At 61.1% G+C, this 250,530-nt stretch overlaps 8 protein-coding genes and 1 pseudogene across 26 annotated transcripts; 3 read left to right on the top strand and 6 right to left on the bottom strand.

The window, feature by feature from the left end:
* The first annotated feature begins 10,648 nt into the window (after positions 1-10,648).
* Positions 10,649-42,694, top strand: CEP72 (centrosomal protein 72). 5 transcript variants are annotated; one of them, XM_032337853.1, is made up of 13 exons: positions 11,113-11,357; positions 11,390-11,926; positions 15,556-15,671; positions 16,731-16,923; positions 19,148-19,256; positions 26,342-26,520; positions 27,798-27,980; positions 28,228-28,529; positions 30,684-30,822; positions 31,966-32,159; positions 38,042-38,168; positions 40,518-40,629; positions 42,028-42,694. In XM_032337853.1, exons 1-13 carry the CDS (start codon positions 11,273-11,275, stop codon positions 42,173-42,175), a joined length of 2,424 nt encoding a protein of 807 aa, XP_032193744.1. In that variant the 5' UTR covers positions 11,113-11,272; the 3' UTR covers positions 42,176-42,694. The 5 variants fall into 5 exon arrangements, with proteins under 5 accessions (XP_032193746.1, XP_032193747.1, XP_032193745.1 ...); XM_032337852.1 differs by having other exon boundaries at positions 11,114-11,357; positions 15,556-15,683; XM_032337855.1 differs by lacking the exons at positions 11,113-11,357; positions 11,390-11,926 and adding an exon at positions 10,649-10,776 and having other exon boundaries at positions 15,556-15,683.
* Positions 42,695-45,759: 3,065 nt separating this feature from the next.
* TPPP (tubulin polymerization promoting protein) lies at positions 45,760-69,543 on the bottom strand. 2 transcript variants are annotated; one of them, XM_032337866.1, is made up of 4 exons: positions 69,444-69,543; positions 58,141-58,461; positions 50,124-50,277; positions 45,760-49,968 (listed from the first exon to the last, which is right to left on the bottom strand). In XM_032337866.1, exons 2-4 carry the CDS (start codon positions 58,455-58,457, stop codon positions 49,774-49,776), a joined length of 666 nt encoding a protein of 221 aa, XP_032193757.1. In that variant the 5' UTR covers positions 58,458-58,461; positions 69,444-69,543; the 3' UTR covers positions 45,760-49,773. The 2 variants fall into 2 exon arrangements, 1 of the variants encoding a protein (XP_032193757.1); XR_004284347.1 differs by lacking the exons at positions 45,760-49,968; positions 58,141-58,461; positions 69,444-69,543 and adding an exon at positions 50,473-54,951 and having other exon boundaries at positions 50,200-50,277.
* Positions 69,544-74,006: 4,463 nt separating this feature from the next.
* LOC116587134 (probable palmitoyltransferase ZDHHC11) lies at positions 74,007-131,301 on the bottom strand. Of its 2 annotated transcripts, XM_032337865.1 has the most exons (11): positions 127,978-128,055; positions 125,244-125,456; positions 121,422-121,600; positions 120,908-121,009; positions 118,456-118,580; positions 115,934-116,089; positions 113,290-113,399; positions 96,984-97,099; positions 94,770-94,854; positions 79,246-79,294; positions 74,007-75,959 (listed from the first exon to the last, which is right to left on the bottom strand). In XM_032337865.1, the coding sequence occupies exons 2-11, from the start codon at positions 125,454-125,456 to the stop codon at positions 75,577-75,579; spliced, it is 1,518 nt and encodes a 505-aa protein (XP_032193756.1). In that variant the 5' UTR covers positions 127,978-128,055; the 3' UTR covers positions 74,007-75,576. The 2 variants fall into 2 exon arrangements, 1 of the variants encoding a protein (XP_032193756.1); XR_004284346.1 differs by lacking the exons at positions 74,007-75,959; positions 79,246-79,294; positions 127,978-128,055 and adding exons at positions 109,974-110,064; positions 129,809-131,301.
* Positions 131,302-131,386: 85 nt separating this feature from the next.
* Positions 131,387-151,049, bottom strand: BRD9 (bromodomain containing 9). 7 transcript variants are annotated; one of them, XM_032337857.1, is made up of 17 exons: positions 150,879-151,049; positions 149,949-150,163; positions 149,580-149,712; positions 148,145-148,205; positions 147,615-147,759; positions 145,653-145,763; positions 144,832-145,007; positions 143,611-143,743; positions 143,359-143,511; positions 142,040-142,115; positions 141,104-141,199; positions 140,232-140,361; positions 137,933-138,044; positions 135,091-135,129; positions 133,814-133,913; positions 132,867-133,040; positions 131,387-132,055 (listed from the first exon to the last, which is right to left on the bottom strand). In XM_032337857.1, the coding sequence occupies exons 1-17, from the start codon at positions 150,928-150,930 to the stop codon at positions 131,955-131,957; spliced, it is 2,007 nt and encodes a 668-aa protein (XP_032193748.1). In that variant the 5' UTR covers positions 150,931-151,049; the 3' UTR covers positions 131,387-131,954. The 7 variants fall into 7 exon arrangements, with proteins under 7 accessions (XP_032193748.1, XP_032193749.1, XP_032193751.1 ...); XM_032337858.1 differs by having other exon boundaries at positions 144,832-144,947; XM_032337860.1 differs by having other exon boundaries at positions 144,832-144,944.
* An 86-nt stretch (positions 151,050-151,135) lies between these two features.
* TRIP13 (thyroid hormone receptor interactor 13) lies at positions 151,136-168,253 on the top strand. Of its 5 annotated transcripts, none has more exons than XR_004284344.1 (13): positions 151,136-151,315; positions 151,806-151,971; positions 153,386-153,515; positions 154,753-154,808; positions 155,544-155,634; positions 156,870-156,942; positions 159,555-159,618; positions 160,255-160,341; positions 160,582-160,688; positions 162,541-162,694; positions 165,750-165,864; positions 166,584-166,959; positions 167,324-167,378. XR_004284344.1 is itself a non-coding variant. In XM_032337849.1 (13 exons), the coding sequence occupies exons 1-13, from the start codon at positions 151,224-151,226 to the stop codon at positions 167,417-167,419; spliced, it is 1,299 nt and encodes a 432-aa protein (XP_032193740.1). In that variant the 5' UTR covers positions 151,136-151,223; the 3' UTR covers positions 167,420-168,253. The 5 variants fall into 5 exon arrangements, 3 of the variants coding, with proteins under 3 accessions (XP_032193740.1, XP_032193742.1, XP_032193741.1); XM_032337849.1 differs by having other exon boundaries at positions 165,750-165,862; positions 166,890-166,959; positions 167,324-168,253; XM_032337851.1 differs by lacking the exon at positions 167,324-167,378 and having other exon boundaries at positions 166,890-166,959.
* Positions 168,254-177,866: 9,613 nt separating this feature from the next.
* LOC116587280 lies at positions 177,867-181,019 on the bottom strand. Its single transcript, XM_032337952.1, is given in 6 exon segments — positions 177,867-178,343; positions 178,345-178,596; positions 178,599-178,745; positions 178,747-179,330; positions 179,490-179,571; positions 180,930-181,019. Coding segments are annotated over 6 exon segments (1,347 nt in total). The 3' UTR covers positions 177,867-178,151.
* A 451-nt stretch (positions 181,020-181,470) lies between these two features.
* LOC116587128 lies at positions 181,471-190,114 on the bottom strand. 3 transcript variants are annotated; one of them, XM_032337847.1, is made up of 3 exons: positions 187,309-190,114; positions 186,133-186,177; positions 181,471-184,977 (listed from the first exon to the last, which is right to left on the bottom strand). In XM_032337847.1, exon 1 carries the CDS (start codon positions 188,996-188,998, stop codon positions 188,069-188,071), a length of 930 nt encoding a protein of 309 aa, XP_032193738.1. In that variant the 5' UTR covers positions 188,999-190,114; the 3' UTR covers positions 181,471-184,977; positions 186,133-186,177; positions 187,309-188,068. The 3 variants fall into 3 exon arrangements, with proteins under 3 accessions (XP_032193738.1, XP_032193736.1, XP_032193735.1); XM_032337845.1 differs by having other exon boundaries at positions 181,471-186,177; positions 187,309-187,411; positions 187,921-190,114; XM_032337844.1 differs by having other exon boundaries at positions 181,471-186,177.
* On the top strand, positions 189,639-190,630 carry LOC116587127 (annotated as a pseudogene).
* A 2,051-nt stretch (positions 190,631-192,681) lies between these two features.
* On the bottom strand, positions 192,682-233,002 carry SLC12A7 (solute carrier family 12 member 7). Its single transcript, XM_032337848.1, is given in 30 exon segments — positions 192,682-194,286; positions 195,270-195,403; positions 198,254-198,369; positions 198,371-198,428; positions 199,425-199,492; positions 199,494-199,535; positions 201,752-201,883; positions 202,063-202,232; positions 202,481-202,676; positions 204,560-204,728; positions 205,127-205,231; positions 205,870-205,989; positions 206,355-206,453; positions 206,738-206,856; positions 208,193-208,249; positions 208,251-208,283; positions 208,285-208,314; positions 208,316-208,371; positions 208,732-208,797; positions 209,270-209,368; positions 209,870-209,945; positions 209,947-210,038; positions 210,260-210,471; positions 211,169-211,410; positions 212,078-212,208; positions 213,181-213,235; positions 214,143-214,289; positions 216,640-216,765; positions 217,066-217,160; positions 232,733-233,002. Coding segments are annotated over 30 exon segments (3,312 nt in total). The 5' UTR covers positions 232,908-233,002; the 3' UTR covers positions 192,682-194,194.
* Positions 233,003-250,530: the final 17,528 nt, after the last annotated feature.

Here is a 250,530-nt window from a genome sequence, read left to right as displayed (position 1 = left end):
GAAGTCTTGGACATGGCACTGAGAGCTCACACCATCAAGAGAAGATGGGGGAGACGGACCCCGCAAGAGTCGAGCTAAGCTTTACAAATACACTGGTAGGAGGCTGAAAAGACAAGGAAGAGGCTAAAGGGAAATCTCCGGGAGCCAGGCGTCCGCACAGCCGTTGTGTCGGGAACACCCAAACCAGCCCCGGACACCCAGTAAACAAAGGCAAGAGATGTGAGCAGGCACTTCCCCGGAGAATTTTGGACAGCAGATACTCACACACACGTCTGCACGACACGATCATCACCACATGGTTTCACTCTGCGTCCGTCAGAATCGCACAACGGGAGAATACAAGATGGGAAGGAAGAAGTAGAAAATGCTTGACAGGACCAAGCTCGGGTGAGCGTGCTGTGCATCTGGCATTCATCCCACGGTCGCGGGAGCGGAGAGGTGGTGCAGCTGCTCGCGAAAAGCGGCAGTTCCTTTGAAAATTAAACCTTCACTTACCTTGTGATTCAGCAGTCCTGTCGCCACACATTTACCCTAGAGAAATGAGAACTCACCTCACAGAAAATTCCATATGCAACTATTTATGACAGCTTTATTCATAGTCACCCAAACATGGGAACAACTGACTTTCTCTCAGTCGGTGAACAGGGCGAGCCGCACGTCCACACCGTACGAGGAGAAGAGCAGAACTAGCCGTCCATAAGCGCAAAAACTGGGACGGAGCCGAAGACACCGGACACGCGCTGAGCGAAGGGGGCGGGTCCAGAAAGGTTCCTTGTTCGGGACATTTCACAAAACATAGAGATGGAGAAACCGATGAGAGTTCCCAGGAGTTTGGGGCACAGAGACGTTTGACCCCATAAGGGAAATTTCTGGAGTGATGATATTGATTGTTTCTTTTTATTAGGAAAAAAGTAAACTTTACGGTGTGTATGTAAATTAGTTAACCAAAATAAAAGGAAAAGGAAAAACTATAACTCCTTAAAGTTTCAGAAATGTTGCTAATTGCAACTAAGAGCTCAGCCTATACTTTCTCTTTTTTTAAGATTTTATTTATTTCTTTTTGATAGAGAGAGAGAAAGAACACAAGTGTGGGAGGGGCAGAAGGAGAAGCAGACTCCTGGCCAAGAGGGCGCCCAGGGCAGGACTCGATCCCAGGACCTTGGGATCACCACCCGAGCAGAAGGCAGACGCCCAGTGACTGAGCCCCCAGGCGCCCTGGCACCCCGGCCTGTACTTTCAGTTCTCAGTGTGGATCCAGCTTCTCAGTTGTCAGATTAGGTTCTGGGTTCAGATTCTGAATCCCGTGTTCTATGTTTAGAATCTCGAATCCGAAACCAGAGTCCAGATTCTGCAGTGGACGCCGGCCCGGCCATTTCGATCGTCTGCGGCGAGCTCTTCAGTGCAGAGCCCCACGAACTGTGACTCACAGCAAAACCAAGTCCAGCGCCTGGCTTTCTGAGTCCCCAAAAAGAACAGTTATTTTATTTTATCTTTTTAAAGATTTTATTTATTTGTCAGAGACAGAGAGCAGTGGAGGGGGGGCGCAGCAGAGGGAGGAACAGGCCCCCAGCTGAGCAGGGAGCCCGATGCGGGACTCGATCCCAGGACCCTGAGATAGTGACCTGAGCCGAAGGCGGACACTTCACAGCCTGAGCCACCCGGGCACCCCCAGTTTTTATCATTTAAATGGTGACGTAAGCGTCTTTATAACATCTTCGGCGTGCCTCTCGCCCACCGGGCTGAAGACAGCTCATCTAGCTCTTAAGGCAACCTTGGCTGATACCGGCAGGGAGTCCCCAAGGTTGCAGGGGCTCCGCATGGCCTGCAGCCCTTCTGCTGACACTGAGGTCGGTCTGGCAGGATAGAAATTCCCTGGCCTACGTGCTCGTTCCTTGAGTATCTTAATATGTCAGTCCATTATTTTCTGGCAAAAAGAAAGAGGATGCTCTGGTTTTCTTTCCTTTAGGAGTGACTTGGTTTTCTCTTATGACCCAATCATGTTTCTTTTTCTGTAAAGTTCACCCGTTTTTTAACGGCCTCAGTGCTGGTTACTCTGGGTCGTTCTCCCACTGTTTGATGTCCTCTCTCACTGTGCACATTTGAGAGCTGTTTCTCCTCCAGCAGAGTCTTCTGGACGTGCCCTTCGTGCTTCGGCTGCGGCGGCTGCGCTGGGGACAGGCGTGCACACGGGCGGGCGGGCGCGGGGTCCTGTTGGCCCCACTGGCCCACCACCTCATCTTCCCGCGCCATCGACGTGCCTCCCGAGGGGGCGTCTTCTGGGACCTCCTGTGGTCCCGCCTCCACAGCAGCTTCTCTGAGGACGAGGAGTTCCCACTCTTTCCTGAGTTCAGCGGTCCGACCTCCCAGACAGGAGCCTTCCCTCCTCGGCTGTTCTGCTTCTAAACTGCTTCTTTCGCAGCTGCCGCGTTTCGTCACTCCTTGGCTCCTTAGGAAGTATCAGATGGTGGTTTCCATGTGTTTTCTAGCACGGTTTTTGCCGTGCTGACTGCATTTAATGACCCACATCCGTCCGTGTAGGTTGGGAATTATCCCACAAACTAGTTCCAAGCTGACCTCAAGAATCAGAAGATGAACCAGTTGAATCCGAGTGATACCAGCAAAGACCACGGATCCAGCGATGAAAGCGCGAGGGACCGTGCTGAGAGCCACGAAAGCCGGAGCCGTCTGCCCGCACGCGCTTCAGTTCCTTGTCTGCTCTGCTTCTCCCGGGCTCCACCCAAACCTTCACTTACTCTTCTGATACCTACGGTCATTTCCACACAAGGACTAAACTCACCAGTTGACTCTGTCTCTTTATTGGTGTCAGTCACCACCCAGCACCCACGGTCTGGGGTCCCCGCCGCATCACGTGCTCCCGGAGCTTGCCCGTGCCCGTTCCAATACGCGCCTCCTTGACGCCACCACGTCAGCTACCTGAATGACTGATGGACACGCACTTATGCAAACGAAATTCAAAACCTTTTTGTGTAAAACCCACCATCGGTGTGGTACCCTGTGCGTGCACGCAGACAAGAAGAAAGACCAAACGTGCCAGAAGATCAGGCGGGGAAGTGGATTTCCTGGGGGTCGGCGGAGGAATGCTTCCAGATAAGAAGTCGGGGGTAGGCAGGGTGAGGGTGAGTTCTCGTCTGGCACTTCGGTTTCAGGAGGTGGTTGTGCTGGTCGCGGGGGGCCGGGTTGGTGAGGGAGAGACTGCATGCATGGGCCTGGCCGGCCCACCTGACCCCAGAGCACCTGCGCAGGCCCCCACCTGACTCATCCCTGTGCTTGGACCCTGTCCTGTGCAGCTAACCCCGGTGTGGACAGGTCTTTGCACAAACGCCACCTTCTGGGTCAGGTCTATCCTGGGCGTACTGAAAACCGCTCCGTGCCCGGCACCCATGTTCCTGTCCTGTTCCACTCTCTTGTTCACCTTGTGGCGTACTGCAGCATTCCTTCCCGTTCCTGCCAAAGGGCCACCGGGGACCCAGCACCTAGGACAGGCCCTGGAGTGAGCAGGCTCAATAAACATCTGTGGAATGGGTGAACGAAGGCTTCTTCCACAGAAGGAAGGCTTGGCCTCTCTCACCTGCCGTCCACGGGTACCAGCAGCTGCGAAATGGAGAGACGTCGGCAAGCAAGGTGAGTCAGGGCCGGCTGGAACTGCCAGGAAGGGTCCCCGGGCAGACCTTTCCTGGGGCTTCTGTCCCTCTTCTCACGCCTGCACGGCATGTCGTGCTGCACAGCCCTCCCTGGTTCCGAGAAGAGGGGTGGGCTAGCAGATCCACAGCCGATTTCCAGACACCCGGGAAATGGGTGAGAACTCGTGTGTGTGTCTGCCGGACAGGGCCAGGCCCCACCCACGGTCTAGGTGCGGCCGCCTTGCGGGGACTTCAAAGTTCCAGGGGGGAAAGGGCCACGGGAGTACATTCAGGTGACTCACTGTTCTGTGTCTGAAAAATTGACTGGGTCCAGAGTCAAAATATTTATTTAATGAGCAAAAGCGCCTACTTGATTGTTAAAAGTGTGTTGCTTTTCGCTCCTTGACTGAAAAGGGACCTTTGAGCTCTGGAACTGGTTGTTGGAGGTTAAATGAGGATAAAGAACAGCGTATAAGTGCAGGAGACAATGCAGCCTTTTCCTTGGGGTCCTGAGGCAGGTGGCCTCCCGGGAGTGAGGGGGCTCCGGGGGCTCCAACGGGACGCTCCCTGCCCCCCAGGGGTCTCTCTGTCCATCGCAGAGCTGAGTCCCTTTGGGAAGTGTCTTCATTCGCGGCAAAGAGCTGAGGTCTTGAGGCAGAAATGGGTGTGGATCTTGGCAAGTTTTGCTGCCTGTTTGAGACTCGGTTCACTCCCCTGTAAAATGGGCGTGGGAGAGTGGGGGCTTCTGCCCCGTGGGCTCCTGGTGGGATCCTCACGGCTACTGACCAAGACAACGTGTGCCCCCGCCGGCTGTGGCACAGCCCCGGGGAGTCTGTCAGGGCCTCTTCTCCGCCACGTGGGTGAGGCTTTCCTCTGAGGACCCCATCCCAAGGTTGGTCCCACCGCCCCGTGTCCTGGGACACCCGCCTGGGTGTGTGGTGTCCCCATCCTGCCCCGGCTCTCCTGACCCGTGGGAGGGTGCAGTGCCCTGGGACAGTGTCTGAGCAGCTCACCTGGACAAGAGCCCTGCAGAGCAGTGTCCTTGAAAACAAAGGCGACTGGCCGCCCTGGGAGCTCAGGTAAAATATTTCACATCTGTGAACATCAATTTTCTGCATAGGAGGGGCTTGATCAAGGTGATTGTTAAGGCTGTTTTGTGTTTGAACTTGCTGCTGAGTTTGCTGTGTGTGTCCGTGAGGTCCCCGTGGCTGCTGTGACAGGTCAGCTCGCGCTGAGGGGCTCAACACAACACACATCTCCACTCACGCTCCCGCTCCGGGCCTGAGGACTGAGCTCGAGTCTCCGGCAGGACTGAGCCCCCTCTGGAGGGGCTGGGAGGGTCCCTCCTGCCTCCCCCAGCCGCTAGGGTCCCAGGGGTCCCTCATTCTGTGGGGTGCGGGGGGTGTCTCTCTGCGTGTCTTCTTTTCTGCTTCTGTGTGATTGCATGTGGGCCCCTGGAGAACCCGGAGAAATTCCTCTCAGGAGCCTTAGACTCTATTCGCTGTAGACAGCCGGGGCCCTAGGGAGCGTGGGTTCTGTCAGGGGACGGGGGAGAGGGCTTCTAGTTCCATAAAATGTTCTCTAAAGGCCCTCTCGGGTGCGCTCTCTGAGGTACACAGTAAGACCTTGCACTTCTGTCGTATTTTCTGTACAGTCCGCGCGGCGGTGAGCGTAGGCCTGGCCCGTCGTCGGCGTTTGCTTTAGCTGGTAGAGGCGCACCAGGAAGGGCAGGAGGCCTGGCTGCTGGAACGTCCCCACTCAGCAGCTGGAAACCAGTCAATCCGGTTCCAAGCTTCTGTTTCTACTTGGCCGCCATCTGCTCCATCATCTACACAAGCCTCCGGGTCGCGGCCAGGCCAGACCCACACTCGACAGCCGGCAGCAGGAGGGACGGCGCACCCCGCCGGACCCTCCCTCGGACTGAGCCTTGGGACACGGGAGTTAGAGGAACTCCCCACCGCTCTGCGGGTGGTGCTCACCTCTGCGCCCTGCGCTGGGAGCGTGTCCCCTCCAGGCAGGAAGGCAGCACCTCCACCGTGTGAGGCCGTCTCAGGAACACACGGGGGCACAGCCTGGGCCGCACGTGGGTCCTCTGCGATGGCAGGTGGGGTTGCCCGGGGTGGTGGCAAGTCACCGAGCCCCCGTTCTGCCCGGTACCAGGAGGCTGGAGCCGCGGTCGGGCGCGTCGGCCACGTCATTTGTTCTCCTCATTGTCCAGCTCCAGGCTCCAGCGCTGTGTTCCGGGCAGGAGTAGGAGGGCAAGGCATGTGCCACCCACATTTACTTTTTCTAGAAAATCAAAACTTGACCCCCAAATGCCCCAGAAAGTCAGACCCCAGCTGACTTCTCGGCCGCCGGAAGTGTCCTGCCGTAAGAGCTTCTCTGCCGTCGGCGATGGAGAGAGACAAACTGAAGACGCGGGGTCCACCGATTCCCTCAAAATCCCGCTGAATATTTTAGAGCCGGGGAAATCTGGAGTTCAGCTGGCAGCTTGCCCTGGCCACACAAGCTCGTGGGCCTGCCACGGCACCTTGCTGGTACACAGGCCGGCTGACCCGCTGCTCAGCAAGGGGGACGGTCCCCGCAGCCCGCCACAGGCTGCGTTGCGCAGCAGGAACGCCTTTCTCTCACAGCAGCGCTCCTGCTCTCTGGGCTGCCCATGTCCTGGCACACAGGACTCACGGGCCACACAAAGGGGCAGCACCTGACTTTGCTCCTTGGGTCTGCTAAGCTCTGCCATGTGATGGCTCTGAACCCAACAGGGACCCGTGTCCTGCATCGGGCAGCATGGCGCAGGGATCTGCCTGCCCCTGCCGGCCGGGATGGCCGATGCCTGGAGCAGATAGGGCTGGCTGACCTCGGCTCCTGGGTGAAGGACCAGGATGGCAGGGGTGCTCTGTGTGGCCAACACCCCGCCTGGTCCAGAGGGACCCTGAACCCTGTGCTCGCTAGAGCCTCAGAGGCAGGCAGCAGGCTGCAGGTCCCCAGACCTGATGCAGGGGGTTATACCTGAGGTCTCTCCCTCACTCGGCCCTGCACCTCTTCCTGGCGGTTAAGCAGGAGAGCAGGAAGTGGGGGGGCAGGGGTGGGCACGGGGGCAGCTCCCACTTGGAAGATGCTAGGTACACGGCAAGACAAAGGCACAGGAGTTGTGGGGTGTAGCGTCCCGGGAGTGGACATGGCTGTCCCAGAAGGTGGGCAGGGCCCCTGGCCTCCAGGTGAGGGTCATGGCTCAGAGGCCTGAGGGGCTCGCGGGCCTTCCTTGTGAGGTGACTGCTGCTTTGCCCCACACTGTGCCAGTGCACATAGGCCCTCTGGCCTCGGGTCCCCACTTCCAGAACAAACGGAAGACCCCTCTTTCTGAGAAATCTCGGTTTTTAGGTGTCGGCCACTGTAGTGAATGGTGGCTCCTCCTCCTCTCTCTCCCTGACCGGCGCAGGGTGACGCGGGGACACGGAGCACCCACCCCATGGGTGGAGATGGGGGCTGGGGGACATTTGCTGGGCTCCGGGGCTAAAGCGTGGAAGCAGGGGTCTCGGGCAGGACACAGACAGGAACCAATCCCGCCCGGGCTCGTGGGAGCTGAGCCGCACCTGAGCGTCGGGTCTGGGTGCTAATCAGCCCTGCTGAGCTTGCCCGCCTCAGGATTCCCGCCGTGTGTCCTGCAGGCCTTGCATCTTACCTGACCCCTGATCAGATCGACTCTTGACAGACGTTCACATGCTCCCAGGTGAGACAGGGCCCTGCCTCCACCTCCCCAGGGTGGACCCGCCTGCCCCCTCCGGCTTCCTTTACGCTCCGTACAGATGCTGGTGTCCTGGCCCCGGGGTCGGGAGACACCCAGGGTCCTTATAGCCCATGAAGGGCGGTCTCTAGCTGAGTGCCGTCGGGGACTCCTGCAACAGGACCAGAACCCCACGGTCCCAGGAGAGGTACCCTAGAGCTGCAGGTCTGGCCAGCAGGGGTCCTGCACTACCCATTCTGAACTCTCACCTTCCCAGAAACGGGGGGCAGAATCACTTACCAAAGACACGCGGAGTCCACACAGCTGGACTTGCTCCTGGCCCGGGGCCGACGCCGCCCCAGCCTGACCCCTAGCCCACCGGGAGACCCCCCAACTCCTCGTCCACACCGCTGGCGACGCTGCACCGACAGAAGGGGTGGCACCAGCCCATTCTCTGTGTTAAGATTTGCCAGGTATGAGGTCAGGGTGCTCTCGTGAGCCCCCAAAACACCCCTGAAAACCATGACTGTTGATCTGACAACAGTGGAAGTAACAGGGTGCCGGCTGGACGGAGAAGACACACCCCACGGCAGCTGGCAGAACGCCCCAGGAGCACACGGGGAGCATCCCCCAGCCCCTCCTGGTTCCCAGCGCGGGGCTGAGCTCCCCCTTGGGGCAAAATGGGAAACTGCCCCCTTTCCCCCTGGAGCACACTGCAGGCCTGCTTCAGCCCTCACCCCTGCCTGGGCAAGGACTGCCATAGTTTAGGTCTCGGGCTACCAGCACCCGTGGGAATCCTCAAGCTGCCCAGCCCTCCGGACGTGGACCCACCCTCCAGTTACTCTGTCTCCTTCTCTGGCCTCCTCCCTAGGGATGAATGACACTTCAGTTGCTGCCTGTAGTTTGGAGATTGAGGCTAAGAGGCCTGGAAGCCTTCCTGGAATGTTCTAGAAAGCTGTGGAAGGCTGCATGCAGTGGGGAGCTTGGTGTGCAGGAGGGGCTCTCCACTGCTATCTCCAGTGCATGGCCACCCAGGCTCCCCCAAAGCTTCTCCATGAAGCCCCCTGCACCAGCCACAAGCACCTCTCCAAATTTTAAGCTCCCAGGGCAGTTGGGACCACAGGAGGAGCTGGATAAAGGCACCCACAGGGTTCAAAGGCAGTACCTGGGGGTCATCTGGGTGGGCAGGTACTGAGCAGGGCAGGGGTGTGTTCCCTCGGTGGGTCTCACATACCTGTCAGAGACCCAGTCCAATGCAATCAGCTGTGACAGGACCCAGGAGAGGATGCCATGGGGCTTTGGGCTGTCCCCTCGGGGTGGGGTGGGGCTGTCTGAGCCAGGGGCTGAGACCCTTCCCGGATCCCCACCCCCCTCAGTGCATTCTTCCTGCTCCCTGGTTGCCTGGGGCCAGCTCCCAGCGCCAACATTCCTGGCTTGCTTCAAAGCAGTTCAAAAGGAACTCCAAAATAATACCCCCCTAGATTTATCCCCGTAAACAAACGGAGCAGGTGGAAGGTCCAGAACAGGAGATGGGTCAAATAAACCTGGGTTTAATTCAGTATCCATATGGCCATTAAGAATGATGTTTGATAAATGATGGTGAAGAATATTTAGTCACATAGAGTTCATACAGAGTAGAAAATAGATATGTATCTGCCTAAGAGAGCGGTCAGCACGATCTCACTGTCATTGAGTATATACAGGCTTGGGAAACACACTTGCGGGATCCATGTTAAAGTGTTAACCTTGGCGGTTTCGATGTGGAGGAATAGTCAGTCTTTGTTCTCCGGTATTTTGCATCTTTTCTGCAGTGAATATGCAATACCTTAAGAAGCAGAAAACATGATTTTTGAAGTTCTATTGGCACTTCTACCGTAACAGAAACATTGACTCTGTGTGGTGCTGTCCCACGGGGCAAGTGCAGAGGTCCCCGCCCACCCGAACTGACCACTGGGAGAGCCGGGAGCGCTGGGTGTCCTGGCTGTGCCCTGACCAGCTACTTCCCTCTGCTGGGGGCCAACGGAAGCCTTTTGCTTGCCTCTGTAGGCTTCTAAAGCCAGGCTGTCGGGTCAGTTTCTAAGTTTCTTGCCTGCACAAACTTCCACTCAGCAGACCTGGTGTGGGGCCCCCGTGGGGCCTGAGACGTGCCCAAGTCCGTGGAAAGGGAAGCACGGGCAGCACTGGAGTGACATCTTGGTCAGTTACGGGACACTCCCGAAGCAGGCTTGCGAGTCCCCATAAACACTGAGCAGCACGAGGGCCCAGGGAGGCCAAGCTTGAAGCCCTGCGCTGCCTAGCAGAGTTGGGGTACCCTGCACCCCTCCTTGCTGTGCGCTCCCCCACCCCTCCCCTATACCTCCTGCCTCTAACCCCACTGTAAGCCTCCAGTGCCCACACACCCCTTACCTCCGCCCTCCACCCCTATGCTACCACCCAGGCAGGCACATGCCAGGTGACTTTGCTGATAGGCTGGTGACATCTGGGGTGAAGGGTAGCAGGGGTGTCTCCTGCTCCAGACAGCAGGAGATGGGGAGGCAGCGGTGACCCCACGGTTCAGGCTGGTTGAGGCACATTCGGACACGGACGGGGTCTTCCCTGAACCCTGCAGACCTCAAGTGCTGCTCACAATGCTCCATAAAGGTCCTAGACGGACGCGCCTGCCACCAACTGTCGGTCAGCGGGCGAGCGCCACGCTCGGGCCCCAGACTTCACGGGCCGCCTCTGAGTGAACCCACGTGTGGGGTCCCGGGTGAGGCAGGGAACCCACGGGCTGGCGGGCTTTCCCGGGGGACAGCACCCCTCCCACTGAGGGCAGAGGACCGCTTGAGTCTGGCAGGCCCACTCGAAGGCCAATGCCTGCTTCGACTCGCCCCGCCCCTCGGCCCCGGACCCCGCCCCTCGGCCCGGACCCCGCCCCTCGGACCCGGACCCCGCCCCTCGGCCCGGACCCCGCCCCTCGGCCCGGACCCCGCCTCTCGGCCCCGGACCCCGCCCCTCGGACCCGGACCCCGCCCCTCGGCCCGGACCCCGCCTCTCGGCCCCGGACCCCGCCCCTCGGACCCGGACCCCGCCCCTCGGCCCGGACCCCGCCCCTCGGCCCGGACCCCGCCTCTCGGCCCCGGACCCCGCCTCTTGGCCCCGGACCCCGCCCCTCGGCCCGGACCCCGCCTCTCGGCCCCGGACCCCGCCCCTCGGCCCGGACCCCGCCCCTCGGCCCGGACCCCGCCCCTCGGCCCGGACCCCGCCCCTCGGCCCCGGACCCCGCCCCTCGCGGCTCTGCCGCGGCCCCACCGCGCAGGCGCCAGCGCAGGTGCTTGTCGTTTGAAAGTATGGCGCCCGCGGGCCCGCGGCTGGTGCTGCGTGAGGAGAAGATCCGGGAGAAGAGCGGCCTGGCGCCTCACCACGACCTGGGTGCGCGGCGGTGACGGGCCGGCGGAGGGTGCGAGCTTCCCGCCGCGGCGTCCGCAGACGGGGTCGGGCCAGAGCGCGCCGTCCTGACCGCGCTCTTCCCGAACCGTCGAAGGCGGGGGGCGGGGAAGAAGGGGGTCCGCGGGGGGCGGGGTCCGGGGGGCGCCGGGGGTCAGAGGGGGCGGGGGCCGCGGGGGGCAGGAGGTCTCCGGAGGCCCCGGGCCGAGTGTGGCGGGGACCGCGGGCGGCGGGGCCCGGAGTGGGGCCGGGGTCGCGGTGGGGGCGGGGACAGGGGGCCGAGCGGGGGCGCGGTGGGGGGGGCCCCGGGGCGGGCCGAGAGAGTCCGCGGGTTTTCTAATGTTTAAAACGTGTTTTCGAGATCCCGATTGGTTTGGTTCGCCTTGATGGGGAGACGGAGGGGAGCGGAGACGAGCGGAGTCCTCCGCGCCCCCGGGGTGCCCGCGCGGACCCCACCCCGGACCCTGAGGTCGGGCCCGAAATGCCGAGCCTCCCGCACGTCCCGCCCGCGCTCCACCCCCGGGAGGCGGTTTCGGTCGGCGCCTCCAGGGGTGCGGCCGCCCGCGGTCGCGGGGCTCCTGGGTCGCGGGGCTCCTGGGTCGCGGGGCTCGGGGCGTTCCGCGCCCCTGCGCTGTGTGCGCGGCGGACCTGGCGGGCGGCCGGCGTGCGGTGTGCCCCGGGGGCCGCGTGGCCCGGAGAGGCCTGTCCCTGCGGCGCCCCGAGGGCACGTGTCGCTTGTCCGCCGGGGGACGCGCTCGTAGCGCTTCCCTCGGGGCTGGGGGCTGTGGCGGGCGCTGGGACCGACCCTCGGGAGAAGGCGTCGGGCTCGCGCGTGCGCCGGGTTCGCCGGTCCGAGCCCGGAGGTCGGTCGTGCCGTCCGTGCAGGCCTGGGAGACGCCTGCGACCGGCCCCGGGGATGCGCGTGTCCCCGTGTCGCTAGCTGGAGACGCCACGCGCGCTGCGTCTGTTGCCGCGCACTCCGCGCGGGGTTTACCCTGGAGACGGGGACGCGGGAGGGGAGCGGAGCGCCCAGCGCAGGGCCGGAGGGGCCCGACCCGCCACCCTGAGATCGCGACCCGAGCGGAGCGGGGGTCCCGGCCGGCGCCCGCCCCCCCACGCGGGCGCTCCTGCTTGGGTAGGGTCCGGCGCGGAGAGGGCGACGGCGACGCAGGCCTGCGGTTTCCCGCCCGGACACCGGGCCGTGACGCAGCCGCGTTCACACTGTTACCTTCCCGCTAGCTCGGCGGTGTCGGGAGCTTTCCTTGAGGCGTCCTCTTCGGCCTGTGCGCTCTTTGGGGGGTGGGGGGTTCTCCGTGTGATTCTCTATGTAAACCTGTCGAGGTGTGTTTTCGGTTCACCGTCCGGTCTGTGCTGGCGAATGGTCCAGGTGCGCGCTCGGGGCGCCTGGAGTCTCCTGCAAATGCGCATCGGATGCTGTTGGCTGATCGTGAGGTGATTCTCCTGGATCCTGGTTGATTTCCCGCCCGGCCGCTGTCCGGATGCAGGGCAGGGGACGGGGGCAGCCCCTCGCCCGGAGCCTGAATTGGTCGGCCCCTCTTGCGCTGCGTCCTGGGTGTTGGAGCTGTGCTGTCCGAAGCCGGGCGCGCGCACTGGGGATGTGGAGAGAGCCCCGCAAGCGGGTGGTGCTCCCGGGTCTCCCCGGTGACGTTCTTGGTGCGGCGCCTGCTACTGGAGCTGCTCCAGCTCTCCCTGGTTCCAGTTTTCAGGGCACCTCCGTCCCCATCTATGTCCCTTAATCCAAGCCTGACCCGTGGCACTGTGTTTGAGATGAGGTTCTTGTCGGCAGTGGGTGGTGGGTTCATTTTTAGTGACCCTGCCAGTGCGTTCTATGCAGTGTGCTTCGACCCTTTCCGAGCGGTGGACTGTTGGTGCGGGACAGCTGAGCATGCCTTGCCTTGTTTCCTACTGTCTTGTTCTTTTGTTTCCTGTTTCCTGCCTTCCTGGGGCTTGACTGTTTTCTTAGTTTTCCGTTTTGAGTTATCTACCATATCTTTGAGCTTATCTCTTTGTGTAGTGTTTGTAACGGGTGTTTCATAAATTACAGTGTATTTGTGTAACTTAACACAGTCTGCTTGTGTGGACGTTTTACCCCATTAAGCAAAACGTAGAAACTTTATGAGCAATGTTTCCTTTTTTCTTTTTTTTAATCTTTTATAATTTAGTTGTCTTAAGTATTTTCTCCGGATACCTTGAAAACCACATTAGTTGTTTTTCCTTTTCTTTTACATTCATCCCACATCTTAAATAACTCTAGAGGAAACATTGTTACTGCGTGTTTACCTGTTTCGTGATTCTTTCTTCATTCCTGGTGCTTCGGGTTTTCTTTTATCCTTCCTTTGTGCTGGAAGAGTTTCCTGCAGCAGTTGCCTTAGGACGGCTGTGCTGGTGAAACGTCTCTCCGTGTGTCTTCATTTGAAAACACCGTATGTCACCTCAGTCCCTAAACTGTTTTTGGTGGATACAGAGTTCTGGGTTGAAAGTTCTTTTCTTTCAGCACTTGGGAAATGTGGGGCCCCTTCCGTCAGGCCTCCTTGGTTCTGAAGCATAGTCCCCTGTCCTGTGAGTAGTTTTCTCTACCAGTAATGCCTTTTCTGGTTGCTTTCGAGATTCTTCCACTGTTCTTAGTTTTTAGAAGTTTATTTCTGATGTATCTGGGCTTTTTTTTTTGGTCTTTATTCTGTTTGCGGCTTTCTCAGATACTTGAATATGTACCTGTATGTCCTTTGCCAAATTTGATAAGTTTTCAGCTATTATTTCTTTAATTGTTAAAATTTTTTCTTCTTTGTCATACTTTCCCCTCTTCTTGGAACTCTAATTGCAACTGCACTGGGACCTGTTGTGACAGGAATATTAGATCTTTTTCTGCGGACCCTTGAGGCTCTGCTCTTTTTATTTATTTATTTTTTAAGTGTTTTCTCTCTGCTGGTCAAGTAAAACAATTTCGATCAATATGTTGCTGCATTTACTCTGGATTTTGGCTTCTGTCGTCTCCCTCCTGTTAGCGAGCTGCTTCTGCACAGTGTTTTGATTCAGTTACTGTATTTCACGTTTCTGAAATGGCTGTTCGTTTTCTTTATGTTTTCTGCTTTTTAGCCAAGACTTGCTATTCATCGTTTGTTTCGAGAATTTGATAATTGTTCATTGAACTATTGCTTTAAAATTCTTTTTTTTTTTAAGATCTTATTTATTTATTTGACACAAAGAGACAGAGATCACAAGTAGGCAGAGAGGCAGGCAGAGAGAGAGAGAGGGAAGCAGGCTCCCCGCGGAGCAGAGAGCCTGATGTGGGACTTGATCCCAAAACCCTGGGATCATGACCTGAGCCAAAGGTGAGGCTTAACCCGCTGAGCCCCCCAGGCATCCCTTTAAAGCCACCCAGGCGCCCTTGCTTTAAAATTCTTTTTTTTTTTTAAGTATTTACTTATTTATTTGTCAGAGAGAGAGAGTGCGCACAAGCAGGCAGAGAGGCAGACAGAGAGGGGGGAAGCAGGCTCCCCGAGGAACAGAGAGCCCGATGCGGAGCTCGATCCCAAAACCCTGGGATCATGACCTGAGCCAAAGGCAAGGCTTAACCCACTGAGCCCCCCAGGCATCCCTTTAAAATTCTTGTTAAAAAGTTCTGACTCTTGTCATTTCTGTGTTGGTGTCTGTTGATTGTTTTTCCTCATTCGAATTGAGATTTTTTTTCAGTTTTTGGTCACTTTGTATTGCTTCGTGGACATTTTGGGTATTAAGAGGCTGTTTCTTTTGTAAATCTCATTGCAGTGTTGGCACTGAGCGGGTGCTGCCTCACTGCTGAGGTGGCGGCCAGCATCCTGTCACATACACACTCCGCGCATGCCTGTGGGCCAGCCGGGGTAGGCGTCGGGGTCCACTCATGCTTTCTCGGTGCCGTCCACGGTGCAAGGCAGATGTATGGTGCATTTTTTTACTGGGTGTTGAGCTAGTGTGGGGCTCACGACAGGGTCCTGTGCTGCAAGGCGGCCATCCCCGTCCTTCTCCCACGGCCCAAGGGCTTACCCTTCTGTGCTAGTCAGAGTCCATTGGCCGTTCTGGGTTGCCAGCTTCGTTGGCCCTCAGACTGCGATGTGTGGACGACAAAATAGACCAACGCAGGGCCCTCACCTCATGATGGTTTTCTGGAGGTCCCTAGACAGTGGGGCTCCCGTTCCCCACCCTCCCGAGGGGTCTGGTGCTTGTTTCATACCTTGGTTTCCAGGGAGTTAGGCATAGGACACGAGTAGAAGTAGGGTGAGATGGGTCTATTCTGTCTTGTGTGGAACTGGAGGCCCACAAATCAATTTTAAATTTGACTGAGATGTGTTTTAAAACATAAATATTCCTGAGGAAGTGTTGATGTGCCTAGACCCAAACTGTCTTTTTGATTACAGAAACTTATTATTGTAGCAACATTTACTTACTGGCTGCGCGTTGAGTGTGCCACGCAGAGGATGACCGTGCCCTCGTGTGTAAGTGGCATGGACTAGGCAGGCTAGCTAACCAGTGGGCTTCTGATTGGGACCCCTGAGTGGAGGCTACGCAGGCGCTGGGCTGAGCAGCCAGGAGTCAGAGTAAGAGCCCGGCTAGGAGGGCCTTGCTGGTGGGGGGTGCGGTCTGACAGGGGAAGCAGTGGCGTGGGGAGCAGGGCAAGGGCTCGGAGACATTTGGGGCATAAATAAGCTGAAACCTTGAGTGCGATTCTTTAATATCACCGTTCAGTTAAAAGTAATTTTCTGTTCTTAGCTGAGCTCCAGTCACTGTCTATTCCCGGAACTTACCAAGAGAAGATTACTCACCTGGGAACTTCTCTGGTGAACCTGACGGGTCTGAAGTCTCTAGACCTCTCACGCAACTCCTTGGTGAGTCTAGAGGTAAGTTTTAAGTTTGTTTCTTCAAAGACAACTTACTGTTGTCAGGAGCAGTGCAAAGTACGTTTATAGTCAAAAATACCATCTGTGGGGCACCTGGGGGGCTCAGCGGGTTAAAGCCTCTGCCTTCGGCTCAGGTCGTGGTCTCAGGGTCCTGGGATCGAATCCCACATCGGGCTCCCTGCTCAGCGGGGAGCCTGCTTCCCCCCCCCCCCCACCGCCTGCTTCTCTGCCTGCTTGTGATCTCTGTCTGTCAAATAAATAAAGTCTTAAAAAAAAAACTGCACTTACGTGTAGGCTGTATACTTGGGTCTGATTACAGGTGGTGTTTTTCTTGTGCATCTCATTACGTCTTTAAACTACTTGGACAACCAGAAGTCCTATCTCTGATGAAGACGATTGTATCTTTAAGGGAACTAAAATAAGTCCCAAGAGACTGTTGTGTGTGCCAGTCAGTCAGTCCCTGTCTGCGCTGCGTTTCTCTTCATCCACATTCGACGCTCACATCTGTTTATCATCTGCCTGCTGGTGGCCTCAAACCCTGGAGTGGCCGAGCCACGGGCGTGGGGCTTCCCGCAACGCTCCTGACGCAGCAGGCACTTGGCCTGCTGAGCAAGGAAGAAGCCGCCGGCTGATGGCAGCGCCGGACGTTGTGTGAACGCTGCCCGTGATTTCATGGAGAAGAGGCTCGTGTTGCCCTTGGTAGAGAGAGACCCCCAGCACGGGGCTGGGAACCTGCCCAGAGTCCCCCCTCCGGGCACCGGCAGTCCCGGTCTGTGCGGTGTGAGCGCCAACTGCAGGAGATGGTGACAAGCCGGTGGAAGCTGGCCGTCCCTGGTGCTGTCCGGGCTCTGTGCACGTGACCTTCCACAGCTGCTGGCCGCTCCCTGCGTGGGACCCGCGGGCTACCTCCCTGGAGCACGCGCGTCTCTGTGCTCTTCCTGCCAGCCGCCCGTGGCTGTGGCCGTGGCCATGGCAGGTGCCAGTGTGTACCACGCCTAGCTCACTGTGGCTGAGTGTGAGCTCACTGTGCCTTCGTCCCGTTGGCAGGGTGTCCAGTACCTGACCGCACTGGAGAGCCTCAACCTCTACTACAACAGCATCTCTTCGCTCGCCGAGGTGCTGCGGCTCCACTCCCTGCCAGAGCTCGCCGACGTGGACTTCCGGCTGAACCCCGTGGTAAAGAACGAGGCCGACTACCGCCTCTTCGTCGTGCACATGCTTCCGAAGCTCAGGCAGCTGGGTAGGTGCCGCGGCCTCGCTCACGGCAGCGCTGGGCGGCGACCCGCGCGCTCCGCTCCCTGTTTGCGCCCATGTCTCACCGGCTGGGTGTTGTAGGGCGCTGCCTGGGAGGAGGGTGGGGAGCTCTGGCCACAGACACCTGCCCGGGGCGGCCAGGAGCTCGGTTGTGGGGGAGGGGCAGGCTGCTCTGTCACTTTCTGGCCCTCCACATTGTCACTGACTGGCCTGGATATACTCTCTAGAATCCGGTGGCGTTTCCTTGCCCAGCTGCCCAGGCTTCATCTTAGGCAGTTGGAAGCTTCCTGGTTTCACGTCCACTTGGAAGGGCAGGTAGAGGAAGAGAAGTTCATGTGTCACACCGTCCCCCAGACGATAGGGACGGGAGAGTGAGGTTCTGTTGGCAGGTAGAGCTGCCCACTGGCTTAGTCACCCGTGTCCCTCAAAGAAACAGGTCTGTGTCAGGCCGTGGGACAAGCTTCCAGGGAGCCGGCCAGCCACGCCCAGGGGGAGGGTCATGCTTACAGAAGCCATCGTGGCGCCTCCCCAAGCCCTTCCTGGTTACCAGGAGTTGTTTTCGTCATGAGCGTTGTGCTGGTGCCCACCTTGTGTCGCCGCACCCGTGAGAGCGTGGCGTGTGAGCCCAAGGGCACGCTGAGCACGGGGAAGGGGCTGGCTTAGAGCCTGGGCCCCTCAGTCCGCCGTGTGAACGGGGTCATAAGTGCCGAGCAGTGGCGGAGTCAGCACGTCCCCGTGAAGGGTAGTGTTGCTCTGTGTCCTTAGTGATCACAGTGTGTCCTCAAGCCTGAGGGCCAGTTCATGCCTGGTGAGGCTGGGGGCGTTCGGGCGTCTCTGTCTTCTGGGAGCTGACCTAATGAAACCAGAGTCAAGCCGGATCACAGCAGCGCTTGTCAGGGAAGACGGTCCACTGTCCTTGCACGCGGTAGGTACTGAGCTGGGGCCGTACTGTGGCTACTGGCCTGGCAGCGCCCAGGTGGTATCCGTGGAGACCCCCGTGTTTTGCGTCTCTCGGCTGTAGCAGGTTCTCTAGCGAACGCTTGCTGCACAAGCTCGCCTCCCGGTGCCCCGTCCCCCGTGCTGCTGGGCGGTCAGCTCTGGGAGCCTGCTGCTCTGTCGGGCCGCGCCTGCCTGGGGTTAGGGGTGGGCTGTGGGCATCAGTGACCAACCCCCATCGGTACGTGTTTAGTTTGGATTTTCAGGTGTTTGGGGGGAGTACGTGCTGGTGCTCTCGCTTACTTCCGTTTACCAGCAGTTGAAGTTGGCGCTTTCACAAGCATTATGGTCCACATTGGAAAATTTTGCCGTCTTCAGTCTTAAATCTTTACTTTTCTCTTCATTATAAAGGTTTTAGATTCAGCCTCTTAGAGTGTGCAGAAGGGACATAATAAAGAGGGGCAGAAGGAGAGGGAGAAGCAGGCTCCCCACTGAGCAGGGAGCCCCAGCGGGGCTAGATCCAAGGAACCCGGGATCATGACCCGAGCTGAGGGCAGACAACCGACTGAACCACCCAAGTGCCCCCAGAGCATTGACTTTTGATGTTGGGAAGCATCTTAACCCTCAGATATGCTGAGTAAGAACTGATTAGAGGCCTTCCGGGGCCCTGGGCACTCAGGCGGGGGCAGTTGATCCTGCGCATCTGACGGTGCAAATCCTAGGCCCAAACACAAGGCCGTGACGTCCTCTCTTTAGCGAATTCAGGGTTCTTATCCACAGAGACGTCTCCGGCGTGCTCAGTGAGGTTCGAGAACCTCACAGGGCGCCCAGGACATGCATTAAGGGAGGACGGTGCTGAGAAGGACGTGCGCGCGTGTGCCGCGTGTCTCTCCCCGCGGCAGCAGGCTGCCGGCACGTGGTCCCTGGGGCTGCGCCCCAGGGGAGCCGGCCAGCCCTGCTGGAGCCCGCACTCAGCATCTCTGGGAAGCCTAGTGTAGCTACGACGGCCCAGCATTCCTTTCCTGGGGCTGCGCAGTGCTTAGGGGGGACTCCTGGAGCAGTGCCGGCCTGCCTGGGGGGATGGAAGGTCCCTGAGAAGTGGTGGCAGTCCTGGTCATGTGCGGTTGGCTGCAGGGAGCGCGACGGGGGTGCCTTCCTTTCCACAGGGAAGTGGGTGTGCTTCAGGGGTGCTAGGAGGTACCCTGTGGGGTTTGGTCACCAGGGCCTGTCCCCTGCTTCGTGACTTGCTCATTTCTCTGGCATTTTCTCCCTAGATGACCGTCCTGTGAGAGAGAGCGAGCGGAAGGCATCCCGGCTGCATTTTGCGTCGGAGGAGTCACTCAGCTCGAAGCAGAGCTTCCCCGCTGGTTTCAGAGTCGGAGGGTAAGAGCAGAAGTGGCATCTGGACGCGGAGAAGAGCTGTTCAGACTTGTCTGTGGCTAGAACGTTTACCGGAAAGATACTTCTGTGTGCCAACCGCCACTCGGAGGGCATCTGTGCAGAAGAGGAGAGGGGCCCTCTGCCCAGTCCGTGTTTTCCGTAGTTACTTTTCATAGTAGAATGTTTTTGGAAGTGACACATGTAAAATCAAACAGTGTGAAAGCACGGCCCCTCGTTCCCTCCTCAGCCTCAGAGGCAGCCCCCGCCCCTTTTGCAGCCGTGTCTGCTGGCGGTTTGTTTGCGCCCTCTCTCCTCTCCAGACCGGACCAGCGCACCGCCGGTAGCGCGTGCGAGCGCTTTGACGCGGGAGCTGACGGCCGCAAGGGCCCTCGCTCCGTGGCCCGGCGGCCCGACGGTCCGTCCGTGCGGCGTGGTCCTTCCTGCACGCTCTGCTCAGTGGCGGCGGCGGTGCTGGCTCTGCCGTGTGCGGCCGGGCTGTGGGACCGGCATCTCCGGCCTGCCTGTGCCCCGCCTCGTGCCCGCTCCTGGCTCTTGTCAGCTGCCCTGTTATGTTCAATTGCTCTGGGAAGGTTGACAGCATTTCAGGGTGTTCTGAAACCATAAACTGTCTTCGTGGTTTGCAGGCTGATTTTATTTATTTAGTTAGTTAGTTAGTTAGTTAGTTAGTTTTTAAGATTTTATGTATTTGTCAGAGAGAGACAACGAGCGCACAAGCAAAGGGGGCAACAGGCGGAGAGAGAAGCCGGCTCCCCGCTGAGCAGAGAGCCGATGTGCGGCTCCAACCCAGAACCCTGGGATCCTGACCTGAGCAGCAGGCAGACGCTTGACTGGGCCCCTGGGCGTCCGTATAGGTGGATTTGAAAGGGCAACGTCTGCCTCGCTTGTGCCAGGGTCATAGACTACGCCGTGTCGCTCTGTCTAAAGCCTTCAGCCGTCTTGCACCGTATGCCTTAGCCTGCCTTTCGGCTCCTCCGCGCACAGACTGATCTGCTCTTTCCCGAAGAGGGCTGGAGCGCGAATACTTTTGGTTCTGCGGACCACACGACCTCTTTCCCAGCTTTGGAACTCTGCCTCTGTCGCGTGAAGGCACCCGCAGATAATGCTTCAACAAACAAACGGCTGCGTTCCAGTACAGCTTCATTTACGGGGATAGGCAGGGCGCTGGGTTTGAGCTGTGGCCTCGCTTAGCCAGTTTCTGTTCTGATGTCTCAGGATCAGTTCCAAGTCCTTGGGGTCTCTTGTTCGTCAGGTCCCCTTATCTCTCCCACTCCCCTTCCTTCCCCCATTTCAGACCAGACCAATGACTGTGTAGACAGCTGTTCTCAGTACTGTGTGCAATGGTCTGGATGTTTGTGGTCCCCAAATTCCTGTGTCGAACCCTTACCCTGCTAGGTGCTGCTGTCAGGAGGTGAGGCCCCCAAAGGCAGAGCCTCATGGATGGGCGTGGCGGCTCGTAGAGAGACAACCCACCCCCCCGAGTTCCCCAGCCCCTTCCACCCCGTGAGATTCTGAGTCAGGTAGTGTCGACTTCTGACTTTGCTCTTCTTCGATATTTTCTTGGGTCTTCCGGGGCCTTCGCCGCTCTGTGTAAGTGTCAGTTTGTTCGTGTCCGTGGAAGACCTTGCTGGGACCCACTGCGACCGCGGTGACACTTACAGATCGGACTGGGAGGATCGGACACCATGACAGTCTTGAGTCTTCATGTGAGCACAGGGGGTCTGTGCGTGTGTTAGTTCTTGATTTCACTTAGCAGAGGTGTGTGCTTTTCCTCAAACAGACCTTGCACATGTGTCGTTCGATTACACCTAATCTGTCGTCTTGGGATGCCTCCGTAAATGGTGCTCTCCTGCTTCATTTGGCACGCCAGATCTTGTTGGTGTGCAGGAAAAGCCTGACTTTTGCATGCTCACCTTGCGTGTGTGTTTCCTAGAGCTGATGTCGCAAAGTGCCACAGACCGGGTGGCTCAATAACAGAAATCTGTTGTCTCACCGTTGTCAAGGTAGAAGTCTGGAATCCAGATGTTGGGGCGTTGATTCTTCGTGGAGGCTGTGAGGGAGAACCCGTTCCTTTAGTCTTCTCGTGCTGTGCTGGAAATCCTTGGTGTTCCTTGGCTTGCAGATGTATCTTACCAGTGCTGTGTCTTCACGTGGCGGTCTTCCTTCTCCCTGTGTCTTCGCACAGGATCTCTCCTTCTACATGCTTGTTTCTGTGTCCCAGTTTCTCCAGAAGGTGCCAGTCAGGTTGGATTAGGGGCTGAGCCTAGTCTCGTATTAACTTGATTACGCATGTGAAGACCCCATTTCCAAATAAGGTCACGTTCTGAGGTACAGGGTGTTGGGACTTCCTATCTTTTGAGAGGGACACAATGCGAATCGTAACTCCTTGTGTTTTGCAGCCTTATTTTACCGGAGTTTTTTCCCCTCGTTTTTGGTTCATTCTTGAGGATTTTCTGCATAGACGATCATGTATCTGTGACAAAGACAATTTCCCAATCTGTATACCTTTTATTTCCTGTTCTTGTCTTACTGCATTGGCTGAGACTTCCAGTGTGACGTTTAAAAGAAGGAATGAGAGGGGCCGCCCTTGCCTTGCCCTACTTAAAGGGACGTGTCTGTTTCTCACCACTAAGTGGGATGTTAGCTACAGGTTTCCATCATGTTCTTTATCTAGTTGAGGAGTCCCCTCCAGTCTTAGTTTGCTGATCATTGTTATCATCAGTGGATGTTGGATTGGGTCAAATGCTTTTTCTGTCATGGTATGAGCATGTGAGTTTTCTTCTTTAGTCTTTTGATGTGATGATTGCATTGATTGATTTTCAAATGTTGAACCAGCCTTGCATACCTGGAATAAATCCCACTTGGTTGTGGTGTATAATTCTTTTTATACGTCGTTGGATACAATTTGCTGGTATTTTGTTGAGGATTTTTGCATCTATGCTCATGGGAGCTATTGGTCTATAGTTTTCTTGCATGTTAAAATAAGGCTGACATAGTATGAGTTAGGAAATATCCTCTCTGCTTCTGTCTTCTAGAAGAGATTACAGAGAATTGGTATAATTGTTTTCTTTAAATATTTGATAGACTTCACCAGTGAGCCATCTGGACTTGGTATTTTAGAGGGTTATTAATTATTGATTCAATGTCTTTAATATATATAAATCTAATCAGATTATCCATTTCTCCTTGTGTGAATTTCGATAGAATGTTTCCAGGAACTGGTCTGTTTCATTAGATTATCAAATTGTGGGCATAGAGTTGTTCATAGTTTTACTGTCCTGTTTGTGTTCATGGGATCTGTCATCACAATTCCTCTTTCATTTCTGATACTAGTAATTTGTGTCTTTTTGTTCTAATTAACCTGGCATGGAAGTTTTTCAATTTTACTTTTAAAGAACTAACTTTTTTTTTTTTCTATCTGTTGATTTCCTGTTTTCAATTTCACTGATTGCTGCTCTAATTTTATTTCTTTTCTTCTGCTTACTTTGGATTTAATTTGCTCTTCCTTTTCTAAATTCCTAAGATGGAAGCTTGGAGCTTGGGTTATTGATTGTAGATTTTACTGTTTTCCTAATGTATGAATTCAATGCTATGAATTACATTCTAAATAGTGATTTCACCGGATCCCGCAAGTGTGTTTTCATTTTCATTTAATTCAAAATAGTTGCAAATTTCTCGGGAGATTTCTTCTTTGACTCGTGCGGTGTGTTATCCAGGAATTTGCTCTTTAATCTCCCGAGTATCTGGGATTTTCCAGTTCTCTTCCTGTTACTGATTACTAGGTTAATTCCACTGTGGCCGGAGAGCAGACACTCGACGCATCCTCCTCTCTTTGGTGTGCTCATATGTGTCTGAGGGCTCCTGGTGTGACCTGTCGGCTCGAGGAGAGCGTGGAGTCTGCAGTCGTTGGGTGCAGTGGTCTGCAGGTGTCAGGACCTCCATCGGACTGATGGTGCCGTTGAGCTCAGCTGTGTCCTCACTGACTTTCTGCCAGCCGGGTCCATACAGGTCCCGGATGTTACCGTCTTCTTGGAGAACGGAGCCCCTGTCTTTATGTAACGCCTCTTTTATTCCTGAAAACATTCCTGATTTCACGTCTGCTCCATCTGAAATTACTGTAGATACTGTTGCTTTCTTTTGAATAGTGTCAGCGCGATATATTTGTTTTTAATGCTTTCCTCTTTTCTTAAAGATTTTATTTATTTGAGGGAGAGAGAGCGAGAGGACACGGATGAGAGCACAAGCAGAGAACCGGCGGGGGGAGAGGGAGAAGCAGATTTCCCCCTGAGCCGGGAACCCGATGTGGGGCTCCATGTCAGGACCCCAAGATCATGGCCTGAGCCGAGGGCAGCTGCTTAACCGAGTGAGCCACCCAGGCGCCCCTAACCCTTTACTTTTTATCCATATGTGTCTTTATATTTAAAATGGGTTTCTCACGGGTGACTTGTAGGTGGAGCTTGATTTTGATCCATGTTGAATCTCTTTGCGTTGGAACGTCTAGACCATTGATGTTTAAAGGGTTATTGATAGGGTTGGATTTATGTCTGCCACGTTCATTTCTGTTTTCTCTGTTCCTATTCTCGTCTTCCGCTCCGTTTCTTCCTTCTGTGGTTCTGAATGAGTTACACCGTCCCGTTTTCTCTCTTTGGTTAGCCTCTCAGTGACACTTACATTCTTACTTTTTTTAGTGTTTACCCTAGAGTATGAGGTAGACTTTGACAACTAATCCAAGTCCACGTTCAATGCCGTCGCGCTGCTCCCCGGCAGTGGCCGCGCCTCAACTCACCAAACGTTCCTCGCCCCCCCCCCCCCCCCGGCCTCGCATCGCAGGCGTCGTCATCCGCTTCGTGGACGCGTAAGCTGTGATCGTCCCGGTAATATGTGGGTAGCCGTGATCACATACATTGTTGCTGTCGTCTGTTGATCAGTTAAGAATAAGACAAAATAAAAATTTTTATTTTATTCCTTCTCAGTGCTCTTCCTTTCTCTGTAGATCTGTTTCTAGCCTGTATCATTCTTTCTAGAGAACTTCTTTTAACGTTTCTTACGCGGCGTCTACTGGCAACACATTCCACTATCCGTTTATCTGAGAAAGTCTTCTTTTCTCCTTCGCTTTTTTTTTTCTTTAAGGTTTTACTTACTTATTTGACAGAAGAGTCGAGAGCAAGCGTAAGCGGGGGAGGGGAGCGGGAGAAGCAGGCTTCTCGCCGAGCAGGGAGCCTGGTGTGGGGCTGGACCCCAGGACCCGGGGAGCATGACCTGAGCCGAAGGCAGACGCTTCAGCCCGGAGCCCCCCAGGCGCCCTCTCGACTTTTGAAGGATAATCTTGCAGGGTACCAGATTCTAGGGTGGTAGCTTTTCCCTCAGCGACTTCAGTACTTGGCTCCTGTGTTGCTTGCGTGATTTCTGAGGGGGTCTGATGGAATTCTTGTGTTTGTTCCTCTACACATAAAGTGGTTTTTCCCTTTGGCTTATTTCAGCATTTTTTTTTCCATTTTCTTTTATTTTCTCCAATTTGGTTATGATCTTCCTTGATGCAGGTTTTGGGTGTTTGTTCTGGCAGCGTTCTCTGGGCTTCCTGGGTCTGTGACTTTAAATATTTTTTGTGTTTCTTTTTCTCTTTCTGACGTTCTCATTAAGCATGTGTTATACCTTGTGGTTGTCCATTGTCCTTCAACTCTTGGGTGTTCTCTTGTGGGTTTTTCCAGTCTTCTTCTCTCCCTGTTTTTCGGTTTTGGACGATCGTGTTGAGCTGTCCTGAGGCCCAGAGACTTGTCCCTCGGCTGTGTCCAGGCCACTGACGAGCCCATCGGACACTTTCTTCATTTCTCTTATGGTGCGTGTGATCCCTGGTATTCCTTTTTCCGTCTTTGTTAGAATGTCATCTCTCTGCTTCAGTTTCCCCTGTCGTCTTGTGTACTGTCTGCTTTTTCCATTAGACCTCTTGACATCATCACTTATCGTTGTTTTAAACCCTCGTCTGCTAACGCCGGCGTTCCTGCCGTACCTGAGTTCTGACACTTGCTCTTCCTGTTCACGATTGTTCGGCCGCTTGGAGTCCCTTGGGACTCCAGATGCATTTTAGGGTGTGTTTCTCTGCTCCTGCCAAAGACGCCCGCGGGATTTTGACATGTATCGCGCTGATTCTGTAGATTGCTTTGGGAAGTACTGACGCTTGAGCAGTGTCAAGTCTTCCCGTCCGTGAAGATGGGACGTGTTTCTATTTATTTAGGTCTTCTTTAATTTCTTCCAGCAGTCTTTTGTAGTTTTACTTGTCCTTAATAGTCTCAAGACTGAACTGTCACAGAGTTCAGAACTCAGAGAGCCTCCTCCTGACCTGACGCAGCCTCGTGATCCAGAGGTGACTGGGAGACCCGAGAGACAGGAACGTGTCAGGTTTCTGTGGGCAGACCTAGAGAGAACCCAAGTCCCTTTCCTGTGGCTCTGGTCCGGAAAACTCTCAGAGGTAGAAAATAGTAAATAGCATCGATTTCTAGTAATAGTAATAGTCCGATCAGATATATAGCACCAGCACTCATAGTATGTGACTAAATATTATCGTTGAAGAGATCTTGCACGCTGCCTGTGTTGGAAGTGAACTGCCCTTGGTGTTTGTCCGTCTCCGTGCTGAGGGCCGCCATTGGTAGGGATGTCATGTGGTAGAGCACCTCATGCTCAGTGTGGAGAGATTTTCACTTAAAGTGAAGACAGTGAAGACAGAATTTCAGACACCTGGCATGTTGTGGATATGCTAGGAAGAGAACACACTAGCGGGTGTCAGAACAGGAGCTTTCTGGACCTTTCGTTCTTGAGTGGACCCTCCTGGGGTTCTGTGCCCTGTTCAGACGGCATGGTGACGTCACGTGACCTTCTTTTCATAAGCGCTTGTCCTGTGGATGTCTTGCACTGACTTCTTTAATAGAGCACTGGGAGCCATTTTCTGCCGCACACCAGCTCCTTCCTGGAGACCCCGTGGCCATGCTGGGGCACTTGCCTTCCTTCACAGGGCTGCGTGCTCTGGTACGGGACTCTGGCTTGAGCGACAGCACTGAGTTTGCTTTTCCTTGCAGACCGTGCCACTCTAGGGCCCTGTGTGCTGACCCCTCGGCCAAGAAGTGCTTGGTCATGGACGCAGATGACGAGGCAGTCCTGAACCTCATTGCTGAGTGCGAGTGGGACTTGAGCAACCCTCCTGGGAGCACAAGTTCCAGCCAGAGGGAGCGAGAGGCCGACCTCCGTAGTTCTCAAGGTAGGCTGCTACTCCGCCGCGAAGGCCCAGTGGGCCCAGCCTGTGCTGGGAGCTGGCCATCTCTGGCCTCCTGATACACAGCTGTGCTTTCCAGAAAATGGACCTTTTCCTGGCGAATCCTCATGACGTCTCTGTGAACTTGAAAATACTGGTGGTTTGGATTCTAGAATTGTGACAGATGATGTCACCGTAATTGAATATATAGTTCTGCACGTGTGGCTGTTCAAACGGTCCTTCCTCGGGTAGACCACGATTTTACTTACAGGCAGACCCGGAAATTCAGAGTAGACGGGTGAAGTGTCCTGTGGTTGGTGACACTGGTGTCCGTCCCCACCGCGAGGGATGTTCACTTGGCTTAAGAGACGTGTGGTGCTCAGCCGGCCAGGTTCAGGGCTTTAGACCCAACACGGACGTCGGGAGGTCTTTGCGGCATGCGGGCTTCTCCACAGGCTTTGCTCGGGGCCTCCCTTTTCCACCAGGCCTTGTGTATGTGCGCCAGCTCCGTTCCTTCTGTTGCGAGTTTCTGAGAAATTTTCCTGAAGACAGCAGGTTAAGGCATTAATTTGGGCTAGAATCCCAGGACTCCCCGGCTGACACGAGGACCTCTGCCCGGTGGGTGTCCTCGCCAGCTCGTCGCGGTCAGTCTTTTCAGGTGTGGCCCCCCCGGGCGCGTGGTCGGGCCTCCTCGCCGTTCCCACGCACACTTCCCTGAAGACCGCTGCGGGGACGCTTCTGCTCCCATCTGTTCCCCTCCGGGTTTCTCTTCTTCGTCTTGGGTCAGAAGAGTTCTTTCTCTGTGGTTCTCTTCGTGCAAGACCTTTCTCAGCTGTAAGTGCCGCAGCCTCCCCTTCTCCAGCCCGCCTTGTGTGTGCCCGACTGCGCTCGAAGAGAAGCGGCTCTCGCCGTCCAGCTTGTGCGTTCTGTTCTCTCTGTGGTTTGTGCTTTCTGGTGTGCGCTTGCTTTGCAGGAGATCTCCGTCTGCCCACGCCTGTGAAGAGGCTGCCTTCTCAGTCGGAAACTGTGGCACACCCGTTGATTCTGTTGACGAGCCTCTCTGCGTTCGGCCGGTGTTGGGTCGCTTGTCGCGTCTGCGTGCTGGCGTGGCGCCGACCTCCTCCCGCAGTCGCGCCGTCCGTGCTAAGGCCAGGCGGGGCGAGTCCACCTGCACTGTCCCTTTTTCTTGTTTAGTTGGGTCCCAGATAGCTGTCACACGCTGTCAGAAGGTAAAGATGGAATTTCTGATGAAATAAAACTTCGAATGTTTTTTAACAAAATAGAATCCAGACATCTGTTGAGCCCTCGGTCAGCACAGCCTCAGTGTGGGGACTCCATCAGGGCGGGCCATGAGAAGAGGAAGGGCAGCTCTCGAGGCTGTGGTCCAGAAAAGAGGCTTCAGGACCAGTGCTGGGGGGAGCCGCCCCCGCAGTGTGGACAGCACGTGCACTTCACCCCACACCCGGGTGAGCAGTCCCGCGCTTCCAGCCCCTTCTCCTATAAGCCTTTGTAATTCCCAAATGCTAGATTTTTCCTCACTTTTTTGTTGTGCATGTTAAGGTACTTTCGGGTGGGTTGTCCGTGTGCGTGTGCATGTATGCACGCATGCACCCGGGCACACACGCACGCACGATCACCTTTTTCAGTGCAGGCACTGGTCGCTGCGGCCAGAGAACTTGGTCTGCTGAGGGCTGCGTTCTGCCTCCCTTACAGTTTCCGCAGACATGGAGGACTCGACCCTTTCTCAGAAGTCCAGTTTGTCAGCACAGAAGGGGTTAAATCCATTGCCCGCTCCTGGGAAGTGCAGAAAGCGAAGACCGCCTGGCCGGAGACCCCAGGCTCCCGCAGACCAGGAGGGCCTGAGACACCTGCAGAGGCCGACCGTTTCGTCGAGCCCCGAGGAGACGCTGAGCCGGCAGAGTGGCTCGGAGGGCCGGAGCGCAAGGACCTTGTCTCCCTCAGAGGTGTCGGAGCCCGAGGACGAGGAGCCCTGCGGCAGGAGCAGCACCGGAGAGGTGAGCGCGGCAGCCGCGCGGGACTGGGTGGTGAGGCGGGGCTGCTGTAGCCCTTCTGTGCTCCCTCGCCGGCCCCCGCCAGAGAAGCTTGTGCACTGGTCTCCCCGCAGCACCGCGACATCGTGGTCTGTCGCAGGTGTGCTTCCGGGCTCCATGGCCCCTCCCGCCGCCCTCGGCGCTTTGAGGCGAGAGTGTAGGCACAGGCAAGGGGCGATTGTTCTGCGCTTGTCTCAGAGGCGGAGTCCGGCCTCTTGGCCAGGGCGCCGTCAAGGGTCCTGGTGTGGCGGTGTCCTGCATGTGCATCCTGTGGTTTTCCAAAGGCCTCATCCTGCGTAAGGACGGAGAGTCCTTCCAGCCTCTCAGTGACCCAGAGCCACGTGGGCGCTGACTTGGCTGCCGTTGTCCCTGGGTTTGTTGGAGACAGAGGCATGAAGTGCTGGGAATTGGGGCCCCCCACGGGCGGCGCAGAGCAGACTGTGGCACGGCGGTCTGGCCCGTCACTGCTTTAGCAGACATGAGGAGCTGGCCTCCCGCAGGGTTGGTTAGGGGAGCGATTTTGCTTCCTGTGGTCGGTCCTGAGTTGCAAACAGGGAGAAAAATCAGGAGAGCCATCACTTAACTGATCGAGTTCTGGCCACGGGGCCGGTTGTTACAGGGGTCATGGTTTGGCCCCCTGGCTGGTTGCTGTAGGTCGAGGGTCAGAAGGCTGCTCTCCTAGACGGTCTGGTCATGGCCTGTACGGTCAGTCTCTCACTGTCTGGATTGAAGACTGGAAAGGAAGAAAAATGAGGCTCTCTTTGAGATAGGAACATGCCTGGGCCCTTCCAGTGCCCCAGAGGCCTGGCCTCCCTCTCTGCCCAGTGCAGAGCTTCACCCGGAGAACTCGTGCAGGTGCTGTGGGGACTTTGCGTTTGCAGGCGTCATGGAGTCCTTTGCGGCCTCGTGGAGACCATCCTCACAGCCGGCACTGCCCTGAGCTCCTCAGGTGGCAAACGGAAGCTTGAGTGAGCGCATTGAGGACACTGGCTCTGTCACCCGTGCCTGAGGACAAGTGTCCAGACGTGGCTTCCGAGGGAGGTGTTAGTGCCCGGTGCTCCCTGGGACACTCAGCCTTAGCTTTTTGGGCGAGGGCCAGGCTTTCGTGTCTTCATGCTGCCCCACCCCCCCGTGGGACCTTGGGCAGAGCGTGCTTGCTTGCTCGGCTCTTTCTGGGGGGCCTAGGGTGGGCGGTGGCGGCAGGCGTTGAGGAGCTGTCCCCGCTGGAGTGGCTTTACCTGCCTTGCCTCCTTGCCGGGTCTCTGCTCTTCGGAAGTTCCTCAAGTGGAAAAGCTCTCTGGAGGTTAGCTCACTGTAGAGCCCTAAGTGGGGCTCTCCCCAGCCTTCTGCTTGGAGCTGCTTCCTGGGGACCTGGGACTAACCTGCGTCCCAGCTCTGGGACGGCCCAGAGACAGATGTGAGCTTCTGTGCCCTCCCTTGCCAAATCCCCAGACTCTTAGGAAGTGGGCAGCAGAGCAGAGGCCGTCCCCCTTTCTTTGATAATTTTTCTAAGTTATCCAATTTAATAATTTATCTAAATTTCTAATTTATCTAAATAATTTCTGAAAGGAGGAAAAGCGAGAGACGAAGCGCACGCTCACATGGCCCTGGTGGGATGGGCCTGGGTGGAGTTGGGATGGTCTCTCCTGGCGGCCCTTCTGCCCACATCGTCCTGGCCTGACCGCCATCGGGGCCAGCGTGTGACATCATTACATTCAGGGCTTTCCAGGTGCCCGTGGCTGTTGAGGCCGAGACTGGCTCTGATGGGTCTCCAGCCTCCAGGGGTCCCTGTGGAGTGGTTCGAGAGGGCCCAGAGCAGGCCATTGTGGGAGCTGTCACAGCCTTAGAGCTTAAACCGTGATGTGGATTTCATGACCATCATCTCGGTATGACTCCTTCTCACGGACCCTTTAGTTCCTCCTGGAGCAGGAACATCACCGGAGATGCACATCCTGTGCCGCTCGGCAGCCTGTGGCCCCTGGATGGCCCCGTGCCCCACCTGTCAGTGGGATGCGGGGGTCCGCGTGACGCATGGAGGGCACCAGGAGGGCCTGGGTCAGGGGCTTTGCGTCGGGCAGTAGCTCCTGGTCCAGGATCACGGCTCTCTCTCCATTGCAGGTGGTCCCCAAACTGTCCTCGGCTGTGCCGCCCGGGAAGAAGGCTGCGCTGGAGGTGGCACTTCTGGAGGCGCTCCTTGACCTGGTGGACAGGTACTGGAGCGGCTGCAAGTCCCTGCATGACAATGAGGTGTTCCGGGGTGAGTCGTGAAGAATGGTCCACGCAGACCCGCACTCGGGGCCCCTCCGGGCTGCATTCCATTTGCACATGCTGGTCTTCTGCTGACTTCTCTCTGGGGCCCACACTCTCTTCGCTCCTCCCCGCTGGCCGTCACTGTCCCCACTGCACTGCACGGAGCATCTGGACAGCCTCCCACAAAAGCAACTGGTGGCTTCCGTGGGGTGCGGGACATGAGGGGTGTCGTGCAGGCCTCTGGCTGTTGGTTTTCCCAGCTGCTGGTACCCTGGGGTTTATGGAGATGCCCGGTCACCTGGTTTTGTTGGAGATGCTGTTCACAGATGTTTGACCCTTGTTGTTCTGTTTTATGGAAAGGTTTAGAAGGATCAAAAAGCTACCGCTATTTCTTTTGCACCCTCTGAACATGTGATTGTGTGCAGGGCCCTGGTTTGCTGAGTTTTCACTGGGAATGAGGCACGGGGGGTGGCCCCTTCCCAGGGAGGACTTGGCTTTGCTTCTGCCGGTGTCGGATGCAGGAGTGCACTACGCACCCTTCGTCCGGAATGTGAGATGCCGCCCCCTGGGGTGGCAGTTGTCTCTTTCTCCCATAGCCCGGGGTTCAGCCTTCAGCGTCCCAGAGGGAGCAGGAGCTTGCCGACAGGTCTTTCCTGTCTGTAGACTGTGGGCCCTGCCCGGAGCTGAGCTGTCGTGGCCCTTTAGCTTCTCCTCCTGCAGTCAGGACTCCCCGAGGAGCTGGAGCCCGCGGCTCCTCGTCCCGTAAACCGCACCCTTTCTCCCGGTCGTGCAGCTGCCAGACTGGGTTTGGGGTCCAGGCCAGCAGCAGGCGGTGCTGTGGAAGAGAGCACAGCAGGCCACTAGGTCATCCAGCCAAACTGTCCAGTCATGGCCTTCTCTTCAAGGACACCTTTGCTGTCAAATAAAACTGTTTTCCTGTCTCTCCACCTCCCGTCCGTGATTGGACGAGTGGACATGCAGAGGCCTGAGTGAGGTGCTGTCACTGGTACACGTGTGCCTTTGCCAGGCTCCTTGCTGGTCAGTGTTTCCAAGGCATGTAGTCTGTGTCGTTCAAGATGTATGAACGGATCTCGTTTATGCTTCGTCCTTCCAACATAAACGCCGTCCAACATTTGGTTTTTACTCCTAGCTCAGGCAAGAGATATTTTGTCCTCGGTGCAAGCATTTGCAACGACTCAGGATAGTTCAACAAGTGTGAGCGAAGAAATGAGCTTCCTTAAGCTGGAGAATAAGTCTCTGCAGAAGCGCCTTGCTGAGCAGCAGCGGTACCGCGCGAAGATGGGCGAGCTGGTGTCGGACCTCAGCGAGGCGCGGAAGCAGATGGTAAGGAAGTGCGCCTTCGTGTTACTTCCGTCCGTGCGTGCGTAGGGTAGGGGCACTGTTTCGACACCATGGATAAGAGGAACACTTCCGGGACGCCTGGGTGTATCAGCAGGTTGAGCCTCTGCCTTCTGCTCAGGTCATGATCCTGGGGTCCTGGGATCGAGCCCCGCATCGGGCTCTCTGCTCAGCGGGAAGCCTGCTTCCCCTCTCTCTCTGCCTGCTTATGATCTCTGTCAAATAAAAAAAATCTTTTTAAAAGGTCGGGGGGGACGCTTCTCCTTAGCTGCCATCAGGCCGTAGCAGCAGGGCTCCCAGCCCCCTGCCCCCAGGCACAGCCTCCTGCTGCCTCCCAAACCCTGCACAACCGGGGTGTGAAGATCACAGCTAGCCCCGCCGCTCCTGTGTGAGAGGCCGCGTCGGGGTGAGAGCACAGATGAAGCTGGGCTTGAGGTAGAGATTTTGTGGCCCCGGTGCTCACTGGCCCAGGCTGCCTAGACCACTGGTGAGAAAGGTTCCAGTTAGCTGGGTGATCCTGGGGTCCCTGCCGCGGTCCTGCCTGCACCAGCCCACACAGGCCCCGTGATGTGCTCTTGGACCAGAGGGACTTCCTCCACCAGGTGGTGCCCAAGGGCTGCCAGCGCTGGCACAGCCAAGCCTCCTAGCTGGGCAGGGCTGTCCCTGTCCTTCCTGACCTCAGGATAAGACCGTTACGTCTCAATGCCGTGTTAAAAAAATGGAAAGATCTCGAACAACCTAATTTTATGCCTCGAGGAACTGGAAAAAGAAAAGCGAACTAAACCCCAAAGTTAGCAGGAGGTAGGAAGGAAATTGTGAACATCAGAGCAGAGACGAATCAAATAGAGAATTAGAAAAATAATGGGGGAGAAAAACTAAGTTGAGTTTTTGAAAAAAATACACAAAATCCACAAGCCCTTAGCTAGACTAAGAAAAAAAAGACTTAGAGTCACAAATGAAAGAGGAGACATCACAGGGGACGTCTCAGAAGTAGAGAGGGTCACAAGGAGTGTGACGGGTGCTTGTAAAGGGGGCACACTGGGCAGCCTAGGAAAAAATGGGCAAATTCCTAGAGACCACATCCTGCCAAGACCACATCAAGAAAATGAAGGGTGCACCCGGGTGGCTCAGTTGGCTAAGAGTCGGACTCTTGATTCTGGCTCAGGTCCTGATCTCAGGGTCATGAGGTCAAGCCCCATGTTGGGCTCCATTTGGGATTCTCTCTGTCCCTCGGCCTCTTCCCACTGCTCCTGTGTGTGCACCACTACCCACCCCGCAAAGAAGAAGAAGGAAAGTCTGAATAGACCAATAACAAGAAAGGAAATTGAGCAATAATAAAAAACCTCCCAAAAAAGAAGAGCCCAGAACCAAATGGCTTCACGGCATAATGCTACTGCATATTTCAGGAAAAGTTAATACTCTTTCATAAACGCTTCCCGAAGACGGAAGTAGAGGGAACACTTCCATATCCATTTACGAAGCCAGCATCACCCTGAAAGCAAAAAAGGAAAAACCCCACAAGAAATAGAGGCTAATATCTCTGATGAACATAGTTTAATATGTTCCACAATAAAGTACTAGGAAATCAAATTCAAGAACACATCAAAAAAAGTATATACTACTACCAAGTGGGATTTCCTCCTGGAGCGCAAGGTGGGTTCAAAATGCTCTTTAATGCAGCACATAAACAGAGGGAAGGAGCAGAACTCTACAGTCGTCTCAATGGAAGGGGAAAAGCATTCGACAAAGGTCATCATTCCATCCATGGTAAGAAGTTTCAAGAAAATAGGTAGATAAGAAGGTTTCCTCAACACCCTAAAGGCCACTGAAGACAAGGCCACAGCTATCCTGTGATCGGTGGGGGAAAACCAAACCTTGCTTTCTGAGCTGAGAGCCGCCACGGGACGCACACAAGCACTCCTGTGGGGCCTGCTCAGCCCAGCCCTGGCGGTGGCCGCAAGAGCACGCCGGAGAGGGAGAAGGAGGGTCATCTGTTTGCGGAGGACAGGGTCGCGTGTATGAAAATATCGTTTTAATTTTGAAGATTTTATTTATTTGACAGACAGAGATCACAAGTAGGCAGAGACGGGAAGCAGGGAGCCTGACGTGGGGCTCGATCCTAGGACCCTGAGATCAGGACCTGAGCCAAAGGCAGAGCCTTCACCTGCTGAGCCACGCAGGCTCATATAAAAAAATCTGTATTAAAAAATCTTTTTTTTTTTTTTAAGATTTTATTTATTTATTTGACAGACAGAGATCACAAGTAGGCAGAGAGGCAGGCAGAGAGAGAGAGAGGGAAGCAGGCTTCCTGCGGAGCAGGGACCCCGATGCGGGGCTCGATCCCAGGACCCTGAGATCATGACCCGAGCCGAAGGCAGCAGCCCAAACCACTGAGCCACCCAGGCACCCCTGTATTAAAAAATCTTAAAGCCTCACAACAAAACCACAAAAATGCCTTAGAACTAATAAATGCAGTGACGTTACAGGACACAACATCATAGAGATCAGTTGTTTCTTTATGCCAACAATTTATCTGAAAAGAAAACAACCCTATTTATGATAGCATCAAAAAGAATAAAGGACTTAGGAACACATTTAACCAAGGAGGTTAAAGATCCTAACGCTGAGGACTGTGAGACGCGGATGAAACAGGTCAAGGACTCAAATGGGAGAACATCCCGTGTTCATAGATCGGAGTTACTAGTGTTCGAAGACCCACACTACCGCAGGTGATCTACAGATTCAGTGCAATCCCCAGAAAGATTCCAGTGGCTTTTTTTGCAGAAATCAAAAAGAAATGTAAAATTTAAATAACTATTTTTCTTAGAATTCGCATTCTCCTTTTTCTGTTTTTGTGGAAGGTCTCCAGTGGCCCAAGCGGTCTCTAAAAAAAAAAAACAAAGTGGGAGATCTCCAACTCCCTCATTTCAGATTCTTTTATGAAGGAAGCTCTGGTAAGGAAGCCAGCATGGTTCTGGCGTCAGAACAGACAGGTAGATGACGGAACCGAAATCACCCCATAGATCACTGGGTACCAAGATACACAGCGGGGAGAGGACAGTTTCCTCCGTAAGTGGTGCAGGGGACACTGGGCCCTTAGCACCATCCACAGACGTCAACTCAGAATGGATTAAAGATTTAAATGTAAGACTTGAAAGTATAGAATTTCTAGGGAAAAAAAAAAACTCCACAAAGGCTCCTTGATAGGGTCTTGGCGATGATTTTTTTAATTTGACACCAAAAGTACAGGCAGGAAACGCAACGATGCTTTAACAGGTGAGGGTCTGTCAGAGGAGCTTGTGCCCAGCAGAGGAAGGTGTCCCCCACCTGAAACGGCGGCCTGCGGGCTGGGAGGACACGGCGGCCTGCGGGCTGGGAGGTGTTGCGGAGGGGCTGCGCCCTGGCTGCGGGGACTGACTAGGTCCAGGGCCGTAGCTGCCCGTGCCGGAGCGGGTCTGCGAGTTTGCTGTGACAGTAGCTTCGCGGTACCGTCCTCACCGGGAGAACTGCTTGCTGTGCACACAAAGGGACGGTCACCCGCCTGACTGTGTGGACGCGGCTGGTGCCTGCGCGTCTCCGGCAGCTTTTGTTTCGCGGTCTGTTGGGCCTTGTGCCAGAGAAAGCCCCGTTTGCCTCACCGACCGTCGGGGCTGAGGTCTCGTGTGTGCCATCTGTTTCGTGGGCTCCTCCTTTAAAATGTCACTTCTGGCCGGTTGTGTCCTGTGGGCTGGGACGTCCCCGCCAGCCGGGTCTGAGCGTCCACTGAGCCTCAGGGCGTGTGGGTCGCTGCCCAGCTGGTGACCCCGGAGTGCGGCCCCTTGGCAGCAGCACGTACTACCCGCCGCTCGTGTGGTCGGGAGTCCCAGCGCTGCCAGGCTGTGCGTGCGACTCGGGCTCTAGCCGTCCCGGGGCCGAGGGGGCGGCGGGCCCCTTTGGAGGCTCGATGGAGGCAGGCGACCCCCGAGGCTCACACGCAGGCAGCCTTGGCTCTGTGCACGGGGCCTCTCTTCAGGCCGCTGGCTGCCGGTCAGAGCCCGAGAGCACCGCTCCCGAGAAGGATGGGTCATCGCTGGTGCGTGCTGTGAGGGATAGGGTCTGGTGGGCCCACCCACGTGAGGGGAGCACCTTCGGGCCCTCGGGAGCCGCCTGCCCCAGCCTCTGCGACGGCCGTGTCTGCGGAAGGCGGGAGTGGGAACAGCCGCAGGGTTGCTGCGGTCCGTGCCTCCGGCACGTCTGAGGCTATCTGTATTTTATGACAACAGCCACCTCAGAGATCCCCCACAAAGCTTTGCTTTTACAGAAAAAGATGAAAAGTAAAAACAGTGAAGTGATCTCGGCGGCCTCACCTGGTCTGTAGACACGCGGCGCGCTCTCACGCACCCGAGTGGTGAGCGCGTGTAGAACGGACCGGAGCCCCGTGAGCTTGTCCCGTAATTGCTGTGCAGAACGCCGTTTTCGTGGGCAGTACTGACCCGTGGGACACAGCATGGCCTGTTAACCATGAAAACAAAACACGGCTTTGGGGTTTGGCACAGATGTGTGGCTTACCCCCCGTTTCCCTTACGGGGCTGAGTTTGAGACCGGCGGAATCCGGGCAGACAGGCCCCAGGTGTCTGCTCCGGGTGGTGCAGTGTGACATGGAGGACGAGGCTCCTTGCCTCCGGCGGGGACCCTGAACCCCCGGGCTGCCCCAGAGCCCTGTTCCGTGCCCGTCTGAGAGCCGCCCCAGGGACGCCATCGGGAGCTGCTCCTCGCGGGTTCTGAAGGGCCCTTTGCCAGTCTTGCTTTCCTCCCTGCTGTGAAGACGCAGGTTCTGCGGTCGCGTCTCCTCAGGTCCTGAGGTCCAGGGGACCGGCCTTAGCAGAGGCCTTGCTCCTGAGCCTTCCCGGCGTGGCTCCTGGCAGTGGCGCGGTGCATGCCGGAGTGTGATGGGTCCGTGCTCCTGCCCAGCCTCTGCGAGACCTTCATCGGGCCCAGGCCCCAGCCCCTGCCCTCTAGGAACTCAGCACATTCTGGGGAGACCGGCCATGAGACTCAGCTGGCCAGGCAGAGTGTGTGTGCACACAGAGGGGCCGGTGCACGGGGTGGGCTCTCAGCAGGGAGAAAGAGCGTCACAGTTTCCTGAAAACAAGGGACCCTGTCACCTGAGACTGAGACGCTCGCTCCCCTAGTGGGGATATGCCTGCTGGTTTCTGGGCAAGTGGAGACGCCCCCTGCTCTGGGCAGCAGGTGGTTTTGGGGGCCTGTGTCCCACCAGCTCTCACAGTGGTCTCCGTGACCTTCCCTCCCCTTCAGTCTCCGTGGCGTGCTGGGCATCGCCACCACCTCCGAGGGTGGGAAAGGCAGCCGCTGTCGGCAGCTCCCGCCTGTGCTGAGCACGGCAGGTAGGATCCCATGGGCTTGCGTGCTGAGAACAAGAGCAGAACGGGGCTCCTGCGGGGAGGTGCCTGCCTTGGGGAGCACAGAGCCCTGGGATCTGCCTGTGCTTTTGCCCAAGAAGTGAGCCTAGCAGGACTGCGCAGGGCTGGTGTGCCGCCGGGCTCTTGCTCCTGCTCCTTGAGCCGGGACGGGGAGCCGGGCTGTGGTGGCCACGGGACCTTCCTAGAGGAGCCCGGGCTCTAGCAGCACGTCTCCCTCACCAGAGAAGCTGGGCACACACATGCCCCCGAGGGACCTGTGTCCCCTCTGAGCGACACTGCTGCTCAGCCGGGGGCCACTGATTTCTGTTGTTCACGTTGTGGTTTATCCGTTATGATACGCAGAGGCAAATGGATGTCTGGGGGTCTCAAAAGGTTTCCCTTGATTTTGTGTGTGCGTTTCACTGAATCTGACTCCTCAGTTTCACGTGGGCTGTTCTGTGTCCTTAGGATGACTTGAGACAACGTTTAGACAAGTCTTTGGAGGAGAATAGCAGCTTGAAGGCTCTTTTGTTCAGCCTGAAAAAAGAAGCGAAAAACACAGACGCCACCACCACGTTAAATGTGCAGATCACCGGTGAGTCTGTAGTTCCCTCGCTAGGTTATTTGGTGGAAGGTGTGCGCCCACACCCTCGCTGATAGACTGCATCCACAGCTGCACGACTCAGAACTCGGGTCCAGCAGGTGCTGGGAAGTGCGGCGAGACCCTCTGGCTCCCGAGAGCTGCTCCCGCAGGCCCCGAGCAGGGGCTCCCCCGAGCCTCCGGGGTGGGCCATGGGGGCGGTGGTGTGGCCGACGTGGGGGCCCCCGCCTGCCGCTCAGGGTACCGAGGGCCACACCTCTGCCGCCTGGCCCTCCGAGCGCAGCAGTGGTTCTCTGCGGCCACTGCTCCCGCCGGGCCCACACCACTTCTCCTCCACTGTCTTCACTTCTGTTCCGACGTTTCTCCCACGGAGGGTGCGGAGGTTCCGACTCCGGGGTGTCGAGCGAGGAGCTGCTGGTGCGCGTCTTCTGCGAGCCCGTCTGGCTGTGAACCGCACGGTCCCTCGGATGCTTTCTCTTCCCTGAGGACCGGCCGCTGAGTGGTGTCTGGTTCTTACCTCCCAGGGTCCGAGAACTGCTCATGAAGGGCCTCAGGGCAGGTCTCGCCAGGCGTCCCGCTGGGCTCGGTCACACGGGCACAGCCGCGAACTGGACCGTCGCCCGGGCTGGTCGTCTTGGCGACACGTCCAATTCCGTGCTCCTGTCACGCTCTCCAGGGTTGGGTTGGGATTTTTTTTTTTTAATATTTTATTTATTTGTTTGATAGTGAGAAAGAGAGAGAGAGAGCACACACACAAGTAGGGGAGCAGCAGGCAGAGGGAAAAGCAGGCCTTCTGCTGAGCAGGGAGCCTGATGCGGGGCTTGATCCCAGGACCCTGGAATCATGACCTGAGCCGAAGGCAGACACTTAACGACTGAGCCACCCAGATGCCCCTGGGCACCGGATTTTTTGTCGCCTTTGCTCTAACTTTCAAGCAGACGCTTCTCCTTTCTCGCTGCTCTCTGGCTCCTGGGCTCCCCCTCGCTCGGCCGAGAGCCCAGGCCTCGTGCAGGCAGCTCTGCTCCTCTCCGGCGCTCGCGGCGCGGACTCGCTCTTCAGCTCGTTCTGAAGCCGCCCTCCTTGGTGTCGGTGTCCGGGTGTGACTTCTGCACTGCGAGGACAGCCACTCTGTGCGGGGTCTGGCCTCTGCGGCTGGCCCGCTGGCGCGACTCGCTTCCAGGAGCGGCTCAGGCGGGCTGCGACCCACGCCCAGGCCCTGTCCAGCCGCCCGCTTCTCTCAGCAACCCAACCTGCCCGAGCCGGGCCCCTCACCAGCCTGTCCTCTGCAGCACAAGCCTCTCCTGGGGGCACTGGACGGGTCAGCCTCAAGGGGTCTGGGTGGCAGGGAGCCCCTGGTGTGACTTCTTAGAGGAGGCCGAGCCCCTTCCGTGTCGGCCACGGGTCCCTGGTTGCCCAGCAGGGGTTTCTTCTAAAAATGGGGGACGCTTCGTGGCTGCCCCATTGCTGACCGCCCCTCCCCTCCCACAGATGCGGCCGTCATGCCAGGCTGGCAGCAGTCTCATGCCTCGGTCTTGAGACTGCCTCACCCCAGGGGCAGGAACGTGGCCTATGTGGCTCTGGTTCTGTCATCGAGTCGCTCTCGTGTTGGCCTGGGGGCGGGGGGCCCTGGGGGATGCCGAGACCACGCCATCACTGCCGTCCCCCAGAATCCCGCGGCCCTGTGCTAGAGGTGCCGGCGCGAGAGAGGCCGAGGACGGGGGCCTCGTCCTAGCGCTTTTAGGGCCCCGGCCTCTGCCCTCGGAGCTGCCAGTGTCCTTACTGTTCCTCTGCCGCACCTCCCGCTCCGGCTCTCCTGGACTCTCGTGTGGTTTCCTGCGCATTTATTTGGATCCTGGTTTTGGATTTCACCGCCAATAAAGAATAGATTTCTTTCCCTGTTGAGCTGGAAACTCAGAGACAGAAGTCATGTGGTTGGAATTCAGACACGCTGTGTCACTGATGCACGTGAGACCAGAGTACACATCACAGACATGTGGCCACTGCGGGCCGCTTGTTGCTTGTCCCCAAAGCTGCAGGCCCTCCCCTCGGGCGGAGCCCGCTGCCTGGTGGAAGAGAGGGCTGGAGGCCCTTTCCTGCTGGGAGCGGGTCCCGGAGTGGGGGTCCAGCTGGCACCAGACCCACGTCTGCCCCTACTCCGTGCCCTCCGCAGGACTCTCGGTTCCCCAGGGATCTGGAGGGCAGAGACCCACGGTTGTCTTGGAGCGGCTCACACGAACAGACCTTTTCCAAGCGGCACCCTTGATCCGGCTTCAACTCCGGAGCCGCTGTAGGTTTCAGAACCTGCGGCTGAAGCTCGCTCAGACGTTCCGGCTTTTCTTCCAGGACTGCAGACGAGCGTGAAGAGGCTGTCCGGCGAGATCGTGGAGCTGAAGCAGCATCTGGAGCACTACGACAAGGTCCAGGAGCTCACGCAGATGCTGCAGGAGAGCCACAGGTGCCCGCGCGGGGGGTGCGGCTGGAGGCAGGGCCAGCCCTGGGCGCGCTGGGGCTCGGAGGAGCCCGGCGGGTATCAGCGCGGGTGGGGTTCTGGGCCGCGTGGGTCTCTGCATTGACTGGGAACTTCCCGAGCTTCCCCTTCTTAAGGAAAAGCGAGTCCCCTTGTTGCCACCGTCTTCGGGGAGGTGTGACCGTGAAGTGTGGCCGGGAGAGCTGAGGGGCACAGGAGGCTTGGGTAGATCCCCGGATGTCCTGGTCTGCCCAGAGAGGTTCTTGTCGGTCCCAGAACGTGGAGACTCCCTCTTGAGCCCCGGTTGTGTGCTGCATGGGGAGAAAGGAGCTGGTGGTGTGGGGATGGTCGAGGCAGAACCCCAGACTTATTCAGAGAGTCTGGGCCGGGCAGCGGGCGGAGGCTGGTGCAGGGAGCAGGTGTGCCGCTGGGGGGGGGGGGGGTGAGGACAGGCCGTCTGCACTCCGCGCCGGTGCAGAGCCTGAGCCCGACGCACCCCGGCTCTCCCTCCTCCGGCTGAGGCCACCACGCCTCCCCCAGGCTTGAGTGCAGGGTGGCCATTGGTGGAGCCAGGCCGTGACCTCTCAAGGAGTCAGCCCAGGTTACAGAGGGGAAGGGGCTTCCGAGAGTAGAGCCGCAGCAGAGAGAAGGGAGGGGTGGCCGTCACGGCTGCAGGGAGGGGGCAGTCGAGGCAGAATCGCTCCTAGAACCGGACGGCCCCCAGCTGCGCTGTGGTGGGCTCCCCGTGGACGGAGTCGGCGGGCCAGGGACTGTTTCCTGGTGCCTCCACAGGACGTCTGTCCGTGGGGGTGAGCGTCTGTGGGAAGACGGTCCCTTGTCCCTGCTCACCGGGGCCGAGGGCAGTTTGCAGGTGGCCGAGGGGGTATGTACAGTGCCGCTTCCTTCCTAAGGTGCTTGTCGCGGTAGAAGTGGCTGAAAGCACCACAAGCCCAAGACTGAGTGACACTGTGACACGTTGAATGAGTAGGCCCCTTTACACTGGGCAGGAGCTACAGATACGCCAGACCAGGGTCTGTCTCTGGAGTTAGAACGTTGTTTGCTGACTTGACAGACTCGGGCAGTTTTCTCCCGGACAGTTTTCTCCCGGACAGGCGTGGCCGCAGTGGCGGGGCGGTCCCCCATCGTGGGCTCTGTTCCTCCACATGGCTCAGGGGCCCGGGGGCCTGGGGGCAGGGGTGCGGGTCAGACCCGGCACCACCCTCGCCGGAGGGCACGAGCCGGTAGGAGGAGGCAGGGGGGTATCCACAGCACGGACCTGTGCCCGGCCAGGCGAGCAAGGACGCTGCCGGCCGGGGTGGGGTGGGGGCAGCGGCTGGACTTGGGGAGGGGCTCAGGTGACGTCCCCACCCCCGTGCTTTCCTCCAGCTCCCTGGTCAGCACCAATGAGCACCTCCTGCAGGAGCTGAGCCGGGTGCGGGCGCAGCATGAGGTCGAGGTGGAGCAGCTGCACTGGAGCTACCAGGAGCTCAAGAAGACGCTGGCCCTGTTCCCGCACGGCCGCATCGGCCGCTAGCCCCGGCGCTGCGTGGGCCCTGCCCCGCCCGGCACAGCGGGGCCGCCGGTGCACCCCGTGTGCTTGCTGGCGAGGGCCGGCTCTCCTGCTCGTCGTCACCTTGTGTGTGGAGACGTATTCGGGGCCCATCGCTCAGTTTTCTGACACGTCCGAAGTCAGGATGGGTCGGTCTGTGGGGGAGTCCGCCCGTGGCCGTGCGTGGTGTGGCCTCTGCGAAGGCCGGCGACCAGGGGTGTCACTCCCCAGACTCCAGCGGCTGCTCACGTTTCCTGAAGCACAGCTGATTGTACCCAAAAAGATAATCTAAGCCCTTCACATGTTTTGAGACAAGAAACACTGATATATTTTGAGATCAACATTATTCATTTTTCATAAAATACTTGGAGATAAAGAAAACACCGTATTTTTCTCTCTGACGTAAAAGAGAATGGCGTCTGATGACTAAGTGATTCTGCGTGACACGCAGTCCTTGTTTAATAAACGAATAGATTGTTTTAAAAAGTGGCTTTTTATAAATTATAACTTTTTCTCATTGAATCCTTTCCTAAAATAAGCTAGGCACCAAGTGCAGGGACAAATACGTTCCAAGACGTAATAAAAGGGACACTTAGAGGCCGGGGAAACAGGAGCAGTTCTGTTTGCCGACACGAACGTCCCACACAGAAGTACCTCTGTCGGCCTCTCCCGCCCCGTGTTGCTCTCTTGCTTACGGTGCATTTCAGAAAATTAGAGCGGAACAGGGCAAAATATTAGCTTTTTAGTTTGGAAGCTTCATATCTTGTGTAAATAAATACTTGCTTTCTTTGGTAAAACAGAATAATTTTTTAAAATAGTGCTTAGCTCTCCTAGGAAGAAGAGTGGGCAGGCCTAGAAGTTCGTGCTCGGTGGTGGCCACGTGTGCATCAGGCTCTGCAGCAGGGGCTCGGGGGTCCCGCGTGTCCCTTGGGAAGGGACCTCCTCGGCCCCCACCCTGTCTGGTCCTTGCCGTGTCCTTCAGCGCCAGTTTCTGTAACTCAGCAGGGAAGTATGGCACACCAGCTGTGGTTTTGTGTGGGGTGGGCTTCTGTCATTTTCAGATCTTTTTAAAATTTATTTAAAAGATTTTAGTATTAATCTATTTTAAGGTTAATTAGGTTTCTCTTGTTTGAGTTTCATTGAGCTTCTTAGACCTGTGAGTTCATTTTCACCAGATATGGAGAAGTTTTGGCCACCATTTCTCTACAATTGTTATTTGGCCCAGCCTCCCTCCCGGGACCCCAGTGACACTCAGCCAGACACTTGTGGAGTCCTCAAGCATCCCCGGACTCGGGTCTTGTTTCCCATCTTTGGTTCCTGGCTTCAATTTGGGTCGTCTCTACTGCCCTAAGCTGCATTTAGACCTGTAAATCTAGTGGATTTCTAATTCCAGAAATTAGGAATGTTTTTAGTTCTCAAATTTCACTTGGTTCTTTCCTACTAACTTTCTACGTCCTGTTACATTCGTGTGTCACCTTACTCCTGCCTTCACTGCAAGTGACTGCGGATGGCTCCCGCCGCCGCGGGTCGCGCTGGTGCTCCGCCCGTTGGCAGCGTGATAGTGTCTGTGGGTCCGTGTCTTCAGCACTTTGCTGTGCTCGTTCTCAGGGTGTGTGACCTGTGGTGCTTCTGTAGATGGCCTTTAGCAGGTTAAAGCAGCCCCTCCTGTTGCTAATCTGCTGACATGTTTTCATCGTGAATGGGTTAAGCACAACGTAGTAATGCTGAGTTTCCCTTGCAAGCCTACTTCTGGATTTGGTTAGTATTTTGTATAGAATTTTATGTGGTGGGTACACCACTCCGTGTCTCACTTTTCATTATTTTAGTTCTCTGGGTCTCCACTTGCTCATTTGTAGGGTGAGGACACAGTACCAGGGTGTTGGGAGAAGTACGGGACAGTTACCCTCAGGTCCGAGGACTGGCCTGTCACAGCGAGCGCCGTGCAGTTGTGGGCCCCAACAGCGGTAACTAGTTCTGTCTCCCTGGGGATTTTCACTTCTGCGGCCATCGTCCTCTGAATCTGTGCCGCTACACTGTCCCCAGGAGAAAAGTTGGGCTGTGCATCCTCCCGGCTCTCGGAGAATCTAGGACAGGTTGTCATTCTCTCTTCTCTGAATGGTTGGTGGAACTTGCTGAGGAAGTCAGTTGTGCCTGGAGTTTCCTCTGTGGGAAACCTTGGACTGTCGGTTCGATGTGATTTATGGTTAAAGGTTGTGGCAGAGCCTGTTCCCCTGAGCACCCATCTGCTCCCTCCGTGGGCCAGCAACCCCCCCCCCAGCTGGTTTGAGGCTGTGTGACTCGTTCTGAGTGGGACAGAGAAGAGCTACTGGGCCACGGGGTTGGGGGGCTGCCCTCCCCTTGGCGGCGTTGCTGGCGGTGTCACAAACCAGCAGGCCTGTTTCTCTTCTTTTGGAAGAGATTCCCTCCTTGATCTTGGCTAGACTCCATCTGAGTAAGAAATAAACCTCATTGTGTCCAGCCGCTGAGGTTTGGGGTTTTCTACTTAGTAGTCACTTACCTAAGTCACAGAACAGTGCATGCTTTCCATTTCTGCTGGAGTTTTCATAAGGTCTTGATCGCCAAGATTTTGTTCAGATTGCCTGATTTTCAAATGTTTTGGTATAGCAATCTTTTCATGGCATTTTAATGGCTTCAGCATTTGGGGTCCTGTCCTTGGGGCAGAGGCGCAGGGCAGTCATCCCTTAAGCAAGACCTTGCTGTTCAGGGAAAGGGATGCAGGCGAGAGACGGCTCTGCCTCAGCTCCCGAGCCGGGGCACACTGGGGCAGCCCTAGCCGGCGGTGGCGCAGGCAGGACACGAGGCCTGCTGAGGGTTCCCAGGGCGCAGACGCGGCTCGGTGTGTGTCGTCCCGCCCCAGCAGCCTGTGTCCTGCTGCTCGGCCTGTGCCCTCCTCACTTCCTTTAAAACATCACCTGATCCCTTCTGTGCTGCTGGGTCAGCTGCCTCACGCGCAGACGTGTGTCCTTCTGTCTCTTCTGTGACCGCACCCTCTCTGCGGTCGCCTTGGCCGGTGATTTTCCTCACCGTGCTCACCTCTCTGGGACTGGAAGCCGCGCGCCCTTTCTGGTGCCTTGTCACGGTGTGAGGCGCCCGTCTGGTCCCCACCGCTGCCCTCCCGGGACACCCCCTCTGGTCTACGTGGGACGCTTGTCCAGTGTTGGAGTGAAATCTCTATTCCCACAGCAAGCACTTCCACACGGCTCGTCTGGATTTGCTGCTTATTCTCTGCGCCCTCCTCCAGACAAACCATCTGGGGCCGTGTTCCTTCTGCACCTAGAATTCCTGCTAACGTCTGCCGGTGGAAATCCCCAAATCCCCGTGTTGTGGTCTTAGAATGCCTTTATCTTCACGTTTTGAAAACTGCTTCACTGATCTGAGGACCTCATTCCTGGCCCCGGGGCTGCTGTGGTTGTGTGTGGTGCCTGTGCCCCACCGGTGCAGGGTCAGACCACGCCTGCTCCGCCCTGCGGCCCCTCCCAGGGCCCTCTGTGTTGCGTCAGTACCCGGGTATGACTGCCGGCAAAGAGTGCACTTGAGGCCAGCAGAGGTCCACATTTCAACACCTTTATTCATCACTTTACCGATTGGACACACAGTGTTAACAGCAGCGAACACAGGAGGAGCAATACGCAGACAGACATGAGCTCTTTCACTAAAGGTTTGCAAGCCAGGCGTACAGCAGCTCTGACAGGTGACGGTGACACCGTGTCTCGCTCTGGGGAGGGAGAGGAGGGCCACCCCGATGCCATGGACATTCCTGGTGAGTGCGGCTCTTAAATGCCCACGGATGTGCCTTTCTGAGTCAGGACACCCACGACAGGGACACTACTTACCACTGCGCTGATAAAGTGACACACTCAGAACTCCCTAATGGTAACAAAACAGTGTAAAAATATAGTGCATATATATATAAATTCATTTCCCTTTCCTGAAAAAACTTCGTACAAACTAGTAGTATACGATCCCTTTCAAGTTTCTTTTAAGTTGTGCAGGTTTCCTTTGTTGTTTGGCTTGATCTGGTTTTTCAAGAGTCTAAAGGGAGAGAGAAAGCATCTCAAAGGTCAGGGTGACCACTGCCCGGCCCTGCCTGGGGCCACGCACTTCACACGCCTGTGGACAAGGGCCATACCCTGAACCGCCCAGTTCCGCCAAGTGTTCAGTAGTAAATCAGTGGTGGGGGCTAATCAGGGTCAGTGGTTTAAGGACATTCTATCCTATTGGTAACTTCACAGTACAGCTGAATTGTCAACCTGGCCTGCATGGGACAGGTGACGATGGGGGGTCCCGTGTGGCGCGGGCTGCAGGACAGGGGAACTGAGCTGGGTCCCCAGGGCAGGGCCAGCGCATGCTTTCCCCGTAAAGGGCCAGATAGTGAAGATGTTGTGTTTCCTCCCTGCCACCTGGGGTGGCACAGAAGCAGCCACACACCGTGCCTGAGCTCGGGGGAGTCCAGGGGCTGGGAAGGGGGCACCAGCCTCTGCCATAGCCACAGTCCCTGTCCCCCAAGCAGTCAGAGCAGCGCCCATGGCCTGTGCTGAGCCCCGACCGTGGGACGTGCAGGCAGAGCAGCCCAGACCGGGTGCCGGGGCAGCGTACCTTCTGCCGTCCGTCTCTGGCTTCTCGCATCTGATACGATTTCCTCTGCCTCAAGCTCAGCACTGAGGATGTTAGAGGTGTCAGAATACTCCAGTATGCATGTACACCTTGTGCTACAACACTCCAGACGTACGTGGTTTGAAGTTCATTTTGGCCAAGCTAACTGTGTTACTGACCGCTCCTGGTTGCCTCCCGACACGGAGATGCCGCCCAGTCCCCCGGACAGAACGTGCCGTGTGTCCCTGCTCTGAGCTGTCCTTTCTTCACAGATGGACGTGGGGTTTTTAGGGAGCCATGGTTAGTAGAAGCATAAAAACATGCGGTAAAGACACACACCCTGCCTGTGTGTTCTCGCTACTCAGACCCCGACAGGGGCGCATGCGTGTGTGCGTGTGTGCAGTGTGGTGCCAGCAGGGGTTCTGTGCACCAGGGCCACGCAGTGCAGGGATGGACGGCGTGGGTGACTTCGAGCCGACGGAGTGGTGACTCCTGAAGCCTCAGGACAGAGTCTTCGCCACCTCTCCCTCCTGCCTAACCGGGGCGGGGGCGCCGTGCCTGGGGCAGGGTGCTGTCTGAGGAGCCTCGGGGTTGGGACGGGCAGGGGAGCTGGCAAGACCCCAGCACCTGTGTGGCCAGCCGGGTCACGGTGCCGGGAGTTTGGGGGAAGCTGTGTGCACTTGGTTCTCCCTCAAGCCCAAAGGGAAGGTGCTGTTGGAACAGTCAGGAGCGCACTTGGGAGCGTCCGTCAGAAGTGAGCCACTTCTGTGAGTTTCCCATCAGGCCACTGGGTACTGCCAGGCCGCGGCACTGGTTTGTGGTATAAATGGGGCCTCCCGCTGGGGGGCGGGCACCGTGGCAGGGTCCCCGGGGACAGCTCTGTGGCTTCTTTTGTTCAGACCGCAGTCTCCCAGGATGCTCTGCCTGGAGACCCGGCTCTGGGGGCAAGGGGGGCCGAGAGGGGCCAGGGGGACAGCCACTCCCTCTATAGGCAGCGGCACGGGGACCCCCCTCCCTTGGCTCACCGCCGGGTGTGCACACCGTGGGGGCCAAGGTCTTGCTGGACTCGCGCATCACCAACTGTGACAGTGGGGACCCGGCTGCTGATGGGCAGGAGGAGGAGCCCCACACCCCTGGTGCTCGGTGCCTCACGGGGCCCGGAGGGGAGGCCTGCGCCACAACCACGAAGGAAAACCACTTCGGCTCTGGACACGGAGCTTCCTGGTGTGCGATGCGCTTGCCGTGGAGAAACCGTGTTGCGTTCACAGTTGCCTGCAGGTGCGTTTCCCACGCTCTCGCCTCTGGGTCCTCAAAAGGGTCCAGCCTGGGAGAGGACGGGGGGTGGGCGCAGGGTGGGGGTCCCATGTCCTGCCTGCTTCTCCCTCCCCAGCACACACGCAGTCCTGCTGTCCTGGTTCCCGCCGCAGCGTGGAGGCCTTGCCAGGCCGCTCAGGATCCCCGGGGCAGAAAGTGGACAGCGGTGCGATGGGTTTTACAAGTGACTCAGAGCCTGCTTTAACGCACCAGCAAGTCCCTGATCCCCCAGGGGAAGCTGCTGGCGAGGCCACTGCCAACCCCGGACTGAGGCTGTGCCGGGGGTCTGAGGGGAGACCCACGCGCGAGGAGCCTGGTGAAGGGGCCGCGCTCGATGGGAGCGCGGGGACCGTCCCCACCTCCAGCAGTGACCATCGTGCCTGTGGCGCCACGGTGCTGGTCTTTTCAGCTGCTACCCCGGGCATGTGACAGCGGTGGGGCAGGCGGGCTCCGGAAGCTTCTTCCTCAGTCTGCTGCGGCCTTTCCCAGGACCAGTGCCAGGACCGCACAGCCCCACCAGTCACTCACGGGCTTGGCTGCATTTCTGCAAAGGGACACATCCCTGTGGGGCCACCGTCCTCTGCTCTTGATCAGCCTCACGGAGAAACCAAGTTCCAGCGAACGCTGTGGGCCTCCGGACCCTCCCCTGGCCTGGCTGTTGAGTGGTTTTCGGCCCTCGCAGGGGTTGGGAGAGGCTAGAGAGAACTCACCGTGGAGGCGGAGTCCCCGAAGCTGGTGCGGGTGCCAGTGAAGAGGGAGCAGCCACGCCGACCCACAGCTCCGGGGCACCACGTGCGGGGCAGGGCCCCGGGCCGCAGACCCCCGCCCCTGCCAGCAGAGTGCCTGCGTGGGAAGCCTCAGCCCGCAGCGGCTCCCGACCCGGAGACGTGGACCCCGGAGGCGTGGACCCCGGAGACGTGGACGGCAGGAGAGAGAGGGGCAGCTACAGGGCACTCCCGGTCTTCTCTGCTGTGCTGAGAACCAGCACGTTTCTTCTTTCTTCTTAGAAAGCACAACGAGCGAGTCGCCCGGCCACAGTTTGCATCCGACGTCCTCGGGCGCCCACTTCAAACCGTCCCTTTGGTCCTCTGAGGAGCCTCCCGCCGGCTCCCCTTGCTCCCTTGCCCACCAGCCTCTGGTTACGCGACGTGGGTGTGCAAGCGCGTGCGTGTGCACACACAAGCACGGGTCCCGCCTCCCCACGCCCGCATGGTCCTGTTCCGGGTTCACTTCATTCTTGGTGCGGTTAGTGACTTAGCTCTTGCCGCCCTCGAGGCTCCTGGGAGGGGTCTGCGGGCCAGGCCGTCGGCACCACCGCTGACAGGGTCTGTCCCACTCACCCCCGTGGCCCACCGGCACCTGGACAGTGGCCCTTTGGCCTGTAAGCCGGGTGGCCAGTGTGGTCTGTTCCCGGGAGACACTGGAAAAGGCCACGTGTTGATGGCCGGCACTGGACGAGGCAGGGGAGTTACGAAAGGCCAGTGAGTTCAGGGGCCCCACCTGGGGGTCCGAGGGAAGCACGCCGGCTCCCAGGCAGGGGTGTCGCCCCACAGCCACCCGGGCCCCAGACTCCTGAGTTCTGACCGGGGAGCACAGGAATGTAACGGAGTGTGAGGTGGTGGAGGCCTCGGCAGGAGGGCCCGCTCCTGGGCTGGCTACTTGCCCCCCTGCACCTTCTGGTCGTAGGTGCCCGCGTGCTTGTAGCCCGACACGTAGCCTGACTCGTCCACCAGGTCCACACGGCCTGCCTTGCCCTTGCCCCGGCCCGACGGGTCGAAGCGTTCCTTGTGGGAGCCCGTGAACTTGGTCGTGTCTGTGAGCCGAGATACGGTGGGTGACGAGATGGCTTTCTGCAAAGGGGTAGAGTGGGGCACGCCCAGGTGAGCCCCGGGGGCTGCGGCCGGGGGCCGCTGCATCGGCCGCCCCCGGGAGGAACGCTGCCGCCCTCGGACCCCAGACCCTGAGGGCTGTGCCCCCCCGGGCAGTCCCTGCCAGCCATGCTCACCGTCACCCCTGAGATGACAGGGGACTTGCCCTCGATGAGCCTGTGCACCTCGCGGACAGCCTCTTCGCTGCTCTTGTCTTTGAACCTCTTCTTGGAGAGCTCTTCCAGTGCCTCCTTGAACTGCTCGAACGTGATGGTCCGGCAGGACTTCCCTCTGAGGGAGAGAGCACTCAGGGCCGGCCAGGACCGCTCCCCTCCACGGTGCACAGCCCTGCCCAGCAGCGCCCCGCCAACCCGCTGACCTCGGGGAACCCCTGGCCCTGCCTGGGGACCCGGTGACATCGGGGGGTCCCTCCCCCATCCAGGGGCCCGGAGACATCGGGGAACCCCCATCCAGGGCCCCACTGACCTCGGGGAACCCCCGCCTCTCCCCCACAGCGGAAATCGTGTGCAACGTAAAAATACAGAATCTGCCCCTCCCCCTCCCTGTTGTGCACTGTTTATGCCCAACAGTCGGTCGCCATGGGCAACAGCACCAAATATAAATTGTCTTGGAAAAAAGCTTAAAGGAGCCACATCCTTTATGAACAACTGGACATCAAAACAGAGCTGTCGTCGGGTTCTCAAACGGGGTGTGTGTGGCGTCCACTCGACGCAGGAGGGACAGTCGGGGCTCGACACACTTTGCACCTGAACCGTAACAGGGGCCGAGTCCTGCCTGGGGCCGCCCTAGCCTGACGTTCCGTGACCACACAGGGACAGGGTGGGGGGGCGCCACCCCAGGACACCCAGCAACGTGGGCCCAGGGCCTGGCCCTGACTCGCAGGACCCCCACCGCCCCTGCCTGGAAGCCGCTCAGGGCCAGGCCAGGGCCACCCACCTGAGGGTCACAGAGGGGAGCTGGGGGGCAGGTGCAGCCGTGTCGGTCCCCCACGGTGGGCCGTTCACAAGATCACACACGGTTTCCGAACTGCCTCCGCATTTTGTATCGTTTTAGCTAAAAACCATTTTTGCCACTCCGACTGGCTTTCCCGTGCTGACCCATTCAGAGAGGTCCCGTGCAGACGGCTCCCCACGGACACCCTGTCCACCCTGTCAGCAGGGTGCTGGGTGCGACAGCCCCAGAGCACCCAGCAGGTGGCTCCGCAGAAGTCCACGAGCAGAGGGCCCAGAACAGCCAAGAGCAGACCGAGGGACTGAGAGCCACAGCCCCAGGGACACAGCCACACGGGGGTTCCCACAGAGGAGCAAAGACCGTCCGGTGGGGGACAACCGCTGGCCACCCAGCTCTGAGCGGCGCCTGGGTTCATCCTAGATCCTAAACTACGCTTCCCTGAGTACCTCAGAGAACAACTCTGACCTTGGGGGAGGCAGAGATTTCTGAGAAATCCCACCAAAACAGTCCATAAAAGAAAAAAGGAACTGGAATTCGTCAAAATTTTGAGAACCGCGTCTTTCGTTCCAAGGCCAGCCACAGACCAGGGGAAACATGCACACACACACCAGAAAAAGACACCTTCAGGCTCAGCAGCAGGAAAACCCAGTCCGAAATCCGAGCAAATTCTGAGCCACTTTGTGCAGGAAGGTGCCAGCGGCGAGCCCCACTGAGCCGGCCGCCGGGGAGAGCCGCCCCGAGGCCCCCCGCACACCTGCCGGCTGGTCACCAGGACCAAAGCAGCGACAGCGAGAGGCTGCGGGGCCTCCAGGCGCTCGGACACCGTGGCTGGGGTTCTGCAGTCCTGGCCCCAGGCCCCACACCTGGGCCCTATGAGGGAGAAGCCACCCGGAGACCCAGGCGAACTACATAGCCAGGGGCCGACGGCACGCACGGGGACTCGCGGGCCCACGACACAGGATGTGCTGACTGGTGACCCACAGTCAGGAAGGGCACGGCCCCGGCTGTGACCTCACAGCAGGGTCTGGGGACCTGGTGGACGCGGGGCTTCCTCAAGTCCAGCAGCGGGCGGTGGGTTCTGCTCCTGGAGCAGACAGCCTCTGAGCAAACCGGCCTGGGTCGCATGGTCCCCAGAGCCGCTGCCCGGCACAGAGAACCCCGCGTGCCCTGGCCGAGGCCGTTTGTTTGTCCTGGGCCATCCAAGGCACCCCCGTCTCCTATTCACGCCCTGCCCGGGTCGCATGTGGGGGCCTGGCCGCCGGAGCACGCAGCCCTCTCCGGGCCCCGCGGCACCAGGCGCCGCCAGTGTGAGTCACTGGGGCCGGGGGCGGGGGCACGGCTCGCGGGGGCTCCCGTCAGAGGCCACATTCAGAGCTGGTGGACTTGCAGGCCCGCTCCACCTGGCTGGGCTGGGTGTCCCCAAGTGTCCCCGCCGTGGCTGCCCCGCAGGGAGTTCTCCCCAGGGGCCCCAGTGCCCCGCTGCAGAGAGCTGTCCCCAGCAAGTTCTAGAATGACAATGCCTGTCTCTTCCCCAGAGACACTGATCACATCACACTGCTCTCTGGACACAGAGTAAGCCTGTTCTCCGGAGCTCACAGAACTAGAGGGTGTCCCCACAATGAACCCCCCTCCTCCCGTCTCCAGCCCGGCCGTCCAGCACCCTGCTGGAAAGCCAGCCCAGGAGTAACGGGGTCACTGGTCATAACAAGGCCCTGTGAGCTGGGGTTGCACTTGGCTTCCCCAGCCCTGTGTCCTCCAGGCCTCCAGACCTAACTCCGGGTGGGCAGGGGGCTGGACCCTGCCAGTACCAGCGGTTACCCAGGAACACCAAGGGCACCTGGGGGTGAGGCAGGGGACCAGTGCAGTCCTCAAAGATAGATGCATGTGCAGGCCACCCGGGCCAGCACCGGGAAGGCTTCCAAGCTTTGAGCCACCACCTCCTCACCAGCACCTCTGCAAACTGGGGTCGAGGGCACTCCCGGGGGCACCTCTCTGACCGGCGGCAGCCAGTGTGCTGGCCATCACAGACAGCTGGCCACTCAGGGTTGGGAGAAAGCTGCCGGCTCTCCTGCCTCCCCTGAGCAGCAAAGCCAGGGCCCCGGCTGACCTGTCCGGACAGCCGCCTGGATGCCAGTGGGAATCCACTTCAGGCCCTGATGAAGTCCGTGGGAAGAAGGGGCCTCTGAGATGCTCCCAGCAGGGGTGGGGGGAGCCGGGAGCTTCGCTGTGCCTGTGGCCTGCAGCAGCTCCCAGGCCGGGTGCTCCAGGGGGACCGCCGATGGCAGCCAGACCCTCCTGATACACAGTGGTTCCCTCGCTCTGGCCCAGGGCTCCCCCCTGCCGCTGACGACCATGATGCTGGAGGTCTGCAGGGGCACGTGCAGGCCCTGAACCTGCCTAAAGGGACAGCTGTGGCCCCAAGTCTGCATTCCCTCTCCCCAGGTAGGGCAAAACCACCCTAGCGTCCCCCTAACTTCGTGCAGGTGTCTGGGGCTGGGCTTGCCCGGGGAGGGCAGCTCCCGCCACCCCATCCCCGCCTAACTGCCACCCTGGCTGTGGCGGGGGCGGGGGGGGGCCGGCGGGGGGCTGAGGGGACAGCTGCACCGAGGTCTCTGAAGCCATTTCTGGGTGTTTGGGGAAGGTCCTCGTCTTAGGAGGCCGTCATGCACTGGGACCCAGCCCTCGTCAGGGAGAGGGAGCTGTGGGGCCAGGAACTCCCCGATTCCTGTTCTCTGTGGCCTGGACCCTCGACCCTCGACCACAGATGCGCCAGGCCACCCAGTGCAGGGGCTCGTACTGCCTCTGGGAGCATGAGAGGGCCCCACAGAGGAGGACCGAGGCCACACGGCTGCTCTGACCTCCCCACTGACCCTGAATGCCCCCCTAGCCTGTCGGGAGGAGCCCAGGGCAGGAAAGGCCCCGGGCAGACGCGGCGTGGGGGAGGGTCAGCTCTGTCCCGGCCACCGTCTCAGACATCATGGCACAACAGCTCTGCCGGCTCTCGCCCGCCCCTCCTGTGGGCACCCCCACCCCACCACCGCGCTGTCCTGGGGGACCTCTCCTGCGGCTGCTGGACGGCGGGGGACGGCGTCTGCGCTCCAGGCCGAAGGCTCGGGTCCGCTGTCCCATTTCCCTTCCTGAGACGGTTCCCGCCGTGTCCTGGAGAGGCACGGGGTGTGCGGCAAGAAGGGAGCAGGCTGGTGGCAGACAGGCCCCAGGGAGCCCCACCCCCTTCTCCCTAACCGGTTCAGGCGCCGGCCTGTGTCCCTCCAGGAACCCAGAGCACCCAGCAGACAGGCGTGTGTGTGGCCCGGAGAGGCTGCGCAGGGACACCCACCACGCCCCGTGCCCTCGGGCCAGGCCTCCACCTGTGCCGGGCCGCCAGCACGCAGGCAGGATGGAAGGGCACAGCGTGGTGGGGACCCGTCGTCCGGGACGTTCCGCTGTGCACGCCGAGGCGGGGCTAATTAGGATCTCGGGCTCGGCCGGACCGGCTGGGGCTGTGGCCGGGCGGCGCGGAAGCCTTTGTCTCGGTAACAATGGTGACAGGAGTGTTCCGTCAGGACGGTCGGGCCATCGGAGCTGTGAGAAACTCGTTTGAAATCCGACACATGGTAACATCGAAACAAACAAGGGTCGCCATGGCGACCGGCCCCAAACAGAGCCCGCAGGGCCCAGCCGCCTGCGCCGCCATGGCGACCGCCCGCAAACAGAGAGCAGCCGCCCCTCCACCGGCCTGGCCGTCCCGCGTCTGTGGCTCCCGTGAGGCAAAGGCCCTTCTGCCGTGGCTGCTGCTTGGAAAAACTGTGGCCCGAGACCCCACGGCCCAGGACACGCCCGTCCCCGCCCCACACCGCCGACCTCACGAGGCCAGACAAAACCAGTTTTTAACAGGCTCCTCGAGGCTTCCCGGTGTCCTCCGGCCCGTCCCACGGGACCCCGCGATCTCCCCCTCAGGGACGAGGGCATGGGCCCCCCGCCGCGCGCTCCAAGCTGACCAGCAAGCCCATTCGGGCAGGGGCCTGGGCCTGCCCCTTGGGAGGGGGCCCCCGTGGCCGCCGCAGCTCGGGGTGGCCGAGTCCCAACCTTGTGGGCTCGGGCCACCACGGCCCGCTCACCAGACCGCTTCCCCTGCCGGGAGCTGAGGCAGAGACGCCGGGGTCCCAGGCAGCCCCGAGCTCCGCAGTGGGGAGCCCGCCGTGCCCAGGAGCCGGGGGCCAAGCCTCACCCAGGACAGGGACAGCAACCAGATGGGCTCCCTTCTCGGTGCTCACACGCGTGATGCCGGCGCCCCATGGGGGCTACCAGGACCCCGTGCCTGCAGCACACGGGGTCTTGGGGCCTGTCCAGAGCACCTGTCCTTGGAACAAGCCACCTCCCACCACCTGTGGGGAGCCCAGGTGTCACCAGGGAGTGCGTGTGCTGGCCATCTGTGCGCACACGCGTGAGCCGAGTGCACGTCCGCACACGTGTGCAAACGCCTGCGCGCGGCGGCCTGGAGAAGGAGGCAGAGGTGACGGGAGGAAGAGGCGCCATCGCCTGTCCCCAGCAGCTCGACGTGCAGGCCGGCGCCAAGGCTGTGGGAGCCTGTGGTGCTTCCTGGAGAGGTGAGCCGCCGTGGACGTGCCACTTCCTGCCTCCTTCCCAGCCCTTCTGGGACCTTCCCCAAAGGACATGGCTCTGAGGTTCCTCTGCTCCCGGGTCAGCCCATGTCTCCGGGATGCACAGGGTTTCCCAAGGCCGATGCTCAAGGCCTGGAGGACGTGCCCAGGAAAGGGAGTGGGGAGACCCTGCGGGGCCTCACAAGAGCTCCTGCGGCCAACCCCTGCCTGCAGCGTGAGCCCATCTGCTCTGCCCGCGGACGCCTGCAGGGGATCTGGCCACTGTCCCTCCCTCACCGGGCTGGTGTGCGGGGCACGTCAGTTCTGCCGAGTGAGCTCTGGGCCGCCGACGCTCATGACCCAGCCACAGGCTCTGGGCTGGCCCTTGGGGTCGGCCGGTGGCGGCACCACATGTCCGAGGCTGGCTGGGCTGCCTGGACCGTCCCCAGGGAACCACAGGGCAGAGCTGGTTCCCATTCTTTAGCGAGGACAGCGCACCAGACGCCCCGGTGCGCCTCTGGAGCTGCTTGGCTGAGGACTCCGGCCAGAGCCTGGCCCTGCTGCCCAGAGCACCTCACAGTCCCCCAGCAGACCCCTCGGTCACAAGCCCGGGGCCGCAGGGGCAGCAAATGTGGAGATCCTCGGCTGGGGCCACTGAGAGCTGGTCCCTGCAGGCTGCCAGACCGGTGCCTGGGGTGGGGGTGGGGAGAGGCAGGTTCCATGTGGCTCCCTGGTCCCCAGAGGCCCTGAGGCCCCCTACTCGGAGATGCAGGAAAGGGTAGGATGCAGCCCCCACCAGGCCCCCGCCCCTCCTGGGAATGTCCTTGACCACAAGGCCACAGCCCACCAGAGACTCCCAGGGTCTGGCCCCTCTGCTCCCATGTCCGGGGGCCCCCTGCTCTATGGGGATGAACCCAGGGGTCCAGGCCAACTCAGCTGAGCAGCACACCCCTCTTCATCTCCTGAGGCAGCCTGTCACTGAGCGGGGACTAGCAGAGGCCCCAAAGGCATGGCAAGAGGTTAGGGACCCACATTCCCAGTGTGTGGGATGCAGGCGGGCTGGGCCTCTGTAAGAAGGGGACAGCATAAGTCAGGGGCAGCAGGTCTGCGAGCAGGGCTGAGACGGGCTGCTGAACCCCCACGGAGCCCAGGACGCACGGAGTCGGTGCCCTGAGTGCCCAGCCGGGGACACACGTGGGGTCTGATCTGTCCACACTCACTCCTCCACGGGCTGTGTCCTCAGCCTCCACAGGTGCGTGTGCGGGGGGCGGGGGGCACTGACTGGACTCTTGGGCCCAGACGGCACCACGCGAATGCCCGTCCTGTGCAGAGCTGTCCAGACTTGGACACATCCCCTCTGCAGAATTCTGCACAGACCAGGGAGCTGAGGAGGGACCCCAGAGGACTGGAGAGCCCACCTGCCCTCTGCATGGGCCCTGCCCCCTGGACCCAGCAGACGTCAGCAGATGAAGGGGTCGGACAGCCGGGCCTGCACCGTTGGCTGAACAGCTTCCCCTGGGCTCCTGGGACCTCAGTCTGGTCCCGGTGATGAAGCCTCTACCTTGGGCCCCACAGCAACCACAGAGCAGCTCTTACCAAACGCCCGGTGTCACCCCCTTCTCACCTCTGTCCACCTGCACCCGCCTCACCTCCTCCTCCTACCTGTGCCCCACCTTCCCTTCCTCCCTGACCATGGGCCTTGGGAGTGGAGGGCTCACTAGAAGCCGGGATCCCACAGCTATGGTGTCCTTAGGGACTCTGCTTGGACTGGACATCTGACTGGTTCCACCTCTTCCCCAGGACCAGAAAAATCAAGTCCCCTCTGCCTGGTGAGTGCTCTGCACCGCTGGGTCCCAACAGGTGACTTTCTGGGACTGCCCACGGGGCTACCGCACCCTGTGTACCTCCACAGTGCCTGATGGCGATGGCGGCACCCCTGGGCCTCGGGTCAGCCCGGGAAGTCAGGGACACTGCCCTGGGATGGAGGCACACTGGTGTCTGGAGACAGAGTCACGGCCACTGGGGACGCAGGCAGAAGAAGCCATCCATGGCTGAAAGAGGGGCACGGGGGGCCCAGCCATCAGTGGGCGGTGGGGGGCCCGGGGGCGTCCTGCGGAAGGCGCCCAGCGGATAGCAATACCCTGACCGAGATGGCCATGCTCAGAAACAGGCTGAAAGCTGCTTTCCAACGCTGGGCGACAGACGGCAGTCGACGTTAGGTAGCCCCCAGGGTGCTGTTCCTCCTCTCAGGGCGGTCGTGACGTTTGCAGGACACAAGGCGCCCAGCGGTGATGCCGGACGTGCTCCCCGGCACCGGCACCGGGGACGAAGGGCGGCCCGGACACGCCGGAAGCACGTGGGCGCGCCGACGCCAACCGCTGAGTCTGCAGCGCCCGAGCCCTGGGCGCAAGGTGCCCGCACAGCGCGCTGCGCACTCAGCCCCGAAGCAGCCCGCAGCGCAGCGGCCCCTGGGCAGTGCCCCCGACCCGGCACCCCGGCCTCTTACCCCGAGGAGGGGGCTCGAGCGCCGCCTCATGCCGGGCACGAGGGGGTCCCGCGCGCAGGCCTGGGCGGCACTTACTTGATTTTGCTGAAGACGATGTCCACGTCCGTGACGGTCACGTTCTTCCCGTCGATGACCTGGCAGTCCTTACACAGCTTCGACCAGTTCTTGCCATGCATCTCCTTCCCAGAGGCCCTGGTGTCCCCATGCACGGCAAAGCGCCGGAAGGCCTCCTCCAAGGCGCTGAGCTCCGGCGCCGCAGCAGCCGCCCCCTCACCGGCCCCCTCCGACTCCAGCGACAGCCTCTTGGCTGCCCTGTCCTTTGCGGGGTCCCCTGGGGACTTGGGGGGTGTCTTGTTGGCGGCCTTGGCAGACTTGGCCTTGCTGTCGGCCATGTTGCTGGAGGAGGAGGGAGAGGAGAAAGGAGTCACCGCGCTTCTGCCAGGCCACACGTGCCAGGATGGGGACCCGGGATGTGACGGCGGCCCTCGTAAGGGGGCAGAGATGCCGCCCGGGGGCTGCCCAAAACAATGCAAGCCCTCTACGACAGCCCAGCCACCCATGGGGCTCAGGTCCCTCCTGTCGCTCCCCTGCCAGCCACCATGTCACGGAGCCCTCCGTGTAACGACACCTTTCCTGGGGTACCCACTGCGTGATGGGGGGGGACCCAGAACCAGTCAGCACCACCTCAGTGGGGCCCTGGGTGGTGACCGCATGTGCAAGGGAGGCCACCCAAGAGGCCCCCGTCAGGACCTCCGCGGAGCCTGCCCTAACCTGCCCATGAGTGTCTGCTTTCATGGGGCCTCTGACCCCAAAGCCGGGCAGATCCCTGGGGACCACACAGGCCATGCTGCCCCTCCCACATGTCCCAGCCAGTAGTTCCTGTCCCAGCAGCCCCCGATTCCCAAGCCTTGCAAAAGTGTGCCCCTGAGTCTCCAGAAGCCACTTCCCAGAGGAGCTGTGGGTGGCCGTCCCTGCCTTGGGGGGCTCAGCAAAGGGGGACAAACCCTCGGGTTCAGGCAGACTCCAGGACACAGCAGCACTGGGGACAGCAAGCACACGCACAAGCCCACAGGTCACGGGGCCGCCCCACCCCGTCCCTCGCCGCTCCAAACCTGAGTCCTCAGCACCGGCTTGCCCAGCAGAAGCCAGGACCAGCACCAGGGGCTGGGGGGCCAGGCAGACAGCACAAACCGCCACCCTCCGCAAAGCCTGCGCAGCTCAGCCGCTGCTCCAGGAGCAAAGCTGGAACCACCGGAGAGGAGCAGGACCGGTGCGGACGGGGCACCGCCAGCAGGAGAGTCGCGCCCGCACGCGTGCCTGTCCGTGTGGGGGCAGGGAGCACCAGCCCTCCCGGGACCCAGGACCAAGGCGGTGCCACCCAGTCGTCTCCAGTGTTATCGCTGACACCACTTCTTTGTCGGAAACAGGAGCTTCTTGGGGCTGGGGGGGGGGCTCCCATCCTGTGTTGTTTTCTATCCTTTGATAAATCCATGCACTATTTCGAAAATGAGGTAATAATGATAAAATTCATTTAAAAAAAAAAACCTGGGGGCTTCTGCAGAGGCCTGCTGGAATACGTTGCTGTCCAGAGAGGCCCTGCTGACCCCAGGATGGCAGCCTGTCCCCACAGGAAGGCCTTCCCTGCACGCACGGACCTCCCCATCAGCCCGGAGCCCAAGAGAAGCACATCAGCCCAAAGCGGGAGTAGAGGCCCATCCGCTGTGACCAGGGGTGGCCAGGGACCATTCCGGCTGGCCACAGACTGGGCAGTCCGAATGTCCTGCCCTCCCCTCAATGTGAGTGTTTGTTTGCAGCAGCTCCGGAACACCCCGGGAGCTCCTGTGCCCACAACACCCCCTTCCCTGTGGATTTCTGGAGTCTCTCTCTTTGGTCTCACCTGCTTTCCTGGGATGGGTATGAATTTGGGGGAATGCAGAAGGAGGAGGGCGTGAGCACAGAGCTGGGGTCCACAGTGCATAGATGCTCCCAGACGCCAAGGGACGCGCCCGGAAAGCGCCCCAAGCATCGCTGGCCTCAGGCCCACAACAAACCGGCTGAGCTCCCTGGGGCCCCCTCTGCTGCTGGGCTCAAGGGTCCCAGGCAGCAGGGCAGGGGTAGCGGTAGGGGGTGAAGGGGGCCCTGCAGAAGAGCAAGAGGGGGAGGAAACCAGGGCGGTGCATTGGGGGTCCAGTGCGAGCTGTCCCCCCTCGGCCAGAGGGCTCGGGAGCAGGGAGCTGAGGGAGCGCGCGCGCGCGCTGTGGGGACGGACTGTGTTACTGGATTTGCATCTTCGGAGAGGCCCTGCCAAGGTGGAATTTCAGAGCTGGCTGGGAGGAGGGCCCAAAGGGCCACCCCTGCCCACGGCCCCACAAGGACGTCAACACACCTGACCCCAGTGTCCGCCAGACTTCAGGATTATACCCCTGCCAGGAAAGGCTGTCTCTCAGACACCGTGTGTTCTCCCCAGCCCAAAACCCCTCCGGAGCCATCTAGGCTCCAAAGAAGCCATGGGCCCCATGCCAAGGGCCCTACTTCCAAAATGAACTGGGTTCCATTTCAGAATGACTCTCCCTGGCAAGCTCCTTAAGATTCGACCACCACGTGACACTAAACTCACAGAGAAGGTTATGTAGGACAGACCCTGAAAAGCCACTACCAGCCACCACATGGACATCAGCTAACAGAGCCCCAACCAGGAGCATTGGAAATCCGTTAGTGATCTGCCTGCAACAGGGCCAGGTGTGCCTGTGAGCAGGACCAGGTGTGCGTGTGAGCGGGGCCAGGTGTGCGTGTGAGCGGAACCAGGTGTGCGTGTGAGCGGGGCCAGGTGTGCGTGTGAGCGGGGCCAGGTGTGCGTGTGAGCGGGGCCAGGTGTGCCTGTGAGCGGGGCCAGGTGTGCCTGTGAGCGGGACCAGGTGTGCGTGTGAGCGGGGCCAGGTGTGCGTGTGAGCGGGCCCTGCAGGTAACCCGCACTTACCCTGGGAATGAGGCGCAGGGACGGCAGCAGCCTGGGGCAAGGTGGAGGCCAGCAGGACGCGCATGTCTAGGACGCTGGACAGGCCTCAGGGAGGCACAGAGCTCACCCAGGACCCCCGTCCCCGCCCCCGACATGCCACAGGCCCTGTCACCCTCCCTGGGCACTGGAGGAGCCTTCCTCTGAGCCCCTCTCGCTGGCAGTCTCTGGTGGTGGGTACAGCGGGACCAACCAGCCTCCCAGGGACCCTCTGGGGAAATGCTGGCCCCTCCTCCCTGCCCGCCTCCCCGGCGCTGCTCTGAGGTCCCTGAGGCCCCGGGCACGTTCCTGGCTCCAGCCCCAGGCGGCACCTCCAGACCTCCGGAAACCGTACCCACGTCTCAGAAGGGGCCAACGCTGCCTCGGTCACAGCCACGCAGCCTGTGACGTCTGCTGGCAGGACGAACCCAGGTGGCAGAGACGGTGGGCGAGGGACCAGAACCAGTGTTCTTGGGAAATACCCGCAGTCACAGCACCTGGGTTCCACCAGGAACCCCAAAAAGGCCAAACGTCATTTGCTCACTGGGGTGGGGTGTCCCTGGGACCTGTGCGGGTCCTGGGTGAATTCCTGATCTGAGTGGGGCACAGTGATTCAGAGGCTTGTGGGCCTGGGTGGGAGCTGCCCCCCTGAAAGCTCCCTGGTCGCGCAACGCCCCCTCCACCCCCGCCCCAGCATCTGGAAGGTTAACCTCTTCCACTCGAGGCAAAGCGCCAACCCCTCTGGGCGCGCGGGAGTGTGTGGGACGCGTTCTGCTGCAAGCTGACTTGAGAAACAGGCACGGGCTCCGGCAGACACCACAGGCGCTGCCGGGGAAAGGACTCCGGGGGGTGGGAGCATCAGAAGGAAGCTTCTGGAGGTCACTCGGGCTCAGGGTCCCTGGTCTTCAGGCCCCTGGGGTCCATCCCCGCCCCAATCTTTCCACCCGGGCCTGGCCCAGGGGCAGCAGTGGGTGCAGAATCCCCAGACTACTGCGGGGCTCGCTGACGGGACCCCGAGGCCCAGGGTCCTGACCGAGACCCCGCTTCTGTGCGAGAAACCTCGAAGGCCCGGGGAAGGCGCATCCCTGCGGACCGGAGAAAGCTGGCTCAGAGCGGCACAGGCGTGCGCCTGCGGACGGGCAGAGCGGAGGGCGCCCGTGAGGAGGTTCTGGCTGCTGGAGGCCCCTTACTGGACGCCGCCAGATGCTCCGGGTTGCCCCCGAGGCTGTGAACAAAGCGGACAGACGGAAAAGAAAGAAAGACGGCGGGGAGGAGTGTGTCTTCCTGCTCCTCGAGCTTCCCCGGCAGCTGTGTGTGATGCCAGCCGCGGGGCACCAAGGCTCCCGGGACCATGCGCTCCAGAACGTTCCACGGGGCTCCCTGCTCCACCAGCGCCCAGGCCCCAGCGTCACGGTCTCGAGCTCTATCTCCCCCAGCGCTGCCCTGAGGGAAATGGAGGCCAGCAGGCCGCAGACCCGGCGGGAGGCCTGGTCCTGTCCCCGCACCGCATCTGCCGCCCCATCTCTGAGCGCCCTTGCGCACGACACGGCCCTCTGGCAAGTGTGCACACTTTCTTTCCTAATGTGGCTGCCTGCGACACTCGATGTGAATGACCACTCGTCCCAGCTGAGGCCGTGCCAGGCGGTGAGAGCCTTCCCGGGGCCGACAAAGCGGCCTTTCTGAGCTGCACACCCCCGCCGGCCGCCCCTGCTGGCACCCGGGACAGACAGGAATCCCACTGTGTGCAGAGTACGGTCCTGACACCCCGGCACGGCCCCTCTCAGCCCCAGTGCCGGAGCCGACCCCACCCAGGGCCATGTGAGCAGGACATACGCAGGCCCCAGGGCCCGTCACCTCAGGCCACTGGTCCACACGGGCCCTGAAGCCCGGCGTCCCCGAGAGCCGCAGGCCATGGCTGCCCTGGGGAGTGAAGGCCACGCCCTGCCGCTCCCTGTCCAAAGACCAGGAGTCGGGCGCCACAAGCCCAACATCAGGGGCCAGGGGCCCATCCTGGCCGCCCTGCAGCGAGGTCACTGGGGAACCCCCATCTTGGACCTGTGGAGCTGCTGTCCAGCTGGGGTGGCGGGGACAGGCTGTGGAACAACCAGCACAAGGGGCCAGGCAACCGGGATGGGGGCCCAGGACAGGAGGCGCACTCTGCGAAAGAGAGCCTCGGGGGGCAGGTACCTTTCCAGTGAGGGAACTGAGGCAGGCCGGAGCTGCTGTGGGGCGTTTCACACCCAGCCACCCAGCCACAGGGGCCCCGGGGCGCCTTTCCCTTCCCCATGATAGCAGGACATTCTCTGGTCGCCGTAAAGTCAGGGATTTGGGGGAGACCTGCTCAGGCAGAGCCCCTGTTTCCCTCAACAAGTTTTCCAGGGGATCCGAGAACACCAGTGCCCGGGAGTGGGCCCGGAGCGCGTCTGCGTGTGGGTCGAGACAACAAAGCATGTGGGGCCGAAGAGAGAGACCCCAGGGGAGACGCGGTTGGGGGGGCGCCGCAGCACACCCGGTTCCCGAGAGGGCCTCAGAACCAGACAGCGAGCGGCAGGCTGGGCCCACGGCCCACCGGTTCGCGGCAGTGAGTCCCCAGAGCCACCCCAGACCACTGCCCAGACCCGGATGAGAACTGACCCGATCGCCACGGCTCACCGTCTGAGCTGCGCTTCCCCGAAAAGCTCTCCTACGACGCGCCCACAGCAGGGCACCGGCACACGGCCGCGCTGCACACGCTGCACACGCTGCACACGCTGCACACGCTGGCCTCGGCGCTCGGATTGGACCACCAGACGAGGCCTACTTGGCCGGAGGGAGGCCAATTCTGGCCGCAGAGGCCTCCGACCGACCCCCAGCCCGCCACCCAGCCAGCGCCTGCGGGACCCGGACGCCAGGTACACTCCCTACGCAGAGGGCAAGCGTCGTGGGGTGAGTGGGGAGCCCCCGAAAGGCATGTCCACACCCCAGAGCCTGTGAGGGTCACCCTGTTGGCAGGGGTCAGGAGACCAGAGACCTCCAGTTGGGGTCTGGACTCCCTGGGGGCCTGAATCCAGCGACACATGTTCTTGGAGGAGGAGAAGAAACAGACACGAGTCCTCGTGTAGGCTGAGCCACAGGCCCAGGGACGGACCGCGGGCCCCGGGCTGGGGGGTGCGGGAGAGGAGGGAAGGACCCTTCCCTGGACCCTCTGGACGGAACATGGCCCTGTCCGCCTGGATCTCAGGCTTCTGGCCCCAGAACTGAGCCAGGATACGTGTCTGTGTCACAGCTGCCCCAGGGCCCTCACACGGCCCGCCGGAGCCGAAGAAGCGGCCCTCGCAGACAGCCACCCTGGAGGAGAGGGGCCAGCGCAGGCGGCCGGCTCCAGGGCCCCCGGAAGCTGGGCCCCCAGTGGGGAACGGCTGTGGGACGCGGGCCCGCTGAGAGGCCCATCCCAACCCCAAGCTGGAGGCCCCTGGGCAGAGGGGGAGGTGGCGGCCCCCAAGCCTGTGGGTTTAGGGGAGGCTTACAGCACCGCCGGGCCCAGCCCGCACAGCCCTCCTGCAGGGACGAGGCAGCCGCGGCCGGAGGGGCTGGGAGCCGGAGTCCACTCACACCCAGAGGCACACCCACCAAGCCGCAGATAGAAAAACTTCTCTTCAAGATCCTGAACAAAACAGTAGCCAAAGTAGCCAACAGAATGCGCTCATCCGTCAGAGGGGTCCGCGCTCGACGGTGGAGCCTGGCGGCGCGACCAGCTCCGGGGAGGACCCGCCGTGCACGGGGCGAGGGTCGCTGCAGCGGCTCTGTGAGTGCAGGCCCGGCGGCCGGTGGCCTCGGCGTGGGCTCTCGGCGCAGGTCCTTGGCCAGCGAAGGAGGCAGCAGCGTCCGTGTGCGGGAAGGGGCACCTGCCGGGGACGTGGGCTCTCGGAGGAGCGCCCGCGAGCTTCTCTCGGGTGGGAGCCGGGCCGCGTCCGCGTCCGGGAAACACCACGAAGAAAGGAAGCGGCCGCCCCACGCTGGGACAGGACAGGCCGGGCCGCCGCAGCTTCTGGATGCGCGGGGGGTGCACGAGGTCCGCTGCCCTCCGCGTGGCCGTGCAGCGCGTTCGGAAATGAGCCGGCTAAAATACGGCGAAGCGGGGGCGCCTGGGCGGCTCAGCGGGTTAAAGCCTCTGCCTTCGGCTCAGGTCATGATCCCGGGGTTGTGGGATCGAGCCCCGTATCGGGCTCTCTGCGCAGCAGGGAGCCTGCTTCTCTCTCTCTCTCTCTCTGCCTGCCTCTCTGCCTACTTGTGGTCTCTCTGTGTGTCAAATAAATAAATAAAATTTAAAAAAAAAATGTGGCGAAGGAGCACAGGGTCCTAAAGGACGCACAGGGCGTCATGGGACACGCTGCGGCCGGGCAGAGCCGAGGGTCCAAGCAGCGGCTTCAAAATGGGGCCCGGAACCCAATGACAGAAAGACGTCCCCGTCGCTAAGCTCAGCCGCCGTTTTCTCTCAACCCAGACGTGAGATCCTACGACGCTCCCGCCAGGGCCTCCAGGCGAGGGGCTGGGGACACACGGGTTGAGACGGGCTCCGCGGGTGGGGAGACCAGACGGAAAGCTCCAGGAACGAGGCCAGCGTCCTCCAGGGCAGGGCGGGGACTCGCCGACGGGATGGGGCCAGCGCACAGGGGCCGGACCAGGTGGCCGAGCGGGACCCAGGCCGGCGCCGGGTCAGTGAGGGGCATGAAGGGCTGACGTGCTCGGAGACCGACGCGCCAGGGCATCGGATGGCCTCGGGGCGCAAGAAGGCCTGTCAGCGGCCGCTCGGAGGTCCCTGCCCTTGGCAGAGACCCTTGCAAATGCCACCAGCTTGAGACCAAGAGCTTCCGCTCACCCGCAGACATCACGGGGGAGAGATAACGCAGGGCCGGAGTGGAGGCCAGAGCGGAGGCCGGTCAGGCGTAGCCAGCACAGGCCTGTCTCCCGAAACTCTGAAGGACCCCCCAGCTCAGTAAGGAAAAGAAACGGGCCAGGCCCTGGACAGGCCCTTCCTGGGGGGGTGCTGCCAAGGAGGGAAAGTCCTGGGAAGAGCAGGCCAGCCAGGGGCCAGTGGACACCCACCACAGGGACCCACAGGCCGCAGCGACACCCAAGGCCGAGAGGCACAGGGTCGGAAGCAGGGAAGGCACAGCTGGTCTCAGAAGCACCAAGAAATCATCTCCCGCCCCTGAGCTCCCCATCTTGAGCCAGGGGCACGTCCCTAGCTGCCGGCACCACAGCACACAGCCCCACGATGGAGACTTGGCTTCCCTGCTTCTCTCTTGGGGCAGGTGAACCTTCTGGAAAGATCCCACACAGAGATGGGCAGCCAGGCACTGGTGGTCCTGCCCGGCCAGCATACCCCCAGCCACCATCAGGGAACGGAGGCCACCGTCCACACCAAGCCCTGCGGGGTGGCAGATCTGGTGGCAAAACAAACATGGTCCCTGTCTTAGCCCCCTGGTTTGGGGACAGTCCGTCGTCCGGCATTAAATGCCTAGAGCGGGGCTGAGGGTCAGTGTGAGCCCCGAAGCACACACAGTCCGCAGCGCGTACACCTGCCCCGAGAAGGGGGCGTAAACGGGCTTCACACAGACAGCTCGGACCCAGGGCCACAGGGCCAGCCTGGAGGGGCACCCACGGTCATATCGACTCGGGGGCCACACCCACACCCCACGCCCCACAACCTGCCCGCCCAGCTGACCCGCCCCAGAGGCAGATGGGACCCTGGCGCACATGAGGCCGCCGCGGGGTCATCGGAGGGCGCTGGAGGCTGTGTGGCCTCCCCACCGCACAGTTTCCCAAGCGGAGGCCGCGTCTGCTCCCCTGACACCCGCCAGGTGCTCGGCGGCCGTGCAGTCACGCGGACGTGACAGGATGGGGTCTGGGGAAACGTGGCCCAGGGCAGGAACTCACTCCGAGCCTGCAGGGAGCGCAGCACTTGGGCCAAAAAATCAGAGACACAGGCACACTGGGGACATGCTGGGGACATGCACCGACACACAGGACATACTGGGCACATGATAGGGACATGCTGGGAACACAAGAGGACACACGGGGACCCACTATGGACATGCCAGAAACATATGAGAGACATGTCAGGACATGCCGGGGACATACAAGGGACACATGGGGGACATGTGGGAATAGACAGAAACGGGACACGTGAGAGTGCCGCACCACAGGAGCAGGAGGAGAAGAGGAAAAGGCTCCAAGTGGTTTGAATGTCTAGGCTTGAAAAGGTAAAAACCTGTCCTTCCCTGCCGTAAACCTAATTTAAAAAAGAGGAAGTCGGCGGCAGGCGCACAGGCGCAGGCTCTGGGCGAGGGCGGGGAAGACGAGCCAGAAACCGCCACTTTTCACACTCTGGGGAAGACCCTCCACTCTTCTGCAAAGAGGGTCCTGTTTGGACGGCAGCTTACAACGCACGGGAGCCACCGGAGGGTCCCTCGCTTGGGGGTGGGGAGGGGGACCTGCAACCAGACTGACTTGGGTCAGGTGAGCCCTGGAGACAGCAGCCCGGCTCCCAGGGGGAGCTGCGATTCCCTATCCTGCCGGCCCCTGGGTTGGTGGCTCCGGGGGACGCGGCACTCAGTGCCAGACCGGGGCGCCAGGCCCGGCGGAGGAGGACCGGACACTTCAAGGTGCAGCAGGGCCCCCTGCCCCACAGCCCCAAGATCCCCAGATGGCCCCTCTGGCGTGCCCCTCCTGCCTCCCTGGCCACATCACTGGCTATAAATAGGTCTGGCTCCCAGGCAGCACTGCCTCTCCCAGAGGAAGCTTTTAATTCTCAGCCTCCCCTGCCCGCAGCGCTCCGCTGCCCTGAGGACAGTCTGGCTGCTAAAAGCCTCCTCTGACATGTCAGCGGTGATAAATGATTTCAGTTTCTTAAGAAATTCTCGGGTGATTTGCCCATTATCCACCGTGAGAATGACAACCTGGTGCTCAGCGACAAGCCATTTCCTGCAGGTTCGAAGCACCCAGGAGGATGAGAACAGGCCGGCGCCGCTTCCTCCGATGTCCGCCGCTTCGACCCTCGGGCCCGCGCGGAGCCATTCCACGCGGTGGTACCCGAGGCACGGAGCCCCCGGCAACCCCCGGAGCCACAGGCCGTTCCCCAGGAGCGCGCAGACCCCGGCTTTCTGCAGACGCGCCCAGGAGATTCAGCGGCAGCCCTGCCCCCCACCCCGCCACCCCGCCACCCCGCCACCCCGCAGGGAGCCGTGTGATTCGGACCATGTGATGGGAGCAGCGGCTGGTACCAGAGCCCAGAGCCGGGTCACGGAATCCAGTTTAACGCCCCCCCACGCCCCCCCCAAGGCTGGCTGCTCCCGGCCCCACCCCCACTTCCGGCCTGTTCCAAGCTCCCCCCCCCCATCACTCCATCCCCCGGGGTCCCTGCTCTCCGGATTCGGGTCGGCCTTTACCAGTCACCTCCCAGGAGCCGGGGGCTGGCCTGGCTGGCGCAGAGGCCCCCCCACCGCACCCGCGGGGTCCTCCCTGAGAGCTTGGCCGAGGGGCGCGCGGGGAGGCTGCGAGTGCGACCGCGAGCTGGGTCCTTCCCCGCCAGGTGAACGGGCCGCGGGCGCAGACGGGCGAGGGCAGGGCCGGCGGGCCCAGAAGGTGCGCGACGGCCGCAGACGCGACACGCCTGTCGAAATGCGCACGACCGCGGTGGGGGCACGGTTTTCCTGCGCCCTCCCCCGCCCCCGTTTCGGGGCTACGTTTGCGGCAGCGAAGCCGCGGGATCAAGGGCTTCTCCTTCCCCCGGAGGCCGGCCCGCTCCCAGCGCCGCGGAGGCCTCGGTCGGTCGTGCCCGCGCCGGGGGCCCCTCCGCGAAGCGTCCGCGTTTGCGCAGCGCAGGCCCGACGCGCTCACCTGCGGCGCGGACGGGGGCGCGGACCGGGGCGCGGACCCCGCGGGCGGCGGACCCAACCGTGGGCCCGGGTCGCCCCGAGTTCGCGCCGCAGGACGGTGGCCCCTCACACCTCTCAAACCCGAGTCCCCGCCCTGTCGCGGCCGGCAGTCCGCGGGCCTGGGCAGCGGCAGACGCTGTCCCCGAAGCCGGACGCGGAGGGCGCGGGCGGCGGCGGGGAAAGGGGCTGCGAGGGGCGTCTTCGCCGCGCGAGCCCGACGCCGGGGGAGGCCGCGGCACCTGCGCCCGCCGCGCCGCCGCCCGCGCCCTCCGCGCCCCCAGACCCACGCCCCCGCCGCCAACCCCGGGCGCACGCGCGCCGCCGGGAAGCCCAGGGCCGGGGTCGCACGGACGCACCGGGGGCCGCAGCCGGGAGGGGGCGCGGCGGGCGCAGGTGGCAGGCGCGGCGGGGCGGCGGCGGGGGGAGGGGGGGTCCTGCGCCCCGGACCGAGCCCTGCGGACCCTTACCTCGGAGACGCGGCCACTGCAGCGGGCGCCTCGCGACTCGGCCGCGCGCGACCGGGTGTCCGGCGTGTGCCCGCGCCCCCGCCGCCCCGGGCTCGCCGGCCCCGCCCCGCCACCCCCGCCGCCCCGCCCCCGCCCCGCCCCGCGCGCTCATCGGCCCGCCCCCAGCCCGGCCCGCCCCGCGCGCTCATTGGCCCGCCTAGGCCCCTCGGGCTCCCGCCCCGCCCCCGCCCCGCCCCGCCCCGCCCAGCCCCGCCCAGCCCCTCCCGTCCCGGGGAGCGCGCGGAGTGCGCGGAGGCCGGTTCGCGCGCCGCCTCTGCCTTACAAGGCCCGCGCGGCGCAGGGGCGTGGGAACCGCGGGGGGAGGCGGGCTGGGGGCGCGGGGCCGGGGGCGACAGACCCTGCCCCTCCCGGAAGCCGGGAGGCCGACCCTCACTCCCGCGGCCGCGGCGCGCGCGGGGACCGGCCTGCGGGTGGGGCTGCGGGCGCGGGCGTCTCCGGGCCGGGGGGCGGGGGCGGTGCTGGGACCTCGCCGACCGCGCTCAGGTCGGGGCGCGCAGTGGGCCACGCCCTGGGGCTTGGGGGCCGCGGGAACGTGCGGCCCGCGCCTGGGTGGGGTCGGGCGGTGCCGAGCACCCGCCGGACACCGGGCGCCACGGAGCCGCCTTCCCCGCGCACGAGTCGTGGCTGCGTCCCCAGCCCGGCCTCGTGCTTCTCGGCTCGCGGTGGGCCTCGGCTGGTGAGCTCGGGGGCAGCGGCCATCCTGACATCCTCTGCCAGTTTCTCTTTCTCTTTCCCGGCCGACACCTGCGCTCCCTCCCGGCCAGGCAGGCTCCCTCCAGTGACGGCAGCGGTGTCCCTGTCGGTGCCCCGGGGGACCCCCTCCAGCGCAGAAGCCCAGCCTGGGCGTGGGGGGTGATTTTAAGGTCACTTCCAGCTTTACTGCCGAGCTTCCCTCGGACCTGTCCAAGGGACCACTGCCCCAGCGTCTGCCTCCTCCTCCTGACGGCAGACCCCACCCTCGCTGGCACCCATTCCGGGCTAGGCCCTCCCTCTCCCAGCTACAGAGACCCCTCCACGCTCCACAGGCACACCCCCCGTCCGGCCCCATAGGCTCTGCCTGGCTCTCAGATGGGGGTTCGGAGGCCGTGGGAGTGCAGCTCTGGGTTTCAGCTCCTGTTCCAGCAAGGTCACTGCGCCTGCCAAGACAGCAGAGCAGACTCCAGCGCGGCATCGGAAAAGGGGTCCCATGGCTGCAGAGTAGGGTGCTGGGGCTGGCTCTCCAGCAGAACACTAGCCCATCGGGCGGGGGCGGGGGGACACTGAGAGCTAGGGACAGGCAGCCCTTCGTGCCCCAGCCCCAGCCCATCCCCACAAATGTCCTGAGTCCCACATCCTCCTCTCAATGCCTCTGGTTTCTACTGCTCCAAACTGCTGGAAGACAGGTCTGTTCGTAACTCCAAGGGCAAGGGAAGGAGGGAAAGCGGCAGGGTCCCACGATCGTCATGTTAGCTACTGGCACCTGCGGAGCCCACTGTGCGAACCCAACGCCCACGCCGACACAAACACAGTGCAGCTGGCCAGCGGAGGTGAGCTTCAGGCCTTAGGAGCAAAAATGCTGAAGGTTCATGTTCTTTGGGGTGGAGAGGCGAAGTGTGGGGTGATGGGCAGGGCACTGGGGAACCCCCAGGAGCAGCCGGGCAGAGCCACAGCCCTGCCTCTACATCCCAGGCTGGCCTGGCACCCTGCTTCTGGACCAGTCCGTGGCTGGAGCTGGGCTTGCCGTCTGCCCCATTCCTGGCCTTTTACTGGCTGTCCGGAAATGAAATTTTTTTGAGCTCACAGGTGTGCTGGCGGCGCACACTGACGGAATCCCTGACCAGAGAGGCAGAGAAGGTCTTCACAAGCCGGGAGCTCCCCACCGCATAGAATTGCACCCTGGTCCAGGGGTCAACAGGCCCCTCCTCCTCCAGCCGTGGCTGCTTTGTCGGGGAGGCTGCTGCCCTGGGCTCTGGCCCTCCGGTTGTTAAAACCCGACTCTCAGTCGGCAGGAAAGCGTTCGTGCACCTGTGTGGTGGCCGCAAAGGCATAGCCTGCAGCCCGGAGTCATATGCATTCGTGGGGTACTGTGCTTGTCCCCGGGGCTGCTGGAACAAAGGGCCACACACTGGCAGCCGAAATCCCCTCCATTCTGGGGCCAGAAGTCCAAAGTCCAGGTGTGGGCAGAGCTGTCCCACCTGCGGAAGGGGGCAAGGCCGTCCTGCTTCCTGCGGCGGCTGGGGCTCCGGACCTCCTGTCTCGGCCTCTGTCTTCACGTGGCTTCCTCCCTCATGGCTCACTGGCTTAGGGCCCACCCGGATAACCCCGCGTGGTCTCTAAATATATCTGCACAGGCCCTTCCTTTCTCTGGGGGAGATCTGAGTTTCAAGAGGCCGTGATTTGTGGGGGCGGCCTCCCCCCAGCACAGGGGCTCTTCCTAGCTCTCCTAGGGGTCCAGCAGCCACAGCAGGTCATCGGGAGACCAGCTGTCCTGGATCCCCGGGGAGGTTTCGCGGCATGCAGGACCGCTGCCCCCACGTGGGCAGGCGGGGCTGGCGCGGGTTCTGCTGGGCTGGTGTCCCCGTGCCTCAGCCACCACGTCCCATCTGGCTGTCATGGGCTCTGGGTCCTGGGTCTCTGCCCCTGAAGGAGGTCGAGAGCCACTGTGTGCAGGGGGAGGGACATCACAGTGTGCGTATTTCTGGAACCCGAGCACATCCTCTTGGTGAAAATGTGTCCTCGGCCGCAGGCTGTCCGAGCCCCACCCCCGCAGTCTCCCTGCTGTGGGAAGTCTGTGCGTGGAGTGAAGGCTGCACTCAGGTAGCAATGGGGGGGACTCATGGACCCCCAAGCCACAGCTGGGATGCCGTGCGGCTCCCCCGCCCCGCAGGCCGCCGAGCGCTGTGGGAGCTCCCTCACCGCCGGCTTCCTGGCCCTGCTCAGAGCGCGTGCGGTCTCCCCGCGGACGAGCTTTGCCGTGCGCTCCTGTTCACGCCGCTCGACCGTGGGGAACGGCCCTCAACCCAGATGAGACCAACTGCAGCCAAAATGACCCTGCGTGGCGGAGGCAGCTGGCACCCAGGGCAGGGGGACGGCCCCTAGCCAGTTCTGGGCGTCTCGGGGCTGCCCAGTGGGCCTCACTTGGGCGGGGAGTCTTCCTCAGACGGGCGGCCCCGCCGGTCTCGGCTGCGTCAGGCTCTGCTCCACATCCTGGGGACAGGCGTCCCGGTCAGGGCTGGCTGCACGTACAGGACCCTGTCAAAATTCAAATTCGGGCCCTCGTACAAAAATTAGTAAGGCTCTCAGGAGGGCAACAGTGCAGTGTCCAGTAGGGCTCGGGGCCTTCCGGCAGTCCCGAGCGCGCATGGTCCCGACAGCTGTCCCGCTGTCAGCCGCTCCTGGGACTGAGCAGCTCACCCAGGGGTGCCCAGTGACATCGGGCAGGTACCCACAGCCGGTGTGTGCAGCTTACCTCAGAAACTTGTTTTGGCTTAGGAATTTATCCTTACGATCATAAAACTGGGGATAAAGTCTTATTTATTCCCTAATTTTTATTCAAATAATATTTTATTTAAATAAGATTTTCAGGACTTGAGGTCTGTCACTGATTTTGCTTTAGGCACCGGCCCGCCAAGCAGGGGTGAAGGCACGCCACGTCGCCTTGGGCTGGGGTTCCTTGAGTCTGAACTCCCCACGCCCCACCCCTGCACTAGTCTAAAGAGCTAACCCGGCGATGGGGCCACATGGGTGGTGACAGATGCTGGGGTCTTCCTGGGGGCGTGTGGACACTGAAACTGGCCACACATGGCCGCGTGCCGTGCTCTGTATGTCCACCTGTGGCCGCCTTCTCTTCTTCCAGCCCTGCGAGCGGATGTTCCGGCACCGAATGCGCCCAGCTCCAACGAGGGCAGGTCCCCGCAGGACAATCCCGCCCCCCACGTCACGGCGAGAGGAGGCTAATAACGGGTGCCCTGAGGTGCCCGTGTGAAGGAGGCGGCTTTCTGCCAGGCCCCTCGGGGAGGTCATAGGGGTGCATGAGCAAGTGATGGAAACAGCCCGTTCGCCACGTGGAGGTCAGAGCCCGTTGGGGAGCTCCTTCCCTGCACGTGTGAAAACCTGTGAGAAGACGCTGGTGGCAGCAGCTGTGGCTTCACAGATTCCAGGACCAAGAGGGGCCGCAGGCTCCCGGGACGCTGGCATTGGGGGCAGCTTCTACTTGGTCATAAAACCATCCCCTAGTACAGTCCAGATCTTCCCCAAATTAATCTAAGCAAGTGTTCCAGGGACGCAGTGATCCCCCGTGCAGGTTCCTGGTCTGCGCAAGACTGTGGCTGCTGTGCCCTCGGTTCTGAACACAGCTGTCCCCTCAAGAATGGTCATCACCTCCCCGCCACTCGCAGGGCAGGGTTCCTCACGTGCTTCTCCACCGTCTGGTGACTCAGCGGCTGAGCCTTCGCGGGTCCAGTCCGCTCTGCTCCCGCAACTGCATTTCCAACTTTGGGCAGCAGCACTGAACACGTCAGATCGTCACAGAACACATTTTTGTATTGAGGTGAAGTGACAGGAATTAGGTGTGCCCTCTCACATGGGGCAAGGTTTGCCAAACACTGGGCGTCAGGCAGCAAGGCCCAGGACCCTGAGGGGCGGGATCCCCACCAATCGCCTGGGCAGTGACCGAGCGCTGTGCCGGGAGGGGACCCAGGCAGAGCCTGGCAGTCGCCCCGGGTGAGCAAACAGAGATGAGAGACTCTCTTTGTCTCTCCGGGAAAGAACTCACGGAAGAGAGTCCCAAAGAGGACAGGACCCAGAGATCTGCAGAAGCCCCACAGCCCCGCGAGGGTACAGCTGGGTCCAGTCAGCACGCAGGTGGGGAGAGCTGTGAGGTTGGACGGGAGCCAAACCCTGCCCGGGGAAGCGCCCACGGTTACAGGGTATGCCTGTGGCCGCTGAGCAGAAGGCTCCGCCTCCGGCGGCACAGGTGAGGCCACAGGGGAAGGAGGTGGGCTCAAGGCTGGTCCTGAGCCCCAGCCAAGGCGCAGAGATCAAACTTCTAAAATAACCGCATCTCTGAACACATTTCAGGAACACTGATAAGAACAGAGAAAACTTCAGCATCCCAAAAGGTAATGGTCCCTGGCACCCACCGAGAACCATCACGGCGCCAAGAAACAGGAAAGTAAGACGCGTGTGACAAGCGACCGGTCGTCTGGAACTGAGCCAGTCCTGCCCCAGCGCATGAGCACCACATATAACTGCCTCCCACGGGGTCTGAGACATGGGAGTCACAGCAGCACCCCAGATGGAGTCTGTAAGGTTGTGAGCTCCAGCGTGTGAGATGGAAAATGCGCCATCTCTACGGCAGATGAGCCACGAATGGGGGAAACAGCAGAAACTGTCTGGAGAGAAGCAGGGAACAGAGACCGAACAATCAGCCATCAGTGTCGGGGCCCACAGAGGGTCACCGTCCAGGGCGGGCCTGACTCAGGCGAGCACCGCCCCCCCAGGGGGTGGGGATAGGCTTGGGAGCCGGTTCTGCAGCCCCAGACCCAGGCCTCATGCACACGGGCCTCGAGGGGCCAGCACCAGACTGCTCAGGTTGGGGTGGGGCTGGGGGTTGGCTACAAATCCTCCCCATCTCCCCAAAAAGCCACCTGAAGCCCAAAAATGTAAAATTTACCAGAACTGACTTAAAGTTGCTTGCCAATAAAATTAATTTCCATTATTTCCTATAATATAATTCCTGAATTCTGAAGAGTACCCTTAAAAACTGCTTAAGTTCCTGACAGTTAACTTGGCTCGTCATCCCAAGAGAAAACAGCACCCCAGGCCTGTTTCGAGCCCCGGCACAACCGGGGGGGCTTGTTGGGGAGACCGTCACAGCCCTCGCCACGTGGCTGCCCCGCCCAGCCAGACGCAGGTCTCTGGGGAAGCTGCCCCCGTGGCTCCGCTTCCCCGCCCTGCCCTGACTCCCTGCCCGCCCTCTGCGGAAGCCCGACCACGGTTCCCCTAGGGTCTGCGTGGACAAGGGGATACTCCGGGACCTTCGGGACCTCAGAGGATGTGCTCTCTGAGTGCAGCAGTGAGACCTGCCAGGCGGTCAGGTGCCATGATCTCGGGCTTCCCCAGGGGGACGCGGGGAGAACCCAGCCTCTCCCTGAGCCGCGGACAGGCCCTCCGCCGGGCTGGATGGCGCGGTGCTGGCCTCTGCCACATCCGGTGTCCTCTCCAGAGACTGGCGATCCTGGAGATGGCATGGGCCCGCTCCCCGCTCATCGGTGGACATGGCGGCCATGCCACCCTGGGCCTGGGGGCTCCCTGGGCGGATGTCCCCCCAGGCCAGCAGATTTGGGCCGCCGCACAGCAGCGAGTACGAGAGTATGAGGTTCTGCAGGTCTGACTTCCAGGCTGGGGTCTCCAACGAAGGGGGCTGCTGGGTAGAGCCATCGGCCGGTGTGGGCTCCTGCGTGGGCTCCGGGGTTCCTGCAGAGCAAAGGAAGCCCAGTGAGCGCCAGGGGCAGGTGCGCGGGGGGCCCACCCGGCCGGCGCAGCAGGAGCAGGCAGCCCCTGCCTGGACTTTCGAGGTGGGGCAGCCGGTGCAGCGAGTCCTGACCTCTCGCTGGGCGGCGGGGGCCGGGGGGTGGGCTGCACAGGACCCCTGAACACAGAGCTCATGAGTACCCCCCTCCCCAGCGAGTCCCCGCCACAAGGTGAGGGACTGCCGGGGCTGGGCAGGACCACGGATGCCCACACAGGGCATCTTCTGTGAGAAACATCCCACCTATGCGGAGGGATGCGGAGCGCACAGGTGCACGTCCACAAGAATCCGCGATGAGGACCTCGTAGGCCGGGGGCCCCTGTGTGTCCCACAGACGAACATGCGGGTGGCTTTCCCTCCGTCCTACGGGAGCCGGGTGCTCCCCTCCCCAAGCCTGCCCTCGTCCCGTCGCTGCCTCGTGGGGGTGTCCCCGGAGGGCCTCCTGTGCGGGGCATCTCGGCGGCTCGCACCAGCACCATCCCGGGCCCGGCCTCCGTATCCCTGGCAGGACCAGCTCCTGCACCCCTGACGCGACATCAGGCCACCACGCGCGGTTACAGCCGAAGCTCCCGACGACAGGACAGTCGTGCTCTCTTCCTGTTTGCGGCTTCCGGGCTCCCTTCCGTGCGCTGCCCGATCAGCGTCGGTCATTTGTTTTTCTCATGGGGTCATTCTGGACACTAGTCCCGTGTCCGTTATGGACACGACTTACGAACATGTCTCCGGCTTTGGGCGCGACCCTTCACTTTTCGATGGCTCCTGACTACCCAGAAGTCCCTCATTTCCACGTGAACTTACGTCTTCCTGTGGGGTTGGTGCCTTCCAGAATATCTCACAGAACCCTCAGACACCGGGAGGACATCCAGCTACTCCCCATGTCATCTTCCAGTTTTCACAGCTGTCCCTTCCCGCACACGTCTTCAGGCCACGTGAGATCCCTTTGTGTGAAGGGAGGAAGGGCTCAAACACCGTCCGTGCTCTCCCCACGTGGCACCAAACCTTCCAGCAGCATCTATGAGCGCCCTGCCCCCACTCCTCCGGCCGCCTCTGCCAGCTGCTGAGCGTCCGCGCAGATGAGCTCGCAGCTCGGAGGCCTCCACGCTGGCCCCGTGCAGACCCCGGGACGGCGGTCAGGCTGGCTTTCATCAACAAGCTTCCCATGAGCGGCGCATCTCACCGACCCGAACAGCCCTTCTTCTCGGGGCTCTTGGCGATTCTCAACCCCCGGCAATTCCGTACACATTTCGGCAGCAGCGTCTCCAGCGGGCACTCCAGCGGGCTCGCGTCCACTCCGAGAGCAGGTCCACGTCCGCCGCCTTCGGGCTCCTCCGAGGGTCCTAAGTTGGGCCCGTCTCTCTGCAAGTCATGCTCGATCTCTTGCTGGGGACCTCACTTCTGAAACACCGTTGACAATGGCCCATTCTCCTCCCTAGCACTCCGTCCTGAGGTAGAAACGCCTACTCCCCCTTCACCCCAAGGTGCGCGAGAGGACAGCCCCCCACACGGAGGGGCCCTTGGAATGAGTGAGGTTGACGATCTCCCCTGGAAGGGGCTCTGTCTTGAGTCTCCGGAGGTTCGAAAACCCGCCTTCTCTGCCTCTGGTGTTTGCTGGTTCACCAATGACCTATCTAGAAGATGACCAGCCGCCCCCGGGCTCCCAGACTCCGAGAGCCGCACCTCCGTAAACACCTCCCCACCGCCAGGGGACCCCAGGCCCCGTGTGGACCCCAGCCCCGCCTTGCTCACGGTCATCCGTGCTCTGCTCCTGCCTTCGTGTGCCGGGTGACCCCCCGCTGTGGGCTGAAGGTCACAGGTCCCGGCTGACGGACGACAGGCCGCGGACCCTCGGCGAACGGGTGAGCCTCAGCGGCCCTCGGTTTTCTTCCACTCGTTCTCAGATACGCTCGTCAGGTAGACGACAGTTTTCTCTTCACGTGTTTCACTTTGCCTTTTGTCCCCAAAACAATGACCACACTTACTTTGCGATTGGCCCGTGAGCCGGGCCCCCTCGTGTGTCTGGCTCTGCTGTGGCCTTGGCCTTCCCGAGGGCACCACCGTGTGCAGGAAGGAAGGCTCCTTTCTCCCTCGCTCCCGGCACCGGTGATGACAGGTCCAGAATCGCCCCAAGTGAACCCACAGCCTGAGGAGTTTGGGGGCGTCAGTCCTTCCGAGTCCTTGGCAGAGGGTTTTCTCGGGTCCTCTCACCCCGAGTTTGAGATGGCCGATGACTCTGGCATCCCGCGGGGACGGAGAGCGGGCTTCCTTCTGGCTCCCTGCCACAATGCGGCTATAGCCACCATTACGGCTAAGTTCTAGGCTTCCCGTTCTGGCTGTGCTCTGAGCTTGGTCATCTCTGCCCCTCCTGGAAAGCTGTGAAAAACAAGCCCCCTGGGGACGCGGTGTCCATGGGCTCTCCTCTGGGTTTCTCTTTGCCTCTGTCCATGGCCTGAGGACCCCTGGCCTCTCCGCTATCCCCGAGCCCCCACACCCCGCCGTGCGGCGCGCGCACCCCCCACAGTGTAGTCCGACCAGGTGCGGGACCTGCGGCCCAGGGCCCCCGTCGCACATAACACCTCTTTGTAATTCAGATCCTTAAGTCCAGCTTGAGTCCCTCTGGACTCACATCAAGATCAAGCCACCCTCTCAGCCTCCTGTCCTGTTCTGGAAACAGGAGCCGCTGACTCGCCGCCGCGGGCGTGGTGAAGGGCGGGCGGTCTCAGGCGCGGGGCTCTGAAGGGAGGCGTTGCCTGGGCGAGGGTTTCTTGGACGAGGAGATGCCATTTCGGGAGCACTGTGTGAGGATCCCACATGCGACCGACGACCCCCCGGCAGACAGCGCAGGCGGCCGGGCTAGAGCCTCCGCAGGTCACCCTGGGCCTTCGGCTCCGACTGGCCGTGGGCCTCGCTCTGTGTGCCTGTTAGCAGACGGGCGGCCGCCGCTCCTCCGGGCCTCGGCTCAGACTGGCGGCCAAGCGTCCGCTGAGGCTCCGGCCCCACCGCGCGGCCCCACTGCGCGGCCTGCGGCCTTGCGGCACGCACGGCAGGTGGCAGGCGAGCGTGGGACCCTGTGCAGACCCTCTCCGTGAGCCCCAGCTTGTCCTCTGTGCCGCTGACAACAGTGTCCCAGCCCCCCGTTGCTGATTTCTCCCATTTTTTCTTCCCGTGGGAAATCTTTAACTCTCAAGCATCGAGCTGTGTAGACCCCAACACCCAGGCTGTGAGGTGCCTCACCTTCCTCCCGCTCAGGCGGCCTCGGGTCTCGCGGCGGACCCTCTGACACCTGCGGAGAGAGGAATGACAGGAATAAGAATGCGGCTTTTGTCGCGCTGCCAGAGCTCTGCCCCAACGGGCTCCAGCACACGCGGCCCATCACCTCGCCACCTGGGTCCGGAGCACTCACCTCAGTGGGAAGCTGCTGACCAGACCCTGCGGCGGGGATGTCGGCTTCTCCCTCTGCACGCACATCACAATGGAGACAAGTGGTGTCTGATGAGTGGGAAGGTCTCATGGGGGTTGAGGGGGCCCACGTGGACCCCCGGCATGAGGAAGGGGCGACAAGGACACAGCCCAGGCCACCCCTTGCCTGGCGCCTTCCCCTCACAACTCTGATTGCTGGTGGCAAGTCCTGGTGACCCAGGAGCCCCGAGCGTCTTCACATCACCTCCTGAAAGCAGGAAGCATATTCCTTGTCCTGGTGCCGCCAGGCTGGGCAAGAGGTGACTTATCACCCCATTCAGTGGGCTGGCCTATAGGAGGGGGGAGCACAGGTCTCGGCAAGGGGCCAGGGACAGCGCTCATCCTAACGCTCGGGGCTGCATGTGGCAGGGACCAGGCACTGGGGTTCTGCACAATCTCCCCTTGGAGGTGTTGAAAGACCCCCAAGGATAGATGTTTCTGGGACACTTCTAAATCGGAAGTGTGCCTCCCCGAGCCAGCACTTGAGAATTACAGTGAAGATACAAACTGATGCTTGGATGAGTAAAGACACAGCTTTATAGGAAACAGAAGCCCTTACAGATGAAGACCGACCATCCCTGAAGAGGAGGAAGTGAACGGGAACAGACTGCGGAACACCGAGGTTTGAGGAGCTGTCGGGGCAGAGAGGCCCCTGGGATCCACCTTGAGGCAGTGATGAGGGCTGAGTGGGGGCAGGGCTCTGACAGGTCACTGGGGGCCCCACAGGCTAAGCAGCCAGGTGAGTGGCTGCTGCCATCAAACTTCCCAGTCCACAGGTGACCGGAGGGCATCCACCCAAGATGGCTGCAGAATGGGCAGCAATCCCGGTAGAGGAGGGGACAGGGATCAGGAAGCCAAGCTGACTGAGGTATTCCTGAAAGTATAAGGATTACACTATTGGTTTAAAATGAAAGCAAAACCAACACAGAGCTGGGCAGTGGGATGGCGAAGGGCTACAGGGTAGAGATTTGTGGGGAGCATGGTGGCGACTGTGTCGGTGCAAACATCAGCAGCCTTCACCTGAGGACACGGTGCCGGTGCAGGACACACGAGGGATCCAATGTCCTTGGAAGGAACCATGATGCTCAGGGGAGCCGTCAGGGTCAACTCTTCCAGACTCGGGAACTGGACCAGAACTGTGACCACATGCAGCACCAGAGAAGGGATGCTACCCATGCTCCTAAGTGAGCGGTGTGTGCAAGCCATCAGCCACCCACCCTCATCCCTCCTGTGGCTGCTGGAGGACAGCCCTCGTTCCTGGAGCAGCTAATGTCTGGGCAGCCCACAGGAACTCTGTACTCTAAAACTTGGGTGAGGTGTGTTTTGGTTGGTCTCTTCATGTCCTTGGGGGCCAGCAAGGGTGTTCTCTTGTCCTGGCCACCTCAGCAGCAGTAGCTCCCTTCAGGAGCATCTACTAGAACATTTATTCCCCCTATTTGCAGCCTGATATTTAAGGAAATTACTTGTTGACCACACAGATAATCAGAGAAACTTCACAATGGGCAATACAGACTTAGGAGTGTCACAGTCTGATAATTCAAACACCTACAATCCCCAAGCAGTGGGAGAATCTGGTGTCCAGATTTGCCACATTGTAATACTCAGAATATCCAATTCTCAACAAAAAATAATCAAACAGACAAAGAAATAGGAAAATATGGCCCATTCAAAGGAGGAAAAGAATTTGACAGAATTTTCCAGAAAAAGCCCAGACATATAATAGTCAAGAATATTATATAAGCCGTCTTAAACATGCTCAATGATCCAAGGCAAAGAATGAAAGAAAATCGGGAAAATATTGAATAAACAAAAAGTATATCAATAAAGAGATAGGAACTACACAAAGGAACCAAACAGAAATTCTACCACTGATAAGTGTGAAATTAAAAATTCACTAGTGGAGATCACCACATTTGAGCAGAAGAAAGGATCCGTGAGCTCGAAGACAACTGAAATTATCCAGTCTGGGGACCAGGGAGAGAATGGAATGAAGGAACATGAACAGTGCCTGGTTGATTTAAGGTCCCAAAGGAGAAGAGAGGGGGCAGAGGGAAAAATATCTGAAGAAACGCTTGCTACACGCTTCCCAAATGTGATGGAAGGTATGGATCTACACATCCAAGATGCTCAACTAAGTCCAAGAAGGGAAAACTCAGAAGGGTTTGTCCAGAAGAGGTGTAGCACTGCCGGACTCTCAGAAACCCAAGAGAGGACTCTGAAAGCAGAGAGAAAGAAATGGTTTGTCTTGTACAAGGAGCCTCGATAAGATCAATGGCTGTGTTCCCATCAGAAATCAGGGAAGCCAGAGGGCACATTAAAGTCCTGTAAGGAAAATAAAATCTGCCAACCAAGAATTCTAAATATAGCAAAATGATCTTTTGAGGATAAAGGAGAAATTAAAACATTCTTAGATAAACAAAAGCTGAGAGAATTCAGGACCCACAGGCCTTCCTTATTCGAAATACTAAAGGCAGCTTTTGGGGCTAAAATGGAGGCTTTACACAGTAGAAGAGATAAAGAACTGGTGAAGACAACCGCACGGGTTAGTAAGTGAGCCAGGATGGTCGTGCTGAGAGTTTGTAGCTCCTCCTCCTCTCTATGTGACTTAAAAGACACATTCATGGGACAATGATTATAAATCTCTCCTAATAGGCGCACAATGTGTAAAGATGTAATCTGCAACATTAGCAATATGGAGGGAAAGGACTGGAGTGTTTGTATGGTATTGAAATTAAGTTGGTATGATTCAACCTGGACTCTTATAAATTTAAGATGTTAATTATAATCCCCAAGATAACCAGTAAGAAGACAACTAAAAAATATAAGAAGGACAGAAGACAGGTATAAAAATGACACAGTATGCAAATTCAACTAAATACAAAAAAGGCAGTAGTGAACGCATTGTGGAATTAAAAAAAAAAATAAGGCATACAGAAAACAGATCGTGGGGGAAGAGGGTCCACTCGATGTTTAGTGAACGGAGCTAGGATAACAGAAACCCACATGGAAGAGAGGAAGCTGGATCCCTACCTCACACCAACCACGCCAGTGAACCATAGAGAACACACGTCTCAAAATTCAATGCTGAAAACTTGTAGTAGAAAGTACAGACGACTCTCTTAGATGCTTGGGTTAAAGTTCAATCAAGACCAGAAAGCGTTATCATAAAATATGTCTACGTGTGAGTACATTGAAAGCTATGGCTCCGGCTCATCAGACATCTGGTTAAACTAAGCATGCAGTCAAGTTGCTCCGTAACACTCCATCTGTAATGCACCCAGCTAATGAGGGGTTTGTATTAAGAATATATACAGAATTCAAACAAATCTATAAGAAGAGCAGAAACGGCTGGACAGAAAACTGGGCCAAGGACAAGAGCAAGCACTTCCCTTGGGGGAAACTTACATGGGAAACGCAGGTTCAGCACCATCAGTCATGGGGGAAAGTCTGGGATGGACCGGAAGCCACCGGCCAGCACCACTGGATTTGTGGCACCAGGTGTTGAGGAGGATATGGACCAACTGGGTTTCATATACACTTCTGTGGGAGTGCAGACTATGCACCCTATTTAGAACCCCCCCTGGCCTTATCACGCAGACTTGCTGCTGGTTACAGACCCGAGCAGCGGTGTCCGTCCTGCATGGCCACAGCAGAGGGGATGAGCGAGTGTGGGGCGAGAAGCATCACAGAAGGAAGGCAAGTGGACCCAGCAGCACAGACACAGAATGACCATCTAGACTACTAAGCAGTGAATGGAAAGATGATTCCCCCAAATTGCAAACATCACAGACACACTGTGTCCCTTCTGTGAAATAAAGAGTAGCCAATGAATTGCATGTGTGTATTTTCTAGGAACAGGTACGGTCTTGAAGTGCAGAAGGAAGGGGAAAGAGGAGAACAAAGACTGTAGCTTCGGATATAGACCAACATCAGGACCTGCATTTGCTTGGCTGGTTGGTGCTTCCTCTGACACCAAAGATAGAGTACAGAGTAAATTTAGAAAGCAGGTCATGCATAGATCAGTGATGAGTCTGTGTCCCGGATGAGATCATTATTCATATGCACCAAGGTCTAAAGCAAGGCATTGGGGTGGGCTAGTGTTTACTGAGCACCAGTCCAGGCTGAACACCGGGCAGCAGTGCTCACTGCCCCTCACCGAGTGTTCGCACGTCTCGCTCTGGGAAGTGACAGCCATACGTCCTCACCCCCTGGAGACCCAGGGACTCGGCGGGGTGGGGGTAAGAAACTTACTCTGGGGTGCGAAACCAGAAACGTCTCCACACCAGAAGGGCCCAAAGTCCAAGCTCACCTTAGGGGGCCCATTCCTTTGTAAGCACTCTGCTGAGAGCTACAGGCCTGGGGTCACCCACAGAGAGATGGGCCCGGCTTGAAGCAGGGCACACAGGGTGTCAGGATCGGATGTGAGTTCTGGACCAAGCCTGACATGAGGAGAAGGTCCCAGGCTGGACTGGGGTGTGGACTCAGTGACCATGCATGGCCGTCTGAGGCCGGGATCTGAGTTCTGTTGGTTGGGAGCGAGCTTGCTGAGCTCAAAGCCAAGGGTTCGAGAGCATTGTCCTGACCACTTGGGCCTCCCTGGCTGGGGGGCAACACCCTTGGTGCCTTGGAGCACGAGGGCAACCAGTCTTCAGAATACAATGCGGACCCCAGCTGTGGGGGACCCAAGCCCTGCGGGGGGCTCTCACCCCTACATCTGAGCTGGGTCATCAGCTTCAGCCCTGGGCTCACCTTCAGTGACAGGGCGCTCCCGGGAACGGTGGTGGTGGTGGCGAAGCTCACACCTGAGGACCTGGACAGCGACAGGAGCACCTTCCGCCTGGGTCTGCTAGGGCGGGACAGGAAGGAGAAACCTGTCACCAAGGAGGCCTTCCCCCTGGGGTGAGTGTGCGGGGTAAGCAGGACGTCCCCCTGCTAGGGTCCCCTCTTGTCTGTGGTCTCGAGAACAGGAAGAGCCTGGGAGGCTATTGGAGGACCTGGGGGAGTCAGGCCGGAGGCTCCCGTGGGGAGCGCCCTACGCTTCCACCGCCAGCAGAAAAGGAAAGCCGAGTCCCTGCGTGAAAAGCCTTTAACACCGGACAGAAGGAGCTTTGTCCGTGGGACAGGTCCTCCTGGCTCGTGTTCATTCTGACCGGCCAGTTTCCACACAGTCCGAGAACTGAGCATCCCCGACAGAGAAACAAACCCACAGGTCCGTCAGACCATCAGGAGGAGACTCTGCACAACCTTCTACCAACACGTGGCCACGATGGGCGCCCCCGAGGCCCTGGGTGAGCGTGTTCTCCATCGGCCTGGCCTCTAGCCCCGAGACCACACCGGCTATGGCTGATGAGGCCCAAGGAGCAGGGGCGGGGGTGGGGGGGGTCTCCAGTGCCGACTGGTCTCCTGGACCCAAACAGTTAAGTCACCACAGAAACATTCGGCACAACAAGAAAGCACTAATAGTGTTCCAGTTGCCCCCAGAGCCAGGGCTGCCGGGTCAGGACACAGGAAGCCAGCCGGGTACAGGACGACGCCGGGCACCCTGACCATCCAGGGGGTCTCAGGGGCCCCAGGGGAACCTGGACCAGTTCCCACAGGCACCATGTGTGGGTCTGTCTTCCGAGCAAGAGAGCAGCCTCCCTCATGTCCCCTCCAGTATCCTGCCCTCATCCCTGCCCGCGTCCCCAGCATGGCCCGCTGACTCCATCAGCACCATGTCCCTCGTGGTCCCAGCAAGGCCCCCCCACAGGAGGCTGGGCCCGGGCCGTGGCAGCAGGGGTGTGGGAGAGCAGGGGGCGGTGCAGGGGGAGGGGCAGGTGCTTCCCTGGGGGCCGCCTCTCCCACACCCTGCTCAGCAGGTGGGGGCCGGGCCAGGGTCGAGGGGGCCCAGAGCGAGGCCCGTGTGTCTCTGGGTTTGGTGAGTGAGAGTCAAGGAAATGCCTTGTCCTTTTTAATTTTATTTTAAATCGCATTCGATGGCGCTGGAGGAAGGGCGCGAGATCTCCAGACCAGCCAGGACGGTGTTTCCCAGCGCTGTCCCCTCAAGGACAAAGGGAGCCCGTGCTCGCGGTGGGCTCGGGTGAGTGGTGTAGAGACCCAGCCCTCACTAACGGTTGCAGCGCGACCCTCTCCTCTTGCTCAGTATTGCAGGGGAAGGCGACCTGTCCTGCTGCGGTCGGTCATGGGGACAGAAGTCCCCTGATCTCACCCTTTAAAACGTGTGCTGGAAACCAGGCAACGATCGGTCCGGGGCCACTTTCTGCGCCTGCGGCACAGAGGGTCGAAAGGCCATGTGCTCCCGGGGGCCTGTGCGCGCAGCTGCGGGTGCTGACTTCGCAGCCCCACAAAGACCAAAGGGCCAAAGGACAAGCCGAACGCGACCCAGCGCCGTGGCAACACGGCAAGGGCCTGCGCCCTCCTCCCGCTGCCCCCCGCCCTTCTAGGTGCAGAAGAACAGCGGACCCCCCGGGGCTTGCCACCAGCTCCCGTCGCAGGGGCGAGGCCAAGGAGCGCCGCCCGAACTCTCCATGTGAAGCCAGTGTGATGAGAGCCTGAGAGGCTGTCCACACCCGCGACCTCGGGGACACAGTGTTGTCCCCCAGTCCATGACCACGGCACCATGAGGCCTTCCACTGTGGTCTTCCACGGCGGGTCGGATGGGCACGCGGCTGCTTTTCAGTCGGGAGAAACCATCCGGGATGCTCGCACACTTACCCAAGGGCAGGGGACGTCGGCTTGCTGCCTGAGTCCTGTGAGGGTGCAAATGATAGTTTGCGACGTGAGAACAGAGGAGTGCCTGACACAGAGCTCACTCTCAAAACCCACGTCATCAGAAGCTCATTTGGGGTCCGGGGAAGCGGTCAGCACAGGAGCGCGCCTCCCTCCCCGCCCTGAGCCCCAGCCTCACTCTGAGCCCTCTTGCTTCTCGCCCGGCGCCCCGACACCCGGGCCCCCTGAGTGCGCCCACGTTGGTGATGGGGTTCGTACGGAGGGTACATGTTAAGTGAGGTCACCAGGCGGCCCTGACCTTGGTGATGGGTCTGCGTGTGAGGCGACAGCGGCAGGGACGGAGGTGCACAGAGAAAGGGCTCTTCAAGGACGCCGGTGGGGCGTGGAGGACAGAGGCATCAGAAGGACCCAACCTTGACGGCCCCTGGGTCTCAGGCTTCCAGCCTCCAGACTGGGGGATCTGGGGTCTGTCACTGAAGGCACCGTCTGTGTCCGCGGTGATGGGCACGGCTCTGTCGGTCAGCACCGACGGGCTCGGACAGCCTTGTGCGGCCGTCCCTCTAGCGGGGACAGGGCCCTCGTGCCGGGGCTGCCTCCTGCTTTCCCGCAACGATGCTGAACATTGTTTCACCTGGGCTTGCTCAACTCTGAGCCAGGCTTTTGATGAAGTCCAGCGCACCATGTTTCCTTTTCCTTCTTTTTAAATTGTAAAACAATTTTAAATATTATTTCATATATTTTCACTCTAAGAATCAGCTGAATATACTTAACCCTTTGCAAAATAGAGAAAACTAAAACGTACCCAGAGTTCCATCATCTGAATGCGTTTCTTGGCATTTCCTGTCAATCTTGATTTCCCCATTTGTAGGATTTTTGTTTTATACAATCGTAAATTTGCCATAAATGTAATTTCATACTACTTTTCCCCACTTATTATATCATAAGCATTTAAACAGTGTTATTAAAGAGGCGCCTGGGGGACTCCGTCGGTGGAGCCTCTGCCTTCGGCTCAGGTCATGATCTCAGGGTCCTGGGTGGGGCTCCTGCCCAGCGGCGAGTCGGCTTGGCCCTCTCCCCACGCCCCTGCGAGCTCTCTCCCACTCCCTCTCAAGTCAGCAATAAAATCTTTTGAAGAACTCCTTACATAGTTTCCACAGCCAGACTCTCCAGCGGCTGCATCATCTTTCCAAGTCAGACATTCAGCCTACGCTGCTTAATGACTCACTTGATTTTGTGTTTTTTGATTGTTACAGAGTTTTTGTTATTATAAACAATGTGATAGTGAACACCTCTGCATAAAGCTTTGCCCACATTTTTTTAATTAACATATAAGGTGTCATTTGTAGCAGGGGTACAGGTCTGTGATTCAGCAGTCTTTCACATTTCACAGCACTTGATATAGCACATACCCTCCTCAATGTCCATCACCCAGCCACCCCATCCCTACCCCCAGCTCCCAGCAACTCTCCGTTTGTTTCCTGAGATTAAGAGTCTCGTGGTTTGTCTCTCTCTCTCTGGTTTCATCTTCTTTCATTTTCCCTCCCTTCCCCTATGATCCTCTGTCTTCTCAAATTCCTCGTATCAGTGACACTTGTCTTTCTCTGATGGACTTATTTCGCTCAGCATAATACCCTCTAGTTCCATCCATGTTGTCGCAAATGGCAAGATTTCATTTCTTTTGATGGCTGCATAGTATTCCATTGTGTATATGAACCACATCTTCTTTATCCATTCATCTGTGGATGGACATCTAGGTTCTTTCCATAGTTTGGCTATTGTGGACATTGCTGCTATAAACATTCGGGTGCACATGCCCCTTCGGATCACTACGTTTGTATCTTTAGGGTAAATACCCAGTAGTGCGATTGCTGGGTCTTAGGGCAGCTCTATTTTCAGCTTTTTGAGGAAGCTCCATGCTGTTTTCCAGAGTGGCTGCACCAGCTTGCATTCCCACCAACAGTGTAGGAGGGTTCCCCTTTCTCCGCATCCTCGCCAGCATCTGTCATTTCCTGACTTGTTGATTTTAGCCATTCTGACTGGTGTGAGGTGATATCTCATTGTGGTTTGGATTTGTATTTCCCTGATGCCGAGTGATGTGGAGCACTTTTTCATGTATGTGTCTGTTGGCCATCTGGAGGTCTTCTCTGTAGAAATGTCTGTTCATGTCCTCTCCCATTTCTTGATTTGTTCTTTGGGTGTTGAGTTTGAGAAGTTCTTTATAGATTTTGGATATGAGCCCTTCATCTGATATGTCATTTGCGAATATCTTCTCCCATATTCTTCTTCTTTTGAGAACTTCTTTTGAGAAGAAGAATATCTTCTTCCTCATTCTGTCGGTTGTCTTTTGGTTTTGACTGTTTCCTTTGCTGCACAAAACCTTTTGATTTTGATGAAGTCCCAATACTTCATTTTTGCCCTTGCTTCCCTTGCCTTTGGCAATGTTTCTAGGAAGAAGTTGCTGTGGCTGAGGTCAAAGAAGTTGCTACCTGTGTTCTCTTCAAGGATTTTGATGGATCCCTTTCTCCCATTGAGGTTTATCATCCATTTTGAGTTTATTTTTGTGTGTGGTATAAGGAAATAACCAGTTTCATTCTTTGCATGTGGTCTTCCAATTTTCCCAACACCATTTGTAGAAGAGACTGTCTTTTTTCCATTGGACATTCTTTCCTGCTTTGTCAAAGATTAGTTGACCATAGAGTTGAGGGTCCATTTCTGGGCTAATTCTGTTCCATTGATCTATGTGTCTGTTTCTGTGCCAGTACCATACTGCCTTGATGATGACAGCTTTGTAATAGAGCTTGAAGTCTGGAATTGTGATGCCACCAATTTTGCTTTACTTTTTCAACATTTTTCTGGCTATTCAGGTCTTTTCTGGTTCCATATAAATTTTAGGATTATTTTTTCCATTTTTGTGACAAAAGTTGATTGTACTTTGATAGGGATTGCATTAAATGTGTAGATCTCTCCAGGTAGCATAGACATTTCCCCAATATATGTTCTTCCAATCCATAAGCATGGAATGTTTTTTCCATTTCTTTGTGTCTTCCTTGATTTCTTTCATAAGAACATTATAGTTTTCTGAGTACATATTTTTTTTCCTTGTTGGTTAAGTTTATTCCTAGTTATATTATGGTTTGGGGTATAATTGTAAATGGGATAGACTCCTTAATTTCTCTTTCTTTTGTCTTGTTGTTGGTATATAGAAATGCAACTGATTTCTGTGCATTGATTTTATATCCTGACACTTTACTGAATTCCTGTATGAGTTCTAGCAGATTTGGAGTGGAGTCTTTTGGGTTTTCCACAGAAAGTATCATATCATCTGCAAAGAGTGAGAGTTTGACTTATTCTTTCCCAATTTGGATGCCTATTATTTCTTTTTGTTGTCTGATTGCTGAGGCTAGGACTTCTAGTACTATGTTGAATAGCAGTGGTGATAATGGACATCCTTGCCATGTTCCTGACCTTAGTGGAAAAGCTCTCAGTTTTTCCCCATTGAGAATGATATTCACGGTGGGTTTTTCATAGATGGCTTTGATGATATTGAGGTATGTGCCCTCTATCCCTACAGTGTGAAGAGTTTTGATCAAGAAAGGATGTTGTACTTTGTCAGGTGCTTTTCAGCATCTATTGAGAGTGTCATGTGGTTCTCATTCTTTCTTTTATTAATGTATTGTATCTCATTGATTTGTGGATGTTGAACCAACCTTTAGCCCTGTAATAAATCCCACTTGGTCGTGGTGAATAATCCTTTTAATGTACTGTTGGATACTATTGGCTGGTGTTTTGGTGAGAATGTTTGCATCCATGTTCATCAGGGATATTGGTCTGTAATTCTCGTTTTTTATGGGATCTTTGTCTGCTTTTGCTATCAAGGTAATGCTGGCCTCATAAAATGAGTTTGGAGGTTTTCCTTCCATTTCTATTTTTTGGAACAATTTCAGAAGAATAAGTATTAATTATTTAAATGTTTGGTAGAATTCCCCTGGGAAGTCATCTGGCCTGGATTCTTGTTTTTTGGGAGATTTTTCATTACTGCTTCAATTTCCTTGCTGGTTCTGTTCAGGTTTTCTATTTCTTCCTGGTTCATTTTTGGTAGTTTATATGTTTCTAGGAATGTATCCATTTCTTCTAAATTGTCTAATTTGTTGGCATATAGTTTCTTATATGTTCTTATAATTGTAATTCTTTGATGTTGGTTGTGATCTCTCCTCTTTCATTCATGATTTTATTAATTTAGGTCCTTTCTCTTTTCTTTTGGATAAGTCTGGCCAGGGATTTATCAACCTTATTAATTCTTTCAAAGAACCAACACCTAGTTTCGTTGATTTGTTCTACTGTTTTTATGGTTTCTATTTCATTGATTTCTGCTCTGATCTTTATGATTTCTCTTCTCTTACTGGGTTTAAGCGTTCTTTGGTGTTCTTTCTCCAGGTCCTTTAGGTGTAGGGTTAGGTTGTGTACTTGAGACCTTTCTTGTTTCTTGAGAAAGGCTTGTATCACTGTATACTTTCCTCTCATGACCACCTTTACTGTGTCCCAAACATTTTGAACCATTGTTTTCATTATCATTTGTTTCCATGAATTTTTTCAATTCTTCTTTAATTTCCTGGTTGACCCATTCATTCCTTAGTAGGATGCTCTTTAGCTTCCACGTATTTGGGTTCTTTCCAATTTTCTTCTTGTGCTTGAGTTTAAGTTTCAAAGCATTGTGGTCCAAAAATATTCAGGGAATGATCCAGTCTTTTGGTACCAGTTGAGACCTGATTTGTGACCCAAGATGTGACCTGTTCTGGAGAATGTTCCATATGTGCTAGAGAAGAAGGTGTGTGTTCTGTTGCTTTGGGATGGAATGTTCTGAATATATCTGTGATGTCCATCTGGTCTGCTTTGTCCACATTTATAACTGACTCCTTCAGGTAATAATATTAAACAACTGAGTGGTTCCTAAGTTATCTTCATTTAATCCTTACAAAATCCTTATAGGGAGATAATTTTGTTGTCTCCTTTAGAGGAGGAGACCAGCACAGACAAATTAGGTTTCCTGCTTAAGGTTATGGCCAGAGCCAGGTTGAATCCAGGAAGCCTGCATTCTCAGGAGCACAATCCCTGGGTCAAAAGCTCATTAATAGATTTAACCAAAGGAAGACTTTTAAAAATAAACCTATCATCATGTACATCATGGCAACTGCACATCAAATTTGCTAAGAGAGTAGATCTTAAGCATTCTCACACATACCTACAGGAAAGGTAACTATGTAAGACGATGATGTGGATGATGTGTTAATTTGACATTTCACAATAATTACATATACCATATTTTTCTTTAGTAGATAGTGCTTTTTGTATCATATCAAAGAAAACTTTGCCTAACACAAAATCACAATTTATCATTTCTTCTAGAAGTTTAAAAGTTTTACCTCCTAAATTCAGGTGTATGATCAGTTTTGAGTTACTTATATAGTTGAAGTATGGTATTAAGTTATTTTTATTTCAAGATGGCTATCCAGTTGTTTTAATACCATCTGTTGAAAGTATCATTTCTCTCTAATGAATTGTCTTGGCACCTTTGTTTAAAATCAATTAACCATAAACATAAAGGCCTATTTCTAGAATTTTTATTCTATTCCACTGACTTGTCTATCCTTATGCTAGTACTACACTGTCCTGATTTCTGTAGGTTTTTAGTAAATTTTGAAGTCAGTGTTGTACAATTCTTGCAATTTGTTCTCTTTTGAAAATTGTTCTGGCTACTCCAGGTCCTCTGAATTTCCACACACATTTCATGATCAACATGTTGGTTTCCTTTTTAAAAAATAGACCCTCTTGGGATTTTTTACTCCAGTTTTGTTAAATTTATTATTTTTAATGTCACTGCTAACGGAATACTTAATATTGCCCTCAATTTAATTTTTGCCAAATATAGAAATATCATTGAACTTGCTATTTTTTTTAATAAGACAAAGTCAAAAGAGATATTTTGGAGCAGGAGAGAGAACGAGAGAGAGGAAGGCAAAGGGAGAGGGAGAGAGAGAGAATCTTAATCAGGCTGCACGCCCAGTGAGGAGCCTGATTCAGGGCTCAGTCTGACAACCCTGAGATCATGATCTGAGCCGAAATTGAGGGCAGACGCTTAACACACTGACCCACCCAGGCACCCCAAAAGGTATTTATTTTTTAACAACTGTTTCCATTCCAGAAAATGGTAAATTACATACAACATTTCTAGGTCAACTAGCACAACTGAAAAATTTCGACTTTGACCACAGCTGAAATGATTTGCTGTAGAGATGGCTGGAGGCACACGGAGTTTCCTAGAGCCAGGTGGGGACAGTAGCGGAATTCAGATGTGTCCTGAATAACACTGAAGATAAATGTCCTGGAGCTTACTGGAGAGCTCTTCAGCTGCTTCTTACAAAGCTATTTTATTACCAGTAGTTTCTTGCTTTGTTTTGTTTTAGAACCACGTTGTCTGTGATTAACACAGTTTAACTTTCTATTCTTTATTCCTTTTTTCATTTTATTTCACTGGTTGGAACTTTAGTACGATGTTAGATAAAAGTAGTGAGTGTGAACATCCTTGCCTTGTCCCCAGTCATAAGAAGGAGAGTATTCAGTCTTTCACCAGGAAGTGCAATGTATTTCATAGCTGTTCATTGTCAGAATGTAAATCTTTTCACTTCATTCCTAATTTGCTGAGAATATTTTTTTTTATCATGAATGAGAGGTTTTTGGTTTTTGGTTTTTTTTTTTAGATTTTTATTTGTTTATTTGACAGAGAAGACACAAAGAGAGGGAACATAAGCAGGGAGAGTAGGAGAGGGAGAATCAGACTTCCCACCAAGCAGGGAGCCTGATGCGGGGCCGATCCTAAGACCCTGGGATCATACCCTGAGCCAAAGGCAGACGCCTAACGACTGAGCCACCCAGGTGCTCCTGAACGAGAGTTTCTTTCTGGCAACTCCTTTTTCTGAATTGACATCATTATATTATTATTGACCTTCACTGTTAATATTTTGTATAAGATCTACTGGTCTTCACATAGCCATGGTACTTGACCGTGTTGCTAGATCTGGTCTGCTAATATTTACTCAATGGTTTCTATCTATATTTTCTTGAAGGATCTTGCTTCATTGTATTCTTTTGTGATGACATTGTCTTGTTTTGGTATCGGGTTGAAACTGGCCTCACAGAACGGGTTTCCCTTCCTCTGTTTTTGAAAGAGCTTGTGTACAACTGTTATTTTTTAATTAGAATAAAAATTTAGAATTCAACAGTGTAGCTACCAGGGCTGGGGATTCTCTATTTTTATTTGTTTAGGTTTGCTAATCTGTACAAACTGACTGGAAAGGGAACTACCTTTCTTAAGTGAGAATGCATTTTTCAACTTTGGAAGATTTAGAATTAAGTGTACAAATGTTTAAGAGACCCAAGTCCGTGCTGTCACTACTGTTGCATTAGAAAGCCCTATATGCATATTTGGTATTTACCTTCTCGGATGCCAAAGAGAATGCATCCTCCTGGGTGTGAGGGTGTAGGGTCTGAGCTATTGAGGTCTCAAAGCTCTGCCCACAGTTAGGAGGTAAGCCCAGCCTTATCCAATCTTTGGCATCAAAGTGGGAAAGATGGTCTGTCTCAGATAATCCACAAAAGAGTTAAATGTGATGAGAGATAGTGTCCAGCAGGATGGCCGTGAATGGTCAGGGCTGACTTTGATACCTGAGACTGGGGATAAGATGTCCCTGAGACTGCTCTACCACGCATTCTGGAGGGGAGCTCGGGAGCCAGACTTGGGAGAAGAGGGCTTGAACACATTCATCTGGACACGCACGACAACTAGGTGGGCCACGCTGTCAGTACCTGCCTGGTCATCGCGACTTTGTTCTTGAACACTGTCCTTCCTGCCACTCAGAAGCTGTGTGGCACCCAGAAGGGATGGTAGGGTGGGGTGCCGATGGAACGGAGCGCAGTGCCACTACGGTCTCCAGGTATGGCAGGAGGCTGGATGGGAGTGAGCGGCGGGGAGGGGTCGTGCCCCATTGTGTTGGCCATGGTTTAAGCTGTGATGTGGCCAGTCACACCCAGTCCCCACTGAAGACTGGCCTCCGGCATCTCCCACATGGAACTCTGAGTCCCAGCTGCTAACGAACAGAGCGGGCTGTGTATGTTGACCTGGGAAAGGAGCAGGGGAGCCCTCGCTGTGGGAATGAGTGGACTGCCGGGATCCTGGGGGACAGGCCACAAGTCCGCCGGGAGCTGGCTGCAGTGCTGGTTGCAGATGTCCACACACATCCCAGGCACACGTGATGCTTCTGTTCCAGTCACACCCACATTTCGATCATGTTTCCCTCACACACGCGCCCCACAATTTGGAACTTCTGTGTCTTCACCTTCTTTCCCTCATACTCCCCTCCCACCTCTGTCCCTGTCGGAGCTGCATCCCTCAGAACGCTGGAACTACTTTAAACCAGCCAACCCTGCCCTCCCCCCAGCTCTTGTGGGGAGGCTCAGACCCTCCGTTGGCTCTCCCTCCTGTATTTGAGGCTCATGCATGGCCGCCCCTCACCTACCGTTGGCCCCAAGTTCTCTGGGAACACGGTACTGGACAGCTGACGGGAGAGCGTATCCGACAGCAGGAGCTCCTTGGACGTAACTCTGGTGGGATGGGGCAGGAGGAAGTGGAGACACACGTCAGCAAGAAAGGGAAGGCGGACAGCTGCTGACAGCCGCAGGCCACAGCGTGCTGCGGGCCCCTTACTGTGGTTTCCCCTTCTTCCACAGCCCGCAGGCCTGCTGCGCGCTGGGAGACCCCCGGGCCCCCGAGAGGAGGGGCTGCACCAGCAGCAGGGACTCTGAACGGGGACGGGCAGGTGGTGCTGTGTGCCCTGGATCTCCACCACCATGCCAGGGGGATGTGGACCTCCATAGCAGGGCCCGCTGAGGGGCCCCCGAGACACGAGGAAGAATGATTTGGAGACATCCAGCCCGGCACCATGACTTGCAGGCTGAAGGGGACACAAATCCTGTCAGTGTCCCTACGGAGCCTACAAGTGCGTTCGTCTCCAGCACCTCCCGGCATGAATGCCACCGCGGCCACACACTGACTGCTGTCCTGTAAGACTCGGGGCCCCAATGTCCTTGTCCTGGGCCTATGATGTGGAGCAGGCATCTGGAGCCCCTGCGCAGGCTCGCTGGCTGGGCGGCTACAGGACGGGCCCCGGCGAGGGCTGGTGGGGTGGAAGCCCCACACAGTTCTGGAAGCTGAGCTTCAGATGTGTGGCCCCTCCCCTCTCTATTTCTCCGTCTGGTCATTTCTGTGGGGCCGCCTGTGGAATGTGCTCCGGTAGGCACGTGGCCCAGAAGGGATTGTGCGAATGAGACAGGCCAATGGCGACCCCCAGAGCCCGGCCCCGAGCTTCCTCTAAAATGCGCCTGCGATTAACATCGGTTATGGAGTTGGGACTCCATAAGCACCCACAGCTGCTTACACACAGCTCTGAGCATCAAGAGGTGTAGACAGCCGGGTCTGCAGGCGCGGGCTCTGGTCTGCGCAGTGGGCATGACCCGAAGGCTGCGGGCACACCCAGGCCCCCACCGGCCCCGCCCAGCACGAAGTCCCAGTTACCCTAGAAATGCTTCCCGCTGCAAAGAACGGCTGCCCAGGTGTTAGCGCCTGCCACGTCCAGGGGTCTGTAAGGCCACCTGTGCTCCCTGACACGTTAGTGCTTCCCTCCCCCAAGTCGCCCAGCTTTCGGGGCAGAGAGGCCAAACTGTGTCTAAACAAGAAGATCCCAGTGATGAGAAGCAGGGTACACCTTCCAGGTGGGACAGTGAATTCGGGGTGCTTTCTTTTAACATGACAAACCTCACAATACACGGAATTTTAAAGCAGGCCCCTAAGGAGGTAAACAACAGGGTTATAATTTTTCAAAAGAAAAAGTTATGTGTGTGATGCACATGGAGACACTCTATGTGGGAGACTGGAAAGACACCAGTCAAAACGCCAGCAGTGGACACCGGTGGACAGAGGAAGGAACGACTTCTGCCTGCACACTGGGCATATTGATAAGTGCCAAATGTTCTAAAATAAATACTCAATAATGTGGCAATCTGAAAAATTTTTAAGGTGGAAATTTATGATTCTGGTGCACCAATTTTCAATTATCCTTGCTGGAAAGGGACAAAATAGGAAATGTGGGGACAGAAGGAGAAAATCGCCGTCCGCAAGCCAAGGAGAGAGCCTGACGGGCCCGACCCTGCCCGCCCTGTGGTTTCAGGCTCCGGCCCCCAGAACAGTGAGACCACAGTCTGGTGGCTTATGCCCCTGACTCTGTGGCCCTTTGGGGCGACAGCTCTGTGAACTAAGACACTCACTGGAATGGGAGCCCAGTTCCTGTGTCTCGGTGACTTTTCACAACAGCACAGTCCTGTGTGCAGACAGCGCGTGTTGTACAGTGAGTAGCAGCCTCGACTGTGACCTTCACCGTGGGCCACTTTCTGCCTCTGCGATTTCATGTGTGCGTGTGTGCGTGTGTGCATGCGTGCGGCGCTCTGGGGCTCTCGGGAGCAACGTGAAACCAGGTATTAGGAGCCGTCCTAAGGAGGCTCGGACTCAACTCCCCCCGTGTTCTCTGACCGACACAATCAGTGAGCTCTGACTTCCTCCTGTCCGTTCAGAAGTTAACGGTGTGGACGGACTGGAGAACAAGGCGGTGAACCCGGGTTAGGGTTGAGTGTGACGACATTACACATTATTTAAAAATATCCCATCAGAGATGAATTACCTTCCAAAGTCATTTGAGTTACGAAGAGCAGGAAGCCCACATTCACACACATCAAACGACTCTGGCGAGTGTACCACGTGCCTCTGTGCGGATGGGCTCTGGCCGCGGTCTGCGCACTGCATGAATGAAAATGAACAAAGAGGGGAAGCAGGTGATACTCACGTTCCTTCAGAAAATCCAGTCCGTTTTTAGTCAGTGTGGAGTGACCCTGTCTCAGAGACTCAGGCCGGGGTCCCCCAGAGGGACAGCACCCCTCCTCCCACACGCACCCCGTGAGCACAGGCAGCCGCGGTCCTCTTTGGTGGGAGCCTGGGAGTGGGACCGCTGGGCAAACAGTAAGAGCAGAGTCCAAGTTCTAAGAAACCGCCAAACGGCTTTCTGAAGTGGCATCACTTTCCGGTTCCCCTGTGACTTCCAACTGCTGCCCCTCGGGCTTTGGCTTCTCAGCGTCCCGCCGGCGCTCAGCGCCATTAGCCTTTCCCACCGGGTCCTACTAACTGGCAGGGCTGCGGCATGGATTCGCATTTTCCGAATGGTAAATGACATGGAACTCCTTTTCGGGTGACTATCTGCCACCCATATATCCTGTTTGGTGGAGACCATTAAAATCTTTTCCCCATTTTAAAAGTGGAGCTGTTTTAAGGAAGACCTCCAGATGGCCAACAGACACATGAGAAAGTGCTCCACATCACTCGGCATCAGGGAAATGCAAATCAAAACCACAATGAGATGCCACCTCACCCCAGTCAGAATGGCTAAAATTAACGAGTCAGGAAATGACAGATGCTGGTGAGGATGCAGAGAAAGGGGAACCCTCCTACACTGTTGGTGGGAATGCAAGCTGGTGCAGCCACTCTGGAAAACAGCATGGAGGTTCCTCAAAAAGCTGAAAATAGGGGTGCCTGGTGGTTAAGTGTCAGCCTTCAGCATAGGTCATGATCCCAGGGTCCCAGGATGGAGCCCCTCAATGGGCTCCCTGCTCAGCAGAAAGTCTGCTTCTCCCTCTCCCACTCCCCCTGCTTGTGTCCCCTCTCTTGGTGTGTCTCTCTCTGTCAAATAAATAAAATATTTTTTTTAAGTTGAAAATAGGGTGCCTGGGTGGCTCAGTGGGTTAAAACCTCTGCCTTCGGTTCAGGTCATGATCTCAGGGTCCTGGGTTCTCTGCTCAGCAGGGAGCTCTCTCTCTGCCTGCCTGTCTACTTGTGATCTCTGTCAAATAAATAAATTAAATCTTTTTTTTTAAAGTTGAAAATAGAGCTATCTTATGACCCAACAATTGTACTACTGAGTACTTACCCCAAAAATACAAATGTAGTGATCCCAAGGGACACATGCACCTCAATGTTTCTAGCAGCAATGTCCACAATAGCCAAACTATGGAAAGAGCCAAGATGTCCACCAACAGATGACTGGATAAAGAAGATGTGGTATATATACATATATATATATGGCTGCATAGTATTCTACTACATATAAGTGGAATACTATGCAGTCATCAAAAGAAATGAAATCTTGCCATTTGCAACAACATGGATAGAACTAGAGCGTATCATGCTTAGCGAAATAAGTCAATCAGAGAAAGACAACTATCATATGATCTCCTTGATATGAGGAATTTGAGAGGCAGGGCAGGAGATTTGGGGGAGCTAGGGAGGGAAAAAATGAAACAAGATGGGGTGTGGAGGAGACAAACCATAAGAGACTCTTAATCTCAGGAAACACACTGAGGGTTGCTGAGGGGGTTAGGGACAATGTGGCAGGGTGATGGACTTGGGGGAAGTTATGTGCTATGGTAAGTGCTGTGAATTGTGTAAGCCTGACAATTCACAGACCTGTACTCGTGGGGCACATAATGCATTAGATGTTAATATTAAAAATGGGGCTGTTTTCCTTACTAAGTTTTGAGAGTTCTTTATATATATCCTGGATGCAAGTACATGGCTGGCAAATATTTATTCCAGCCTGTGACTTACATTTTCTGTTTTTGTAATGGTGACTTTCAAAGAGCAAATGCTTTATTTTTTATGAAGTCCAATTTTTCATTTTTTGGCTGAGTAGTGTTTTGGTATCCTATTAAAGAAAACTTTGCCTAACTCAAGCTCACAAAGAGCTTACTCTGTTTTCTTCCTAAAGTGTTAAAGTTTACCTCTTAAATTCAGGTCTATGACTGATTTTGAGTTGTGTGTGTGTCTCTCTCTCTGTGTGTGTGGTATGAAATAGGGTATTGTACTCTTTTTTTGCATCTGGTTATCCAGTTGTTCTAGCACCGTTTATCAAAAATACTCTCATCCCCCCCCCCCCGCATTGAATTGCCCCCTCCCTCTGTTCAACATCTGCTGCTCAGGTTTTATTTTGGGAGTTTCAACTCTGTTCCACTGGCTCATACATCTATCCTCATGCCAGTCCCACACTGTCCTGATTCCTATAGCTTGGTCATAGATTTTTTTAAATAAAATGTTCTGTTTTTTTTTAAAATATTTTATTTCTTTATTTGAAAGAGATCGCAAGCAGGCAGAGAGGCAGGCAGAGGGGGAGGGGGGGAAGCAGGCTCCCCGCTGATCAGAGAGCCCAAAGTGGGGCTTGATCCCAGGACCCTGGGACCATGAACTGAGCTGAAGGCAGAGGCTTTAACCTGCTGAGCCACCCAGGCGCCCCGGTCATAAATTTTTTTTTGATTGATTGATTGATTGATTGATTTGACACACAGAGAGAGATCACAAGTAGGCAGAGAGGCAGGCAGAGGGGGAGGGGGGGAAGCAGGCTCCCCGCTGATCAGAGAGCCCAAAGTGGGGCTTGAGCCCAGGACCCTGGTACCATGACCTAAGCCGAGGGCAGAGGCTGAAACCACTGAGCCACACAGACGCCCCCAGTCATAAATTTTTAGGGCAAGTTGTGTGAGTCCTCCGATTTACTGCTTCTTCTTCCAAATTATTTTGGCCACTCTAAGTCCTCTGAATTTTGATATATATTTTAGGATTGGCTTGATATTTCCTTTAAAAAAGTTTGCTAGAAATTCAGTAGGGATCACAGTAAATCTGTAGGTCAGTTTAGGGGAATTTGCTCTCAAGATAATGTTCTGTTCTCCATTCCATGAGTATTCTAAATCTTTCTGTTTACATAGATTGTGTTTGATCGCCCTCAATAGTTTTTAGCTCTAAGTATACAAATTTGGCTCTTATTTTATTACCTTATTTTTATTATTTTCAATGTTATTTCAAATGGAATGGTTTTCTTATTATCATTTTCAGATTCTTCATTGCTAGTTTACAGAAATATAATTGAGATTTTTGTATCTATTTGGTATCCTACCACCTTATGGAGCTATCTTATTTCTTTTTTTTTTTTTCATCATCTTATTTCTACCAGACTTTTTTTACAGATTTGTTAGAAACATGTTCCATGCAAATAAATATGGTTTCATTTTGAAATCTATGTCTTTAGTTTATATTTCTTGCTGTGTTGTATTGGCTGGAACTTCAGTAAAACATCAAATAGAAGTTTGAAGTGGACATTCTTGCTTTCATCCCAATCTTAAGGGGAAAGTATTCAGAATGAATGAAGTGTGAATTAGTTACAAGAGTCATTAGGCACTCTTTACCAGATTACAGGCATTTCCTATGCCCACGGGTGTGGAATTGTTTTTGTCATACATAGATGTGCTATCACGTCAAATAGATTTTTCTGGTTGACCAATATGCTCAAATGTTTAATGTTCTTTGTATTATTAATATACTTATTACATTCATTTATTTTCAGATATTAAACCAACCTTGCATTCCTGGAATAAACTTCAATTAGTAATGGTATATAATCCTGTTTCTCTGTAACCACATTTGGTTTGGTAATATTTTGTTAAAGATATTTGCCTCTATATTCATGAATGCTTCCAGCTCATCCTATTCCTCCTCTCTGGGACGACACTGTTTGGCATTGGTGTCACGCACTGACACCACAGAGAATGGAGAAGTGCTGCTTTCTTCTCTGGTCCTGGTCCTGAAGGTCTGTGCATGACTGCTGTTATTTTATTCTTAAAATATCAGGTAGAATTTATCAATTTATTAGGACCTGGGATCTTCATGAGAAACTTAAATTAATGGTTGTCTTTGTTATATGTCTATTCAACTTTTCTATTTCTTTTTGAATGTCAACTAAGTAGAATGATAACTCCCTTTCTTAAGAAAGCATGTTTCAAAAAAAGAAAGAAAGGAAGGAAGAAAGAAAGCATGTTTCAACCTTGGGATGTTTTAAGTATAGAAAAATTTAAGAGACCCAAGCCTATTATGTTACCATTTGTGTAGTAAAAAGTAATCGTGCATATTTGATATTCTATGTTCTTGAATGCTGACAAGAAATTGTCCTGCTAGGAGTGGGACAAAACAAGATATCGGCTCTCCGAGTCTTAAATGTCTATGTGCATCTAGGAGGTGAGGTTGGCCTGATTCTATCTTGTTGGATGCCAAATAGAAATAAGGAAGCTGTGTCTGGGAGAATCTTTTGTGGGATTTAACATAATGATCAATGGCAAGTGGCTGTCACCATGGCAGCCACATGGTCAGGGCTGGAAGCCAGTGTCACACAGGACAGTCCCAGGCAAATTGGGACTGATGGTCACCCTGGTTTTAACGGCAGCAAAGAAAAGCCTGTAGCCATCTGCTCATGGCCTGGAGTGAGGGTCACCTCTTAGTGGCTGAGTCCGGGGTGGGGGAAAGGCTGGGCATCTGATAGTTTCCACTAAATGTGTTTCTAAACTTCCAGCCGATGACCAACAAGGAAAATGACTTCGTTGACAATATCATTGTTACTAAAGGTGGGTTTCAACACCTTCCTACTTCAAAATTATTACAAGGAGCCCTCCCTCTGATGCCCTGCAGGGACTGTGGTGAGATGGAACTCCTCCCACAGAGAATGTAAAGTCACCTGTGACCTACAAAAGTCAGCATAGTCACAAATCCTGTTTTAAAATAGCCCACCAGGGACGCCTGGGTGGCTCAGTTGGTTGGACGACTGCCTTCGGCTCGGGTCATGATCCCGGAGTCCCGGAATCGAGTCCCGCATCAGGCTCCCAGCTCCATGGGGAGTCTGCTTCGCTCTCTGACCTTCTCCTTGCTCATGCTCTCTCTCACTGTTTCTCTCTCAAATAAATAAATAAAATCTTTAAAAAAAAAAAAACTCATCATCTTTTTAAAAAAATAAATAAATAAATAAATAAAAATAAAATAGCCCACCAGAAACTCCCAGACAGCTGTAGAAAGTAGATCCAAAAGGAGGCAAAAGGAAGCGACCCTGCTGCCCTGATCCTGTGAAGAGCAGATGCCCCCCACGCCTTACTCCACGTCTCTTTCCTACAGTGACTCCCTAACATTTTTCAATGAAAAATTTCAAAGATCTATAAAAGCTGAAAGGATTGTACAAGAATGCCCAAATACTCAACACTAGGTTCTACCACTGTTAAAGTTTTGCTGTGTATTTTTTTTACCCTATGATTATCCATCAATCGTTGTACATCCCATGTACTCCAAAGCCTGTCAGGTGCTGACAGCAGACCTTCATTAAAGCGCAGTAGATCGCACAGTTTTAGCAAACCCATTTTTGTACTGTGTTTCTCTCTCTCTCTCTCACACACACACACACACACATACACAGACACACACAAAATACGAGCCCCACACTTAAGAACATTTTCTGTCCTTAGATTTTTCTTCTCCTCCCCTCCTCACCTTTGCTCCCATGTGAGCTGCACCCCTGGGGACTGTTGGGGTCGATTCCACGTTAAAACATGTTAACCCCCTAGGCCTACCTGGGCCTACTTAGCCATAGTGACTCCATGTTGCCTAGGTAGACATTTTGTTGTTTAATAAATGCCTCAACAGTTATTGATATCAGTTCCAGGTAATTATTACTAAAACACATACCTAAAACAAGGCCATTTTGTGGTTTAATAAACACCTCAACAGTTACTAGCATCCATTCCAGGTAACCGTTACTAAAACACACAGGTAGGAGACATCCAATCAGCCAAAGCCACATACAGAGATGTCTGCAATTGTGCCCTTTAAAAACTAGCCTGTAAGACCAAGGGGTGTCGCTCTCTTCGGACGCAGCCCTGGCCGGTCAGTCTGACTTCTAATGCTTGGCATAGAATAAAGCATTACATAACTTTTACTTTGTCTCAGCCTCATTTCCCTGGCTGGTCAATCTAACTTCTAATGCTTGGCATAGAATAAGGTTTTGCGTAACTTTGTCTCAGTCTCGTTCCTTTGATAACAGACCCAACATATGGGGGCTCGTCTGGGATCAAACAACGAGAACTGAGCCAGCATCAGAATTTCTAGGAAAAGCCTCCAGAGGTAAGATCTCCATATTCTGTGAGATCTGGTCTGTCTGGTTGTGGAGCTCCAGGGTATGGCCCACCGGGGAGAAGCTGGACACAGCCATGCTCCCCAGGGCTGGAGTGGATGTGGGGATGCCCCATCCCTCTTCTGGTAGATTGTCTGGTGGGTCCTAGGTCCTAGGACCCCCCTAGGTGGTCATCTGGGTCTGTAGGGGGCCAGGTAACCCCCGTCTGTAGGGAGCTGGGAAAACCCCCACCAGCGGGTGAGGACCACTGGGTCTGTGTGTCTTTGTCTTGTCTTTTTGTTGTCTGTTTTGTTACTCGTTTCTAGGGGACCGAGAAAATCCACCCTGGTGAATGTTTGTAGGGGACTGAGAAAATATCCACCAGCGGCAGGTTCTGGGTAAGGGCCGCTGGGTCTGTGGTTGTCTGTGTCTTGTCTTTTTGTTGTCTGTTGTGTTGTTTGTTGTGTTTGAAGAAATGGGACAAGCAGAGTGTAAGGGGTCTCTGACTTTCCTCTCTCCGTTCCTCCTAATAGATGTGGGACTTCTCCCTTGCTCATTTCTTACGTTAATGGCTATAACTGGAGCCAACTGTGGTTGGTCTAACTCGAGACAGAGACTTTAAGGAATATTCCCAAGGAGCTGCCAAAACTCCCTTTGTTTAGGGGAAGTTCCTTGCCTTCTCTGGCCTGACCTGGACTGCCTAGCCCCTCCTCCTTGCTGGCGAGGCCTTCTGGCAGCACTTTGTTTGTTCTGTCTCCTCCTCCTGTTTCTGCACCAGCTTGGGTGCAGCCTGCTTAACTGACTTCTAGACCATCCTCAGTGCTTCCTGCACCACGGCTCCTTCTCTCTTCACTGTCAAGAAACAAAAAGAGCAGCCCTGGACCTAACACCCCCCCCACTCCAGATCTTCCCATCCGTGTCTCAGGCAAACATTAAAAGTGGAATGGGTCCAGGTGAAACGTAAATCAGAATTTAAACTAAATTAAGTTTGTTGGTTTAATTAAAATAGACATGCCTTTAAAGTTACAGCAGTAAATGTGAAACTTCAAAGTTTACTAAATGTCAAATAAGCTCATGTTATTTGTTAAAATCTGTTAGCAAAGAAATAACTGAAATAATGATTAATTGTCTGTCTCAAAGCTTCAATAGGTAATTGTTAAAATAGCTTTCAAAGTCTTTAGTAACCTGAAACACTAAAGGTTTACTTGGATGACAAATGGACTTAAATTTGTTGGACATCTAACCAAATGGGATATCTTAACCAAATGGGATAAAATACTAAAGCATTAATTACTGGAACCAGGTTTGTGCTTTTAACTTCTTACTGCAAAGAAACTAAAAATATTTAAATCTGTTGGTAAACAAGTTTTGTGTTTAACTGATTCATAAATTTGCCATCTACAGAATTCTGTTGTAACTGTTCACAATTGGTTAATACTTAGCCATCACTAGAGACTAAAGTGTTTCTAAGAATAAAAAATTCTACTAACTGTAACTAAGACTGATAAAAGTAGAAAAACAACCCTATAGGTAAAAAGTAGGAGATACATTAAAAAAATACATTTTGTTAAAGATAAAAGGTAATTTTTTCCTAAATAAGAAAATAATTTTTTTAAAAAAATGGCTTGGGACAAAACCTAAATGCAAAAAAGTTGTAAAAGGTTTGTGAAGAAAAATTTTCAAAAAAGAAATTTTAGGTATGGTCAGGACAGACTAAAATTAAAATGAATTTTAAAATGTAGCACCTCAGAATAATAAATCACATGAAATGACTCCATGTATTCTAGACTACCAAAAGAAAAACGCCATTAAGGTTTTTATTAAAAGTTTTAATGTTGTCTAAAAAACCAGAGGAAAAGCAGTTGACTGATGACTGATAGTAAGTTTAGAAAAATTGTACACACACAAAAAAAAGGGCTTAAGAGAGTAAAAAGTTTTGTCTTAAAATAAAAATATCTAGTTGCACCAGAACTTGAAAGAAAATAATAAAAACTAAACTTAAGGGTATTTAGTAAGTCGTAAAAGGCTTAGGGAAAGTGACCTTTATTTGCTCTGGTTTATAGGTTTGAAAGAAAACAATGAAATATGTTGGAAATTTAACCATATTAGATCAGTTTTGATGGATGTATTCACAAGAAGGAAAAAAAAAAGACTAATAAATCTTTTCCAGTAAAATGTTTCTGTTCTTAAGAAAAAAAGGACTAAAGCCCTATGTCATGGAAAATCTATATTGGTGGTCCACTCAAGTAAATGTTGACTATTATATAAACTAAAAAAAAAAAAAAAAAAAAAAAAAACACTGTATAAAAAAATCTGCTTTTTTCTGTTAAAAAAAAAAAAACACAAAGTTTTCTTAGATTAATTGATCTACTGTTAAGGAGAGAATATAAATTGTTTTCTCTTTGCCTGCCCAGAGAAACCAGTTTCTATATTTTGTTTTATCTGTAATCCTATTTAAGCATGTGCTTTAAAACTTAAATTTTAGCAATTGTCAATAAGATTTAAATTGTAAATAAGATCTCTTTGACTCATAAGGCTTTTCCTTGGTATGCTAATTACTCAAAAAATACTGCTAAACCACTAATAAACCTTGGGTTACACATGGGTAAATGCTATAACTATTAATAGAAATTCTATGCATTTCCTAATGTTTTAACCTTTTGATAAGGTCAACTTGATATTGTAATTATTGAAATGTTATGTGTCACAGAAGTAACCTAATTTTCTTGCCAGTTAAACTGTAAAACCATATCTATTTTGAATTTTTGTCATTTATAATTATTTTAATTCTCTTATAAAATAAATTCTGCCTTAAAGAAAATTCATATGGGAGACTTCCAGGACAAATACAGGTCTTCGATATGTTGAAATCCTGAAACTGAAATGGATAAAAGTTTCCAGAACTAACTAAAACTACATTCAAACTAAACCAGAATTAGTAACATGGGACCTCAATCCCCGGTGAATGAAGAACTACTGCCCAAAGAAACCCCTGACTGGAACCCAAACTCTGATAAAGGTAAGGAGAGTCTATGTTTCTACCGCCAGGCTCTGCTGGGAGGCCTCCATGCGACTGCAAGGAGACCCATAAATTTATCTAAAATTAGTGCGGTGACTCAAGATAAGGATGAGTCTCCGGGGCTTTTGTAGAAAGGCTTATGGAAGCCTATCAAATGTAGAGCCCGATCGACCCTGAGGTGCCCCAAAATCAGAGGGCAATAAATCTTGCCTTTGACAGTCAGTCAGCCCCAGATATAAGGAGAAAACTTCAAAAAATTGAAGAATTTGAAGGGAAAAATTTGACTGAGTTAGTGAGAATAGCAGAGAAGGTGTTTAACAACCGAGATACACAAAAAGATGAAAAACAGACTAGGAAAAATAGTTAAAGTTTTGGCGTTACATGAGACGGGGGGAAAAAGCAAAGGAAAAGAGGTCAATAAAAAGGAAAAAGGCAGGTAAAAATGATCAATAAAAAATAGTCTAATTATAGACAAAACTGATGAGAAGTCTTAGCTTCAGATCAGTGTGCTTACTGCAAGGCAAGAGGACACTGGGCCGAGGAGTGGCCCAGAAAGAAGACAGCAATGCCGGCCACCAGAGACTGAAGGGACCATGGTTCAGAGCCCCTCCCCAAACCTCAGGTGAAAACTGAGGTGGAGGAAAAATCAATTGATTTTTTGATGGACACGGGAGCCCCGTTTTCATCATTACTAGAGCCTATGAGAAAGCGATCTGAAGAGGAAGTCTGGATACAGGGGAAAATGGCACAAAAAGACGTAAACAAACAACAGAAAGGACCTTAAATTTGGCCTGTGTCTGTTCGCGTCCAGCAGTGCTCCCTCCCCTGGGAAGCAAAGGCAGGGATCTCCAGAGAACACACCTTTGCTTCCCGTCAAAAGGCCAAAACGGGGGAGTACCGACCCGTTCAGGACTTGTGGGAAGCTAACAAGTGGATTAAAGATATCCACCCGATGGTGCCTAACCCGTCTACCCTACTTTCCCTCCTGAGCCCCAAGAGAACCATGTATACTGTCTTAGATCTCAAGAATACAAGAGAGTCTCAGCCCCTCTTTGCTTTTGAGTGGTCCAACCCACAGAAAGTGCTCCAAGGCCAGCTCACCTGGACAAGAACAAACGCCCGAGTGATGGGGTATCAGGCCCTCCTCCTCAACAAACCGAAAGTGACTCTCCGGTCCCCGGTGGTGCTAAATCCAGCCACGTTGCTGCCCGAGGAGCAGACTGGCCACAGCACTTGCTAATAGCCGCTGAGGACTATGAGTCATGCTTGCAGGGGACAAGCCACTTATTTAGGCTTTGATCTCCAAGAAGGAGTGCGTTCACTGTCTGAGTCCAAGAAACAGGTAACCAACCCATACCCCCGCCCCACCCACACAACTGCAGGGAGGTCCTAACCCAGGTCACAGGAATAGGGCCGGATCTCACAGACACTCCCCTCCTGGATGTGGAGATAACCCTGTTCACAGACGGGGGTAGCTACATGGCGGATGAAAAGAGATATGCAGGGGCTGCGATGGTTTCTCCCAAGCAGGAACTCTAAAAGGCGGCCCTGCCACACATCTCTAGGAACAGCAGGTATGTCTTTGCTACTCTCCATACACATGGGGCTATTTATAAAGAAAGGGGTCTATTAACAGCAAAAAAAAAATAGTAATAAAAATAAATAAATAAATAAAACCCCAAAAAACTGGTTCTCCTACAGACTATTTGGAACCCAAAAGAGGTGGCCATTCTGCATTGCCCGGGACACCAAAAGGGGACTGATCTGGTTTCAAAAGAAAACCAATTAGCAGATCAACCAGCAAAGCAAGCAGCCAGAAAAATGGCTCAAGAACTGGTTACACTCCCGGCTCCAGCCCTACCAGAAAAACCAGATTATTTAGAGGAAGATTTAAAATATTTACAAAAATGGACTAAATTAAACTATAAAGGGGTTTGAGCTAAGACCGGGACAAAAAAAAAGTTAATTCTTCCTCAAAGACTAAAAAATAAAATAAAATAAAATAAAATAAAATAAAATAAAATAAAATAAAATAAAATAAATTTTAAAAATTAGTAAACCAAATACATCAGGGTACTCATTTAGGGACAGAGAAACTTAAAAAACTCATGGGCAAGCAATTTCAGGTATCTAAATTAGGGCATATGGCTCAGGATATGGTTAATAGATGTGCTCAACGTCAGGCAGTAAAAGCAGAAAAACTAGGATGGAAAAAGCAAAAGAAAAAAAGGTTAAAAGCTAGGAGTTTATTGGGAAGTGGATTTTACAAAAATAAAATAATATGTTAGTTTTTGTAGATACCTCTTCAGACTGAGTAAAAACTTCTTCTGCCAAGCATGGAACAGCAGAAATAGTAGCCAAAAACTACTAAAAAAATAATTCCTAGGTTTGGGTTGCCTCTTGTGATTGGGTCAGACAACGGCCCAGCATTTGTGAGTTCAGTCTCACAGGCACTGGCCAAGGCCGTGGGCACGGATTGAAAACTACACTGTGCCTACTGGCTCCAGAGTTCCGGACAGGTAGAGAGAATGAGCCGGACTCTTAAGGAAACCTTGACAGAGTTAATTCTGAAAACTGGTGGTGGGTGGATGGATCTCCTGGCCCTTTGCCCTCCTTAGGGCGCGATGTACACCCTACTTAAACAAGGTTACCCCATTTAAAATAATGTTCGGGAGACCCCCTCCACTCTGCTCATGGCTACCAAAGGTTACCCTAACAAAAATGACCGATCAGTCTGTATTCCAGTCACTACAAGCACTACAGCTGTCTGAAGAAGAGCCCATGCAGGGATCCAGACTGCCTACACTGAGATGGAGACGGAGGCAAAAACCACATCCTTACCAACCCAAAGACCTGGTTTGGATACGCCGCCACAGAGTGAAAAACTTGAAGTCTCATTGGAAGGGACCATTTACTGTCATCCTATAGAGGACCCGAGAGATTCCAACATCTTACTACAGAAATAAAACGGACAAAACCTGTGGTTCCCATCCTAATTCCAGCACTAACTGATTCTTTAAAAAGTCAAAGAATTGACTAATCTCCAAATAAAAGGGGGGGGATGTTGGGGTCGATTCCACGTTAACCCCCTAGGGCCTGCCTGGGCCTACTTAGCCATAGTGACTCCATGTTGCCTAGGTAGACATTTTGTTGTTTAATAAACTCCTCAACAGTTATTGATATCAGTTCCAGGTAACTATTATTAAAACACACACCTAAAACAAGGCCATTTTGTGGTTTAATAAACACCTCAACAGTTACTAGCATCAGTTCCAGGTAACCGTTACTAAAACACACAGGTAGGAGACATCCAATCAGCCAAAGCCACATACATAGATGTCTGCAATTGTGCCCTATAAAAACTAGCCTGTAAGACCAAGGGGTGTCGCTCTCTTCGGACGCAGCCCTGGCCGGTCAGTCTGACTTCTAATGCTTGGCATAGAATAAGGCTTTGCGTAACTTTGTCTCAGTCTCGTTCCTTTGATAACGGACCCAACAGGGACCAAGCAAATGCTTCAAATCAGTCGAACAAGCCATTCCAAGCACTTTCTGTCCTCATTCCCCGGGAAGCCAGAGACCCTCCTTTTGGCTCTCCTCCTTGATTCAGACCCCCTGCCCTATGGCTCTGAGCTCACCTTTAGCATCAGGGAGCCCTCTGGGTGGATGGCAGTGGTGGAACAGGGACTCGGGCACTTCTGGAGTGGCCGGGGATCCTTGTGTTCTTCTCTGCAGGGATGAAGCAAAAGGAAGGAAAGACTCCTCTCAGCAAAGAAGAGCCCTGCATTGGGCAGTGAGCTCAGAGCGCGCCCCTGAGGCTGCCCAATGCCATTCACTCGCCATTATTGTGATGCCCTCATCTGCAAAGCCTCTGAGCCAGCAGCTCTTGGGAGGTTGTCTTTGTGCTCCGGGGTGGACTACACAATGTGAGGAACCCTGCAACAGCTCCACCGGTAAAGGTCTCTAAGCGCTTGCCAGCGAGAGGCCACAGAGTCACTCCTCTGGCTGTGGTGCCCCACCCTGGACCCCTGCGTTCACGAGCCTGCGGGGGCAGCAGGGCTGAGTTATGAGTGGACAAAGGATGGGCCTTGGCGCCCACAGCATTCCGGGCTCCTTTGTTGCAGCAGCTCTAGAAAACGAATGCAGGAGATGGTCCTTGGTTATCCAAGTATGTCCAGTGTAATCTCACAAACCCTTACAAGTTGAGAAATGAGGAAGAGGAGGACGTCCAAGAGATCTGAAATGTGAAAAGACCAGACCCCCGTTATCAGTAGAGACCGAGGGGCAATGTGGAAACTGTGGGAAAACAACAAATCTGCATTCCGAATCAGCCTAGAAGCAGTTCTTCCCCAGAATTCTTTCCCTCCAGAAAGGAAAGCTGACCTGGTGAACCCTGGTGGCGCCTCCAGAGGCACCAGGCGTGGACCCCACTGCACTTGCCCAGGCACGTGACCCATGCACACCTGGAGATAATAAGTCTTGCTTCAAGCCACTGGATTTGTGGATATTGGTCATGCAGCAATAGAACACTGATACAAACCACTCCATGGACATTAGCTGAGTGGAACACCTGAGAAATTAGGCAAGAGAGGTCTGTATCCATATGATCCTCCTCCACAGCAGATAAGCAATCAGAAGAAATACTCCCAATAAATCGATCTGATACGGACTATTAGAGAAAAGCGCTTGAGAAAGTCCTTCACAACGTTCGAGAAGCCCCAGCATACAGCAGCGATGGACATCGTGTCACGCCGCCAGCCTTCTCTGAGTTTTGGGATCGGCTTCAGGTCGAGGGCTTTGAACACAGTCCTTGATCTCCAGGAACTGACACCGCACACACTGCGGCTCTGTCTGGAACATAAGGCCGCTGGGGTCCGGGCAGGGACTCCTCGCGGCCGGGTCGCCCCAGGGACACTTCTGCGCAGACAAAGGCTGCGGCTCCACGCTGCCGGCCCAGAGGTCCGCCCGACGCCTCGGCCACGAGGGGCCTCGCAGCAGGAGCGTGAGCGCCTGCTCCGGCCCGACGGGACGACACCGGTGGGTCACTCTCCCGGTGACAGAACAGCTTCTCTTCGTGAAACCCGTTTCTTCCTCTTTTAACCGCGCGGACGGCACATGGAAGGTTTCTAAAGGGCTTCTGGGGAGTCGCGCGATATGGCCACGGTTTGTGCGCGTAAGTCACGGAGGCACACGACAGTGTCACTCGGAAGACACCGCCGAGCGCCGGCCGGGGCTGCAGCGCGAGGGGCGGCCAGAAACGGCGGGTCCCCGGCCCCCGCCCCTCCGGGGCGCGACCCCTCTCCGCGCCGGCGGCACTTCCGGCCCGCTCCCCCGGGGGAGACCGACTTCCGGCGGGGGGCGCCGCGCTGTGACCCCGTGACCCCGGGGCCTCGCGCCCGCTCCCGCCCGGGGAACGCCTCGGGTGGCCCCACTTCGACCCCCGCGTGTCTCGGAAGCGCTCGAAGCGGTTCTAGGGTTCGTGCGGGAAAGTAAAGCGGGAACGAGTCGCCCAGAGCCACGGAGCGCGAACGGCCGGGGGCGGGGACGCAGGGGCGCGGCGGGCGGGGGTCGGGGAGCGGCCGGAAGCGGGTCTCCCCCCCGCCTCCGGGGAGCGGCCGGAAGCGGGTCGCCCCCCCCCCGGGAGCGGCCGGAAGCGGGTCTCCCCCCCTCCGGGGAGCGGCCGGAAGCGGGTCCCCCCCTCCGGGGAGCGGCCGGAAGCGGGTCTCCCCCCGGGAGCGGCCGGAAGCGGGTCCCCCCCCCCCCCCGGGAGCGGCCGGAAGCGGGTCTCCCCCCCGGGAGCGGGGCCGCGCGCCCTCGCTCTTGGTGAACCGGCAGCGCCCCGCCCTCGGGAGCACGGACGCGGGTGAGGGTCGCGGGAGCTCGGAGGAAGGTGGTTTTCCCGCCGGTCGGACGGCCGGGCGCCTGCGGCTCACCTGCGTGCGGACGGACGCCTCGGCTCGCGGCGGGCGACCACCACAGAGCGGGCCCAACGGCCGACGGGGCGGACGCTCGCACAGAGCGGGAGTCGGTTACTAGTTAATTCTGAGCGGCGGCACCTCGCAGGCCCCGGGTCCCGGGGCGTGTCGCACTGGGTCGGGGACCCGTGTTTTCACTTCTGTGAGGTCAGAAACGGGGCGGGGTGGCTGACCTCAGCGGTAAGTGGGGGTTTCCCTTCTCCGAGAGATTCTACTGGACGCGGAGAACGAGCACAAGCAGGGGAGCGGCGGAGAGAGCAGCTGAGCGGGGAGCACCAGGCGGGACTCGATCCCAGGACCCCTAGTCGTGCCGTGAGCCGAGGCCGCTGCTTAATGGACGGAGCCACCCAGACACCCCTAGATTCTACTTTTTAAGAAAATGACGAGCTGCATCTCAGGGCGACCTAACTGCACTCCCCACCGGCGATGTGTGATCTCGGCAGCCTCCCCGCCCCGTTCGTCCTGGGCACAGCCGCTCTAGTGCTGTAAGGGTCCCTGCGCACCGTCTTTTCGGGGGCTTGTTTGCCACCCATCGGCCCTCCTCAGTGAAGAGCTGGTTCAAATCTTTTGCCCATTTAAAAAATTAAAGCGCTGGGTCATTATCGAAAGTTCTTTATATATTCTGGACACAGTGATATGACTTATAAGTATTCATGTCTGTGGCTTATATTTTCATTTTCTGAATGGTGACCTTTAGAAAAGCAAATGTTTTTAGTTTCTATGAGAACCAGGTGCAGAACTATGTGGGCCTCAAAGGAGTCAGCCCTGCTAGCTTGATTCTATAGATAGTGAATGTAGAGATGATGTCGCACGCACACTGCGTCGCACACCATGCAGACTCACATATACAGACACACACACACAACACTGAGCCCACACACAAAGCTCTGTGCTTGACAAGTCCCAGCTACAAGGTGACCCTGGGCGTTGTCCCAGGCCTAGATAATATGAGTGGTGAAGAAGAGGGGCACCTCGGTACCTGCGGGAGTCTCGTTTGACCGGACAGCTCTTCCTTCTCTGCTGCAGCTCTTGGAGTCTGTTGCTGGCGGCCCTGTGTCATGTAGTCAAACGTGCTCAGCTTCTTGGCCACTGGAGAGGAGAGTGAAGGAAACACAGACTTGTGATTACACAAGCAAGCAGAGTGGCCCACGTGCCACAACCTGGCCTTCCAGGGCTCCCCCAGGGTGCTGGGAGCTGCTGCTTAACCTGGAACACTGGGCGGGGGGGGCTGGATGGCCACTCCAGAGCTCGTCTGGCCTGTGGGCAGCAGACAGCAGTTCCTTACACCCCCAAGGCCTGGGGTCCCCCACCCTGGGAGCAGCTGCCCTGCCTCCCTCCCAGGCCTCTAAAGTCCATGTGGACTGACACTGAGGGCTGTGCCCAGCGCAGCTAGGCCGGGCCGCTGGCTCCAGCATCGTGGCAGTGGCACCCCAGGTTGCTGAAAGAACATCTCCGAGCTCTCGGCAGCACGGTTCGTGAAATGGGCCCCTTTCAGCCACGCACCTCAGGGGAGGTGCCCAACTTCCCATTACTCTTTTCCTAAAACCAACAAACATGACGACAGATGGTTTCTATTTATTTCCGGAAAGTGAGAAAAGTCCACCTACAGAAGCCTATTTGCAGCTCGAGGAGCAGACGGAGGGCGGGCCACTCCCCACGCCCTGTGGCGCCCCCAGAGGCTGCTTCCCGGGTGGGGTGAGTGCAGGCAGAGCGGAGCCCATCCCCTTCCCTGGTGGTTTGTGCAAGCACTTCTGCTTCTGTTTGCTTTGGCTTCTCTTTCTCAACTACCTCCTCCCGGCTCGGCCGCATTCTTCACACTCCCTCAGAACCTGTCGCTTTGAGGGCGCGGAGCTGCCCTGGGCTACGTGCTAATGAAACTCTCGTCCTTCACCCGGATTTGCCCCGTCACCATCCCCGTCGGGGGGTAAGCACACGCTGTGTGTCTGCCCGAGCTCACGCTCCTGAGTTTTGTGGCACACTTTCATCTGACAGTAACAAGAGGAGAGGCCGTCGAGGAAGCGAGGCCAGAGCACAGTGTGCACCGAGAGTCCCTCGTGTTCGCTCTGGCCTTACGAGGCTCTAGCATGGGAGCTCAGGGCCGCTGGCCTTCGGGAGGCTCTCCCCCACCTGTGCGAAGGTGGCTTTCCCTAACCCCTGCCGCTGGCACTCCCGCACGTCCTTCCGGGACAGCTTGCCCTCGCCAGCATCCCCACTCCTCCTCTTGTGCTGCAGACTCGTCTGGGTGTCCTTTTCCCAAGCTTCAAAGTGGAGCATCTAGCTGCCGGCTCCAGGCCCCCACCTCAGGGCATTCATGGGGTCCCACCCTCTGGAGAGCAGGCTGACCCCAGCGCCTTGCAGTAGAGGTGATGGGGTGTCACTCCCATGACTGTGCTACAAAAGGCCGGCTCTGCCTTGCTCTCTCTCTTGCCTGCTCCGGTGAAGCCCGCTGCCCTGTTGGACGCTCTGTCAAGCTGGAGCGTCTGCACAACAAGGACTGGCAGGAGGCACTGGCTACCAACTCACAAGGAGCCAAGGTCAGGAGCTGACCTGCCACTGCCCTGGTGATGACCCTAGAAGTGAATTGTCCCCTGTTGGATGAGACCGCAGCCCCTCCTGGCACATGAACGAAGGGACAAGGGACCCACAGAAACTGCCAGGCACTAAGACTGTTGTCTCAAGTGCCTACATTTTGGGGTAATTTTACTGTGACTAACAAGAGCTAATATCCCCACTTTGTTCCGGAGGTCTGTTCTCTGATGTCCAAATCCCCTATCTGCAACACCTTGAGCCCTAAGCTCGGTGTGCTTCTCCCTTCCAGGGGTCTCCTGTGCACGCCACCATAGTGAGTATGGCACCACTATGCTCCTGGGTGCCTGAGCTAGAGCCTCTTGGTCCTTGTCCCCAGATCCCAGGTGACCAGGAGCCCTGTGGACTTGTCCTCCAGTCTTGCATCTGCCCATCCTGATTGGCTGCAGCAGGCTTCTGGACCTGCCCGACTAGCCACCTGCTGGCTATCATGTATGCTGTGACTGTGTCCCCAAATGCACCCCGTCCCCTTGGCCAGTGTGTGGAAGCTTTAAGAAGGGCCTGGGTCGATCTGGCTCTGGCTCCGCAGAGGACGCAAGGATAGTCCCTGCACCAGACCGGCTCCAACAGCCGCATGGGCCCCACCGGTGCTGGTCTCTCCTACATCCAGGCCACAGTCTGTCATCTGCGTTCAAGGGAGGGCTTCGTGGGGTGCAGACGTCCTGTTCCTGTGTCAGGGAGCAGTGGAGCCACAGCATGCAGTGCCATGTGGACACCAGAAAACCACCCGTCTCCCCGCGGCGAGGTTGGCCAGCAGAGACTCCGGCCCTGGTCGGCTGTTCCTCACTGTTAGGGTTTGGTGCTTTTCTAAACCCCCCGTTCTCTCAAAGTGCCCTGTTCCTGCCTCAGATTCCACTCCTTCATCTCTGAACCCTCTAACTCGAGGTCCCTGCAGCTCTCAGAACACAGCCGGCCCTGCTGCCCCGTGAGGGGTGTCTCTTCTCATCTTGACTTGTCTTTGGGGCTCCTCTCTGGCGGCGGCCAGCTGAGCCATCATCTGCCTTGGCACAGGCAGACATAGGGGCTGGGACACGTACTTAGATACAGATGGAAGACAAGCAGGTGCCCCAGCAGCAGGAGGCTGATGACGTCCAACAGCAGCACCAACACCCCAATGCCCAGGACCACGGGAGTCTTCACCTTTACAGGGAAAAGAGGGAGGAACAGCAGCCAGGTGTTCTTGTCGGAGACCTCTGCGGAGGCAAGGGAGACACGCACGGTGTCCGGCACCCAGGGCACCGCTGCACCTCTCCTCAGCAGACAGCGCGGCGGCAGGAGGAGAAAACGAGCCCCAGGGAGCCCCTCTTCCTCGCCCGCGCGTGCCCGGCCTTACCTAAGTGCCCTCGCAGCTCTCTGCCATCCCACTTTACGGGCGGGAGGAGGGGGACCAAGTGTCCAGGTCCCAGAGCCTGGCCCCGTGCCCGGCCCCCACACCCAACCTGCCCGGCAGCCAGATCCTCGTTGGTCCTTGCCATACTGTCCCCTCAACCAGCCAGGCTCGCTCTCCCAGAGACCCTGAAGGCCGCAGCCAGCACCTCGGGGCATTTCCAGAGCATGGTCGCCTGCACTGCGGAACTACGTGTTATTAAGGAAAGCACTGAGGGTTCTGGAGGCAGATTCCCTGAGATGGAATTCCGGCTGAAATGCCCGGACTCCGGGCCCTTGTGTGGAGACCCAGAAGGTGGCGGCCAGGCCCTGGGCTGCGTCACTGCAGGCCGTGGGGGCTGCAGAGCCTTTGCGTGGAGCTGGCCGACCCCACGCTTGTCCCGTCAGCTGGTGACGTTTCGATGACTTCCCACCAATGACAGCAAAGTCTCCCAGGGAACTGGCGGTTATGCAGCCCCATGGAATCTTCCAGAACAGCACACCCCACCCAGATCATCACCTCATTCCTCAGGCATTCTCACATGTAACTGGTTCCGTTGTGGCTCCAGAGCCAGCAAGTCCCAGAGAGAAGCCAGGGTCACTTGGCCTCTGTGCACCTGCTGCAGCCAGAGAGGCTGCTGGGCTCCGGCAGTCACCCCACCGTCTGTCCGCACAGCTCACTGCAGCACGGCCCAGCTAATGCCCAGGACGGGAGGCGCCAAGGTGCTGCTGGGGCACTTGGCTGCACAGAGGTCGCCGCTCTCCAGGTGCGAGCCACGTTTTGGAGCGTGGGGGGCACTGAGCGACCCCGTGGTGGGGAGGGCCTTCACGTGGAACTCCCGTGCCCAGCCTTGACTGCTCTGGAGGCTGCGTGTGGAGACTAGGAAGGATGGCAGGCGGGGCGCTCCAGCTGGCTGTGCCGGGAGCCTGAGCAGCTGGTCTGCTGAGTGGCTCCCGGCCTCGCCGAGGCCCCGCTGCTCCGTTGTACCACAGAAAGGACCCAGATGCGTTTCCAGGCAGAGGCAGATCAGACAGTCCATGCCGCAAGGGCTTGGCTCTAGCCAGGGGCTGTGTGAGCCTCGGGGCGAGGGTGCATGGGGCACAGTGCCACCAGGAAGAGGCACAGGGCAGCCGGGCTCTGCGCTGGACGACAGCAGGAGCCCTCCAACGGCACAGGCTCTGGAGGAGGGAGATGTGGGGTCATCACTGGCCCCGTGGGCTGGCTGGCCGCTCACTCCCCTGGGAGGAGGGCACTGTCCAGACCTGCTCCGGAGCCTGAGGCTGGGCCTTGCAGCAATGTTAGAGCCTGGGCAGAGTGGGGGGTCTTGGGATGTTCTGAGCTGAGTGACAAGGTCCTCTGTTCTGCTTTACATGCTGGGCCATGATGCGCTCTGGAGAGAGGCCTGGGCTGAGACAGGCAGCCTTGGTCTGTGCCCTAAGGGCTTAGGTCCCCCAACACTCCAGACAGATGCAGGTGGTCCTCTGGGGGTCCCCCCTGCGTCCGTATCCAGGCCACACACTGGCCAGGTGACACAACAGAGATGCTGTGTGGAGGTCAGGGTGTGGCAGGTTCCAGCTCCCTCCAAGGCTGTGGGGGACAATCTGTCCTGAATCCTAGCTCCTGGGGCTCCAGGCACCCCTGGGCTGTGGCTGTGTCCCTTGTCTCATAAAGACGTTCTGCACAGACCCAGCACCCCACTGCACACACTCCTGGGTACTCTTCAAGATCCTTTCCCCGAGTAAGGTCACACTCACGGGTCTGGGGGTGAGATCATGGGCGTATCTTTGAGGCCACATCCAATCTCACATCTGTTCCTAAGGCTGGGCTCCTGCCCCCACTTAGCAGAGACCTGCATCACATGTCACCCAGAACCCATCCCTGAGCAGCCCTGCCCTCCCCAGCCCTACCCTGCTCCCAACCCAGACCAACTGCAGGGTACCGGGGAGGAGGGCTCCCCTCCAATGCCTGGGGTGGCCTGGGAGCCTGGCCCCTGAGCACCCGCGGGTCCCGCACCCCCTCCTGGTGCCGGGGGCCGCTGCCCTCCTACCCGGCCACGCCGCTCACCCAGCGGGGGCCAGGCCAGGCTGGCGCCCCCCGGAAGGAAAGCTTTTGCCCCAAAGATGGCTGGAGGTACAAGCTAACACTTGCGAGTGACCCAAGAGGGAGCACCGTCACAGAGGAGATGCTGTGTACTTTTGTAGCAGGGGTGCGTGCGGAGCTCCGCCGGGTCAATGAAGAACTGGATGGAGACGTAGAGCAGGACGGCCGTGAGGCAGAGCAGCCCGGCCAAGGCGGAGGCCACGGAGAGGAAGAAGTACCTGTGGGAGAGGCGGGGTCAGTGCCGGGCTCAGGGCCGGAGGACCCGCAGCCAGGAAGTGCGGCAAGTGGTGAGGGGTGGCCTGGCCCTGAACCCAGGACCCTGCCTTCTCCTGTCTCCTGCCCCTGAGCCTCGTGGAAGCTCTCCGGGGGACACCACCGCTTTGCAGCTGTCCTGACGGCACCTCCATTTCCTGTGCCTTGGGATCCTCACGAGTGCCCCCTGGAACCCCCTAAGGCGGAGAGGAGGGGCCGCCTGGCTTGTGGCAGGGACACAGAGGCTCTGGGCGCAGTGGGGCGGGCACCGGATCCCACCACAGCATGGCCGCCACTCCCGCAGTGACAGAACTGCGGAAAGTGAGCCTCGTGGCCTCAGCCTGGAGTTGGGGTCATGACGGCTGCTGCTGAACGGAACTGGGTGTGGACACACAGTGGGGTCCTAGCGCCGTCCTCCATCAAGGCCATCAAAGCCGCGTTGGTTCGGGAGGCCGGGGGCGTGCACAAGACAGGTGCCTGGCCGGGTCTGGTTCGTGGTGGCTGAGCTCTGCACGCCCTCCCTGGGCCTGGCTTTGTGCTTTGCCATCAGACTGAAATCACTCCTGCCCCCCTTGCCTGTGCTCAAAAGACCCCGAGAATGACCCATCCATCCAGAAAATAAACTGTGGTCGGCATTCTTGGAATTTGCTCCCAGTCTTCCTGAGGGCTCTGTGCTCTCGTGACCTCGGAGGAAACCACTCCTTTAACGTTTTCGGACTCAATGTTTTCTTCAGCTGAAATTCTGTTGATCACATGATGCTTTTCCAGAACTTCTGGCAGGCTTTTTACACACATCTTTAGGTGGAGAGCTAAAACGTGGGCACTCCCACAGGGTCGGCTAGATGTGGAGCATGGCCCAGGGGTCCAGGGGAGATGCTGTCGCATTGTGGCTCACTCAGTTCCCTGAGGGGCGTCTCCTGTGCGATCCCATGCAGGCTCAGCCTCCTGGGTGTCCCTAAGCTGCAGGGGACACCGGCCTGGCCCCACACCTGGTTCTGGTCTCCAGGGAGCCCCGGCAGGCAGTGGGTTTGCCCCACACAGGAAGGCCCTGGGCCGTCCTGTCGGGCCGTCAGCCGGCGAGCTGCAGCCCTCCCACTGGGGGCCAGAGCCTGTAGCGCCAACGTCTGGGACACGAAACATGGCTTCCTTGCCTGACTCCCGCGTCTGCAGAGCCCTGGCCCCCAACCCAGCACTTTCTCCGTGAGGACCTGCTTTGCTGGTTTGTTATGATTTGCCCTCTTTTTTTGACAAACAAAGCCACAGAAGGGACTCTGGGGCAGATGCAGACGGACTGTAGCCCCGTGCCCCCCCCACCGCCGCGCCCTGTCCACGGAGGTGACCGCTCCCTGCTGTGCGCGGGGCACCCCGCCGACACTGCCCGCTGGACGCCGGGACGGCTTCCGCGGCTCCCCCGTGCTCAAGCGGCTTCTTGGCCCACAGGGAACCCCCTCAGCCTGTTGCCCCCGGGCCCCGTCAGGACCCGAGCTCCAGCCTGTGCCGGTCCTCGGTCCTCCTCCGTGACAGGGCCTCCCCTCTCCCGACGGCCGAACCTCAAGGGGACCAGCTCACGGCCGCAGGCCTTAAGGATGTGTGTCCGGAGCGAGGAAAGCCCTGCTAGTGTGAGCAGGCGCCTGCCCTAGCCTGGAGGGCCAGGGGCTCCTCTTCTGCAGGGAGGAGGCGGGACGGGGGCTCCCAGGCACCCCTAGTGACCAAATGCTGTTTGGGCGTCTCTAATTAGGAGAGCTTTGCCGTTCTTCTGCTCAAGGCCACAGTGCTCTTCCGGCCTGGGCCAGCCGCGCACTTCTCACCTGGGCTTCCTGCTCCTGACGGGTGCATGCGGCTCGTCGGCAGGGGGTGGTGGGTACGCAGGGGACCCCCTTGGCTGCTGCGTCACCAGCCAGCGAAGGCCAGTGTGGAGGAGGAGCACGGGGAGCGCCGCCCCTCCTGGCCGCGCACAGCCCAGGCTCCAGCCGCGGGCACCTGCTGACGCTCACAGGCCTGGCCCTGAGCCTGACCGGGCCTGGACGCTTGCCCCCAGGGCAGCCCAGTCCCGTGCTCTGCGCTCCGATGGCATCCCCGGGAGGAGGCGGCCGTGCCCAGGCCAGCAGCTCCGCCCCTGCCCCTCTGCAGGGCTGGGACCTCTCTCGGCTCCCAGTGGGGGAAAGAGGGGCAGCCTGTGAGTCCCTGCGGCCTGCAGCCCGCGTGCTCGCCCTGTGAGGCCCCTGCAGGAGGGCTCTCCTGGGGCCCTGCCCCCCCCCCCCCCCCCCCGCCGCAAGCCCCTGTGGCCGCTCACCAGTAGTTCCTGCCCCCGACACAGTTGTTAAGCCACTTGCAGTGGTGGTCGAAGCCTGAGACGCACTTGTTGCACGCGCTGCAGTGCTTGGCCCTCGGGCTCCTGAGGGGGGAACGCGGGAGCATCAGCCTGCCGGCAGCGCCTGCAGGAGGAAGGTGCGGTCCGCGCCCCCGTCCGCCTGCAGGGGAGAGGCAGGGAGCACGGAGGACCAGGCCCCAGACGGGTGGCATCCCCTGGCCACACCTGCTACAGGTGCCAGGGCTCGAGCTTGGAGGCTGGTTTCGGACCCCACCCTGAGCCACAGGCCTCCCGCCCAGGCTGCCCACGGAAGCCACGACTAGCCAGGGCAGACATCTGATTGGCGAGGGGCCCTGTGCTTCTGACAGCCACTGCTCCTCGTTCAAGGACAGCAGCGCCGGCCAGCAGCCTGGGAACAGGCGTGCCCTCCGCAGGCCGGCCGCCGCGCTGGGCAGGGGACCCTCGGCCCCGCCCATGCCCACATCCAGGCACGCACACGGTGACCTCACACAGGTGGCAGTACTGGTCCTGGATCACATGTGCATGTTTGGACCGGTCGAAGGTGGGCATAGGCTCCGAGTAGTTCTTCTTGCGCCGGACGTTGGGCTCGGCCGGGTCGATGGAAACTGCGAGCAGGTGGACGGAGAGGTGCAGAAGGAAGAGCCCGCCGGTCACCTGGGGCAGGGGTGTCAAGGAACGCGAGGCCGGGCCTGGTCCCCACCCAGGGCGGCTGCTGGCCAGCGCCGCGGGAGCAGAGTGCGGGCTGAGAGCCGGGTTCCAGCACCGGCCCAGCTCCCACCCCCACGGTCGACGGAGCACCCCTGTTCCTTCCTCCACGACAGACACGTGCACTGGAGAGGGGCTTTCCAGCGGAAGTGGGCCCTGGGGGCGCCTGCCGGTGACCTGAACGTGCCACGCGGGGATGGGGGGCCACGCTGGGTGCTAAAGGAGGCGTGGGGGCTTCTCAGGCAGCTGGGAGAGCATGTGTGGGGTCGTCCAGAAACAAGGGTGTGGAGGGAGGGCTCCCACACCCAGTCCCCGTGGGGCACGGGGCTGCCCGGTCCGCCTCCATCTGCTCTCGGCTCCCCCGCCCCAGCCCCTCGGGCTCTCCAGCACCCACTCCCTCCATGGCGCCCAGGGTGAAACCAGGCCCTGGGACCTCACCCTCTCCTCCTCCTCGGGACCAACACACTGTCCCCATGGAAACCAAACAGAAGTGGGGGAGGCCGCCTCCCTATCTGCCCTGCCCTGCTTCTCTGGCCGGCTCTGGGCTCAGGGCTCCAGGGTGTGGTGCGGGAAACGGCCGGCTGTGGGCAGCCGGCTCTGCCGTGATTTAGACGGGAGGAGCAGGGGCTCTGAGCAGGGGGCTGAGGTCATAACTCCGTCCTGCAGGAAGCCCCGTGGGATCCTTCTCAGGCTCTGCCCCTCGTGTGATCTGGGCTCGGCCACCCCGCCGGCAGCGGCGCTCGGCCTGCGTCCGCGAAGGCCACTGTACCCCAACCCCGGGCGGGAGGCTGTTTCTGGCCAGACCTGCTCATGGCCCCTTTTCCTCTAGCCTCAGCGCCAGTGTAGACACAGGACTCTGGTGCCCGCTGTGGGCACGGCGGCGAAGGGGAGCCAGGCCTGCTGGGCGAGCATCGCCGTCAGAAGGATGGGTGAGGAGGAGCAGAGGGCGGGCGGTCAGACCAAGAAGCTGGTTCCCAGGCCGGGGGCAGGTGGAGGGGCGGCTGAGAACCTCCCCTAGTGGGGAAGGGACTGACCAGATCCCTCAGGGCCGTGGAGAAGAGGCAATGACACCGGGACACTTCATGTAGCCACCGGACCCCACAGGGCTGGCTAGGGCGTGGGCCTCCCCGGCTCCAAGGCTGAGCCGACCATAGCCTGTTCCATGCAGGGTGCGAATCAGCAAGGGTGGGGTCGGGGGGCCTTGGCGGGGCCGGACTTCATGGTCACGGTTGGAGACAACAGCATGGTGCTGGCGTGCCTGCCCCCTGCACCTGCTCCCTGAAGCCCAAGGCGCTGGCCAGACCGTGGGCATGTTCGTGTGGTTACCGGGGCAACAGGAGACAACCAGAGCAGCGGGCGCAGGACAGTCCGACGCTGCAGGGGGTCCAGCTGCTGGCCCAGGTGCGGGCCCCTTCCCCCGCCTGCCCCAGAAACGGGAGGGCAAGGTGCCGGGGAGGGAGTGCAGGAGGGCAGCAGGCAAGGCCAGGGCTGGGATGTGTGCTTGAAGTCCTTTGCCCCCACAGCTACACAGGGCTTGCACGAGACCACCGCCGGGGCACAGTGTGGGGACAGCACAGCTCGTACTCTGACCCTCAAAGTGCAGGTGCCCGAGGCCCCTGACCCGAGCCACTGGGCCAGCCACATGGAGCTGCCTGCCGCCATTCCCCCCGACGTCCCAACCCCGCAGGTGCTCCCAGAAGCTGTCCACCAGGAGCCAGGGGGTGCGGCTTCCAGCCCCCCCGAGCGGTAGGCTAAGTCCCTCCACAGCCCCCTGAACACGAGGCTTTCCAAGCAAAAGCACAGCCCACCGGCTTGTCTGACCTACTGTCTCCCAGCGCTCAAGCCGGTGACCCCAGGTCAGTCACGGGAATGACACGGAGCAGCAGAAGGCGACCCCACTCTGCCTGGCCGCTCACTGGGTCGGCTCCTCACTCCCGGCGTCAGCGAGCACGGGCGGAGCACCGTGAGCATCACGGCGGTGCCGCGCTCTCTCTCAAGTGCCTTCGCCTGAGTGGCTGGGGCGCCCGTGAGGGACAGGTCGTCAGAGCGGGGTAGGAGGTCCCACTGTTGGCCAGCGGGAGGTCCTGGCCCGGAGGCCTCGGTCCCCTAGCAACAGTCTGTGTTTGGTAAAGCAGCGGCGGGCGCCAGCCGGGACACACGCCCTCCGTCCTTCCGCTTCTGCTGCAGGCAGTGAGGCGCACCCGAGCCCCGCGGCCCCAGGCACGTCCACCTCACTCCAGCACTGGACTCAGAGCAGGAGGTCACCGCACGGTCCCAGCCACAACACAGGCCCCCGGACCGCGTCGAGGGCCCTCCGATGCCCGGCCCTCTGCACAGTGGACCCTCTGGGTGGCGCTGCTTCCCTCTGCGGTATGGGGGGAGCTCAGACCCCCAGGGTCAGCCAAGGCCTGGCAGGGCTGTCTTCCTGCTGCAGGAAGCTGCGACCCCACCCGGCCTCCGCCCTGGGGCCAGGCCCGTCCCTGCAGACACGAAGGACCGCGGCGCCCCCCAGTGGCCAGAGCGCAGGCCCTACCGCAGGCGTGGGGCGGGGCTGCGTTCCCCGCTCCACTCCTGTGGACCAGACATGCTGGGGGCCCCGCAGGCGGAGGTCAGCCCGGTCAGGGCCCCCGACACGGAGACACGGGCGGCACGGGGATCCGCAGCCCACAGTGAGCGTGAGGAGGATCACGGCCGGTGCTGCCGGTGCTGGGGGGCAGGGAGACCACAGCCGGCAGCTCCCGGACCCTCCCCTGCGGCACCTGCGTGACAGCCCCGTGCGCGTCCACGTCCCCAGCGCCTGCCCACCCAGCCTGGAGCTGCTCTGGTGACACATCGGCAGCCTCCTCTCAGGGCTGCCATGGGACTGGCGACCTCCACCGTGGCCTGTGTGGTGGGTCCCAGCGGCCGGCAGCCTCCCTGTCTTTGGGTCTGGCCACTGCCTGCCGGCAGGCTTCTAGGCCACAAGATGGGGCCAAACAAGAAAGCAGGGGACGAGCAGCTGAAGACGGCCACCGTCACCACAAGTGTCCCCTGGAAACACCCCCTTGGGTCCCCGGCGTGCCCCTCCCACCCAGCCGCCGGGGTCCGGCCCACAGGGGACCTGCGGACGTCCCCGGGAGACAGGCTGCGGTCCCTGAGCCGGGTGGGCTGCTCCAGTGGAGAGACAAAGCCTTCTTCCCAAGCATCTGCCTGTGCGACCCCCGCGTGGCTGATGCGGGACCGTGCGTTTGCATCTGCACGTCTGTCCTGGCCGCGTGACTCCTTCCTGTCCTCAGGGCTCTCCGCCCCACTCCAGGGTGCCTCCGCCCCTCGCCGCCAGGAGTGTTCTCCCTGACCAGACGGAGGGCAAGCCTTGCGTTTAGCTGGGACCCCGCTCCCGTGAGCCACACAGGAACACACGTAGGGTCCATCGGTGCTGTGGCCATGGGGGCCACCTGGGGTGAAGGGGGGCGGGGTCCGAGGGCAAGATGCCGCACCCGTGGGCGACTGGGTGCACAGGACGGAGTGGCAGGGGGCCCAGAGGGCACGTGTGGCCTGAGCCAGGTCTGGTGGAGGCCCCCGGGAGCCCCCATTTGGACACAGGAAAGGATACACCGTAGGCGACGTCCTTCCAGTCCCGCGGCAGGAAGGGGATGAAGACGCCAAAGCTGGCGACGGCCATGATGAGGACCGTGACCCAGGCCACCGCCTGGAAGGAGTGCAGGGGCCTCGACCAGCCATTCACTCGGGACCGGTTGGGGGGCGAGGGCCGCTTGCCCCCTGCTTCCGGGACGACCCGTCTCCAGCTCCTGCCCCACAAATCCATCTACAAGACGAGAGGAGGGCCAGACAGGCGTGCATGGACCCCTCCCGCAGCTCTATGGCAAGGGGGCCCCGGGGGCCCACCTCTGGGGGCAGGTGGCGGACTCCAGGGTCCCAGGGGAACCCTGCGTCTGTCCAGCCCAGAGCAGAGACACAACTGCCCTAACACTCTTGAGCGTGTGCAGCCCACACGGCAGAGGACCCAGGAGAGGCATCCGCCCCGACCCCAGTGTGGCTGTGGCCGTGGCCGCCTCCAGGGATGGGCACGGGCTTTGTTTACAGCTGGACGCGGACTCAGGAGGAGACCCATCCTGGGCAGGAAGGAGACCCCCGTCAGGAGGCCCTCATCGCCGGGGAAACACAGGAGAAGTCTGCAGGAAAAGCAGACCTTTGCTGCGGTGACCAGGTGACGCTTTTATGTGCCTGAAATCCCCCGAGAATCTTTCTACGATTTTCCCTTAAGGACAGAACGGGATCCCACATTCCCAGAGAACCGCGCTGCTCTCACTGCGGGGTGAAGACCTGCGCGCCAGTGGGCTTCCGGGGCCTCCAGGCGCTCCGGGCCACCGGGGTTGAGGGGAGGGGCTGGGAGGGAGTGGTGGCCACATCTGGCCAGGCGGTGGGCGGAGGGAATGGGCGAGAGACCTATCACAGCCACGGGAGGCGGAGCCCTGAGGGTCCTGGGGCCGTCGCCGCAGGAGGGCAGATTCCGGGGGCTCTCCACAGGCTGGCCACTCCTTTCTCAGGATGTGGGGCCAGGAGGGGGCTTCCCTGGTCAGTGAGACCCCCAGGGGCCCACAGAGAGCATTCCCCATGGACAGCAAGACCAGCACACCGGGACTGGACAGGGACCTGCGCTGCCACATGAATTCCATATCGTTCCCAGAGCAACACTCAGATGCGAGCAAGAACCAACAGAAAGGGAGGGGCAGTCAGACCCAGGGCACGCGCGGACCTCGGGAGGGGAGGCGACCCAGTGACACGAAGGGAGAAATCCTAGGAACTGGAACAACAGAGCAGAGAAATTATCTTGTGGAAGGAGCAGGACGAGGACGGAGTCAGTCCCAGGGCCACCTGCACTGGCCAGGATGAGCACAGCTGCGCATCCCGCAGGGGTTCCCAGGACGGAAATGTCACCGTGACCTCGTGGGGAAGCCACAGGAATTTGTGAAATTTAAACAAGCGACTCTTGAGGTTCTGGGAGAATTCTGAACCGAAACAGATACAGCCAAGGGTCTCGAGAGCGCAGGGGCCGAGCGCGAGGCCTGCAGGGACATGGGTCCCCGCTCCTCAAAGGGCTCCGGGAAGCTCCCCGCATCACACCCGCAAGTGCCCCAGAGAAGCCGGGAGGCGCCAAGGGTCGAAGCCCATGGCAGGCACACGCATCCGGGTAATGGCACGGGCATGAGGACGGGGCGCAAGGAGCATCACCCCCGGGCCCCGCACGGGGCACCCGCTTCCCCAAAGTCACAGGAGCCACGGGGCAGGGGGGACAGATGGGAGTCCTGGGGAAGAGACCACATGGGGGCCACGGGGCAGCTTCGCCCCGGCCCTGCCCCCCGTGGCTCGCCTTGGCTCACACACCCCCGTTCACGGACACTGCGTGTTCCCTCACCCACTCTGCAGCGCGTGCGGGAGGAGCGCGCGAACCTTCTGAGCTCCTGGGGGTCCCGTCAGTTCAAACCCGCAACCAAAGCCCGGCTCCCGACACACGTGTCGCCTCTGGTCTCCTGGGGCGGAATGGGTACGGTTCACACGGCTCCGCGCACAGACACCACCGCGCCCTGACATGCACACGCCACACGGGGGACGCCACACGTGACACCACAGCACGCACAGACGCGTGCACCGCACAGAGCTGCGCAGGCTCACGGGGTTCTGGACTTCACATACTCGGCCTTCCTCGGGCTCTTCCCTGGGCTTGGAGCCGCGTCCCCTACCCCCGCTCGCAGCCCTGTCTTGCCTTCTGCACCTGTCCCAGTATCACTCTCTGGGCGACCCCCTAACGCCCCCGTCCAGTCGGCGCCGGGCCCTCACGGACTCCTTCTGTAAGTGCCATTAACGAGCCCCTCGCCTTGGTCTTGGAAGCGAACGCCGTCCTCCCCTACTGTGCAGACGTGGCCGTGGGCTCGGGCAGGGCCTGGGTCCCCTTTCAGCCCCAGTTGGGTCCCTGGCGTTTTGTTTTGGGTCATGCCTAAGGGTTCTAGCAAGACGTGGGGGTGCCTCGATACTCCTGGACACCGTGGCCACCGCTACGGGCCGACCTGTAGGAGCTACGTGCAGGCCACTATCCCGACGACGGAGGCGAGAGGCAGGGGCTGGAACCCCGTCCCTCCAGGTCCTGCCTGTCCCCCTGCGCTCCCTAGAACACAGAGTCCTGGGTGCCTCCACCTGGGCACACGTGACCCCCTGACCCCATCACAGATCCCCACAGCTCCCCAGTCATTGTTTCGCTCTCCCACTTGGGATGCGCCGAGGTTATGCCTGCAGGTTCCCTGGTCACAGCACAAGCAGGAGGCACCTACCTCCCCGGGGGCCAGAACCTGCTCTGCTGCCCACCTCGACCACTGGCCCACGCCGCACAGAAAAGCACGGGCCCCTCTCCTGGCTCAGACCCTCGTGAGCACCCCTGGTTGCCACGGCAGCAACGGAACCCACGAAGGTGCCTCATAAAGCTAGAGCCCCGCTGCCTGCTGGGGGGAGGGGGTGCAGAGAAGGCACGGGGGCCCCCGACAGGCCAGGCCACCAGCCAGGAGTCCGTCTACACAGCTAAGCTCTTGACAACACTGCCACCCACGGCAGGCCCTCGGTAGCCATCGGAAGGCTCCTGGCCCCCCACCCTCCTGCTTTAGCAGCCGGGCCGTCGACCTCACAGGTCGTCCCGACACCCGACCTGTCGGCCTACCTGCTCCGGCGACAGGCTGGCACGCTCCGTCCAGGTCGGGAGGGATGGCAGCATCCGGAGTCTGCCCCTCAGTGGCCGGAGCAGAGTGGGAGGCGACGAGGGGGTGAAGGGCACGTGGACAGGGTGCCCGAGGGGGTCTCTCCCGAGGATGGCTCAGCGCCCCCTTCCCTGCCTCTCCCTCAGGGTCTCAACGGTCCAGCGCAGGAGATCTCCAGGCCCATTTGGGTCCAAGGACCCCGACGTGGCCTTCTCAGATCCCGAAACCCTCCTTGGTTGGGGGAGCAGCAGAGCCTCCCGTCCCCAGAATCACACGCCTCCCTGGGGAAGCCACCCAGCCAGATGGGCTGAGCCGCCTCCCACGCGCACTGTGTGTGACACTTGCGGCGGCCAGGGCTGTGCCTCCCATGAGGCAGCCGGGCCAGGCCCGAGAGAGCTGGGGGCCGGTTTGGAGGGAAGCTTGGCGACGCAACACGCAGCCAGGAGAGCCCTCCCAGGGAGTCTGTGGGCCTCTCTGCGGGGCAGGGAGCTGGGCCACGACGCTGGCGCCGAGGCTACTTCTGGTCTGGGTCTGCCCACCTGCTCCTCCAGCCCAACACGTCCCAGGAGATCTCAAGAAGCAAAGCCTCCACTGGGGGTGACAGGGACGCTGGTCCTGGCGGCCTTGTCTGAGCACAGGAGCACCAAAGGAGATGGGGCCTGACACGGGGGCCCTGCAGAGTGAGGGGGCCAGAGGCCGGGTCGCCAGCAGTGGGAAATGTGTCGGCAACGAGGCCGCGGGTCCTGCTCCTGGTGCGCTGCTCAAGCCGCCGCGGGTATGGTCTTCCACCTCGGAGAGTGACCTCTCTGCCTCCCGCCCAGAACTCGCTTCTCCAGACACCCCTGTGTACAGGCTGACCCGTGGTGGGGGCCTGTGTGCCCCCCAGCTCAGCAGACCCTGAACCAGGCCGCTGCGGGGCGGGGCCGGGAGGTGCTAGCCCAGGGCACCCCGAGATTATAGGCAGCGGGGGCCTCCCGGTCGACCCAGGGCCGTGACCACCGCAGCCACTCACATCTCTGAGAAACGACCTTCCCTCAGAGACCTCTCTGCTCCGTGAAAATGACTTCAGAACCTGCCAACGCCAGACCTGTTCACCACAAAGACTCTGAGAAGACAAAACCAGAGCCAACAGAGCCACAGCCCCCTGCCCGGGGCAACCAGGATCTGCCCACGCACAATGGTGTGTCCAGAAAGTCAGACAGGACACGCGTGCCACGGGGGCCTCCCAAAGCCCGTGATCCCACGCGCACACGCCGGAGACGCCACCTCCTGGAAGGCCAAGCCTGTGAGCAAGGCAGAGCCGGACAGGTGGGCGCGCACAGGCCCGCACAGACGCGCACACACGTGCTGACACACGCACACACGTCCCGACGTGAACGTGCACACTCGCAGGAGGACCCGCGCACGAACACACCCGACACGTGCGTGACCTCTCCCTGTCGCTGGTCTTGCTTCGAGTGTAGCTTTCGGCGGAGAAAGAGCAGGACCAGCCCCAGCACCCGGCGCCGTTCCCGCAGACCGCCTCTCCCCAGCGCGGCAACGGTGTGGGTGAGGCGCCGGGGTCCTGCCATGCGATCTGTGGCCAACGCCTGGCCAGTGTGGCTCTTGGGGACACTCCTGCTACCCTTGGCATCGGCTCAGTATTCTGACCTCCCAGCGCATCCGTGGTTCTGACTGGGATCCCGCCGGCTTCCCGGAGCAGAGAGCTCAGTGACAGGACCCAAGCCCCAGGACTTCTGTGGCTCTGACGTAGCCAGCGGCAGCCTGAGCCCCGGCGGGGTCCGTGGAAAGGGCAGAGGCCCCTGGGCCCAAGAAGACACACTCGCGTGTAAGAACTTCAAAAGCGCTGTGCTGCGGGGAGGCGGCCACGGGGTGGGAGAGCCCACCACGAGGGGTTCCGGGCAGGAAGTTCACGGGAAACAGAAGTGCAGCGTTTACTGGGGGCTGCTCTCGGGGAGAGGCTTTGCTTTCGGGCAGACAGAAATACTCCCCAGTTAACAGAGGCCTCGGCTGCACAACACTGCGAGGGCACCAAACCACTCAGATGTGCACTTGAAGGCAGCCAGTGGCTAATTTTACGTCACGTGAGGTTTCCTGAGATCCTTGTCCAGAGGGCCCTCCTGTCCTGAGACACCGCCCTGGTCCTGCCTCCCGTGGGCTCGTGTCTTCTGAGCGGCAGCCCCTGGCTCTCCGGAGGCCGCGCCCAGGGTCCAGGTGTCCCCAGCCTCCCAGGCCCAACTGCCCGTCTGCGGCTCCGGCCTACGGGCAAGAGGCAGCGGCATCTCCGGCTGCGGGCACAGCTGCTGAGGCCCTCAAGGCGGAGAGCACTCCCTTCGGGTGGGTCTGGGGCTCTGGGCCTCCTCCTGTCTCAGCAGGTCCCGCAAATAGGTGCCACGTCCACGTCAGAGGCATGGTCGGGAACCGCAGCGGGGGGTCACGGAGAGGCAGGGGCTCAGCAGGGCAAGTCCAGCCCCAGAAATCGGGGCCACATCCTGCCCACAACCTCACCTTGGGAGTCCACACCACGGTGGGGAAGAGAGATCCCCACTCCTGACGTCCTGGCAGCCGGGGCGCTGAGGGCAGGCCTGCAGCCTGCCGGGGTGTAGGCTCCGTCCCCCCTCGCTCCTTGGCCAGCACTCTGCCACGGCTGCTGCCTGACACCTCGCCTGAGCGACGCTGGGCTCGCTCCCACCGACGGCCATGAGGGGCCCTGCTCACCCGGCAGGCAGCGGTGCCCGTGGGCCGGGACACGTCTCAGGCACACACACACCCTCTCCCCCAGGACGGAACAGAGCCCCCAGTCTGGTTTTCAAAAAAGGGACACGAGCAAAAGTACTGTGGGGTGGGTGAGGTCAGACGTTGCGGGGGCAGGCCCGGGCCAGACACAGAGGAAGGGGGGACGTCAGCATCCCCAACGGACACAGTCGAACTCCTGTGGCAAAGGCTTCGCTACACGGCCACCCAGAGACGATACTCAGGGCGCTACCGGCAATTACACGCAAACCCTCGGTCCTTTATTGAGTTCTCTGTGTTCTGCAAATGTAAACACGCATCCAGTAAACACAACCGGAATGAAAGGTCTTCGGACACAGCCCGTGGCCGTGTGGCCTTCCAGCAGAAGGCAGGCCTTGCCCAGCACAGGAACCAGCAGCGCGGGGGCCTGTCTCGGGCCAGGAGGGCGCTGCCCTCCGTGACCACCTCCGGAGACGCAGCGGTGCGGGGGGCAGGGCAGAGAAGATGCAGGAACCCTGCCACAGGCACGTCTGCTTCCCAAGGGGCTTCTGGGAAGGGTGCTGGGGCAGAAAGGTGCCCCATGGGCGGGCTGACAGCTCAAAGCTTGGACACACACGGGCTCGGCCCCACCTGGCCGCACAGTGTGATCTCCACTGTTCAGGACTCTCAGGGCGCTGCAGACACACTGGGTCCGTGCGCGGCCGACATGATACCGCAGAGGACCCCACACACACCAAAAGGGACAAAATCAAAGTCTCTGTCTCAAGACAAAAACTCAGTTACGTGCAAATAAAAAAATTTACAGAAACGGAAGACTATCTACAAGGCTAGCTCTTCGCGGAAGCCGCAGCTTCTGGAGACTGAAGGAATTCGTACGGGTCGTGGGTCACCTCCGGCTGCTCCCCGACACTGAGGCGAGAAGGACTTCCTGCAAGTGTGGGGAAGACAGGGCGCTCACACGAGGGTCCGCACGCACACCACGCCTCAGACGCGGCTGAAAACGTGTCCCTGCTACTGCGGGCAACCCGAGCCGCCGCCTCCCAGGGCCTGGGCCACCCCTTCACCTCCCCAGCCTGTCAGCTACGTCTGTAGCTGATAAGCACCTCCTAAACGCTCAAGAGGTGCTCTGCAGTCAGTGCCCAAATCAGAAAACTGGAACCGTAGCACAGGCTGCTCACTGAGCAAATTCAAAATGTCAGGGAGCAACACCTGGTCCCCTTCCTGGAGGGGCCGAAATCCCGCAGGGTCCATGCACCAACCACCCTGTCACCCATGGAAGAAAGAAAGCCCCAGGCCAGGGAAGGTCACCTGCTCTCCCCAAATCAGGGTCCTAGAAGAACAAAACACTTCTCAACACCCCATTTTAGGACTAAAAACGGGAACAGCAGGAAGAAACAAACATCCCCAACTTGAACTCAACGTGCCTGTCAGCATCTGGGGCCTCGTTCTGCCCCAGGGGCCTTGGGATGTGGCCAGCTGGGGCAGCTCCGGACACAGGGACAGCCAGCATCTTATGGCTAAGACCCGCAGCGCCTAACAGAGTGACCCCCATGCAGCTACCTGACGAGGGAGAGGTTATTTCAGAACCCCAGGGGGCAGGGGGCATCCTGGAGAGGGAGCAGGGCCCACAGATCCTGGGGGCTGGACATGCAGCCTGTGTCAGCTCTGAAGTGCCAGGATTGCCGGCGGCCGGCCCTTTCCCAGGTGCCGCCAGATGCTGGGGCCTGGGGACGCCTTACCCAGGTGGTGCTGGTCCCTGTCGGAGGGGGAGGTGTTGGACAGCGAGCTGAGGTTGGAGGGGGGCCGGGAGCCCCCGCGCTCTGCCTGTGCCTCGTGCAGGTCCTGCAGAAGCTTCGCGGTCTCGTCCAAGTTCAGGTGGCCGTCGTCAGCATCCAGCTCCTTCTTGACCTTCCCTGTGCAAACAGCGCGAATGGACGTCAGGCACCCAGCAGCCCGGCCAGCGCCGCACGCCAGCCCGGTCTCTCCCTCACTGCCCTGCACGCGCAGGAGAGACAACATGTGCAAAGATGTTGAACACAAGGAAGCTCGGGGGACAGGGCAAGACGGCCGGAGTGGACAAGAATCCAGAGAGCTGTTTCACAGAGCTGTCGTCCCACCGGTGTAAACAAGCAGGGAGCAGGACAGTGTGTGCTCGAGGCCAGGACAGGGCACAGGCCAGAGCCAGCGGGGACCGGGCTGTGGCAGGCTGAGGTGAAGATGGGCTGCCTGCGAGCTCCTAGGTCCAGGCCGAGACGGACCTGTGTGTTGATGGTGGGGCACAACCTGGCCAGGGAGTTCACACACGTCTGCAACAATCCGCGGGCTAAGTCTGCAGAAGCTGTGGCCCAGTGGGGAGACTACGTCCCCCCGCACTGAATGTGGCTCGGGACCACCTTAAGAACACTCAAGCAAAGCACGGACAGGGTCCGATGGCTCCACGCTGCAGACGGGCTGTCAGACGAGACCCAGCACACTCCAAGGCGTGCGAGCCAACACTGTGCTGACGGCTGAGCTCTGGTCTGGGGGGAGCCGGGGCGTCCCGAGGACAGCACCCAGTCTCCTGGAAGCAAGGACATCAGCCCCGTGCCCCCGGGGACCGCGCTGCAGACCAGGGTAGCACCAGGGACAAGAACACAGGGTGCGCTTCCGCCCGCCCGACGACGTGAGCACGCCCAACGCAACGTACCCAGGGAGCCGAGCGCGGAGATGTCCAGAGAGGCGTCCGAGTAGGACTTCATCGACATGAAGTCCAGGACGGAGCCGCCGTCACCCAGCGAGTCCCCAGCCTGCGGGAGACAGGTGGAGACCAAGCAGAAGAGAAGAAACGTCACCGAGCGGGAGTTAACACCAGCCACGGAGTCTGCAAGAGCGCCTGGAGTGCCCGTGTCTGCAGCCGAGGGTTGGACAGGCCTGCTCAGCCGTGTCCATGCCAGGAGGCCAGCCAGACCACGCTGTCCAGTCCACACCGCAGCCCACGACCACTGGGGGTGAGTTCAGGACTGGGTGCCGCCGAGGGACCATGCGGCAGGCCCCTACGACAGGGAGGCGCCCACGCTACTTCTTGGGACCACACCTGATGGCACGGTGGCCGCCCAGCCAGCATGTCCTTTGTCCTCCTGCAGCTGCCCCAGGCCCTCCCGACCCTGTCCCGTGTCGAGCCCCTGCTCTGCACCATCGCAGAAACAGCGCATGCTGCCCGAGACCTACTCCCCAGCACGCGCAGACTGTCCGTGCCCGTCTGCTGCTCAGGATACAGACATGACCGCCACCATGCAGCTGCTTTTAAAATGGATGCAGAGGGACCAACTCTGGTATTTTAAGGGAGACAGACCACCTAAGACCCCAAGGACTTTGGCGTCTGCCAGGTCACACTCTGACCCTGGTGGCGGATCCTGTCCCTGCTGAAGTTACCGCCGCAGCCCGGGGGACAGCTTCTTCACCACACGGTTATAGCGCGGGAAGCCCGCATCACGGCAGAGGCGGACGTCTGCGGGCCTGGCTCGTGCAGGCCCGTTTCCCCTGCCCCCACTCCTCCTCCGCTCCCCAGAACCTGAAAGCTCACACGGGGTCCCCACCAGCCTGGACAGCAGGGACAGGTGTCCACCTGCACCCGGAGCCTCACAGGGACACGGGGAAGTTGGAAGCTGCGGCTCCTGCTGCTGAGCAAGGAAGGGGTTAGCAGGCCTATGAGCCCTCTCCCGTCAGACCGTCTGGGCCGGTGTGAGCCCCCTTCTGCTGGGCTGTCTTGTCCAGGCGGCCGGCTAATCCGCGGCTTTCTCCTTCCGCAAGAGCCGCTCTCTGTGCTCTGACACTAACTCCTCCACCAGGAGGCGTTACAGTGACGACTCTGGGCACCGACACAGAGCCTGGCGGCGGCCGGACACCAGCAGCCAGGTCAGGGGCTGAATGTGACCGCTGCCCAGAGACACACTTGGGTTCTCACCCACACGCGGCACAACCCACCTTCACTTCGTCTGGAGGCTTTGCCGGAACATTCCGCCTCTGTAAATCAAAACAGGTCAAAAGTCAGTTTTTCCAAAACATTTTATAAAGAACAATTCCTGCCGCGTACACACAAACAGTTTATGCGCTGCTGCTGGGGACGTCCCTGTGATGCTCCCGCCGTGCCGTGAACCAGAGCTGGGCGGCGCCCGCGTCCGAGGAGCAGAGACGGAGCGAGGCAGCCAATGTGTGCCGTGGGGGGCCGATGCACACAGCCCCCGCTGACACCCCCGCTGGGCTGAGGACCCCGGGCGTCCCCTGCACGGACGGAGAGCAAGTGAGAGCGCACCCCGCCTGCTCCTGTGGTGCCGGACAGCTTCCAACACCGTACCCTGTGTCTCTGGGGCAACAGGGAGACACGGCAGGCCTGGCAGTCTGAGCAGTACCACCTCCGGCGGCCGGGCTACGGGGCCGCTCACCCTTCTCCTCAGGTGCACAACACCGAGAGGCTTGACGCTGGAACACAACTGCGTGACCACAGCCCAAGCGGGACGCAACGTCACCTGGGGCCACCACCATGGGACCACAATCTGTAGGGACACCCAGCCACATGTGACCCCGTGTGGCAAGCAGAAGCCCAACCTCCCTGTCCCACAACCTGGCAGGAGCATCCCCTAAACAGCCTGGCTGCGTGCGCCGGCTCCGCAAGCGTTCGGCGGGCGGACTTCCGCATCCGAGACCTCTGCTTCGTGCCGGTGCTGTGGACACCCACTGGCCCTGCACTATTTCTGAACTTAAGCCGGCCAGTGAGTATTGCCACCATCGGAGTGTCCCGCGCCAAGCAGCACAGAGACAGCTCAGACACCGTGCCCAGGGCCACCCCAGGACCGGCTTCCAGACCGCAGTGCAGGACAGCCCCCGAGCACTGTAGCCAAACCGCGGTGAAGAGGGAGCGTTCACCAGCCGGCGGGGCCGAGTCTGGGGTGGGGGGGGACACCGCTCCTAGCAGGAGCTCCACAAATCCGGGGGGATAAACCCAACTGACCCTAACCCGTGCACAGGCAGACGGGACCCTGTGGGGCCAGGCACGCATGGGGACACACGGCCCAACTCCACCCGCCAGAGCAAAGCCCTCACTGAAGCCGGGGGACCGCCATTCCTTAGCATAAGGGCCAAACTCACCCAACTTCAAGGCCACCTAAACCCGCCCCGATAAAGCTTAAAAACCAACCCCAGGAGGCGAGGCGACTTACAAGGACTCTGCCAAAACGAGCAGCGACGGTCTTTAACGGACCATGACAAAGCCAGCACCAGCCTTGCCCAGCGGCCATGGGACGTGATCCCAGGCCGAAGTTTAACTTTCCGCAGCCAACGAAAATTAACATCCGCGCACAAGTAACAGTAATGTATCTCGGACTAAAAACGTTTCTGCTTTAACGTCCGACCCGAAGAAACCGAAGAAGTACTTTCGCAGTTCATCTCCTGCAGCGGCCGCTACAGCTCTGCTCGCAGCTCGCGTTCCCAGCACGCCCGAGTCCCGACGAGCCGCAGTAAGGCTCACACCAGCCGCGCGTGGCTGCCGGCTGCTGGGTCGGCACAGCCCACACCGCACGTGCGACAGTGTGGCACCGGGACCCAAACGCCGCCTGCAAGCAGAGGGAAATCGGCTGCCGGTGAACACAGCAGAAGGGACAGGGGAGAGCAGAGCACTCGCGAGGCCGCCGTGGGAAGCATTAGAAATCGGTCCGAAGACCAAGAGGAGATCAGGCGCCCGGAGCCCGGCGCGGATGCGAGAAGTCCCAGGCAGAGCGAAGACAAACGCAGCCCCAGGTGAGAGGTTCCGGGGCAGCAGCAGATGTGGACGTGGCCCTTACCACATCACGTGACTGGGGCCACGGCTCCAGAACCTGACTCCACAGGAGGGACAAGAGTGACAAGGAACAAAGCGTTCCAGACGTGAACAGGTCCGGACCGCTGGCACCTGTGCGGCGTCCTGCACAGACGACAGACAGGGCTGTGGGCAGAAACGGCGCTGGAGGAAGCAACGGACACACGTCTCCCGATCTGACGGAAACCCCACGCAGACGGGGGCGAGAAGCGGGGCAGCCGGTGGGCGCAGTGCACGGAACGGCACAAGCCATGAGCAGCCGCGCGGCGCTACACGGGCCCCAGTCAAGAAGTATCCACGACGGGGCTCCGTCCACATCCCCCAGAGGCCCGAAGAGCAAACATGCGGGGCCTCGCGGGCCACGGAAGGCCGGTAGCACAGCCCTCTTTTCTTTGCTTACAGCCTTTAAGGAAAGTAGAAGAACATGCGTAGCTCACGGGCCCCCATCTGCCGACCCCCGACGGGCCCAGAGGACGGGGGACAAGCGGAAAGCAGACGAAAAGGCCACAGACACTTCAGAGACTGCGCTCAGGCACCTTCTCAAGCGGCCGGGAAGACGCCCCTGTGATGCCAGACCCAGGGCAGACGGGCTCCAAAGACACAGGAAAAGTAAAAACGTTTTCCGGACAAAAAGCAGCCGCGCGAAGGCACCGTCCGCCGAGTCCGGAGCAGAAGACGCGCCACGCAGGAAGGTTCTTGGGAACGAAGGAGCGCGCCCGCCGACGGAGAAAATCGGACGAACCCCACGTTCTCCCGGCCGCCAGGAACAGCGAACCTGTGCTCCACAGAGACAACTTCTCTTGTTTTCAAGCTTTTCTGAAGGGAAGTTAGGTGCTTGCAGAAAAGCCACGAGAGGGAAGAATGAGCAAGGGCAGGACGGCGTCCGTGGGACGGGCTCCTGGGACGGCGGCGGCGCCCAGGGCGAGCACCGAGGGCGCGTGCGGCCCAGCACGGGGGCCGGCGCGGCGCACCCACCTGCCTCAGCTGGAAGAGCAGCCGCGAGTGGTCCCCGCCCGTGATCTGGTCCAGCAGGTCGTCCACCAGTTTCCTGCTGTAGCTCCCAGCGTCCTTCACGAACTCCTGCAGGCTGGAAGGGCCGGGAGAGGACACCGTCACACGGTCGCCCCGCGCTGCCGCCTCCCGCTCCGCTCACGGGCGTCGGTGGTCCTGGGCCCAGGGCCCGCCCCTCAGCCGAGGCCCCACGGGCGGGCCTGACCGGGAGCAGCACACCTCCTGGACACAGTTTCGGGGAGGGGTCGGGAGTCTTCATCAGACCTATAAAGTGGCCCATGACCCAAAAAGGTTAAAAACACCTCAAAAGAAGATTTCTGAACACAGCGAACAACCGTGTCCACGCATCCGGCGGACCCTTAACCGCGCGGGACATGGGGCGTGGGCCCCACAGCTGAACTCCGCGTGGGAACTCCCGAGCCCCGGGTCACCCGGAGCAGCCGACTGCGGACGCGGACACGGGCGGCACAGACTCCCGCCTCCTGCGCACCGCGCCCGCACGCCCACAACGGAGCCAAGGGCCGCGAGGGCAGGACGACGAGAGAGAGCGCGGCTCACGTGCCGCCCCAGGGTACCGAGCGGAAAGGCCCCGCGCGGAAGCGGACTCGCACCACTCAGAGCCGCTCCAGGGCCAGCCGGGTGTCTTGTGCTACTTCCGTGGAAGGAGCCTAACTTTACCTCTTTTTCTGTTTGGATTTAAAAACCTAAGTCGACTGAGGAGAGGTGCTCACAGCGGGGAAGCAGAACAAGCGTGGGAGCAGGACCCTGCTCGTACAGCCTGGAGCTCGTTTCGATGTTCTGGTCACGTGAATGCTCAAGAAAATAAGTAAATAAGACCAAAATGTTTCAAAAGGAGGCAGAGAACGAAAGCCGAAGTCCTAGCATCCAAGCCTGGGCAAAGGCTCTGCAGGGCTCCCCGCTGCCTGAGCGTCACGCCGCCCGAGTCTCCACCAGCAGCGTTTGAGAAGGAACCACCAAGCCGAGCTGTGCAGGGGGGCAGGGTGCAGCTGGAACCCGCCGGCGCGGTCTGCACGTGCCCGGGGACGGCGCACACGGGGAGGTGACGTGGGGATGCCAGCAGGGTTAGCGTGGTCTGCCCGCCTCCCTGCACTGTGCACATGACTGTGACTGTCGCCATCTGGCACCCAGAGTCCAGACGTGTTCCAGGAGCAGGCGCCGGAGAAGGCCACCACGGTCTGGGCACCCTGTGCCACCCAAACGGAAGGTGGCTGTCGTCCCCGGAGGGCTGTGACAGGGCGGTGGCATGAAGGAAAGGACCGCCACTCAGGACACTGTCTGCGACGACAACACATGCCCTCCTGCGTTTTCCGCTCCTACTCTGATCTCACGAAAACCTGGTCAGGCACTCCCTATCGTGAGGACCAACGATTTTTTAAAATAGATTCCGTATTCTGTTTCAGATCAAACAAAAATCTAACATGGAAAAAGTCCATTTCTTAGAGGTCGGCAGAACTTTACTTTCCTCCTGGACAATCACGAAAATTCTGTAAGCGTAACCCACTTCTCGCGGGCACGCACAGCCGCCAGTACACACGAGAACGAGCCTACGGACACAGTCCCGTGTCTCCGGTCTGAAAAGCACGTCTCAACCACTGTGAGGGGCCGACTGTGGCCCATTCTCCTTACGCTGGACTCCAGCCCCAGAACCTCAGAACGTGACTGTGTCCGGACCCAGCGCCTTGAGGAGGTGGTAAGTCAGAGTGAGGTCTTCAAGGAGAGCCCTGACCCATCCTGACTGGTGTCTTTAAAGGAAGCAGACAGCAGGACAGACTCACCCAGAAGGATGGTCACATGAGGACTCAGGAAACCACGGCGTCCACACACCAAGGACAGGCTGTAGGAGAACCCAGCCTGTCCGCGCTTGGCTCTCAGACCGCCAGCACCCAGGGCCACCGCACGGCAGTGCCCGGCCCTCCAGCCATCAGGCCCACGGGGCTTTGTTCCAGTGGCCCAGGCAGACCCGCGCAGCACAAAGCTGCATCGTAACAAAGTCACGACGTCCACGTGACGCGCACACAGGTCACACGGCCCTCCTCTACGCCAAGCCTCCGTCGTCACCAGCTTCCGGTGCCGGCCACCTCCTGAGCTTCAGGGTCAGCCTGCACGCCCCCGAGGAGTGTGGGAGACCGCTCGGAGAGCTCGGCTGCTCAGACCTGCTGCTGGCGGCCGTGACCCCCCCCACGCGCAGAGAGACCGCCCGCCTGGCACTGGGGCGCCGCCCCCGCCGCCCAGCCCTGCTCACCTCAGCGCACACTGCACGCCTGTCTCATCTCCGTAGGCAGAGTAAAGCAGCTCGGTTTCATCCGATTTCAAGTCGCCGAATACGGAATTGTGCGTCGACAGTGCGGTGGTGGCACTGGACAAAAACGTCACTGAGAGCACAAGAGGGAGAGCACAGGACGTGAGATGCCCCCAGCACGAGAGGCGCCCCAAGGCTGTGCACCCCCCCGCCCTGCCGTCCGTGCTGCCTCCTGTGCGTGGCTGCCAAGCCCTGCCACACCCTCACTTCACAGCACAGGAAGCCGTCTGCGTTCTGCAGGGGCGTGGGCACCAGGCACCCGTGCCACCACAGACAGTGCTGGGGACGGAGCCTGCAGAAGGACGTCGGCGCCCACCAAGGGCATGTCAAGAGAGTCAGAAGGTCCGCGTGCCCTGAGGGAGGCATCGCTGGCACCCCCACGTGAAGTCAGGGCTCCAGAACGGTGCTGTGGGGAGCACTCCCGGCCTCTCCCCACTCAGGGCCAGGAGGACCACAGCATGACCAGGAAACATCCTGGACGCGGCCAGCTGTCCCCTGGGAACAGAACGGCTGCTTGCCCCGACACACCCCAACCAGCAAATGGCCCCGACCATCTGGCAGACAGAAGCAGGCGCATGCATGCCAGTGCCGCACCCCTCCCCAACTGTGCCCACCCCATGCCCACCGCCCTGCCTACGCGCCCCGCGTGCCCCTACCCGGCGCCCGCACGGCAGCCTCGCTCGCTTCCTCTCCCTCCCTGCGGTGAGCTGCACTTCGCCGCTCCTTCAGAGCCGGCCCGAAGCACCGCGGAGGGGGAGGGTCTCGGGGGAGGACTCCGGACGCACACCCCGCCCCCACCTGCCCACCGCACTCACCTTTGCCCCTTCTCTCGTCTTTGAAGCCCAGCGTGGTGAAGCCGGGGAGCAGCTTGCTGGAGAGCGAGCTCAGGTCCACAGGGTGGGTCTCCTCCTCTGCAAAGGGGATCAGGCTGTGATCGGGCGGCTCCCAGCCCCCGAAGTGCCACACAAGGGCACGTGACAGGGAGCACGGGGACTCTCCACGAGAGCCGCTAAAATCCAAATTACAGAAGCCACTACAAGTCTCAAACCTTCACTTCCTCTCTCTAAGCTAGGAGTGACCGGCCCGCCTGTCCTCTTACAGAATAATGGCACTCGTGCCACCGGAGGCAGCAGATGGCCAGCGGGCACACGGGGCATCCGTCGGAGAAGGCTGAGTGAACCGGCCTCCCCAGCGCTGCACGAAAGAACGCTGCCAGGAGCCCCAGGTCGGGGGAGAGGTCCCACACCCGGGAGGCTGGAACAACGGAGCATATTTCGCTGTCCTTTGTGTGTGAACGAATGTATCCCCGTGCAAAGTGAGCTTGGCTCTTCTTCAAAGCACAAGCCTTCGAGGCACTTTTCTGAGAGGCAGGAGTGTGCCAGCGCTGCTGGGAACACGCAGCTGAACGGGTCCGTCTGTGTCTCCTTCGAGGTCTGCCTTGACACGATTACCAAATGGGCTATTTCTCTAGAGCTCCCTCACGCCGGGGACCGTCGGGCAGAAGAGCTCCGACCAGGACATCTGCCCCCATGGACGATGGCCTGCTGTCCATCCATCGCGCACAGGTCGCGTCAAGGGACATGAACAGAAGCATGAAACCAGACGGGGCCCGTTCTCTCGCGTCACTACCGGGGCCACGCTCTGCCGGGAAGACGCTCAGACCGGCCACGAGGCTCTAAAAGCCCCAGCGGTGCAGAGACCAAGAGGAGCGCATGGCTCCGAGCCGCCCAGCCCTGCAGGGACCCACGCACCGTCAGCGTCCGGCTCGGCCGTGTTGACCACGCTGTAGAGCAGGCCGCCGTCCCCATTCTTCCTCAGGTAGCCCATCTGCAAGAAAGCGCAGCTCAACGCCGCCCCAGCAGCCGCCACGGAAACGCCAACCAAATGAAAGCCCCCCGGCCCGACCCAATGTGGGGGATGCCCAAAGGCCGCGAAGGTTCTGGCCTCCGCGGTAGAGGCTCCGGAGGCCCATCTCCTCCCTCCCGGACGTCCTGTCAGACTCGACCCGTGTGCAGGATGAACTCGGGCTCCCTGGGACCCTTCTAAAGGCGCCTCTGCAACCGGAGGCAGGACCCAGAGACAAGCACTTTACGGGACACCACAACCAGAACCAGAGGAGCGGGAACGAGACCCTGGTCACCCGGGTCGCCAAGGGCCGTGTCCAGGCAGAGCCTGGAGGCTCTCTCTAAACCACGAGGGGCTCAGTTCCACTTCAAGACCATGCACCAAGCCAAAGCACTCCTCCCCTGCAGGCTCCCGGGGAGGTGCAGGAAGAGGGGCCCCTGCGTGTCCGTGTGGGGCACGAGGGGAGGGCAGCCTTTGGGCCGGCGCGAGTGCAGGGCTGGGCGGGCAGGGGAGGCGGAACAGGGGTCCGACGCCACAGACCAGGTAACTGGCCAGGCTTCCCGCTGCGCCATTCCGACAGTGAAAGGGAGAAGAGCGAGGTGGACGCAGTGCCGGGGCACTGGCGGTGTGCGTGTGGACACACGCTTCCGGCCAGTACACACAGATCAGCACGGGGTCTTCCTGACGCCACAGAGGGCCCCACCTGGTGCCCAGGGCTCCCTGAAGACCCTAGGGCTGGGCACTACAGGGGTGCAGACCGGCGGGCCCAGCAGCACACCACCATGAGCTACACACGGAATGCCAACCTCCGCACCAGAAAGGCAGTACAGGAAAGCTGACCTCAACAGGTCTTATGCAGCGTCAGCGATCCGAGCTCTTGGTGTACCACTCAACGTGCGTTTTAAAAACTTTGCATGGGAAAAAGGACGCACACCTAAAGGTTTCCACGTATGATACGCGTTAAGACTGGACGTGCCAGCCCGAGCAAGAGGCACCAGGATTAACATCCCCTCTGGCCTTGGTATCACAACTACCCAGTATGAAACTTCACGCAGCACCCTGGCTGTCTCTACTGGACATGCGGGTCTGTTCCTGCAGCAGAGGGCACGCAGAGGACGCTGGGACCTTGCCCTGAGCCCAGCAGCTGCCGGGATGGCTCCCACGGCCCACACCTGGGGCACACGGAACCCCTGGGCACTGCAGCGATGTGGAGACGGGGGCACACCAGGAGGAGGTCCTGCTGCAGGGCAGAAGCCTGGCGGGCACAGGCTCCACCAGCGGCGATCATCCCTCCAAAGGGTGAAGCCGTCCATGGGTGTCCACACGCGTAACACGGCTTCTGAGAGGGTCCCGCCTTCGAGGTGCCCCCGGAGGCCCCCTGCCCAGAGGAGATGAAGCCAGGGACAAGAACCAACACGACCCTGCAATGCCCAGCGCATCAGCAGGATGCAGCCCCACCCGGCCCTCCCGGCGCTACCTTGCCCCCTGGGAGAAGCCGGCTGATCCTGTCCCGAGCCTCGTCGGCCGCGTGCTCCACCAAGGCCAGCACGTGCTCCTCTGCTGTGCTGTCGGTCAGGCTGCAGGCATTTCCTTCCGGCTCGAACATGCAGCTACGGGGCAGGAACAGCACACGAGTCACCAGGAGGCAGGGGTACGCACTGCTCCCACCTCCCTGGGGCCAGTCCCTCAGCCTCAAGGCCACCAGGGGCTGGCGGCACGAAGCACACCTTAACCCCATCCTTTCGGCACACCAGGCGCGTCTGCTAAGAGCAAGACGAATCCAAATGGTCAGGAGATGGTCCTCACCTGCAGTCACTCTAAGAGCCACTTGATGGGAGTCTTACTACCTGCCCGGAAGCTCGCAGACCTACAGTGTCACTTGAGGCACCGTCAGAAAAGGGGCAGAACTGTGTGGAGGGCAGAGCACCCACACCCAGTGTGAGCGAGGGACATAGGCCGTGAGGCCCCAGGGACATCCCAAGCCTCCAGCACGTGGCCACGAGACCCACGTGAGGGAGTTCTGTACTGCAGTCAAGAGTTGCTGGGTATAGCACACGAGAGAGTGGCCTCTCCTGTGAAAGATTCTAGAAGCAAATGGATAGACCCCGTCTATGGTGCTGTGGGAGCAAACCCTGCCTGGGGACCCTGAGCCTACAAGGCGGCCCTCTCTCTGGCCTGGGTGTACAGCTGCAGGAACAGAGGGCTGGGGCGTACGATGAGAAAGCAGCTCCAATGCCACACACTCAGCCTGCGCAATGCAGCACAGCTAAGTCCCAAGCCAGGGATGGCCAGGCCAGGCCACCAGCATGCATCCTGCACGGGAGGGAGCCTCTTGGGAGTGAAGGGCCAACAGTTATTCACAAATGACATGCACGTGGGAAGAGCTGTGGCCAGACAGGCTCCGGTGACACACCTAGGACAGAGACCATGTGGGGCGGCAGGGCCACCTGCCTCCGGCATGTGATGTCCACCAGCCTGACAGTGACTCTCCTGCAGGACAAGTCCAAGCTGGTCCAGGCTGCCTACCGACCACCTGGGAACACCTGAGGCGAGAGCTGGCCCCAGGCCCCAGGGGAGTGTGCGCTCCCCCAGGGGCTGCACCCACTGCTCCAAGGCCATGGGCTCCGGCACGGGCTGCCCCTCGCCTGCCGTCCCGAGGCATGTGTCCCACGCGCCACGCAGACACACTTCTCTTTACCTGATGACTTCTCTACTCGGCCTTTTGGATTTCCTGGCAGTTTCTACTTGTACGGGTGCCACTTCGGGAACAGGCTCCTCGACGGCTGTGTCTTCGCTGCCCAGAAGAGCTGCCTGCTGAGAAAAATCCATGTCCTGCATAAACGACATGCTGCGCTTCAAAGCTAGCAGCCGCTCCTGGAATCAGAAAGGACAGAGCGGCAGGGCTTTAGCTCTGCCTGCCGGCCAGGGCGCTATGACAATGGGTGGGGTAGGGGGCCCGCAGCCTCACCTGGCCTGACAGCTGACTCCGCCGCGCTACCGTGGGGGGGGGGGGTCACAACACAGGTGCAGCCGACTGGCCGGGAGCGCCTGAGGCTGGCCAAGGGCACAGGCCTGAGGGCACAGGGGCCACACCTCACCTATAGGCTCATCAGGCACAAGGTACTGGTCCTAGACGGGTGACGCATGCAACCTGGCTGGTGGGACAGATCTGGGAAGCCACGCCGGACGGCCAAAGTCCCGTCTGGATTCAGTGGGCAGCCACGTGAAACAAATCATGGGCCGCTGCAATCCAGTGCGACAAGATGCCCAGGCTCAGATGGACATATCCAGAACTTTCCACCAACCCTACAGGAGAGCTTTCAGCTGGATAGTGAGCAGGAGGAGAGGGGGAGTGCCTGGAGGGAAGGATGGCCTGGGACGTCTACGCTAGAGCAGAGGGGCCCCACCGCGGCCAGGGACGGACGGGGGTCATCCACTGGGGGTGAGGTTCTGTTCAGGCACAGAAACACAGAGGAGAGCGCTCGTTTCTGCGGTTCCTCGCCGCCAAGGGCTTCTTACTTTGCTCATCATCTTAAAGCCCGCGTGAAGGATCTTCTTGGCTAACTTGTAGTACACGGTGTCTGGTCTGTTGTAGGTCATGGCATTATCACACATCAGCTTAAAATCTGCCTGAAAAGGGAAAAAAAATTGTAACCATCCAATGTGAAATGCCACCAAGACATAAACTGGATTCCTGTCAAGAGGCTAAAAGTGAGGGCAGGGCACCTGGGGGGCTCAGGGGTTAAGCCTCTGCCTTCAGCTCAGGTCATGATCCTAGAGTCCTGGGATCGAGTCCCGCATCGGGCTCTGCTCAGCGGGAGTCCGCTTCGCCCTCTCTCTCTGCCTGACTCTCTGCCTGCTTGTGATTCTGTCTCTCAAGTGAATAAATAAAATCTTTTAAAAAAAGAGGCTAAAAATGAGCGGGAAACTAGATTAGGCTCTTCAGTTTACGAAACGGTTTCTACACCTTCAAAAACGTTCGTGATTGTTCACGGGTGTTTCCCCGCAGACTGTGACGAGCCAGCCAAGCCCCGCATCCTCCCGAGCGGGACACACACGGGCTGTGAAGACAGGGCGGCCCCCGCTCTCCCACGCCGGGAGGAACTCGGATGCAAACGGGAACGCCAATGCACAGCCACGTTCTTCCAGTTAAGGCCAAGGGACGAGCTGAGACCCGAGCACAGTCGTGTCCTCCATCTCTGGGAGTTCTGCGCGGAGTCCAGCATCTTGCCTCCAGGAACTGCTCCAGAGGCGCCCGAGCAAACACTTCCGCCCCAACAAGGGGACTCTTACTAAATACCTGACACTAGAAGTGAAGCCGGGGAACTTCAGTGTTTTGTCACCAAACTACCTTCGGCATACGCCTGTCACAGAGGAGTCAGCCGTCGGGCCAGGCGACACAGGGCGAACTTTCCTGGCACCTCCCGAGCCCTACCACCAGCCCCATGCCAAGGGCTCCAGGGCTGGGCCTGAGGCCATGAAGCCCGCGTCCTTCACTGGCCCCGAGGTACCAGCGTGAGGACGCGGAGGAGGGAGGGGACGCTGCTCACATCCAGGACGGCCACTGGGCAGCAGACCCAACTGGGACCCGAGTTAGTAAAGTGCAGGGCTTGTGGGCTGCCGTGAGCCATCTGCCTTGGGGGCAGCGCTGGAGGAAACCCCACCCCGTGCACCACCCTTATGTGTGGGCTGCTGCCACAGCTCGCCAAACCCTGTCACGACACCAGGACGTGAACGTAAAGAGCCAAGCCTTTCAAACTGAACCAAAACTCGGAAACCTGAGGCCCTTTCCTAAATGACGATTGCCAAAGCTGTCCAGCGCTCACGTTAACCACCCCTCCGCGTTTCAGAGCCAAGATGCGTTTCCACGGCAGAGGTGGTAGCAAGAACAGATTTAAGAACTACAGGGCGCCTGGGTGGCTCAGTGGGCTAAGCCGCTGCCTTCGGCTCAGGTCATGATCTCAGGGTCCTGGGATCGAGTCCCACGTCGGGCTCTCTGCTCAGCAGGGAGCCTGCTTCCCTCTCTCTCTCTCTCTGCCTGCCTCTCAATCTACTTGTGATTTCTCTCTGTCAAATAAATAAATAAAATCTTTAAAAAAAAAAAAAAAAAAAAAAAAAGAACTACATACTCAGCTTCTGCAAGAATTTATTGTTCAAAAACAAATTCAACTCCCAACTGCTGCAAAATAAAACTCAAAATTAGGAAAACTGTGTTTTTGGCTCACTCCGAACCAGACCAAATCGACACACTCCAGCCTGACCCGCCAAGTTCCCGTGGCCACATACGGTCGGGCTTCTGGAAAACATACAGAGGACATTTCAGCCAGCCCATTCCCCCCGTGCTGCGTGGGTGACCTCAGCCCAAATGCGCCAGTGCCCGCAGAACCTCCAACTGGAGAGCAGCTAAGGCGGACAGAGTGTTCACTGGGTGTCGGCGCACACAGCCTCAGAGCAGCCGTTTCAGGAACGGAGACTGTTTACCTTAAATTCTGTGACCGACTTGTATTCGTTGGCTACAATCTTGTCCTTCATCGTGCCGAAATCCATGGGGTGTTTTATTATCATGGAGTAACCAGGAGCAATTGCATCCGTGACAGGAAAAGCAAAAAATCCATGAGGATCTTTCCTGAAAACAAAAACAGCTTTACTACGTAAATTGGGAAAACCATACATCTCGATTTCCAGAAGATACAAAACCCCGCACGGCAGAAACGTCACACGTCTCTCCGAGTTTTAATCTGCTGTCTTAAAGATAAAAAGCAAAATCTACCTGCTCTAGAGCTGCGGGATTTTGGAGAACTGACAACTCCCCAGCCGCCTTCCTGCCTGCAGCCAGGACACCTGTATCGTGGCAGCCTTGACCCGCCCGCGCTGACCGGCCGCGGGGGCTCTCCCTGCACACCTCCCACGCGTGCCTGCCCGCCGCCCCCCAACACGGGGCGAGTGTCCGCTTCACAGCCGCAGGGGCAGCAGCACAGCTCAGGGGAAGACGCCCTCGAGCGACGCTTTACCTCTGGAGCTGGCGGAGGAAATGCTCCAGCAGCTGCTGGATAGGCGTGCTCTCGTGCTCGGCTGGCGACCCAAAAATAGAGAGAGACGAGTCGGGAGACTGCGGCGTCACGTCACTGGAGAGCTCCCCCCACGGTGTGTCTCCAGCGGCTCCCCGTCTCACGGTGCTTCAAGTTCCAACAAGAACTGGGAACAAGCATCGACCAGACCCAGGCCCGGTCCCAGGAAGCCCAGCGGGGTGGGAAAGGACCTCCTTGTCAGCATCCGTCCCAGAAACCCGTCGGAGCACCAGCACCCTCAGCACGACAACAGCGGAAGACCGCTCATCGGCCAGGACCGTCCAGGTCACCGCCAGGCCTGGCACATTCCAGACACAGCACAAAGACGAGCACTAAGGCTTGGGACACAGGTGGAGCTTCACCCGTTATCCTCTGGAGAGTCCTAACGCTCTGGTCACGCTAGCTGCTCACCTGTGAACCAGGCACAGCAGCACACACGGCCCTGGGGTTCCCGGGAGCGCAGCTGCTCACCGTGCCACAGCGCCCGCCGGGTGAACCCCACTGTCTGCGTAGGTTTTGTTCTCTCGGCTGGGGCTACATGTGGGATCCTTCTGCCTGCCACCCACCGAGGGCCACACCCAGCCCCCAGCCCCTGACAGCCAGGGTGCTCAAAGGAACCAGGGCTCCGTGGGGAGACGGCTGGTCCCAGGCCTGAAGTCCAGAAGTGCAGACCTCAAGTGGGTCCTCGAATGCGACAGTGACCAGGAGAGACGTTCAGACATGCGGGAGGGAAGCACTGCACGTGAGCTCAAACGAGGGGTCGCTCAGACTAAGCTCACGGGGGCCGGTGACTGTCCGCAGATGTGTTCATCCAGCGAATGGTTTCACACCTGACCTTCTCTGTGCCCCACCATGCCTCGAGGCCCTGAGTCCACCACGGCAACGACCCGCACAGGGCACGGGGCCTGCCAGAACACAGCAGCCCCCACAATGATGCAGCACACACCCCCTCCCGAATCCTAGCTAGTCAACCCCAAGTCAAGGAAAGAAACGACCTCCCATCAGCACCTCCTGACTGTGCAAGACCCCAGAGAAGCGACCGCACGGACCAGAGGGTCCCAAGCATCTCGGACCCCTTCCTTTGGAGGAGCTGCCGCAGCCCTCGCGACTTCTGACAGCCCCCGGGAGCGCCAGCGTCCCCCCCCTCCACACTGAGCGCGGGACTTTAAAGAGGAGCGGGAGCCGGCCAGGCCCTGCTCCAGGAGCTCGAACAGTGAGGACTCGGCCCCGCTGCGCTTCACGCTGAAGACCCAGCGTCCCCTCCTCCCCCTGCTCCTCCCGAGAGGCCGAGGCCGCAGGCCAGCGCCAGCCCCGTGGTACGGAGGTAAGCGGAGGCTGTAAGCGGAGGCTCGGGAAAGCCCCCCAGCGCCACACTCACCGGCCTGGGTCCGGCAGGCGCGCACCGGCCTGTCAGGGGGCGGCTCCACCTCCACCTTCTTCCCGGGATCGAAGTCCTCGGCCTCGCCCTCCGTGTCCCCGTGCTCCTTCTCCCGCTTCCGCTTCTTCTCTTCCTGCGAGGCAGGGTCGGGGCGAGAGCGACACCAGCAGCTGCAGACGCGGCTCCCGTGACCGCGAGGCGCACTTCTCACCGCAGGCGCCCCCTTCAGCGCCACCCCCAGGGCTCAGGCCAGAGACGCCCAGAGAACGGGAAACACAGCACAGGACCTCCGGGTCTGCGTCCCGCGCCCGCAGCGCTCGCCGCCTGCCCTCCGGGGCCTGGGGCCAGCGCGCGCCCACGACCCCCCACCTTTCTCTTCCTTCTCTCCTCGTCATCGAGGTGCTTCTCCTTCTCCGCTTTCTTCTTCTTCTTCTTCTTCTTCTCTCGGTGCCGCTCGCGCTCGTGGTCGGACCTGTCGTCGTAGTAACTGGAGTCGTGCCCAGACCCCGAGAGCTCGGTCACTTCGCTTCCTCCGACCTTGAGGACCAGCTTCAGGGGCTTCTCCAGGGGCTTGTCTGTGTAATCTGCAGACAGAGACGACCCTGCGTGCTCCGGCTGCGCACGGCCACCCGCTACCTCCCTGGAGCCGGGCGACAGGGCCGGCCCCCCGCGCAGGTGTGACCAGGACAACGCCCAGGTCCCGGGAGGTGGAGGGACTGCCCGGCCTCAGGCGGCAGGCAGGGCGAGGGCAGAACCGTCCAGGAGAGACGTCGGGAGGACAGCCCGGCATGGCTAAGTGCTCTCCCGCTCCACGCGGCGACGGCCTCAGGGAGGCGTAGAGGAAAGCAGCGGGAAGGACCAAAGCGGGACCGCGACCAGGAGCCCGATGCCCGGTCCCTAAGCTGCCGGCTGGGCGCACCCCGCAGCAGGCGCAGGCGTCCCCCCCATGAGCGCGCGGCAGCAGGGGCGCGCGGGCAGCGGGCGCGCAGAGAGGCCACGACGGAACCCTCCGAGACCCGACAAGCCGCGGAGCTGCTCGGCTCCTTCCTTCCGGACACAAGACCCAGCGGACGCCGCGGAGCCCTGCACCCCCGCCTGGGGCCCCAGCCGCGGACCTCGGGACCCTGGTGCCCGGGGCCACCCCGCCCCCCGCGAGCCCGGGACCCTCCCCCTCCCCCGCCCCCCGCGAGCCCGGACCCTCCCCCGCCCCCCGCGAGCCCCGGACCCTCCCCCGGGCCCCCCGCCCGCCGCGAACGCCCGCCCGCGCGCCCGCGTCACAAAGCGCGCCCGCCGCCTCACCCTCGTAGGACGAGCGCCACTCGGTCTTGTGCTTCTTGTGCTTCTTGCCCATGGCGGCGCGAGGCCGGGGCCGGGGCGCGGGGCCGAGGGCAGCCGCGGGCCGGGCCGGAGCGTGGCCGCCGCCCCCGCGGCCCTGGCTCGCCGCCCGCCTCGCCCGGCCGAGGTCGCCGCGCCGCGCCGGAAGCAGGCGCCGCGGCCGGAAGTCGCCCCGCCCGGAAGTCGCCCTCGCCCCCGCCGCGCCGGCGCGCAGCGCTTCCGGGTCAGGGGCGGCGCGCGGCACTTTCGAGCGCGGGGCGGGCGGGAGGCGGCGGCGGCCGGGGCGGCGGCGGCGGCGGCGGCGGCGCCATGGACGAGGCCGTGGGCGACCTGAAGCAGGCGCTGCCGTGCGTGGCCGAGGCGCCGACCGTGCACGTGGAGGTGCACCAGCGCGGCGGCAGGTGAGCGCCGGGGCGGGGGCCGCGGGCCGCGGGGGGAGACCCTCCCCGAGCTGCCTGCCCCCGGGGCACGGTCCGGCGCGCCGAGGGTCGCCGGGAGGAGGGCGCCGGGGTCCCAGGGCCAGCGGGGGTCCTGGCAGGCTCCGTGCCGCCCTGGGAGCCTCAGGGTTTCCTCAGGAGCGTCGCAGGCCTCGGGCTCCTGCGCCGGGACGTCCTGGGCTCGGGGCGCGGGGGGGGCGGGGTCCTTCCACTCGGGGTCGTCGGAGTCCGGTGCCGGCCCACCGTCCGCGCCCGTCCCCGTGCTGAGCCACCGTCCGCGCGTCCCCACCGGGTCCCGGCGCCGCGGGTGCCGACCCCGCTCCCGGCCTGGTCCCGGGCCCTGGGAGCGCTGACCCACCTTCGGGTCAGCCGGCGGAGCGGGAGCCACGGCTGCGGCGCGGTCTGGGGCGCGAGACTCAGCACGGGGCTGAGCGCTGTCTTCCCGCCGACCCAGCACCGCGAAGGAGGAGGACATAAAGCAGAGCGTCCGGAAGCTGCTCAACAGGCATAACATCGTGTTCGGGGACTACACGTGGACCGAGTTCGACGAGCCGTTCCTGACCAGGCACGTGCAGTCCGTGGCCATCGTTGACACGGAGTTGAAGGCCAAAGACCCACAGGTACCGGGTCCACGGTGCGGAGGGCTCCTGGCTGGTCCGTGGCGTGCGCGGTCTTGATCTCGGGCTCCTGGGTGCGCTCGGGCCGCACGCTGGGAGCAGACTTCACCTCGGAGAACGCACGGAAGCAAAGACGCATGTTGGACGCGTCCCTGCCGCTTCGCTGGCCTGCGGTCCGAAGCTGGCTGGCGTACCTGTGGGCTCGTCAGACGAGCACCGGCTCTGGGAAAGGCCAGGGGCTGCGAGTAGGTGCGTCCCTGCGTCGGGACGCCCGCAGCACAGTCGGGGCACAGATGGAAGCAGAGGCCAGCTGCGGGCCGTGGGGTGGTGGGCTCTGCTGCCGAGAGCCCCCTGCCCGCTCCCTGTTCTTGAGGTCAGCGATTGTCTGGCGTGCTCGGGGAGTGTAGGGTCCTAGGAGGCAGGGGGTGCGGCTGCAGAGAGGGGCTTTCCTTCTGGAAGTCTTCCTCTGGCCCACCCGGTGGACTGCGTCGCCACCAGCTCCGTGTGACAGGGTGGGTACGTCGGGGTGTTTCTGTCCCTTTGAGAACAAGCCCGGCGTCTCTCTCGGGTAGATGCATCACCGGTATGTCCGTGGTTCGTGTCTCGTAAAGAGTCCGTTTGGAAGAATTGCTTTGGCACTGAAATTGTGCGTGCAAGGTGGGCCTCCGTTCATACACGGGCACTAACGCCGGTGGCCTGCTCGGCTTTGTCCGCCCTACCTGGTTTCGGCCAGCCTGAAGCGAGCGGAAGAGCTTTCCGCAGACGGAGGCAGCACGGGTTAACCAGAACCAGAACAACAACTTAACGCTCTCAACGTGGACTCTGCAGGTTCAGCTAGGAGAATCTCAACAGCAGTTGTGTAGTTCTATGAAGTAACGTGAGTGACGTTTTGTACGCGTCGTTGGTAGGAGCTGGTGGTTTGGAATGTCTCGGTTGTCCCTCAGTCAGGCTTTGGCTAAGGGAGCGCTCCGTCCGCCCCACGCGGCAGTGGGAAAGCTCGCGCTAGGTCCCTGTCTGCGGGCAGAAGACGTTTCCGAGCCCTGCTGCGGGACGGCGCACCCAGAGACCTCTGCGGGCCAATACGGGTGGCACGTCCCAGACCAGAACGTGGGTGAGGTCGGACGTGGGGGCTTTGGCGGTCTTCGTTCTTTGTTTTTTGTATTTTTCAACAAACATGTGACTTTCATGATTACAAGTAACGATGAAGTCCTTTCTTGGGTAGAGAGGGGGAGTGTTTAGGAAAGTGCTAATGCTAAACCTGAGCACCATAGATTTTTGTACTTGATCTAGGAACTGGTTTCTGATGGGCGTGTTTGATCTTTGTTTGTGGACGTTACCTCCTAACTCTGATGGCTAGAATCAGGGGCGAGTTGTTTGCGGTGTGTGGGGCTTTACTTGGTGTCCCTTCTTGCCACAGCCCATCGATCTGGGCGCCTGCACGGTCGTGCTGCACGTCTTCCAGCTGAACGAGGGCGGCCCCAGCAGTGAGACTCTGGAGGAGGAGTCGGAGAACATCACTGCCGCAAGCCACTGGGTCCTGCCTGCAGGTGTGTGACCGGGAGGGCGGGCGGGCCACCCCCGAGACACAAGGGCAGACGTCGGCACGCGGCCCGGGCTCTCCAAGTCCGTTAGCTGAGGACTTTGTGCGGGTCCATCTGTTCTGGAGGCTTTCAGCCTCATTTCTTGTGAGATGGGAAGCGGATCGCAAGAGAGGACCGTGGAGATCTCCACTGTAGGCCTGTGTTCCTTCGGGCAGGGCCCTCGAAGATGGTGCTGACTGAGAAAAAGAAGGTGCTCTTTTCCCGTCCAGCTGGTCACCTGCTGGCCCCTCCTTCCTCCTGCCTTTTCTTTGCTTCTCCAAGGACTTTGTCGTGTTTTAGCAGGCAGAGTTCTGGGGCGAAGCCAGTCCTTGGGGCTACGTCTGAGGTCCTGACAGCTGGTCTAGACCTTTCGCTGCCCTGCCCAAGTGCTGGCCGGTGGGGTGAGTGGTGGGTCTGGATCTGTGCTCATGGCAGAAGTGTGGGTCCACGGAAGGTAATTACGTGTGGTAACGTGACAGGAAACTGTCTCTGTACTCCGCTTAATTATCTGTCAAAAGTTACGTGGCTGGCAATTACTTAGCCCCTTTAATTTTAAGAAGAACTCAAATCCAGGATGTCTGGGTGGCTCAGTGGGTTAAGCCTCTGCCTTCGGCTCAGGTCATGGTCTCAGGTTCCTGGGATGGAGCCCCGCATCGGGCTCTCTGCTCAGCGAGGAACCTGCTTCTCCCTCTGACCACCCCCCCATGCTCCATGTTTTTCTTTCATTCTCTTTCTTAAGTAAGTGAATAAAATCTTGAAAAGTAATAATTAAAAGAATATGAAAAAATATTCAGCATCATGAGTTATCAGGGAAATGCAAATTAAAACCACAATTATAGGGGCGCCTGGGTGGCTCAGTGGGTTAAGCCGCTGCCTTCGGCTCAGGTCATGATGTCAGGGTCTTGGGATCAAGCCCCGCATCGGGCTCTCTGCTCACCAGGGAGTCTGCTTCCCCCTCTCTCTCTGTCTGCCTCTCTGCCGACCTGTGATCTCTGTCAAATAAATAAGAAAAACCTTAAAAAAAAAAAAAAAAAAGCAGCCTTGCAACATTAAGAAAAAATTTTAAAATTCCGCCTGCCTGTAAGGAGAGCCTGAGCCAGCCACGTGTGGAGCAGCGGAGGGTGTCAGTGGCTCAGAGCAGGCCTCCGGGGCCAGTGTAATGCCTGTGTTCTTAAAATCAGATTTGTGTTTTATTCTCTCCCAGCTGAATTCCACGGGCTTTGGGACAGCTTGGTATATGATGTGGAAGTCAAATCTCATGTAAGTTGTTTGTGCCGTTTTCTAAGGGGGCCGCTTGTTGGAGGTGGGACCCACCTGTACAGTCTTCTCCAGCATCTCAGAGCCCTTGAACTCAAATAGGCTTTGGGAACTCAGGCCCAGCAGCAGCCCGTGTCTTGCATACCCGTCCTCTAGGGTTGCTCCCCAGCAGAGCTGGTCCCTGGGGGGAGAAAGGTGCCTGGTGTGAGACAAGTGTGATTGGACTGTGCTCTTAGGAACCCATCAGGCCTGGAGAAGCAGGGTCAGGGGGCAGACGGAGCAGGCAGGCGTGTCTGAGCAAGCACCAGCTCGTCGGAACCCTCTTCAAGGGGAAGGGTCCTGCGTGCTGCGGGGGACCCTGGAGGTCCACCCCGCATCCCCTCAGGCTGCAAGAACAGTCGTGGCTGCTGTCCGGGGCCCCAGTGCTGCCACTTGCCCCCCGCTGTGTTGTCCCCGAGGCACGAGACACTTAGCACATGCCAAGTCTCGTCCTTTTGTAGGATCTTGACGCTTTTAGTGAGAGTGGCCCTCGTGTTGCCCTTTATTTTTAGTGGGATGGTAGTAGCGGCCTGTCCTTACGTTATGAGTTTCTTAGGAGGCGTCCGCCACTGCTGCGGGCAGCTTCTGAGGGGCGGCCCAGTGCCCATGCCCCTCCTTGGGCACAGGCTCCAGCAGCGCCTCCGCTGGGGGCCGCTGCCCCGTCGGCACCGGTGACCGCGTCCACCTGTCTTCACGCAGCTCCTGGATTACGTGACGACGACTCTGCTGTTCTCGGACAAGAATGTCGACAGCAACCTCATCGCCTGGAACCGGGTGGTGCTGCTGCACGGTAAAGCACGGGGGTCGCTCCTGGAACCGGGTGGTGCTGCTGCACGGTAAAGCACAGGGGTCGCTCCTGGAACCGGGTGGTGCTGCTGCACGGTAAAGCACGGGAGTCGCTCCTTAAACAAGACAGGCGTGAACGGGGGCCTCTGCGCGTCCCGCCGGCCTTCAGGGAGGCACCGTTGTGTTCTGATGCAGCCGGAGCTGTCCTAGAGCGTCCCTCTCTGGGAAGTGGTACAGCTCACCTTACGCTTGGCCCTTCGCTTGGCCACCCCCAGTCGCCGCCTTGTGACTTCGCTGCATTATCCTCTAGCTTGTCAAGCAACTGCCTCATGCCCAAGGGCTCCTACAAGCCTTAGGGCCGAAATCGCCTCGCGCTTCTTTGTAGCATCTTTGGAGCTTTATGACCGCAAAGCGTGACAACCATGCTCTGTTGAATCTTCTCCAAAGAAAACCTGGGTTTGTCCTTAACGTCACCGGTTAGAAGGCAATCGAGAGAGCCCCGCGATGAAGTGGGGTGCGAAGTAGTTAGCTCCTTCCCGGTTTGCTGCAGGCTGCCGCGCCCCCCGAGCAGCTGCAGACCTGCTCCGCACGCCGTCGTCCTCGGTTCTGAGTAGGCGACCGTAGCAGTCAGCAGGCGGAATAGCACGTTTTCTCCTCCGCCGCGGTTACGTGGTGTCGTTTTAATTATCGAGAGCGTGCACAGAAAGTTGGAGCAAGTTGCGTGTCCGGACAGACGCGGGAGTTCTGCGTGTTGGTCATGTCAGCCGCTGCCAGGCTCTGTGCCGAATGGCCCACGGGGCAGGGGCCCCCACCCGCTGCCATTCTGGTGTAGCGTGGGCCCCGAGGAAGTGACTGTCGTGAGAGGCCTTGGACCTCTCGCAAGGTCCCAGTGGGTTTTATAGAGGACACGTGGGGAAGGCGAGGGTGTTGGTGAAGCTGCCGACCAGGAGATAGAGGGCTCGCTCGGGATGCTGAGGGGACCCCCGTGCCAGGAGGTGATGCTGTGTCGGGGTGCGGGAGCTGAGACCAGACTAGGAGGAAAAGGGAAAGACCCACGAAGCATGTTGCTCTCGTTGGCTGGCATTTGTGCCGCGGGGATTCGTGAGTCCGCAACGCTCGGGGACCAGCGTCTGTAGCGCCGAGTCCCGCTGCCTGCCTTGTGTGCCAGCCGGAGCGTGGCGGCCTGTTGGAAGACACCTGCTACCACGCCAGCTTAACACATTCTCGGTTCTGTTGCAGGCCCTCCGGGAACTGGGAAGACCTCCCTGTGTAAAGCCTTAGCCCAGAAGCTGACCATTAGGCTCTCAAGCAGGTAACATCTGATAACCCACGGAAGGAGAGTGGCCGGACCGGTGGCTTCTCGTTTGTGGCCCAGAGGTGTTTTACTTTCTCGCGATTTCCCCTGGCTCCGTACGGAGTCGCTGTGCTCCGAGTCAGGTGATGCACCGGCTCTGTGCCTGGCGGTGCCGAGTTAGGGCTCAGTCTTCTTGAGCTGATGGCGCTTGCTTCACAGTGAGCACGTGGTCTTTCTGGTGACGCGTTTCTGCCCTCGGGGACAGGACGCTGGGACAGCGCTCGGGACGCTCGCCACTCGTGCTGACGGTCGATGCTCTGCCGCCTGGGAGAGGAGGGCCCGAGCCTCTCGGTGGGTCTGACCCGGAGCTCGGGCTGGCTCCTCGCGTTAGACACCACGTGGCTGGGCTCCAGCCCCCCCGCCCCCACTTTCTGAGGACCCGTTCACATGCACGTTCAATTGCCTGATGCTCCACACACCGCTGGTCGTGCTTTTCGGTCTTTCCGGGTCTAGAACCTGAATCTAAAAATTTTCTGTTCCATTTTGAGCCATTTTCCAAAATATCTAATCTTTTTTTTTTTAAGGATTTTATTTATTTGGCAGAGACACCGCGAGAGAGGGAGAACACAAGCGGGGGAGGGGGAGGAGCAGGGTCCCCGCCGAGCAGGGAGCCCCGTGTGGGGCTCGATCCCAGGACCATGGCCTGAGCCCAAGGCAGACGCCCAACGACTGAGCCACCCACTCACCCCTCTAATCTGCTTTTAATTCTATCCTGCAACATCTCTCCGAGAGTTTATTTTTCCCTCTGAAGGTTCCGCTTGCTTCCTTTTATACTTTGCCATTCTCCGACGCCTTGTGCTTGCTGCAGCGCTCGAGCCGGCGAGCAGCCGCCGTGTCGCCTTCTTCCCCGCTGGTCCCGTTGCTGTCTTGCGTGCCGAGTCTCTGCTGCCGGCGGCTCTCCTGCCGTGGGGTCCGTTTCGGCTTCTCATCTAGTCAGTGAAGCTCCAATTGAATGCAGACCTTGTTTCTGTTGGCTTGCCTTCTGCTGGGCATTCCGGTGACCCGGTGCGAGTTGAAGCCTTGCTGCAGAGGAGTCTGCACTGAAGGCGGAAGTGAGGCCCTTCCGGGATCTCCGTGGAGCGCCCCAGTCAGAGCAGGTCCTGTCCAGCTTGGCCGTTGGGAACATGAACGTCCCAGCTACGAACACCCAGAGCCGCGCGGCCCACAGCTCTCCAGCCTCCTGGGATTTCCGTTTTGTCACGTGCCTGAGTGTTCAGGAAAGACCCGGAAGGACCCCGAGATGGTTGCTGGGGTTTTCTCCTACATCTCCACGTCCCCTTGAGCTTGCCTGCAGCCTCCACTGCCTCAGGCTCCTTGAACTCAGGCCTCTGGGTCCAAGTTGGCATAGTGGCTGCACACGTGTTGGCAGTTGTGGTTGGAAGGGACCGCAGGCAGAGAGCCCAGGCAGCTGTAGGGCTCCGTCACATCCCATGTGGGGTGACAGTCGTCCATGCTTGCCGGCCAGTCCCTTCCAAACACCGTTGTGATTTTTGTCTCATTTTCTGGTTGATGCGGAGGGTTACTCGGTGCGCGTTGCTCAGTGGACTTCAGAGGAGAGACTCCGTGAGGCGCACGTTCCTCTGTCGCGCCGCTTTTCAGACGCATCCCCTGGGGGCTTTTACGTTGGGAAATTGCTCTGCGTCTACGCTTGTGTATCTGTGCCCTGGTCCATGCTTGGCAGCTGGGCTTGTCCAGACCTCCTGAAATGCACCGCGTTTTAAAGATCTCTTGGGGCGGTGTCCTAAGACAGCGGAGGCTGAACGTGTTACTACAAGAAACACCACTCTCTAAAGCACATCTGAAAACGCACGTTTAGTTTTCGGCTTAGAAGTTGTGGAAAGAAACCTTAGCGAAGCTTCAATGCTCATCTCGTCCAAAGGCTTTCGAATTAAACTGTAATATTCGACCCGATCTTGATTTCGTTAGGTTGTCTCTCCCCTTCCCTCTTTTGGAAAAAGAATCAGCAAACGGAAAGCCGAGTGTGATAGTTTGAGAGTGATGGTTTTCCTTGTGCGGACTTCCGTTGGGCCAAGGACCTGGCTCGGCTTCCCTTCTGCCCCGGCCACCTCCCGTGTGCGCGGGTTTCCAGCCGCATGTGCTGAGCTCGCCTCGGGGCGTCTGGGCACCCCCGGGCTCAGGATGTCGTGGTGTGCTGGGAAACATCGTCCCGCTCGTGGCGGTTTTAGAGGAGGAGACATGTTCCGCTCTGTCCAAGACTCACGACGACTACGATTTGTCTTGCCTGCCTCGTGGCTGCTGGTGATTCTTCTCACCGCGTTAGGGCTGGGGATTACGGGTAGGTTAGAAGTGAGAGTTTACTCTCGCTCTGATTCAAATGAAGATGTTATTCAGAAGCCTGCGTTCGCTTCGCTCGGGACCCCCAGCTGCACGCCAGTAGGTTTTCATAATTACCTGAGCCCTCGCGTCGTCTTGAGGTGACTCACGATTACCAGGAGCCTCGCTAGGCAGCACGACTTAACCAGTGAGCGGGCTGTGCTGAAGAAGGAGCGGTTGCCCCAGGGGTACCCGATTTGTGAGCCGACTGTCTTAACTCTGTTTTCTCCTCCCAGGTACCGGTACGGCCAGCTGATTGAAATAAACAGCCACAGTCTCTTTTCCAAGTGGTTCTCGGAAGTAAGTGTTAGCGTGACTTCTGCCACGCAGGCTCGCCAGCTGTGTGGGTGGACAGGGTCCCCTGTACAGGCCAGCTTTCTCCTCCGAGAACGTGGGAAATAGGTACCACATGACAGCGTGGCTGACTTCAGGGTCAGAGGGGAGTTCCGGAGCTAAGCGGTCCCCTGGGAATAGTATGAGGCCTGAGAGGGTCCTCGGCTGGTCACAGCGAGCAGCGGCAGCCCCGGCCGCTGTGTCAGGGGATCCGTCTGGTGGGCAGTGAGCCCGGACGGAGCACTCGTAAGGCGCGTGCCTGCTGGCTGTGTGTTTGCGTCGGAGCCGTCTTGTTCCTGGTCATGGGACAGCAGGGAAGGGGAAGGAGGAAGTTCGCCAAGTGGGAGACGACACCTGTGCCAGGTGTCCTGGAGCTGGGCCGGTGCGGGTTCGGGCGCGCTGTCCCTGCACATGGAGTAGGGCAAGGCGGCATGTGGGTCGGCCTCCTTCCGTGTGGCCCTGGCTCCCTGGGTTCAGAGTTTCTCCTGGGGCCGTCCGGAGACAGTGGGCCCAGACTGTGGCTGGGCGGGGACCGCGGGTGCGCGAGAGCACCGGGCAGCCTGACGGGCGCAAGCCGCCACTGGAGAGCTGTTCTGCTTCCAGAGCGGTAAGCTGGTAACCAAGATGTTCCAGAAGATTCAGGACTTGATCGACGACAAGGACGCTCTGGTGTTTGTGCTGATTGACGAGGTACGTGCGTCTGGCCATCACACCTGTGACTGAAGCAGATTCCAGCCCTGGCTCAGCCCGGCCTCCGCCCAGCACCCGCCCCGCTGCGCGCTCGCCCTCGGCCTCCCGCGCGACCGGCTTCTGGCTCCGCGGGCTCACACACAGCCCTCCACTTGCTCCCCGCGAGCTTGGTCGGTGCGGCTGCCGGCGGCCCGTGGGGCCAGGCGCCGCCCTCTGCCTCCTGTTGTCCCACCCCCACAGGTGGAGAGCCTCACGGCTGCCCGCAACGCCTGCAGGGCCGGCACCGAGCCTTCGGACGCCATACGCGTGGTCAATGCCGTCCTGACCCAGATCGACCGGATCAAGAGGTGACACTGACCGGGGCACAGGGGGGCCACGCGAGGGTGGGAGGCGCCCACACACGAGACCTTCCTTCCGGCTCCTCCGACTGGAAGCTCGGCTGCCACCAAGTCTGCTCTGCCTCGCCCGCCCGAGGCCGCGTGTGTGCCCGCTGCAGCCCGTAGCTGTGCAGGACTTGGAACTACTGAAGTCGTAGCGCAGACCTGCTCGTGCCGGAAACTCACGGCCACGGAAAAGCGCGGGATGGAGTGAAACGTGACGCACGCAAGCTCGTTGGCACTGAAGGGCTACGACGGGCAGGTGGACGTTACCTGCACGCCCTTCGTGGCGCCGGACTCCCTGTGGCACAGCCCAGCCTTGCAGGTCCGGAGCCTGTGGTCGGTGTAGCCTAGGCTGGTCCCGCTTTGAGGAGTGACTCCTAGTAAGCAGACTCACAAGGAAGCAGTGTCCATGCCAGAGCCCCTCTGCGTTCTCTGCAGCGTTCCGCCGGCCGCTCCGCTGCCCACAGCTCTCACAGTCCTAGGGTGCTGTCCTACACCGAGGGTGCCGGACCCCAGCGCAGCGCTCGGAAACGAGCTCGCTACATACGGACTCGCAGGGAACTGACTTCGCTAAGGGCCGTTCGCCCAGGCCTTCGGCGTATCTTCACCACCGAGAGGCTCTGACTTCTCTGGACGCGGCTCTCAGGGTTGGCTGTGGGGGCCGCTCGCTCCCACCCTGCGGCCGGCGCTGCCCATGCTCTTCCTGGTCTCTGCTCCTGCGCCTTCAGTGGCGGGCTGTGCTCTCCGGAGTTTTCTACAGCATCTGACCCCTGACCGTCCCTCCGCTGCCTCCACTCCCAGACCACCTCCGTTTCTGCCGCCGGCCTCTCCTCTCATCTCTTTGGGCAGCCCGGGCAGCCGGTGCCTGGCCTTGCTCACCCATCCGAGGCCTGCGGGGCCACTGGACTAGGTGTCCAGCACACCCCAGAGCAGTCGCTCAGCTCCGAAGCCCCCATTTCCAGGGTTCCTGCTGCAGGGACGGCTTCGTCATACAACCGCTGTTGGAGCCCAACCCCTTCCTGTTGCCGGCAGCTGTGGGCTCAGGAGGGGAGACATGTGGGCCTTTGGTTTCCCTCATACTTTCCTGTCCCCTTCACGCTCCCTGTCCAGGCTCCTCGAGATGGCCTTTCCAGGCCTGCCTTTGTGTGGCTCTGACACCCTGGGCTCCTAAGACCCCTGCACTCCTCACCCCTCCCTCGCTCACTCCTGCTCACCCTGTGCTGTGCACCTGTTGCCAGACACCAGGTAAAACCTGGCCCTTCCAGGGGCTCCCCCGGCCAGGTAGCTTCCTGCGGCCTGTGTGTGCGCCCACCACGGGCCTCGGGGGAGCCCTGCTGCATCCCCGACCCTGAGCCCCCTGGGCTGGGAAGCGTGCTCCCCAGGGTGCCTCGGGCCTGCTCTGTGCTGGTGCACGTCAGTGAGCGGCGAGGCAGCCACGTTCTCTCGCACAGAGCTTAGAAGCTAAAGGGGAGAGCAGCTGGTGCCTGGGATCAGCAGTTCAGCTCCGCAGCGCACGGGGGCGCGAGAGCCATCAGGACTCTGCACGCGAGTCAGAGTTTCACCAAGCCACGGTTGAGGGAGGGGAGGGAATAAGGAAGTGGGAGTCTGGGAGAACTTTCTGGAAGTCTGAGGAGCACAGGGTCTGCTTGGTGCACTGTGTTACAGCCGGGAGAGCTTGGTGGGAGTTGGGGATCCCACAGGCACTTGGAAGACCTTGTAGCCGGCTAGGACGCTGGCCGAACGCCGGAAGCTTCGCGGGACAGCGCGCGAGGGAGTCACTGAGGCACTTGGGGGCTGACCCGCGCTCTTCTGTTTCTAGGCACTGCAATGTGGTGATTCTGACCACTTCCAACATCACGGAGAGGATCGACGTGGCCTTCGTGGACAGGGCTGACATCAGGCAGTACATCGGACCTCCCTCTGCGGCAGCCATCTTCAAGATCTACCTCTCCTGCTTGGAAGAGCTGATGAAGGTGCTGGGTGCCTCCTCACACCTCTCGCCGCCGAGTTTTCCTGGTTTTGCCCTCCCTGACGCAGCTCAGAATAGCTCACTGCGACCTGGAGGGGCCCCCAAGTGTGGCGCTACGGTCTCTGGCCGAAAGCTGCAGCTATTCCTGGCAGGCGGAGCTGTTAGTTGGAACTGTGGCCGCCGACTCAGTATTTTTGTTCTTTTGGCACAAAACGATAATCGTGAGCATTTGGTCTACCGACCTGCAAGGGATGAGTGGGCTGGGGTGGGGGTCCGGCTGCAGTAGCCTGCCGGCTTGTGCCAGTCCCCAGGGAGACCTCCTGACTGGAGGTCACAGCCCACAGGGAGGCATTCTGGGCCGGAGGTCGCAGCCCACAGGGAGGTCATTCCGGGCCGGAGGTCGCAGCCCACAGGGAGGTCATCCGGGCCGGAGGTCGCAGCCCACAGGGAGGTCATCCGGGCGGGAGGTCGCAGCCCACAGGGAGGTCATTCTGTGCCGGAGGTCGCAGCCCACAGGGAGGTCATCCGGGCGGGAGGTCGCAGCCCACAGGGAGGCATTCTGGGCCGGAGGTCGCAGCCCACAGGGAGGTCATCCGGGCCGGAGGTCGCAGCCCACAGGGAGGTCATTCCGGGCGGGAGGTCACAGCCCACAGGGAGGTCATTCCGGGCCGGAGGTCGCAGCCCACAGGGAGGTCATTCCGGGTCGGAGGTCGCAGCCCACAGGGAGGTCATTCCGGGCGGGAGGTCGCAGCCCACAGGGAGGTCATTCCGGGGTGGAGGGCGCAGCCCACAGGGAGGTCATTCCGGGTCGGAGGTCGCAGCCCACAGGGAGGTCATTCCGGGCGGGAGGTCGCAGCCCACAGGGAGGTCATTCCGGGTCGGAGGTCGCAGCCCACAGGGAGGTCATTCCGGGCGGGAGGTCGCAGCCCACAGGGAGGTCATTCCGGGCGGGAGGTCGCAGCCCACAGGGAGGTCATTCCGGGCGGGAGGTCGCAGCCCACAGGGAGGTCATTCTGTGCCGGAGGTCGCAGCCCACAGGGAGGTCATCTGGGCGGGAGGTCGCAGCCCACAGGGAGGTCATTCCGGGCCGGAGGTCGCAGCCCACAGGGAGGTCATTCTGGGCCGGAGGTCGCAGCCCACAGGGAGGTCATTCCGGGTCGGAGGTCGCGGCCCACAGCGAGGTCATTCCGGGTCGGAGGTCGCGGCCCACAGCGAGGTCATTCCGGGTCAGAGGTCGCGGCCCACAGGGAGGATCATCCGGGTTGGGGGTCGCAGCCCACAGGGAGGTCATTCCGGGTCAGAGGTCGCAGCCCACAGGGAGGTCATTCCGGGCCGGAGGTCGCAGCCCACAGGGAGGTCATTCCGGGCCGGAGGTCACAGCCCACAGGGAGGTAATCCGGGCGGGAGGTCACAGCCCACAGGGAGGTCATTCTGGGCCGGAGGTCGCAGCCCACAGGGAGGTCATCCAGGCCGGAGGCCATAGTTCATAGGGAGACCTGACGGGTGGTCGTCGTTTGCAGGGAGGTCATCTGGGCCGGAGGTCCTAGTTGCTAGGAAGTTCATCCTGAGGAGGTGGTCATTTACAGGGTGTCATTGGCTGTGGTGTTAATGTCCCTTCAGTCCTGTTTTCTGAGAGCAGCCATGAGCACGATAACACTCCGTCGGTCTTGTGTGAACGACTTCAGCAGGGATGGGCCATGTGCCTGGGTGCTAGGAGCTCTGGCGTGGGCACAGCGGGCTCAAGGCAGACGGTACCTGCTGCGGGGTTCAAGCTCCTCACACCGTGGAGTCCGGGAATTGTGTAGGGAGCGAGCCGGCCGGCAGGCGGGACATACGTGGTGCTGGTGCTGGTGTCTCTGTAACCAGGAGGTGAGAGTGGGCCTGGCCTCGCAGAGGATGCCCCGATGCCCTCAGTGAGGATGCCACAGCTTGTGACGGGGGTGGGAGAGCTGGTCGTGGCAGCCGCATCCCATGCTGCTGTTCGCTGGCGTGGCGGAAGAGAGGGGCCCTGTGGAGCTTTGACGCGGGGTCCCGAGAGAACTGCCAAAAGCGTCGCTGCTGAGAAGTTAGCGTGATGGGACCTGCCGGCGGTCGTGCTCGCACGGGGCCTGGCACCCAGGAGACGTTCGCACGTTTAGCCCAACGTAACAGACTTTTTCTGGGAGCTCGGCGTGTGGGGTAGGGGTGTTTCTTGGGTGGTGTACAGGAAATTCAGATGTCCGATGACGTCGTGGAGATCTGGTCAGTCCTGATGGCTGTTGCTCGTGACTGGCCCACTCTGTCGGGACTTGGCAGTTCTGGCGTGCGCCTGGGTGGCCTGTGTCGCTGGGAGGGGTGGGGGGCCGTCGCAGGGAGGCTGAGGGGGGGTCACTAGAAGGCTGAGAATCCTCCCACACAAACCCTGTTTTTTTAAATTTACCCACAGCCTTAAGCAAACCTCCAGAACGTACAGAGAAAGCCATTTGTTGTGTTCTTTCCCGGTTTCTGAGTCGAAAGAGTTCACGTTCAAAGTCATTTGGTAGCGGTCACTGAGCACCCTGACCTGTGAACGCGGCCCCTTGGCAGAGCGTCCCACGTGCAGACACGTGGCCTGGGCAGGAACTCAGGGCCCAGATCCAGCCTCGGGCTGTGCCGTTGCCCCACACAACAGCCTGATCTTAAAAACACCCAGTGGAGACTGTCCTGGAAAGGCAGGCCAAGTCCCGGTTCCTGGGCCCGACTCTGCTCCACGGGGCTATGCTGAACCACTGAAACCCATTACCAGCCTCAGCGCCTCCACGGCCCTCCCTTTCCTGACACGTGAAGACACATCTTGGCTGAGAACACGGAGAGGCTGGGCCACGGCGTGTCTCTGAGATGTGTTTTGTCGTTGGCATTCTCACCTGCGTTGAGGGAGCAGGGGCGCGTGTAGGAGCAAGAGAGAGCGGCCTGGTCCGGGCCTTCTGTGCCTGCGTTTCTGTGAGGGGGTGCGGCTGCCTGCTCTCTGGGGACTGTCTTAGTGGCTGACGGTGTGCACTCTGCCCCGTGGGCCTGGCGCTGACGCCCGTCTCTGTCCCCAGTGTCAGATCATATACCCTCGCCAGCAGCTGCTGACCCTCCGGGAGCTGGAGATGATCGGCTTCATCGAAAACAACGTGTCCAAGTTGAGCCTCCTTTTGAGTGAAATTTCAAGGTGTGAGTTGACGTCGTGTCTGTAACCAGAGAAGCGCGTCTGTCGCGGTGATGGGCAGTTGTAGCTGACCGGAGCAGCCTGGGCTAGCGGTGCGGGGTCGCAGGACAGGGAATTGGTTCCGGAGCCATGTGTCGCATGCGTGCCAGGAGGGCTTCGAGAGCCCTCTGCCACCCCGGCCCCGGGTTCCTGGCCAGAGGGTGGAGGGCAGCTGCCCTCCAAGAGGCGGCTTTAGGAAACAGAAAACAGTGCTGTGCGTCTCTCTGAAAAGAGAAGACATTCACATTAAGGCTGTCTTGACACACTGGTGATTTCTTAAACGGTCTTTGTTCAAGTTGTACAAACGTGCAGGAAGAAAAGACTGGAAGCTTCTGTCCGAGTGCCGACCTCGGAGCGCTATGCTTGGGGCTCCGGGGAGTAATGGAGAGCACAGGGCTCCTGGCCCCGGGCAGCAGGAGGGCAGCCCCCGGCACCCTGGGGACAGCCGCTGGCGTGCAGGGGCCAGAGCCCGCAGCACTGTCGCCTCAGATGGCGTGGGTGCCCGGGAGCGTGAGGAGGGAGGCGGGGAGATGGACCAGAGCCTCCGAGGTCGGAATTTGGGTAAATGGGAGAGAGACGGGGATCGCCGCGGAGCCGTGTATGCAGGGTCTGACTGCAGAGACCGGCGGGCGCCAGGCCGTCTCCGAGCGGCCTTCCGACCAGAGGCTTTGACCTCATTCCGCAGCTGTGAGGCCCGTGAAGGTCTTGAACCTTCCGGGTAGCCTGAAGAACAGATTGTTTTTGGATAATCTGTTGAAGAGATTGCAACTGGTTGAGATGGGCAGGGAGGGCAGCGCAGACGCGGACCAGCCTGGTCCCTGGGGGAGCCGCACGGCAGGCCACGTGCCCGCCAGGTCGTGTGCGCGCTCCGAGGCCGGGGTCACACTAGGACAGCCGCTGAAGACTGGGGGAGACCAGCTGTAGGGGAAGGGACATTCAGAGATGAGGGAAACTGGCCTGAAACTGTCCCCAAACACCGCTCCGTTCACAGGAAGAGTGAGGGTCTCAGCGGCCGCGTCCTAAGAAAACTCCCTTTTCTGGCTCACGCGCTGTTCGTCCAGGTGAGTCCCCGCGGCTTCCGCGCCTCCCGCACTCCGCTGTCCCCACCACCTCTCTGTGGGACGGGCTGTGGCCTCGCTGGGAGCCACACAGAATGTGGCTGGGAACCTGATTTGTCTCCATGCCTAAGTGTTGGGCTCCTGGGTAGGAGGAGGACTTGGAGGCCCCACTGGGGCCTCACACAGCCCCCAGGGCTCGCGGAGAGCCCACCCCGGGCCCTCCCTGACCCCCCTGAGGCTGCTCGCACTCAGCGGCGCCCCGCTCGCCCTGTGCTGGGGCCGCGCCCCTGCTGCCGTCCGCACACGGGGGTGCCGCCAGCGGCCCCACCGAAGCCAGGACAGCCCCCGTGCCCGTGTGTCGTTCCAGGCTCCCACCGTCACCATCGAGGGCTTCCTGCAGGCCCTGTCCATGGCGGTGGACAAGCAGTTTGAAGAAAGGAAGAAGCTCTCGTCTTGCATTTGAGCTGAGCTCTCCGCCCGCCGCTTTCTGAGCACGACCAGCGAGTGACGTGTCCGCTCAGAGCAGCAGCTGCCGGAGTCTCCAGCACCGGCCCTGGTCTAAGGGCCAGAGCCCGCGAGGCTAAGTGGTGTTCCAAGCAGTGTGCCGTATTTACATGTGTTTAAGGCCAGCGGCCTGTCATTGCCGCGGTTGGGAAGGACGGCATTTCGCGTTCTGCCGTCCAGTCAGGAACTGTCCGATGTGCTCATCCCATCCTGTGTCTGGCCCCGTGGGCAGAAAATGCTGACACACATTTGAAAAGGGCAATTACCGTAGCTAATTAAGAAACAAAAGGGAAACCTTATCTCCTTAAATAATAACGTAACCCTGGCATTAAGAACGTCGGCCTCGCTGGAGACAGAAGGCAGCTTCCTGACCTGACCTTGTTTTGCAGGGTGTACTGCACACGTTTCAGAGGCTAATCAATAAAGAGATCCTGTTCCTATGTTCCAGAAATTGAGGAAAAACATCCCAGGTAGAACACTTTTCCCGATAATCGGTCGTGGTGCTATTTGTGAGAACGGTGCAGCCTCGGCGTCTGGGCGACCACGGGCCACCGCCCTGGCATCCGCCACAGGCCCCAGCACGTGGCACTTCTGCCTGTCGTTCCTTCAGCGAGGTTCCTGCGGCACGAGTGTGTGGTCACGGTGGCCATGGACACTGGCTGATCGCTGGGTCTCGTGGGTCGTTGTATTTGGGGTTGCCTGTTGCTTTGATGTTCACGGTTTATATACGTTTTCAGGAACATGTTATCTTTTGTTACAGAACTTCTTAAGTATTAAAACTTTTCCCCGAGAATGTTCTCGTTCTGGTTCTCTTATCCCTTCCCAGTGCTCTCAATTTTATTGAAACGTTATTCATACGATTATTGAGCTTTTAGCCGGTTTCATGCTCTCAGGTGTAAGAGCGACTGCCTGCTGGGTGGGAATGACACCCAGAGCCGGATTCGGAGCCTGGACCCGCTCCTGTTGGACACCGGAGCCCGAGTCTGTGGTCTGCTTGAACCCCTGCAGTGGGGGTAGAAGTGGAGTCTGCAGGCACCAGGGTCGGGAGAAGAGGGGTGCACTGCGCTGCACGACTGGGGTCCCTGAGACAACTTCACCTCGTGAGTTTGCTGCTGAAATGCCTGATCCCCAGGTGCCCCGATGGAAGGAAGGGGCGGCGACCAGGCTGGTGCTGACGGGCGGAAAAACGGGGTGAGGGAGATAGGCAGGGGGAGGAGAAGCCTAGAGGGACAGACTAGGTGGGGGTGCGGCCCTAGAGCCAGGCCCTGCTGGTGGAGGACAAGCTCTAAGAGTGGGGAAGTCCACCGGACCAAGACCCATTATTGCCCAGGAAGCAGGGCTGCTGGGGGCCTCTGCTGCGCTGCCCGCGGGCCACTAGAGGGCAGCACGGCCCGTGCGGTGGGACTGGCGGGTCCCCCCAGGCAGACCTAGTGCTTCGCAGAGGCCATCCACCCTGCCGGGCCCGGTGGCCCCCTCCCTCGACCTCCTCGTGCACCACGTGTGTGCAGAGGCATGTCTGTGCCTTGGGCCGTGCGTGGGGAGGGGCCGCGGGAGCTCGGGTGCTCGGCCTGTCGTGCCTCCTCGGGGGCTGGTTCACCCGTCGCGCACGGACGAGGGCCGTGGGCCCACCCACCTGGCCGTCCCGAGGGCCCCGCTGGAGATGGGCGGCCAGGGTGTGAGGAGGGGGTCACACCTGGGGACTGACAGGGGACACGGCCCTGGGCTCCTCCCCAGCACAGGCTGTCGTGGGCACTTTGTGAGCAGTGGCCACCCCCACCCCGGATGCTTCTCTCTGAGTGCGGCCACGCACTCCCGTGGGCACGGGCTGGCAGAGGGGCTGTCCCGCGGCCTCACTGGTGAAACCGGCCGAGTGCTGTCCCCAGGAGCCCATGGGGGCCGTGACGTTGAACACGGGAGGGGGAGACCACACCGGCAAGGCAGCGTGTGTGTGACCACCTTCCGGGGCCTCTCCGGAGTCCTCCGCGTCAGGGGACGTGAGCTGTGGACCTGTGGCACCACGGACCGCCTTAGGCATGATGCCAGGCCTGACACAGCTGTGGGGACAGGCCAGCGGGGCCACCACTTGGCCAAGCCCGAGAGAGTGCACAGCCACCGCAGGGTTCTGGCCTTGAAAGGACCAGGCAGTGAATGGACAGAGGGGACGGTCGCTCCGCTGTGCCCTTCCCGACCGCATGCTGTTGGTTTCAGTAAACTGTCGGGGTGGGTGGTCAGTTCCGAGGCTTTCTCGGGCCCTCCCCGCCGCGCAGGGGCCTCACGTAGAACGTGCTGTTTCCTTCCCGACACACACAGCTGGGAGATGCCGGCGGGTCCTGGGAGCACCCGGCCCCTCCCGGCATAGGCCTGGGGCCCACCCACCCCTTCCCTGGCTGCCGTGGCTCTATGTGGCCCCGCTGGGCCTCTCCAGGCCTCTAAGGGCTCCGGTGCGGTGGGTTTGCTCATCCCTTGGCTTTTTGCTGGGAGATCCAGCCTGGGGTCTTGAGGACACACCGGCAAGTCCTGAGTCACAGGCCTGTCCTTGCCTCCGGCCCCTGGTGACATCCCGGAGTCTGGCCCACGGGCTCCCTCGGCAGCTCAGTCTCGGGCGTGATGTCTGTCCTCCCCTGGGGCCCGGCAGGTCTCCAGCTGGCTTGTGCCATTTCACCCTAGTTCCGGGGCCACTGCTGCTGGCTCAGAAGGCCCGACGAGCCTGGGGCGTTTCAGTCGGGGCCGTTCACACAGATGCACTGTCCCAGGTCGCAGTCTGGGACCCCCCCAGGGCCCCGAGCCTTGGTGTCTCCACAGAACACTCAGCTGTGCGGAGTCCGGCTGCTTGACCACGGGATCCTCCGCTCTGCCGCGCGAGCTGTGCTTTCCTGAGTGTCCGGACACTCTCCGGGCCTCGGGCTCCCTTGCGGTTGCTGTCGGCGCCCTGAGCGCTCCCTTCTGCATGCAGGACACCCCCACACCTTAGTAATGACCTCCCCGTGCCACTGTCCTTGCATTTGTCATTCCTCCAAGCACTTCATGGATGGCTCCGGCCGGTGCCTCCCACGGCGCAAGTGCAGGTGACACAGCTGCCTCTGTCCCTGCCGGCTGAGCACCGTCCCCCGCAGGCAGGGGCACCCCACCGGGGAGGAGGCAGGACTGGCGTGGGAGCCTTCCGATGCCAAGAAGACTCGAAGGTTTGGGCTTTGTCAGCCAACGGGGCCGCTGGAGCAAAGAGCCCATTGGCAGGGTCGCTGTCAGGAGAAAGGGCTGGTCCCTTGAACCACTCCGGGGTCAGTTAAGAGCAGACACGTTTCGTGGATGCTGGCGGGAAACTCAAGACTCCCGGGTGGGAGAGGGAGGTCTCCGGCTCTCGAGGCCCAGCCCGAGTGCCATGCTCCCTCGTCCCTCTTGTCCCCACAGCCCACAGGGCCGAGACCCAGGACTTAGCACAGACGTGACCTCTCTCCTGTGAGTTCTCACTTAGGACCAGAAACCTTCCCTGTCAAGTGAGGTCCCATTCGTGAGTGGACACCTGTGTTCTCTGTCGTGTGCCACCATCGTTTGGCCAGGATTCTTCGGTCCCTCCACGAGTCGCCTGTGAGCGGACAGCTCTGTCGCTGTAGGCCGTCACTCAGGGCAGCCGGCGCGACGAGAGACTGTGGCCAATCACGTGAGCTGCCGCTTCCCCTGGAGCCTTTCCTCAGACTCGTCCCTGCTGTCGCTTGGGTCCGGAGACCCTGTGACCGTCGTCCTCTTCCGGGGGATTCTCTCCTCTGTCTCCTGAGGGGCCGCTGCCGCTCCGCTCGGGCCTTCCTCTCCCTCAGAGGCGGCTGGTGACCGAACAGCCTTCTCTCCCGTCACCACCGATGACTGAATGCTCCCTTCCTCACCAGCTTACTGAATGCTCCTTTCGGGAAACTTTTTCCCCCTGTTTTCCAGAGTTGTCGTTTTTGGCTGAACGTGTCCCCTCGGGGTTGCTGGGTCAGAGTCCATGACTGGCTCCTTTCTGTCTCTACCCCGACTTATCCCTGCGGTCAGACGCCCTCCTTCCTCCGTGATTTCTCATTCGTGCCCGGGAGCCTGCCTTCTCTGTCACCTCCATGAGGCCAGGTCACTTGGTCACGCTGCAGAGTCCCCTGGTTCCCGGAGCACGGACTCAGTCTGCCCGCGACCCTAAAGGAAAGGAGGCTCTCTCTCGGCCCCTCGGGTCGGGGTTCGCCAGTGGCCTGGCACAGTTGGTGTTTTGTTTTCTTTCCAGATTTTCGGAGACTCGGGCCGTTTCCTGGTCGTTGTCAGTTTGCCGGGTGGCGGAGCCCACAGCTGGCTCCGGCCACTCCAGCTGGCCTGGGTCCTGGCACGTGTGAGCCCCGCGCTCTCCCAGGGGCGGGGGGACAGGAGCCCAGCCTCACGTGTGCCCCGTTGCCAGGCTGCCTGCTCCCAGAGAGGCTGGTCAGCCCTGGTAGGGACAGAGACGACCGTGACCCCACGGACCCCTGGGGCTGACCTCCCTGCTCCCAGGTGCCCAGAGCAGCAGAGCCGCCCTGAGCATGGCCAACCAGTCTGCGTCGCCAGGCTCCCTCTTGGTGGGCGTGACTTCAGAGCACAGCCAGGACTCCGCCGCCCTCCCTGCCCTCAGGGCAAGGGAAGGGGTGGCTCTCTGCCTTTGTCCGGGCACCCCCATCACGGAGGCAGGAGCCCTCCCCAGGCCTCGGCCTTCCTGTAACCCTGGGTGTCAGGTCCCAAGGCTGCTTCTTGGACTTGGCCTCTTGCAGGAGCTCGGGGACAGGGGAGTCCTGATGCGGCTCTCTTTACCTTCTCCGGCCCTCACCCTGACTCTCCAGAAGGACCCCCTGAAGCCGCATAGCATCCTTCCTTCCCTGTCCTCCGGGACCTGGGCCGCCTGGCCTCCTGCTGGCACTGCCCCACCGTCCGGCTCCACAGAGAAGCTCCTCTCCACACGCTCTGGTCTGCAGCCTGCAGTCTCCCTTGAAGGCCCCCCAGCCCCCACCTGCTCCCAGCCCTCCACCTGCCCGGTCCCCACCTGCTCCCCCCGCCGACCTGCTCTTCCCTCCCCCGCTGGACCGACAGCCTCGGTACCGCAGTGCCTGGGGTGGGCCGGCCCAGGTGTCGTGAGAAAGTTTCAGGTAGCACTGACCTCTCTTCCAGACCAACAAGACGCTGCCCATAGGCTTACACTTGGCACATTCTAGCACATACTTGGTCTCCAGGTGAGGTCAGGGTTTCATGCTCAGTGCTGGGGAGCAGGGTCGCGACCACAGGTCCATCCTGGGCACCTGGCCTGTCTGACCAGTGCCCTGTCCCCAGTCCCCATCCCCTCCTTGTGAATTCCTCTGGCCCCCTCAGTAGCCACACCAGACTCAGTGTCAGCCTCACACGACCAGGAGCATCTTTCCAGCGGCCTTCTGGTCTTACCCACCACAGTCACGCAGGACGAAGCTCCTGAGCTGTCTCCTCGAGCCTGTGCCCACACCTCGTGTGCCCAGGCCAGCGCTCTGGCCTCCCTGCCGCCACCTATCACTCAGCAGCCCCGCCGGCCCCTCGGACCATCCAAGGAGGAGAACCTCTGGTCCTCGGCCAAGCCATGCCCGTTGCCGCAGGTGCCAGCTTCTCGCCGGGCCTCTGCCCCTTTGCTGCCCGCATGGCCAGGAGAGTGTCTCCCTCCATCGGGAACCGCCGTGCCGCCGCAGAAGTCCAGGGGTAGCCACCGACGCCCACACTGGCCTCCCTCGTCCCTGCTGTCCCTCTCTGTGGGTTCAGCTGTGGCTTCTGGCCCAGCCCTGCCCGTGGGTGTCAGCTGTCCAGGGGGCCCCAGGCTGCTGCCCGGACGGTCTCCCCCGTCTGTTTCAAACCCGTGCCCTGCCACCCACTCATGCAACCCATCTTCCCAACAGCCAACTGGCTGCCTGCCCACCCCCGCCCAGCCAGAGCAGGAGGTCTGAGGTTCCGTGGCTCCGCGTCGCTCCCGGGTCTTCACCCCCGGCCGGCTCTGCTCACCAGGAGCCCCTCCTGGCGAGACGGGATCCCCCACCACTTATCCCGGGCCTCCTCAGGCCTCCTTCTCTGCTCTTGGCCACAAGTCCCTGCGGGCAGGCTGGACGGCAGAACCTTCCAGGCCCCGCCCACTGCAGAGCCTTGCCCGGTGGAAGCACACCAGCACGGAGTGACCCTCTCTGCCCTGGGGGGGACTTCAGGCTGGCCCTCCTTTGCACAGGAATCCTGGAGCCTGGTTTTCCAGAAATGGAACAGGGTTTTCAGAAACATCTTGATACAGCTGTGCTTGTTTTGAGAAACTTCCCGGAAACAGGGTAAACTCTTTCCAGGTAGCCAACCCCCAGCCAGCCGAAGCCTTCCTGTGTGAGGTCTGCAGGGTGTCGTGACCTCCTGTCCCCCCACACCCCCGTCCCTGCTCCGTGTCAGGGGGCAGGTGAAAGCCATCTCTCCGCGAGGCAGGACCTTGACCGCCCAGGTTGCGCCCCGGCCAGCCTGTGTCCCTCCAGCGTGTCATTCACGCGCTTCCCGTGAGCGGCAGGACCCCCCCTGGAGGGCAGTGTCCAGCTGGCGACCGCAAGCCCCCGACTGGTCTCGTCCTGCCGTGGGGCCGCCGAGGGCCGGGAGCATCGTTCTCTTTCTGTCATGTGGGGATGCGGCTGTGACGGGGACCGTGGCAGGCCTCTGTTCCACGTCCCCTGAAGGCGGCGCGCATGGCCCACGTGAGGTTTCCGGGCGTTTCGGTACCTGTATGTACGTCAGCAGAGCTGGCTCTTTGGCAATCTTGTGTGTTGTTCGCAGGCGAAACCTCTTTCCTCCGTGGGGCAGCCCGTGAGGCGGTCCGGCCTGCAACACAGCATCCGCTCGCCGGGCACGCCTGCTGGTGTACAGTGTCCATGGACGGGCAGCCTGGGTGGGCAGCACGGGGGGCCGCCCCATGGACGCCCTCCCTACCCGCTGCGGCCCGTGTACTGAACTTCCCAGGGGCACCTGGGGTCCCTCCGTCCCCGGCACCTGCTGGCCCCTGCTTTCCTCAGGACGCACAGCCCGTACCACAGTGTGACTCGAAAACTCCAATGCTGTGGACCCAGGGTGGGCAGCACAGCTCAGGAGAGGTGTGGGCCAGGCGCCTGCCTGCCAGGCATCGGGGAGGGTACCAGGCAGGCCGGGACAGCTGCCCTGCTGAGGGCACCGAGGTCGGGGTTTGTGTGCCACGGCCCATTGCAGTGGACTCCCAGCTACGTAGCAGGTCAGACATCAGGACCTCTAGGTGTAGAAGCATCCTGGGACTCACTATCCATGTGGCTGGGAGCTGGGGAAGGTGGGGGCCACCCCGGCCCCAGCCTGGAGGAACTCACTGAGGCCGTTGCCACACACCGTCCCCTGGGCTGGAGTCCGACTGGCTCTCCCCGTGGCCCTGGCAAGTCAGGGCATGGCTTGAGGCCTCACTTCCCCATCTGTAGCTGGGGGCATGGGACCGGATGCCGTCCAGTAGAATGGGACATGCTGCCCAGGGGTCATTGCTGGCCATATCTGCACTTGAAATGTGGCCGATGCAACAGAGAAGCATATTTCTAGTTTAAATTTAAATAGTGGCATGTGGTCGTGGCGGCCTCGTGGACCACTTGGGTCCATCTGAAGTGTAGCGAACCCCGTGTGTCCTTTCTGTGTTTCAGGAAACTGTCCACTCAGAGAACGTGTCGCCGGCGTCGACGAACCCCTCCTTGCCTCCAAGTGTACGGGAAGCTTTGCTTTTTAAACTGCCGGGAATCCCTGCAGACGTAAGAGGCGATCAGACCGTTCACACCGGCGTTTCCTCTGCTCCTTCTCGGAGCCGTGGGGACCACGCACACCTGTCTCCCAGAAGGAGGAAAAGCCCCGTGCAGGAGCATGAACTAAGAGAGGAGCACGGATGTCCTCTGTCCGCAGCTGGCACCACGCTTCGCCCGTCGGCAGCGGCGAAAGGGACGCAGCGGTTCCGTGCGGCCCCGTCCAGAGAGAAATCCATCTTATATCACAAGTGGAAAGCCAGGGGGGACCCCGGGCCATGGGCCATGGAGGAGCCCACCCGCGGGAACACGGAGGGAATCTGGATCAACCTTCTGGGGTCAGGGCTCTTTCTTACAACACCTTCGTGAGAACGTGCCTCAGCGAGTGAGAAGGGCCTGAGCTTGTGGACAAGGAGGAGAGTCTCCTGGCGGGAGACCCCCAGGTCCGCACCCGCAGGCATCGGGGTGCAGGGCCGCGTGTGCCTGCCAACTGGGCCAGCCAGAGCGACTAACCCAGCCAAGATGGCGGGATGGGGTCTGCCCCCTGGTCTGGACAGTGTAGGGGACAATGTTGTTCAGACGATGATCCCGGAGAGGTCGAAGCCGGTTCCCAGGCCACAGCACGGAAGGAGGGACACCCCTTGGTCTCAGGAGCCACTGGAGGGGAGGGGCTGCCTAGAGAGTGGGGGGCAGAGCAGGGGTCCCCACAGGTCCACGGGGGGCTGAGCTGCAGGCAGGTGAGAAGTTGGGAAGGAGCTGCTCGAAACGCGTAGACACCCCAAGTCCTGGGGTCCAGACGGGGGCGGGCACCGAGGGACCCGGCTGACTGCCTGGGCCAGAGCGGCCCCAGCCCTGTCCTCACGAAGCTTCAGGGCAGCCCCAGTGCGAACAACCACCACAAAACACAGGCTGTGTAGAACGCAACCAGCCGGACACCGGAAGACCGACCCGTCCAGCGTCCAGGCAGAACCGCAGGCATGTGCTGGGGAATCATGACATGGGACCCAGACGGAACCCGTCAAAGCAGAGCCTTGACAGCGAGGGTGGGACAAGCCCGCAGAGACGTCAAAACGGTGATTAGACACACGCTGCACATGCTCGAGCAGGTGAGGTCGCAGGGGACACAGTGCGAGAAGACGAAGACAACATAAACACAAGCTCCAGATGCGAAAACCAGCGTCGGCCGAGCAGACCCAGCAGGGCTGCGAGCCGGCGGCCGCGCGGGGAGAGAGGTTAGGGACCTGGGAGCTGGCCGCGCAGGTGGCCCGGAGTGGAGCCGGGAGAGGACAAGGACCTGACCGCGTGCACGGGACAGCAGCAGCCCCTGCCGGCGTCTGAGAGGGTAGGGGGCGGCGAGCCACACGTGTGCGGGGACATCTGGCCCCTCGTTTTCAAATGCGAATAAAGAGTCTACACCGCAGATCCAAGATTCTCCGTGCGTTCCAAGCACATACAGCAAAGCACGTCCGGGTGTGTGGACGACAATCAGATCGCTGGAACCTGTGTAGGAAGAGCAGCTCCGGGGCAGCCTGAGGAAGAGGGCGGTCCAGCCTCGTGCTGGGAGAGCGGGGCAGGAGGGCCCGGAGCAGCCGCAGTCCCGCGAGCGGGGCACCCGGCCGGCCAGGCAGATCAGTCCCGGGTCAGGGGGGCGAGGGACCTGGCGGGATCCGCTGTCTTCACCCTGGAGTCACCGTCCTGTGTCGTCTCCCAAGTGACTGGGAGAGGCTGCAAGCATGGGGCTCCTGCCCTCTGGGTTCGTCCTGGGCACCTGCCGTCTCTTTTCTGAGTCAAGATCTTTGCTTAAGGAAGACGTGTTGGGTGTCCTCCAAGTGTGGGAGGGGCAGGAAGGAGCAGGGGGGCGGGGGGTGGGGGGCACAGTCTGGCGGGGCCACCCCTGGGGTTGGTTGTAAGCCGCTGTCCCCCGGGACGCTAGGAAGGTGCTTTCATAGGAGGGAACAGTGCTTGTCGCCTCTCCCAGGGCAGTGCAGTCCTCGGGGTCCTGGGGCTGTGACGGGAGCGAGCCCCCCTCTGCTCCCGCACGCACCTTGCCCGACGCGCAGAGCCTTCTGAATGAGGACAAGCAAAAAACCCCAACAAACGGACTTAAAACTCATGGGTTCTTTATCAGCGGAAACAGATACATCTGATAGGAACGAGAGGAAAGAGACGTCCAGGGGGAGATTCGGAGTGGGGGGCTGGATTCTGGGTCTGCACCTGACGCCTGCTGGTTAGACCTTGTCTGCACAGGGCGGGGGCGGGGCGGGGGGAGGGTCAGCGGGGGAGTCAGCGGGGCTGGGGGGCAACGGCCCAGGCCTTTGTTTGTGTTCTGGGCCCTCCGTGGCCAGCAAGGTGAGAGGACCCCAGCGGGGTGGGCAGGGTCGGCACCACGAGCACCTGTCTCCAGGTGTGTGGGGGTCCTGGCCCCCGGGTGTCTGTGCCGGCTTCTCACCAGCGGCTGCTGAGGACATCGTCCCTGATGTCTCGGGGAGCGCACGCACTAACTCCGTACGGCGCTCGTGGGAGGGCCGCCGGGCTGTCTCCCACAGGTGTCCCGGGTGGGCGCTCCCGACCCCCGTGTTGCAGGTTTTTGGCCATTCCCGGCGCACGCTGGGCAGCCACCCCCAGCAAGGTCCACGTGTGGGGTCCTTGGGGACTCTCTCGGGGGTCAGGGTGTTCTGGGGGTGGAGCGGGGGCTGCTAACCTCCGTGGACCAGGGTAAGTGGGGTTTGTAACACGCCCGTATCTTTCCTTAATAAAACAAGCCGAAGCATGGAGAATCCCACCGAGGGTGAGGCGGTGGGGCGGGGCAGGGTCCTTTCTGTCGCCCGGCCTCATTCGGGAAGTAAGTTCTAGCAGAGCTCTGGTGTGTGGACAGACGGACATGTTTATTTCAAGAGACCCTTTGATCCCCAAATTACTGCGTTTCTAGACATAAATTCCAAACTGGGTGATTACACAGTCTGATGAAACAGCCCTAACGGAGAAGTACTGATGGACGGAACCCGGAAAGGCCCCTCTAGGAGCCTGCAGCCTGGTAATTCTGCAAGAAAGAGCCGGAAGGCATCTGCACCCGCCGGGCAAGCCTGCCGCCCGCCTCCACGGTCTCGGGGTCTCGGGGCCGGATGGCCGCTTGCGGAGCCCGGGGGTCCTCGGGGCCGAGCGCACGGGTGTCGGGACCTTGAGCGGCTGCCGCTTCAGCACGTCTGAAACTGTCCAGCCGCGAAAACAGAGCCACAGGCTTCCCGGCAGCCCTGGCGGTTCCTTCGAGCCAGACTCCATCCCATAGCGGCAGCCCCCCACCCCCGCCCGCCCGCCTCCGTCTCCCGGGTTCCTTGTCCAAACAGACCTCGCAAGGAGCCGGCCCCGTGTCCTTTGTCCTTCCTCCGTCCACACATGCGGCAGAGGCACCCTAGCCTCCCATCCGATGGCTTTGGAAACGGCCTTGGGTGCCTGGCTGGTGGGGGCTGGGCTTCTTCTCACTGGAAGCGCCTTGGAAGCAGGGGCCCCTGTCCGTCCTGTGGGTGGGGCTCCCGTCTCTTTCCTGCAGTCCACCTCCTGCCCAGCCCCTGCCCTGCGCTCTTGACCTTGACCCTGCTGGCCCCTGGCGCTTGTGCTCACTCCTCTGGGGGACCCCGGCCTTGCTCTTTGCCCTTCCCCATGAGGTCGAGTTCTGCCTGCTGACCCCAAATCCCCACCTGTCACCCCACATCAACCCCACCCCATGTCCTGCACCCTGACAACCCAAGCAGGAGCCCAGGCACTCCCCAAACTGCCCCAAAGCGGCCTTGGCCACCTGCAGGACAAGCCTGCTTGGTGGCCGCCTGGGGGCCCCCCACTCTGGGCCTCTCCTCTGCAGCCTCGGCCTCCTCTCTAAGACCCACAGGCCCTCACTTGCCCTGTTACTCCACCATCTCCTACAGGCGGCTCCCTGCCGTGGCTTCCACCCGGCTCCCGGCCCCCAGCTACCTCCACCCAGCTCCCAGCTCCCAGCTCCCAGCACCCTGCACCTGGCTCCCAGGGCTGCCGCTGCCGGCAAGACGAGCCCCAGCAGAGCTTGTCCTCTGCTCCCCACACAGCAGCCCTTTGCTTCTGGGAGCTCCGAGGCTGGTCAGGCCGTTGTCGTGGCTCCTTGCCGCCCAGCCACGCCAGGCAGCCACACAGCCACCAGCTGTACCTCTTATGTCAGGGCAGCAAGGTTCGGCTACATGCCTGGAGGTCAGAAAGCCTGCCGGGCTGTGGGAAGCCCCGACAGGGAGGGCTGACCTGACGGAGTGCCGGGCAGCAGCGGCACAGCCGTGGCTAGGCGCTCCTCCGACTTCCCGGGGACACTGGCCAAGGGCAGCTTCTAGGCAGCATCTGTGCTACAGGGCCACCCGCCCTGAGGTTCCCGGAGGCCCCAGTGGCTGTTAAGTCAAGAGCACTTGGCTCCGGAAAATGGCCAGCAACCATGTGCCCGGGGTTGCTCCCCGGCTCCCCACCTGAGCCCCCTGCCCCCCCAGGAGGGTCCCTCCCTCCTCCCCTCCCCTCCCCCACCCGGGTCTTCCCCTCCCTGCCCTGCCCCCACCTTCTCCTCCCCTCCCCCATCTCTCCCTCCCTCCACCCCTGCCTGGACTCTCTGCCCCACCCCCAGCCCACCTCCTGTCCCAGGCCTGCCCCTTACATTCTAGTTCCTAGGGGTCCCAGGAGCTCTAGGTCGTGAGGGAGCCGCGGACCCCCCTGAGTGGGCCACTCGGCAATTTTTAATGCAAAAGGAGGGGCAGCTCCCAGAGCAGCAGTGGGCAAGAGCGGCTCCCCAGGGATGGCAGGGGCTCCCCCCACGCCTGCAGCCCAGCTCTCCGTGGGGACAGGACGGAATGTCCTTGGGTCCCACAGAGCAGGTTTTCGGGGCAGGAGTAAACATTTGCCCCAGGGAAAGCCGACTGACTCTCCGGGGAGTCCCTTAGAGTCTCTGGGAACCATCTCGCGCTCAGGACACTCTCACCATGGGGCCTTGCGTTACAACAGACCGGTCCAGTGTTGGTCTGCGGAGAGCGGGCTTCGATCCAGATGCTTTCACGGGCTGAGAAGGAAGGGGTCTTGGCCCGTGCCACTTGGCTGTGCCCTCGGGGCTTCCCAGGAGTCCAGGAAATGGGTTTCCAAGGAAAACAGACCGCTCTCAGAACCCAGGAGTTTGTTTCCTAAAACCACAGGTGCAGGACGCACAAGTTTGAAAGGCTCACTCTCTCCGGGTGGGGGGCGGCTGGTGTCACAGATTGCGCTCCTTTCAGTGACCCCATCACCCCCACGCCCACGTGGCCTTAAATAGGGCTGGTCCCCTGGATGGCCAGCATTGCCACAGTTCTGGGGGTGTGGGGGTTCTCCAAGGGGCAGGGGGTGTGGCGTGGGGTCCACAGGAACGTGCAGCTGGACCTTCCGGCTTCTCAGGGCAGACCCAGAGCTGAGCGTTCCCTCCCAAACTCCCAGCACCTGTGCACCCACGGGCGGCTGTGAGAGCATCTGGCAGGGTCGCCGGGGCAATCCGGGCCCCTCCAGGCCGGGTGCCGCTTGTAGGGAAGACGAGGACCTCAGGTTTGTACCGAGCTCAGTGCGGAGTCTCAGCCGATGTGGACGGCGGCCTCTGGGGCCTCCTCTGAGAGGCTCTGCGGGGTGAGAGGGACTGGGATGGCACCAGGGGGGATGCGTGGCCGAGGCCACAGCACCCACCTGTGACTTGTAAGGGACGAGCCGGGCAAGTGACACGTCAGGGTAGGCACTGATCCTGTCCCCGGTGGCCAGCGGTGCTGGACGATGCATGGTTGGCAGCGAGAGGCAGGAGCGGAGTCTGGGAGAGAGCTTTCCTGGGCGTCAGCAGGAGATCAGCCGAGGGTCTGTGCTCCGGCCTCTGGATCCCATGACCCTCACCCACTGTGGGCTCCGGTGCAGCCGTGGAGGCAGCCTCGGGGCTCTGGCGGCCTCATGGGGGACGTTAGTGCCTTCTGCAGAGTCGCTGTGCGCCCTGGGTCCGTCCTGTCCACGGGGCACAGGTCCTGCTGTCCTCTTGACTTCCGGGATTGTAGCAGGATGAGCGGAGGCCTGGGTCGTGGCAGAAGCCTCTAGAATCCTGCCAGCTCTGAGCACGCAGACTCTTAGCCTGGCAGGGGCCCTGGGGGATGCGTGCAGCAGGGTGGTCGGAGCCCCGGGGACCTTCCAGCTCAGGGTGGTCGGAGCCCCGGGGACCTTCCAGCGGGCAGGTTCCTGTCCACCCAGCTGGGTCCCGAGGGGAAGTCTGGTGGGGCCTCAGCCAACCACCCTTTGTGACATGATTTCTGTTGTCCTCACGCTCTGTGGACATAACCGTCCGGTGCCCAATCCTTCCCCGGGGGAGGCCAGCGTCCTGGGAAGCCCCACGCCCCTCGCTCGTCACAGAGGCGGGGCCTCGGCCTCATGGCTTGCTCTGTCCTACAGAAAAAGGTTAACCCCAAACCAGGTTTGGGGAAGCGGCAGCATCTGTCCTCACGTCCACTGGGGCGGGAGCTCAGCCCCCTGCCGCAGGTGAGGCCAGGCTGGGCTTCTCGGACCCCGGGACACCCTGGAGTGGCACAAGGGCCCCACACGCTCCTGGACTCCTCAGCAATGCAGCCAGAGCTCATCCTGCGGGATTGGCGGTCCTGCCGAGACCCTACACTTCAGGCACACGGATGCTGCCCGCGGCCTGTCAGCCCTGGGCAGGCTCCTCCCTGGCGGCCAGACGCGCCTGCTGTACACTTGCCCCTCAGCCTGCGGATGTCCCTCTGGGCTGCCCTCCCCGGAGACCCCTTTCTGCATGTGGAGGGGGCCGTCTGGGCTGGTCCTCCCCAAACCAGGGCCAGTGGGGACCCAGGGTGAAGGGGGTCTCTGTTTCCCTGGGCCCAAGTATTTTCGGTGCATTTCAAGTCTCTCTTCAGCACCTCCCGCTGAAGCCTGTACATGTGGGTGAACGTTCCAAGTTTTTTCATGATTTTTGCTTTGTTCTTTGTTGGGCCTCGAGCGCAGAACGCAGACACTGCAGAAGCGTGACACCTGACGTATTCCAGCTTCGAAGACGGCCTGTGTCCCTTCTCCTGCTGGTAGACACAGGCCACCCACGACGGTGCGGGCGGGAGGGTGCTGGAAGGGCCTGGCTGGCGGCATCGGACCTCTTACCGGGTGACCGGGGAGTGCGGCAGGGGCTGGGGACCCAGAACCCACACAGAACTTGCGGAGCCTGGCACCTCAGGCTGGCGCTTGTGGTTCCCCACGGGCCTGGACCAGTGTGAGGAAGCTGCCAGGCCACCCCTGGGGGCTCCAGATGCTTTGGCCACACTGTGAGGGACCAGGGACGAGGCTGCTCGGTGGCGGACAGCGGCCCCCAAGCTGCCCACACCCGATGTGCCCTGGCCAGCGGGTTGTCACCCGGAGTGCCCCGTGGGAAGGCTTCTCACCCTCGTCTGCCTGGGCACCAGGAGGAGAGCTGGAGTGGGGTCCCTCCCCCACCGCTGAGGCGCTGACCTCAGGCCCATTTGCGGATGGGAGCAGGGTCCCGTCCCGTCCCCGCCCATGGCCTGGGGGTGGCAATGGGTCCGTCGGGGACCTTCCACCACCCCTTGCTAGGACCCTAACCAAGCTGTGGTAGACGGAGGCCCACTCCACCCCTGTTACTGCCGGGGCAGCCCGCACATCCAGGGGGGTCGGGTGCCCTTCTTGGGGGGTGTCCCTGGGTTCCTCGCCAACTTGGACCCCAGGCCGGAGTCTGCGGCCCCGGAGACATGGGGGCCCAGTGGCCCATCAGCAGAAATGGTACAGCCGTAGGTTCCCGAGGACTCCCGCCGCGAGGCCAAGGGGCCCGTGTCCGCATGCAGACGTGGCTTCCCCTTCCTCCCTCTGCCGGCTCAGAGCCAGAGACATCTGGGCAGCCCTGGGCACCCAGCCACCCGACAGCCACCCTGGGAAGGGCTCTGCTTCCTGGGGTGGCCAGCGTCCATGCCACGGGGGACCCTTTGATCCAAGGGGGCCTCCCTGATCACACGGTTGCCACTTCCTTCTCCACGTCGTCCGCGTCTGTGCGGTCCGGGGACTGAACCTTCACTGTGAACCTTCACTCTGCAGCCGCCCTCCCTAAACTGCCCTCCGCGTGGGCAGGGAGCCCATCTTTCTGGAGCTGGTCTTGAGATGGGCTGAGGAGACCAAGGGGCTTCTGCCTGGCAGGCGCCCCCCAGCCCCTGCCCCTGTTGTCGTAGGAGGTGCCATAAGCGGCTGGAGGGGGGGGTGGTGGTGAGCCCTCGTCAGCACCTGCTGAGCTGGGACAGGCCTGGGCTCCTGTCCCAGAGAATAAAAGGGCACTGGCCATCCACCCATCCCCAGAGCTTGGGCATGCGGTGCTACCCAGTGGACATGCACCACACGGACATGCCCCTGGGTCCTGGCGTCCAGGGGAAACTGGACCGTGTGGGTGGGGAGGGCGAGCCAGAAGAGGCAGTCGCCCTCGCAGGGGCCCCTCAGCCTGGGACTGGCCTGCTGGGGACCTTCTCACTCTGTGTGCCCGCGCGGGGATGGCACACCTGGCCCCCACGCCTGCTCCTGGCTAGCCCGGCGGAGACTGCCATGCCCATGGCTCTGAAAGGTGGGCTCTCGGGTCAGGCCTCGGTGGAGGGGGTCAGAGGCTGGCGAGGCCTCTGTGGCTTTCCGGCCCCACCTACTGCACCTGCTGCCCGCGTCCCCATCTGGGCCCGGGAGGGATCCTTCCCAACCCTCCCCCCTCCCGCGGCACTCCCCGCTGGGAAGGCTGAGACCCGCGGAGGTGCAGGGCAGATCTTCGGCTCGATGGAGAGAGAGCAAGCCGGGAGGGCCCACGAGAGGTGGACGAAAAGCACCTCAGCATCAACGTAGGCTTCGCTCCATCCGGCCCTGGGGAGGCCGCGGGCGGCGGGGGCGGGTGTGTCACTGTGGATTCAGTCAAAACTGGGCACCATGACACCAGAGAAGGTGAGGTGCTTCCCAAGCATAATAAGGATACAGAAACCCGCCTGGAGCTGGGGGAGGGACTGGTCTTCCGGGGTGGGGGGCAGAAAGGCCCTGGACCCCAGGGTGACCCCGCCCACCTCCGTGTCCCCATAGGCGCTGCAGTGTGACATCCCTGTGGTGGAGGACAGCCAGCAGGAGTGGACATTCATGCTCTACAGCTTCAATCACAGTGGCCAGGCCACCAGGGAGTGACGTGCCCACCACCTATGGGCGGCCCCTACTGCCCCGTCTCTGGAGGGAAGGACAGGCCGGGGCCTCTCCCGGGAGGCAGGCGGTTCCAGGAGCTACTGTCCATGCTTCTGACAGACCCCTCCAGGCCTCTGGCTTAGGATGGATTCCCCGGGGTGGGCGGGGAGGCCGTAGGGCACCAGCACACTGTCCCCTGCCGGCCTGTGCAGCACATGACCACTGACAGCTGAGGGCTCTGAACACAGATTTAGTGTCCAATTTAAGCGTCCCGAGACGGGATCCCAGTAACAGCCCGGCTGTGCCCGGGAGGCCTGCGGCACGCACACAGCTGGGCTCAGGGGGAGGAAAGGTCGCGGAGACGGGTGTGTGTGGGGGCAGTCGGCCGGAGGCCGCGGAGGGCCGCCTGCCAGTGACGTCATGGCCGTCCTCAGGACCTGTCCAGCCTGCTGGACGCCATGCACCAGGCCGTCGGTGCCCCTGTGAACCGCTCCTGTGGCAGCACCGAGACCCTCCGTGTGAAGCTGACCGTCAGCCCTGAGTCTTCCTGTAGGAGGAAGGAGTCGCCGCAGGCCAGGGTGAGGGGCTCCCCTGCTCAGACACCCTGGCAGCCCCACCCGCACACCCTGTGCCCACCACCTATGGGCGACCCTGAGCCCATAGGGTGGTGGGCACTCCCCGAGCCTCTGGTTACCGGTCCGCGCCCCATCTCCCAAGGGCGGGATGTCCGTGTGGTCAGGGGTGGGTGAGTGGCGGAAACGCCTGGTCCCTCTTTCAGACCGGGAGCCCCTTGCTGCAGGCTGGAAGCGGAGCTCCCAGAGGAGCCCGGGGGCCCGACAGGAGGCCGTGCGCACACGTCATGCGAGGGGCTGGGGTCCGGCTCCGTCCTCAGGCTTGTCCTCGGTGGGAGCAGCCCCGCCCACCACTTGCTGCCTGCAAGGCCTCAGGGCTGTGCCCTCACGACAGAGCCCCAAGCTGGGCACCTGGGCACAGAGATCGGGCTGCTGGCCGAGGGGTCGGGCACGGCCGGCCACCGGGGTGAGGGCACCACCTCGGGACCTCTCTGGCTGGAGCTGCGTGTCTTCGGTGTCTGAGAGGCGGGCAAGGTTCGAAGGGCAGTGGCGGACTGGCCCCGAGACCCTCCATCGCCACGCTCTGGTACCCTGGGCGTGTCACGGTGACTGGGCAGCCCCACTCGCGCTGGCCCTCTCCCTGCCGCAGGCAGTAACGCTGCAGCTCTCCTGACCCTGGCAGGGCACCCCTGATGGCGGTGCTGGGTTTTGCCCGGGGCCGGCTGGAGGCTGTGCCATCCTGTGCCTTCCTCCTGTTCCCTCTGGGGCAGTGGGTGCTGGCTAAGGTCCCCGCCCAGGACCCTGAGACCGCCCACTGCAGGTGTCCCTTCCGCTCCGAGTGCCCGCTCTGGCCTCAGGCGGCAGCGAGAACTCATGCCCCCATCCCCGTGCGACACACAGGAGGCCGGGCGCCGACCCCAGCCCTGCTGCGAGCAGGGCCCTGCTGCGCAGACGAGAACGCGGAGGGGAGAAATCACTACCCGACCTGGCCGGAGTCGAGAACTGCACGTCTAAGTTCGGCCTGGTAGGTGCTGGAGACCGGCCCCGGGTCTGAGGCCGTCGGGAGCTGGAGCCCTGTCTGTGGGTCCTCGGGTCCAGCAATGAACCCTGTCCAGGTGTGGGGGTCGTACCTGCCTTGAGGTGACATGTCGGGAGCTGCGCAGGTCTTGCGGCACCTCATCTCTGCAGGGACCCGCACCCCATCTCTGCAGGGACCCGCACCCCAACTCTGCAGGGACCCGCACCCCATCTCTGCAGGGACCCGCACCCCAACTCTGCAGAGAAACGCCTGGTCCTCATCTCTGCAGGTCTCGCGGCACCTCGTCTCTGCAGGGACCCGTACCCCATCTCTGCAGGGACCCGCACCCCAACTCTGCAGGGACCCGCACCCCATCTCTGCAGGGACCCGCACCCCAACTCTGCAGGGACCCGCACCCATCTCTGCAGGGACCCGCACCCCAACTCTGCAGGGACCCGCACCCCATCTCTGCAGGTCTCGCGGCACCCCATCTCTGCAGGGACCCGCACCCCATCTCTGCAGGTCTCGCGGCACCCCATCTCTGCAGGGACCCGTACCCCATCTCTGCAGGGACCCGCACCCCAACTCTGCAGGGACCCGCACCCCATCTCTACAGGGACCCGCACCCCATCTCTGCAGGGACCCGCACCCCATCTCTGCAGGTCTCGCAGCACCCCATCTCTGCAGGGACCCGCACCCCATCTCTGCAGGTCTCGCGGCACCCCAACTCTGCAGGTCTCGCGGCACCCCATCTCTGCAGGGACCCGCACCCCATCTCTGCAGGGACCCGCACCCCAGCTCTGCAGGGACCCGCACCCCAGCTCTGCAGGTCTCATGGCACCCCATCTCTGCAGGGACCCGCACCCCATCTCTGCAGGGACCCGCACCCCATCTCTGCAGGTCTCATGGCACCCCATCTCTGCAGGGACCCGCACCCCATCTCTGCAGGGACCCGCACCCCATCTCTGCAGGTCTCATGGCACCCCGTCTCTGCAGGGACCCGCACCCCATCTCTGCAGGGACCCGCACCCCAACTCTGCAGGGACCCGCACCCCATCTCTGCAGGGACCCGCACCCCATCTCTGCCGGTCTCGCGGCACCCCATCTCTGCAGGGACCCGCACCCCATCTCTGCAGGTCTCGCGGCACCCCATCTCTGCAGGGACCCGCACCCCATCTCTGCAGGGACCCGCACCCCAGCTCTGCAGGGACCCGCACCCCATCTCTGCAGGGACCTGCACCCCATCTCTGCAGGTCTCATGGCACCCCATCTCTGCAGGGACCCGCACCCCATCTCTGCAGGGACCCGCCAGCAGGGCAAGCAGGAGCACCTGGTCAAGGCTGCACGCCCCGAGGGGAGATCCTGCTGGTAGGAGTCTGACACACACCCTGCTCGGCAGCGCAGGTCGCAGGTGTTGGCCAACCACCCGCCGGCCACACCGCGCACTGCCGGGGCCCTGGACGTTCAGCCCTGGCTGAAGGGGCAGGAGAAGCCGCTCCTCAGGGCCCCCAGAAGCTCAGCATGGCTGCCGGGGGTACCCAGCAGAGAAGCTCCGGCTACTTCCCGCCAGCTGCCCCACTCCGGGCCCCCTGGGACGGCCGCCCCCCCACCCCAGCCTCCGCCACAGCCCCAGGGCCACAAGCAGTCCTGGCAGAAGAGCAGGGAAGGCCACTGGCCACTCAAGGCGCTGCCCCGCCGGCCCATGGGGCTGGAGCACGAGGCAGTGCGGGACCTGCGGGCAGCGCTGGTCGGGGAGGACGAGCGGGCCCATGGTCCACCACCACCCACCCCGCGCGGCCGCAGCTGCCAGGGGAAGGGCCACCTCCACCCCGTTCCCTTCTGTGCTCCACACAGACGTGGGTCCAGAGGGACACGAGGACATATGTGTTCTGGAAAACACCCAGTGTCCGCGTTTGTCGGATTCAGACGAGGCTGCGGCAGCGTGGAGGGGCCCTGCTCAGACGCGCCGCGTGCTGGGGTGCTCAGGGTGGCAAGGGCTCCCTGTGATTTATTCATTATGAGGTCAGAGGAGCTGGGCCCCGGTGAGTTCAGAGGCCACGCGGCCCCCACACCCTGATGGACGGAAGGAGGGTGGCCCCGTGGGGCAGGGAGCTGTCAGGAAACCTGGTGGGAGGCAGCAGAGCGGGGCTGAGGGCCCGTGGGATGCCCCTGGCATCTTCAGGGACACAGATGTGACAGCATGCAGTCTTCTCATCTTGAGGGACACAGACATGGACGTGGAGAAGCTTGGGCACAGCCTCGGTAAAGCTCCCCTTTGGGAGACCGGGATTTGCTCTGGGGCGGAGGAGAGGGGCAGCAGACCGGCGGGGACCCGCAGGGAGCCCCGGGGCACGGGCAGTGGCTGCTTCCCTGTTCCAGGGGTCACATCTACGGCCGGCAATGGGCGGGTCTGTGTGGACACTTCTGGAGCCCTTGTGAGGAAGAGCTGACGCACGAGCCCCCTGCCCCAGGCTTATGCAAATGCGTTCTGTGCTGTGTCGTGCCTGTGCCCCGACAGGCTGTCCGAGGTGTCCGGTCCCCTGTGCCGCCGCGGGTGGCCCAGCTGTGCAGAGGAGGCCGCCCCACGGGTGTCGACCCTCCGCACTCACACAGGCACTTGCACACTCCCTACTGAGGGGTGAGCGTTCCCCCCGCTGTGCTGCAGAAGCAGACAAGAAGCCCCAACACCCAACACCCACGCCCCAAACTGGGCTCATGGCAATGGGACACTGGGCGGCACATCTGGGGCCGCGCACACCGAGGCCGACAGGTAGACGGCGCTTCACATCACGAGACCCCGGCTGCGAGGCTGGGGTGGCACCTGCCGCGGGCCCCTCCTCCTGACATCCTGCGCCGGGCTCTTCCAGAAGTCCCCGGGATTTCTGAGTATCTGCTGTCTTCCCCAGGGCCTCCACACCCCTCACCCCACGCTGCCCCCCCGAGACACCCCCACACCGTCCCCCGCCCCTGGGGCCCATCCTGTTTCCTCCTTCCTGTCCCGCACCCACACGTCTCCTCACTTGCGGAGATGCATGCCCGCGGCAGCAGCCAGCCTCACCCCTGCTGCCGGAACCTCGTTCCGTCTGCCCCCGGGCCCGGCCTGTGAGCTTCGAGGCCACACGTCTTGTCCTCGGTCCCAGACACAGGGGGAGCCCAGAGGGCCCCAGAGCGCGTGCCTGCAAGAAGCCGCGCTCCGAGCCGAGCCCCCTCTGGCACCTGCGTGGGCTGCCGTGGGAAGGGTCCCCAGATTAGGGCCCCGAGGTTAGGACGGGGAGGATGGGCCCAGGGATCCAGGGGAGGTGGGAGGTGCAGGCGCTGCTCAAGCGTGCGGGCGGGGCGTCAGGGTGTCTCGCCTGCCCCGTCCCAGGGGGTTCGGGAACATGGGTGCCCCCGTCCCGCAGTGCTGGGCACAGGCTGAGGGTCCCAAGGGGGCTGTGGGCAGGGGGCGGGTGGACGCGGGCCTGGAGTGTCAGGAAGGGGTGTGGGGCGCTGGGTGGGGGTTTCAGCCAGAGGTTCTGGGAAGAGCCGTGGTTTTAGGAAGAAGGGGTCTCAGAGCACAAGAGGAGGGTAGGGGCGGGCACCTGGGGAAGGCAGAGGGACCGCCCGGGGTGACCCTAGATGCAGGACGGTGTCCAGGTCAGCCTGGCGGGGGGGCGGCGCTGCCCCAGTGGGGCAGCTGGGAAGGAAGCCTCTTGCTTCCTGTGGCTTCCTCAGATGTTGGCAGTGCCCGCGCTGGGGCAGGAGGACAGGACCTGGAGGGGCGGGCCGCTGCCCAGGGAGGAGCACCGTGGACAGGCCAGTCCCCGCAGCACACCTCATCCCCAAGACCTGGGGTCATGGCCAGACTGTGACCGGCGTCCCTAACTCCCAGGAACCTCAGTGCCATTGGTCCAGAACCACGACTCGGGACCACCGGAGACACTCAACACATGGCGAGTGACAGTCCCCACTGGACACCAAGACCCTCCCCACACCTTCTGCCTGGGAGCACCAGAGTTTGGGCTGGCGTCTGGGCGGGTATTTCTGACCCGGCAGCCTTCCCAGCGCACAGGCTCCACCTGACCGCCCCAACCCCCAACCCGGCCCAAAAGGAACAAAAAGGCCGAGGAGGGACCGACTGTCTCAGCTTGAGCTGCGGCGTCCCGGCTGCTCCCACGCACCCCAGAGCTCCCGGATCTCAGGACTCAGGCCTCGGAGGTCACAGGACCCAGCTCCCGTGGGCCACAGCGTGTTTCTCCGTGGAACCAACACAAGAACCGCGAACACCTACCCCCAAATGCCAAAGGAACGGAGATCCACAAGGCCACCACACTGGCTGGGGCCCTCCCTTGGGACAGACGCCCTGCGGCAGGCGGGGCCGCTGGAGACCACCCACCAAGTGCCCCGGAGCAGGCACGTCTCCCAGCCACGGGACCCCACCCACCCATCAGCGGCCACGGCGTTTTGAGGGGGGGGCAGACTAGGACCTCTTGGCTTCTGTTCCTGATCTCACCTTCACCCCTGCCCCTCCCTCGGGGTAGGGGAGGTCCCTGTAGGGGGGAAAAAAAAAAAACTGCAAGGAAAAAAAAAAAACTGCAAAGAAAAGCCAGAGGAGCCGTCTCCTGCCCTGAGGAGCCGTCTCCTGCCCTGAACGTCTGTCAAGGTCCTGGTAAAGGCGTGGGACTGCCCTGCCCTCAGCCGCCCCGGGAGAGGCAGCGGCAGGGCCGGACCCTGGCGCCTGGGTGCAGCAGCTGAGGCACGGGGCCAGCAAGGACCACATGCAGGGTCTGGCCCGGGAAGGAAGGGGCCCCAGAAGAGCCGGGCATGGGTGATGCCCCCAGGCAGGCAGTGCCACCCAGCCCAGTCCTGCCAGGAGGGGACGCCTGTCCGCCTGGGGTCCCTGCAGCAGACGAGCGTGCATCCTGAGTTCATGTGGCCCGGGACTTCATGGTCTCCACTGAGGACACACGCTGCGCTGTGACTGTCTCCGCCTGGAGGAGCGCTGGAAAGCAGCACCACAGAGCCCTCTCCTGACCACCCCTGCCCCGTGAACACAGCCACGTTTCCAGTGCCACCAGCTGGGCCACATCCACTGTGCAGGCCAGCGTCCCCCAACCTGCCCTGGCCTCACATCGCTCCGGCCCCGCCAGCCCGGGACCACAGGTCAGAGGGGAGAGCCTGCAGCAAGGGCCCTCAAGCACCTCCAAGTTCCCCAGGCCCAGAGCCCCTCCCAGGCCTGTTGTGCCCGGACCTGAACTGTTCCCAGCAGGGCCCCTGCCTCCTGCCGTGGGCACCACAGCTTCCAGTGTCCCCCCCAGCCTCCAACGTCCACACCGCAGGCACGGCTTCCTGCTGCCTCGGAGCCCCTCTCACCTCAGGCCGTGCCTGCTCAGGGCCTTTGCACCTACCCTTGCCTGTGCCTAGAGTATCTGACCCTCTCTCCTCCGCCATCTGTCCCAGCTTCCCCACACCCGGGGGCCGGCTGAGGCTGCCTCCCCGAGCCACGGACAGAAGACTGAAGGTTCACACCTGTGCAGAAACGTCTCAGTCACAACTTCAGGCCACAATGGCCACTCCGGCTCGTGGGGGCTGGGATCCCTCTTGGCAGGGACAGGGCTGGCCCACCTTCTCTGAGGCGCTGTCACACGCAGTCTGAAGCCCCAGGGTAGTCGCTCTGCTCTGCTGCCCATACTGTCCAGACTCCCGCAGCTACAGGGCTGCCCCGGGGGCACTGGGTACCGGAGGCGGAGTCAGGACCCCCGACTCCTCCAGGTCCTTCCCCTGCATCTCCACCAGCACCCCCCCACCCCGCCATCTCCCTGCCTGTGACATCTGAGTCCCCCGCCACAAAGGCCAGGCCTCCACTCCAGGTCACATGTGGGCGCCCTGGGCTGGGTCAGGGCTCCCAGTGGGACTGAGGGAGAGTCACTCCCCGGGGTGCCCCGCATCTTAGTTGTTCGGAACATGCAGATTTCACCCCCTCCCCATGGCACACCTACATCACCCCCTATGCAGCCCCGTGCCTACGGTCACGGGTTTCCCACTGCGCCCACATGCCCCTCCCAGGGGTGGTCACCAGCACGCTCCTGCCCTGTCCATTCAGGCGGCATCACAAGTAAACGTTAGCACAGGACATGTGCCCCGACGGGCTCGTTCTGCGTGACCCCACGTCCTTGAGGCGGCCAGAACTTCGTTCCCTGGGACGCACAGACCCATGGTTTCCCCTCACCAAGGGCTGATGCCGGCGTCTGCACCGTTTTGGCTGCTGTGAACACGCGGGGACACCAGTCTCCCGGCTGCAGGGAGTGGGAATGTGGGAGTCGAGAGAGTCTTGGGGTTCAGGAACAGCGGTGCCTGCACATGCCCCCAGCCACGAGGGCGGGCTCCGGGAGAGCCTGGACAGCACCCATGCCTGGGCCTGGACGCTGGAACAAGGGGTCCCCTCCAGTGCCACGCGAGCCCACCTTCTGGGAGGTACGACCTTGGCACGTGGCCGCACCCCATCCTCTCGCTGAACGTCGACGCTCTCGGACTTTCCCGCGGTCCCGGCCTTGCCCCTCCCCTTCCCTCCTCTTGAACCAGCGCCGCCGCCTGGGACAGCGGTGGTCAGACCAGGACGCCCGCGGGCCAGGGACCCAGGCGCTGTCCCCGCCGGCCCGTCTACACGAGACCCGTCCACCAGTCCAGGTTTTGTACATTTATTCTTCTAATAACAAAATCATACAAAGCCAAGGCAGCGACAGAACCCCATGGGCCCTGACCAGAGGCTCGCAGGCTTCCTCGAGGCTCAGTGTGGACAGGGGTGCATGCAGCCGAGACCCCACCCCCACAGCCGCACAAGGTCTAGGTCATGGGTACAGGGTAGGGGTCCCGGGGGTCCCAGGGCCGTGCCTCCGCCCCCGACACGAGCGGGACCAAGGGCCAGAGAGATGGGTTTCGCCGCTGACCCCGGGCAGACCTACGGCGGGCGAGTATGGACTCCCCGAGCCCGGTGTGTTGGTTTGGCACACGCTCTGGCCGTGGTCACTCCGACGCGACGAGGACCCTCCGTGCCACACACGGCACCTCAGAAGCATCTGGACACACACACTTAGCCTCCACCCAACCTGAAATCTAGGGACCTGGCCGACTTCCCTGGGGGTCCAAGGAAGCCAGGAAGAGCCCAGGACGCAGCCACAGGCTTGTTCACAGAACCAGTCTCCTTACAGACATCCCGAATTATCACTGGAGAACCCCGAGGTGCTTTCATGAGTAAGTACACTGCGCAGTGAGGCCTGGGCACAATGACCACGACTGTCGACAGCCTCGGACCATCCCAACAGCCCCTAGTGCCCTGCACATGGCTGTCACATCCTGTGTGCTGGCCAGAGGGGACAGGCATGAGAAAACAGGCACACGGGCTCCGGTTCAAGTCCCCCAGGACCTCACGCAGCCCCGCAGCCCCTCCCTGGAGCCTGGTACGTGGCGATGGAGGGTGACGGGCGTGTGTATGCCGGTCGGGGAGCCGTGGGGTGACTGCGCAGAACCGGGCACAGTCGCCTGTGCAGGACGTGGCTCATACATCCCAGCTGCAAACCCAGCCTGGGCCTCTGTCCCTCAGGCAGCTTCCTGTACCCGGAACTCCCAGAACAGCCCATGCGTGATGACCACCCGTGTCCTCCTGTGGACATTCCTGCAACGGGCAGTCATGCTGACCAAGGCCACCCAGCTGAGCCCGAACAGACGGCTCTCCTCGGCCGTAACTTACAGGAACATAGACGGGCACTCACAGGGACAGGCACTGAGGAGGCTGACTGAGGGACTGAGGCCCTCTGCCACCTTCCTGAACAGACCCGTGGCCCAAGATGACCCTAAGTGTGAGCGGGATTTCTGGTGAACGTCCTGGGTGGGGCAGAACTTAACCGTAACCATAGCAACCAGGTAGGTCTGGCCACAGAAACCACTTTTGGAACCCACAGTCTGAGCGTGTGGCCAGTGTTACTGGTCCTGTCCCACGTCATCGCGAGCCTCCCTCGGGGACGCATGGCATGCTGAGGGCATCCACGCCTCCCCTCCACATGAGGAAATCTCTGCAGCTGCGTGCTGGCTCTTGGCCTAGGGGAGCAGAGCTGTGGGGCTAATCTGGAAACTTCTGTAGGAAGCCACATGTGGCGCGATCCCCAGCCTGCCCAGTGTGCTGCGAGGTGGGCTGAGGGTCAGGAGTAGATGGTGACCACCTCCCGGCCACTGCCCCGGACCAGAAGGACTCTGTCAAGCCCCTCGGTCAGGACCTCGAGGAACTCCATATCTGGGGTGACCTGAGTTAAGGACACAGCTGGCTGTGCCTATGGCACTCCCCGGCAGAGAGAACAGCACATGGGAACAGGGCCCCACCACGCAAGCCTGCGACGCCAACCCCAACCCACCAACCAGCCACAGCTAGATGCCCCACAGATGCTCAGGTCAGCGGCTCCCCCGCCCGCCCAACTGGGAGTGGGAGGCCGCTCGCACCCTGCGGGCTCCGGGAGCAGACAGAAGAGTCTGCCAAGAACTCAACCAGCCTGCCAGTCCCAGTCTGGTCACCAACCAGGCGCAGAGTCCTCCAGCTTGTGGTCACATCAAGGGCTCGAAGCCCAGGAGCCACCTGCTGGGACCCTCCCCCACCTCCCAGTGTCCGAGGGGAGGGCAGGGGTGTTTACCCCCGGAGGACACACAGTTAAAGGCGTGAGCCCAGCTCCGGGTAGAGCCAACCTGTGACCTCCAAGGTCAGGCCTGGCAGCCTCCACCCAACCAGGAGGGACCCCACCGGAGAGAGGCTGTGAGCTGGGGAACCACGGGTACTGGGGCTTGTCTAGGACAAATGGGACCTGGGGCCCCACATCTCAAGGACGACGTCCTGGTCGGGTCCGGGTCAGGGATGTGGTGATGGGCCCCACGGTGGGCATTTCTGGCCAGGGCTGTGTGTCTGCGTTCCGCTCACTCGTGGTCTAAGGCCCCTGCGTGTCCCAGGGTCTCCACTGAGGGTCTGAGTGGCCCAGGACACCCCACAGTTAACAGACACTCGAAACCAATCAAGACCATTCACCTAGGGCCCCCAGATGCTGCTTTCTGGCACCCATACCAGGGATGGGGGCCAGTCTGCTGCCCATGACTCCGAGGTCGCAGGTCCAGCCCACGTGTGGAGCTCTGGGCCCCCTGCCCCTGCCCCCACCCAAGAACCCTCGAGCAAGAGAAGCTGCGCCCCACACGCCCCACCCATCCCCAGGGAGCGGGCTGAAGCACAAAGGATACAGTTCTCGTCCCCCTGACGGTTCCGGGGAGGCCCCGGCATGTTGAGCAGGACCAGCTGTGCACCCCGGGACCTGCTGAGGACGACCCCGTTGAGCTTCAACGGCCGTGTGCATTCTCCGGACTTGGACTGGTTCCTGCAGGAGAGGGTCACCCAGGGCTCCAGCCCAGCCCCGGGGAAACACAGCAGGAGTCAAGTGGGGTCAGCTCCCCCAAAGACCCACGGGGGAGTAGCCTCCATGTGTGAGGCTGGGGAGCCCCGACCGGATGACCCTGCCCACGAGAGGGCTCTGGTCTCTCAATGTTCTTGGGGGGGGCGCATCACCAAACCCCAAGCTTCTGCAACTACGCATGTCCCCCATCGGACACTGCGTGTTGCTGGGCATGAAGGGCTGTCACTCGTGCACCCCAGCCAGAAGGCCAGGCCCAGCCCTGCCGCGCATGTGGCCCTTGAGCTAAGCTCCCCAACAGAGCACACAGGGGCTTCTCACTGGTCCCAACAGGGGCGGGAGTCCCAGGAGACCCCCGATGCGTCACGCAGAAACAGCCCAGGCACCCCGGCTCCAGGCCAGGGGTCCCGTCAGAAATGAAGCCACGAGGGTCCACACCGGGTCTTGGCCACCTGGACGCTGCTGCCCTCGGCAGAGGAGGGATGGACAAGCCTTCTAACCCCTTGTCACACGCTTCCTGCCCCTCGACCTCAGCCAACTGCGTGGTTCTGCGCACCTGGCCACGCAGGCCAAGTGCCCACAGTGCACCAACGGGTCCTCCAAGCGTGCCGGGCAAGACTCCTGACGGCTGCCCGCACTCCCTGGCGCTCAGGCACCCAGGGGGCCTCGTCCTGGTCTATCGCACGTGCACCACACGGCTACGGCTCCCCGCGGTGCTGAGCGTGTCCCAGGAAGCACTCAGGAGACGCTGCCCATGGGGGCCGACTGCCCCCTGAGCTGGAGAACCCTGGGGAATTCTGCCGGTTCCCGGGGGCACGCACGACAGGATCCACGGGCCCGGCTGCAGCCCTGCCGAGAGCAGCTCACTGCGCCCGACTCCAGACGGGCGGACAGAGGCCACTGCACAGTGTTCGTCAGGGAGGCCACACCCGGTCACCGGCTCGGCCATACGCACCCGTCACAACCACCAATTCCCAGGAGGAAAATAGGAAGCCGGACCCCCTCTGTCTAGTTTCTCCTGATAAAATTACAGACTGGGCACCTGTCCACGGCACAATCAGGGACCTTCCGTTACAAGAAGCACGAGTTAGCTGCCTGGATAGACCACAATTACCAGTGTTTTGGGGACAAGAGCCTCTCCAGAAATGAGCATCTGTGATACGGAAGGGTCCCTTACGGCCAAAGTCTGAGAACACATATAATCTTAAAATCAGGGGTTTGGGTCTGGCTCGAAGGGCCCCTGACCTCCAGGATGACGTGCCCTGTTGAGGTCACAAGGGCGCGGAGATGGCCAGCATGACCCTCGTGCTTCCAGAAGCCAGCAGGGAACCTGCTTCCGCTCCCGGCAGCCGGCTGAGAAACCACCAGGTAGGGGACTGGGTCCCCCTCGCACTGAATGTGACATCGCAGCACTTTCAAAACAGCCTCCAAGTGGACTCTGGGGGTGCTGGGCCGCCTGGGGGCCGGCGGGGGCCGCGGCGGATGCGCAGCTGTGTGCACAGAGGCCCCAGAGCACGGCCAACCACCCCGCCCATCAGTCCCGTGCCACCTTACAGGCCAACCTCTGCTCCTCCTGAAGCTTCCCCCAGCCGAGCCCTCAACCAGGAGCCCCCACGGACCCCAGGCGACAGCGTCCAGCAGGCCCACCGCTCACACGGTGCTCTAGGGAAGAAACCCTGTGCTTTTGTTCCCTTGAGGGTTCACGCAGGGAGCGCGCCTGGCTTGCAGGCGACCAGAGCAGACGGGGAACCGGGCGCCCACCCACCCTCCAGATCCCGCCACAGACACGGCTTCACGCGCTCCATGCCCACGTGCGCCCATCTGCGGGGTGTGTGCTCCACGGGGGCTCCAAGGGCTACAGAAGGAGGGCAGCCGCCCACCGCCCCTCCGCAGGGGACACGACTGCAGGTGCTGGGGCAGCTCAGGCAGGTCCCCCGCGGGCCCGCCCAGCTGACCCCGCGGTCGCAGCGTGCACGCGGTCCCACCCATGCCCCTCCCTCATGCCCCAGCCAGCAGCTTCCTGGGTGAAGAGGACCCAGGGCTGCGAGCAGGAGGTTCTGCCCCCCCAAAGCGGAGAGACTACCCACATGCTCCAGCTCTGGGACACTCAGCACCCCCAGATGCGGACGGAGCCGCCGAGCGCACCCACTCTCTGCTCCAGCGCGGGCTCAGGACCCGCCCTCCCCACGGCACCGTCCGTGCCCTCCTGGCAGCATGGAGCCCGGCTGTGCCCTGAGCCGTCGGGACAGACGGGAGCCAGCGACAGCCCAACTCCGCCCCAGGCACATGCACACATGCACACACGCACACACGGCTGCACACGCGTGCACACATGCTTCACAAGAGCCACGGGGGCTGAGCATGCGAGGGAGCAGGTCTGAGAAGCACCCTAAATAAGCGAGAGCACTTACAGGCTTCCCCATTCTCTAGGCAGGAGAGAAAACACAAAGAACTGGTCACTTCGGGAGGGAGTGTGAGGAACGCTTGTGAACACCGGGCACATCCCCGCTGCCTCCCCCAGCCCTCTTGGTCCTTCTCCGGGAGGGGGCCTGACCCTCAGGGCCCTCCCCCTACCTGGGCCAGCCCTGGTGGTGCCACGGGCCGAACTCTGACCCCCGTGGGCAGCCTGCACAGATGGCGGGGTCACAGCTGGGAATCCCCAGCCCCCATGAGCCCTGACCGCCAGCTGCTGGGACCCAGCAGAAGCAGACGCCGGGATCCCCGTGAATGCTGTCCCCGGGAAGTGCCTGCAGCCAGTGACCCTGAACCGTGAACCCTCCCATCCCCAGCCCCCGGGGCCCGTGGGCCAACACTCACGGCTTCAGGCTGAAGAGGTCCTTGAACCCGGAAACGCCCGGCTCCTTGTTCTTGTACTTCTCCGCGATCAGCTTCTCCTTGGTCCAGGTCATCTGCACCTTGTCTGGGGTGGACGGGGGCCTGGGTTCTGGTGACCACCACGGCATGGGATGCGGTATTCCTGTCGTGGATGGAGCTGAGCCTGGCGGGAAAGCAGGGCACGGGGGACAGGACCCATCTGTGATCTCTGCGCTCTCACTCACTCCCAAGACGACACAGGAGGAGGCGATGCCAGGACCCAGGGAGCAGCCCTCCCTCGCAGGGGACACGATGCCACTCCCGCCGCTGGTCCCCCTCCCCTGGGCACCAAACTCGGCCCTCTTCCTGCCTCAGCTCGGAGGGCCACGGAGAACGGCCCACGCCGCCGTGGCAACACGAGGGAACACCTGCCCCCGAACTCTGTACTTCATACAGCGCCACACACACAACCGCCTGACCTGTCCATCTGTCCCTCGGTCCTTTGTTCCCCGCTTTTCCGTCCACCCACCTCCCATCGCCCCCACCCCCCACCCCCTCACTCGTCAACAGCACAGGCAAAGTCAGGGCGCCCCGGTCCCGGGTGGGGCAGGCGTGGGGATGAGGACGCTGGCGTCGCCAGGACAGGCCTGGACAGGCCATGTGCAAACAAGACCATGACCCAGAGGTGCACAGAGGGGGTTGGGGCCGAGGGGATGACAGGAAGCAGGACAGAAGAAAACCGTGGGGTGACCTAAGGGAGGTCCCAGGACGGCGCCCGGAGGCGGCCCTTCAGCAAGGCTGGCGCGAGGGCTCACCGGGGCACCCGGCCAGACGAGCGACAGGAGGGAGGTGGTAGGCCAAGTGGGGGCCACTGCGGTTTGGGCAGGAGCAGGGCTGGGATGGCCAGAGGACACTGGCTCCGAGCAGACCCGTGTTGAGTGGACAGGGGCCCCGACCCTAGCCTGGGTGTGGATCACAGGGGCCCGGGAGCACGCGGGCAGGGAGAGGTGGCAGGGGCAGAACCGAGCCCTACCAGACATTCAGAAAACCAGGTGCGGGGACAGAGAGCGGGTCCCGGGGCCCCCAAGACCTGGTCCTGCAGGACGCGGCTCGGGGGGGCTTTCGCCGCCGTATGTGCATGGGGTACCAGGCGCCCACCCCCACCCCTGCACGCACCTCTCTCTCCTGCTCGGTCTTGGACAGCTGCATCTGCTTCAGCATCTGGGACCGATGCTCCATCAAACAGCGTCTTCTCGTACGTGAACGCCGAAATGTCGCTTTCAACCTTGGCAGTGGGGGAAGCGCACAAGCGAACATGTGCTCGGGCTCCCGAGCGCTTCCGCAAACGTCTGAGCTGCACCCAGTGTCCCCCGCCCACACCCATGTCCGCGGCTGCACCTGGTGCCTGTGCCGGCTGTCCCCCGCCCTCAGCCCAGTGGCCCCTGAATGGTGCGTGTGGGTTGACCACCATAGCTGCACCCATGTCTGCTCCTGCGTCCACTCCCGACGTGCGCCACAGCCCGTGGGAACCCCACACCAATGTGCACCCCACCCCATCCCGCACGCAGGAGGCACCACGACGGACAGACGCCGTCTTTTGCACAGGGCAACCAACGGCCTGCACAGGATGTGCCTGGCTGGGTGTACCCGGGGACCACAGGGCCAGGGATCCTCTCCTGAGTCCTCCTCCCTGTCCTGGGTGGGGTCGGTGTCCGGCGAGCACCACCTCAGCCCTCTTCGGCCCGAGGGCATGGAGTGCCCTGAGACCCTCCGCGGAGCTCCGAGCTCCAGTCCAGCAGGGCCACCCACCACGATCTGGCTCCCGTGCCACAAACGTGAGGGGAGGGACTCTGACATGTCGTTCCTGCGTCAGGCCACCTTACTGAACTCAGTATCTTCTCGGGTCTTCCAGAGAGTTGCGGGACATCGTCCGCACAAACATATCCTGCCTCCGACACCTTGGGCTCCAGCACCAGCTTTCCAGAAAGGGAGATGGGCATGGGCAGCCGCCTACTGCCGACCTCTGGGGACATTCGCGGGGGCTGGTTGTGGCCCAGGAGACCAACTCTGCCGGCCAGAGAGCCACAGACCCGGACTCCCCGGGAGCTCCTTACGAGATCTGCGAACTCCGTTCGTTGGGAAGCAGGTGTTAACAAGAAGCCCAAACCCTTCCTGCCCACACGCCCTGGTTCAGACGGGTTTTTCCAGTCACGCTGACCAGAGTCATCCTCCCTCATTAGGGCCCCGGCTGGCATTCGACACTGGCCTCCCCTTCGCCAAGGGGCTCCCTGCCTCCCAAGAACAGCGCCCTGGGCCCCCACTATCCACGGAGGTGGGCGGGGCTGTGCAGGTGAGCAGGGCCCGGGGTGGAGGCTGGTCCAGAAGCAGCGCAGGGACCTGCCCGCACTCCCAGTGGAAGGACCTGGAGAGGCAGGTTCCAGCCCACGGTCTGCTCACGGCTCCCACAGCCATGTGTGGCCTCGTGGGGCAGGACAAATGGCCCCGTCTCACGAAAGAGAGGCACTGCGTCCCTTAAACGCCACTTCCCAGTGAAACTCGTAATCGTGACTGAAATCAAGCAGGACCATTGGATTTTTGCCGCAAATAATTAACGCACCAAGTACAACTTGGGAACCTGAGTGAAACCAGCAGCTTTAAAACACAACTACAGGGTGCCTGGGGGCTGCAGCGAAGCGTCTGCCTTCGGCTACGGGTCCCGATCCCGGGGTCCTGGGGTCGGGTCCTGCATCAAGGAGTCTGCCTCTCTCTTCTCCCTGCCCATGCTGCCCTCGCCAACTGTCTCTCAAGTAAAAAAAATCTAAGTCTTAAAATTAAAAGAACAACCGCCGTTACTGTAAAATCACGCGAGTTTCATGCCCCACGCGATCCGGTCACACCCACCCCACGACTGCCTCCACCTCGGTCCTATCCAGCTCCCAGGACCCAACGTCACGAAAGACACTGAACACAGACAGAAGGGCTGGCAAAGTGACAGCAAGGGACAGAGGGGCACGGAGCCACCACGAAGACGCCTATGAGATCCCGGCAGCACAGCGCAACAGAACCACCACATGGTCCAGTGTAAGGCCCGAGGTGGGGAGGTCGCGTGAGTGCACGTGGACATGACCGGGGGAGACACCCTGAGAGACGCTGCTGGCAGGAGAGCACGCTCCTGCCCCAGGGGGCCCGCTCCAGGGCACCGTCTACAGGCGGGGACACTGGGAATTTGCAGACCAAGAGCCAGGACCACAGATTCACGACCTGCGATGGGCTGGCTGCCACGGCTGCCACGGCTGCCCGCAGGACACGCTGAGGAGGGTGCGTCCCTTCAGGGTCCCTCTGCCCTAAACCCGTCAGCCCAGGGCAGCCCTGAGCCCGGCCAGGGTACACAAGGCGCCACAGCTCTGCAAACTGGCCCAGAGGAGCCGGGGAGCGTGGGTCCCGGCCAGCGCAGGAGGGCAGCGGGCTCGGAACCCCCGGGAACCCTGCAGACCGCCTCACCATCTCCACCACCTCCACCTCCGCGCTGATCCTCAGGTGGTACAGGAACATCTGCAGGTCCTTCTTCATCTGGATGCTGTTGTCGTCCACCTGGGCCACCGTGAAGATGCGCATGCGGCACTTCCTCCACACCTGCGGGCGGGGCGGGGGCGGGGGCGGGGCTGGCATCCACGCGGCTGGCGAGCCCCGCCCCCGCAGACCCCGCCCCCAGCCAGTCCTGCCCCCGGCCTGCCGTGGAACCCCGCCCCCGTCCGTGGGACCCCGCCCCCGTCCGTGGGACCCCGCCCCCGTCCGCACCCGGCCCCGCCCACCTTGTGCTGCCGCAGCAGGAAGGGCAGCAGCATGAGCAGGCCCCCGTCGTGCACGACCCACCACACGTCGATGTCCCCGTCGCTGAAGCGCTCCTGGTTTTGCGGAAACAGGTCCACGTTTTTGGCCACGAGCAGGGCCTGCTGGGCAGCCGTCGTGTCTCGGACGGTTTCTGTGGAGAGGCAGGTCGCCCATGGACTTGCGGGCTCCGGCCGGCAGGGGAGGCAGGCGAGGCCACCGGGTCCCCGCGAAGCCCCGGCTGGCCACACGCTGAAGGCAGCCCGCCCCCGGCCCGAGAGCGGTGGGACCCCCGGGATCCGCACACCGCAGGGCTGGCCCGAACGGCAGCGAGGCCACTGAACCACGGGGTGCTCTCGCACGGGACCCCACGTGGCCCACGGGCCTGAGCGCAGTACCCACCCACGAAGTTCTTCCAGGAGAAGGTGTTGTCCTCCTGCTTCCAGGACTCGGGCCAGGCCATGAGCACCGTGTTGTGCCTCATGCCCCCCAGGCCGGCTGACTGAATCAGGTGGGACATGCCGTCCCTCAGGCTGGAGGACACCACCAGCTGGCAGAAGCCCTTGGTCTTCTCCACGGCCATCAGAGAGCGGATGTTCTGGGGAGACAAGCTGGGTCGGTGCCTTCTCGGGAAACTGGGGGGCCAACCGCATGTGGCCCCAGCCTCCGGAAGACCACCTCGCTCGTACCCCCGGGAGATGGGACGAACTCCCCCTTCCCCACATGCTGGCTGGTCGATGAGCCAGCTCCACGGAGGCCACATCCCAGCAGGAACCAGCCTGGCCCTTCCCCGAGAAGCCCCCGCTCAGCAAGCAGGGACACCAAAACAACGGAGGGCAAAGTGGGAGACAAGGTCAGGCCCGGCCAGCTGCTGCCACTTATACAGCGGGATGAATGCCATGTGCCCCCCCACCCAGCGGAGATGCTCCTGGTCAGTCCAGGAGTCGGGCCAGGTGGCAAGCCTGGGTCCTCGTCCCGAGACAGCCGCTGCTCCAACAGGCCCACGGACGGGGCTCCCCTCCCCTCGGGGACACCGTGGCTCTGGGCCCCCGCTGGGGCTGCACATCTGGGGTGAAACCCAGCTGGACCACCTCACACGTGCTCTCTAGACTCCTGACGCGGGGACAGGGCCAAGACACGGCAGAGCGGGGCCACAGCAGTCCCTCAGACGTGCTCACGCAGACTGCCAGGTGCACCAGAAAATGGGAATCTGGCGCAGACTCCGGAGTCCACGCCACCACTGACCCCACAACGTCCCCCTACAAACAATCCCGCGGCAAACGCGACGAGTCCACGGGCTACTTACCACACCGCTCACACGCGGAGACCCCAGAAACCCTCCCAGCACAAGCGCAGGGGCCTCGAGGCACAGAAGCCCGGACACGCACACGACCCAGGCCAGGAAGCTGACGCCAATATACGCGGCCCTCACGGGGGAAACCGGCGTCTCACGGCAACGCCGCGGGAAACACGATTTTGTGGGCAAACCACAGAAGTCCGGGACTGTGCGTGTGCACGGACAGCAGTCCCTGGTCTCAGGGGGAACGGACAGGGAACGCAGCCACACCACAAGTGACCCAGGCCGCGGACTCCCCACACCCCCACAGCTGCCCAGAACAGCCCCCGCGCGGAGAGCTGCAGCCTGCGACCCCACGGCCCTCGTGCTCCGAACCGACGCCATGGCCTCTCGCACCCCGCGGCGGCTTGGGGCCGGAGCTCGTCGCCACACGCACGAGGCCATCCACGTGGCCAAGGCACCAGGTGAAGTGGCCGTCCCGCCCAAGACGCAAAAGCGTGGACAGCACAAGGACAACGTCTGAACCCACAGCTGTGGTCAGCAACCGCCAGGCCAGAGCCCACGGGCTTAGGGTCCCGCGGAGAACGGCAGAGCTTCGGGGACATGGAGCAGCACGGAGCGCCCGGGACCGGGCTAAACCCGCAAGCCGGCGGCGCAAGGAGCTGGCTGTCTGGTGGAGGGCGGCGTCAGGAGGGCTGCACACCACCGCCCTGCACACCCTGCCTGGACCCAAGGAACCTCTGGCTGCAGCCTGATTCGGACACACTGACGTGGGGACACAGCAGCCCACTCCGACACGGGGCAGCTCCACCATCCGGCGACAGGGACGCACCCGAGAGCAGGAGACTGAGCTGCGCTGCCTGCACGGTGAGAGAGGAGTACGGGCCAGCAGGGACAGAGCCCAGGCCGAACTGTGGGGGGCACCGGGGAGCGGGCCGGTGGGCGGATGTCTCCAGGGCCAGGGCCTCTAGCCTGCGGACGCTCCGCCCCACGTCTCTGGGCAGTCCTGACAGAACCCAGAAACCACGGTCCTCCATGAAACCAGACGGCCGTGCTCAGCAGCGTAGAGCCTCAGACGTGCAGACCCTGCCGGTCCAACCTCCCTGCGCAGGGCAGGCAGAAGACGCCTCCCTCACCTGCCCACCGTCCCCTCCCCGCCAGCCAGCCCCACCGCGCCTGCCCACCTCCTCGGCCCGCTGGGCCTCCGTGTGCTTGTCCAGGTAGGTGCCCTCCAGCACGGAGCCCACGATGGTCAGGCCCTTGCCGGCCTTGAGCTGGGCGGTGAGCGACAGGAGGCGGGGGTGCTTCACGCGCTGCTCCTCGTCAAGGCTCAGCATGACCAGCACCTGGGGCCTGCGGTCGGGGCGACGGTCACCCCGTGCTCTCCAGCAGGGGACAGGCCAGCCCGGCTCCGGGCGCCTCTCGGCACAGATCTTCCCCATCCTCCCAGAAGCACGGACACGCAGCTGGCGGCCCACACGCTTACTCCCTTCCTTGGCAGGACCCCAGGGAGGGCAACTCATCCCGTGCCCCACCTACCACACTACCTGGGTCTGGCCTGGTGCCCAGAGGCACGCTGACCGCGTCCCGGCCCACCACTGTGAAGTGAAGGAAGGTGCTAGAAGCTCTCGAAATAACCACTCCCCAAAAAGCACAGCAATGACTTCTGTCTCTGAAGCGTAATGCTACTAGAGACGACACTCCGTGCCTTCACAGGGCGTGAGGCCGGTCGGGGAGGCTGGGGCGCTCACCTCCAGTTCTTGGTGTGGGGGGGGCCGTGCTCCACACGCAGCAGGGCGTAGTGGGCTGCATTTAGGGACAGTCCCCTGATGCCATCACCCACATCCTTCTCGGCCCTGCGAGGAAGGGGCAGCAGTGAGGTACTCGGGAAGGGACCCCAGGGCCAGGGCCCAGAGCTTCACTGGACCACAGGCCTCCTGGGGCAGCCTCCCGGAGCAGCCAGCGTGGGGTCTGTGTGGACACGGGGACACTGACAAGCGCAGCTGGATCGGTGGCCCTGGCCTCACCGGGAGTGGTCACATCGTGACACTCCTTGACCAGCCTGGGAAGAGCTGGAGGGGGCCTCCAGGCAGTGGCCAGGACCCCTCTGACCCCGCCCCCCTGGAGAAATGCCCCAGGGATGGACCGGTGCGCTGGGATGTGCTCTGGGATGCACTTTTGGGAATCCTGAAATCCATCACACGTCCCTTCTCTCGATGGATGGACTTCGAAGTTCTCGGAAATGTCACAAATACCAAGGAATCCATTCAAAGTAACAAATGCGGGTCTCCCCCGCTGGGACAAGCATGCGGCTGGACAGAGCAGCCCAGCTGAGCCCTGGGACAGGGGTCTGACTCCCACGGTGAGGGTCCCCAATCCCCTGGGCTATGCTGACCCCACGGGGACACCCCGCACCTGCCCCCTCCCCCGGCCAGGCGACACAGAGCCCACGCGGACACCCCGCAGGGAGCCCGGCCCCGGCCGCGGCGCTCACCCGCGGTACTCGATGTACTTGTAGATGCAGCCGGCGATGAGCATGGCGACGAGGGCGTAGTACCAAGAGCAGATGAACATGAGCGCAAGGCACAGGCTCATGCCCAGGAACGACAGCGCCCTAGGAGGACAGAGTCGCACGCCTGCCACGCCCAGGACCCCGTGACGAGGACCCCACTCAGCTACGACAAGGCGGCAGCAGTGACAGCGATGACCACGTGCCCCCTGCCCCCCTTCCCAGGGCGCTCGAGCACCCCACGGGCCACAACGCACAGCGGGCTTCCCACATCCGCTACGCACCCCGGTGGCACGGAGACCGAGCAGCCCACGGTAGCAGGTGCTGAGGCTGGCCCCCAGCGGGGACCTCGGCCCACTGGATGCTCGAGGGGCCTGGGTGACCCACACGGGCCCTGGGTCCTCCCCGGCTTGGCTGCGGCCGGTTCTACAGAGACCATCAGGGCCCCCGTGGCCGGCGGACGTGCTCACCAGTGGTAGTATCTGAAGCGTGGGCGCCAGTTAGGCGTTCGCAGCAGGGTCTGCACGGCGCAGGCCAGGTTCACAAACATGTAGCACATGAGGAAAAACCTGGAGGTACAACACCAGGACCACAGAAGCCAGGTCAGGTCCCACGGTCCCGACCTGCAGGAACCACGTGGTCTCCCCACCCCCCCACACAGCACAGCCCCTCCCACCCCCCTCCCTGCCCCCCCCCCATCCACAGCACCGTTCCACGAGGGCCACGCGGCCCCCACGACCGTGTGCATCCCCCCTCCCCAGAGCAGGGCCACATACACCTCCTTGTGGACGAGCAGCAGCCCCACCTCCATGGCCCGTCCCCTCAACCTCCTGCTGGGCCCGCAGCCACTCACATGGACAGGATGGGGGGCCACGCTGTCCAGGGAGGCGATCAGGATGCCGTCTCGCAGATGAGGGCCGTGAGCAGCAGGGCCCACGTGGGCTCCCCATTGGCCTTCCCGTGGCCAAACACCTGCAGAGAGAGAGCAGGTGGGCTGCGGGCACGGGACAGATGCCACGGGAGCAACAACCCGCGTTCCCGAAGCCCAGCATCTCACGTGCAGCCAGCCCCAGCGCGGCTTGGACAGGACGGAGCTTTCTGGACCCTCCCCAGCCCAGGCAACAGGAAAACCCAGCATCTAGAACCACCACCAGGCCTCCCAGCGCTCAGGATGGGGGTGAAGGTGACCCCTGCATGTGCTGGAGGGCAGCTTCCCGGGCATTCTAAGGCCAGCCTCCCAAGGGGAGATGCAGGGTCCCCATGGCACAGGTACTCAGGAAAACTCCATGAGGCCCCCCCTGCAAGGGGCCTGGACCCTTCTCCATGGCACAGGGCAGGACCATGTGGAGGCCACGCCTGTCTCTAGGACTCCAGCTTCCAACGCTTTTCTAGCACAGTCCCTGCTGCCTGGGGGCTTTGGGGAGGGACCTGCAGAGCACACAGCAGACACACATGTAAGGGCCCCAGAAACAAACACGGGGGGTGGGGCACGGGGGACAGCACAACTGCCACTTCCCCTCCTGAGAGCGATGCCCGATCCAGGGTCCCGGGGCAGCCAGCACGTGACCTTGTCTGCGCACAGGCCCACGGATGGGAGCTGCGGAGTCCGCTGGAACCTTCCCGGGAGCAGAGGCGAGGACTGCACCCCAGAGCGGGGAGACCGGCCCCACACCCAGATAACAAAGGGGCCTTACGTGCCCCAGAGCCCCCAGAGAAACCCCGGCACCAGCCCCTCAAAAGGGACTCGACTTGTGTTTGCAGATGTGAGCTTTACAGTGACTCAGCCCGCCGGGGCAGCCCTAATCCAGATGACCGCGTCCTTGTGAGAAAAGGCAGAGATAGAAGCACAGGAAGGCCAGGCGCAGACCAGGGCAGGTGGTGTCTATACACCAAAGACAAACTGGCCTTGTCCACACCTGCGTCTGGAACTTCCTGCTCCCGGAATGTGAGCAAATCCTGTGTTGTCTGAGCCCTACCTGTGGCCTTTGGGGCCCCAAGACACTAAGGCCTCGGCCCCTTGAGCTCATTCCAGAAGCCTCCGTCCTCAGGGGAGGGGACACTGCATCCCAGCAGGATGGACGCTGGCCCTGTAGGAGGCGGGGGCTCCCCGGGTTGCTTCCACAGCCCCGCCCCGCTCCCACACGCACCTGCACCCTCAGCCCGTGACCACCTGGGGCAGGGCTGCCGGGCGGGCAGTGGGGATGCGGGTCCGTCTGTTAACCGTGAAGCTCGAGCTCGGCACACACTCAAGACCCGGAGACACCCCTTCCCCGCGGGGCCCTGCTCTCCGGCCGGCGGCCCCGCTTACCTGCAGGAAGGGGATGATGCCGTCACGGGCGATCGCTTGCAGCAGGCGTGGTGCCCCCCGTGAGGCTCTGCAGGCCGGCCCCGCAGGTCGAGGAAGAAGGAGCCGATGACGATGACCCAGGGGGGACGGCCAGGCCAGCATGCCGATGACCAGCTTCCCCTGCAAGGGCCTCCCCGAACCTACAGGCGGGCAGACTTTCAGATACCAGCTGAAAACATAAACGTCCTCCCACGTTTTGAGCCAGAATGAGGGCACTACCACCCTAACAGCCCTCTCTCACGAGCAGGGAACCACGTCGCTCCCGAGCACGGGCGCCGGCACAGCCCTGTTGTCTGGGACAGCACAGAACCCCCCACGCTCTCAGGGAGAGCGCTCCCCCGCTCCAGGCTGAAGCAGGACAGGACACACACTGCAAGGCGAACAGAAGCCCCCAAGAGGGCCACAGGGCTTCCTGCTCCCCGCTCAAAGCCTCAATCCTGGGGGAGGTCCCAAGAGAACCAGATGCTGACCCGAAGCTTGCAGACGCCACAAACACAAACCAACATACTTATCTCGTAAGACCACGCCTTCGATGCAGGCCCCGAAGAGCACGATGCAGGACAGGTCTGCGGCGGGGGTCAAGGAAACAGCGGACCGATGTCACCCACAAAGCCCTGGCTGCAGACGCGCCCGAACCAGCCCGTGCCCCCTCCTGCCCCCGCCCAGCGCACGGCTGTGACCCCACAGCCCTCGGAGGGACATCGTCATGGCCCCGCCCTGACTGCCGTGGGTCAGGGGGCACACAGCCGGTGGCATCACTGCCATTGGTGCCCAGAAGAGACAGCGTGGCGGCTGCATGCCACCGCCGTGACCGTGCACGGGCCCCACGCACCGCGCCCGCAGTCACGGGTCACCGCCACGTCAGCTTCGATGACACGGGGGGCTATCCACGGTTTACAAAGAACGGCTCGTGCGCGAGACGGTGGCGTCCCCGTGGCGTCTTCGCTGTCCTCCGGCGGGCAGACGCCGGCCGGCTCCTCCCCCCGGGCAACAGCGGGCAGAGGATGGGCTCCGACCTCTCGGCCCCTCTGAGGATACAAATGAAGGACGTCGTCACGATGGCCAGGATGGTCCCTGTGGGGATCGACTTCTGGGCGTCCCTGAGGTCCCCAGACCGGTTCGAGCCCGCCATGATACCTACAGAAACCGCCGAAGGGCCTACAGTGACCACAAACCCGCCAAACACTGCCCGCCAAGCCACAACTCACGGGGAGGGTGCTGCGGGACTGAAGAGACGCACCGGGAACCTGCACCCGCCCCTGCGCCGTGGCGTTCAGGCTCGTGGAGGGGAAGCCCAGGCGGCGGCCAGAGGGCCCAGCAGAGGCCGCGCACGTGGATGGCTGCAGGCACAAGGCCACGCGGGGGCCGCTGAAGGGCATCCCGGTGGGGGTGAGGCACCAGGGCACGCACGCCAAGGGTTGTCCCAGAACGTCAGCCGACTGTTGCGTAAGGATGACCCGAGGGTCCATGTGGAGCCACCACGGTCTGCGACTTTGAGTGACACCGCTCCGTGTGGGGTGCTCAGGACAAAGCTCCTTCCTGCACCCCAATCAGCATGCAGGGAGCAGAGACCCCAAGGCCCGCTGTCTATGGGTCCGGGGCAGGTGTGCACCGCAGAGGGACAGGGCGGGGCCTCACCGGTCACGGAGGGGAAGTAGATGCCGACCAGCATGGTGAAGTAGGTCATGATGTCAGTGAGGACGTAGGGCAGGACCGCTGGTCCTGCTCTCCTCCAGCACGGACACCGACGGCGAGCCCTTCCTCTCCACCAACGCTCCCTTGTCCGCATACGTGCTCCACAGGTTATCTGCAAGCAACAGGCCAGCGGTAAGATTCCAGAAGGCGGCAGAGGCGAACAGCTGACCAGATCCCACGGGCTTCCACCCAACGGGAAGAGACACAACCTGTCCCAGAAGAACCAGACAAGCCCCGTCATCCCCACCGCGACCCTGTGTGCACCCGGCAGGAAACCCTGAGGAAGGAAGGGTCGGCTGCCTGTGGCCCCATGCGGAACCCCAGGGCGCTCACCCAGCAGGACGCCACTGGCCACGCCAGGGATGCCCTGGATCTCCGTGAGGTTGTTCTGGGCGAAGTACTCGTCACAGGTGGCGTTGGGCATGGAGGTGTTGCAGAAGAGGCCCCAGAGCGCGGTGGGCACCGTGCCGTTGTTGGCAGCGTGGAACTTGGCACACACGTCGAAGCCGCGTCTGGACAAGGTACGGTTCCCCAGCAGACAGACCCTAAGGCGGGGGGGTCTGGTGTGAGGGGCGCACGGGCCCTTCTCGGCCACTGGCGTTGGGCGCAGCAAAGCCACTTCTGTCACTCCGCCCTGGGCGCCGGAAGGCCACGGGGCTGTGCGGGGCGGGGGCCGCAGCAGGACCTCAGCGGTCCCTCACAACCCTGCTCCTGTTCTAGGCTCGGCCCGGTGCGGTGCAGAGCTCGGCGCAAGCTGGGGCGTCTGATGCCAGCATTTCCCTCCGCACAAGGAGCCCAGGGGGGTCGGTGCTGACCACCACCCAGCTGGCCAGCCCCCTGCAGCGTCAGCCCTGTGGCTGTGGGACCCACATGCCAGCCTGACAGACCACAGCCCGCGCCCCTGCTCTGTGACCTTAGCCCCCTTCCTTGGGACTCGGGCTCCACCTCCAGAGGACAGACAGGAGAACCACCCATGGGGGTTCCTGGGAGGACCAGGGGGCACCTCACGAGGAGCTCAGGGCTGCCTGACTGCCCTTGGGGTCAGCAGCTCCCGGTCACCTCGACCGTCACTAGACCCACCCACCCGTGCACACAGCACAACCACACAAGAAGCCTGTGGGCTCATCCCAGAGCTGGGCCAGAGCAGGGCCGTCGGCACCCCCAGCACTGCCACCCAGACTGCCCACACGGTCATCGGCGCAGGCGAGGCAGGAGAACTCGCTGCCCGGGCCCCAGACTCACGGGACGTCTGGTGGGTCGAAGGCGGACTTGATGACGCCGGCGTAGATGGAGAGAATGGACAGCACCACGCAGGCCAGGAACACCAGAGCCAGCTTATTGACGTACTTGACGCCCACGAAGACCACCATGGCCATGAGCGCCAGCGTGCACGTCCCGTACACACGCATGTTGTGGAGCATGGCCGCGGCCTCGCCTTCCGCGGTCTCCGCCTGGACGATGGCCGCGCTGGGGGAGATGTAGGTCTGCGGAGCACGGAGGGCGTCACGGAGGGCTGCCAACCACCCACACCTGGACGGTGGCCCCCAGGGCCGGTGCCTGTCTGCAGGGCTGGGCCCTCCCCGGCTGTGGGCCCACCTGCCCGGACGCGTGGACAGTGGGCCCTGGACAGCGGACAGACATGGACAGCTCAGAGACGCTGCCCCTGCCGCCCATGTTGTGGAGGCCAGCCCCTGGGCAGCACCCTCAGCTCACCTTGCAGGCCGGGGGCCAGCACGACCTAACAACCTGGGAGTGAGCTCGTCTCTGCGGGGGCCCTACTGTGTGCGTGCCACAGGACGGACGGATTCCTTGCTGAGGAGCCGTCTCCTGGCCGGCCCTCCACTCGGGCCTGCAGCCCATCACACACCCGGATGTCAGCTTGGCAAGAGCCCTGGCAGCCGAACCGAAGGGCAGCGGGGGGGCCCTGGGTCACTGCTACCAGCCATGGCCCAGCATGGAGAGTGAGGCAGCCATGGGACTGACCTTGGGTCAGTGCCATCATCCATGGCCCGGCACCAAGAGAGGGACGCAGCCAGGCCCCCTGAGAGCCCAAGGAGGCAGGTGTCAGAGTGAGGGGGCCGGCTGCAGGGGCCCGTGTGCCTCAGGAGGGACCCCTCGGGTCTGGAAAACCACCCCAAAACAAGAACTTACCAAAAAAATCTCAATGGTCCCCAAAATATACATGGCCCCGGCGAAGGTCGTGCCCAGGTAGAAGCAGAGGCCCACGGCGCCCCCGAACTCAGGCCCCAAAGACCGCGATATCATGTAGTACGAGCCGCCGGCTGCCAACGGGACAGGGAGCAGCGGTTGGCGTCGCCCCCTCTACCGTGATGCCCGCCCTGAGCCCCACACCGCGGTTCTGTGTGCTCTGCCTCATAAAGGCCATGAGGTCTGTGGCTGCTGGGCAGCGTCTGCACCAGAGCACGGCTGAGCCCAGACCCCCAAGGCCAGGCGGCTTGGCCAGTGGACGGGGACACGGCCACTATGGATCCACAACGGCCACACTGGTGACCTCCCCAGAACCTGGAGGCACAGCACAGTCCCTCCCTGTCCTGGCCTGCAGCTCCCGCTCACCCAAGCCCCTGCAGTCCCTACAGGCAGCCGGGCCTCCAGGGCTCCGAAGCCAAGACAGCAACCCACAGACCGAAAGCTGTCCCTGCCCACAGTGGCGCTTTGGCTGGTTTCGAAATAACAAGGGTCTGGGAGAAATTAACGCCAGGACCAGGAGCAGGAAGCACCTCCGACCACGGAGCTGATGCGAGATTTCAGAAGGAAGCGCCGTCCCCACGGGGGCAGAGTCCCACCATCATTGCAGCTCTGAGCGCGAGGTCAGGCACCGGGGACAAGGGTGCGCCTTGGTCTTAGGACGGCCCATAGTGCCCTTGGGGAAGACACCCAGGACACCAAGCACCAGCTCTCGGTGCGTCTGTGCGCCGCTGAGAGCTGGGGACCCAAGAGCACCTCCGCCTGGGTGCAGGGTCTCTGCGGACGGGGCATCCGGGAGAGCTGGCTGTGCTGAGGGTGTCCCCAGCCCACCTGCCTCTCCACAACTCTGCCAGCCAGACATGGAGGTCTGCAGCCAGACGTGGAGGTCTGTGCTCCGGGCTGGCTGGCAGGCGGGTGAGGGCACGGGCTCACTGGGGCTCACTGGGGCCCTCTGGGGCAGAATGCCGGCCACCTCAGCGGCGGCCACCGGTCGGGTTCCCAGCAGGGCTCAACTCGGGACCCCACGCACCCTGCCCTAGCGCCCTTACCTGGGACCACGCCGTTGGTGGCGATGGCACTCATGGAGATGGCAGTCAGCATCGTCTGCAAAGACACAGGTGATCCTCTCAGAAGAGAGGCCACTTTGGGACCACACCTGGCCCCATCACAGAAGGGCTGTCCCACGGACAGGAAGACGGGCTCCAGGACGCTCAGGGCTACCCTTGTTTTCCCCCTCGACCCCCAAAGCTGAGCTCCTACAGGACACCCAGGAGTACCTCACTCGGGACCCCACCTGGAATCAAGGCTGGGCACCCGTCCGCCACAAGTACAGGGGACTGTGTCTGGGCACTGTGGGGTATGGGGAACCTGTCTGCGTGCTTACCCACCGTGGGGTATGCGGGGGACCCCATCTGGGTGCCCGCTGCCCGGGAGTGCATGGGGACCCCATCAGAGCACCTGCTCTGGACAACGGATGCAGAACATCCGAGCTGTCCCGGGGGGCTGCCTCTAGCTCCCAGCCCGGCTCAGGAAGTGGCCCCACCACAGGCTGGTGGGCACTTTGCAACCGAAAGGCTGGAAGGAACGGCCTCGGGAAAGCTCAGGGCCTCAGTGGTCTCTGCAGTCCTGCCGGATACAGCCTTGACCGCCGGTCCTAGCGGGCGTGCCTGCTCTCTTAAGAAGTCCCTGGTCTCCCCCGCCCTCTGGTTTTATGGCAATTTCTCCAGACACGTCCAGAGTACTGCCAGGGGATGCAACTGAGACGGCCCCACCCACGAAGACAGCCCGTGAAGCTGCAGGGGGACGGGCCGTGGGGCCTAAACCCTTGGGCCGGAGCCCTCCAGGGGACGCCTGGGGGACGAGGTCCGCTCCCCACAGCGAGAGCGAGGCAGGAGAGCCCGGGACGTGCGGGAGCCACAGCCGACCCAGGAGCCGTGGCGGGGGGCGGGGAGCCGGTCCCGGGGCCACGGGTCGGGCAGGTGGGCGGGGGCCGGGGTCTCTGGCGACTCACACAGATGCAGCACATGGAGACGATGAGGAAGGACTCCAGCACGCCGGCCGCACCCACGATCCACGTGAGCCGCAGGAAGAGGATCACCCCCAGGATGTTCTGCAGGCACGGCAGGTAGACGCCGATGCAGGTGCCCATGCGCGGGCTCTGGAAGAGAGCACGGCGGTGCCTGGGAGCCCAGGGGCCGCGGCTGGGGACACGGGCCGCACGCTCCGGCTGCGCTGGAGGAAGCCAGGCCACCCCGAAGGGAGGCTTTGGGAGAAATCCTCCGGAGCGTGGGTTCCGGAAAGACCGGAGACCACGACACTGCCGGGGAGCGGGACGGGGTGCCACGAGGGCGGCCACGGCACCGTCAGGGAAGCAGAGAGCAGGACGAGCCGGGCCCAGGGCTGCAAGGCCCAGGCGGCCACTGGCGCAGGAGGAAGACGGGCAGCTGCTCCCCACCCGCGCCAAGGGCCCCGCAGAGCCTGCCCCACCCTGAACCTGTGGGAGAGAGCTCAGATGGGACACGCAGCTGTGTGAGCTGGGGGACTTGGGACGCGGTGCTGGGAGATGCCCAATGGGGTTGTCCCGAGATCCTGGAGGCCCCAAGGCTGGCACACCAGCTGGGTGGGCGGCAACCAGGCCAGAAGGCGCCGGGTCCCAGCCTCCCCTGCCCTGCAGCAGGCGGGACACCACAGGCAGGGGCACACCCGAGATCTCAGGCTGACGAGGGACCAGAAACTGGCGAGACGATGCTCCACAGGAAGGAGAACAGAGCCCGCACAACTGGGGGTTGGCTTTGGGGACATTTGCTGCCAGCGGAGAGCTGCAGAAGGCATGGCACGTCAAGGGTGCGGGAGATGGCTCTGTGGGCTCGCCAGCCCCAGCAGGCTGCACCCACGCTCAGGGAAGCAGGCGGGGTTCCCGCGGCCAAGGACTGGAGAACACCTGTCCCCACGCACCGGGACAGGGAAGGGCCACCAAGCACCAAGGGATCCCCGGTGTGGCGCTCCCAGGCCACACCTGCCCCCCCATGGGGCACCGGTTTCTGTGTGAGCTCCTGGAGTGGTCCCAGGGGAGACCCAAGTCACCAGGCAAGCCAGGCCCCCCGTTTTCTCCTACAGGCAACTCTCATGGATCAGCCTGGCTGATGTGAGGAGTCCTGGAAATGGTATCTTGCAGTGCGGGCTGGTCTCTGGGCACAAGCTCCTGTGTCCGGGGGGCACAGCAGAAAGGAAGGGCAGTCCCCACGCCCGAGGACCTAGTCAGCCCCAAGTGCGGCGGCTGATTCTTCCTACCCAGAACCCATGTGCCTGTCTCCAGGATAGCTGTGCAGCACCGCTCTGTGACCGCAGCCCTGCCCCTGGGCCCCCAGGGAACAGAGACCAGACAGGACCCCTGCCCCAGAGACAGGACCTCCCAGTCCCAATGTGGCCATGGCGCCAAGCCACGTGCTCCGCAGATTCACCTGGGCGGACGCTTAGTAGGGGTGCACTTGTGAACACGGTGCTAGGCTGCGCCAGGCAACAAGGGACAGCGGGGCAGTGGGGACAGCAGGGGGCAGCTGCAGGGTCGCGAGGGGGACGGTGAGGGAAGATGGCAAGCGCCACAGGAGGTTCCAAGCAGCAGGAAGACCCATTCCTCAAGCAGTGGACAGCGCCCCGGGACACGAGCTCCAGCACAGAGGGACCGACGTGTGCCCGCTGCATGGGAAAGGCCTACGCCTCCCAACACCTGGGCCCGAGAAGAGCCCAAGAAGCTGCAGGCCGTGCCCCGGACGGGGCAAAACCCCAGAAGCACACCAGTGGGCATCTCAGCTGCGAACACGGTGCCCAATGCCACAGCACCCACAGCTGTCAGCTCCCCACACGGGGTCACCTGGGCCCAGCGTCCCCACAGCCTCTGCCCCAGGAAGGCGGCCAGGGCGAAGCTGTGCCGAAGTCTCCACGGCCCAGGTCTACCGCTCAGTGCCGAATGCAGAGCAAACACCCCCAGTGTCGGGAAACCCAGCGTCTGTCCTGCTGCATTTACAGTAAGAAATCCCTTCTACAGCCCGACTTCCTAACAGTCAAGGTCCTAAGGCTCAGGGAGCAGGCGGACCCCTGTGTGCGCCAAGGGCCCGGCGCCTCGGGCACGAGGCTGGCATCCCAGGCCGGGTTGACCAAGGAGGCAGAGGCAGGCAGGGAAGCAGCATCAGACACCCAGGCCTTCACCAGCTCCCACGCTACCCCAGCCAGCTGGTGGGGACCCCGCAGAGACGCGGACCCCTCAAGGCCAGCCACGCAGACCTCCGCTTCCCACGCTGCCTCTGCCTGCCCCTGCTCGGAGGCGGCCAGTTTCACGTTTCGTGGGACTCTGGACGGCCCCAGGGAGGGAACAGAGCTATGGGGGAGGGTGAGGACGGGGGACGTGGGGAAGGCGGGGCGGAGCGGAAGGGACGGGGTGGGGCCTGGGGGGGACGGGGGGGGGGGGGGGGAGGGGCCCAGGGGCCGGACCGGCCGGGGGCAGGGCGCACCTTGACCTCGCGCCTCTTGCTGTCCTCCTCGTGCTCCTCGTGCTCCACGACGCCCTGGCTCAGGTTGGTGTAGTTGGCCAGCTTGTTGAGCAGCGAGGACACCATGGGGTTGCTGTCCATTTCCTCCTGTTCGGGGCCGAGGCAGGGCTAGTCCCCCGGGGCCCCACACCCACTGGGGCTCCCATGGGGCTCTCGGCGCTTCCAGCTCCAGAGCCGTGATCCACGGGGCTGAGGTGGGCCCACGTGGATCCACACCAGGCCCCAAGCCAGGGGTCCAGGGCTCCCCAGACGGCCCATCCATGCAGGTGGTGGCCGCAGAGGCTCCCACGGTGTGCAGCGTCCGGTCAGGCGAGCGCCCCCGCCCCACCCCAGCTCCTCAGCAGACCACAAGGTCCTGCGTGCCCCATAGGAGGGAGTGCAAGTCACCTCAAAAAGCGCCATGTTCTTTCCCTCCAAGAAGCTCTCCTGGTCCACGTCCGTGTGGCTGATGAACGGGCTGTTCTCTCGTGGGTTTCCATCTCCTGGAGGGATGACCACTCAGATCAGTCTTACAAGCCCAAGGGCCTGACGGGGGCCTGAGGGGACACTAGGACCCTTGGCTCCCCCAAGCCAGGTGCGGGTCCGGGTCAACGGGGGTGGCCGCTGAGCCCCGAGAACAGACGCGCATGTCACCTGCAGACATCACCCCGTGCCTGGGACCCCGCCAGCGACGCTCCTCGGGGTCGTGGCCCCGGCTGCTGGGACAGCTGCTTGTGCCCGAGCAACCCAGCCCTCCCTGCCTCAGTTTCCCCACCTATGAGACACGACTCAAAAACACGGAAGAGTGAGAGCAAGTGACAGAAGGGTCACCCTGTCCCAGGCGGGGCGGGGTGGGGCAGGCTGCTGTGCCCAGGGCAAGAGGCGGCCCGCCGTGGATATGAGCCCAGGCCCACGTAGGAGCAGAACAGGCTCAACAAACGCAGAGCTCAGGGGCCCATCCCTGCCAACCGGTGGCCCAGGTGGGACAGATGGTGACAGCAAGTCAGGCCCCATGTCCCGCCCCCCACAGGGGAAAGTCACATCATCCTGTAAGGTCTGGTACATTCATGCCCTGGCAAGACCCCCAACCCCAGCAGGACCTCCTGACGCCCGAACTGTGCTTCTCCTGGAGACCCACGCCGGATGCCAGGGCCGGGGGTCGGGACGTTACCACCACACCCAGGACCCCCAGTGGGACAGCAGCCTGACTGCAGGGGGACAGCCTACCTTGTGGCCGTGGCGCCCACACAGAGCCGTCCACCAGGTCAGTAGCCCACACACGGGCGCATGGGGTACCGTCCCCGTGAGAGACAAGCCTGCAGTCTGCAGGAGCCCCACTGCCCAGGGCTGGTGACTGCTGACCCTTGTTCCCGAAGCTGGGGTCCTGGCCCCACCCCCCGGTGCCCTGCCGACAGGCACAGCCTCCCCCTCAGGATCCTGCATCCCCTCAACCCTCCACCAAGAGCCTGGCCCACAGCACGGCCATCACCCTGTGTCTCTGAGCCCATCAGGACGGAGGGGGTGACCTCAGTGTGGGCACACATGGGTCATGCCAGCCCCGAGGCATTGGCCGCAGATTCTCCCATTTCTGTGAGGTGGTTCCAGGCCAGCACGGGCTTGCAGCCGCCACAGGCCTTGTCTGTGGACCCCAGAGGTGACCAGACACCTCCAGCCCAAGACACCCCGTGCTCATCAGAACAGGAAACACCCTGGCACCTCGTGACCCATTAGTGGGCACTTGGGTTCTAATGTGGCTCGAGACACAGTAAGGCTCTGTGCTTATCTCAGACACAGGCCACGGTGGACACAGCTGTCAGGGTTAAAACAGCAACAGGGGCGCCTGGGTGGCTCAGTGGGTTAAGCCGCTGCCTTCGGCTCAGGTCATGATCTCAGGGTCCTGGATCGAGCCCCGCATCGGGCTCCCTGCTCAGCAGAGAGCCTGCTTCCTCCTCTCTCTCTCTGCCTGCCTCTCTGCCTACTTGTGATCTCTCTCTGTCAAATAAATAAATAAAATCTTTAAAAAAAAAAAAAAAAACAAAACACAGCAACAGGATGGTCCATCACGGGGGATCAGCCTCCGAGAAGCACAGGGCGCCCACTCCCGGGTGCCGGGCTCCCAGGCAGCGCCGGCATTATCCTAAGAGGGTCGGGGAGAGGGCCCCGGGAGCACCGCCCCCTCAGGAACGTCAAGTCCTGAGATGTCCCCTTGGGTCCCACGGTGCCCCCTTACTCCTGGGGACTCACGGTCGCAGCCTGGCCAGAACCACTCCCAACAGGAAAGCAAGCGTGCTCACACAGGGCCATGAGGGGGAGTGACGCCGGCCAGGCGCGCAGGAACGCAGAGTGCTCAGGTCCCGAACCAGGCCGTGGGCTCCCGACCCAGACCCCGAGACCAGGCCCCGCATCATGGGGTCCAAATGCAAGCAGAGGGCCGAGCTACAACCCCTGGGTGACAAGGAGCCCCATCGCAGCCGCCCCGTGTCACCCGGGACGGCGATGCTGCTCCACGTCCAGAACACGGTCGGGGGCCGGTGGTGTGAGCAGCCCGGGGACCACACACTCTCGCTGGGACCCTCTGCGTCCCCAACACCGTACTGTCTAGGAGTCACCACCCCCAAGGAGAGGGGGCTCGTGCCGGATGTCCAGAGTTCGAGGAGGCCACCCTACGCAAGGCCAGACACCTGCATGCAGCAGGACCCCCCGGGGTCCAGTCCCTCAGTGAGGCAAGAGACCCTCAAACCCACAGCACCTGCTCGGGCCACCTGGGGCTCTGACTGTGACAACTGATGCCAAATGGACGGCTTCCCCAGCGAGGAGGGACAAGTCTCCACAACCAGCGTTCTCAGGCCCCGCGGCCCCCCGCGCTGCACGGACTCAAGGCAGGCCCCCACTCCAGCTTCCCGGCAGAATTCCCACAAGGCCTCACAAGCGTGTAGGCCGGCGTCAGCGGTCCTGCGAGGGCCTGCCGTGGGGACGGGCGGGTCCTCGAGGGTCACGTGTGGGCACTGTGCTTGAGTCTGGGGCTGCACGGTCTCCGAGCTCAACCGAGCTCAAGGGTCACTTGAGTCACCGTCGGGTCACCGCCGGGATCTGGTCACCGTCCTCCCCCGACACTCAGGGGTGGGGCTGGGGAGGTCCCCAGTGCATCCCCACAGCAGCTCAAGGTGACGAGGTGAGCGAGGAGCAGGCTGCCATGCTGGGCACAGGAGAGAACCCCCCCACCCTCCCCAGCCGAACGGCTCCCGAAATCCAGGCACACCCCGTCCCTGACAGCACACCCAGCCGCCCAAGGCCCCCCCAGACCCTCAGGGTCGCAGCCGTGACACCCGCCCCCCACACCCCCACACTGCCTGCCTAGTCAGCGCCACACGGCCTCTTCCCGACCTCAGCCCCTGCACTCGTCAGGACAGCGGCTCCCTGCCCGGCTCCCTGCCCGGCTCCCTGCCCGGCTCCCTGCCCGGCTCCCTGCCCGGCTCCTGGAACCGCACCCGTCTCCCACACCCAGAAGAGACCAGGAGCCACAGCCAAAACAGCGAGCGCAGTACAAACGACCCCATCCCAACGGACCGCCATCATCACCGCACGCGGGGGGTCAAGGAAGCGGCCCCAGCCCTGAGCGCAGGCGATACCCTGCAGTAACCGCCCCGGAACAGCGGGGCCCGGCGGGGGTGCCCCTTGCAGAGACTCGGGTGAGCTCGCCCAAGGACCGGCCCGTGTGCGAGCGAGTGCCCCAGGCGTGGCCGTGGCTCCCTGCCTGGCCAGAGGCCCTTTCTGCCACCCACACCCCCTGCCAAGAAGAGGCCCGGCGTCTCCCAAACCCCCCGCGTCAGAGTGGAAGGTCACAAGCACACACCCAAGCCCCCGCCGCAAGACAGGGGCAGGCACAGCCGCCGAGGACCGCGGTGCAGCAGGACGCCAGACAACCGCAGCGCTGCGTGCGCCACCCACAAGCAGACAGGAGGCCCAGGCCGTGGCACCTGCTCCTCGACACCAGGCAAGCACACCCATCTAACCAAGGTCACCACCAGGGTCACAGGCCAGCCAACACCCAGAAGCGAAAATGTGCAACAGCAAAGACTTCAGAAAGCTTGAGGCGACCCAGACAGGAACCCACAGAAAAGCTGCACCTCAGGTACGCCGCACCCTGGCGGACAAAGACAGGCGCGGAAGGTTCTGGAAGCTGGAGACCAGCGTCGGGAAGGGGAGAGCAGCTTGTGCCCGGGGTTCCTCTGATAAAGGACACCGCTGGGCCGGCTGGTGAAGCCGGAGGAAGAGTGGTCTCGCCTCACAGCGGCTCGGGGAGGCCCTGCAGGGCAGAAGGGGGCAGAGAGATGCCATAAATGTCGGCATTCGGGCAACTCGGGCCAACAGGTGCGCGGGGATCCTCTGAGCGCTCCCCGCCTCCCAACTCATGTTGGAGGCCAAAGTCAAGCTTAAAAACAACTGCTCAAACAGAAAGGAAACTGCCTCTAGAAGGGCCCTTCCCGAAGGGAAAGCCCAGGCCAGCCACTCGGGCCAACGGCTCAAGGCTCCTGAACTGCCAACTGCGCGGGGCCCACTGCCCCCCTCTGCAACCCCGTAGGCGCGGCCTGAGCATGCCGCATCGTTCCTGGGCGTCGGGTGCGCCGAAGACCGTGTGCCCAACGACAGGGGCCTGGGGACAAGCCTGGCAGACGGCAGCCCAGGCCCACGTCCTGCCAGGACCACGCAGAGGGACAGCGGCACATGCAGCCCACCGGGCCCGCCGCCCGCGCGAGGTCACAGGACGGGTCCCCCCACACCGCCCGCGGCAGGCTCCTCTCCCTTCCTGCCGCGGGGAGCCCGCGTGGGGCTCGCCTACACCCTAAGGACTGAATCCGGTTTCACGGAAACCCACGGAGAACCTGCTTGTTGTACCCACCCGCTCGCTGCACTGAACTCCCAACACTGCTGAGGCCCTGAGATCCCCTCAGAGCGAGGCACAGAGGCCCCGAGCACCGCGAAGCCAGAGCAGGGCACGGTCCTCCGTGGAGCAGTCTCGGGGCGGGAGGGTGAGCCCCAGGGCCGTTCCCCGAGCCCACCCCTGCCGCTCCTCTGCTCACTGGGGAGAGTGGGTTTACAGGTCACTTGGCCCACACCTCCCGTGGGGAACAAATGCACCTGGCCCCGCGTGGGCTGCTCCCCACAAGCTGGACCGCAGACTGGGATGATGGGGGAACAGGGCGGCGTGGCGGAGCTGTGGAACGGCGCACAGGAGGTGCCCAGGACCGCTGGCAGAACAGAGGGCGCTCCCTTAAGAGGGCAAGAAGTGGGGAGCGACCCACGGAACCGGCCAGGAGCGTGCGCCCGCGTCGGCGGCACCACGAGGGGCAGGGCTCATGTGCCAGAATTTCAGAAACGCCAGCTCCCGCCCCGGCGGGCAGTGGGTTTGCGGCTGCGGGGGCTCCTGCTGCAGGGACGTGGAGGTGGTCCCACGTCAGACCTGCTTTCCCACGACCTGGCAGTGCCTTCCCAGAGGGGACACTGTAGAGCCCCACAGCAGCCCCAGCCCACGTTCCCCCACTGCCCCATGGCCACCGCCCTCTGAGCACTTGGGTCCCGAACCCGCAGCCTCGTGAGAAAGCAATGCCACAGAACGGGCACAGGCCAGGTGGCCCTGGGGACCCCTGGGGCAGGACAGACGCGGGGATGGACTCGGGGCACTGGCCACACGGGACCAGGGAACGTGGCATCTGACCAGTGCATGTGCAGGTCCAGAGCCGTGCCAGACATAAAACTCAGCAAGCGAAGAGGTAATTTTTATCCCAAAGAAACAAAGAGAACACTTACAAACAGGCCTGGAGAACACGACAGGCAGGCGCCGTTCATGAACACGGAACACGCGCGTTAACGACCACGTGTCACCAACACGTGGAGGGACTGGGGCAAAAACCCACAAGATCCTACAGCCCTGGGGGAGAGGCAGAGGGGACGGGTCCCATGTTGTCAGTGCGAAAGGGAGGGATCCAGTACCAGGGTCGCCTGAGATCACCTGGGCAGTAAGACAGTGAGCGCCTCCCCCGCCGTGTTCCTGCCACAAAGCATTTCTCCTGCAATTTATACCCACGACCACAAAAACGGCCACGTATGAATTCTGTGGCAGTCTCCGAGGCTCCTGACCCACACTGCTCAAGTGTGCTGACGGCAGGACAGCACGTGAAGCACCAAGTACTGCGAACATGTCCAACGGCGAGGCCGGGTGCCGACAAAACTTCACTGACACACAGACAGCCAAGCCTTGGCTTGCAGAGCCCAGGAGCAGAGCAGGTTCTCAACACACAGCTGCTTCCCGCGTGGCCACAACGCAGGAAGCGGGCCATCCTCTCTCTGCCCGCCCCGCCACGTCCCCAGCCTTGGTAGCGGTCCTCTGCCCACCTCACAGCGTGTAGGACAGGCCTTTCAAAGCTCCTCAGCCCGGAGACCTCTGTGGAGAGCCAGTGCCTCCTGCAGGCACGCCTCTCTGAAACCCTGAAGAGACCGCAGGGACCGGCGGGCCTGGCTGCCGGCCTCCCCGGGTTCTCAGGGAAGGCCGGCGGCACACCTTCTGCACCTGCTCCACGCCCCCCCCACCTCCAGGACCGGGACCCAGAGGCCACAGACGGGCTCTCCCAGGAACAAACCAGACATGATGTCTGCTGGGTCCAAAACAAGGTTTCAGGAAGGAAATGGAGCCAGAGGGGGCACCAGGGGGCATCGGGTGCGAGGGGCCTGGATGAACCACCATGGCTTTACCTTGCTCTGTTACAAAACGTGCACCACGCATTCCGTGAAAGCCCCAGCACCCCTGAGCGCGGACACACATCGTGATGCCTGTCTGCACTCATGGCAGTGACCAGTGTCCTGTGTCCCTGACCCCGGGGAGCCGCCCATCAGTTCTGATGCCATCTCTGACTCCACGAAATGTGAACTTCACCGTGAGGGCGCCGTGACCAGGGCGAGGTCATCCTGGCCAACCGCACCCCCCCTTCCCCAAGCCTGACTCTGGGCACGCCCAGACTCCAGACTTGCTCTCTGCACAGCCCAGCGGGGCCGTCTCTGAAAGCAGCGTGTGCATCCCTGCCATCCCAAGCAAACACAGCAAGTCCGATGCCAGGAGGGAGGCAAGGCCCGGGGCAGAGCGGGGGCTTGCAGAGGCAGGGAAGCGGCTGTGACCCTGGCGGTCTGCTCCTGAGGCCCGTGCAGAGCCTACATTCCCGCAGAGGGCTGTGGCCCCATGCAGCCCCAAGCGCCCCCATCTCGGGCCGTGCTCAGGTTATAGCCTCCGTCCGCCTGTCCGGCCACCCCGCCTCCTCCGGAGCGAGCCAGACATCACTCCCCCGGCTCCTTCCGCTTCTGCGTGTGAAAACTGGACGTCCCCTACCTCTCCCTCAGGACGGCTCTCAAGGCACGGGCAGAAGAGCCCTCAATTAGGACAGCATCCACCCGCCGTCCTGCCCCCCCCAGGATGGAATGAATCCCATCAGGTGACCCCCTGGTGCATCCAATGGCCAGACCCCGGGGCAGCCCTCGTGGCCGAGGTCTCTGAAGTGGTTCCTAGCCGGAATCAAGCGTTTCTAGGTTCCACGGCCTCCGAACAGTGGACTTGCGCACCGCACCCCACTACGCTCTACATCCAGGACCGCTGCTGGAATCTGACATGCGGGCCAGCGGGATTCTCCGTTCCCCCTGTGGTGCAGAACGACATCTGCCTTCAGGCCAGGAAACCACTGCCAGGCTCAAGGTCAGAGTCCCCATGGCTCAGGGCACATTTCTGGCTAAAACAAATACTGTGTCAAAATCAGAGCAAGTACCATGAGGACAAGAGCCCTCAGAGGACCCACGGCAGAGACGGCGCTGACGCGCAGCCCCTCTTCAGGGAGGAGGGACCGAGCCTTTCCCGTCCCGGGGCTCGGGGAAAGCAGAAGGAGCGTGCCTGGCCAGTAGGAAGCAGAGAGGAACTGGGCTGACGGGAAAGGGGACGCCCTTTCCTGCCAGCCCAGCACCAGCCCATCCCAAGGCCTCCTCAGTGCCCAGGGTCTGCAGGGCCACCCCTGGGGCCACAGAGAACGGAAGGACGCCAGAGTCACTCTTCCCCAAGTTTCCAAGCAACGGTCTCAGGTCAGCATGTTAAACCTGGTCTCCTCTGCCCCACACCCCACACGCTCCCCCGCCACGAGGCCCTCTACTTAAGGCCATGTCCACGCTTCTGCCCTGGGGTCCCTGATGCGGACGGACACACGGCTTGCCCTAACGCCAGGGATGTCCATGTGTGCACGGCATCTCCCGGAGCCCAGCACCCCACACGGGCGCATCCAGCCCGCAGGGGCAGCTGGGCCTGCGTGCGGCTCCGAGAAGCCTCCCCGCAGGGACACCACCTCACCTGCAAGGCATCAAGCGCTTCCTGACCCAGCACGCTTGGGACGGCAAAAGTGACCTGAAAACACCACCCCGCCAGCAGCCTCACGGCCAGAGGGCAGCGCAGCCGCCGGCTCCAGGCCCGCCGCGTCCAGGGGCCCCCCCGTTCCCCACCTTCTCCCACACGCCCCCCACTCCAGAGGGGAGGCTCCCTCAGGAAAACAGCTTGGGGACCTCTAGGAGAAGGGGTCAGGCAAGTTCCAGACACCAGAGGAACACAGCCACCAACCAACAGAAACCAAAGCTACCACGGCAATGCACTACTGCCATGTACAGGGCCCTCTGTCCCCAAGACCAGCCAGTGGCCCCATGTGCAGCACATTTCCTTTATATCAGACTCGGTCCAGAGAAGAAGGGGCAATCCCAGGACAAGGCTCGGTTACTGAGAGGCGGCAGCGCAAAGAAACACCGGGCCCGGAAGATCTCACGGGCTGGACACACGCGCGTACGTTCACACAGCACACAACATCATACACTCGCACACGTGTTCTCATACACGTGGACATGGGGCCTCTCTGGGGACCCGCACCCTGAAGGCCTCCCAGACTCTCCACCAAGGGTGTGCCCCCAGCGCCGGGAACGGGGACCCCACCCCCGAGTCAGTCCCTCGTCTGCACCGGATTCTGGTCCAACCTCTCCATGACCTCTCCCAAGACTTCTCCCGCATCGGGACCGCCGCTGGCACACTGAGCCCCAAGGAGGGGGTGGTGAGTCTACCACGGGCACCGAGCCCTCCCCTGCCTCCTGGGGCAGCTCCTGTTCCGCAAGCCGGCTCCGTCTGGCGGCCACCAAGCCGGGCCCCTGCGGCAGAGGGAGGAGGAAACCCGAGAACCCGGCCTGCGGCTCCTCCTGGTCTCCGCCCCACTCGATCCCTCCCCAGTGACCCTCTGGGCTCCCTTGGGAAGCAGCAGGCCTGCGGGCGCCACAGACAGAGGGAGCGGAGAGGTCACAGCCACCTCGGGGACAGACCCGCTCCTGGACGGGAAAAGTGAGGCACAGGCGCACTCCTCGGGGCCCCCGGGAGCACGGGCTTAGTGCACGTGAGGCGCACGTGGGGCACGGGACTGCCAGTGCCCGTAAGGGAAAGTCCCCACTCTGCCAGTGCCCAGCTACCCCCACCTCGCAGGTGGCGCCAGGCCACGGCCACCGAGCGGACACGGGCTCAGCTCCCAGCTGTGCACACGGCCCACAGCAGCCCTCGCTTCGCGGAAGCGAAGCAGCCTCTAAGTGGCGAACATGCCCCCAATGGCCGTGTGGCTCTCTTCCCCCCCCCCAGAGCCGCCAGCCTGAGCCACTTGGCCGAAGGGGGCCACACCCCGGGACGCCAGCTCGGTGACCCAGCCCAGACCACACAGGGCTCAAGGACAGCACCTCCGCTGCCTCCAACTGTTCCTCAAGAAACCACCCAAGAGCAGAAAAGGAAACAAGCCCCAGGCACGGGAGAGACCCGGGCCAAGGTTCCAGCCCTCACACCTCCCCGCCAGTGCGGATGCAGCCTCCCAGGAGGTCACCCCCCAGGACACAGGGCCACCTGCTCACCGGGACTCCTGACAGGAGGTTCAAGGACCCACATCATGGCAGCAGCGGGGGTGCCAACAGGACAGGTGCCAGGGGACCCGGCTTCGTCTGTCCCCGATCTTGGTCCTGCCGAAGCTGCCTGTCTTATCTGCACAGTCCAGACCTCTGCTCCGCAGAGAGGGAACTTCCCTCTTTCTCCTAAGGGGATGACATTAACCCTCTGCGCTCTGCTGTTTCAGCGACAACACTGGCCTCGAGTCCCCCCGGGTGCCCCCAGGTAGCTGCCTGACAGCCTGGACGGCCCCAGGCCCGAACTCCACGGCTCGGGACACGCGTCCCACTGGGCTCTCGTCAAAGGCTCCCCCACCCCTGTCCTCCCCACAGGCTCGTGCTCCCGGAGCCGCGTGGACACAGCTGCCCTGCCCAGCTCGGCTGGGGCTACAGCAGCAGTGGACGTAACTCGAGGAGGGCTCGGCTCGCAAAGCCAGCAGAGACGGAATGCGCCTGGCCCTGGGATCGGGAGTTAATGCCCAACATCAAACACTGCTCTCTGGGCACGCGTCTGCAGCAGCTGGTGGCAGAACTCATGTCCCAACGTGGGGGACACAGGAGACCCCGACACGGGCCGGCACACACACACACCAACAGAACACGGGCCTCATGTCCCGCGTCCTCGCCACCCGCCGAGCCCGGCCCAGCTGCTGCCCCCGCGGGTGCCGTGGGGAGGATGGCAGCCCTGGAGGTGTCCCTGGCCCAAGGTCACCCGTCCCTGATGCAGGAGCCTGGGCCAACCCAGTAGCCAACCTGCCAGTGACCCTGACAGAGGGGACTGCACTGGGCTGGGACGGAGGATGGTCGCCTGCAGGTTCCCACCTGGCACTGGCACCACCGGACCCGGTGCCGCCACCCTGTGCCTCACTGACCGGCTGCAAAGACCCCTGAGCCGGCCGCCTTGCCCGCGCCCAGTGGCTTCAGCCCTGACCAGCTCTGCGCTCACACGAGGCAGCACCCTCTGCAACGCCCCCAAGAACCCATCCGCACCCCCGAGGCACGCGGTGAACCTGCCCCACGCCTCTACGAAGGAAAAGTCTGGGGTCGTTTACTTGAAAGAAATCCCCTGAAACCAACAAACCCACCATGGAGAGAGGCGTGGGCCACGCCACGTGGCCTCCCAGACCCTCAGTAAGGGCGAGGAGGGGCTCCTGCCCCCCAACAAGACCCAAGGCACCCACCGAGGCACCGCCGGAGAGTTCCCCAGCTCCCCACCGGCTGCCCAGGGCAGAGAGGCAGGTGAGCGCGTGTGAGGACGCATAGCACGGCAGCCCCCTCCGCACGCAAGCCCTGTCGCTTCAGAGCCTGCTCCGCTCTGGAAACGGGCGTGAGGGGCCCAGAGGCCTGGGAGCTGCACACCCCACGCCCCTCACGAGGCAGAGAGGCCCCACCCCCCGCTGGCTCCTCCGCGGAATTCCCCTGGGCCACCTCAGCGTCCCATGGCTGCAGAGCCTGACTCATGCGCCTGTCCGGGGCAGGCTCACCACACCGACCAGCGCTCGGGGCTGCTGGTCCCCGTCACCACCCCACAGTCTGACTCCTGAATGCGGGAACAGCCACCCCCCGCCCCGTGCCCACGTCACCACTGCTGAGGGAGCAGAGGCTCCGTCTGTGGGGTCAGCTGCTCCCCGCTCCTGGCCACAGCTCCCCTTACTGAGAGCAGCAACTGGTGGGTGGTGGGGTCCCCAGGACGGCCCAGTTCCCGGCTCCGGAACATCCCCACCCTACAGGCAGGCTGCAGCTCAGAGACGTCCCCGAAGTCCGGAAGCCACACAGCCAGGTGCCACAGAGGCCCCAGAGTGCAGGGTCTCCAGAGGGGCCTTGCCCTCCTCCTGGCCACCCTCACTGCTGGCACCCCCATGCGCAGCACCTCATGGCTCCCCGTCTTCCCCAGTGCACCATAAATCACGTGCCGGTCCCTGCAGCCTCTGTGCCCCCAGGAGAGCACGGACTGCTCGGCTCAGTGATGCACCCAAGGCCATGAGGGACCTGCCAGGCTGCAGACTCCACAGGCCCGAAGAACAAACAGCCGTGGCCGGTAACCAGCACCCAGCAGACCCCAAGGTGCGCGGTCCCCAAGGAGCCAGACCCTCGGAGGCGTCCCTCATGCCAGACACCGCACCGCCCCCCGGCAGTGACCAGCACCACTGGTGTCCACAGCTCAGCTATCTATGTGCTCCAGCACAGCGGGGGTGAAACTCAGAAGGTCTGGAAAACTTTCCAGAACAACACAGACCTGGGTCTCAATAGCAAGGCTCCTCGTCCACGTCCTGGGAACAGATCGCAGATCAGAAGCACAGACGCTGTCTCACCACTGCTTCCGAAGCCTGACCCGAGCCCCTGGAGGCGCACCTCCAGCCACTGCACGGGACAGGTCCACCGCGCACAACAGCCAGACACCGTGTGACCATCAGGCCCCCGTGCCCACCTCCATGGGCCCACACAGGCCCAAGCGCGCGCGCACACACACAACACACACACACACAGGCCTGCTGTGCGCCCCAAAGACCGGTGTGTGACACAGGTAAACACACACCCATGGGCTCTGAGGAGGACGTTCAAGAGGAGCGCCTGCCCCCAAGGGACCACCTGGTGCGTAAGGACAGGGGAGCCAGCGCCTGGCCGCACCGCTCAGCTTGGTGTTTCCGCCCCTTGCTCCTCTGCCTCTGACAACCGCGTCTGGTACCGGGGACGCTGCTGGGCGGCCCCGACCCCCCCCGCGGCCATCACAGACATCTCCCCACACAGCCCGGGGACCACCACAGCTCGTCCCCCGCAGCCAGGCCTTCCCTCCAGCACCCAAGGCTCTGTCAATGGAATGGCAGGAGCCAGTGCTTTCTGCTCCCAGGGCCGCTGCGGCACCTCCCTTCCCGAAACCCGCGTCCTCGCCCAGCACAACCACGCCGTGAGGAAGCCACGCGACCTCACCGCTCCACCGCGTCCTTCGCACAACCCCTGCCCAGCCCGTCAGCAGCCACCCACTCACAGAAACAGAGCGTGAGGTCTGGGGCCGTGACCTCCGAGTGGCCCGCACCGCCCGATGGCCGGCCTGCCACACACCCTGGCAGTGCACGGGCAACGCTCCCCGGGACCGTCTGGGTCGGTGTCTCCGGGAAGCACGGGCCCACTTCAGAGGGTGAGGGAGAGACCCCTGGGTGCCCGAGGGGAGCCGAGTCACAGAAAAGTCACCAACAGGACAAGGAGGCTACAGTCTCAGCCGGGGACAGGGGACACAGGGCGGTCAGTCCAGCCTCCACGGGCTGAGCCCCCCACCTCCACCCGGACCCACAGCCTGTGGCCACGCCTCACTGCACACCTGCCCACTCCAGGGCCCACCCGCAAGGCTCAGAAGGGCCTCCACCCAGGCCCACCAGTCACACGGCTCAAAACCCCAAAACCCCACGCGTGGGACTCAGGAAGACAACCTACTCCTCACCACTCCTGCTCCAAAAGGCGTTTCTCCGAGAAACACAGCACAGAGGGACGCAGAGCCCCTCCCACTTGGTATCACTAATCGCAAGCAAACGCAGGACGAATGTCCCGGACGACCCACACGACCCACGGGACCCCAAGGAAGGCCAACCTGTCACTGCAGAACACACCCCACCCCAGTGGCCCAGGGTGGGAAAGCCGCTGCGGACGCCGCATCCACCCCCGTGCTGCGGCCCGGCCTCCCTCTGCACAGGTCCTGCACTTGAGCACCACTGGCTGCTGCTTCCCATCTTCCCGGCTCTGAAGCAGCAGCCATGGGCCTGCGGAGGCCAGTCAGGGTCAGTGCTAGGCTTCCTCCCGCCTCGGCACTGAAGGCCTGTAGCTGGGGGGGCCTCCCACGGCCAGGACCCGGCCTCAACCTGCGCCTGACACACAGCGCTGGCCTGGGGTGCGTGAAGCAGGAGCCTGGGGATGGGGGCAGCGTTCGGGCTCCTTCCCGCTCTGGTCCACGGTTCACCAGTCCTCACTGAGGCCGGGCAGATCCCACGGTCCCGCGCAGCTCTGCCAGGCTCCGAGGACAGCGGCACTCCTGCCGACCGGTCACTCACTCTCCGCACACCCTGCGCCCTCACCTCCACTGTCAGGACTCCTCTTTCCAGACAACTCAGGGCTTCCAGAAACACTCCAGGAGGGCCTCCTGAACCTTATTTCACTGTCACCAACTCCAGGAGGCCCATCCGGAGAGCCAGGACCTTCCCCGGGGTACTGGCCGAACCTGCGACGGGGCCAGATGTGACCGCTGTGGAGACCCCAGGGTGCACGGAGGCCTCCCCAGGCCCCTAGTCATGCCGGGGACTCGGTGCCAGTCACAGGGTCCCTCTGAGCCCCAAATGCACTCCGGGACCTTAGAGGAAACGGCGATGCCCACCCTAGCAGAGGCCCCAAAACACAGGACACCACACCCCCCAACCCCGTCCGGGGGACAAGAAAGAGGGCGGCACACAAAATGTCAGACCCAGATGACCTCTGTGCAGGCTTCGTGGGGGGAGGGGGGAGCATGAAGCCGCCAGCCGCTTGTGCCCTCGCTCTGGGCCACACATCACGCGGGGCCATGAGATCCCAGGAGAGCCCTCGGCAGGAAGGGAAGGGGCGAAAGCTGAGAGCGCGGGCGGCACTCAGTGAGGCCAGCCGGGGGCTCAGGAGCCCGGCCGCCCACCAGCCCAGATGGGCAAGCCGCCCAGCCCTCCTGGCAGCCGCAGTGCCTGGCTGCAGGCCCACAGCCCCCGAGCCCAACCCAGAGCTCCTAAGTGCAGAGACAAGGAAAGCAGCAGAAAGAAAATTACCCCGGCTTCAAAACAAGACCCACTCCAGGTCTGGAGAGAAGGGACCCCAGTCGCCCGAGGAGCAGCCAGCGACGGGGAGCGGGGCAGGCAACAGGGAGCCTCCTCTGGAAACACAAGGCACGCCTGGAGGCTGCTGGCACACGGCGCACCGCAGGACGAAGCCGCGCGCTCAGAAGCAAGGAGAAGCCGTGGGCACAGACCCTGCCTTCTTCGCCTGCCTCCTGTCAGCAGCCCTCAAGCCAGTCCGCGGCCACCACCTGTCCCAGGACACACACAGAGAGCTGGATGGAGGCCTCACCCCGCAGGCGGGAAGAGACACCTGGGGGGGGGGTGCACCTGACGGTGGGTGCTCTTCAGAAGGGCCGGCCTCGACAGCCAGGGCAGGGGACCTGCAGCGATCTGGGCCATGGGAATGGGGAGCCTCTGACCAGGCACAGTGGAGACCCGAGGCTGTGGCCTGCTCTCCCACGACCCCCAGTTCTAGAGAGTAGCTAGCGGAGGTGACCCAACGGTTTGGAGCCCAGATAACAGAAGAAGCGGGCCTGGGGGATCCCCCCAAGAGAAAGTGAAAGCGCTGGGCACCTCCCCAGTCCAGAAACAAAGGCGCGGGGGAGAAGGACCCTTGGCCAGAGCACGGCTCCGCTAGGATGGGCGGCCCCTCCCCCAGCCCCGCCGGGACCGGCCGACCTTCCCGCGATGACCCCGCGGAAGAGCGGGTCCGTGGGCAGTCAGGCGGTGCCCACAGCTGGGCGCTCGGCCGGAGCTTATCGGCCGGAGGCCTTTGCCCCAGCGCGCAAGAGCAGAGCAAAGGCAACAGGAAGGAAGCAGGAAGGCACTGGGGCCGCCCTGGCCGCGGCCGCCCGGGACCCGGGGGGCCCGGACGTTCTCACGCAGGGGGAGGCCACTCCCCGTCTCCATAGCTACCCCGGGCGTCCCGGCCCCGCTCGCGTCCCACCCCGCGAGCGAGGAGGAAGGAGCCGGCGGCGGCCCCGCGGGAGCGGCGCTCGGACCCGCAGCCCCGGGAGCCCCGGGCGCGGCAGAAGCCCTGCGCCCCCGGGACTAGCCTGGGGACGCGGCTGTGCAGGCCGCTGCAGGGGTGCGGGGGTCGAGAGGGGCTCGTGCGGGTGAGACGTCGTGCGCAGGGACAGGGGCCGCTGGGGGGACCCCGAGGGAAGGGGGTGCGGACGGTGCGTGGAAAGTAGCCCTCCCGGGCCGCCCCCTCCCCAGCCCCGCCCGGGCCGCCCCTCCTCCCGGCCGTCCCCGGGCCCCGCGCAGCCCGGCCCCGCCTTTGTCCCGCGGGCAGGTGCGGCCGCGCTCACCCGGGCTCTGGCAGTCGGGCTCGCCCTCGGGGGGGCCCGGCGTCTCGCTCCCCTCGGCCCCCTCGGCCCCCTCGGCCCCCTCGGCCCCCTCGGCCCCTTCGGCCGCCGCGGCCGCCTCGTCCGGGCCGCCGTCCGCCCTCGCGTCCACCGGCACCACCGTGAAGTTGGTGGGCATGGCGCCCCGCTGCCCGCGCGCTCCCCGATCGCTCCGCGCTCCGGCCCGCGCTCCGCCGACGCGCCGCGGGACTTGGGCGCAGGGGCGGGGTCCGCGCGGTCCGCCCCCGGCCCGGCTCGCTCCGCCCCCGGCCACGTGACCTCACCTGCCTGCCCCTCGGCCGCCGGAAAAGTTTGCGCGCCGCGGGGCGGGGCGGGCGCCTCCCGCAGAGGTCCCCTCCCCCCGCCTGCGCTCCGGGACCGCCCGCGCCCCCAGGGTGCCCCCGCCCCCGGCGTCGCTCCGCCCGGGCCAGGCCCGCGCCCGCCCTGTCCTCTCCAGCGCCGCCCCCCCCCGGGCTGGCCCCTGTCCGCAGGGTACCCCCCACCCAACCAAGCGGGGATCGCCTGGCTCCCGCGCCCCGAGGCGGGGGTTTCCAACCCGAGGGAGCCGTGCTTCGGGGGGCGGGCCGAGGGCGGGGAGCGGAGGCCACTGTGCAGGCGGTCGTCGGGGCTGCTGTGGGGGTTCCGTCCTCAAGAGACATAACTCAGACAAGTTACCAAGGGTCTGAGACGGGTCCTGGCCCACAGAGGACCCCAGGCCTTTCCCCTCCCCAGCCTCTCTCCTGGGGAGCCCTCCCTTTGCTTCTTCGGCGCAGGCTGGGGCAGCCATGGAAGGGAAGGGAGGCCAGGTGAGGGAAGGCTCCGGACCCCAGCCCCCGCCCCCCAAAACACCTGGCGCGCTCCTGAGCACAGGACACACAGAAAGGAGGGAATCCTAATAGCAGGTCCATTCAAGTGGAAGTCAGTTCCCGCGTCCGAGCTGTGAGGAGCCCAGGCGCAGTGAAGCCAAAACGCAGGTCAGGGTTAGGGTTTCCCAGCCAGAAGCAGAGGCAGGGGAGGGCACGCAAGGCCACAACACACCAGTAAGCAGATGACCAGGAGGAGCGATCCCTAGGCAAATGTGCCTAGGACAGCCAGCAGGAAGGCCCACGGCTCTGGGCCTCGGAGTTACAGGGGCCTGGGTTCTCCCTGCGTTTGTTTCACTTTCACAACAAACGCTCTAAAGCCAAATTCAGAAAGTCCATCCTCAATCAAAGACCAAAGAAGCCGGTCGGGTGGCCGGGCTCCCCCTCTGTCCCAGGCTCCTGTCCCAGGTGCACCAGAGCCCCAGCCAGCACCAGCACCAGCTTCCCCAGGGTCCCAAGCCAGCGGGACTGCTCTCGGGAACCCTCCTGCCCCAGCCTCCACGGAGAGATACGGTCCCGTGGCAGGGGTTGGGAGTGTCAGATGGCAGAGGTGCCCTCAGCTGCCCTCCTGGGGCAGCAGCAAGAAAGGTGGGGAGAAGGCCACCCCCCCAAAGTACAGAAGGTTTCCAGGTGTCCTGCTCAGGGAAGGTCAGCTTTGTTGAAGAAGTCTGGGGTCCGTCCGCAAGACTGCAGAGCGTGGTGCTTAAGGGCAGGCGTGTGCGAATGGAGGTTTGCCTGGCTCTGAGCCCTGGTGACTGCAGGAGTGTCCCAGAGGGGCCCAGCCTTCACTTTAGGATGAGGACCTGAGCCCCAGAGGTGCAGGGTCATTCTCAGGGGGCTGGGGGGGCTCTCTTCTCTTTTTCCTAGCCTATGGCAGAGCCTCCAACTTTCAGGGCCCCAGAGTTCCACTCATCCTTCCCGCTGGGAGCTGGGAGCGTGCTGTTGAGACCCACCAGGGAGGGGGGGCGAGGGACAGGGTGCTGACTGCCCTGGGGTCCAGGGCAGGCAGCAGCCCTGGGAGGCTGAGACCACCTCTCCAGGAAGTGTGGGCCTGGGCCAGTCCTGAGGAAAAGGCTACCTCTTGCCCCAAAGGGAGAAGATGCCCCAGGACACTCCTGGGCTGATAGCGAAGCCCACCAGGAGGGCGGGGGGGGGGGGGGGGGGGGGGGGCAGGGAAGAAAGGGGGAGGGGAGGGGAGGCAGGAGGAAAGAGGGACGAGCTGAGAGGCTCCAGAGGCAGGAGGAGGCAAGGGAGCCCTTCACTTAAAACCAAGTGTCTTCTTCCAGCCGACGCGCGTTGAGCCGTCCCTGGCCGGGGCAGTATAAGGACAGCAGGGTACAGAGTCTGGGACGGGAGAGGTCACTTCAGGAGCCCTTCATGGCTCTGTGGCTACTGGACTCTCCTGGCTGGCAGGGCGGGCTGCGTTCTCTCTGCGGCGCCACCCAGGGCCGGCGGGGCCTCTGAAGGTCCGCAGTCGGCCCCCCTGCTGAGGAAGGAGCGGCCAGCAGTGCGGGCGTTGGGAGTGGACGGGGGCAGGCCAGAACCGGGCATCTGCCCCTCCCCCGCCCCGGCTGCCAACGGGAGCCCTCAGCCCCAAGCCGCACCCTGTGACCAGCCCTGTGACCACCTGCATCTGGGTGGCTTCCTGGCTCAGAAGCCCTGCAGCCTGCCCTGGGGACACGACTCGGCCCTGAGCGGGGCGGGGCAGGCTCTTTGTCCCAAGCACTGAACTGGTCTGGGGTTCTGCAAACAATGGCCCGACTCCTCCAACGTCATTGTCACCTGAGGACACAGAAGCTAGAACCGGCCAGGCCAGACCAGGGACAGCTGTGAAGGACATTATGGGACGTCTGGGTGGTGTGATGGCCCTCACACTAGGCTTGCACTTTTCTGTAGCTTGGAAATCTTTCAAAATAAGATAACTTTAGGGGCACCTGGGTGCCTCAGTGGGTTAGGCCTCTGCCTTCGGCTCAGGTCATGATCTCGGGCTCCTGGGATCGAGCCCTGCATCGGGCTGTCTGCTCAGCGGGGAGCCTGCTTCTCCCTCTCTCTGCCTCTCTGCCTGCTTGTGATCTCTCTCTGTCAAATAAATAAAATCTTTTAAAAAAAATAAGGTAATTTTACAGCTCTAGGAAAATCTCCTGGTTTTTAAGAGACAAATGGCTGTATGTTAGAAACACTAAGCTATGCATGACCTCCACTGCCCCCTGGAAGGTTCTCATGGCCACTGCCAGCTGTCCCCACCTCAGGACGTCCTGCGGGGCACTCTGGGGCCACTGGCCCAGGCGGTGCTGAGGGAGGGCCTGCAGCCTGGAATCGGAAGCCAGGAAGCCGCCGTCCCACTCCTGAGCTCCGGAGACCGTGCTGGGCTGTGTTTTGTGAGATAAGCCAGTAGCGGTAAGAGGCCCTGGAAGTTAGAAAGCGCTAACCAGGCTTTATAAACCTTTCGCAGAGCACGATTCCCCCTCAGCCACGGCCGCGAGCACCCCGAGCACCCCACCATGGCTGGCTGGCCGGGGCCTTGCTGCTGCCCCCAGGGCTCCCCTCTGCTGGGAGCCGGTGGGAACCCTCTGCCCCTCTTCCCACCTCGCTGTTTGCAGAACAAAGGCTTCCTTCCCACTCTCTTCAGAGCGAGACGCCAAAACACGTCTTTGGCCTCACACCCTGTTCTGGTTTCACACGTCACTTCTTTTCAAATAAATGTCACTTCTTTTCAGATAAATCTTGGTGGAAACTCGAGAAGCCTCTTGTAACACAGGTGGGGCGTGAGAGCCTGTGGACAACCGAGCTGCGACGCTGGCCCCTGACGGCCGCGGCCACCTCCTCCCACCCCCCCGACGGCCGCGGCCACCTCCTCCCACCGCAGCCTGGACACAGGGCACCCCCCAGGCCCCCGGGGCCGCGGCGGGGCCGTGCAGGGATCCCACCCCCACCCCAGAAATGTCTGAAGCCGCGTAGCCTCAGCGTGACCTCTGTATCCATTCCTGCCCGTCTCCCCACAACAAATGTCCTGAAGCCCACGACGGCCAATGTGCTGGCCTCAGCCCGTCCCGCGGAAACCAGGAAGTCCGGAAAACAACAGGGCTTCGGACCAGGACTCTCTTGTCCGCCCCTCCCCCAGACCCTGCTCCCCGGGGCCCTTCACCCACGTTCCTGGGCACTGCCATGTGGCTCCCGCATGGCTCCTGCTTTGGAGACTGTCAAGGAGCCAGGAGAGCCCCGTTGCCCTGGACGTCCCCCAGGGAGTTCCTGGGAATGGGCAACGTGGGGACGAGAGTGTCTGGCTTTGGACTTTTTGGCACTCCTGACTTCCCTTAAGGCACAGACGCCTCGTTGTCGCCCCAAGGTCCACATGCAGGGGACACTGCTCCCTCTGAAGACCTCCCACGTGACTCCCAGGTTCCGGAGTGACTCCCAGCTCCGTCAGGACCCGATGAGGCTGGCCAGGGTTCACCCCTCAGCCTGCCACAGAGCCCCCTGCAGACCCGCAGGACACGCCAAGGGACCCCTGTGCTGGACTGGGCCTGGGTATGTGGGGACGCCATCAGGGAAACCCCAAGCTTGCGGGAGCACAGCCTAGAGTCAGGGGCCGCGAGACAGATCTACCCTAAAAATGGTGGCTGAGGCGTTCCCTCATGGCCTCGAAGGCCTTCCTGAAGAAAGTGCCAAAGTGGTTTCTGATCCTCACAGAGCGGAAACGTGGGCCCCGCGGCGCCCAGACTGCTGTCCTCCAGGCGGCCGGCCGGGCGTGTCCCGATCCCGCAAGGACACCCCACAGAGCAGTAAGAGGCGCAGAGGGCAGCCACTGCCGCGTGCAAGGACGTCGGCCCGCGGCCGCACCGGCCCGAGTGTGCACATGGGAAGCGTGCAGCCGTGTTGGGAGACCCCCACACGCCTTGGCGAGGACCCCCAGTGCTCCTCCCCGCGGGGAGCTACAGGCACCGAGGACACGAGAGACGCTCGGGGCAGCGCGCTCCTGTCGGCCACGGTGGAGGCGGACCACGAGCCCGTCCACACGGTGCGAGGAGGGTCAAGAGTGTCCGTACGGGGCCGAGCACGTGTCGGTGGGAGGAGGCTGCGTGACCTACGCCGTCAGCTCGGGGCAGGCAGGGCCCGTCCAGACCTGTGTCAGGACGACAGCCCCGGGGCGGCTGCTGGGGCGTGGGGCACAGAGCTCGCCAGTGCAGCCTCAGGAGGGCCCTGCCGTGCAGGCCACGCCTCGTGGGAGAGAGAACTGCTCTTCCCGATGCCCGGGGACGCGACTGCACTCCATGAGGGCAGGGGCAGCAGCACCTGAGCCCGGGCCCCCCGGCGCACCCTCATCGGCCCGAGTCCTTCAACTCCCCACGCAGGGGTCCGCCCGGGCCAGGCCTCCTGCACCTCTGCCAGCGCGGGCCAGCGGAAACAACTGTCCAACCACAGCACGTCTCCGAAGAGCTCCATCTGGCCCCACACGGTCCCAAGGCATGGAGCTCCCCGGTGGGAATCCTGCAGGCACAGGCAATGGGCTCAGACCCCCACGGATGGTCGGCCCGGACGGGGGCCAGCACCGAGGCCAGCGGGACAGCCAGGCACCTGCCCCCTCAAGTGGCTTAGAGGCTCGTGGAGGAGGGGAGGCCGACATCCGGCCTCCAGGTGCTCATCTCCCTCCTCCTGACCCGACCCCGCGTGGGGACTCGCCCAATACTCACCATACACCAGGCACCACTTTTTCTGTGTGGCCCCAATTAGTCACAGAGACAGAAAAGGACGGCCCTCTGTGGGCATGATAATGACCTCCGCTCCGGGGTCCCAGAGAAGCCCCTCGACATGCTAGACATCACCCAGCACCCGGCAGCGCCGGGACCAGGGGAGGCAGCAAAAGCTCGTGTATCCACAGCCCCGCAGGAGTGAGCGCAGGCCCAGCCGGTGCGCGGCCTTTCCCGGGACGCGAGCCCCTGCCCACCCACACCCAGCCTGGGTCCCGAGGCAGGGAGCCCCGGACAGCCGTCCACAGGCCGCCCTTAGAAGCCGGGCGGGCTCTCCCAGGAAAGGGTGGTGGTGTCCCGACAGGCGGAAGAGGGTAGGCCCCCAGGGCAGACCTCCACGGGCTCGAGGCTCCATCCCTGAGAACCGCCGTGCCAGGCCCTGTGGCCATCCCCGGACACCCACAAAGTGGGCGAGTGGGCCCGCATCCCAGGCTCTGTCTGCGCAGGAGGCGAGGTCCGCAGGCCTCGAGGAGGGAGGTGGACAGTATCTAGGGCTTCAGAGGGCGGCCCCATGGGGGAAAGAGGCCCTGGCCACGGGCCTGCAGGGGTGCCGGCTTGGGGACCAGGCCCAGGTGGAGCCGACTTCAGGGTCCCCCTGACCAGACAATGGCATAAAGAGCTAGACAGGAGGCCCCCGGGGGTGCAGCGGGGCGGGGCACACCAGGCCCTAGAGGACCTGATCCCTCAGGGGTCTGTTCCCAGGACCCTCATCCCAGGGAGGCTGAGTATGGCCTGGAAGTCCTCACAGAGCCACCCCTAGGGAGCTGTCCAAGGACCGCCCCCCCCATGACCAGCCACAGGAGGAACCCTGCCGCCTGACCCCCAGCCCGTTCCTTCTTCAGGCTCGCTGTACACCGGGAGGGCCAAACTGCCCTGGGGTCTCCAGGCAGCCCCGGGCAGGGGCCATCACTTCAGAGACTGCTTTGGCACCGCACCTCGGCCCTCAGGCCCACGGTGAGGGCATTCTGTTCCCGCGAGCCCAGCCCTCCCGAAGCTCCCAAAGGGTCTTCTGGGAGGCCAAGGGTGGGGCAGCGCTGCCAAGGAAGGGCCTGGGCAGGCCTGTGCCGGCCTCCGGCTATCATCCCTAGGAGCCCATGGTGACCCCTGCGGTCCCCAAGTCCCATGGGGGGAGGTCACTAGGTCATCCTGGAGTCCCCGGGACCACACCAATGTCCCCTCTGAGGACAGGATCCCGACGCACTGTGGTGACGATGGGGTGAAGTGTTCTCGGGAAGGGAGCGGCCTCGCACCACGCCTGGTATCGGAGCCTCAGACAATGTAGTCAGCGGGGGTGGAAGCCGTCCCCGTGGCACCGAGACCGTGTGTGGGACACCCAGCCCCGCGGTCACAGGAGTTCTGAGTCCTGGCGCCATGGGGCTGCTGGGGCTCCACTCAACCTCGGGTCCTTGACAAAAATGTCACTGTTTTTTACTTTTCTTTCCTTTTCTAAAAATCTGTTTTTGTGGGGCACCTGGGTGGCTCAGTGGGTTAAGCCTCTGCCTTCGGCTCTGGTCATGATCTCAGACACCTGGGATCGAGCCCCGCGTCGGGCTCTCTGCTCCTCGGGGAGCCTGCTTCCTCCTCTCCCTCTGCCTGCCTCTCTGCCTACTTGTGATCTCTGTCAAATAACAAAAAATAAAACTGTTTTTGTTTAATTGTGGTAAAACGTATAGAATGGTAAATTGGCCATTTTAGCCGTTTTTAGCTGTGTAGTTGGGTGGCATTAGGGAGGCTCACAAGTGTTAGCACAACCGAGGAAGCCACTGGCCGGTGTGGCCCTGACACCCGGAGGGGACAGGATCTGTGAGCAGCCTGCGGCCTTCCTAGACCTGCCAGCCGCTCAGGCTGCGGCCAGTGAGGCCCTCTCCTTGCGTTGTCGTTTCTAAAAACCCATCTCTCGCTCCTGGGGAAACTCCTAAGCACTTCTGCTCAATCAGGGTTTGCTCAGATGAACTCCTAAAACATTTTAAAAAAATAGGAATGTGCCTCAGTTTACCTTTAAACACACGGTTGTGCAAACTGTCACCACGGTCCGTCTCCAGAATGTTCCCTGTCTTGCAAGACAGACTCTGTCCCCAGGGACACTACGCCCCGGCCCCGGCCCGTGGAAGCCACCGCTTGCTTCTGTCTGACCGCGGTGACTGAGCACGTCACAGATGCGAAACCGCCTGGTGTTTGTCCCGGTGACCAGCGGTTTCACCGAGGCCTGGCCACGCCACAGCGGGTGTCCGTGTCCTTCCCCCTAAGGATGAATGACAGCCCAGCCTGGGCCGGGCCGGGTTTGTTCACCCAGTCGTCCCGGGTGGGCTCTGGGGCTGTTTCCACCTCTCGCCGCGTGCACACTGCTGGTCTCACTAAAGGGTGCCTGTGCGGAGCGAGGCGGAGGGTGTCGGGGCCACGGCAGACACACTGGGGGTTCGGGTCCCACCCCACGCAAGCCGGCCAGGAGGCGGCGGACAGACATGCTCACTGGACCTTCTGCTTCGGTGGCCAAAGCCCCCCGCCTGGACAGAAATACTTCACCATCATTTCAATTAAACAGCTGCTGCCCAGAGATAAGCAGGTCACACTCCCGCGCCCCGGGCAGCGATTTCTATCCTATTATTATCCACAGCACAGATAAGGGGACCTACAGCCTCTCTCAAGGTCACATCAACCGGCCCAGGAAGGTGGGGACCTGCCCAGGGCTTCTGCAGTCCCTGTGGGGGAGGGGGGGACTCTAGGACGCCGGCCCCAGGAGAGGGGAGGGATCCCCCCCCCCCGCCCTCAGGCTAGGCCCTGGCCACCCCCCCCCACCAGCCGTCACGCCCCTGGCAGCTGACCTTGGGAACCGAGGCAGAAGGACCCTCCACGTAAATGATTAAAGCTTCACGGCCCGTGCGCCCCTCTGACCCGGCACAGCAAGGCCACGGGGCTGAAGGCCGAGGCCACCCCCAACCAGGGACTGAGAGACCGTCTCCGGCCTGGACGTCAGGGGCCCACAGAGCCCCTCCCCCCACCGGCGTCTAGCTGGACACGGCGGGTTCTGCTCCGCAACCGGAACCCAAATCCGAGTGGTGCTCGGGACTTTCTTCCACTCCGCCCCGAGGGGAGGGGAGGGGCCGCGCGTGTGAGCCGATCTGCGGAGCCAGATAACCATCTCCGGGCTGAAGTGCCTTGTTCCAACGCTAAATATTTGGCCTGAACCGCGGGAGAGCCACGGGGAACGCGCTTGCGAGCCTGGCCGCCGTCTACACAGAACTGTTTGTGTAAATACCGCAATCGTTAATTTCTGTTTTCTCGGGGCAATGAGTTAAAAACACATTTTAAAAATAAGCTTGAAGGCTGCAGAAATATACCAAGGTCACTTGGGCCTTACAGCTCAAAACCGCAGCGTCCGTGGCCCTGGCAGGCGCCACGTCCTCCTGGAGGCAGCCGTCCCCGGCCCCAAACGTGTGCAAGTGTGATGGGCACAGAGAAAAGCCATAAAACATGTGCTGATGCCAGCGTGGGGCGCGGCGCTCTGCTTCTGGGGACCAAGGACTCGCACATCTAAAGGGCAGAACCAGGAAAGTCTGCCACTCTGGCAAAGCGTGCGAGGAAACGGCTGCCCGCCTTGACGCCCAGGCCAGCAAACACAGTCCTGGCACACGGGGCGGCGGAACAGCCTTTCCAGGGGACAGAACCTCGCCTGAGCGGCCGGCGGAAGGCCCCGGGAGACGCCCAGAGACGCGGCACCGGCAGGCCGGTGAGGAGGTCGGCGGGGGTCTGCCACCTGCCGGGCCGTGGCCCTGAGGCGCGGCCCGCTCGTGCGCCAGACGTGGGGTCCTGTGTTGAGTGGAGCTCCCCGGCGGCAGCGGCCTGAGGGGCTCCCCGGCGGCCACACAGCGCCGAGAGAACAGGGAGCCGGCGGGCGGGGAGAGCCGGGGCCACGAACACATGCCGCGCCCCAGAGGGCGGGAGGAGGAGGCCCGGACGCGCTGGGCCGCCCACGGACCGGCCCTCCTGAGGGCACGGGCTCCACGCCGTCGCCCCGCGCGGCCACGGCGGACACCACGGCCTCGCCGGCAGGGGCTCAGACGTGCCTCTCAGGAACCGACGGGACAAGTGCATGAGGGAAAGGAGCCTGTGGAGGTACAGGAGCGGCGCGGCACACCCGCCACGAGACTGACCAGACCTACGGCTGCTGGCGACGCCCAGCCTGCCGCCTCCACAGCCCTGCGCCGACCCAGGGCCTTCACAGTAGTGACCGAGGCAAGATCACGCAGGGTACGTGGGCCCTGCGCCACTACGCCTGGCGGCATCGGAAGGAGAGAGAGACGTTTGAAAATGCACAGGGGATCGGGGCAGGCTTGTGGTGGCCGCACAGCCATTGCCTGGGGACGCCCGGGGGCCCTGGGAGCTGGAAGAATCCAGGCGAGACGCCCTGGAGCCTCTGGAGGGAGCGCCCGCCCCTTAACGCGGGCCCTGTCCCTTCTGGAAGGCCGGAGGGGAACTTGCTGTCGTCTGAAGCCACGGGTGTGCGGGGACTGGGGACAGCAGGCCTTGACGGAGGTGCGTGTGCCAGGAGACGCTGGGAAATCACAGTCTGAAGTTGTATGCGACAGAGACCAGCTCCTGGGGGGAGCGGGGCACATGTTCCCAGGGCACAGCCCACCCAGGTTTTCAAAAGAACGAGGCGTTCTGAAGAACGCGCTGTCCCCCGGGGAGACCCAGACCTACCCCCGCGCCCTCGCTCGACCCAGACGGCCGTGCTGGCCTGACTTCCCAAACACGGGAGGATCACAGTCAACTCCTCCAGACGGCGGGAAGAGAAGAAGGAATGTTGCCCAACTCGCTTTCTCAAATCAACATTTGTCATCAAGGAACCGAAAGATGCAACCAGAGCGAGTCGTCAAGATCAGCCGCACTGCCGCCGCCGGGGGCCACGCGGCCCTTTTGTCCTGGGGCTGGTTTCCCAAGAGATCACCTTGTGCTCATTCACGAAGAAGGGAAAGCAGGATTTGTGCGCTTCTGATCACCTGTGTTACCTGTCCGTGCACGTTCCCTGAGAAACGGATGTGTCCAGGGACACGCACGTGGCTCCCTGTCAGTTAAGCCTCCGTCTCTCGGTTTTTGGCTCCGGTCATGATCTCTGGGTCGTGGATTCGAGCCCGGCGTCAAGCTCCACGCTCACTGGGGACGCTGCCTGTCCCCTCCCTCTGCTCCCCCAACTCACGCTCATTCTTTCCAAAATAAAATCTTAAGCAAAATGGATGCGTCCCGGGGGCAGGACAGATGGGGACAGTGGTCTCGCCACTGCAGAGCTGAGCACAGCTGACAACCTGTCCCCATGCCAACCGGCTGCACCGGGGCAGGAGGTCAGCGGCCCCAGGCCCGCGAGTCAAGGTCCAGCAGGTCCTGGCTGCCTGGATAAAGCTGTCCTGCAGCAGGAGGATACCTGCAGGTCCACGCCGCGCTCGCGCAGAAGCCCCCGGGGTTTGGGGGCCGTGGAGACCTGCCCCAGCTGAGGAATCTCGCGACTGCCCGCCGATCCGGGGCCTGCGCCTGCGGCCAGTCCCCAGCGACAGGGTCTCCCGATGCCAAGGCGCACCCACGTGTGGGCTCCTGGGACAGTAGTTTCCTTTCTCCTCAGCCTGCTGATGGAAGGTTCTAGAATTAATTCTCAGATGCAGGAATGTGTGCTGCCCTCCATCACCCCACGCGGCCCCTGGCAGTGCTCAATAGTTATCCACTAATCGATGAGCCTGGCTCTCCAAGACGGGTCCTGCCGGAGGTGGCAGGGGGCAGCCCACCCAGCTCTCACCAATCACCACCTGGTGTGTGCGCGGTGTGTGCGCGCGTGGGAGCGTGTGTGAGCACGTGAGACTGAGCCCACTCGGGCTCTGCCTTCCCAGTGCATAGCCGCATCGTCTGGACATCAGGCACCATCCCGGGGCCTCCAGGCACCTTGAGCCCCCACCCACCTACCGCCCGCCTTGCTGGGGTGCAGGCGACGGCTGGTGTGGAATCCACTGGATGCCTCACGGCCTTGGGAGAGCCCTGCCTCTTGTCTCCCAGGTGGAGACCCTGCACCCGGCTTGGACACGCCCAGGTGGCCCCAGGTGCTGCTGGAGGTGTTTGGAGAGTCAACAGCTCTGTCTGAGCTAACACGGCTACGGCTGGGCTCTGTGGCCACTACACCAGCTGCCGGGCAAGGACGCTGGGTCCCGGGCCAAGGAGCAGCCCCAGCTGTGGGTGGGGGAGGGACACAGGGGGACGGTGAGGTGGGACGGGGCCATGGAGAAGTGATGCTGAGCGGGGGTGTTTCGTGTCTTTTGCCACGATTCCCTGTAGCTCCAGCTAAGCGGGTCTGAGCATCGGGAGGGCCGCCTGGCTGGGCAGAGGCCCTGCAGTGAACGGCAGAGTGCACTGGCACTCGTGCCCTCTCCTCCCCAAGGAGGGAGGAGCCCCCACCCCCGCCAGAGGCCATCAGGAGGCACCTGGGGACCAAGCGAGGTCAGCTGGAGACCCCAGGGATTTCTGGGGCTTCCCATGTGCCCTCCACCCCCTGGGGAACGCAGGCCCCACCAGCCCAGGAGAAACCGCAGTACCCTCAGGGTCCCACCGGCCTTGACCAGGGGCCTGGCCAGAGCTGCCAGGCCCCACAGGGGTACACCTGCAGGCCCCCAGTAGCCCATGACAGGGACACTGGCCTGGGGCAGAGCCCCAGCCTGGCCCCTGGTGGGTGTTCTGAGGGAATAGGAGGGCCTGGGGGTGCCTCACAGACCCCGTGGAGCCCTGCCTGGACCAGGGCTGCCAAAGGAAAACCCGCTGGCTCGGAGGCAGGAGGTCCCGTGCTGCCCGTGGTCACCTGATCCTCAGGGCCCTGGGCTCCCGCCGCAGGGCCCACAGTACGGGGGTCGGATGCCCAGGGAGGGGCGACCACGCAGGGGCAGCCCCGCACATGCCCCTCATCCTAAAGAAGGAATTCAGCAAACCTCCTCCATGACTTGACTTCTGATTTGGTTGAGAAAAATGTGCAGAAAATTCCCTGACTGATTTGTTTGGTGTCCACGAGGCTGTGGGGGCAACCGTCCGGCTGTTCCCTCGAGATGACCACCGTGGACAGCTCCGGGACCCTTCAGAACCTTCTGGAGGCCACAGCACTTGCTTGGGCCTGGGGCAGGTCCCCAGGGACGTGTTCCACAACCCTGGGGCAGCTTCACGGACCCTGGCAGAACCCTGGCCGGGGAGGGTGTTCTGGGGGTGGCACAGGCCCAGTACCCTGGGATGGGGGTCGGAGAGACATCCAAGCACAGTGTGGGGGGCGGGGGGAGGGGAGGCTGGCCCGGAACTTTCTGGAACTCCTCTTCGGATCCCCGGACCCCAGCAGGATCTGAGACAAGCAAGGGCACAGCGGGGTCTGGCATGCGGACAAAGTCTCAGAGGTGACCCAAGGACAAGGAGGCCTCAGGGGGGAGCAGGCCCCTAACGCAGCGGGCGGGGAACACGGGTCTGACGCTGACCCCACCTCCCGCAGTCTGTGCCTGCCCCCTACTGGCTGCCCTGCTCGCCGGCACGGCCGGGGCACTGCCCTCCGCTTCCCCAGGAGCCTGCAGGACAGGCAGAAGATTCTGGAAACCCAGCCTGGGCTACACACAGACCCGCCTAGCCCCATGCCGGTGTGGACCGACACCACAGACCCTGAGGGCCGCAGAGGGGGCCAGGCCCACGGTCTCCACTCTGCACAGCCCCGACCTCTGGGGAGACGGGCAGCGCGACCCCCGCGGCACCAGCTCCTGCCTCTCTCTTGCAGTTCTGCGGTGACACCCGGGAGGAGCCCTTGCGGGCTCTGTGGCCGGGCCCTGCTGCCCACGCTCGCTGGGCTGAGGCTGTTCCAACACCCCCGCACGTCCCTCACTTGTCCAGCTAGCTTCCGCTGCATGGGCTCCGGCCTCCTTCCCTTCAGGACCCAGGGGCATCACCAGCCCTCAAGCCAGGTCGACAGGAGCTCTGAGGTCGGAGGGTGCCCGGTGGGGGGTGTGCGGCCAGCACAGGGCACTCGGTCAAGTTGGGATTTCAGATTGACACTGCACTTGGCTTTGGTGAGGTGGCACCTCTTGCTTATGCCAAAAATTACTCGTGCCTGCCGAGATGGCGACGCCACAGCGTCCCGTGCCGGCTGCCGAGTCGGGCCGCGCCGTGCTCGGGGCATGAGGTGGGCAGGCTTGGCCTTCGGAGGTGGCCTCGGGTCCTCGCCAGCCTGCCTCTCCCAGCGAGTGGAAGATTTTCAGGTGCTCCCTGGACACTCTGCCCTGCAGGTCCCCTGGGGAGGGAATTAGGCAAGAACCCTGCTCGGCCTGACTAGCAATTACGCTCCTGTTTTCCTCATGGTTTAGAGTCAACAGAATCTCCCATAAGACGGGCAAAGCTGCCCCAGCAAATGCTTCCCGGGCGGCTCCGGGTGCGAAGGACGGGCCGCAGCCGTTGCCGTGGTGCTGCCTGGCCAGTCACCTCGCCCGTGACTCAGCATCCAAGCAACCTTTCCTCAGAACAGAACCCCTTCCCAGGTCCGGCGATCTGAGAGAGGCCATCGGGGCCCGGAGAGGGAAAGGGAGCAGGAGGCCCCTGTCTGTCTGCGTGTTTTTTTGTTCAGACAGAGCACGGGTGGGGAAAAAAGAATTCGCCAAGCCTGGAGAGCGAGCCCCTGCCAGTTTCTCCTGCTCAGCAGGTGTTTGCCTCCTGCAAACCGTGCCCCGCACTGGCGGCCACAGGGCCTTTGCTCTTGGAGAAGGTACTTCTCTGGGACGACCGTGGGCGTGCTCCCTGGCGCGCGGCTGGCCGCTCTCCACCATGTCCCCTGCATTGCAGGCTCTGTCCACCCGGCTCTCAGGAGCCTGAAAACAAACCAGCAAACAGAAGTCCATGTCCAGGAACGACCCAGAGCCTGCGCCCCTCACCACACCGTCCTGGACAACAGGACGGTGCCTACAACCTTGACAGCAATCAGCCCAGATAATCAAGACTTGGTCAGTGACCGCCCCACCTCCGACTTAGGACCAACCACAGAAGCCAACTCAAGCCCTAACCAACCGCACACCTGACCAGACCCAGTCTCTACACCGTGCTCTGCCAGAACCCACCCCAGGCTGTCTGCACACCCTGGTCCTATCCTGACATCCACACTGCCCCGGGGCCTTTGCATGGCTGCCCTCGGGCCGGACATCTGGGGAGCTTCGGACACATCTTCCTGGAAGTGGCCTTTGCACTCAGGGCCTCTCCTGGCGCTCCAGCCCATCATCTGAGCTCACGGTCGGGGCTGAGAGGAAGGGGCTCCCCCCATCCGGATCGAAGCCAGGCCTGCCCCCTGGCACCGGGTTCAGGGCCTGACCCTTGGTAGGAGACACACACATCTGAGACCATCGAAGGGATTCTGCGGGGCCGTTTCCTGTGGCCACTAAAGCCACACGTCCTTCATTTGGGGTAGGCGATGGTTGCCGCCTGAGGCTGAGAAAACCCGTCCAGAAGGCGACTTGGAGAGAGAAGCCCCGGCCCCATTCTCCAGGCGGCGCCCCACACCCGACGCTGTGACCCACACCCACCAACCCTGGGGTGATGGGCGCCCGCGAGGGCCTCAGCCATCCCCAGGGCCCTGTGCTGTGCCCTCCTCACCCGGCCCTGCTCGGACTCCTCAGACCATCTGCCGCCTGCGGGGGCCTCCCCTCCCCCACCTCTCAGCCTGGGGGGCCCGTCCAGATGCCACCCTCTGCAAAGTGGGCCAGAGCCCCTCGTGGGTGTGCGGGCCCCTCCCAAGACAACCGCACACAGGGCCCCTTGTCCCCGGAGCTGGGCGAGTTCACACCTCGACGGGGGTGCCCTTGCTCTGCCGATGGTCTTGGCTCTCCCCCAAAGAGCCCCCAAGCCAGGCAAGGAGGGAAGAGTGCCCACCGCCGCACAGCAGCCGCCCATGGCCGCAAACACGTACGTCGGTGCGCCGAACCCACAGACACCCTTGGCTCCGAATACAGCGAGAGACGCGCACAAGGTGTGCCGTGCCCTGTCTGCCCGAAACCACCACAGGACTCTGGGCCGAGGTCGTGTTCTCCAGCGCGCGAACCGGGCTGGGCGTACAAGGCTGCGAGGGACAGGTGGCCCGCGGCACGGTCCCGTGGGCTGCCGGCACCCTGCATCCTTGGTCCTGCTCGGGTTCTGCCACGGACTCCACGCCAGCGTCCCCACCGGGCGCTCCATGGGGGCTCGACGGGCGCGGTCCCAGCCAGACCGTCCTCGGGGGAGCACGGGGGGAGGAGCTGACTCTGCTGCGGGGAAGGCGGTGGCTGACGGGCCGACTCGCGGTGGCCCCCATTCCAGAGCACGTCCGTGCAGGTGCCCGTGAGGGGCAGGCGGGGCCGGCCACGTTGCTTGTGCAGGGGACCCCATCGCGGGTCCTGGGGGGTCTGCATGGGGAGGGGGCTTTGGTTGAGCCGGTGGGGGTGTCTCCGCGGTGGCCGCAGACCCGACATGGGCTCCCGGGCTTCCCAGGAGGCTGGAGGGCAGCCTGCACTCTGGGGCCAGGTCACAGCCTCTGCAGCACCCCCGGCCCCTCGCCCCACTCTTTGCCGGCCACTTGCTGCAGGACACAGCTGTCACCGCTCCTCCGGCTGGGGCCCAGCCTGCCCCCCCAGGGGCTGCCGGCCACAGCCCTGCGAAGCCCAAGAGAAGGTGCCTCCATGGGCCTGGGTGCTCGCGGGGACAGCCCGGCTCCTGGGCTGAGGGTAGGCGTTCCAGGACGGGCTGGTGGCGTTCGCCCTTCCCTCCCTGCAGATGTGGACAGTGGGGCCGCCGGGACCGGGGCACACTGGGGGTCCGGAGAGGGAGGGGTGGGGCTTTCTTCTGCTCTCCTTCCTTGCCCGCAGCCCCAGGGCCCAGGGAGCATTCCAGAAACCGCTCCCAGGTGAGCCCAGCCAGCCCTGCCAGCACCACGGAGAACCTGGACCTGTACCCTGGGGCGGCTGTAACCCAGAGCCACAGACCGTGAGGCTCTCAGGGCCCTGGGGCCCTGTGCCTGACAGTCAGGTGTCACAGGGCCCCACTCCCCCTGGAGGCCACAGGGGACGACGCCCCTGCCTCTGCCTGGTGGCCCCACTCTCTGCCCTCTGTCCCCCATGCATCTGTGCCTTCCTCGGTGTCTCTTAGAAGGACATCTGTTGTTGGACTTGGGACCACTGGGTAACCCAGGATGACCTCTTCACCTCCATGTCCCTAACCTAGTCACGTCGGGAAGGACACCTGTTCCAGACTAGGTCCCGTCTGCGGGAGCCGGGAGCCAGGACGGGTGCGTCTCTTCTGAGGGTCACCATTCAGTCCACCAGCAGCCTCCACGTTTGCGCAGTGGAGGTTAAGGTCCAAACCTGGAAAGACCTGGTTCCCAGGGAGGGGGCTCGAGGAGGGTCACACCCCAAAGTCCCTCCGCGCCTTCTGCACACAGTGGGGCCATCTCGGACAGTGAGACAGGCTGGCAAGACCCCCCGCTGCTGTCGCCTTCCGAATAACTCGCCCGGAACGCAGGGCTCACGGCCACATCCTCATGGTTCTCGGTCATAAAACATGTGTCCTCAAGGGACCAGCTCCCAGGCAGGAGGTCCGCGGTGTCCTGTCCCCAGTGGGCCCCCACCCACCATTGGGCCCTCTGGAGGGGCACAGCCAGGAACCCGAGTTGGTCAGGGCTGCCGGGGTGGACGGCCTCAGGCCGTGGCAGGTGCGTTCCGGGACCACAGATGGTCCTACAAGCCGGGCTCCACCCCCTCCCTCCTGGGCCAGTCCCGTCTCACACATGCACAGTCCGTGGCAGGAAGAGCAGGAGGGGCACCTTCCTGGGCTGCGGCCAGAGCCTGGAGAGTCTTCCCATAGCGGGGGAGCCGGGCCGGTGACACCACCGTCCCGGGGACAGTGACCGTGGGCCCACACACAGAGCAAGGGCTGAAGGCAGAACACGGGGAGGGAGGAAGGGCAGGGTGGAAAGGCAGCCTCATTCTCAGGAGGTCCCAGCCCCTGGCCATGAGCGGGGACAGCAAGGCTTGGCCCACCCGGGACAGTGGCTCGCTCCGAGGTGGTCCGCAGAGGCTGGGCACGGAGAAACGGGGGTCGAGTAAGCTCCAGCGCCTCGGCAGGCGTCCGCTCAGCCCCTCGC

This window comes from Mustela erminea, chromosome 3 (assembly GCF_009829155.1).
Source record: "Mustela erminea isolate mMusErm1 chromosome 3, mMusErm1.Pri, whole genome shotgun sequence".
Taxonomy (NCBI): Eukaryota; Metazoa; Chordata; class Mammalia; order Carnivora; family Mustelidae; genus Mustela; species Mustela erminea.
This window is presented reverse-complemented; position numbering and strand designations above follow the sequence as displayed.

Excerpts from the sequence above, each read along its gene's own strand:
- LOC116587128 (XM_032337844.1), bottom strand. The coding sequence starts at position 188,998 with ATGGGCCCCAGGGGCGGGGGACGGTGTGGGGGTGTCTCGGGGGGGCAG.
- TRIP13 (XM_032337849.1), top strand. The coding sequence starts at position 151,224 with ATGGACGAGGCCGTGGGCGACCTGAAGCAGGCGCTGCCGTGCGTGGCC. Across the intron at positions 154,809-155,543 it reads ATGTGGAAGTCAAATCTCAT|CTCCTGGATTACGTGACGAC; the intron begins GTAAGTTGTTTG and ends GTCTTCACGCAG. Across the intron at positions 156,943-159,554 it reads ACCATTAGGCTCTCAAGCAG|GTACCGGTACGGCCAGCTGA; the intron begins GTAACATCTGAT and ends TTCTCCTCCCAG.
- BRD9 (XM_032337857.1), bottom strand. The coding sequence starts at position 150,930 with ATGGGCAAGAAGCACAAGAAGCACAAGACCGAGTGGCGCTCGTCCTAC. Across the intron at positions 148,206-149,579 it reads CGCCTGCCGGACCCAGGCCG|CCGAGCACGAGAGCACGCCT; the intron begins GTGAGTGTGGCG and ends TTGGGTCGCCAG. Across the intron at positions 133,041-133,813 it reads CTCCGCGCTCGGCTCCCTGG|GGAAGGTCAAGAAGGAGCTG; the intron begins GTACGTTGCGTT and ends CTGTTTGCACAG.
- LOC116587134 (XM_032337865.1), bottom strand. The coding sequence starts at position 125,456 with ATGGATTTGTGGGGCAGGAGCTGGAGACGGGTCGTCCCGGAAGCAGGG. Across the intron at positions 118,581-120,907 it reads GTCGGGGGCAGGAACTACTG|GTACTTCTTCCTCTCCGTGG; the intron begins GTGAGCGGCCAC and ends CCTCTCCCACAG. Across the intron at positions 94,855-96,983 it reads AACTCAAATGACTTTGGAAG|AGTTACGTCCAAGGAGCTCC; the intron begins GTAATTCATCTC and ends CCATCCCACCAG.
- TPPP (XM_032337866.1), bottom strand. The coding sequence starts at position 58,457 with ATGGCCGACAGCAAGGCCAAGTCTGCCAAGGCCGCCAACAAGACACCC. Across the intron at positions 50,278-58,140 it reads ATCGTCTTCAGCAAAATCAA|AGGGAAGTCCTGCCGGACCA; the intron begins GTAAGTGCCGCC and ends TCTCTCCCTCAG. Across the intron at positions 49,969-50,123 it reads CTGTCATCTCAGGGGTGACG|AAAGCCATCTCGTCACCCAC; the intron begins GTGAGCATGGCT and ends ACCCCTTTGCAG.
- CEP72 (XM_032337852.1), top strand. The coding sequence starts at position 11,273 with ATGCCGAGCCTCCCGCACGTCCCGCCCGCGCTCCACCCCCGGGAGGCG. Across the intron at positions 27,981-28,227 it reads GCACTTCACCCCACACCCGG|TTTCCGCAGACATGGAGGAC; the intron begins GTGAGCAGTCCC and ends CCTCCCTTACAG. Across the intron at positions 32,160-38,041 it reads GCGAGGCGCGGAAGCAGATG|GATGACTTGAGACAACGTTT; the intron begins GTAAGGAAGTGC and ends CTGTGTCCTTAG.